At 42.8% G+C, this 220,796-nt stretch overlaps 1 protein-coding gene, 1 long non-coding RNA gene and 1 pseudogene across 6 annotated transcripts; 2 read left to right on the top strand and 1 right to left on the bottom strand.

Moving 5' to 3' along the window:
• Positions 1–6,425: 6,425 nt before the first annotated feature.
• On the bottom strand, positions 6,426–215,302 carry EGFLAM (EGF like, fibronectin type III and laminin G domains). 3 transcript variants are annotated; one of them, XM_003776579.5, is made up of 22 exons: positions 214,847–215,302; positions 135,520–135,629; positions 134,368–134,451; positions 122,510–122,627; positions 120,795–120,930; positions 102,930–103,096; positions 65,895–66,010; positions 64,993–65,311; positions 64,236–64,336; positions 63,035–63,135; positions 59,528–59,672; positions 53,938–54,127; positions 47,139–47,264; positions 44,977–45,220; positions 40,960–41,071; positions 36,983–37,099; positions 33,796–33,976; positions 23,831–23,909; positions 20,744–20,887; positions 13,807–13,890; positions 9,569–9,672; positions 6,426–8,748 (listed from the first exon to the last, which is right to left on the bottom strand). In XM_003776579.5, the coding sequence occupies exons 1-22, from the start codon at positions 214,941–214,943 to the stop codon at positions 8,594–8,596; spliced, it is 3,030 nt and encodes a 1,009-aa protein (XP_003776627.2). In that variant the 5' UTR covers positions 214,944–215,302; the 3' UTR covers positions 6,426–8,593. The 3 variants fall into 3 exon arrangements, with proteins under 3 accessions (XP_003776627.2, XP_009238933.2, XP_054411471.1); XM_009240658.4 differs by lacking the exons at positions 47,139–47,264; positions 53,938–54,127; positions 59,528–59,672; ... (8 more) ...; positions 135,520–135,629; positions 214,847–215,302 and adding an exon at positions 45,315–45,758; XM_054555496.2 differs by lacking the exons at positions 33,796–33,976; positions 36,983–37,099; positions 40,960–41,071; ... (12 more) ...; positions 135,520–135,629; positions 214,847–215,302 and adding an exon at positions 26,527–26,759.
• Positions 42,010–42,353, top strand: LOC112133393 (large ribosomal subunit protein eL27-like; annotated as a pseudogene).
• On the top strand, positions 68,632–71,658 carry LOC103890612 (uncharacterized). 3 transcript variants are annotated; one of them, XR_008525220.1, is made up of 4 exons: positions 68,650–68,704; positions 69,379–69,433; positions 70,032–70,289; positions 70,645–71,658. It is a non-coding gene; the product is annotated as an uncharacterized LOC103890612 (long non-coding RNA). The 3 variants fall into 3 exon arrangements; XR_008525221.1 differs by having other exon boundaries at positions 68,663–68,868; XR_008525219.1 differs by lacking the exon at positions 69,379–69,433 and having other exon boundaries at positions 68,632–68,704.
• Positions 215,303–220,796: the final 5,494 nt, after the last annotated feature.

The raw sequence follows: 220,796 nt of genomic DNA, 5'->3' as shown, positions 1-220,796 counted from the left end.
TAGTGCAGGATCTGCCACATCTCAGGTGCTTGATTAATATTCTTTAAATGTGCCTTGAGAAAAATGTGGTTTAATGTGTTTCCCTGGTTATTAGAAATGTGATTTTACAGAGAGTGATCCCTTGTGGGATAGTCTCAGACTATGCAAGACAAGGGAACCCTGGTTAAGGACAAGGATGGGAGGCTCCCTGTGGTAGCTCAAAGCAGCTCCTTCCCCAGATTTGGGCCATCTTGCCTTGTAGTAGATGCTTAAGATGTGTTGAATGCAATTACCTTGTTCCCCCTAGACAGAAATTTACTCTTCTTACCTCTTTTGACAACAGCAGATGGGAGATAAATGGCCTTTATCCGAAGTGACAACAGGTTAGAGTCCTTCTACACGTTGTCTGTCACCTCCGCCCTCGGCCATCTCCTCCCCAGTTTGAACCTTGTTTTCATTTTCTGTGGGTCAGATTCTCCATATCCTTCCAACTTGTATGGACAACTTGCATGACCAAGTGATCCATTCTGGCCCCTGTCCCTCTTCCTCAAACTGCACATCTGCTTCTCTGGAAGATAGTCTTGGCTCTGATATTTCAGGCATCTACTTTGTGGGCAGGTAAGCCCTGGCATGTTCCTCAGGCCACACCACTGTAGTCTCCTATTCCACCCGGAAATAACACGTATCTCCTTATACACAAAACTTTCTTCCCTCAAGCAAGACCTCCTCAAGCAGCTGGGCCCATGGTCCAGGCTCCTCCAAGCTTATGGCCTTGCCATCAGGGGAGTCCTCACCAGCTCGCCGTGAGGACTCTGGCCTGGCTTGTCATGTGCTCATTCCTGGTTTAGTCCTGTGGCTGGACAGAGGTTCTATTCAAAGGACATTTTCACAAGAGGTGGAGAAAGATGAGTCCCTCCAAAAGAGGTGATATCCTGAGTAGACAGAACAAAAAATACTCACTGAAGAAAAACTAGAAAATCAATGGAAAAGAAAAAGAAATCACACAATCTTTTTTTTTTTTTTCCAAGACGGAGTCTTGCTGTGTCACCCAGGCTGGAGTGCAGTGGTGCGATCTCAGCTCACTGCAAACTCCGCCTCCCAGAGTTCAAGCGATTCTTCTGCCTTGGCCTCCTGAGTAGCTGGGACTACAGGCTCATGCCACCAAACCTGGCTAATTTTTTGTATTTTTAGTAGAGACGGGGTTTCACCATGTTGGCCAGGCTGGTTTCGAACTCCTGACCTCGTGATCGGCCTGCCTCAGCCTCCCAAAGTGCTGGAATTACAGGGGTGAGCCACCATGCTGGGCCCACACAATCTTTTTATGCAGCATTAGGTCTTTTCAACATTTTACTTTTTATCCTTTCAGAAATATTTTCTTATGTGAATATGTGTGTGTATATATGTACATGTCTGTTCATATATATGTATATGTGTGCATATATAAAAAAGAATTGTAGATTCTGTTTTGGAACTTGAATTTTTATTTCACATATTTTGAAAATCTTTTCATATATGGTACTCTTTCATGGATATATGAAATCCCAATGTATGGATGAACTATTCTGTATGCTGGACATTTTTCTATATTCATACTTTTCATTAAATAATGGATAACTTTGAAAGTCGAGCAAAAGTGTTTGGCATTAGTTTGACATCTGAATTTCATACTAAAAGCCATTGGCACCTTACACACAAAAACACCCAAACCAACTTTTCTGTGTCATAAAATGCTGTCTTTTATAAGTAACTGGCTACCGAAGATGCTGACGCAGAGTTCCATGGCTTCCCTGCTATTTCCTCTAAGTTGTGGGCTGCTTGGGGTCATGCTGAGTGGCCACTGGAAAGGGCAGCTGCCTGACAATTTCCTCAATCCCCCTGGGCACCCACACCATCAACTGTACCCCAGCCTAGGTCCTTAGTCATGGCAAAGGATCCCTGGACCCCAGGAACACAGAATTTTCAGGAACTATAAATAGGAATTTTAAAATACGGTTTTGCTCTCTGAGAACAGAACTCCCCTTATCCTATGAGTGTTTGACTCATTGTTTAGGAACACAGCTGACCGTGGCATAGCCTTTAGTTGGGCTAGCACAGGACAGAAGGTGCATTTTAGGAAAACGAACTTGGTATTTGGGGAGGTATCATCTGGAGGTGGGAGAGACTGAAAGTTAGAGTTGAACAGGGCTGTGGTAGGCAAGGCTCTACGAAGGCCTCCAAGATGCTTGCATGGAACTGTGGAAATGATGGGTTGTCGCTCCCACAATTAGGCTACTCATCAGTTGACTTGGAGTTAATAGGCGATGATCCTGGGTGGGCGACCTATTGAGGAGAGCTCTTATGAGAGGGACTGGACCCTGCCTAAAGAAAGTCTCCCATGGCTTTGAAGAAGCAAAGAGCCAGTGAGCCTCAGGTGAGACCACAGCCCAGGCGACACCTTGATAGGGGGAGCTGAGTCCTCTCTATCCTTGATATCCTCACTGGCACTTTGGCCAGGGGCTGGTTTGTGAATAGCTCGTCCTCAGTGAGTGTCAGTGAAATGTGAACCGACCTTGTGTGGGAGAGTGCCTGGAGGGGACAACTACAGCAATCCTTGCTAGGGCCCGCAGGCCATCTGCTCCCTACCCTCCATTCCCCACCCCCAAAGCCTCCCAACCCACTCCCAGGGGCTCCCGGCTTCTAGGCCAGAGGCAGTCACATGGATAAGGCCCCCAGCCCTGGGCACATCCTCTTACCTCTCTAGCCCCGTGTGGAGCTGGAGCAGAGATCGCCCAGGCTTCTTTCATTTCTGAAGTGGTGTGAATGTGACCTGGACAAGCAATTGGCTCGTGTTCCACTTTCCACTGTATTAGACAGGGCCCCCATTTCATTCCGAACCCCCACAGTTGCTCTCTGAACCCCACGTTCAGTGAGAACATGGAATGCTGCTGGCAGGGCCTGAAGTCACCACACAGTGAGCCTTGCGACCCCTGAGGCCCCACACCCCTCTCCTCCCACAGCTCTCTCTGCCTCATAGTCCATTTTCTCTGCCTCCGCTCTCTTTTGGCCAATTTCCTAACAGGGCTTTCCTTAGCTAAGCCCCTGGCCTGGTGCCTCTTACTTTTGTTATTAAGTGAGTATAAACGGCAAATTTCTTGAGCCTCCCTGGCCTTCCTTCGAAGAGACATTCCAACTCAATCCTCTCCTAGCCAAGTCAGAACTGCAGCCCCTTGATAGCAGGCTGTTCGGGGAGGCCATAGCCCCAGGCTGGGCCCTGGCTTGGAGGTGAGCAGCTGGGACATCGAGGGAGGCCGTGCCACATGCTGGGAAATTTCTATGCCTCTGGACACCATTTGCATCTTGAGCAAAGCTGAAAGACAAGATGGATAAATAGAAAAGAGGAGACCTCCTCCCAGGGGCTGAGACATAATGTTCTCTCTCCTGTCTTTCCAGGAAAGGGCAAGTGCTCCTGGGAGCTACGAACTTTCTAGGACAAAGATGCCTCAGCAAGAGCAAGCGGGAAGAAGAGGAGCGGCAGGGGAGGCCTTTCCCAGCTGCCTGCCCTGTTCTTTCAGCTCGTGGCTTGGCTGGGGCGAGGCGGGGGCCCAGGGGAACACGCTGCTGGGCAGAAATAGCTTGCAACCACTCCCCAGGGTTATGGAGGTTATTTGTGGAGATCAAAGCAAAGGAGGGAAGGGAAAAGAATTTAACCCACACCCAGTTGCCCGTAGAGGGGCCTGAATCCCACCCTGCTGGACTAGCTCTTTAGTTTCTGCTTTCAGATTTGCTCAACCCAGAGTCCCTGCAACAGAAGGCCTTTGAAAGAAGGCAGATTCAGGGCTGTGATGAGAAACTGGCATGCGGTGGCAAGCAGACTCCTGGGACCTGGCCGTTGTCCGAATCTCCCTCACTTACACGACTATACTGCAGATGACAGCTAACCCAAGGGAGCCTCAGAATGTCCCTCAACAACGCAGATGTCCCTGGGCAGACTGCACCTGACCAGAGGTCAGGGTGAGGGCAGAAAAGCTCCATGGGACAGCATCGTGGCTGCATCCTCATGGTGGGACCATGGGCAAGTCACCCAGTCTTTCTGGCCAGCGTCTGTCTTCCTAAGTCAAACAGGCCATGCCCATCTGCTCCAGCCATCATAGGAGGAGGACTGTTATGAAGATCAAATATGTGAACATTCTTTGACTGTGAGGTTGCCGTGCGGTTACTCACAGGGCCTAGCCCAGAAGCCAGCTCATGCTGTTGCATTGGATTAGTCATTTTGCTGGCCCGAACATAGCCACCTGTAAGCTGGAACTTCCTTACGGCAGCCTGTCACTTCCATGGGACCCACCAGCTTAAATGCCGGCAGCCCTGGGACTTCTGGCCTCACAATGGTTGAGGCAGGGCTGCTTACATTTCCCTTCTCTGTTTAGCATGTGCCGGATAAGTCCCTAGTTCGGATACCGTCGGACGACCCACATCTCCATGTTGAGAAATAACGTGGGAGTGGGCTAAAGCTGTACGACCCCTGATTTTGGATTCTAATTTTGATTCCATGCTGGCAGCTCTCTCCCCACTGCAGGGAGAAAGTGCTGGAGAACGTCGTTCCCGCCTTTGATAAGCTAATCTTACCCCCTACTCAGCTAAGGGTCTGGGCGGTGGTGGGCACGCCCGGGCTGACCCCCAGCTCCAAGGGCAACTACTAGGCGTTCCTGGACTGGGCAGGAGCTGGAAGAGGCAGGTAGGAGGTGGGAAGTGGCTCATGCCTTGTCCAGGCTCCTCTCCTAAAGTATTGTCTTTCCTCTTGAAGCTGGAATTCTCTGCCTTTATTTTCTTGCAGCTGGGCCTCTGCAGGCTGCCCCTCGGTCATTCCCTCCCAGGAAGAACGGCCTTCTGGGCTGGGGGTTGCTGTCGGGGCTCAGAGAGGCTGGGGGCCCCTCCTACTGCCTATTCTTCCTCCTTTGGGAACTCACAGTGCTAAAAACAAGCTTTCTGAGAACCATATTTTTCTGGGTTAAAGGTGAAAAATGCAGCGTTTCCTCCAAGTGGAAAGCCCTGGGCCTGCCAGCTCCAGCTCTGGGCGCTTTCCCGAGCTCCTTCCTCCCACGCAGGGAGGAGGCAGCAGCTCCTGCAGGGCCAGGGGAGGAGGTGGGCAGAGAGGAAGGAGAGGGGTCAGCAGCAGGAAAGCGCCAGTGCCCGTGCCAGCAGGGCAGTCCGTGTGTGGACACCAGCCGGCCTGTTTGTGTTGGAGGGGCCCGGAGACGGGAGCGGGACTGGGTCAGGAAATGAAAGACAAATACCAGGAGGGAGAGCGGCGCGGCCTTCAGAGCGGCAGGCAGGCCGGGGCAGCCGCCTGGGCAACCGCAGGAGGGGGACACAGAAGACCCCACAGACCTTCCTGAGAGAAATCTTGAGACGGGGCTTCAGGAACATGCAGGGTTATGGAAGGCCATCTTAATAGGAAAAGCAAGGACATCCTCACCCCACACCCGGTCACCCTTGCTTCGAACATGTGGGAGGTTCCAGGGAATTTTCTCAGACCCTGATTGTGGGAGAAAAGCTTTTCAGGATCCCGTGCCCCACTCTATCCTTCCTCCCTAGGACAGGGACTGCTGTTAGCCTCTGAGCTCCCTGGCGACACCCCAAACTTTTCTTTTCAGCCAAGAGCCTGGCCAGCCTTCAACATGCTCTCCCCACAGCGGCTACCCAAAAGCCAGGCACAGATCCCATCTTCCGGCCGGTCCAGTCCCTCCTCCTCAGAACAGCAACAGGGCCAGCTGCCAAGTGTCAGGGAGCAGGTGGAAGGAGGACAAGGGGAAGAGAGGGCACCGCATTGCGATGGGGGAGGGCGGCTGCTGCTCCCATCAGGCCTGGCCTGGCTGGGCACTGAGAACATCATGGACCTTGCCTCCAGCCCCAAGGGTTAGAGAAGGTCGGAGAAGAGCTATGGCCAGGGGGTCACGGCATCCCTACTGCACCCTGCTGTGAATGACATAGGATTTGCTGGGGTGGACCGATTGCATCAGCAGTGACGCTTTTCCACGCTGCTGAGTCCATGCCCTCCGCCAGGCAGCTTAGTAGTTCTCTCATGCTGGAGAAGAGCCCATATGTCACGTGGGGGCCGGCCCGTTTCTTCCTCTCTTGAATCCACAGATGAGTGGGGTGTGGCAGTGCCAAGCCGAGGCTGCGAAAGGCCTTCCACCTTTACTCTCGTGCTCGTGCCCTCCCCCATTGTTAGGAGAAGGGCATGCTCAGGCCAGCCCATTAGCCCAGGAGGAGGACAAGAAACACAAGGAGCAGACACAAGCCACCTCACCAACCCAGCCAAGGCTGTCCTGAATTAGCAACCCTGACACGTGTGAGCAAGTCCAACTGACACCAGAAGATCCACCTAGTCAAGCCCAGCCAAGATTGGCAGAGCTGCCAAGCTGACCACTCAAGGTGCATGAGGAATAAACACTCGTTGCTGTATGCCATTGCAGTTTTGTGATTTTTGTTATGCAGCATTATTGTGGCCATGACAGCAGATACACATAGAGAGACATCTGGACACCCAGGAGCCCACATGGGATACACTGTCTCTTACCCTGTCCTCTGACCCTGAGCCTCCCAGGTCACCAGCTACTCTTGGGTCCCTCCACTCTGCTGCTCTCTCACCTGTCAGATCCCTACTCCCCTGACCCTGTCATCACGTCACTCTTCTCCCGTTAGCCTCATCTGCTTCCCACCCAGAGGCAGGTGGTTCTACTCCCAGGCCTGCATCCCTGGGTCATTGCATTTTTCTCTGGATAACACTTCCATGGAACAACAACTCATCAGCAACAGCAATTCTAGCTTCAGTTCAGCTGAATACTTTGCTAAGATCACAATGATATGTATGGCTGGAGGGAATCCATCAAAATGGGCTGTAAAAGCAACTCCATGACATCTTGGGAAGCACTGGCCCCAACAGTATCAAAGGAAGAGGTGTTGAGGCAAGGGTGTCTGGGAGGTGGAGGACCCACTTTCTACCATACGGCCTTTCTCCGGATTGCACTCATATAAGATTATGTGTCTAGGAGTGGATGATGATGATGATGATGATTACCATGATTCCTCTGGGAGAAAGGATCCTGGCCATCAAAGCTTCCCAAAGACAGGAGATTGGGGCACAAAGTGAACCTCTCTAGTTTATTCATCTTTTAGAATTACATTATGTGCTTAAAACTGTGCCTTGCACAAACCCCAAAAGTATTTGCTGAATGAATGCTGCACAAACAAAAGTAGAGTCAAGACTGGGACTAATTATAGGCTCTTGCATAAGTTAGATCATATTTTCCCCCTCTTTGGGGGCAGTGTTCATCTCACCTTTCCCTTAGTAAGTCCATCATGGGGATCTGCCAGTGAACCAGCTGTCTCTGGGGTCATGTGCATGCATAGCAAAGGGGCACAGCTCATGGTACAGAAGGAAGAAGTCCTGTTTCTCTGGTTCTCACCCAGATGCTCAGACCATCTGACAGCATGTCCCCCCACCCCTGCACAGCCTTAGGAACACTGATTGTATTAGTGTCCACTAGTATGGATCTGACCTCCACAAAATCAGTAACACCTCCATAAGTGAATGAATGAATGAATAAGTTCTAGCTTTGTCCCCTTTATTCAAGTTTACTATAGATATTCCCCCTCTCTTAAAACAAAAATGACAGTGACCTACCTCGGTAACACATGTTCCTTTTAATCTGCTTATCTTGGAAAGCTTCATATTCATCCCCTTGAGCCGTCAACATTTACCAAAAGAGAACGGTCAGCTCCCCAAGTTGCCCACCCGAGTTACCTATCCATTCCACTGACACCACAAACGGCCCAAACAAGTCTCTTTTGGGAGAAATTTTTAGGAAAGGTGTGCAAGAATTCAGGGTCATCCACCCAAACTTCCAAAAGTATACTGTGTGGACAGTCTGCAGCTATAAAAATATACACATACAAAAGTACAGCTATAAAATCATGGGGGCTCAGCTCCTTAACTCTGCATTATAAAAAGTAGGGATTTCACATTCGAGGTAAGCTCTGGGGAAGGGGGCCACATTATGATTATGATTCTGTGTTTGTTCTCCTTCCATCTTTATTTTCATGGACTAGTCAGAACAGTGAACCAGCCAGTAAGGAGTGGAAGGGGTTAATCCAAACAACCCACGGGCCAAGGTGGGAAATGTGAAGTTCAAGGTCGCACAGTCATTCTGCTGTCAGGAAGAGTGCCATGAGTCAGGGAAGGAGAGGAGTATTTTAATACTGCCCTGCGGGTTTCTTTCTCTCTCTCTCTCTTTTTAATGTACTATGAATCACAACACAGTCATTGAGCTATAGCAGACAGGCTCTGGAATTTGCATTGATGTGTGATCTCTGGCAGCCGCTACATATTCAATGGACAAAGTCCGATGCCTCCTACACAGAGAATTCTGCTGGGTCAGCTCGTGGAGTGTCAGCAGGAAAGGCCACCCAGGGATGCCTGTTTTGGTTCTTAGTTTCTCATCAGTGTGTACTTTCTCCTTGGTGAGAAGAAACACACCTGGTCCCTGGGCCTCTGCATATAGCATCAGGCAGGGTCTGAGGGCCCCTGGGATTCTCAGAATAGAAGGCTCTGTCCCTTGGGCAAGGCCAGCTGGTGTTACTTGGCTCCACAAGTGTTGATGTTTTTCCCATCCACGGCATCTTCTACGAGGGAAATGTGGTAATCGGTGGACAGGGTGAAGTGAGAGATACAGCCCACAAGCCCTCTCATATATTGCCTGTTAGTGTGCAGAGCAATTTCCTTCATTCCACCTGCCAGGAAACAAGAGGGAGATGAGGTGAGCCAAAGGGCAGGTGTCAGCAGGGCAAGGTCAGGGTTCCAGTTTGGGGCCCTTGAATGGCTGCTGACCAAGGCATCCCTTGATTCACAGGACACGTTAGGGCTGTGGGCCCCTTGAGCTGCTCGGTACCTCATCTCTCTCTATTTCATAATTATCCTTGAAGGAACAGATTGACTTGGATCAGTTTGTACACAATCAAAAGCTATAAATTCATTCCTCATGTGTGATTTCTGGCCCAACTGAGACCTTGAGACCAAAATAGTGTCTAGTAAATTTTGAACTGTGGTATAATGTCAACAGAATGCAGTGTGTAGTTAGAAGTGATGTCATCTTAAACCAAAACAAATGCACTGATGTCGAATGCTTTCAATAGAAAATATCATATAGATAAAAATAGCTTTTCATTTTTATGTGTCTGCACTAGTGAATTAATTATAATGAGCCATTTACAGAAATACTAGTCATTCTATTCTGCAAGGGGAAAGAAAGACAGGTCCTGTTTTGTCAGAGAGAATTCATGGAGCTATATTTAGCAGGTTCCTGTTCTATAAACAAGAAAAGCCTGGTTTTCCTGATGGATCTGTCCAAAGCATAAAAGCATCGAAGGGAGCCCTTCCTGCCCCCTCAGCCATGAGTCAGCAGTTCAGAAAATGAAAGAATGGAATATCTGGAGGGCTTCCTGATTTACAGGTATTTGATCCAGCAAAGTGCACAGCCTCGGCACAGCAAATGGGAGACTAACAAGAAAATCACTGGCCTAATTTTGCTTTGGTCGAAGGTCGGTCACTTACCCACATACAGAGCTCCATTGATGTTAAGCTGCCGCATCATGCCTGGGGATTTGCCTGTTCTGGCTCCATAGTCATCCACGGTTATCTTTCCTGACTGGCCATCCCTGCAAAACACCAAAACAAAAAAGAACAAAAAGCCCGGCATTTTTGGAGTTCATTCAATCATTCATTCATTTCAATACAAATGTATTAAAGGACCCACTATGTGCCAGGTACTGTGCTACATGATGGGGCTGCAGAAATCAAAGCAAAAAGCAAATGTGTGGCCCTCAGGAGACTGTGGTCTACTGAGGAAGACAAAAAGTCAAACTGTGAATGACAACACAGTGCCAGCACTCCATGGTAAAGACCACAAGGGTGCTGTGGAATTACATCAGAGGAGCAGCGCCTAACTTAGACTAGAGAGAGGACAGTTATTAGAGAGATGGTCAGAAAAAGCTGCTCAGAGGAGATTCTGTCCAAAATGAGTCTTGTAGGCTGGGTAGGTAAGTCAAGTGAAGGAGAAGGTTATGCAAACAGAGAAAGCAACAACAGCAAGGAGAAAGAGCAGGGGTTAGCACAAATGGAACTCACAGAACACTGGAGCTGGGAAAGGTGAAGCCCCAGGCAAACGGTCAACCGCTTGTAAGGAGTTGAGAAGTTATCCTGAAGGTGAGCGGGCCAGGGAAGAAATTTCAGGGGAAGCCCAGGAGAGCTTGTGGCAAGGCATGGGAAGCCATGGGGAGCTGGGATTCTAAGTAGAATGAGAAGCCAATGAAGCAGTTTTTGTAGGTATAAGATTGTTCTATGAGAAGACTGGCTCAGAAGTTTCTAAAGGACCCACAGAGCCCTAAAGTGACTCTGAAGACAGGAAAAGGGAGGTGTTCATTGGTGGCAAGGGCTTTGTAGTTTTCAAAGCTATTTTTCAAACCTATCCAGCCCCATGAGCCTTTTTCAAGCAAATACATTTGCTTCTATAGCACTAGGGTGTGGACTCACTCAGGCTTCACTTCTTGATAGCAACTCTTCTAGAGCTTTAGAGAACTTTCTCTTGTTCTGTCCCCATCTTTGAGACCACAAACTTCCCATTTGGGAAGTGCTTTCTTAGAATCCTGTATCTGAATGCTGTGACAGGCAGAACCCGCAACAGCTTGCCTTGCTTGCCCTGCCTTAAAAAAATTACTCTAAAATATTCCATTTTTTTCTACTTACTGTAGTTCATAAAGTCTAAGACTTTTTCATTTTTTATATCTAAAATGAAGCTATACCTTATAATCGATGGCATCTTAGATTTGAAAAAATGTGGTGTCACCTTCTAACATAATAACATGCTTCTTTATCATGTTTATTACTTATTGTCTGTTGCTTCCCATTAGAATGCAAGACCATCAAGGCAAGGATGTTAATTTTCTTCAATGAGGTATCTCCTGTGTCTGGAATAATATAAGGCTCATCCCAGATGATGAATGAACAAGTGAATCTGTGGAGCTTCAGCGTCCTCACCTAAGATGGGAATAGCTATGCCCATCTCCCAAGATTATTGTGGAGATGAGATGTTATGCGTACAAAGCACAGGGCATGATACCTGATACATATCTTGCTCTATAAAGACTGGTAGAGGAGTGTGTTGTTATTGTTATCAATATCATTATCATTTTTATCCACAAAATGAAGATTATAAAGCCTAAGTTGCTGTGAATATTAACTGAGGCAAAGTATGAAAAGTACCTGGCACCCGGAGATGTTTAATAAACTGGAATTTATTTTCTCTTTTCTGCTGGGATTAATGCCTGCAAGACCAGGATTCCCCAGAGCAAGACACTGTCCAAAGCAAGGCCCCCTGGGCAATCTCCTTTTCATTGACACTCCTATCTCTAACCCTGGAGCCTGCTACAGAGAATTAAGGTATCAGCTCAATCCTTCTTGCCATAATTGATATCCATGGCCTAGACCCAGTTCCCCCTGAGAACTCTTCCCTTCTAGGCCTGTCTGCTCACAACTCACAGTATCTGCTGGAATCCTCCCATTCATCCAGTTCCTGGGCTCAACTCCTTCTGTTCAGACCTCATTGCAACCTAAGACCCACTAGGAGAGGTATCCCATGATGCCAATAGGAAAAGCCAAGTCTGCTGAGCCATCTGCATGGTGCCCAGCTTGACGCTCTGACATGTGAAATTCTTCCTGTAGAATATTCCACTGCCTTATCCCTCCCAAACATCTGAAATCCTAGCTTTGGGTGGGTTTCATCATGGGGTGGGATGGAAAGGGCTTTCAGCTGGGATTGTAATCTTGGCTTTTCCCACAAACAGTTGTATAGTCTAGGGGAAGATCATTTAACATCAGTTTCCTTAGATGTCTAGGAAGCGCCTGGTATCCTCACCAGTGTGTATCTTGATATACATAATCAAACCCCAACAACAACTGGGAAGGTTTAAAAATTATTCCACAATGTGTGAGTATTCTACCAATGATCTCTACCCAAGGAAACTGGGAGAAGGGTGTTGTCCCCTGATGTTCCCAGGGTGGGGATTTGTAGGGATCAAGCGTGGTTAGAGGTAAAGAGCTCAAGCATTTCATATTCCTTTGGATGTCTCTGGCCAAGCCCCTTTAAAGATGGGTAAGAGGGAGAAATGAAGAAGTAAGAAGCCATAGAGTTTGGAGTATTTTGGAGTTAGGCCAGACTCTGAATTTTTGACGTGTAGTCTAGAAACTATCTGAAATCCAAGCATGTGGATATTCATGATGGGAAAACATTTCTTTTTTCAGAAAGTTAGAGTTGGGACTTCATCAAAATCACCCTCTGTCTCAAGGGCTTTCTAGACCATCTGGGAAGCTGAGAGGCACAGATCTGCCTCTGTATCCCCATTTCCTCTAGGGTTTCAAAGGCAGGCCCAGCAGCCAGGGGTTGGGGGCCCAGCAAGGCTCTCTCCATTGCAGCCTATATGGGAGCTGAGTAGGAAAGTAGCCATGGTGGGCGCCATGTTTCCCAGGCCTCACTCATGACTTTACCCACTGGCTTCCCCAGAAAAGGTTATGATAAATTCCCAGGGAACCCCAACCAGACCCTCATTTCAGCTTATCTTCTGGGACCTTCATCTAACTTGCGAGATTAACATTTCTAAGTTTTAGCCTGCTATTTCATTTCCGAAAATATGTTGTTAGAAATACGGACAAAGGTATTAATAGTAAAACTATTATATGAAGAAGAGCAAAGGAATGATTCATCCAAAGTTAATCAGAAGTCAGGATGGTGATTACCTCTGTGATGGGGGAGATATGTAATTGGGGCTGGGTGAAATACAGTCAGCTTCTAAGGTTTAGGTAATGTTAAAAAAAAAAAAAAAAGTAGCCAGGTGCAGTGGCTCATGCCTGTAAATCCCAACACTTTGGGAGGCCAAGGCAGGAGAATTACTTGAGGCCAGGAGGTTGAGACCAGCCCTGGCAACATAGCAAGGCAGATGGTGCACACCTGTGGGCCCAGCTACTCAAGAGGCTGAGGTGGGATGACTGCCTGAGCCTGGGAGGTCAAGCAAGGCTGCACTGAGCCATGATGACACCACTGTACTCCAGCCTAGGTGACAGAGCGAGACCCTGTCTCAAAACAAAACAAACAAAAAAAAAAGCCGGAGGGGTGGGGGAGGATTGCCTGTACAATGAGATTTGAAAGTCTTTTTTTTTTTTTTGAGATGAGGTCTCACTCTGTCACCCAGGCTGGAGTGCAATGGCATGATCCTGCTACCTCCATCTCCCAGGCTTAAGCGGTCCTCCCACCTCAGCCTCCCAAGTAGTTGGGATTATAGGCATGTGCCACCACACCCAGCCAATTTTTGTATTTTTTGTAGAGACGGGGTTTTGCCATGTAACTCAGGCTGGTTTCAAACTCCTGAGCTCAGGCGATCCACCCGCCTTGGCCTCCCCAGGTGCTGGGATTCCAGGTGTGAGCCACCATGCCCGGCCCAAACATTCTTTAAAGTCCGCATACCCTAAACTCTCAAGGCTCTTCCAGTTCAGCCATCAAAAGGTTTCTTCTCCAGAAGGTTACTGCTTAATGAAGGTTTGGGGTTCAGTTTCCCTGGCCTGTTAGTGTCAGTGTAGGGCACAGCGGGAGTTGGTAGAAAATTCCCTGAATGCCCTGGATCAGGGGTAATAGGATGCCAGGCAAAGTTGGGGAACAGGACAGTGGGACTACAAGGGAACTGGACACCACATTCCACCACTGCTCAGCTCTGGCTCTGGCTCGTGCTGCGGGAGGGACTCACCTAACAGCCTTCACTCGGTGCCACCGACCATCGTTGAAGGAGCCATTCACCATGATGGATGCCACACCACTGCCCAGGTTATAGCTAAGGCATTGGAGAAGAAGAAGACAGAGAACAGAATAAAACACTGAGGCATAAGCAGACACGGTTCACAGACGATTCTCAGGGCAAAAGTTCTTTGCAACTCAGACTGCGGTTTCCTTAACAAAAAACAAGAGTGTTATAAAAGTTGTTGGGTTTCCAGGCTGGTTCATGAAATTAAAAATTATCAGACTTTTAAATTATGGTAAAATATACATAATATAACCATGGCCATCGTAACCATTTTTAAGCATACAGTGCTGTAGCATTAAGTACATATTCATATTGTTGGGCTGGCAATCTCCAAAACTCATCTTACAAAGCAAAAGCATTGCATTAAATAATAACCCCTCATTCTTCCCTCCCCGCAGCCCCTGACAACCAGCCTTCTACCTTCTGACTCCATGGATTTGATTCTTCTACATACCTCATATGAGTGGCAGCATAGAGTATTTTTCTTTTTTGTGACTGTGACTGGCTTACTTCACTTAGCATAATGTTATCAAGATTGTTTTTTAATGCCCTCATGTAAGGCAACATCAGTACTAGAGTATCAGGAATACCAAGAAGGGCTTTATCATGTATAATGTTCTATCCTGTGTTGCGATGATGGTCTGCCCCCTCCCTCCACCCGCCAAATTCATGTCTACCCAGAGCCTCAGAATGTGACCTTATTTGAAAATAGGGTCTTTGCAGATTCATTAGTTAAGATGAAGTCATACCGGATTAGGGCAGCCATGGATCCAATATGACTGGTATCTTTATGAGAAGAGATTTGGACGCCAGAGACACACAGAGACAGGGAACGCCATGGGAAGATGGAGGCAGGGACTGGAATGGGGCATCTCCAAGACAAGGAATGCCAAGGGCTGCCAGCCACCACCAAAACCTGGGGGACAGGCATGGAGCCAATTCTCCCTGAGACCCTCCAGAAGAGGCCAACCCTCACACTGCATGGTGGATTTCTAGCCTTCAGAACTGCGAGAGAGCCCATTTCTATTGTTTTAAGCCACCTAATTTGTGGTCATTTATTATCAGAGCCCTAAGAAATGAATACATCTGTTTTCACTTTTTTTTAAACTGAACATTGCAGAGTAGGGTGAGCCCCAGAGAGATTAAGGGAATTTGCCTAAAATCACAAACCTAACGTAGAACTTGAACTTGGTGTATCCTCTGCTCTTATCCCATTTAACTCTGCTATCAGGTTTCTCTAGTGGCTTCCTATTTTCTGTTTCAGTTCCCAAATACCCCGATACCATAAGGGTTTCAGAAAACATGAGCATGTTGTTACCAGAGAGAAATATCCCCCTTAATCCAGTGTTCATTCAATTATTCTAATTAAATTTAATTCGACAAATATTTAGTGGGTGACTACTCTAGCCCGGGCACTGGGCCAACTGCCCAGACTTTCCCTGGATAATACGATAAACCCTAGGCCATCAAGCTTTTGAAGGGAAGTATGTTCCACCTGGGATGACTCCCTCCTCATTTTGTAAGAGGACATATCTCTCCTTCACCTCATTGTCCAAGAGAGAGGGATGTCGAGAGAAAATCTGGATGAGTTAACAAGCACTCGCATGTACTCATTCTGAGAAAACAGCAAGAATAGAAAGTGCTTGGCTTTCTCCAGAGAAAGCACCATAGGTCATTCCTTTAATAATGGAGGCTCAAAGAACTCACACAGCCCATTGACATTTAACCAAGAATAGGACTTGGGGTGACTTGACAAACCCTGGGACACAGCTGCCACTCTGACCCTGAAAAGTCCACTGTTTTCTAATGAATTTTCCCACATCAAGTATCTCCTTGTATAAAGCAGCCTGGCGGCGGAATTTTGAGATTTCATGATTTGGTGGCTAAATACTTCTTGAATGAATAGGAAATAGGGCAAGTTGCTGGTGGGCAGAAACTTAGCTGAATTACTATCTATGGCCATTCTGAGAGGCAGCGTGGGGTGATAGAAAGAGCACGGACACTCAGATTCAGCGGACCTGCCTTGATCCCCAGACTTGCTAGTTAACAGCTCTGTGACCTTGGGCAACTTGCTTCATATTCTCATCTGTCAAACGGGGATAATAATCCCTCCCCTGAAGAATCCTAGGGAATGCTAAGTAATATGACATATGTAGGAAACACTGCACATCATAGGAGCCAAATGAATAATCCCACCACTCCAAACAGAGGCAGCACTTAGTGCAGCTTGGATACGGGGTTGACAATGCACCCCAAGGAGAAAGTTGAAGGAGAAAGTTGCCACCAAGGCTTAAATATGTCACACCTCTCCTGGAAGACTAGCCATGTGTGAAAGTAAGCCAACAAGCTGTCAATATATAACCAAAGCAGTCCGGAACACCCAGATCTCAGAATCAAGGTGACCTGGCTGTGTAAGTGAAGGGAGGCTGGATTGGAACATGATTGTGGTGCAGTGAATGAAAACCTTTTCAGTTGTCTAAGAGCCCATCTAGACAAAGGGTGCCCTTCCTTCTGTTCTCCAGCCCGACAACTCTCCTGTTCAGGCCAAGAGCCAGAATGTGCTCTAGGGAGTCAACCATGAAATTGGCAGACAGGAATCCAGCCATCACTGTGGGAGGGGGCAACTCAGTTGGCTTCTCCATGGCCTGATTCCCCAACCCTTCAATTCCATCTGATTTCAGACCCTCCAAAGAACCTCCCACTTCCCCCCGACATGCTGATACTCACCCTGGAAAAGCTCCCTCATGTATATAATCATAAATGACCAAGAAGAGTGGTTACCTTCACCGGGAGAAGAATGAGGGAGCATTTTTGGGTGGTGGACATGTTCTATATCTTGTTCTGGGTGATAGTGATTCAGTGTTTACATATTCTAAATGTATCAAGGTCTACACTGAACAGGTGTGCATGGCATGGAAAGTATGCCTCGGTATAAAAATGTAGAAACAAACAGATATAAGAATGTATGTCTAACTTCTCTACCCATGTCTTGGGAACCTGGCTGCCATGATGGGTTATTCTGAGCCGCTCAGCTTGGTGTGCACAAGAGGCTGTGAGCCAGAGCACCAAGGTGGGCCCCCCAGAAATACCTTCAGGTGAGGCCTTTTGGAAACCACTCGGCCACCTTCCTGCTTTCCTGTGGTGGCACTTTTAATCATGTCCCCTTTAAATTGTAGCACAAGGCACTTTGCTAATGTCAAGTCTCTTCCCCCTCTTCGTTGCATGAAGATGTGATGAGGTGAAATTAAGCGGGCAATGTTCACTGTGAACGGTCAAGCAATGTTCACAAACCCCGCCGGTGATAGGTTTTATGGCCCACATACAATCACAAAACAAAATGAAACAAAACAAAAACAAAACAGAAAACAGAAAAACACACTCATTTTCGCTGAGCACTTTGATTTCCTTATTTTTTCTGCTAAATCTTGCACCAAAACTATAAATATATATACATATATACATTTTTAGAATCCCCTTGTTTTTCCCTATTCTCTGGCAGAAAGCCTTTGAGCACTAAATTAGCCAAAGAACCAGCTTTTAGGTAAAGAAAGTCATGAAAGTTGAGACTATATTTTATTATCTTAGGATTCCTCTTCCATCTGTTTTGAGCCTGGATCAAACACTGAAACCTCAAGAACGATTTGTCTGCTCTGTAGAACGATTCACTCTCCAGACTGCACAGATCTGTGCTCCCTGGGGGCAGGGCCCGTGACTTATTAAAAATAACAATAACAATAATAAAAATAAGAACTACATTTTAATAATAACTACATGTTCTCTCTCTGAGGTAAAGGCTTCTAAGACTCAGAAAATGCTTGAGCAAGGATCATACTTTTTCTTATCATTATCATTAATTAGCTACACCAGACCCCACACTGAACCCCTTACATGAATTCATTCATTTAATCTTTACAGTGAACCCTGTCGTTTTGCAAGGAGGGGACAGAGGCTGAGATTTAGGTAACTTGCATGAACCCACATGGGGGATCAGGCATGTGTGATTCCAAAGCCACTTCTGACCCTGTTTCTCAGGGCATGGGTCCCGGAAACACCCGGGTGCTTGTTTCTAATCAGACCCCGGTGCCCACCACACCGCTGACGTCTTCAAACCACTGGCCTACACTGGAATTCCTCTCTGTCCCCAGCCCGCCAGTACGCTTCCCTACATCAGCATCGGGGACATTGATGCGGTGGGATAACAGCCCAGATGGAGGAAGAACAGAGCAGCAGCGATGGGGCGGCTCCAGGACCAGAGCAGGCACAGAAGTCGGCCTCAGCCTGGGTTCAGCAGTGTGTCTTACACAGATCACAATCAGAACTCCAGGATTAGAAGAAAAACAGAGGGCCAATTTTCAGAATCCTGAGAAAGAAATGGTAACAAGAAGCATGTTCAGGATAAAGCAGAGCAGTCTGAAGGATCCTAAGCAGGTGGGAGAGGGGAGGGGGCTCTCCAGGGCTGGTCATGGGAGCTGGTGGGAGCTGTTTCCCTACTGGAGTAGAATGGGTGGTGAATAGGTTCAGCTGGCAGTTTAGGGGGAAGTTGGACCATCCCACCCACAGCTGAGCTACTGTTTCGGTTCTCTTTTCTGGGCACAATCAAGTACTTGAGGCCTTGATGAGGTTAACCACAGGAAAACCACAAGAAAATGGCTTCAAGGCAGCCAGTCTGAAATAGGGTGTGAAGAGCTCTGTGTTCAACCTCTGGGCCAGCAATGGGTGGGAGGCTATGGAGGACAGGAAGGCAGAGATGGTGAGAAGCTGCCTCTCACCTGCCAGCATCCAGCCTCAACTACATACGACTCTCCAAAGTCTCCAACAATCATAAGATGGAGTCACTTAGCATGCTCTGCTATCTAGGGAATAGCATGACATTGGACAAGTGATATTTCCTCTCAAAATGCCTTTTATTCAAACAGAAAGATTTCTGTTATCCTACTTGGGCTGTCAGTAATCTTAGCACAGGACCAACAGAAGCCCCAGAATTAAGTCTTCAACTTCTCCATTGTTTAGTGATCCCTCCTTTGTCTATTTCAATTCAATTACTTTCATATCATTTAGCGAACACTTGAGCTAGTCATCAGAGGGTGAATTAAGAAGTAGAAGTCCAAGAAATGAGTTCCCCCATGGAACTCAAGGCTTTGAGGGTTTCAGAATCGTCTGGGGAAACGGTTACCACACAGATTGCTGGACCCCACCCCTAGAGTGTTTCTGCTTCAGTAGATCAGGGTAGGGCCTGGGAATGTGGATTTCTAACAAGCTCCCAGGTGATGTTGAGGCTGCTGGTCTGGGGACCACACTTGGAAAGCCACTGTCTAGATGAGCGATGTCTAACCTCGTGTGAGGATGTGCCATGACAATCTCTAGAGAAGTGGTTTGATATTACAGGAGACAGTCCCTGCCCCTTGGAAGCTCAGCTTTCACCCAATCTGGTAAGAAGAGTGGGGAGAAATCATTCAGGTAATTCTTTAACTACTTCATAGCTACACATTTGACAAATTTGGAAACAGTCTAAATTCACTTAAAAGAGGGAAAAACTTCTGCCTTATCGGTAACATCCGAGAAGTATTTACAAAACTCTCATGTTGGGTGGATCTACTGAGACATGAATCTGTGCTTTGTTCCTCTGGCAGCAGGAGACTTGAAAGCAGGGATTCTCCTTCCCACAGCTACACAGCTAACAGGGAGCAGAGTCAGAATTTAAAGTCAGGGCTCCTGGAGCTTAGGGTTTTAGACCTCCCTGAGCTGCTGAGTCTCAGGCTGAGTACTTGCTTCCATGCTTGGCCTTTGTGCTTGGCAGTATCCAAGTCCTCTTTCTGCCCCTTCCTAATTTATGAGTAGGGAGCATGCAGCAGTAACACACTAGAACAAGGGAACAGAATTGTTCCTCACAGGGCTAGACGGTCAATTCCTAAGGCTCTGCCATGCAGTTCCTATTGAAGCTACTCAAGTGTGCCATTGTAGCATGAACATGGCCATAGACAATATATAAATGAAAGAGTATAAGCCAGGCACAGTGATTCACGCCTGTAATCCCAGCACTTTGGGAGGCCGAGGTGGGTAGATCACCTGGGGTCAGGGTTCGAGACCAGCCTGGCCAACATGGTGAAACCCCGTCTGTACAAAAAATACAAAAATCAGCCAGACATGGTGGCACGTGCTGTAATCCCAGCTACTAGGGAGGCAGAGGTAAGAGAACCACTTGAACCGGGGAGGCAGAGGTTGCAGTGAGCCGAGATTGCGCCACTGCATTCTGGCCTGGGCGACAACAGCAAGACCCCATCTCAAAAAAAAAAAAAAAAAAAAAGTCCTGTTGGAATACTGCTGTACTCTTTTTTTTTTTTTTTTTGAGATGGAGTCTTGCTCTGTCACCCAGGCTGGAGTGCAGTGGCACGATCTCAGCTCACTGCAACATCTGCCTCGTGGGTTCAAGCCATTTTCCTGCCTCAGCCTCCCTAGTAGCTGGGATTACAGGTGCCTGCCACCACACCTGGCTAATTTTTGTATTTTTTAGTAGAGACGGGGTTTCTCCATGTTGCTCAGGCTGATCTCAAACTCCTGATCTTAAATGATCTGCCCGCTTTGGCCTCCCAAAGTGCTAGGATTACAGGCGTGAGCCACTGTGCCCAGCCCCATCAAGACTTTATTTACAAAAAAGAGTGGTGGGTCAGATTTGGCCTGCAGGCCATAGTTTGCTGACTGCTGCTCTATAAGATGAATGTTGGAAAGAAAGACCAGGAGCTTCCAATAAGCCTTGAAGCTTCAGGCTTCAGCCAATTCCAGCAGATTGTGTTCTGGCTCCCTTCTGAATCACTCTGTTTGGCATGATCTGCAATGTCTGAGAAAATCGCAAGGTGCTGCTGAAGGCAGATGGAGAGGGGGTTACCTGAACACGAGGGCTCCATCCCGAAGGCCCAAGGAAATGAAGTCGCTGTTGGGTCTCATGGGGCTGTCTCCCCTCCACAGCAAAAGGCCATCCTTGGCAGTTGTCTTAAACCTCATGAACACATTTGATCTTGATCCTGACACCCTGGAGGAAATACACAAATAAGTCCACCAAATCAACCACCAACATCTGTTTCCGAGTAATTCCAGTTTTGTCTGCCAGCCCTGAGGAACCAGATGTAAGGATAGTCTGGCACTTTCTGACACTTACTTCATCACCACGAGTCGCACCACGGGTCTAAAGGTCTGGACTGCTCACTCAGCAGCAGTCTCCCTCCCCAAACACTGTGAACCCCACCAGAGAGCATTTGATGAGTGACAGATTAGCAAGACTATGGCCAATGTCACAGCTTCGGCTGCACCCCCATACACACCTCATTCTTTTCTCTTTCCTGTTTTACTACTCAGGGGCCCCATTCCCCAACAGAAAGTGTGTTTCCTAATTACCAAGAGGCTCAAATTGGCAGGCACTCTGGGCTAGGATCACGGCTGTGGATGGCCAGCTCTGGCCGGTGACTGTCCTTGGGGACAAGGTCTAGACAGGGAAAATACCCAAGTGATGGCATCTCAGACAAGGAACATGGCCTGATAGTGAATGGTCTGGAGTGGTGTTGAGGCAGAGCCAGGGTGGAAAAGAACAGGAAGCTTCGAGGAAAGGAGGGATGCTCAGGCTAGGCTGGCTCCATGCTCTGCAGCCACGGCTGGGAATAGGTTCACAGGCTGACGTGCTCTTAGCAATGCTTGGGAATAGACTAGTTCAGAAATTCATTCTTATTGGTGTGATCAGTGTTTCATCTTGCACAGGGAAAAGAGGAAGGCTGAGGTCCTTGAATCAAGCGTGAGATAGGAGGAAACATAATTTAATATTGCTACTAGCATAATGTCATTGGAAAAGTTTCTTTGTCCATTCTCTAGTCACTTGAGCCATCCCTCTGTCTGTCCCACACACCTGGGTCTGTGTCTGCAGAGTGTCCTCAATCGTGAACAGTGGAGGGAACTATTGTCTAGGCTTCCCAGAGCCTGAGCTCATCAGGAAGAGACCAAGTTTGCATTTCCCATGCAGGGCCTCAGAGCAGTGAGGGAGGAGCGAGGTCCCCCAGGCCGGGTGCAGCACAATCTAGCACTGACCCGTTCCCTAGAGACCTGCTCTGCCCAGACTTTCGCTCAGGTTCCTTGCCTCTCCCATTTGCCTTGGGTATATTGATTGGTTACAAGCCAATCAAGAGGTTCCCATTTCTCTTGCCAGTGATTGGTTTAGGGGCAGGCATGTGGCAGCACAGAAGAGACACAATCGTATCCCTTTTGTCCAATGAGATACAATTCTGGGAAGAATTCCTTCTCTTTTAAAAAGAGTCATATGAGAAAAAAAGTCTTTTTGACTTCCACTGGATGTAGTCAGAGTCATCTTATGTGCAGCTTATGGGCAGCTGGGGAGTGGCCTCTGGAGAAGACGCTGAGGACAACAAGCAAGAAATAGGGATGAGACTGGAATATTTGAGGGTACAGCTGCTTCTCTTAACTAATCAACCCAAGATCCAGTGTAAGTCTGGACTCCTTGTGATATGAAATAGTAAATATCCCTCACGGGTAAGGCATTTTAAGCTGAGCTTTCTGTTACTTGGCACCAAAGATATCTGACTGAAAGAGACCCTGAACTTGACTTTTACCTGCAGCCTCACATACATGCATTTGTACTTTCATATACTTACATACACACACACACACACGCACACACACACATACACACACACTATGGTACTCGAGGTAGCTGTGGTTTTGGGCCTTATGTCTCCTGCTCTCATCAAGCCCCTCTACTCCCCCAAACCACCTGGTGGTCTCTCACTAACCCCCAGAGACTGAAGGCTTGGGCCCCTTTCACGCTGTCTCTGCTTTCTAGGGACTGAATGGCCTTCCATCTTTGGAGAGAAAGAGCTGAAGAAGGACGGTCTCTCTTGGCTGGGAATCCATTTTACCTAAGTCCCCATGCCAAGACAACATAGATAAATACAACCTGGGATTACAGAAGTGAAGCAGTGTCTGCCTCGTGTGTGTTGGGCGTTACCAGGGACATCCAATGCTCTAGGAGAATTCCTCCCAACCACCTTTTGTTCTCTGAAAAGCCACCAAACTCCACCCTAAGAACTGGATGCCTTTTGCTTAAAGATTTGCCCTTGTGTGTTAAGATGCAGTCAATCTGAAGAGGAAGGAAAATCCCAGAAGGATTGCGTGGGGAGCAGAAAGGGGAATAGCACACTAGAAACCACAAAGAACTGGGGGAAGGGAAAGAAAGAGATAAGGGGCAGACTGAAAGTGCCGAAGACAAGCTTGACCGAGTTGAGGATTTTGCCATGTCAAAGGCTATTCCAAACAAGAGCGAGGACTCCTGTTTGGAGTCCCAGTCCCAGGGCTGGGACTTCTGCCACCAGAGGTGAGATGCCATGGCTGTGACTTGGGCATTTTCCTGTATCCACATGAAGAGAGCTGAGAAGCCTCTCACTGAACTGGCCAGAGCCTGAAGAGGACAAGAGACCTTTGCTGATGAAGATGCAGGGCAGGTATGGACCCAGCAGGGAACGGGCTTGGATCTATCTGTCCTTCCGCTGCTGGCCCAGGTCAGAGCTGCACACTCCGGCCACGGCATAGCACGAAACTGCTCTGCTCACAGAATCATAGTCATCACTCAGGCTTCAGGAACATCACATTCTCACTGCTTCTCAAAGCCTGAATACTGGAAACTCTGGGACCAGTCGTGTCTTTCTCTCCAGGCCCTTTGACCAGAAAGATACTGGATTGTTTGTAACAGGGTTATTTGAAAGGTCAATTTCTCAAGTTTAGTTTGTTTTTCATTTTATTTTGCTCTAGTTTCTATGTTTATTTCATGTTGTGTGTGTTTTTCCCCTGAGGCCATGGCTGAATGGTCTTCTTTGAGAATTATCTTCTGACACGAAATATAAGAAAAAGCCCTGAGAAAGATATAGAGAAATTTACCCCCAGAAAGCTGAGGAAGGTGCCTGTTAAAGCTTATTACCTCTTCAAGATATCTGGGTTGTCATATGTCAGGTAACTTCGGCCGATAAACTGCGGGATCTCAATGGCTTCTATGATCGCTGAGACAGAACAGAAAAAGGAGATTACATAGTATGTGGTTCTCTTGACCCCTGCACTCACACACATGGCAGGAAAACACCCAGCTCCTGGAAATAGGATGTTTAGCAATTCATCAGCCCCTTCCCTTCGGCCGCACGCATATTTGGCCAGGTTCACAGTTGCCCGGCCCCATGGCCTGGGGTTGGCTTCTCCCCCATTTTTCCCTCCTGGGGAAGTCTTGTCCCTGCCACTGGCCTCAGCGCTGCTGAGAAGGCCTCGCAATGTGCTGAAACTTGAACTGTTCCCAATTATTCTTGGAAGCCAAAGAGCAGGTCTTGTGCCATGTGGGGAGCAGATGGGGATAACCCCAGATGTTCTCCTAGGGAGGCAGAGAAAACAAATCCCTAAATAAGGCCCAATAGGATTCTTGAAAGCTAATTTGCTGCAGAACATTTTAAGCTAGGACTTCGAGAGACTCTAAAGCACTATGAATGAGGCTTGGACTCCAGCATTTCTGATCATTTTCCAGTGTATTTCACAATATCTTTTTTTTTTTTTTTTTTTTTGAAACGAAGTTTCGCTCTTGTTGCCCAGGCTGGAGTGCAATGGCGCGATCTTGGCTCACTGCAACTTCCACCTCCTGAGTTCAAGCAATCCTCCTGCATCAGCCTCTCAAGTAGCTGGGATTACAGGCACCCGCCACCAAGCCCAGCTAATTTTTGTATTTTTAGTAGAGACAGGGTTTCACCATGTTGGCCAGGCTGGTCTCGAACTCCTGACCTTAGGCGATCCACCCACTTCGGCCTCCTAAAGTGCTGGGATTACAGGCATGAGCCACTGTGCCTGGTCTATTTCACAAGATCTTCACTATAATCTCATGAAGTAGCAGGTAGTATGGGGGAAGGGAAGGGTTGGTTATTCTCATTTTACGGAAGAAGAAAGTGAGGAGTAGAAAGCATGGAGGATTTGCCTGAGATCACATAGTTAAGAGAGCACTAGGCCTTGAACCTGACCGGCTCTTCTTAATTCTGGCTTCCGGCCCCCTCTCAACTTTCCAATATTTTAGAAATGCATTTTCTTCCTCCCAAACTCTCATCACTTTGTTTTCCTGCGGAATTAACCTTTTACACATAGTTAGCAAAAGAAGAGTTTAAGTAGCTGTGTGTGATGTCATGAACGGGGGATAAGGCTAGGGGATTTCTGCTAGAGAAATAACAGCAATACCTCTTTCCTCTTTGGAAAGATACAGAAGTGGTGGTTCAAAGAAATTAAGGTAGAATAAATCTCAAATTCAAAGAAATGTACAAAATGAGGGAGAATAAGAAGGTTTATAAAACACATTATAATTTCACGAAAATACATGGTTGGTGCAAAGAAGACACTGAACGAAGGACTCTCCACCCGGGAGAGGAAATGTAGAATTATTTGATACTATGAACAATCGTACAGATTAACCTTCAAACTTAAAAAAAGAGCAGAAACAGCAAAGTCGATGACAATGGGCCCCCAAGTACAAGTCCCTATGTTGGCAGCTTCCCAGAGCCTTTCATAAAAACTAAAAAAGAAAGGAAGAGAGGAAAGAAAACAAGAAAAGCAAAGGACGAAACAGAAAATTTAAAAGACAATTTTGGAGGTAACTACCCAAGAAATTGTTCTGTGGTTCTCTGAAGCAGCACAGCCCTGGAAGAGGGCCTGAGGCTGCAAGGACCTAGCAGGGCCGGAGGTGAAGGGCTCTTGTCACTTACAGTTCGGGGCTGCACCCCCAGCCACTCCCTTCTGACTAAGGGAAGTAGGAGGAAGAGGAGACAAGGAAGGGAAACGGAGGAAAAAAGAGCTGGGGGGCAAAATGGCAAGAGGACGGGAAAGGAGCCGAGTAGGAAAACGGGTGGGATGAATGAGAAAGAAGGGACACTGCGGCAAGAAGAGGAGGAAAGAAAGTGCCGAGGAAGACAACCGGGAGAGAAGGCAGCCACCGGGCAAGGAAGGACGGGAAACAGAAAAGGAAAGAAGGCGGCGCCGGAAAAGGAGGGGAGGGAATGGACCCAGAGGAATAGACAGAAATGCCAGGGAGGAGGAGGACACAGCGGCAGGTAACAGTGCAAAAATGGAGGAGGTGGAAGGAAGCTCTCAGCCGGGGCAGCGGGCCCCTCGTTTCAGGACGCCATGGCTGGGAAGGGAGAAGGAGGAGAGAAGATCCAAGCTGAGCGGTGGGGGAGGCCTTCCCGGAGCTAAACGGAACCAAGGACTCCCTGGTGGGTTTGGCTCACCCCCAGGGGGCAGAGGTACAGCCAGGGCCTGTCCCTGCTGTTGTTGGCCGTGGCCGTGAGCCCGTGGCCAACAGCCATCTTTCCCCTGAACTCCTTGCAAGGGTCGGGACGTGCCTGCCACACATCAGCTCTGCACATGAGCTTCCGAGGGGGTCTGTGGGCGCCCCCAGCAGCTGCCGGCTCAGCCCCCAGCTCAGGAGAGAAGTGTCCTCTGGCTGGCCGGCGGGGAGGCTTCCCACCACGCGTAGACATGTCCCAGCTGCCACACCACTCACCCCGGGTCCCCCTGCATGCGGTTGGCCTGCCCTGGCAGGCCCTGGCCCCAGCCCGGAGCGCTCTCGCAGTCTCTCATAGGACTTACTGTACTTACTATTGAGGCAGTAATTCCCACACTCTGCCCGGTGCCAGCATGAAAGAGAACAGGGAGAGTCAGCCTTTCACAGTCCTTGTCAAATCCCAATTACTCTGGTTGCAGATCACTTGAAGCCTGGCTTGTTTCTCTCACAAAGCTCTGCCCGAGGGTCCAGAACGTCCTCTTAGGGAATGTGAATATGAGCCCCGCGGGGAACCACTGGAAATCTCTCCTCAGCATGATTGGCACCCAGCCACCCGCCTCCCCGCCTCATCTCGGCTTAATGAAGGTGGGGGTGGCGGTGGACCAAGAAGATGTTTAGAATCAGCTGTCTGACACTTCTGAGGCTCCCTCACCTTCAACTGACAATCTGCATTTCTTTTAAATCTAGAGAAACAGCTCCTTGCTCAAGAGTTACTTACCTTGTCAATGATTATTACTTTTCTTGGCTCTAGGCTGCATGTGAAAAAGGAATGATAAGCCAGCTAGCTGCCTCTTCTCTCTCCCTAGTGGAAAATATCGCCCTCATTCCCACCCCATCCCCCCTTGCAAGATTCCAGACCCCTGGTTATTTTGTGATTAACAAAGGCAGAGGCACCCTCGAGAAACAACACCACTGAATAAAAAATGGTCAAACTATGCTTCATTTAAGTGAGTATATATAGGGACAAATAATCACATCCAAAATCATCAGAGCTTCAAGTGACCATTGAGCCCTTTCTAGCTCTTTGTAGTTGGTTTAAATGTTGTAAACATTACTATTATTATTATCTTTTGAGAGAGAGTCTTGCTCTGTTGCCCAGGCTGGAGTGCAGTGGCACGATCTCGGCTCACTGCAACCTCTGCCTCCACGGTTCTAGCGATTCTCCTGCCTCAGCCTTCTGAGTAGCTGGGACTATAGGCATGTGCCATCATGCCTGGCTAATTTTTGTATTTTTAGTAGAGTTGGGGTTTCGCCATGTTGGCCAGGCTGGTCTCGACCTCCTGACCTCAGGTGATCCACCCGCCTGGGCTTCCCAAAGTGCCTGGATTACAGGTGTGAGCCACTGTGCCTGGCCAACATGATTATATTTTAACCTAACCCTATACCTAATTTTTTTGCTTTTATTTTACTGAAAAAATTTAATTGACACATAATAATTTTACATATTTATGGGGTACATAGTGATGTTTTGATACATATATAGTGATCAGATCAGGGTAATTAGCATATCCATCCCATCTCAAAATGTATCATTTCTTTGTGCTGGGAACAGTCAATGTCCTCCTGCTAGTTATTTGAAACTATATATTATTGTTAACTATAGTCATCCTATAGTGCTGTGGAACACCAGAACTTATTTCTCCTATCTCCCTATAATTTTGTATCCTTTAACAAATCTCTTCCTATTGCCCACTTCTCTCTACCATTTCCAGTATACCTAATTTTTTCTACATTGCCTTTTTTCTGTGGCAATGGCCTCACTGATTAGTTGAAATGTGTTCTTTTCATTTTCTTACATTTATATCTAGAAGCTTGTGCCATCTGGTGACACACACACACAAACACCCCAGTGGACAGCAGCCTCCAAGCCAGAAGCCCTGCAGTCCAGGCAAAGCAAATTTTCCATTTGAGGAGCTTGGAATTCCCAATAGGCTATAAAGAGTTGGTCAGGTGTGGTGGTTCACACCTGTAATCCCAGCACTTTGGGAGGTCCAGGCGGGTGGATCACTTGAGGTCAGGAGTTCAAGATCAGCCTGACCAACATGGTGAAACCCTGTCTCTACTAAAAATACAAAAATTAGCCAGGCATGGTAGGGCATGCCTGTAATCTCAGCTACTCATGAGGCTGAGGCAGGAGAATCGTTTGAACCTGGGAGGCGGAGGCTGCAGTGAGCCAAGATCACGCCACTGCACCCCAGCCTGGGGTGACAGAGTTAGACTCCATCTCCAAAAAAAAAAAAAAAAAAAAGAGTTGAAGGGACCACTGTTTCTTTCCCACATTCACGGGACCTTAGCAAAGGAAAGGGCCCTGTGGGCGTGGAAGGCTAACTTCCCCAACAACCAGGGCTCCTCTCAGCAGCATCCTTGATGGATGCCTATCCTACCGGAGCAAACACTTCCCACAGTGAGCAGCTCACTCTTCCACAAGGTGGCATGCTCCCGTGCTGGACCATTCTACTAGGTACAGAGATCTTTATTATAGTATGCTGACGGTAGCCACAAAGTAAAAACAAGCAAAACCTTTCCCTAAACGAGCAGCCCTTCAACTATCTGAAGACCAACATCTACACTAAACACCCCCAGATCTCCCATTCTGGGGGTGTTTAATGATATACCATCCACAGAAAAGAAATTCCCTTGAATTTGGCTCTTGTAGTTGGTTTAAATGTTTTCTAAAGGAAGTTATCCTTCGCATTTTAGTGCATTAGTACATCGAAGCATGACTCTAATCATCAAATCATCTTATATTTTTTATTTTTTGAGATAGAGTCTCACTCTGTCACCCAGGCTGGAGTACAGTGGCACGATCTCGGCTCACTGCAAACTTCGCCTCCCGGGTTCAAGCGATTCTCCTGCCTCAGCCTCCCGAGTAGCTGGGATTACAGGCATGCACCACCACACCTGGCTAATTTTCGTATTTTTAGTAGAGATGGGGTTTCACCATGTTGCCCAGGCTGGTCCCAAACTCCTGACTTCAGGTGATTCGCCTGCCTCAGCCTCCCAAAGTGCTGGGATTACAGGCATGAGCCACCGCGCCTGGCCTAACTCTAAACATCTTAAAAGTATATATTGTTATGTGATATCAGGGCATCTGAATGTTTGGTTGTCCTAGGGTTTGTCTTTGCAGACATTACTAAGCTGCTTCCTTAGCCATAGACATCTTATATGACCATGTAACTGACAAGGAATGTATCTTGCTAGTTTTAAGATGGAGTTGATTTTTAAGATGGTGTCACCCTGGCTCTCCTATGCTCCTGGTTCCCTAACAAAGGTGCAGGAATCTTGGGAACCATCTTAGAATTGTGCTATTACAAGTTCCAATTACTAAAGGAGAAAATGACCAGAATGAGGGACTGGGAACAGCCAACATGGTCATTAGCTGAAGGACTGCAGCGAAAAGAGTCTGGGTATTTGTTTAATGTGTATGTTTGCATGTTTCACTCTTTAATTCATCTGTAAGATAAACACAATTGAAATTTTTTTCCTATGTAACAACCAAATACTTCTGTAACAATAATTAAGTAACCTCTCTTTTCCAATTAATTTGAAATGACTTATTTTTAATATATTAAATATACTTTAATATATTAAATTAAATCTATTAAAATAATTAATACATTAAATTTTTATATTTAGTATTAAATATTAACATTATCTTAATATAATTTAATATTTAAAATCAAATATTAATATATTGATATTAAATATAAAAATTGGTATATTAATTTTTAATATAATACATTAAATGATATAACATTTAATATATTAAATTATATTAAAGAGAAATTCCCTTTAGTATGCATAACTTATATGTTTTATTAATTTGTGGTTTTATATACAGAGTTTTCTTATATTTACAGAAGCTTTTTTTACATATATACGCTGGGACCTAAAACAAAAAAAATCACCCAAATCAGACCCTGGAACATGATGTGACTCAAGTAAACACAATATAAATGCCCTAAATGTTGCATGTGTGGTAGGTCAGTATTGATCAGGCAGCATTGGATACTTGAGGACTGTGCGCCCCGATGAGTAAGGCGCTAAGCCTAGCTTTGTCTTAACAGCTATTGACTCTGTCTTATGCGGGGCCACCTGCTGCAGAGAAACACCGCCATCTAGTGGCCTCTGGGATCCTGCACAGTCTGAATTGAAGCTGTTCTAGTAACACAGGGAAGGGAAGCAAGGGCCAAAGCTTAGTTTCCCAGGTGACTTGTCCACTATAGACTGGGAGAACCCAGAGAAAACATCTGTGTCCTGTACTCACCTCTTAGACACTCAGAGCATGGCAAAGGCTCTGAGAGATTCTGCAGAAGAGAGAGAATTGTCTGTTTACTCAGGATTATCCAAATGTATTTCACCAGAGAAGCCTCCTCCCATTTGGTGTATGTGAATGTGTGTGTGTGTGTGTGTGTGTGTGTGTGTGTGTGTGTGTGTGTGTACAAAGCAGCGATTAATATTCCTCAGAACTTAGTTTTTTACATGAGCTTTGTGAAATTCTTCTAGAACATTTTAGTAACTTACTTAGATACACAAGCTCTGAGGAACTGGGACACAAGATGGGTCCACTTGGGTGCAAGTAAAGAAAAAAGGAAAGAAATCTCTAAGTATGGAAGTAATTTTTGATGGGGAAGGCCTTGTTGAGAAAAAAGGGGGCCTAGATATTGGGGTAGTGCATGGGGTGGAGAAGATGCCTGAAATTGAAACCCACCAAATGGAAGGCAAGGGGACTCCCAAGGTCAAACCTTATGTTTTTTCTTAGCACCTGAAGTCATAGCTGGGAGTGAGAAGAACCTCTGGCTTCTCCTGTCCTGGTGGGTCTTGAAGGTGGGACAGACAGGTTTGAGTTTCTGCAGTGGCCACTGCTACAGGAAGCCTGTGGCGTCCCAAGAGCATCTCAGACGCTCAGTGGGAGCTCAGTGCATCCCTTGGTCTGGGTCAGGCTCTCCTGCTCCTGCCCCCAACCCCACAGGAAAAAGCGGGGGCCCTGAAACCACCATGTAGTTTAAGTGCCGGGAACTGCTCCAGGATTTGTCTGAGTTTCTGGCCCCTGCTCTCCTGGGTTACCAAGAGGTGGGAACAAGTGTCAAATTGTCCAACTATGGCCCTTGTGGAACTCACTTGCCACACTCTCTGATGAGGCTGAAAAAGACCCAGACTCACTGACGATCCAGAAAACGAAATTCCTCAGGAAGAAGGCGCCCTTTGGTATGGATTGGATGAGGCCTGGTGCTGGTTATTTCTATACCATTTTGCTCCATGTAAAAGGACAGGTTTAACTTCTGTAGGAATACTGGGAACAGGTTCTTGCTTTTGAAACACGGTTTGATTATGAGGCAGAAAAAAACCCCAACTTTTAAATATATGAGGATAAATATCACCTTGCTGGATGAAACAGGATTCTTTCTGACAACCAAGGATGGCTTCTCACCATTCTTGGTCTTTCAAACCAAGGATTTACGCAAACTTCCTGTGTATTCTCTTGCATATCTATGGAACAACATAATCGCCCATCTCTTTTCCTTTTCTTTCCAATCCTTACAGTGGGACTAAATGCTTTCTCCAATATTATAGCAGTCAGCATGGCAACTGCCCACAATTGGTACCTGCTGGAGCTGGAAAAATTGTTGCAGAGACCCATTAATCCTCTCCAGTCATTATGATGGAGAGGAAATTATGAGATAGGGGCCATACCTCTGATATATGAACCTTCGCAGGATTTGGAAAGGATGCCATCTTCCCAGAAGCAGTATCTTGATTTCAAAACACAATCCGATACTAATTCAACATGGAGGGTGGCTGCTGGCTCATGTGGGTTCCAATCTTGGTTCTAGACTGCTTTGCAGAAAAGTGTCCCCAATGTCCTGCAGTTCCCTCTGCCATCATCCATTCCCACAGATCTTGCCAGATCCAGGTGCTCACTGGGCTCTGCCCCAACATTCTGGTAAGATTTGCTTCTCATTGAACCTGAACCTATAGTTACAAAGCTATAAATGTGAGCACTTTATCCCTGTTATGGCTAATGTTCTGCAGCAGGAAATGAGGGCTAACAAGATCACACATTATCCTTTCTTTCTCCCTTTAATTTCCAGTGCTAAATGTTCATCTAAGTCCGGGATTTATATATTGACCATTAATGTTAGATATAAGGCAAGCACAAATTGGAAGCTCCTGTGGTAAAATTGGAGACTTAGTAAATTCAAACATTGATGTGTGAAATCCAAACCCAATTTTCTGAACGAATGAGCCACTCTCCAGCTAAATCTCTGTAAGTACAACCTATTAGCTAAACAGCAATTTGCTTGTTAGGATTCTAGTCAGGATAATTCACAAATGAATCAATTACTCTTCCTTGTTAAAAATACAAGGAAGATTTGCCATGTAGATTTCAAATTCATTTAAACATAAGAAATACTACTAAGTCTTCCAATTGGCAAATTGGCATCTTTCATATTTTCCAAGACTGCTGCAAAATGACAAAATGACTTCTCCTACCATTCCATATACCAGCATAACTACCTGTAATTTATAGTTTTCCTCTAAGCCCTAATTCTGATAAAAATCAAGAACCTGGAAATAGGAAAGACAGTGCACATTCCTTCAGAGGCTCATTGCTTTATTTCTTCCAGGCTTGTTTTTTTTTTTTTTTTTAAGTTGCTGGGCAGGTAAGGCCACACTGAGACTGAAAAATGAAGGACCAACATGATGGATATATGTGGGAAGCCTATTCTAGATACCAGGGCCATGTCCTCAGCTTCCCATAAGCAGGTATAGAAAGCAAGTCCAGCAGGGTCTCATGGTCTATGACCTGCCCCGGCTTTCAGTCTAGGGCAAGATGGAAACTGAGTAGCCCACAGCACCTGCTAATGGATTTTATTTTTCTCCCCACGAATAATGATGACCAGTATTGGTTGGTTGCTTGAGTACTTACCAGGCCCTCTTCTAAATGTTCTGGATACATTGTCTCATTTAGTCAACACTATAACCCTCTGTGTTAGACACACAATAATACTGCTATTATTATTCCCATTTTACAGTTGAGAAAACTAAGGCACAGCAATTTGATAGCCTAAAAAGTAGCACTATACAGAAGGTTATGCATACTTTAGTTTGGAGCAACTAATATGTAATTTGTGTTTCTGCATATTTGGGCAAGGTTTCTCTTATACAGCACTCACAGACAGGGGTTAAAATATTTATCAGTCTACAAAGCACAGGCATTCATCTATCAGGATAGGCTCTGGGAGTGGCTCAGATGCAAAAGTCCTGGAAACCCCTACTCTGTTATGGGTTAACTCTTGGGTTGCTAGACTATGAGGTGATTCTCAAGAAAGGAGCCAGGGCAGAGGGTGGGGAACCTATTTACTCACTGTTAGCAGAAGTATTTCAGCATTTAACTCTTATTTAAGGAATTATGGTAGTTTATAAATAATCATCTAATAAGTTATTGAAATAATTGATCAAAATAACCAGTATGGTTGTACCACTGTTACAACTCTTCCATTAAGAGTTGTGGTCCCCCAATTGGCTGTCCGTTCCTTCCACTCCCTCCAGGGAGCTGTGCCTCAGACCCCTGAGTGTACCTTTCTGGCAGTGAAGCCCCTCAAAGCCCAAGGGGCAGTCACAGTCATAGCTCTCCTTCCTGGGCCGGCAGCTGCCCCCATGGGCACAAGGGGCTCTCACACAGGGATGGGCCGCATTCTCCACATTCACTCCGGAGGTGAAGTCATGCTTCACATGGATGGTTCGGTCGTTCAGGATGATCTGGGGAGAGAAAAACATAAAGAAATTCAGGAATTGAGAAACATCTTTGTAGTCTTCTAAAGCTTCCCTTGGCACATTAACCTGAGCTACACATAGGGAGATTAAAAATAATTTTTTTAAAGTCCAGTTTCTACTTTTTTTTTTTTGGAGATGGAGTCTTTCTCTGTTGCCCAGGCTGGAGTGCAGTAGCGCAATCTTGGCTCACTGCAACTTCTGCCTGCTGGGTTCAAGCAATTCTCCTGCCTCAGCCTCCCAAGTAGCTGGAATTACAGGCACCCACCACTAACCCCGGCTAATTTTTGTGTTTTTAGTAGAGATGGGGTTTCACCATGTTGGCCAGGCTGGTCTCGAACTCCTGACCTCAGGTGATCCGCCCACTTCAGCCTCCCAAAGTGCTGGGATTACAGGCGTGAGCTACCTCGCCAGGCCCAGTTTCTACTTTTATAGTCTTGTCATCTATGCGGAAGCTGAAGTGATCCCAAGTTGATCCACTTCGGAGAATCTGCGGAGTGAAGCGCTCCTCTGGTTCCGGAAGACTGGCCACTCGGTTAGGTTGTAAAGAACTCCCAAGAACTACAAAGTTCGGATTTCAACTCAGCTGCACATTAGAACCACCTGGGGGGCTCTTAAGAAATACTAATGCCCAGACCCGCCCAGACCCATTGAACCAGAATCTCTGAAGGTGAGACCAAGTCATCAGTAACTTTAAAAAGTTTTTGAGGGTCACCTCAGAAGATGCAGCCCAGGTTGGGAGACACTGGTATATAAAGCAGGGTGGGGAGAGTGCAAAACACAGTGTTACGGAGGGGGAAGTCAAACAAGGCACCCTGGCTCCCAGTGGCTGTGGAATCCAGAGACACTTCCTAGTGTACTCCTTTATGTTTCCAACTAATGTTCTCAAGCAGTCTCCTAAAATTCCATCAGCTGGACCACCCCGATTGTCCCACTCACTCCTGCTATCCTCCTTCCCTGACATTCCTGAATCCCCTCCCTCTGCACATTCCCTTCCCCACTTAAGAAACAAAAGTGAAACACAGGTCGCATTCTTTACCCCACTGTGCATGGATTTACTGGTGCTCAAGAGCTCCCTTGCACCTTCTGCCCTGCAATGTGACTCTAGTGAAACTGACAAATTATGAGGAGGGGCTACTGGGTTCCCTAGCCCCAAATAAATGGATCCAAAGTTACCAGCCCTTGATTCGGAATATGGATTTACTTTGAACTGTTGCTGGCTTTCCAGAACTTCGAGACAGTAAGAACACCTCCCAGGGGAACCCCCACTGTCCAGGGGTTATAAGAGGTTAGCAATGGCACTTCCTGCCACGAATCTAAGCTTCCAAAGGCTTGCCTGGCCCTTGGAGAGCATTGGGAGAGTTGAGAGAAAACTTTTCCCCAGTCCTGAATCTGGGAAGCTGCTAGGAAGTAGCCAGGATCCTTACACAATCTCCCCCTTTCAGGCTGCAAGTGAAGGACCATGAAACTGCGTAATATGTGCTGAGACAAGCCAAGAATGGCACTGTTCACTACAGGACACAGCCCAGCCCGTGAATCAGGCGGGAGAGGGTGGTCTTTCTAGCAGGAGATAGGGAGAGGGTTGTGTGTGCTGCGTGTCGGGGAGGGCACAGCCTGAGAAGAGCAGGCAGAGGATGGGAAACGTCTTAGCATCCCAGCTTGTTTCCTAGGTGAGAATTTGAAACACCTGGTTAAGCATGGCCAATCCCACTCATGGCGGAGAATGGTCTGAACTGAGGTGTCACAGACCTCGAAGTTCAGTAACAAAGGGAAACATGTGACTGTCAGCAAATGTTGACTGGGCCTGACACTGTGATGGGAGATAACATGGTCACAGTACCAGGGGCCCTTTTCAGTGAAAGGAGGGACTTCTTTCATCATTCCTCCTTCACCTTAGCCTCCCTCATGCTCCATCTCAGGTCCAAAAAGGATCCTTTCGCCACCATTGGTCACTAAAGGAAAACAGGATGAAGCTAACACCCAGGAACTAAACATGCTTTTCTTCAGATCCTTGTTCTCCCAGTGTTTGGTGGTTCTGCCCACCTGGGCTGGGGAGTCAAGCTGCAGGTCTGTTGCAGACAGAGCATGTCTTCATAACCACAGAGATCATGGGAAGCCCCAAGAGAAGGAATAAAAGAGAGCAGGCCAGAAGCAGTGGCTCATGCCTGTAATCTCAGCACTTTGGGAGGCCAAGGCGGGCAGATCACGAGGTCAGGAGTTCGAGACCAGCCTGGCCAACATGGTGAAACCCTGTCTCTACTAAAAATACAAAAATTAGCTGGACGTGGTGGCAGGCGCCTGTAATCCCAGCTATTTGGGAGGCTAAGGCAGGAGAATCACTTGAATCCAGGAGGTGGAGGTTGCAGTGAGCCGAGATCACGCCACTGCACTCCAGCCTGGGTGACAGAGCGAGACAGTCTCAAAAAAAAAAAAAAAAAAAAAAGAGAGAGTGAGGAGTCAATATCTTTCACTGAATGTTTTTTTCCTGAACCTTCTAGGGAAGAACTCTTCAATCTATGCTCTTAAGAGCTTGGTTACATGATCAATGAACACCAACTGCTAAAGTGTGGGGGTGGGGATGAGCACTGGCTCTAATGTTGAGCAAACTGCAAAGTACCGCAAAAGAGAAGCGCAGAGCCAATGTTGCTATTCACCTCCATCCACCTCCTTCCCTACTGTGGAAGTATCTGCAGACGCCTGATGCCATTTCACTCCCTCAGCAGTCCTAATATAGTTTGGTAGATTTGCTGTAAAAATTCATCATCACCAAGTAGCATTCATGGAATGTCTGCCGGGCATAGACCCAGGAGCAGATGTTCTAAGAAAGTGAGGTTGGAAAGCCATGCTGTGGGCATTAAAATATAAAATTTTAAAAATGTTAAAACTTTCTCAAAGTGTCTTTCTTGGGTGCAGCAGATGACACTGATCATAATCCTCACTTTCTTTGTCTACAGTCTGGGTGGCCCAGTAAACATGAGGAAGAGATGCCTGTACCTTCTGGATGCTCCCGCTGAAAGGCTTCAGGACACCCGAGTTCTTCTTCACATCATCATAATTGAGGACTCCGCCAATAAAAATGTCTGTGTTGCACTTAATCTGTGTGAAGCCTCCCTGCCAAGCGATTAAAAACAAAGCATGGTATGACTTTAAAACAGATGTTCAAAATGATCAAATGGGTCTTCGGTTCCCTGTTGGGGAACCAAATGGTAGACAGACCCTCGAGACCCATCATGACAATCTGTCTACACACGGGCTTCACTTTCACAGTGCTTCTCATTGCTACTTACCACCTGCCTGAATGTTGGTGAAAGTCTTAATGTCTCTAAGACTTCATTTCATTGTCTGCAAAATGGGAGTCATTGTATCTACCTCATAGCTATGTCATGATGACTGTGGCAGACTGCCACAGTAGTGCCAACGGTAGTTCACAGGTACCCCTTTCCCATAGGAAGATTGCCTCCAACCTGTCGGCTCAGATGAGCTTGTGTGACTTCTTATAGCCAATAAAACATGAGCAGAAGAGAAAAGAATTGCTTCTGGGCAGAAGCTTTCAGAGCCAGAGAGTAGTTCACCATGGCTTTTTCTCCTTCCGTCTGTTCCTTCAGCCCAGATCTCAGATTAGAGCTGCAGCTAACCATTGGTGGATATGTATCATGAGTGAGAAATCCTTACATTTGAGAGCTCTGGGAATGAACACACTTTAAGTAATGTTAAGTTATTATTTTCTTTGATTTACGATAAAATAAATACAAATAGTAGCAGCTTTGATCATTTATTTAACAAATATTATTAGGCACTTACTATAATATGCCCCAGCCACTATGTTAAGTGCTGGACAAACAGCAGAAAATAAGAAAGACCCAGTCCTGCCCTGCAGGGGTTTATGCAAGCAGGGAATACAGACAAGTAAAAGAGCAGGTGAGATCAGCACTGGGAAGAGCTGTACAGGTGGCTATGGGTGCACCTGGGTGCCGGACACGGGAGTCTCATATCCTTCCCTAGACACAGGGAGTAGGGGAGGTGGTCAAGGAAGAGCTAACACTGTAGAAACTGGAAGACGTTGGGGCTTAGAGGGAATGTGAGCATAAGGCACAGGTGAGAGGGGTCCAGAGCACGCAGAGCCTTACACGCCACATTAGGAGCGTGAACTTTCCCCAAAAAGCAATGAGATTTAAGCAGGAGAGAGAGAAGTCTGTGCTTTGGAAGATCATTGGCCAGAGGGAGGAGAAGGAATCCGGGGTCATGTCAAGGGTAGAGAAGACAAGACAGGTGAGACATGGAGGAGGAAGCTCTGTTTACCTTAGGGAGTGCCCCCATGGCTGGGTCCAGCCAGGTGGCCCAGGGAAATTTCAGTTAGATTAATAGACCAAAATGCCTTCTGTCAATAGCCTTCGGGCAGCTTTGAGGGTTCTTACTTAACTAGGAGGTTATCAAAGAAGTATAAAGGTTTTCAGGAATTCTTGTGGCCCAGCAGAATACTGAACCAGTTAGGAACTGTCACCACAAACCCACAGGCATCTTTCTCTTGTCATTGCTCTTACACAAAAGCTAAAATAAGATGGAAAGAGGAAAGGAGGAAGGACGCAGGGTCAAGGAGGTTTCAGAGCAGCTGGCTGCTAGGAAAAAGAATTGCATTATGGCTGTGTCCAGCAGCGGGGCCTTGTGGAGTGAGGAGCAGTTCCTTTTGGCTGCTCATCAAAATCCTCGTGCAGCACCCTCCTGCTGACAAGTGGAAGGGCTGCAGCTGCCATGCCCAAGGGGGACCGCAGGAGAGAAGCAAACATATCCCACCAAAGCCAGGCCTGCTCTGCAGTGAGGGGTTTTGTGTCTGGATCCTATACCTTGGCTTGGCTGGAAACAGTTTGCAAAGCTGAGCAAACTTCCAGGCTGGAGTTTCCTGAAAGCCTCAGAAGCACTGCTCTTCCACGCGTCTTGCATAGTCGGACTCAAGCCCAGGCTTCTGCTGTTTCTCAGAGCTGTCAGCTGAGCAGCCTGGTGGTCAGGTTTAGTCTGCACACAGGCTCTTAGGTGCTTAGGTCCTGGGTTAGCCCCTCAAAGTGTACTCTAACCCCTGCCCTACCTGTCTCTGAGCTCTAAGACCACTGCCCTGTCAGCCACACTTCGAACATGATATGGACAGCAGGGGAGCAGATTCCTTGTGGAAAAGACTTGATGAAGGTTTAGCATATGGAGATCAGACATTGGCCTTCCCACTCCTGGTTCGCAGTGGACTCAGCAGAACGTCCTTCCAATGCACACACCAAAGCCACACCTTCCTGTGGGTTCCTTTTGCTTTAAAACTCCAGTCAGCTCCATTCACCCAAATGCCGCCAGAGGTCAAAAAGCCAAAAAGGAGGATGCAGGTGCCACCATATTGGTTTCATGCTCTTTTGCTGATGTGCAGTGATAGAAACTCTGAGGTGTGGTTTTTACCTATGTGTTGTCTCTTAGATCCTAATAGTAAATACTGTGTCCTGAGGAGTAACTTATTTATAATCATGGACCTTGCCCCTACTGTTTACAAACATTCCCATCCTCAGCTTTTGTTCCTGTTTTACAGATGTTTGCAACTAAGATCTATAGAGATACAATTGGATTTATATCATTAAGCCAACAGACAGCGAGGTGTATTCTCATGAGCTTCTAATTCTGTCTTGGACTAAAGTCGGCTGTTAGAATGTTCTGGATTGCACTAGAAGTGACTCTGGTTCTCCATTTAAAATCAATTTCCATTCATCCCCTCCTTTCTTCCCTCCCCCCCTTCTCTCCCCCCACCCTTCCTCCCTTCCACAGATATATATGGAGCATTTTCTAAGTGTGAAGGGTGCCCACCTCTTGAAACAGAACCCAATTTGGGATTCCCCTCATTCCCAAGGAGGCCCTTGGTTCCAACTGGTCCTCCCACCACTGCAGCCCCTCAGGCTGGCTTCTGGACACATGTGTCCCTCTTTCTTCTCTCTCCAATCAAGTACCTCTTTCCCCAGCAAAAGTCTCTTTTCTTTCCTTTTCTTTTTTCTACTAATTTGCTTATCAGTATACCCAAATTTGTCAATGTCCTTTGCAAATCTTCCTTTGCACAGAATGTAAACTGGTGGGAACTAAGATATTGGCAAATCTAAAGTCCCCTCTATTATTAAGGAACTGTAAATTGTGTGTGTGTTTGCAGAATCCTAGCAGGCTAGAGTTTAAAGCAAATCTCCCTGACTTCCTCTTAAAAATGTTATTTTTCTTTGAACATAACCTTGGAATTAAAATCATGGAGGAAAGTTATAAACTTAAGTAGAAATCCTATCCTCTTGAGTCCATAACCCTACACTATTCACCACGACCACCACCTCCACTACTGCTACTACGTAAAGCTGTTTAGTGCTGACCTGGCATCAGGTACTGTTGTGTTTTACATGTACAATTCTTTTAATTCTCACAACAACTCTGTGAAGTAGGCATTATTATCAACACCATTATCCCCATTGATAAGAGGATAATGCTGAGACAAGAAAAACAACCTTGGTAAGTCAAGTAACCAGTATGAGCTCACACCACTGGTAAGTAATTGAGCCAGATTTTGAGCCCCAGGAGTCTGGACTTACAGCCTGTTCTTGTCAGGCCTCCCCCATGCACCACAGGCCCTACCCCAGAGTCCATGTTCTTACCTACTACTTGCTGTAGCTGATAAGAACAAAGGTGGTGGGAGGTGAAGAGGTGAAAGGCAATTTTGTAAGTGCTAAACCTATTGGGTATCAACTCACTTAATCCTCACAACTCTATGAGGCCCATACTATTATTATCCCCATTTATAGCTAAGCAACAGAAAAGTTAAGTAACTTGCCCAGTGGGGAGCTGGGATTTTCACACAGGCACTGAAGTCCATGTAGTTAACCACAACACTCTGCTGCTTTTCTACCAAGACAGGCAGAAAACAGTAATCTGGCTCACACTAATCATCAAGAGAAAAGGTGTTCTGTTCTTACCTCTGCCATTCCCTCCACTACCTTCTGCTTATCCACCTGTAAGATTCCATTCTTTGCTGTGCGAGATACACGAAGCTCGTGCCAGTTGCCCAGGGTGAGGGGATCTTCACTCCTGTGGAAGGAAGATGTGATGTTATTTTTATGTATCGAGTTGATTAGGATAAGGAATGCCCAGATAGCTGGTAGAACATTATTTCTGGGTGTGTCTGTGAGTGTGTTTTTGGTAGAGATGAGCATCTGCATCAATAAACTTAGTAAAGATCTGCCCTCACCAACCTGGGCAGGCATCATGGAATCTGCGGAGGCTCTGAACTGAACAAACAGGAAGAGGAGGGGGGAAGTGCTCTCTCTTCTTGAGTTGGGACATCCACCTTCTCTAACCTTGAACATCAGTGCTCCTGGTTCTTTGGTCTTCAGACTTGGACCAAGACTTACATCATCAGCTTCCTGGTACTTGGGCCTTTGACTTGGACTGGAACGGACATCATGGGCTCTCTGGTTCTCAGGCCTTCAGGCTTGGACTGGAAATACATTGCTAAATTTCCTGGGCTGCCAGCTTGCAGACGGCAGGCCATGGGACTTCTCAGCCTCCATAACCATGCAAGCCAATGGCTCATGATAAATCTCTCTACATGTCTATTTATAGCCTATTGGCTCTGTTTCCCTGGAGAATCCTGACGAACATAGAAGGAAACCAAGCATGGGTTAGCATGTTATGGATCATTTTTGTCAATCTAGCCATGAGGAAACTAATGCTAACCTTAGGCACCCCAATCCATTCAGTAAAAAGAAAACACTAATTACTGCTTAGTAACAACAGCAGGATTAGCTACTATTTATTGGATGCCTTCATACAGTAGGAGCATTGCATTTATTGTTTTATTTATTCCTTACAATGAGCCTGAAATGGGGTTCAGTGAGTCTGGTGAAATGGGTTTTCTAGATGAGAGGTGGCATGAAGATAAAATATGGTCATAATTGCACACAAGCTTGGAAGAAGAGAAAAATTATAGGAGCTATGATGTAAAAAACAAATTATTTGGCGTACCAATGTCTGTAACATATTTTGAAGTGGATAAAAAATAAGGACCTTTCTGCTATAGGCCTGAGTGGTTGCTGTTGAAAAGGGCAAGTTCATGAAACCTGGGAAACTGGTGGTGGTCCTGGCCAGATGCTACTCCAATGCAAAGCTGTCATCACCAAGAACATTGATGATGGCACCTGAGATCGCCCCTACAGCCACCAGATATCCCCTTGGACAAAACCGTTATCAATAAAGATGTCTTCAGAGACCCTGCTCTTAACCACAAGGCCCAATGGGAGGCCAAGGTCAAGTTTGAAGAGAGGAACAGATGGGCAAGAACAAGTGGTTCTTTGAGAAGCTGCAGTTTTAGATACTTTCGGTCATTAAAATTTTTTCTAAAAAAATAAGAAGGATGGATGGACAGATATAACAATGGCTAGATATGTGATGAGGCAAATATAGCAAAATGTTAATTACAGACTATAGGTGCTCAGTATCAGGATGCTTACTGTACAATTCTTCCAATTTTTCTATATGTTTGAAATTTTTCATAATAAAATATTGGGAGGGAAACAGATTTCATATTTTCTGATATTGTAAAAATGATTAAAATTACATTAAAATTTCAATTATTCATTCAAAGTGGAAGTGCTTAAAGTTTAATGATATTTATGCAAGTTTTACTCATTACGTTTTATAGTGAGGTGTGCAGAAAGAGACTCATTATTGCATTTGTATTTCTAGCAATGTCTAATTCCTGGCCCTCGCTGAACTTCCCAATTATCTTGTGGTCCTGGATCATCTTTAGAAAACCATGAGGAATACCAATGGGCACAATTATTGAAAGGTCACCACCCCCTCACTTAATTTTTGCTTTGGCAAATGCTTTTGTGATTTGTTCTTAGCAATTAGAATTTAATCACCTTGGCTAAATCAATATGCAATAAAGAAATAAGCAGCCCTTTTTAAGTGGTCTATCTCCATAACAGAGCCATTTCATGTTTTTATACTGCAGAGGTCATTTGCTGTCAATACGCCACCTTCCTCAACATCCTTTTATTGATCACAGCCATCAAGAACTCATTCCAATTGTTGTGATTTTTTAATCAAGTTCATAATGAATTTGCCCATCTTATCCTTTTCCTAAAGTTAAAATGATCTGGCCAATTCCACAACTTCCTATAGTTTGGGTTTTCACTGCATTTTTTTAATTAAGCAAGAAGTCTTTGAAATGGTTTTCAAAATAAACAGCTTCCAATGGGGCATCTGAAACACCAAGAGGAATCACTTTTGTTAGGTTACGCTCAGGAGGGGATAGGATAAGGGGGCAGATGGTGGTTTGTCCCTTAGAAACTCTTGCCTCATTTTCATCACCTAATTCTTAAAAATTCTTTTTCCAGTTGCCTTTCCTGACAGACAATGAAACAATAACTTAGTAAATTTACAAAAAAATTTAAAAACACCACGTGGCAAAAATAAGCAGAGTTATGAAAGAGAGAAATGCTGGACTTCTAAGGGTTCCATGTGCTCGTGACCCCGGAGCTGCCACTGCAGAGAGGCAGTGTAAAGAGGGCAGTCTGTCCAGGAGGAGGGCTGATGATCCCCGATCCTCTTCTGGATCTTTCTGGTCATTCCTTATCCAGGAAGAAAACCATTTAAAAGTGCAAGGTGATATTCTAGGTGTCTTCTTTTGTCAACTTGACATACAGTTCTAAGTGAATTGCTTAGGCTATTTTGCATAATCATATGTAAATTGAATCAATTAAATCCCCACCAAAGTTGTCTTGAAATATAGGATGTTTTTGCATAACCAGAGGTACAACAATATTTGTCCGTTCACCTAGAGGGGAAGGTGTCACTGATGTGCAGGAATTCAGCCACAAGGACAAAAACAAACCATCCTTTTTAAGAACTGTTAAAACCTAATGCAGTGAACATTTTCTATCAGCCAGGAAAAATGATCAGTAGTTAAGGGCAATGCATGGTTGTAGCATCTCACCTACATACTCTTTTTAAACATGACAGTCTAGCAATATGGATAGTGATTGAAAACAGTTTGCAATATTCTTTGAAACAACAGACTAACTGATTTCCTGTTACAGGGCACCACGGAGCAAAACACCCTAGTGAGTTTCAAAACAGACGAGTTAGACAAATGTAGGAACAAGCAGTATGTCTGCATTCGATTAGTGGCCCCTCCGGCTTGAAGGTTAAAACTACCAACAACACAATAAAAAGATGGGAGACATAAACAAATAAAAGCATCTGCATCTACCAACTACAGGCTCCAAGGAACAATCGACCTGCTAAGTAATGTAATAGTACAAACTAGATAACAGTAGGAAAGTTTTGACTACTTAGACCAATTCTGCAAATACCAGCAAGTACTGCAGAAGCACCCATTTCCTGCTATGCTAGCGAAACCACTCATCACACATCTTTCTTGAGCATATTGCTTAGGGAACGGGTCTTTGCATTGCTGATGATTCACTGTCAATTTCCATTAAAGAAATAGTTCAAGAGGAAAGTGATTATTTAGAGTGAGGTCATCAAGGACATTTTTGTTCAAAAATATTTGTTAATACTTTTTTACTAGTTGACATGTATTTGCTGAGTGCCCATCATGTGATGCTCTGTATATGATGCTGATTAGTTACAGTTCATCAAGTTTCTGCAGACGACATGGTATAACTTTAGGTGGAAATGGAGGCAGTTTACCTCCACCTGAAGCAAGCCCATTTTTCATAGTTTGAAGCATAGAATTGCTACCTGTTGGGTAGTTATTTGAGAAAAGGAAACCTTGTGGGCAGGAGAGCACTCTCTATAGGAAGCCTGTCATCTGCCTGAAGCAGGACAAGTCAGGACAAGTTTCAGAAGATAAGCATGTAGAGAAGACAGGATGAGTGTGAGCTGTTGAATGGCGATTCGGTTTTTTTCTGAAGCAGTTACTATTTGCCTGTTTAAGGGAAAGAGTCCCAGGTTTCAGCCCTCACCTGAGGACACCGGTCCCAGAGCCACAGTCAAAGCGGAACTCCACGTGGCCACCTGCCAAATTGATGGACAGGAAGTCTTTGCTGCCTGTGTCATAGCTGTACAGGAGGACACCGTCTCCTGAGTCTGGCCGAAATGTGATCTCAAACTCCATGAAGGAAAGGTAATGCTGGGGCTCCAGTGGCCAGGGAGTTGCAGCGTAGGATCTCAGAGACTCTCTGAATTGAGGAATGGTCAAGGTGAAAGCTGAAAAAACAAGCACAGTGTTAGAAATCTCTCTGTGGCAGAAACTGACCAGATGTGCACCCATAGCTGTGTTCTTTCCCTCCTGGGTACAGACCTAAACTACAATTCCCAGCGGCCCTGCAGTTAGGCTGGTGGTGTGACTGAATTCCGGCCAGTAGAACATGGGTGGAAGAATCATGGAGCACCCTAGGTCTGGCCCCTAAAACTTCCCTCCATCCTCCATGCTCTTTCTCTCCTCTCTCGTGCTGGCAGGATGCAGGTATCTGTGGAGGACTGTAAGACCCTAGAAGAGCCATTAGATGGAACGAAACTGTGTCCCTGTATAACTGTGTGGAGCAAAACCCCCTCTCTCACCACCATCTCTGACCTGCAGTGATTTTGTAATATGAGCAAGAACTGGCCTTGATTACGTAAGGCTACTGAAATATGAGCTGGTATGTAACAGCATTGGCTTACCCTGACTCACATGCCCTCTTTTAGGTGACATGAGATTTGAGATTACAAAAGTTTTCCCCAGTATGGTATCTTAGGTCCAAATCTGAATTAGGGAAGAATTTGACTAGTTTTGTGATCTTAGCCTCAGTTTTATTTTCTTTTTATTTTAATTTTGGAATTCTGCAAAAATGATTTTCCAAAATCACTTTTGGAACCCTCCATGATTTTCCAAAATCTTTGAAATTTTCTGTTATTATTTGCCTGTGTGAGTGCACATATGTGTATTTGTATGCATGTGTGTTTCCATGTTTATATACACGTGTGTGCATGTATATATATTTACATACTCTCTGTATATACAGTATTAAAGTGTGGAATAATTTAGTAGAACAGTACAAAAAAAGGTTACTTTTGTCCCATCACATTGTTAATGTTTCTGTGTCTACCTTCCCAATCTTTTTTTTCCCCCCGAGATGGAGTCTCACTCTGTCACCCAGACTGGGAGTACAGTGGTGCTATCTCGGCTCACTGCAACCTCCGTCTCCTGGGTTCAAGCAATTCTCCTGCCTCAGCCTCCCGAGTAGCTGGGATTACAGCTGTGCACCACCACACCCAGCTAATTTTTGTATTTTTAGTACAGACGAAGTTTCACCATGTTGGCCTCGTGATCCGCCCACCTCGGCCTCCCAGACTGCTGGGATTACAGGCGTGAGCCATTGCGCCTGGCCCCATCTTCCCAATCTTTTATCAGAAATTGACAGATATTCTAAAGAGCATGAGCCTGAGCTTTAAATGCTTTGAATTCAGTCTGATACAAACCACACCAATACAGGCTTTTTAAAAGTTATTCAAGGGCCAAGAAGAGCCCACTCATTTTTAGCATCTTGAAATGAACATATGTTTGGCTGAGGGACGGAAGGTGCCCTGCAGTAAGAAGTGCTGACAGGCTCAACATCAGATGAGTGAGTTCTCGTCACCAAACAAATTTTGGCACTCAGAGACACTCCAACCTGGTTAAAAAAGTTTCCCCCATCTCTCCCGACAAAGCACTGTTGATCCCATAGAAATGTACGGGGCTTTGTTAGATTTGTTAAAAGTACATTGATGAGGCCTGGCGTGGTGGCTCATGCCTGTAATCCCAGCACTGTGGGAGGCCGAGGCGGGTGGATCACTCGAGGTCAAGAGTTTGAGAGCAGCCTGGCCAACATGGTGAAATCCCTTCTCTACTAAAAATACAAAAATTAGCTGGGCGCCTGTAGTCCCAGCTACTCGGGAGGCTGAGGCAGAAGAGAATCACTTGAACCCGGGAGGCAGAGGTTGCAGTGAGCCGAGATGTGCCACTGCACTCCGGCCTGGGTAACAGAGGGAGCCTTTGTCTCAAAAACAAACAACCAAATTAACAAAGAAACTATACTGATGATAAAGTACATCTACACAAATTAACATGCAGATAGAAATCGCCTTCAACTTGCTTCTTTCTCACCATCTTCACAGTGTCGACCTTTAAACCCAAGGGGACAGAGGCAAATGTAGGAGTCGGCTTTGATTGCTGTGCAGGTGCCACCATTGATGCACGAGGCCTCATCGCAGATTCCACTGCTGCATTCCCCTAAATACAGAATGGGAATTACAAAGCCAATCCGCCATGTGTGCCAGTCCAACACAGTGGCGCTGACCCCACCAGCAGCTCATGGTTCTGAATAAATACAGTTCAGTTCTTACTCCTGTTGATTTGCAGCTCTGCACAACTGCAAATGGGCTTTCAGGATAAGTGGAACCTACTCTTCATTTTAATTAGATTTTGGTTTGTCCTGTATGAAGAGCCGTAGAGACTTTAAAAAACATGATGGACACAATAAATCAAATAATACATTTCTGGGCAATTTTATGACCACTAACTGGGATGACTAAGCTGTTTCTGCTTTAATTCATCTCTCTCTTGCTCCCAAAAGAGCACATTTCAATCCCTCCAATGTCAACAGGGTGTTTATGTTAAAAGCATTCTAAATTGCATGACCCCAGTTAGCTTAAGTGCTGCTGCCTTGTTGGTTCAAAGTTGAGACAAGCAAGGTAGGCACAGAAGGAGTTACCCAGCCACGTCTAAGCTGATTAACTCACCTGGATTGTCAACTTCTCTGTCCGGGGTAGGGAGCAGGGAGGGAGGGCCCCATAATACCTTGGCACATGGGTTTCAGAATCCCTATTTCTACTTCCAAAGTTACACCCTGATGAGGGACAGAAAGGTGGCCTGCAGTAAGAAGGCTGAAAGGCTCAACATCTGATGAGTGAGTTCTCTTCACCAAACAGATCAGAGAGATCCAGAAAGGGTATCCTTTGTCATTTTCAAGTGCAGGTCTTCAGAGGAAAATAAATGGACTTTTCATGGGCTGTTTTTCTTCTGCTTCTTTGTGTTTTCTCTTTGTGTGTAAGAAATCAGTTAGACAGATGGACAACCATCTGGCCCAGAACCACATGAGGGAGTACAAAACACTTTTTCTGGGGGTGGAGGTAGAAGGGCGTGCCTCTGGAAGTGAAGGGTCCAGCTGTGTTCTCTCCCAGTCTTCAAGGCTGCCCACTGCATGAGCTGGTAGCCCACCCTGTGAAGGCAGGAGCCCTCCTTGGCCTGAGTGTGTCATCTCGGCAAGATGAATCTCTCACCCTTCCCTCCTTGAATTGGTCCAGTCTTTTCATAAAGATTCACTGGGAGGAGGGGTAAAGGCCAGGCACCCAGGGTAGACCCAGGAGATGAGACTGACTTCAGGGACTGCTAACATAATTTAATTAAAGCCCGTGCAGATGACTTGCCACCCCAGCTAGGGGTGGCTAGCCTCTGTGAATTCCAGCTGGTGGCTACTGAATGTTCAGGCAGACATGACCAATGGTCTCCAGCCACAGCCCTAAGAATGTCACCCCCAGCATTCACAGTCTCCACAGAGATGCTGGCTGACTTTGATCTTAAAGAGCCAAACTCTCAAAGGTCCCTGAGCCCCACCAATTTCTGTGGATTGTGATTCCTTCCCAGAGCTTGGCTGGATCCACAGGAAGAAGCGGGGTCCTTGTATGTTATTTTAGATGTACAGAAAAGGATTACATTACAAATCTTATGCATTTTAACCATTTTTTAAGAGGTGGGGGTAGGGGAGGGGAGGTCATGAAAGCCAGATGGAGTTGCTGACTTGGTGAAAGCAGCATTTCAGCAAGATTACTCTGGGAATGGCATGCAAAACAGACTGATGAGTGACAGGAGTGGAGGAGAGGAAAAAACTCCTATAGGGAGTGAACAGGATGGCCACAAAGAAAATGGAGAGACTGTGAAGGATCAGACATCCAAGGAAGGAAGAAATGAGAGATTCATTCTAGAGGCTGAAGGGCAAGAAGACTCCTCCAGCACAATCTCAAGGTTTGTAGCTTGAAAGACTAAAATAATGGTGCAGGAGGGAAGAAATGAGAGTGGCTGTGGATAGGACCTGGCTTCTGCGAAGCAAAGGGAGAGGTTGCTTTGGTTGGATTTAAGTCTAAGGTGACTGTGGAAATACCCAGTGCTGGTATCAGGCCTTGAAAGAAGGGAGAGAGGTTCCCAGAGTTTCCAAACCAGTGTGGGTACAAGGTCACACAAGGCATGACACTTGTGTGAGCTGGAAAGAACCTGAGCATGGGTGAGTAAGCCACAGCAGGGGCTCTGCGAACCGAGAAGGAAAATATATTGCATCTGTATTTTCCCTAGCCTCTGCCTGGAGCTGGGTATGTATTTCCATCAACTTTCAATACAGGCACGATACTTCTAGTATTAGTAGTTCTTATGAGTTGTGACCAGTAGACCTCACAGTTGTTGTCACATTGCATTTATTGCACATATTTCAAAGTATCATTTATACTTGTTGCTACTTTGAAGTCATGGGAGTTATTTCACCCACCATTAAATAATTCTGTTCTTAATATGCTTTATAAAGGAGTACATATATTATTGTAAAAGCAAAACTTAAAAAATATGTGATAGAGCTGGGTTTCAATATAATTGTTTCCCCTTATAATATTACATATATTATTTTTCTCCATTTAAGAACATCATTATGAGAAGAGGTCCATGGGCTTCCCCAGACCACCAAAGGGGGCTGCAGTGCCAAAAAGGTTAAGAATCCCTGGGCTACTGAGAAGAGAGAACAGTGGCGGCAAGGGCCCAGGGCAGCCAGGAAGGGTGAGTGCAGACTCTAGCTGAATAGGTTCATTTTAGGGGGAAAACTCTCAACTCAAGAGTGATAGGGAGGAGAGGTGGGTGCAGCAAGGTCATGTATACACAGACCTCATCATCAATATGTAAAGTCACTTTCACCAGCGCCTACCATAGGCCAGTTGTTGCGTAGGTTTCTGCTAGATAAGAAAGCGAGAGGTAGAAGAGAAATAAGACTGCTAAGGAGGGGAAAGAATGTGGAACATCATGGGGTGGAGTTCCTTAAAGAGACCACGAACAAGGAGAAAATTCCCTGTCCCCAGCCCCCAGTCCATAACTGAGGCCCACCTATTTTTCCCCTAATGATCTGTCAGATCCGTCTCTGTTTCTACCATGATTACCACCTGGATCACACCGTTATTTGTCATGTGACCTACTGCAATAGACCTCAGCTGGTCTACATGTATCCCTGAAAGCCCCTTCTAATGAGCTGTCAGAGGATCTTCTCAAATCACAAACTAGATCATGGCACCCATCTCCCCCTTCCTCTTCCCCTGGAACAAGCCCTTCCCTCTGCCTGGAATGTCCTTCTCTCCCTTCTCCACATTTTCACTCCTACTCTTGCTTCATATTAACTTCCTCTTCTGAGAAACTCTTTCCCTGGCCTCCAGACCCTACAACCTCCCTATTAAACATCACCATTGCAGCATCACTTCTCCTCCATAACACTTACCCCATGTGTAACTTCACCTTCACTGTGTGATTATTATATTAATTTGGTCTCTCCACATGGCAACTATATGAGGACTGAGCTGGATCCTGTCTTGTTCATTACTTGATCTCCAGCACCCAGCACTGTGACAAGCACTAAGCAGGTGCTCAGTGAAGTATTTATTGAGTGAAGTGAGGAAAAGAGCTGGTAAGCCATAGTGAGACTCATGGTCACCGCAGACCCCCTGAATCTCAAATACCCTGGGAAGTGGCTCTGTGACTGCTCCAGCAGAGGGGGGATATCCAAGATGGGATTGGCATAAATGAGCGGTGGAAATATAGGTTTGAAAATCTGAATGGAAATAATCAAGAGCTGGACTGGAGAATGCAAAATTTGCTGAGATTTCTGACTAACTATTCTAGAATGTGACTTGCAGAGAGCACAGGAGCTGGAAACAGTCTAACGAAAGACAGGAGATGAAGCGGAAGGAACTGAGTAATGCAAGCCCCTCTGGGGAATGAAAACGGGTTTAGTGGGAAGGCAGAGAAAAAGTCACAGTTGAAGATGGCAATGCCAAGTTAGAGATATCAGATGGGGAACCAGGACCTCCCTGGTGAGGCCGCATTTGACTTACAAAAACTTGAATTTCAGGAGGACTAACCCAAAGGACAGCAAACATGGAAGCTGAGGAAGGATAACCAGCCCCACTCTTATAACCCCAGGGGAAATGAAATGGGAAGAAATGTAAAACACCAACATGGCTGACACGTGCCGTTAATATTCACAGAGGGAAGTCTATACAGTAATCCAATAGCTGTATCCAGGAAGCTGGAGCCCACAAGAGAGGTCCTTTTGGTGCCACCTGCTGGAAAAGTGGGTATCGCACTGTGTCAGAATTAACAAAGCTGGCAGAAATCAGTTCTTGCCCAACTTTACAACCCCTGAACTACCTGTCAGAGGTTGCCATGCCATTTCAGGACTGCCAGATTTATTCAGGGCTGTTCCCCTGAAGAAACAGATTATAGCTGATTTGATGGGTAGGGTTAGAATATGAATAACAATATTAATAACAGGAAACGTTTATGAAATGTTTGTGATGTGCAAAGCCCTATTCTAAGTGCTTTTTACGCACCACAACTCATTTAAACAAAATAATCTTATGAGGTAGATACTATTTCTAGATGGGGAGACTGAGTTGCAAAAATTTTTCAAATCCAGGCAATCTGCCTTCAGAGTCCAGGCTCATAAACAAGGCATGTGACTCCTGATGGAATGGCTAGTTCATATGTTCTGAATCATCACAGAAAGAAGACAGATTTTGGAGACATTGTCCTACCACAGTGACAGCTTTAATAACTGTTTCAGTCATTGCTGCTTACTGTTTACTTTGACCAAGTAATCAATGGATGGTAAACTTTTTTTGTTAAGTAAACTTCATATTTTATAATTATAACAATGGCATCACCTATAGGAGTGAACAAGGTGGAGGGAAACAATTTGGTAGCCATTGACGTAGTTGACTTTGTTAAGAGGGTAGCCACTGGTGCCAGAATGGCCGAGGTCACATTAGACTCTACCACTTAACTGTTCTGTACCATTGGTTTTTTGTTTTGTTTTGTTTTGTTTTTTGTTTTTTAAGACAGTCTCATTCTGTTGTCCAAGTTGTAGTGCAGTGGCACAATCTCGGCTCACTGCAACCTCTGCCTCCCAGGTTCCAGCAATTCTCCTACCTCAGTCTTCTGGGTAGCTGCAATTACATGGGTGTGCCACTATGCCCGGCTAATTTTTGTATTTTAGTAGAGACGGAGTTTCACCATGTTGGCCAGGCTAGTCTCCAACTCCTGACCTTATGTGATCTGCCTGCCTCAGCCTCCCAAAGTGCTGAGATTACAGGCATGAGCATTGCGCCCAGCCCCATTGGTTCTCATCTGCAAAGTAAGGCTAATGATAGCACCTACTTCACAATAACCTTGGAAAGATCAAAGTAATTTAGAATGGTGCCTACTTAAAGTAGGTGCTCAACTAATAATATTGGCTACAAGAAAAACAAACAAAACAAAAAACTGTTCTAGGAGTCATGAGTATCGAATCCTATCTCTGACTGAGGAATGGAGAGAGGGATGAATTGATATGTGGTCAAGAAAATGCAGCAAAATATTAACGGTAGAATCTAGGCAGTGAGACTATGGTGTTCACTGTGCATTCTTTCAAAATAGCATCTTAGAGATGGAGGGAAAAGAGATTCAAGGAGGAGACTTGCCATTTCTTGCCAAGGACAAAGTCATGAGAATGTGACGCTTAGAGTAGTGAGGGAAAAGGAGAGTATCATAGAGATATCGACCCAGAGTCCTGATATCATAGAGACCCTGTTATGAACTGAACAGCTTTTCCCCCAAAATTCACAGTTGAAGTCCTAATTCCCTGTATTTGGAGATAGTACCTTTAAGGAGGTATTTAAGGTTAATTGAGGTTGTAAGAGTGGGGACCTAAACCAGTCTGATTGGTGTCCTTATAGGACGATATTTGGACATACAGACATACCAGGGGTGTGCACACATGGAGGAAAGATCCCACGAGCACACAGCAAGAAGGTGGCCATCTGCGAGCCAAGGAGAGAGGCCTTCCCAGGAACCAAATTGGCTGGCACCTTGATCTGGGACTTTCAGCTTCCAGAACTGTGAGAAAATTAATTTCTGATGTTTAACTCGCCCAGTCTGCAGTACTTTATTATGGCAGCTCTAGTAGACAGTCCCTGAATTAACCAACCTGGGAATTATCTACCTGCTGCCTTCAGTGATAGAATAAATGTCCTCATTGCTTTAAAAATAAGCCTAGCTCTGCCTGCTACTTTCAATAAGTGATTTAACTTCTGCCAGCCCCAGTTTCCTCATCTATAAAATGGGCATGATAATAACTTCTACCTCTTAGAGTTAGTGTGAAAGTAAATGAGAGAGCATACGAGAAGATGTTTGGCACAGTGATCACAAATTAGAATTTGACCACTTCTTTAAGAAACAGAGAGTATATGAAAGCTCTTCTTACATTACTGTGTTGGCTCTTCCACTGGACTGGGTGAGGTAAGGTGAAAGGGCTGGATCGCTTGTTGCTTTGTCCAATAAGACCATGCCATATTTCATGATGAGGCCCAAATTGCTAGCAGGACACAACCAGGGTTTGGTGCACCATACTGTTACCATATCTTGGTGTTCAGATGCAGGGTCAGCATGTCTGCAGAGCACCAGCCTCACCCCTGGGGCCCACCTCCCTCCTGATGTTCTGCAGCTACCAGCTTCCCAGGGTAGCACCTAATGTTGCTGCTCCCTCAATGGCCCAAGCCAGAAAGGCAGTCCCATAAGACATAAGTCCCATAAGAGTACCCCAACCCACCAGGCAGCCACTTACCCACATCAGCCCCACTGAGTGCTTTTCCCAGGGGCCAGGGCCTCATGTCGATTCTCCTCCCATTCACAGCGAGCGACTGCACACAGCCTTGAAAGCCTCGGTTTGTCCCTGTTGCTCTGACCAACCAGTAAGCGCTGGGAGCGCCACCAAGATAGAGAGGTGTCCGGAAAGTAATTTTACTGTATTGGCCCTTTAAGAAAGATGACCACTCATGAATACTCTCACTAAACAAAATCAAAAGCCAAAACACACCAGATTTTTATGAGGGACACGGTTAAGACGTCAGTGACAGGCCCAGCGTTTTCTTCCATCTGTATTTATCTTTAAGACCTTGCCTTACTGGAAAATTAAACCCACGATTACCGTAGGGAGCTCAGCGAGTTTCTCAGAGGGCTGTGCTTCCAGAAGGGAGGATTTTGGAATGTCTAGAAGGGAAGGGAAGGGAGGTCAGAGCCACGCCTCACCCACCAGGCAGTGAACCATGCTAGGCATCCAACAAAAACATTCTCTTTCCAGTCCTGACACCAGTTGACTGTGTACTTTGGAAGGATCTTAGGGCTATTCTGTGCCTCCAAAGGTGATAATACTAATTTTGTATGCAGTGGCTAACAATTACCTTTTCACTGTCCTAGTCATCTTTATACTATATCCTGAGAGAAACATTGTTGGGGTGGGCGGGGGTGGGGGGGAATTACCAAACAGATTATGATGCAAAGTGTTTTGAAATTTGCTTATGAATATGACTTCTTTTTTTTTACAGTGAGGTAGGGAAATTTCCCATCTTAGACCAAACCACAATCTGGATCGCAGGTTTTAAGTTTACAAAATACAGAGCTGAAGATTAGGTGGGACAAAATTAAGTCACCCTTGGCCCTTTTTTTTTTTGAGACAGAGTCTTGCTCTATCGCCCAGGCTGGAGTGCAGTGGCACCATCTTGGCTTACTGTAACCTCCGCCTCCCAGGTTCAAGCAATTCTCCTGCCTCAGCCTCCTGAGTAGCTGGGATTACAGGCGTGTGCCACCACGCCCAGCTAATTTTGTATTTTTAGAGACGGGATTTCACCACGTTGGTCAGTCTGGTCTCAAACTCCTGACCTCGTGATCCACCTGCTTCAGCCTCCCAAAGTGCTGGGATTACAGGCGTGAGCTACCACGCCCGGCCTGGTCATTCTTTTTTTATGACCAAAATATCTCATTTATCTGCATTACAGGGTAAGGAAAGGTGTCAGGGAAAGGCACACTGCCAGAACTTATAAAATGTTCAGAGTGTAAGACTCTGAAATATAATCTTGATCCTTTAAACTTCTGTTACCAGCAAGTGGAAAATCCAATGATTGTTTTATCTTTTCTGATGAAGAGATAAGAATCATTTGTAAATAGTAGACTCAACACAAGCTAGGAAGTGGGTTTTCAGGGTCAGGTTACGCTGTTTGCCAGCCACTGAGCATGCTGCTTTCATTAGATGAGTTAAATGTCCTCTTGGCTTCTTTCACCAAGATTCTCAGAATTCACTTCTTCTGGATCCCATCCTGGCCCTTCCAGTTTTGTTCCATGATCTGGGACCACAGCAGGAGGCCTGACAGCTCAATCCTTTTCTAGAGCATAAAGTGCCTTATGGGGTGGGTAGCTACTTTGCTGTGCCCTTCGCAAGATCCCGGGCAATAGTCTTCAAACCTGGCTTTTACATTTCAGATGAGGGTTGCCTTCTGATCCCTGGAGCTTGCTTTGCCTGCCTGTACAGAGAAATGGAAGTGTCCTGGAATTCACATTCTCCCAAGACAGCTCTTAACAGTTTGGGATGAGTCTGAGGTATAATTTATACTCCAGAGCTCCTCTATTGGATCAGGCAGAAGCCATACCCTGAAAAACTTGGCCTGAGATCTCACTCTTGCTGATATCCTCTTCTTCCCTGTCTGTCTCCTCTCTCTTAGCAGTTTCTCCTGGGAGCACTTTCTTAATACATCACTTGCACAGGACACCACATCTCAGGTCTGTTGCTGGGGAATCCCACTTAAGATAGAATCACTGTCTCTCAGGAAAGCTTATTAAACAGCCACATCTGTGGTCCTGCTTTACAACTTGCTTAGCAAGTCTCACTAGTATGGAGGCAATCTATAGCCTGAGTATCCATAAAGCTACAGCTTCTTGCAATTAATTATTTTTTTTTTAAAAAAAGATGATGATATGGCTTGGCTGTGTCTCCACCCAAATATCATCTTGAATTGTAGCTCCCATAATCCCCATGTGTCGTGGGAGGGACTCAGTGGGAAGTAATTGAATCATGGGGGTGGTTACCCCCATGCTGTTCTCGTGACAGTGAGTTCTCATGAGATCTGATAGTTTTATAAGGGGCTTTTCCCCATTTGCTCAGCACTTCTCCTTGCTGCTGCCATGTAAAGAAGGATGTGTTTGCTTCCCTTTCCACCATGATTGTAAGTTTCCTGAGGCCTTCCCAGCCATGCAGAACTGTAAGTCAATTAAACCTCTTTTCTTTATAAATTACCCAGTCTCAGGTGTTTCTTCATAGCAGTATGAGAACGGACTAATACAAATGGGGTCTGGCTATGTTACCCAGGCTGAAGTGCAGGGCTATTCATAGGCTCAAACATGGCTCACTGCAGGCTTGACCTCCTGGGCTCAAGTGATCCTCCCTCCTCAGCCTCCCAAGTAACTGCGACTACAGGCATATGCCACCACATCTGGCTAATTTTTCTATTTTTGGTAGAGATGGGGTTTCACCACGTTGCCTAGGCTAGTCTCAAACTCCTGAGCTCAAGTGATCCTCCTGCCTTCGCTTCCCAAAGTGTGGGAATTACAGGTGTGAGCCACTGTGCCTGGCAATCAAATTAATTCTTAATTCTTTTCTTTTTTTTTTTTGAGATGGAGTCTTGCTCTGCAGCCCAGGCTTGAGTGCAGTAGCACAATCTAAGCTCACTGCAACATCTGCCTCCCAGGTTCAGGCAATTCTCCTGCCTCAGCCTCCTGAGTAGCTGGGATTACAGGTGCCCACCACCACGCCCGGCTAATTTTTTAATATTTTTAGTAGAGACAAGGTTTCACATGTTGGCCAGGCTGGTCTCGAACTCCTGACCTCAAGTGATCCACCCACCTCAGCCTCCCAAAGTACTGGTATTGGAGGCATGAGCCACTGTGCCTGGCTCAATTAATTCTTATATTCACTAAAATCATAGAATCTTGAGATTAACAAAAAATATAAAAACTCTTATAATTCAAGCTTTCACTGGCTGTTGGATTCCTGGTACATCCCTAACAAGAAGTTTAGATAAGTTACCCCTTGAACACCTCCCAAGGATACCCCGCTCTCCTGAGATAGTCTGTTGCACTTCTGTCCCTTTGTATGATTAGGTGAAGCTAAAATCGACCTCCTGAGGCTCACTCCATTCAGCTTTGGCCTTGTGGGGGGGGTCCATGGAGTAAATCTTTCTTTCTCAAGACTCTCCCTTTGACTCTATAATGAAAAGCCACCTTGCGTGCCTTCATCTTCTCTTCTCCAAACTAAACATTGCTCCTTCAATCAATCATCGAAGGGATTTCAAGTCATCTTCCAGTTTGGGTGACTACCCCTGGAACTGCTCCAATTTGTCTGTGGCCTTCTTAGAATGTGATCCAGATGTGAATGTAATCCTCTCAGAGGATTAGAGTCACCATCTGAGTCACTAGAAGCTATCACAGAGTCACTAGACTAGAATAAGATCATCGCCTCCCTTTTTTAGATGCTATGACTCTGTTAACACAGCCTATAATTTCTTTAGCTTATTGTTACCACATGACCCTGTTTGTTAACAGCTATGGAACTTCCCCCACTTTAAACGATTAGACATTTTCACAGGCTTCTATTGTAGCTTCCCCATTCTGTCTTCTTGTTAGTATTTTGGACCCAAGCTAGAAGTTTCTTTATTCCTATTAAACTAACTTTTATCATGTTAGGCCTATAGTTCTGGCACTGATGTAGTTCACTGACCCTGTCTTTTTCTTACCTAGCCATCTGAGCATAAACAATCTCCCTGGATGCACATTTACTAAATTTGAATTCTTATTCCTTTGGAACCACTGGGATCCAAATTAATGAGATATTTTCTTCTATATTTTGGAAGGCGGGGTGTCAGCAAGGCCCTTTATATCAGGGGTCCCCAAACCCTGGGCCATGGACCCATACCAGTCTGTGGCCTGTTAGGAACCAGGGTGCACAGCAGAGGGTGAGTGGCGGGGTGAGCGAGCATTTCCTTCTGAGCTCCGCCTCCTGTCAGATCAGCTGTGCCATTAGATTCTTACAGGAGCACGAACCCTATTGTGAACTGCGCATGCGAGGGATCCAGGTTACACGCTCCTTCTGAGACTCTAACCATGCCTGATGGTCTGAGATGGAACAGTTTATCCTGAAACCATCCCCCAACCCTGGTCTGTGGAAAAATTGACTTCCACAAAACTGGTCCCTGGTGCCAAAAAGATTGGGGACCACTGCTTTATATAATGTGTCTTGCTGGCAAAGAGTAGAGAGGAGCCCAGGCAGGGAGGAAGCTCTAGACATATAAACAAAGGCTTTCTTGCTACATTTTTCCCTGGAGAATACAGACACCTGCCTGATTATAATTATAGGCTCAGTTCCTTGGCAGGCTGCTAATCCAAACTGTTTATTCTGAACATAGTCCTAAAATTGCCCAGACCATAACAAATATGTGAATACTAGGTGATTTGCTGAGTAGCCCAACAGTCGAACTTTTTTTTTTTTTTTAACCATTTCCTACAATTATGGCCCCCCTCAAAGGTAAACGAACAGCTTATTCCTGCATTTTGAACCAAGTGAACCTTTCAAGACTATCTTCTAAAGCCACAGGATTGCAACACTCCTGCCCTAAAAGCAAGCTTTGTGTTTGACACTAATAATGGCTTCTAGGCTGGGTGTGGTGGCTCATCCCTGTAACCCCAGCACTTTGGGAGGCCTAGATGGGAGAATCGCTTGCATCCAGGAGTTCATGACCAGCCTGCGCAACACAATGAAACTCTATCTCTACAAAAAAAAAAAAAAAAAGAAATTAGCCAGGCATGGTGGCACATGCCTGTAGTTCCAGCTACTTGGGAGGCTGAGGTGGGATGGTTTGAACCAGGGAGGTAGAGGCTGCAGTGAGCCATGATTATGCCACTGCACTCCAGCCTGGAGGACAGAGTGAGACCCTGCCTCCAAGTAATAATAGTAATAATGGGTTCTATTCTTCCAATATGGGCCTTCTTCTACCGCTGGCTTTGATGTACTTAGGAAAAGAGAACATGTCCTTGGGCACAGTCCTGCAGCATGGACCTATGCACCAACAGCAATGATGCTTGCAAGTTTAGTTCTTCTCTTTGGTAGATGTGTGGTGGATGTGTGCCCTGAAAGCTCACCTGGAGTGCAAGACCACTCAGGAGCACATCAAAGGTCTGTTGCATGGGTTCACCATGAGAAATAGGCCTCACCAAGCCCATCCAGAACTTTAATCCTGCAGACTCTGCCACGGCTCTCTGCAGTAAGCCCTTCTCAGGAGACTTACGGTGGGTGGTATGTGGGGTGGGCAGGGTGTGGGGCTCATACATACCTGAGACTGGCCTGTCACTGGGGTGCCGTTATTCAGCTGCAGCAGCCCGTTCTGCCCATCTCTGTAGAGCATAACCGTGTGCCAACCCCCCAGTTTGATTTTGGTCTCACTTACAATGATGGCAACCCCAGTTCCACAATTAAACCTGTTGGGGAGGAAAAGGAAAAGAAGATTTTTTGACGAACCAGCTCATTATGTTTTCAGATACCATGGACGTCACTTCCAGGTCAACAGCTTCTTTCAGAGTCAGTCTATTCAGAATTATGTTTATGAATATCAAGTGCTGTTGAAATCAATACAGGGAAGAACTAGGCACCTCTTCCTGGGGATGATCTCCATCTAGTTATCTTTCATCTGCCCATAGGACCCTTCAATGTAGGGCCTTTGTTAACCTGATTTTTTCTGCAACTTAGAAAATGATGGGCATTTGGGTACCGTGCTTGCTACCTGCGTGATGGGATCTGTACCCCAAGCCTCAGCATCATGCACTATTCCCATGTAGCAAATCTGCACATGTACCCCCTGTATTTAAAATAAAAGTTGACATTAGGCCAGGCATGGTGATTTACATCTGTAATCCCGCACTTTGGGAGGCCAAGGCGGGCGGATCACCTGAGGTTAGGAGTTGGAGACCAGCCTGACCAACATGGTGAAACCCTGTTTCTACTAAAAATACAAAGATTAGCTGGACATGGGGCGGGTGCCTGTAGTCGCAGTTACTCCAGAGGCTGAGGCAGCAGAATTGTTTGAACCCAGGAAGTGGAGGTTACAGTGAGCCAAGATCACGCCACTGCCTGGGCAACAGAGTGAAACTCTGTCTCAAAAATAAATAAAAATAAAAATAAAAAATAAAAGTTCAAATTTTAAAAAGCTGGGCACAGTGGTTCACATCTATAATCCCAGCACTTTGGGAGGCCGAGGCAGGTGGATCACTTGAGGTCAGGAGTTCGATACCAGCCTGGCCAACATGGTGAAACCCTGTCTCTACTAAAAATACAAATGTTAACTGAGCATGGTGGCAGATGCTTGTAATCCCAGCTACTCGGGAGGATGAAGCAGGAGAATCACTTGAACCCGGGAGGTGGAGGTTGAAGTGAGCCCAGATTGCACCACTGCACTCCAGCCTTGGCAACAGAGACTCCATCTCAAAAAAAAAAAAAAGAAATTAATGAAAGGTAGTAGCTAATCCACATCCCATTTTCTTTTCTTTTCTTTTGAGAAAGAGTCTCGCTCTGTCGCCCGGGCTGGAGTGCAGTGGCGTGATCTCTGCTCACTGCAACCTCCACCTCCCGGGTTCAAGCGATTCTCCCGCCTCAGCCTCCTGAGTAGCTGGGACTACAGGCGCATGCCACCATGCGCGGCTAATTTTTGAATTTTTAGTAGAAACGTGGTTTCACCATGTTGGCCAGGATGGTCTCGATCTCCTGACCTCGTGATCTGCCCACCTCGGCCTCCCAAAGTCCTGGGATTACAGGTGTGAGCCACCGCAACCGGTTCCCATTTTCTTTTGACTGGAAGTAGATGATCACTTCTGCTCGGAAGGAATTTAGCCTTCTCTGTTTTTGAAAAGGACAGGACCCATAAGAAAAGTAAAGGAAAAATCACAAGAAAGAGAAAAAGAAAAGAAAATGATGGGCAACTAAGGACCTCCTTCTCGTTTTCAGCAATTGCCAAATGCTTACAGTGAATTCAAGGTACAGTGAATAGAATGCAAGTCACTTTGTTTCCAGGGATTTCTCTGGGGACTTTCCCAACTGTCAAATAACAAAGCTCAGTGATATTCATAAAATATAAAAATCCAGGTCTTCAGGCTCATTTTGGCAAGCTGGCCAGCCCTGCCATCTGTGCTTAGCTGTACCTCAATGCAGGCGAGGTCCATAGGAGGCTCAGCAGTGAGGTGAGACAGAGGAAGGTTGTCCTCAGATGGCTGCATTATTCTTGTTTTTATCCCAACCTCCCTACGGCCCAGGGGTGCCCACGGTCACTATGCCTAACAGGTGGAATCTTGGACCTTTCTGGTCAACTTCCAAATAGCCACCAGGCCTCTTTCACATGGATCCTGAGACTGCCCGTGGGGAAGGAGTCATGGCCGGCATTTTCCTTACTAGGATTTGCATTAACTGCAGCCACTTCTCAGGCCCTCCCTTTGTCTCGAGATCCTCAGTGAAGTGAGATGCAGTCAAGAGGCATTGCGGGACAGGCTTACCCTGAGGAGGATAGCAGATTCACTCAGCAGGAGTTACATAGTTGGAGAGCTGCTACCAGCTAACAACTGCCAGTGCTACTGAGAGTCTGTCTGATCCTCCAAGTGCTAGAACCCCACAAGGTGAAAACCACCGCCCATCCTGGTGGCTAACACCAAACTTCCGTGAATCAAATCATTTAGCAAAGCATGGGGGCCCATTTTCTAGCCCAAGTGGGATACTCAGAAGCCTTCTTCAACTTAACCAAAAACACTTCAATGCTGAAAGTAATTTAAGAAGACAATAATGGCTGATGCTTATTGAGTACTTGCTCTGGGTCAGACGCTACTCTAAGCGCTTTTATGAATTAACTCATTTAACCCTCACAACAGCCCCATGAGGAAAGGGAGGCTTGGAGAGGTTGGGTCACATGCTGAAGGTCAGGCAGCAGGGGGTTGGTGCCGTTAGGATGTCAGCCAGTGCACCACAGAGAAGGACAAGGCTGGTGCCCATTGGTTGTTCACAAAGAGGTGCAGTGCACACCTCCACAAGACTCACTAAAATCTTCACCCTTCCACAAAACTCTGCCCCCCAGAAGACCACACATAAGCTAAAGGTGGCTTCCAAAGTGTGTTGGGGGAGAAACGATGAGGGCAGCGGAGGCAAGCCAAAGAGTTCCCAGCACAGCCCAGAGGAAGATGAGGATGGGGAGCTCATAGGAGGTTGGAGGCTCCTCTCAGTCCACACCTGTCAGCAACATTTGCCAAAAGGAGATGAGAAGACCCCAGCCTTCTTCCCATCACATCCACTAGAGCTCCAGAGAAAAGAAACTGTATTCCTTTGGCTCACTCTGCATCCTCAGGATCGACAGGAGTGCCAGGTACCCTCCTCAAGAAACATTCAGCAGCACCTACAGCACCAGTTACATCCAACAGTACCTCCAGCACCAGGTACATTCAACAGCACCTCCAGTGCCAGGTACATTCAACACCACCTCCAGAGCCAGGTACATTCAACAGCACCCACAGCGTCAGGTATGTTCAACAGCATCCCCAGGACCAGGTACACTCAACAACATCTCCAGAGCCAGGTACTCTGTAGGTGCTGCTGAATGAATGAATGATTTCCAAAACCCAAGTTTTATAGGTTATCCTGCAATTCCAGTACCCCAGTATTTGGTAAACTGGTTCATACTCATCTTATACAAACCATTCTTTCATCTACTAGAACCTATCCTGTATATATTTTTTCATACTATAAAAATGCAAATATAATGTAGGATAATGTAACAAAAAAAGAGTGTGAGGCTTTTGGCAGGAATTACCTGAACTGCAGGGAGCGTCGGATGATAGCCAGGGACATGAAATCCCCCCTCCCGTGTTCGTTCTCCCCACAGTAGAGCAGTAAGCCATCCTCTGCCTCCGCCTGTGATTATACAAACAAAAGCCACATGAACAGTAAGCACCTCCCCTTCCTTAAAGCGCCATCTGGAAAGACTCACAAATGTGAAACTTGAGCATTTTCTCCTCCACGATCCTATCTGCAAAGGGTCAAACATGTGGGCTCCAATTCACTCCCAGATACCTGGTCCCACTTCATTTTCAATAAACAAATGACAGTGATATAAACTGAGGGGTAGCAGTGAGGCGAGAGCAAGGTGACCCCATCTTTGACCCACTCTTTACTTGTCCTTTGTGGATGCACCTGCAGAGCCTTAGAAAACCAAATGTACAAAGACCACGGTCACAGTGAGGACGTTGCTGGAGTACATCTAATTCCACTTTCACTTTGTTCTTTCTATTTCCCTCCCTCGGGGGAGGCATGCACATTTGCTCCTTTCCTTCTATCAGGAGAAAAGGATGGTAAGAATAGCTCAGCCAAAAGCTGTGCTGGTGGTCTTAGACTAAGACAGGTCATTTCTCGAAGACTCAACACTGTGGCCATGACTTCAAATGAGACTTCTTTCCAGACCTCCAGACCTTTTTGTGTCATTGGCGATACCCAAAAGAATCAGTTTAAGCTGAGGTCACTGACTGAATTCTTATCTGCAGTTGATTCAAATCAGAGAACCTCCACTGGGCCCTCACGAAGCAAGGCTTGCATAAAGAAAAGTTTTCTATTTGTTCAGTGACAGCTAACACAATGAAGACAGAGAATTGGGCTCTCTTTTTAAACAATTTTGGAATGGGGAATGCATTGTTTCTTCTCAATCCTGGCCTGGGAGAAATCACTATTGTGAACAACATTGCTCGGACCCCAACATTCTCACTTGCAACCTTCACGCCAGCCACTCTAGAGTTCAGTGATATACAAACCCACTGTCTCCTCACTGTCACACTTGAATGTTGTGAATGTGCTCTTCATTCCTATTGTCTCATGAGCTGGTTTAGAGACAGGCTCTGTGTCGTATTTACCTTTCATCGCTCTCCCTGCTGCCTCCCTTCCTCTCCCCCAGCCTTTGAATGTAGCACATTGCTGTGTTAAAGTGTCCAAAAAGCACTCATCAAACAACACATCCCTCTTACCCTAAATTCAAGAGTAATTTGGAATGCCTGATAGGAATTCTTCAGAGGTTCAAATGTTACGTAGGAGTGGCCAAAGAACTGAGGATACTGGATAACAATATCTGAAGAAGAAAAAAGACAACACAAAAGAATGCTATTTCCCCACTTCTTCAAAAGCAGAAATCAATATACAACATTGCCTGAATATCAAGTGAGAACCCTCACTAATCTGTTCAACTTCACTATCTTCTTCTATATACTTTTTATACCTACAACTCTCATTCTTGGAGACTTTGAGCTTCTGAAATTCTTAGGAAGAAGCTGCATTTTTGGAGACTGGCACTGGCTTTCCTAAGAAGAAACCAATGGCTTTAGGGCCACTGTCACTTGCCCTCAGCTAAACAGACCTTTATGTAATATAAGTTGGCCCAGTTGTTATCCTTCTTAACCCTCATGCATAAGTTTTAACTGCATATTTTGGTAGAGATGTGATTATAGTAAAACCTACCTCTCTAAGATAGTATCAGGATGATTTATTGATTGCTTTAAAGGGACTACACGTTTGGCATACATAGAAATAGGGTTGCTGTCTACTTAGAAGCAATGAAAGTTGCCTCACAATTTGCCTTGTATAGTTAATTTAATGACCAATATGTGGAAGAAAGTACTTATCTTGGAGAAGGGACTAGAAGGAGCTATGTTTGGACCACAAAACTGCCCTCTGGCTCTCAATGGTGCCAATCCATCACCACATTCTTCCTCTCCCCCAAGGGCCTACCTTCTGAGCAGCTCTCACCACCTTTGCCCAGAGTGCACTGGCATCGTGAGCCCCCCCAGGTGTAGTCATTGACACAGAAGCTGTCAGCAGAGCAGAGAGTTTCATCACAAGGCATGTCAAAGAGCCTTGACATTCTGGCCACACTGTTCTTCCCCTTCCTCTCTACGGGAATGGGCTGGGGAGCCACTGTGGTCACCGGGAGAGATGCTGAGGTAGGGAGGATGAGCCTGGAAATGGTCTTTGGGTTAGATATAGACATCTTCTTGCTTTCCACCAAAAATTTCTTATTCCCTCCTTTGGTAGCAGGAAGTGGTTTAACCTAAAGCCAGAGAAGGAAAGGGGTTCAGGATGAACACAGAGCATGGCAATTGGACTGTTTTATTTATAATTGTTGCCTAGTACTTGAAAACATGGTCACTTCCAAAAACCCTAGGATGGAGATGGGGAAGACAGCACTGACTCTAATTTATGGACAAAGAGCTTGATGCTCAGGGACTTTTAGTGCTTTTCCCTGTATTACTCAGAAACTCAGCAGTAAAACTGATATTACATGATTTATTCTTATTAATATGATGAAGATGCATGACTTTGTCAAGGAATTGTTCATTTCCTTATAATACCTGATTTTCTGAATTTTCCTTGGTGGGAAATAGAAACATGTTGTTGCCAGATTGTGAAGTCCGCAGGCAGGAGCTGCCTACAGAACATAAGCATGGCTAGTACTTCCCTACTACTGATTTATCAGCACCTGGAGACTGATTGTCAGAGGAAACAAATCAGTGTTAAAAGCAAATGGGCCCATTTAAGTTTTAAGTAAAATGTTTATGGTCCATTGGCTAAATTGCCTTGTTCGGCAAGGAAACACAAACACCCTGGGTTTTAAGAGCAGAGATTATTGTTACCTCCTCAAAGGAAATATCCAAATCTAAGTCGTCTTCAAATCCTTCATCATCCTCACTGGCTCCCATGTCGGTGATATAATGGGGTCCATAACGGCCACTTCCCGCCTCCTCAGGGCCTTCACAAAGAAAAGCAGCAAACCCTTCATCAGCACAGGCCTTTGCACTATCGTCTAGCCTAACACAGCCACAGGCAGAGCTGTACCAAATGGAACGCAGTGTATTGGAAACTTAACAACAAATTCAACACAGAAAAGGAAGCGTCAATAATCAAAAGATATAAAAAAAGTTTCCTCTCATAAGTTACTAAGGAATTGCCAGCTGAAACCAGAGAGAGCTTCCATTTTATACTGACAAGACTGGCAAAAATGTCAATCAGGTAATAAAAATATTACTAAGGATGGGATCAATGAGGACTCATAGGGTACTTGTGTAAACTGGTTCAGTCACTTTGTGAAATACTTGGAAATATTTCACAAAGTAGATGTTTGTTCATACCTAGCAATCCCACCCCAACTTACAAAAGCTAGAGAAACTCCTGTACCTGTGTACCAAAAGGCATGTTCAAAACAGGTTCATAGCATCAGAATTTGTAATAGTAAAAAATACTCCAAATATGCTATTTATAAGAACAAACAGCATCCTGAATGTCCATCAACAAAGAATGACTAAATTATTTATAGTATATCTATAGAATGGAGTACCATATAGTAGGGGAAAGGAATGAATTATCATTTAATATATCAACATGGCTTAATCTCACATGATTTCGTACAAAAAAAAACAAGTTGCAAAAGAACGCATCTAGTTTGATGACATTAATATAAAAGACAACAGCAAACAAAACAATATATTACTTAGGGATACATATATATGTAATTTAAACTCTTTAAAAAAGCAGGACAATCACATAAATACCCAAGGGAAGATAGAAAAGGGATGTGAATGAGGTGTGATTCACAGGGGCCTTTGAGAGTATTCCATCATATTCTATTTCTTAAGGTAAGTGCTGGGTACCTGTAAATATTCATATTTTTTATATGTTATATATATACTTTTGATGTACAAAGAATTTCACTAAAAGGTCTTTAAAACAAGAAAGGGAGATTATAGTAAACACTCCCACAGCTAAAAAAAAGGGGGCCGTATAATGCATTTTGGGGGTCAACCATTTCATCCGTCTTAGCAGGACAACGAAATCTTTCAGAACTGAAAGGTGGGTGAGAAAAGCTCTCAGACGTCAATACAGAGCATCGTCTTTTGGGGAATATTCAGTTGGCATTTTTATTCAACTGTCATCCGCAGAATCCATTGATCCACAGTGCTCTGATTTAGGCTGCACACAGGAAACACTCCACCAGGAGGTGGCAGCCTTTTAAAGAGCAGCTCCAGGGCACCTGCATGTCCTCACAGTGGATTTGGGCCAGCACAGGTACTAACTTGCTGCCCTCTCTCAACTGAACAAGCCAGGCACCAGCCTTTAGGGCAGTAACAACTTTGGCAACAGAAAATGACTTTGGTAGGATGCTGATGCTCATTAGTTATTAGACATCCAGTGTTTGGATGCCTAGTGAAAAAGAAAAAGGAAAAATAACATAAAAAGCATAAAAAACATAAACTAAACTTAAAGACATTTTGCTTTCGGAATAAGCTAAGTCACGCACCATTCTCACAAAGACAAACTCACCCTCCTACCTTGTCTGTCCGGGCTGCTATAACAAAAGTACCACAAACTGATGGCTTGTAAACCACAAACACTTATTTTTCACAGTTCTGCAGGCTGTGAAGTCCCAGATCAAAGGGCTGGCAGTATCTGATGAGGGCACAGATGGTGCCTTCTCACTGCATCTTCACATGGTGGAAAGGGCAAACGAGCCCCTTTGGGTCTCTTTAATAAGGGCACTGATCCCATTCACAAGGACTCCACCCTTATGATCTAAGTACCTCCCAAAGGCCCCACCTTGGGGGTTAGGATTTCAACATATGAATTTGAGGGAGATATAAATATTCCGACCATAGCACCCCTCCAAACAGAATAGCAATCAGATTGAAAATGGAGTGGAAGGAAATGGCAGAAAGTCATTTTTGTCAGGGGGCGTGCTGTTGACCAGAAATCAATCTCCTCCCAGACCAGAAGAGAGAAGTGCGGTCAGCAGATGATGCAGATGACCCAGAGACAGGGTGGAGTGAGCTGTTCTCAGGGGTTCTGGCGCATCTTGGTGGAGGTGGGATAACAAAGGGGAGGTGGTGTTCTCACCCCTTCCACACCAATTCCCCAGTTTTATTTAAAGTAGTCAACTTGTCGATGCCAGATTTATACCTGGATGCATGTTCTCTCAAGCCACCTGCATGCAGCGTATCTGTGTGCCAGATGTCTTCACACAAAAAGCCCTTGAGGACAGCTTCCTCCTCTTGTCTCTGTCTTTGTACAGCAAGCAGTCCCCCTTATCTGTATTTTTGCTTTCTGCAATTTCATTTACCCTCAATCAACCACAGTCCAAAAATATTAAATGGGAAATTCCAGAAATAAACAATTCATAAGTTCTGAGTAGCATGATGAAATAGCACGCTGCCCTGCTCCGTCCTGCATGGGATATGAATCATCCCTCTGTCTGGCATATCCGTGCTCCATATGCTCCCTGCCCCATGGTCAGCAGCCGTCTCAGTTGTCAGATTCACTGTCATGGTATCGAAGTGCTTATGTTCCAGTAACCATTATCTGACTTCATAATGGCCCCACAGTGCAAGAGCAGTGATTCTGGGATTTAGATATGCCAAAGAGAAGCCATGAAGTGCATCTTTTAAATTAAAAGGTGAAAATTCTCAACTGAATTAAGGAAAGAAAAAAATCATATGCTGAGGTTGCTAAGATCTATGGCAAGAATGAATCTTCTATCTGTGAAACTGCGAAGAAGGAAAATGAAATTTATGCTAGTTCTGCTGCATATATAGGGTTCAGTATTATCTGCAGTTTCAGGTATCCACTGGGGATCTTGGAACACATCCCCCGCGGAGAGGGAACTACTGTATCTATCTCTCTCGGCCCCTCTCTCTCTTTTTCTTTCTCCCCTCTGTCCTTTCCCTCGCTCTTCATTTCTATCTCTGCCTCTCTCATATATTCAGAATTGTTAGATTCCAGAAGAAGAAATCCATTTGGTAGTAAAAGAATTATAATTCTTTTACAGCACATACATAAAGCAAGCTGGCTTTTGTCTTCAGTAGGTTGGTCTCTCTCCCTCCAGGCTGTTCTTCCTTGCCCTGTCCACCTTATTAACACATTCTCAACAAGGTTAAGATTCTCTTCATCTTTATCCTATGGTTTCCTATCTGAAAAATCACCTTCAGTGACTCTCCACTGCCTACAACATAAATTCTAGGCTTCTTGGTCAAGAATTCAAGGTTCTCAATTAAAACAGCTCCTTTTTTCCTCCTTCTTCCCCCATCACCATGATTTATTGAATTCTACTCCCTCTCCTCTTCTTATCAGGTACCATTGGGTGCTTAACATGATATATTTCCAAACTTTTCAATAATCTTACAAGGTAAGTATCACTAATCCCATTTTGTACATAAGAAAACTGAGTTAAGAGTAGTTAAGTAATTTGCCTAAAATCAAAGACTTTATAACTGGCTGAGCTGAACTCAAATCTAAGGTCTGTCCAGTGACTGCTCTCCTAATTGCTTATTGCAGAAGAAGCCACTGTGCAGGTAGAAAGATCCTAGAATTTGAGAAAATTACCGTATGTTGATCATTCTTAGTGAGCCAGGAGCTTTTCATACATTGCTTAAGTTAATCCTCACAAAATACTATAAAATTGGTGTTATTACTTCCATTTTACCAAGTGGAGATATAGACACAGAGAGATTAAATAACTTGCTCAAGGCAGGAAGATGGGGAATGGCAGGGCTAGATTTTATCCTTGGTCTCTCTTTTGACTACAACATGCTACTTAATCTGAATCCTAATTATGTTTTCAGGTTTTTGTTGTTTTTTAAAAAATACTCTTTAAAAGCTATATAATAGCCAAACTGGCCTGCCAGTTGTCTCCTGAATGCATCTTGTATTTTCTTACCCTAGGATTTTGGTTAATGCTTTTTCCCATTGTCATCTTTTTCCCACTCCTATCTCCTTACACACAGCCTACCTATTCTCCCAGGGGGCATGCATTCTATGGAGACAGAGCTGAATGTGTGCCATCGAAAGACCAAAATCAAGCAACATTTTAAAAAGAAAACAGACTCTTCTGGGAAAAATGGTGACTCCACAAAGTAAGAAGCCACCAAGACTTGTAGGACATTCCTTCATCTTCTCCTGGGTGGGGCAACCCAGCCATAGATATATGCCTCCAATCAGCATAAATGCCCATTGCTTGATAAAGTCAACACATGTGTAAGATGGTATGTACATCTGCTGGGCTCCTGGCCTTAGACTCTTGTCCTTGTGTTTACCAACTCGACTGTAAATCCTTTGAGGGCAGAAACCATATTTTAGATTTCTTGATATCCTTTCCCTTCCTCCATGTCACTAACACTTCATGTACTCAACAAAGGTCAACACCTTTGAGAGGAGTGAGACGAGACACTCCCACAGCGCTGAACTATGTCCTGCCCTTGCTTAACATGGTGGGACTCTGCCTCCCAATCCAAAGACCCCCAAAACTGCCACCAATCCTGTCCTTTTCCCCAAATGAAGCTAGAAGTAAGAATGGAAAGAGATCTAAACACCATCCAGCCCAATCTTCTCATCTCACAGGCATGGAAACCGAGGCCACAGAAGAGAATTGACTTAAAATCAAGATCATGTATCTCATTAGAGGAAGCTCTGACTCTAGAATCAGATAATATGACTCTAGTTCAATGTCCATAAGACTCTATTGCACAATTTTTTTTGGCATCAAGTATCTAAAGATAGTTCAGTCAGAAGAACCCGGAACCTAGAGAAGCCAAGGGTTACAGTGTAGGTGGCTGAGATCTCTTACTGACCCTCCATCTGCTCTAGGAAATTCTGTTTCTTGAAGGGAACTCCTCAGAGAAAAGGACCACAAGCAAATTGCTGCTGCTACGAAATGATACCGTAATGAGAATGGAAATAATCCTGGATTCTCTGCTCATTTCGACAAGTAAAATAAGGCACATATTTTTCAATGGATAATGTTCTTTGGTCTTTGTAAAAATTGTTTCCGTTTTGACACTTTTTGTAACGTATTTCTTTGAAACCTGAGTTCACTCAGTTTGGGGAAACATAGGGTATGGAAGAAGGGGAAAAGGAATATGGAATCACAAGGATTTAGAGTCAAAGTAATTTTAACTTTCGTAGAAAGACCGCAGGGATCAGCTAACACAACAAGCCCATTTTACAGAGGAGTCAACTAAGGCTCAAAGAATCCATGAGACTCGCCCAGAGAAGCAGCTCATTAGTGGCAGAGTTGATCTAGAATTCTGGGCTCCTGCTGCTGCAACCCAGTCCTCTTTGCAGCATCCCAAACTCCCTCTCTCATAATAATCCAGGATAATAGTCATTTCCCATTTTTAATAAGAAGGAAATGAGCACAGAGAGAACCAGGCACAGCATGATGGAAGAAACCTGGAACTAAAGCCTCACTACTTCTGTTTCCTGACTGCCCCGCCACCTCAGATCCCAAATCCACAGCTTACAGGAAGTTTTTACCAATGTTATTTCTAAGTGAGCACAGAATGTACGGTCCAAGCCAGTGATAAGAATTCTCCCTGTAGCCTGGGGTTATTGTAATTAAAGTGCATAACTTATCTCTTTCTACTTGGCACTTTGTTAATTAGGAAAAGAGAACTTTAAAAAGGAGACATTTATTAGAACCAGAATAATCAAACCACTAGTTCAGGGGTTATTCCATTTAAAAAAAAAAAGTTTATAAACAAAACACAAATTTTTGTTAATAGATAGAAGGGTGACTTTTATTTTATTAAAAAACTTGTGCTTTGTTTTAATAAAGGCATCACAGGTTTTCTATAAATAATGAGTTTCTCAGCTATATCAACATGATGTAGTTGGAAATATCGGTAGTCATAGAATCCAAATAACTGGGAGAAGCACATAAATGGCTTGGGTGACCTTGAGCAGGCCACTTCATCTCTCTGGGTCTTGTGTTTTCCAATAAAATAAGGAGTAGGATTAGACTTGATGACCTTGAAATCCTTTCCAGCACTAACATTCTGTGATCCTAAAAGTCACCCTTTTAATTTAGACATATTGCAGGCATCTGTCACATCAAGCAAGGTTTGAAAAAGAAACAACTGGAGAATTTTACTTATGTGGATGAAAAAGCAAACAGAAGTCAGTTCAGCATGAAAGTCACATGCTTTGGGGATTGTAGCATTGTGTTCTCCTGTAGGAGGTGATCCATTGTCATTTATCAGAATCCATCTTCACTCAAAAGGCCCAGGTTGTATTTTGAGTCCCTTCTCTTCATGTTTTTCAGCAACAACAAGGGAGGAACACTTATTCCCTACTCTTGAAGTTCCAATCATGAGAATAGAGTCTCCCTAAGTACTGCTGGATTCTTGTCCAACCGCTTTCCCTCCCAACAGAGATGGGGACAGTGACTTGGCTGCTAAGTGGAAGCAGTAGGTCCACATTTCTGAAGGACGAAAGCTAATCTATCAAAGGACCTTGGGGCCCGGGTGCAGTGGCTCACACCTGTAACTCTAGCACTTTGGGAGGCCAAAGTGGGTGGATCGCTTGAGCTCAGGAGTTTGAGACCAGCCTGCGCAACATGGCGAAAACCCATATCTAACAAAAATACAAAAATTAGCCAGGCATAGTGGCGTGTGTCTGTGATCCCACCTACTCAGGAGGCTGAGATGGGAGGATCGCTTGAGCCTGGGAGGCGGAGGTTGCAGTGAGCTGGGATAGTGCCTCTGCACTCCAGCCTGGGTGACAGAGTGAGACCTCATCTCAAAAAAAAAAAAAAAACTAAAACAAAAATAAAAAAGGACCCTGGGGATGGAGGAGGAATTCGATTTGGAACTAATTAATTCAGTTCTTCCTACCTTCCCTCTCCACCTAGCATAATGGAAAACAGTAGCCTGGGTAGGTGTGACTCCCGTGCAAACCCAAACTTTCCCTCAAGTGGGCTCTCCCATAGTCTGGACTGGACAGAAGGGAGCTTGCAAGCTCACTTTGGCTCTTAGAGTGAGCTATGTCTTCTGACCCAGCCTTTTTAGAAATAAGAATGGCATTTGATTCATCTGCTTCATCTTCATCCTTATCATCTTCCTCTGCTGACTGTGTTGTTTTATTTTTCAATTGATTTCAAAAGTTGGCAAAAAAAAGTGCTACTAATTGCATCTCTTCAAAACTCTAATACCCACCAGAATAAGAATGGTTCTCCATGAGGCTGTAAGCCACAGACAGAAACTGGGTCATCTCTTTCAGTGCAAATGTTCAAGAATTGGTTGGTTAGATGGAATAATGACAGGTCAGACCTGTGACTTGAGTCCCTTCAAAGTCTTCCCAAGACCCTACGTGACTTGGCCCTGCAAGCTTGAGCCTCATCTCTCACCAATGTATTCCTTCTCACCATGCTCCAGCTGCGCTGGCTCTTCTTTCAATGTTTTGGATGAACCATCCTTTCCTCTGACTCAAGGCCTTTGCAGATGCTGTTCTCTATGCTTAGAAATCTTATCCCTCACTGCCCATCCCTTTACCTTTTTAATTCTTTTATATTTCTGTTCAAAATCACTTTCTTAGGGGTGTCTTCCCTGTATCCCAGATAAGGTCAGGTATGTTCTCATAGCTCTCCTCTTTAGTGGCATTATGAGTTTGTAATTTTATGCTTATTTATGTGATGAATTCATAAATGTAATTCTTCCACCAGACTGTAAAATCCTTGAGGAAATCAACACTATCTATTTTGGTTTCTGTTGTACCACTCAAACCTCACTCAGTCCTGACACATTTTAGAAACTTACAGAATGTACAGAAAATAGAAACAGTGAACTTTTGGAGTAGTTTAGGCATAATAAAAATATATGACAGCAGCATTCATCTAGGTTCTTAACAGCAAAAGTTCAGGCCCAAGGGGAGCCACACCTTTCCAGGATCTTAAGGATGTCATTCTGCAGAGTGTTCCTGGAAAACAATCCACACCCAGAGCGCCTCTGGAGTTGATGCTCCCGGTGGCTCTTCTGCATTAAGTCACTTTGGCTTGGGCTATATGCTTTAAGTAAAGTCAGTCCTGCTACCCTGGCCAAAAAAATGACTGAACCAGGATCTATGCCTGATCTTATAATGACCACATTCAGACCAGCCATATCTGAGGGTCCTTGGTGTGACAATCTGTGCTTCACGTTGGAAGGTAAGGTAGATATTCCAACCTCAGCTCCCTCCTCTCTCACCTGCTTCTGCTGTAGATATTACAGAAGCTAAATACTGGATTTTCAAGTCCCCTTTGCTCATGGGGTGGTGGTAAGGAGAGTCATATGACAGTTTGGGTCACTAAGATGCATGTGGACACCTGTTGGAACCTCCCAGCTTTCTACATTTGCTTAGGCAGTGAAGGTGCTTGTGATAGCTGGAGCTACAGCAGCTAATGCATTCCTAATTGAAACATGGTGATCAAACAGCTCAGTTAGACCCTATCTTAGAAAATATTGAATCTGATGCTGGACGTGGTAGCTTACACCTGTGATCCCAGCACTTTGGGAAGTTGAGGTGGGAAGATTGCTTGAGTCCTGGAGTTCAAGACCAGCCTGGACAACATAGCAACACTTCATCTCTATAAAAATAAAGATAAAAATTTTAATTAAAAAAATTGCAACTTAGTACATGCTGTGTGAGTGAGCCACAAGAGCTACTGGGTGACTTATCTAGTAGCTGGGTTCTGCATGAAGAAGGCCTGCTCAACACCAGCCAGCACAGGAACTCAGGGGCTGCAAAGATGTGGATGGCTTCCCTCGCTCCTCCCTTTCCCCCAAATAATCTGCTGGAACCAGTCCCTTCAAATCTGAATGAATCTAATGAATGCAGCGTTTTGTTTTTATGATGGTAGGGTTGGGACGGGTGGGGGAAAGTAGCTCTAAGTACCGGCCATAGGCAGATAGTTTGTTCTTTTATGCTCAGCACGTTTCATGAAACTCTTATTTGACCACAGCCTAAGAATGGCACCTCAGGCACCCAGTAACTTCCAGAGCCCTCACCTCAAAGCTTCTCAGACGCCTTTATCTTTATGCACGTCCACACAGCAGAAGCGCAAATGGTGCATAACCCCTGTGGGGTGTTGCCTTTTGAAGTGCATAAGCCAGTCAATCAAACACATGCCACTGTGTCTTTCTCTCTTGGAGTCTCCCTTTCTAAAGATAATGGGGCCATGGAAAGTTAAGCAGATGGCCAGAGACCAAGGTGTTATGCACCTGCTTCTCTGCCACCTGCTGATGGCGGAGATACATAGGCAAAGCATAATGGGAGAAGCGGCTGTGAACACAGCAGGAAAACCCAAGGCCATCTTTCCATCATGATGTGTGAGAAATTTCAGGCTTGGAGCCTTTGTAAGTTTAGAGAATAATGAATAATAATTTACTGGCAACCTTCTGTGGTAATACTTCAGGACTGGAGGTGGAGTGGACAGTGTAAAATTCAGACAAGTGATTAAAACATTTCTAAACATCTGAAATGCTGGCTGACATTAGGAATTCAGTGCTATGTACACAGCAGGCACTCAATACGTATTTGTTAGATGAGTGAGTGAGTAAATGAGTGAGTGAATGTTTTCTATACGAGCCAAATATTGCAGGGTGCTCTGCACATGGTAAATGCAAAATAAACGTTAATTGAAAGACCCCAGTTACAATCTGATATGATCTATGTATCTAGTCAGTCATTTTCACTGGAAGTTTGGTAGCAATTGTAAACTGACTGTTAATGGGAGAAAACTATTGCTCATAGCATCAGGAGGATATGGCTTTTGAAAGGAAGCTTGCACTTTGGCGGGTTCTCTCTTTCTCTCTCTCCTTCTGTGGGATAATCTGGCAGTACATATCACATTCCTTATCATTTACACTTTTTAAAAAGAAATTTAATGGCATGTGATATGTTTATGGGACAACATTATGTTCAGAAAAAATGTGGATCATTGGTGTTTTCATATGAATAGTTGGGGGTGGGAGCAGGTTGGGATGGGTTGAAGAATGAATAGGAGGCTTTTAAAGAGTGGGTACAGTGAATGTAAACACAATAACTCGAGCTTGAAGGAAAGCAGGGAGATGGAATGGTAGGTGGTGGGTTGTGAGCATAAGGAGAGTCTTTTCTATGAGTAGGGAACACACGTTTGTGTCCTTATGGGGATGATCTGCTAGAAAAGCAAAGATGAAAAGATAAATCATTTGGAGAGACAGGGTAACTAACCGAAAATTGACATATGTAGTATGGTCTCCAATTGGCTCCCTAAAGAAGAGGGCTCAATTCACATCTTGCACTGAGAAATCAGGAGCTAGATCAGGGAGAGTGAGATGGCAAAGAGAGCAGATGTAGCTTGTCGGTGGCTCACAGTCCAGTGGGGAGGGAGACTTACACGCCTACAGCTGCACAGCAAGAAGGCTGAAGCTAAGATGTGAGCACCTGAGTCTGTGGAGCTTCTCTGTTCCTTAAAGTGGCTTCACATTTGAGTACCAACCATGGTTCAGTTCTCCTTTAGGTATTCAGATGGGCAAGTTGTTCAAACCAGAGACTCTTAGACCCTCTCTTCTCACTCTTTAAAGACAAAGTGCTAGGAGAAAATAATCGTCCAGACAAAATCCTATGTCTAGCCTGGGCAAGATGGTAAGACCCTGTCTCTCAGAAAAAAAAAAAATTTTAATTAGGCACCGTAGCTCACACTTGTAGTCCCAGCTACTCAGTGGGGGAGCTGAGGCAGGAGAATCCCATTAGCTCAGGAGTTCCAGGCTGTAGTGATCTATGATTGCACCACTGCCCTCCAGCCTGGGTGACAGACCGAGACCCAGTCTCTAAAAAAAAAAAAAAAAAGGCCAGGCATGGTGGCTCACACCTGTAATCCCAGCACTTTGGGAGGCCAAGGTGGGCAGATCGCCTAAGGTTGGGAGTTCGAGACCAGCCTGACCAACATGGAGAAACCCTGCCTCTACTAAATATACAAAATTAGCTGGGTGTGGTGGCACATGCCTGTAATCCCAGCTACTCAGGAGGCTGAGGCAGGAGAATTGCTTGAATCCGGGAGGCAAAGGTTGTAGTGAGCCGAGATCATGCACTCCCGCCTGGGCAAGAAGAGCGAAACTCCGTCTCAAAAATAAAAATAAAAAAACCCTATATTCAATTAAATGGTTGTTCAACAGTAACAGTGAAACAAAGACATGATCATAAAGCCTGAGACAGTTTATCACTAACAGATCTTTAAACATTTATTCAGAAGTATATTTCAAGAAAAAGAAGGAAAGAGTAAGATGCGAAGAGTTGTGGGCACAGAAAGTGGTAAATCTGTAAATAAATCTAAACAAGCATTAGAGTTAAAAAAAATGTGGTTGCTAAACAAGGTAGAACAAAAATACCAAAAAGTAACTTGTAACACAAGAAGGAATTGATCTGGACTGAAGCTGCTAAGGCCCTATTGATACAGAAGGGCTGGGCTCCCGGCTAAACCCCACCCTTAGGCCTGGAACCACAGCCCTAAGTGAAAACAGCTGACCCCGTTTTTCCAACCAAATGTTGCCTTTTTGGCTTGCCTCTCCCCTGTCCTGTGCCCATAAGACTTCAGCTGGCAGAGCAACAGGAGTGGCTGAGCAGCGAGGATACAAGCAGCTGAACGGTGAGCAGAGAAGCAACTGAGTGCTGGAGACTACAAATAGATGGATAGATGGCTAACTTCAGACGGTGCGGCTTCGGAGATGGGCCTAGCCGGAGATGGCTGGGCTTCAGGGAAAGATCACCTTCCCATCTCCTTTCCAGCCTCCCTTTCCGCCGAGAGCCACCCACCGCTCAATAAAGTCTTCTGTATTCATCACCTTTCAAACAGTTTGTGTGACCTGATTCTTCCTGGACACCGGACAAGAACCCGGGTGCAGAGAGGGCTGGGGCTGCCACCCTGACCCTCTACTAAACTGGTTGGCTATTGGCTGTCCCTGGATGGCAGAGCTGAAAGAGCATTGGTGGTAACATGCTTGGACGCTGCTGCGGGGCCCGCACAGAGCCTGCTCCGCCAGAGAGGAGCGACCAGCCAGTGCCAGCATTCGTTCGCTCGGGTTCCCCCACTCTTCCTCCCGCGAGGACTGGCCAGCGGTGGGCTGAGTGAAACCAGCCACTCCAGTTCCAGCCCACGAAGGGGGTCAAGGGAACGAATCTGTCTCATCATTACTGTTTTATTATTGTTTGAGAGGAGGGTAATAGATTGTGATGAACTTTAGACTGTTTAAGCGTGAGAGTTAACAATGTATGGATGCTAAATAAAATAATGTATATTTCATCCTAATACAGAGGAAGAAAGGACTAAGAAAATACAGTCAATCCTATAGAAAATGGAAAAGGGCTGGGTGTGGTGGTTCATGCCTGTAACCCTAACACTTTGGGAGGCTGAGGCAGAAGGATCACTTGAGACCAGGAGTTCAAGATCAGACTGAACAATATAGTAAGATCCCATCTCTACAAAACAACATTAAAAGAAATTAGCCAGGTATGGTGGCACGTACCTGTAGTCCTAGCTACTTGGGAGGCTGAGGTAAGAGGATCACTTGAGCCTGGGAGGTCAAGGCAGCAGTGAACTATGATTGTGCCACCACATTCCAGCCTAGGTGACAAAACAAGACTCCATCTCAAAAAAAGAAAATAAAAATAAAAAATAAAATAGGAAAACAGCAGAAACAAAAATCCTTCTCCAATAAAAAATGGAAAAAGCAGAGTAAATATAATAGCACAAAATAAGAATGTAGAAATAAATAATACATGTCAGCCATTATAACTATAAATGCAATAAACTTGTCATTTAAAAAACAGTGCTTCGAGACCATCCTGGCTAACATGGTGAAAACCCGACTCTACCAAAAAAAATACAAAAAATTAGCCGGGCTTGGTGGCGGGCGCCTGTAGTTCCGGCTACTCCAGAGGCTGAGGAAGAAGAATGGCGTGAACCTGGGAGGCGGAGCTTGCAGTGCGCCGAGATCGTGCCACTGCACTCCAGCCTGGGCGACAGAGCGAGACTCCGTCTCAAAAAAAAAAAAAAAAAACCAGTGCTTGTCAGATTGGATTTAATACATTTGAGCTACATGCTATTTCCAGAAAGTATCTAAAACACAACATACAGAAACATCAAAAGTAAAAGAATGTAATATATATTCCAGGCAATAGATAAGAGAAAGCTAGTGTACCTATATAATTACTGGACAATGTAAATGTTAAGGGGGAAAAGGATCATTACTGATAAGATGGTTATTAAATAATGATTGAAAGAATCACCAGGAATATAACATGATTCTAAACTCATATGCACCTAATCTCACAGCCTCACATACATATCAAGAAAAAAACTGAGAGAGGTGTAGGGAGATAGAGTGAGAAACTGTAATGTATCCTCTTAGTAACTGATAGATCAAGCTAACAAAAAATGCATAAGGATAGATAAGATTTGAATGATATTAAAAATCTTGATCAAAAAAGCTTAAACAGACTTATGAATATAAGAGACTTGGGAATAAATCTAACAAAAGCTATAAAGAACTTCTGGTTCCTGCACTCTTCCTCCCATGAGGAGTGGCCAGTGATGGGCTGAGTGAAACAAACCACTCCAGTTCCCGACCACGAAGGGGGTCGAGGGAGCTAACCTGTCTCATCATTATTGTGTTATTATTGTTTGAGAGGAGGCTAATAGATTTGATGAATTTTAGACTGTTTAAGTTTCAGAATTTTCTCCATAATGGAGAAAAATTACTAAAGTACACTAAAAGACTCTGAAGAAAATCTAGATGAGATATAATGTGGTGATTAAATCAATGATTCTATATCATAAAGATGTCAGTTCTTCCAAAATTAGTTCATAAATACAATATAATTTTCATTTTTAAAATTCAATATATTTTCATTTTTAAAATCCCAACAGAATTTTTCATGGAATTGAAAAACTGATTCTAAAATTTCTATTGAAAAGCAAAGGCATTGTGGGCCAGGCGCGGTGGCTCACGCTTGTAATCCCAGCACTTTGGGAGGCTGAGGTGGGCAGATCACTTGAGGTCAGGAGTTTGAGACCAGTTTGGCCAACATGGTCTCTACTAAAATACAAAAATTAGCCAGGAATTGAACAATGAGAACACTTGGACACAGGATGGGGAACATCACACACCGGGGCCTGTCGTGGGGTAGGGGGAGCGGGGAGGGATAGCATTAAGAGATATACCTAATGTAAATGACGAGTTAATGGGTGCAGCACACCAACATGGCACATGTATACATATGTAACAAACCTGCACATTGTGCACAAGTACCCTAGAACTTAAAGTATAATTTTTTAAAACATGAACATGATGAACACTAAACCATGATATTAAATCCCAGTGAGAACCCAGGAAAAAAAAAAAAAAAAAGAACAGATGCTGGTGAGGTTGTGGAGAAAAGGGAACACATACACTGTTGGTGGGTGTGTATATTAGTTCAACCACTGTGGAAATCCGTATGGCGATTCCTCAAAGAGCTAAAAGTAGAACTGCCATTCAACCCAGCAATCCCATTAGTGGGTACAGACCCAGAGGAATATACATCATTCTACCATAAAGACACATACATGTGGATGTTCATTACAGCACTGCTCACAATAGCAAAGATATGTAATCAACTCGAATGCCCATCAATGACAGATTGGATAAAGAAAATCTGGTACATATACATCATGGAATACTATGCAGTCCTAAAAAAGAATAAGATCATCTCTTTGGCAGAAATGTGGATAGAGCTGGAGGCCATTATCCCTAGTAAACTAATGTAGAAACAGAAAACCAAATACTTCATGTTCTCACTTATAAGTGGAAGCTAAATGATTAGAACTTATGAACACAAAGAAGAAAAACAATAGACACTGGGGTCTACTTGAGGACGGAGGGTGGGAATAGGGAGAGGAGCAGAAAAGATAACTATTGGGTACTGGACTTCATACCTGGGTGATTGAATAATCTGTACAACAAATTCCCATGACATGGGTTTATCTATGTAACAAACCTTCACATGTACCTCTGAACCTAAAATAAAAGTTAAAAAAGAAAAAAAAAAATTAGCCGAGTGTGGTGGTGGGCGCCTGTAATCCCAGCTACTTGGGAGGCTGAGGGACAAGAATCACTTGAACCTGGGAGGTAGAGGTTGCAGTGAGCCAAGATCACGCCACTGCAGTCCAGCCTGGGTGGCAGAGTAAAACTGTGTCTGCAAAAAAAAAGAAAAGGCATTGTGAAGGACAATGAGGACTGAAATCATCTACCAGATACCATGACTTCATAAAGTGGTAGAAATTAAAACACTGTGTAAGGCTGGGTGCAGTGGCTCATGCCTGTAATCCTAGCACTTTGGGAGGCTGAGGTGGGAGGATCACCTGAAGTCAAGAGTTCCAGACCAGCCTAGCCAACATGGTGAAACCCCATCTCTACTAAAAATATAAAAATCAGCCAGATGTAGTGGTAGGCGCCTGTAATCCCAGCCACTTGGGAGGCTGAGGTAGGAGAATCACTTGAACCCAGGAGGTTTGAGGTTGCAATGAGCCGAGATCAGGCCACTGTACTCCAGCCTGGGTGACAGAGTGAGAGTCCATCTCACACACACACACACACACACACACACACACACACAAAGAGAAGAAAAAAGAAATTAAAACACTGTGGTATTAAAGTAGGGATAAAGAACTGACAGAGTATAGAACTCAGAAACAGATCCAGAAATGTATGAAGACCTGATATACCAGAAAGATGTCATTACGAATTAATAGCGGAAAGGCTGAATGATTTAGTACTTGGTGCTGGGGAAACTGGTTATCTATATGGGGAGAAAAATTATTACAGTAGGTTCTCTGTATAAAAGTGAATTCTAGGTAGATTAACACCCTAAATATGAAAAGCAAAATTTTTAAACTTTTAGAATAAAATATAAGATATTGCCTAATGACCTTGGAAAAAGGAAGTTGTTTTTAGCCAGAAAGCATAAATCAAAAAGAAAAAACTTAAGATGTTTAACTACATTGAATTAAAATACTTCTTCCTAATGGATACCATAACTGAAATGAAAGATAAGTCACAGACTTACAGGAGATACCTGCAACACATGATTGGCTAAGGATTAGTATTTAAATATATATTTAATATTTACTACATATATAAAATTATATGCTAAATATATAATTGATATAGGGTATTTATACCAATAAAATGGACAAAGCATATAAGCAGTCCATTCATAGGATGACTAACAAGATTATAAAGTTATGCTTAACTTCATTAGAAATGGAGAAGTACAATTCAAAATAATAATGATATATCATTTTACATTCATCAGATTGGTATTTAAAAGTCTGATAATACCAAGTGTTGACAAGGATGTGGAGTAAGAACTTCAAATATACTGTCAGCAGGAGTGAAGATAGCAGTGAAACTGAGGAAGAATTTTATAATAGGTAGTAGAGCTGAAGATATGCATGCACTACAATATAGCAGTTGCACTTCAAAGCACATGCTGAAGAAAGCTCTTGTACACATGCACCAGGAAACATACATAAGACTGTTCATTGTAATATTGTTTGTAATGAAAAAAATTTGAAGCAACTTAAATGTCCAACTATGGTATACTCATATAGTAGAATGTTATACAACACTAACACTGAATCCACTAGAATATTGTAATTCAACTTGCATAAAAGTCAAAAACATAAGATTGTAGAGAAAAATTACTTGCAAAAGGATACTTGCCATGTCATAGCATTTATAAAAAATACTAAAACATTCTGAACAGTACCATAAAATTTGCAAATAAATATATGCATGTTGGTACAAGAATTAAAAGTGATAGGGGGGAATCATAAATACCAGATTCAAGCACCTCTCAGGAAGCGGGAAGGGAGTAGTGTTGGGAAGTACTCAGGGGCTGCCCCTGTACCTGTAATGTTTTTTCTCTACCACTGAAAAAAATGTGGCACCTATTAAGATTTTATAAAGCTGGGTCATGAATATACAGTTGTTCCTGATATTTTTCACTACACTTAAAGTAACTCACAATACAAAACAATGTAACAAAGCCTAAATTTTATTAGGAGAATAAAAATCCATACCTACCATAATAAACTAAATCAATACTGTAGAAACTTGAATCAGTGATATAGGGGATGAACTTGAGAAGTTCTCTCAGAATGCTAAGAAAAATGTCAAAGAGATGAAAATAGGAGGGAAAATTATGTGTATGGACGTGGATATAGAAAACAAAATCCAAACTAAGAGATTATGAGTGTTTTTTTTTGATATTTACCAGAATAATGGAAGCAAAAATATGAATGAAAAACATAAAAATAAAACTTATCTGGGCTGGGGAAACAAAAAACAGCCATAACAAAACCTTGAGAATAGTTTGAAAGGACTGTTTCAGCTTAGAGACCTACCGCTACGTATAAACTGACAAAATTTTTATAGTATAAAGAAAAAACTTTAGGACTTAACATGGTGATTTCTACATAGACAAGCAATTAGGCAAATAAATGAATACTTGATATTGAAATACAAAATCCAAGAGGTGATTTATCTAGATTGTATCTGACTTAGTCTAGACAAATTAGAAAGGAAAAGGAAGTTTTACTACCTTCAGAGAGAGTGTCTGAACTAAAAATAATTAAGATGCTTTAGAAAAATCACGTTGAACTGTGGTTTAAAAGAAAAACTCTGGTATTCAACAGAAGAGTGTATATTAGGTGATGGACTCTAAACTATACATGAGAAATTTGCTGAATAATTATAAGGGGCATGTTAATCATCAATGCTTCTAATTTTCTAAGGGTTTTCCTTCTGTCAAGTTCGATCATCCCTGTAGAAATGCCATTCACTCAACTACAATTCAAATTAACACCCTTAATTTTTAATGAGGATCAGTAAAAATCTAGCCATGCAAAAAATATTTTCTCATCTACTATAAAACTGCTTTGAAAGTCACTATTCATCATAACACTCAATATTCTTTATACAATGATTCATTTGGTAATTTCTTCTTATGTATCCAGAAAAAAAATTATTTTCACTGTAAAACTCATTTGCATTTTTTTAGTTTTTTTTTTCTTGAGACAGGGTCTTGCTCTGTCACCCACACTGGAGTCCAGGGGCACAACCAGGGCTCACGGCAGCCTTGACCTCCCAGGCTCAAATGATCCTCCTGAGTAGCTGGGACTATAGGTGTGCACCATTGAGCCCAGCTAACTTTTTTTTTTTTTTGAGATGAAGTCTCGCTGTTGGCCAGGCTGAAGGGTAGCGGCCCAATCTTGGCTCACTGCAACCTCTCCCTCCTGGGTTCAAGCAATTCTCCTCCCTCAGACTCCCAAGTAGCTGGGATTACAGGCATGTGCCACCATGCCCGGCTAATTTAAATATATATATACACATATATATGTGTATATATATATACACGTGTATATATATGTGTATATATATATACACGTGTATATATATGTGTATATATATATACACGTGTATATATATGTGTATATATATATATATATATATTTTTTTTTTTTAGTAGAGACAGGCTTTCACCATGTTGGCCAGGCTGGTCTCAAACCCCTGACCTCCAGTGACCCACCTGCCTTGGCCTTCCAAAGTGTAGGATTATAGGCACCAGCTAACTTTTTGGTTTTTGTAGAGACAGACAGGGTTTCGCCACAATGCCCAGGCTGGTCTTGAATTTCCGGGCTCAAGCAATCCTCTTACCTTGGCCTCCCAGAGTGCTGGGATCGCAGGTGTGAGCCACCGCACCTGACCTGGTTTGCATTTTTTGATCGGAAATTACGAGTTCTGTAAGACCTTGATTTCTAGGAAGCTCAGAGTTGAGTGACTTTGAGGGCTTAAGTTACTATCTCATCTCTAGTCTTGATATAATCATGTCTGCTATCTCTATTTGGTTTCTGATTATATTATCATACTTCTTTCAATTAAAAAGGTGTGTCAGGTGGAACTGTCTCGAATCATGTTTGTACATGAGGGGAAATGAATATCTATGATTTAAAAATATATTCAAATGTCTTGAGTAAACTCACATTCCAAAAGCCTGGCTCTGGTAGACAGGCTTCATTGTGGGCAGAGAAGATCAGTGGTAACTAAGCTGGGGAGGGTCCCATCAGTGTCCCACAGTGAAGAAAACCCCCTTACTTTGTATATAAGGTCAGGCAAAGACAGTCAGTCTTAAATCAGGGAAAGAAGCCTGGCTTGAGTCTTCACTGACCCATAACCATTCACGACATTAGAAGAAAACCTCATAGACAGCCTGTGACAGGAGCAAGACAGCCTCTCTCTAGGTCATAAGATTAATCTGTGTCCAAGAAATGTTTTCGAAATAAATACAAACAAGAGTAACTGGTTCTCATTTTCAAAATGGTATTGGCATATTGACTAAAGCAAGACAAAGAAAGAGGAGGAACCAGGAGCGCAGCTCAGGGCTTCCAAGCATTGAAGCATCGCAAAGTCATTCTCCATCAGAGAGGGAATCATGAAATGCTAAGACTGAGAATTCACTGTCAAAATAACAAACGGAATTGTGTTGTGGGTGAGCTCACCATGGGTTGCTTTCCAATGGAAGAGTTTCTGCAGTGATTTGAAACCTACACCTTGAGAAAACACCAACTACCTGGAACTTACTGATCAGAGAAAAGATGAGGAGATGGAATAGCCAAAAAGGCTCCTGGAGACAGCTGGGATAGCTGGCATACCATCTGCTGGCATGGAGGGCTCATGCTATGAAGCCAGGAGCAATAAATCGAGGGGTTGGCAGGGACTGAATTGTGAAAGATGGGGAATGTCAGGCCATCATACGGCCTTTATCCTGAGCAAGGAGGAGCAGGAGAGCAACAAGCCAGTGGAGGTGGTTTTATATTAGCCCAACAGTGAGCTACAGGATGGGTTTCTACTTTCTGCCTCTATGCCCCTATGCCTTTTGGTGTCTGGACAATATCTGTGGCTATTCTCCAACACCTCCCTCCACACTCAACCCAGAAAACCTTCTGCCCAATTCTCTTGTTTCTCATCGCCTGCCCCTTTGGAGAAATTCCACTTGACTTTTACCAGTCATCCCCAAAGTCACCGTGATATGAAAACTTGGCCATGCTACCTCCCAGTTCCCTGACCCACAAAACCAGCATCACCCCTCCTCCGTGCTGCAGAGCATTTTCTTGATATCTGTGCGTCACTATGTGGGTAGCTGTGTATGTGTGTCTATGCACTGGACTGGATTATGACCCCTGGAGGGCAAAGGCTGTCTCAGCTCTTTTCAAAAAGGGTTTGGCAAAAATAAGTATTTGGGCTGGGCACAGTGGCTCACTCCTGTAATCCCAGACCTTTGGGAGGCCGAGGCGGGCAGATCACAAGGTCAAGAGATCCAGACCATCCTGGCCAACATGGTGAAACCCCGTCTCTACTAAAAATACAAAAATTAGCTGGGCGTGGTGGCACGTGCCTGTAGTCCCAGCTACTTGGCAGGCTGAGGCAGGAGAATCACTTGAGCCCAGGAGGCAGAGGTTGCAGTGAGCCGAGATTGTGCCACTGCACTCCAGCCTGGCAACAGAGCGAGACTCCTTCTTAAAAAATAAAAATAAAAAAAATAAGTATTTGTGGGCGGGGCGCAGTGGCTCACGCCTGTAATCTCAGCACTTTGTGAGGTCAAAGCGGGTGAGTCACATGAGGTCAGGAGTTCAAGACTAGCCTGACCAACATGGTGAAACCCTGTTTCTACTAAAAATACAAAATTAGCCAGGCGTGGTGGCGTGCACCTGTAATCCCAGCTACTTGGGAGAGGCAGGAGACGTTGCTTGAACTCAGGAGGTGGAGGTTGCAGTGAGCCAAGATCGCGCCATTGCACTCCAGCCTGGGCAACAACAACAACAACAACAACAAAGTATTTGTGAAATGAATGGCTGATCCTTTTGGTAACTTGCATACGTAATACACCCTTACTTTATTCAGTTTCCTTACTGTCATGCATCACATAGTGACATTTTGGTCAATGATGGAACCCATGTATAACGGTAGGCCCACAAGATTATAATATCATAGTTTGACTGTACCTTTTCTATGTGTAATTGTACAAACACTTACCACTGCTTACATTTGCTTGTGGTATTCAGTACTATAACATTCTGTTCAGGTTTGTAGCCCAGGAGTAATAAGCTATACCATACAGCCTAGGCATGCTGTAGGCTATACCATCTAGGTTTGTCTAAGTACAACTCTAGGATGTTCGCACAACAATGAAATCACCTAATGGTGCATTTCTCAGAATGTATCCCTGTTGTTAAGCAACACGTGACTGTATTTAGTTCAGTATTACAGATTTTAAACCCATTAGTGAATTATAAAAATAATTCAATGGGACATGACCACACTTTAAAAATTGGAACTGAAGGGTATGAGAAAATACAAAGTCCTGCATTTAGCAGTGGTGAGTATTGTGAGTGTCTGTGACACATTTGCACATATGCACATGTACTTCTATACAGTTGACCCTCCACATCAGGATCAGTGGGTTCTGCAGCTGCAGATTCAACTAACCACACATCCAAAATATTTGGAAAAAAATATGGATGGTTATGTCCATACTAAACATGTACAGACTTTATTTTATTGTCATTATTCCCTAAACAATACAGTATATAAATGATTTATATAGCATTTGCATTGTATTAGGTATTATAAGTAATCTAGAGATAAATATTTAAAGGATACAGAAGAGTGTACACAGGTTATATGAAAATACTACTCTATTTTATATAAGAGACTTGAGCATCTTTGGATGTTGGTGTTTGTTGGGGGGTGGGTGGGAAACAGTCCTTGAATCAATTCTCCATGAATACAGAGAAATGACTGTTTATGTTTGTGTGTACTAGGTTGCAATGTAAATTGCATATACTTATTATAAGTGGTAGTCCAAAAAAGTTTGATAAATAGTTGTTTTTTTAAATGTCAGTTAATTTCCCAGCTGCTTGCCACTTTACTTTGAACACGGGTTAGGTTTTTAAATTTGTTTTTGTTCTATAGCAGGGTTCCTCAACTTCAGTACTATTGACATTTAGAGCTAGATAATTCTCCATTGTAGGGGGCTGTTCTGTGCGTTGCAAGGTATTCATATTTAGCAACATCCTTAGTCTCTACCGACTAAATGCCAGTAGCACTTTCCCCCCAACTGTGACAGCCAAAAATGTCTCCAGGCATTGCCAAATATTCTTTCTGGACCAAAATCACTCCCAGTTGAAATCTACTACTCTATTGTGCCCCCAAATACTTTTGAGAATTTGGGGGCACAATAGAGTAGTAGCAGACATGAAGCAAAGACCCTGTGGGAGTCAACTGCAGTAGAATGAGCCTGAGATACTGATCCCCAAACTTTCTTAACCTCTGTTGGGTTTACAACCAGGTCCCTATGGGCCACTGTGTCACTGCACAGACTGCCTTCAGTCTAACCGCAGGATTTTCACACATGTGGCTGGGACATGCAGCAGGACACAGCAGGTGTTCCCAGTTAGAAAGTGTTCTTGAGACACTAAGAAAGGCAAAGGCATCCCAGTACTTCTGGCTTATATAAGGAAATAGCTCAGGGAACTGATGTAGCAACTCCCCACTTGGGAGCATGGGGGCAACACTCACACTCCTCTCAAGAGGAACCAACAGAAAATGGGTGAGAATGGAGCGGTGTAACCATGCATGTAAGTGGGGTCTCTGCAACAGAGAGGAGGACAGGAAGCACAAGGATCACTGGCTAGAGAGTCCCATAAATCCAACGCTCATGATGACTGTAAGACCTTCAGAGAGTCACATAATCTGGTGGTGTCAGTTCCTTATCTGAAAATTGTGGAAGTCTGGCTAGGTTCTTCAATGACTTGCCAGTTTCAAAATTCCATGATTTCCATTTGGCACTCTACCTTTCTTTCTTTTCATGTCTGTTCTCCTTAAAGCAATATAAAATTGCTTCCTTATTCCTTCTCCTTCCTCTCCACTGAGCTCCATCACTGTAGCAACAGCAATCCTGCTTAAAATATGTCAGGCCATGTCATTTTGCTGCTCAAAATTTCAACATCTTGGCCTTTAACTTTGAATAAGATTCAAAGTCTTCATCAGGACCTATAAGATTTGACATGCTCTGACCCCTGGCAAACTTTCTGACCTCACTTCCTATCATTTTTCTCACTCACCATGTTCCCACCACGTGGGCCTCTTTCTGTGAGCTTCCAGTGTCCTCTGGGCTCTCACCCCAGGACCTCTGCATTTGTCACTCCCTCCATGTGGAGGGATTCTGCTCAAATCTCTCTTTGAGAGAAGCCTTCCCTGATAGCCTATCCCAAGCAGCAGCTCCCACCATCCTCTACACCCTCTTAGTCCTTCACTTTTCCTCTTGACACTTATCATTACCGATGATATTATTTATATAATATAATGTGATACAGACTTATTTCACAGACTCTCCCACAGATATACCTCATGAGGGCGGAGACACTATTGATCTTGTTTACTGCTAAAACCCCAGCACCCAGAAATTACCTGGGCATAAACAGACATCAAATATACATTTTGGAAACTGTGTGAATAAGTGCTTAAACAAGCGAAATAATCAATGTAGAGTCAGAAATTAGGTTCTTTACTTTCTTGAACATCACCCAAACAGTTTTCAGGCGTAATGTTAAAAAAAAAAAAAAAAAAAAAAAAAAAAAGGCCTGACAAATTTGTTTGTAGCCTTTCTCATCACCCACTCCTCTAATTTTCGTTGTTGTAATTCTTTCTGAATTTGCCAGCTCTTTATTTCATTTTATTTTGGAAAGAAATGTATGTACCAGTTATCTGCATCATTTTGACACAGCATTGTAAATAAAATGTTATAAACGCCAAAGATCGCTGAAGAAATATCTGTTTTTGTTTGTGGACGTTTAGTTGCAACAGAAAAAAATCTAAAATTAGTTGCCCTCTCCCATGTTGGTTGGGACTTTGAACCATAGAAGGTGCCCTCTATCTGACGCAATCTAATGGAGCTGCTCTCAAGGTCAACCACTTCAGGTGACTCCAGACTGAGTCGCAAGGGCTCTTCCGGCTCTGTAAGTGTGGGAACTACTGCCATCTGCTGGATGACTGTTGATACTTCCTCCTGAGCAGCCGTGGCTGGCTGGCCCCTGCACTCCCTAAGGAAACTGTGATCAGCATCAGTGATGGGAGATACAGTCCACTGGGCCAAAATGGAGACACAGTCACATTTTAAAATATGGTAGATGCTGGGATTAGAGTTCAAAAGCAGCACTAATTTATGTTCTAAGACAGGCCTCTTGGCTCCTCATACCAGTGGGAATGAGAAGCTGGTACTACCAAGAAATTCCAATTGGGGCTCAGATTTAGAGATAGATCCTTACAGCAGCTGACTTATTTCTCCTTTTGAAAAAATTTTTATCTCAAAAGGTATATATGAATATTATGTGTTAATAAGAGATTAGTGCAACATAGGCTATTGGTTAAATTTGTGAAATAGCAGATAAGAGACTTGGGTTCAGAATACCATCCACTTGCTGATCAGCTGTGCATGTCAGTCTATCCAACTAGAAACTAACAGAGAAATAATGGTGCTGGCCCACTCTGCTTCAAAAAGATACCAGAAGGGAAGATGAACTTGGACAACCAAAAGACAAGTAAGGTTACCATCAAGAGGCCCAGCTTTGTTTACACCAGTGAGGCAATCCAAATGTCCATCAATGAGGAATTAGTTCAATAAATATAATGGAATACATTGTTATTAAATTTTATGATGTATACCTACATTCATTTGTATTTATATATGTACACAGTATTTTGTTGTACAGAAAAAGTTTATGTACTATGATTTCATCATTGGATTAAAAGAAATTCTGGAGGATATTATCTGCCAAAATATTAATAGTGGCTATATCTAGATGCTGAGGTTAGAGATAATTTTCATTTTGACCTTTTAATATTTTTTATGTTGCCTGAATTTTTTCACTAACAATAAGCATTATAGAGCACAATATTCTTTTGTATCTGGCGATAACACAAATACTATTTCTGTTTTGCAATTACTGCAATGGTTTCCTTAGTTTCCCTATTTTTGCCCTTACCCCTCTATATTCTGCTAAGAGTAGTTTTGTTAAAACCTAAGTAAGGTCTTTTCATTCCCCTGATTAAGTGCCCCCAACCCTCCCAGTCTTATCCCTCTCTGAGAAAAAGCCAAGTCTGATATGTTCCAATGGGCTCCACGTCCCTAACCAGCATCCACCAACTGTGCCCTCCCTCTCTAACGTCATCTCCTTCAACTTTTCTCCCCCACAACTCCCTTCTCCCGCTACACTGACCTTGTTCTTCTCTGAATACGCTTGAGGAATCGAATCTTTAGACAAAAGGAACCTCACTAATTTTAGAAATCAAGTGGCAGATCCTGGACCAGAACCCAGTTTGGTGATTACCTTTTCATACTTGATTCCTAAAATTCCTCTGTCCTTCTCCACCGTGCCCTGTGCCCTGGGAAGCTGACCTGCCTGGCTTCCACTTGTGTCCTGCCCATTAGGAAGCACCAGCAAGAAAGAAGAGAGAGGAAAAAGAGTCAGAGTGTTCCCCTAACTTTTACTCTACGAGGTTGTCATGGGACACGTCTGAAGGTCATAGCTCTTGCTGGATGGCCCTCCCTTTCCATCTGGATACTGGTCCCAATTAGCACATGACCAAGCTTTTGCAAACAGTCCCCTCATTAAACTTGCTTCAAATCATCCAAGTACTTATGCCTCTATTTCGTGCCAGGAGCCTGATGACAACTGAGATCCCTAGAAAAGTCATCTTTTCTCCCGCAGTTGCTTCTCATTTATATTTGTACATAAGTGTTTCATATTTGGTTGCATTATCAGATGAGACCCATCAAACTCAGCCAGCATGCACTGCATCCCTCCTATGTGTCTGTCGCTGTGTTAAGCTGATTTCATAGACCTCCTCTTTTTGTGCTGAACAACAACTGTGGCCCTACTCTTATCAAAGAACTGAAACGATTCAAGAATTTAGAGGCTAAGAAATGATCCCAATGAAGAACTATATAAAAGCAAGAAATGCTCCAAAGGAAAGAACAGAAAAGATTAGCCATGACACGATGAGCATGAAGGAAAGAGAACAAAATGGATAATTAAGTAAATAAAAGGAAACAAAGTGAAAATAGGTAAGATATTTGTGCATGGTATGTGTGTGGATATCACCTCAATATATTAATGTTTAAAAATCCATTGAGTGGAATAAACAGTACATAGTTGCATATTCTGTGGCCATGAAATATCAGCTGACTGACTGAGCAGATGCTCCAGTTGAAATCAGAGCACCGTGAGTTCCTTTCCTTTGAAAATTTATATTTCCTTATCATTTGCTTTAGTCTCTCTTCTCTACCTAGCCAGAGGGGGTAAAATATCGGTGTCCTGATTATAAGTAAATGTATGATAATGTAAGATGCACAAAGGCCTCAGAAGAGCAATTAATAGGTATTTAAACAGCAAAGTGAATCATTCCCTGTAGAGCCAATAAAGTTGTGCAAATGAACGTTGCTCAGATTTACATGCATGGAGGCATCAGCAAATCAATAGAGCGATTGCCATGGAGGACACCCTGAATGTAAAATCACATCTGAAGTTATGTTCATGCTCAAATGCAAACTGAAAATGCAGGTTTGTCTAGGCTATGAGTGAAACAAATTATTTATCGCTCCTCCTGTTCCCTCTTTCATCTCACGTTCTAAAGATTTACAAATCCATGAAGCTCTCCGATGTATTGGCCTATCCCATGCTCCTGGAATAATGCTTAGCAAAGGAACCTCTTCCTCAGTTTGCTTTTTGTCTTTCTCCAATGTCACCAGCACAAACTTGTTCCAAAGCAGCTGGATTGCAGGCTCTCCAGGTCTCTTCTTTAAGAGCATTTATGTGAAAATTAAATCACAGAGAGCTCTATGAAGGGAACAAGTTCATTAGTATGTGCTAATTGATTCCTTAAAAGCTTGACAAATTGCTATCTAAAAGGGGATTTACCAAATTTTCTGAAAAATTTCTTGAAAATTTAGGGAAAAATGCCCAAACAGTATAGTACAGAGGTCAGCAAACTATGGCCCATGGGCCAAATCCAGCCTGCTGTAACAATGGTTTTTACATTTTTAGAGGTTGGGGAAAAAGTTTAAGCATAATAATTTCCTGTGACACATAAAATTTAAATTCAAATCTCAGTGTGCATAAATAGTTTTATTGGAATACAGCCATGTATAATTATTTATTGTATGACTGCTTTCCTGCTATGACAGCAAAGTTGGCCTAAAAATCTTAAAATATTTACTATCTTGCCCTTTATAGAAAAAATTTGCTGACTGTTGTCTAAGTAAATGGTTATTTTTGGGAAGACTAAAAGCAAACAAATCTAGCAGCACGATACTGTAACTCTAGAGTTTTTTTTTTTTTTTTTCCTTTTGCCTGAGTCTAGAATGTGCTTAAGTGGTAAGAGACATGAAATTTTATTGTTATCAGAGCTTGTGACTTGCAGTTTTAATTCTCTGACATCTGATCACTGCAGTCTTTTAAAACTAAGCAGCCAACTGAAGGAGTTCAGGAAATGTCCCCCCAACACAAGCCACTTTGCTGTGCTGATTGCTTTACACCGAGGGCACCCGGGGAGCAGCACATTCAGGGAGGGGCTTTCTCTGAACTTCTCTTATCTGCCTGAAGACTGATCCTCCAAAAGGAATGCAACTGCCAACGGATCCCCTCCCCGGAATCTCATTACCAGGGAAGATTCACTCCTATCTCAGGAGGGGAGACTGGGGGTTAACACCACACCCAGACAGACTGTCGTGGGCTATCTGTCACCTATTCTTTGGAGGCTCCATTCATCATTTGCTCTCCCCTGTGTTCTCTACGTCCTTCCTCCCCTGTCTATAAGCTTCTAGATCCCACTGGGTTTGGAGGTATTCACTTTTTTTCCTTGGATGCCCCTGTGCATATAAAAAAATGTGTGTACCTTTTCTCCTCTTAATCTGCCTGCTGTCCACTTATTTCATACACTTAGTTATTAAACCCTCTGTGGATAAAGGGAAAGTCTTCCCTCCTCGACACAACCAAGCCCCATCCTAATGATTCTGTTGGAGCTAACTCAGAGGGCTTCCTCCATTCTTCCACTTCCCAGTGAGGAAATTTTTGCTCTTGTACTTCTGTTTCTGAATTCTGGCATTCTGATGTCTTCCCATTCCAAGAACAGAGCTTAGGGCCTGGAGTCTAAAGAAAAAGCTACAGAACCCCCAGCGGCTGCCCCTGTCAGCTACACCATCCTTTAGTAACTATGCATGGAGGGAACATCTATTAACATCTCCTTCATCTTGAAGAGTGGTCAGATAACTTAACCTCTGTTCCACTTGTGTTTTCTTAAAATAACCCTGAGAAGTAGAAAATATCACCTGTCTCAGGCATTACTGTACCCATTTTAGAGATGAGGAAGCTGAGGCCCTTGCTGTGGGACCTGAGGAGGTCCCACAGCAAGGTAGTAAGAGGACAGTTTTCCTGGACCTCAGACCCAGACTTGCCGGCCAGATTCCGCTCTGTTCAAAGGTACAGATGCTTGGGGGCAGTGAAGAGTGTAAAGGTTGGCAAGAGCTTTCATAGGCATGGATTGAAAGAGGCTGCAGCTGTAAGGAAGCTGCTAGAGAGTGCTAATAAGTCATGGGGACTTTGGAGCACTTCCTGATTGCTTCGTAGCCATCCCCAGAACATGCCACTACCTTCTGTCTCCACTTGCTTCCCCTCTGCTCACTGCTGCAGCCTATTCAGGGGCATTGCCGCCAAAGAGGAGTCCTCACTTGCGAACAGGGATAAGGGAAATCTATTCTGTGGCTCTACGACAACATGTACCCCAGGATCCTCGCATGCTGTAACTGGTCTCCAGGCAGGTGGGCAATGAAAAACACAGGGGCCCAAATCTCAGAGCAAAACTGGGCAAAAGCCAGACTCACACACAGACACTTAAGGGACAACGGGTTTACGCAGCCAATGACAGCTGTACTAAGCAAGCAGGAAGGTATAGAGAAGAAAAGAGGGGTGAGATGGGAGGGTGCTGGGGAACAGCATGGAATCAGATTTATTGTAGAAATCTGATTTGAGCCAGAGGGAGTTTGTCTCAGCTCAGTGGAAGAGTATGTTTCTGAAACTGTAGAAGGAAACAGATTATGGGGAGAACAGTATGGCAAAAACCAAACCAAAACAAAACATCTCTCATACTTCTCTATGTAATCCCTGAGGATCTGAGACCATAATTAGCCTTATTAGGAAAAGGAGGAAAAGGTAGTCTAGAAATGTTAATGCTTATTATAATGATCAAGTAAGAACACAGGGGTAAAACGAGGGCTTGGTTTGAAAGAGAGTTAGAAAATGTCTCTCCCTTCATCAACTCCCTATCAGCAAACTGTACTCTTTTTAGCATTAGAATCTCATCCTTACAGCCTTGAATTTAAATTCACTGGGTTTGCTCTCTTCCTTCCTTCTTTCCTTCCTCCCTCTTTTACTCTATTTGTTTACCTTTTCCTTATTTATACCACATTGCAATTCTGGGAGTTCACTTTTGCCTACGAACCTTGCCAATGGGAAATTCACTTTTGGCCTATGTGGGTTTCTAGAACAACTGTTTCCTTTCATCTTGTCTTTGAATTTCCCATACAGTAGCAGTAGGGAGTTATCCAATCACCAAAGTAGTCACAGACTCTTAGCTTGTTAAGTCACATTCACTCATTTACATACTCAATAAATACTTATTGAGTGCAGACCTTGCATAGGGTGTTGAGAACACAACGTTTGATGGCTGGGAGTGGTGGCTCACACCTGTAATCCCAGCACTTTGGGAGGCGGAGGCAGGAGGATCACCTGAGGTCAGGAGCTCCAGACCACCCTGGCCAACATGGTGAAACCTCATCTCTACTAAAAATCAAAATAAAAAAATTAGCAGGGCATGGTGGCAGGCGCTTGTAATCCCAGCTACTCGGGAGGCTGAGGCAGGAGAAGCACTTGAACCTGGGGGGTGGAGGTTGCAGTGAACTGAGGTTGCAGTGAACTGAGATTGCACCACTGCATTCCAGCCTGGGTGACAGAGCGAGACTGTCTCAAAAAAAAAAAAGAGAGAACACAACGTTGAACAAGTTATTCCAGCTCCAATATGGACCTTATCCTAGAGAGGAGATACAGACAGACAATACGATGCATAATATAGATTCAGGCAGTGAAAGTGCTATGGAGAAAATAAAGCAGGGCATTAGGCTGAGACCACAGAAACCTGGGGTCGAGCACAGTGGCCCAGGACTGTAATCCCAGCACTTTGGGAGCCAAGGCAGGCAGATCGCTTGAGCCCAGGAGTTTGAGACCAGCCTGGGCAACATGGTGAAACCTTGTCTCTACAAAAAATACAAAAATTAGCCAGGCGTGATGGTATGTGCGCATAGTCCCAGCTACTCAGGAGGCTGAGGTGGGAGGATCACTTGAGCCAGGGAGGTGGAGGTTGCAGTGAACTGAGATCACGGCACTGCACTCCAAGACCCTGTCTCAAGAAAACCAGAAGCCTACCTGAGAAAGTGACATTTGAGCTAGGATCTGAAAGGAGAAAGGGAGGAGGCTGGTGGCATGATCATAGAAAGATCTGAGGGAAGAGAGTTCAAAGCCCAGGAAACAGCAGGTGCCAAAGTCCTGAAGCAGAAAAGAGCAAAATGGCTTTTGCTAGGAACAGAAACAGTATCATCTACTAGGAACTGATCTAAGGACACCAATTCACTTCAGTGAAGAACGTATTTGTTCTTTCTCTGCTTATATCATGAGGATAGTATCCTAGAAATTAAGTGGTTTTGGTGGTTAAGACCAAGTTCTATTCCTAGGGGAAGTTATATAATCCTAGAGTTGATTACACATGTAACTTATTTTTAATTAAATTCCCGTTTTTGGAAAAAAGAAGAAACGCAAGTGACTTTTTTACTTCTGCCATTTCTATTATTTACCATTCATGTCCTTTTAACTGGCTTTCATTCTACTTGATGAAAGAATGTACTCAGTAAGCTTCAAGCTCAGTAGTTGGTGGCCAGTGGATGCAGTGAATACATTTTTTACAAAGCCCCCAGTTCTGCACAACAACTGCCTAATTTACCAGATCAAAAGGAAACTATAATGCTGCTGGTGTTTTTTTCTTGCAGGGAAAAAAAAATACAGCAGGATGGGGATAAGGAATGAGAGATCATGATTTGGGTCTTCTTTGTATTTCCTCTTGGAAACAAAACAGGTGCTGATTTGTGTGGAACGCCTCCCAAGAGAAGACAGAAGTACATGTAGATGCATCATTATTATTCAAGGTCACCAAAATGATCCTAGCTCTCGTTAGAGGACCTAGACACTAAAGTCTTTTTTTTTTTTTACTTCCTGTTCTACTTATAATGTCGTGGAGCTGGAATTAGATGTGGACACTGCACAAACTTCTCAACATTGCAGTGGAACCACCAACACCATCCTCCTTTCTCACTTCAGCTAAGTGCCAGTTAATGATAACACTGGGCCCTGGCTTTCATTAACTACCAGCACAAGAGCAACTAAGATCTTCCAATTGCCCCATTAAGCAATTAAGTTGCTAATAGTGTCTGGCATTAATAGGCCCAGTGGGAAGTGAAAGCTTCCCCAGTTAGTAGGGCTGAAGTGTTATCTTTTCTTACAAAAGAGTTTAGCCCTAAGATAAACAGGCCACAGAAGACCTCAGGGAGTGGCCTGTGTCCTGGGTGGGATCTCAAGGTTCCCACTAGGCACTTAGCCTCAAGGATCTCCTTGAACATTGTGTTGTGAAGGTGGCTGTTCAAGGAGCAAAGCGGGCATTAAATCAAGCCAATATTCATGGAGACAGAGAGGAGTGAGAGGGACGAGAAGGGAGTAAGCCCAACATGTGGAAATTCTGACCTCACAAATGGAGAGTAGTGTTCAAAACATTTATGTGTCTTGGTTTGGGTCTAACTAATCTAAGGGGCTGACAGCTGTAAAATACTAGGGCTATACCGATACATACGGGTTGACTTTCAGTGCACATATATGTTTTACCCATATTTCTGTATGTGCAATATACCTTATGAGTTTTAAAACCAAAAGCAAACGCAACAAGAACAAAAATAGACAAATGGGACTTAAACTAAAAAGTTTCTGCACAGCCAAAAAAAAAAAAAAATCAACAGAGTAAACAGACAATCTACCAAACGGGATAAATATTTTCAAATCACACCTCTGAAAAATAACTAATATCCAGAATCTACAAGGAAGTCAACTCAAGCAAGAAATAACCCCATTAAAAAGTGGGCGAAGGACACTGAAACCACCTTTGCAAAAATTATAACAGAGGAAATTATGACAGTGAAAAAGATCAGATTTAACTGACTCCATCTTGCTTTTAACCTTTAAGCTGTCTTTATTCATTCCTGGGCGTAGGCAGAAATAACCTTGGGAAGGAATTCAGTTTATGGTTTGACTCTGAAACAAAACTGGTAACAGCCCTTTCCCAAAAAGATCCCCTTCTTGACTGGGGACCAGTCAGCCTTTGTAGGACTAACAAACTAGCTACAGGATTAGAAATTAAAATTTAGGAATCATGGAGCCTCTGGTTCCAAGAGTCTGAGCCTCCCCAAATTGCTCCTGGGGATAACATCACTATTGTAAAACCTAAAATCAGTGCTTGAGACATTTTGCAGACCTTGTACTGGATGGATCGGCTGACACCACCCAGACCGGTAATCTGGCCCAACCAGTTCTGTGATCCCACCCAGGAACAGAAGACAGCAAGAAAACCTCACTTCGACCCCCTAGGAGTCCATCTCCAACCTGACCAATCAGCACTCCACATTTCCCAAGCCCCTACCCAACAAATTATCTTTAAAAATTCTGATCCCCGAATGCTCAGGGAGACTGATTGAGCAGTAATAAAACTCTGGTCTCCTGCACAGCTGGCTTTGTGTGAATGATTCTTTCTCCATTGCAATTCCCCTGTCTTGATAAATAGGCTCTGTCTAGGCAGCGGGTAAGGTGAACCATTGGGTGGTTACAGCATGAACAGACATTTCTCAAAAAATGATATACAAGTGGCCAAAAACTCATGAAAAAATGGTCAGTATCACTAATCATCAGAGAAATGCAAATTAAAACCACAATGAGATATCTTACACCAATCAGAATGACTAGTCAAAAAAACCCTACTCTGAATAAATTTGTGAGGCCAGTATGGTATTTCTACACGCTGGGCTTATCCCATCCTCACTCCTCCCACTCCCCACCATCTACATGAATGTTTATTTGATTTGATGCCAACTTTGCTACCAGATGTTGGCATGAATGTGGAGAAAAGGGTAGGCTTATACGCTGTTCATGGGAATGCAAATTAGTACAACCTCTATGGAAAACAGTATGGAGACTTCTCAAAGAACTAAAAATATAACTACCATTGAGCCAGCAATCCCACTACTGGGCATCTATCCAAAAGAAAAGAAATCATTATATGAAAAAGACTCCTGCACTCGCATGTTTATGAAGCACTATTCACAATAGCAAAGTCACGGAATCAACCTAAGTATCTATCAAAAGTTGATTGAATAAAGAAAATGTGGTATATATACACCATGGAATATTATGCAGCCATAACAAAGAACAAACTCACGTCTTTTAAGCAACATGAATGAAGCTGGAGGTCATTATCCTAAGTGAAATAACTCACAAATGGAAAATCAAATACTGCATGCTCTCACTTACAAGTGGGAACTAAACAATTGGTACATGGGGACATAAAGATGGAAATGACAGACACTGGGGACTCCAAAAGGCAATGGGGAGGTTGGGAGGGAGGTGGGGGTTGAAAAATTACTTCTTAGGTACAATGGTCACTATTTGGGTGATGGATACACTGGAAGCCACACACATCTCACTCAGGGAAGCAGCTTCACAGTCAGCCAAACCCAAGTTCAAGTCCTGCCTTTACAATGATCAATCTTGCCAAAATACATTACCTTTCAAAAACTCATTTTTTTTAATCTGTAAAAAGGGGACACTATTCCTCCAGCACAGTGTTTCTGTGAGGAGTAAATGGGTTTTGTAGGTAAAGTGCCCAGCACATTGCCTGGCTCATAGTACACATTCCCAATGGTAGCTCTGATACTTCAAATGTATTAATTTGAAGTATTTTGTATTATTTGAAATTTATTAATTTGAAGTAATTTGTTAATTCGTTAAATTGTTATTAATTTGTTAAATTAAAATTTAACAATTTTAATTTAATTCAGATAGTGCTATTTGATAATTAGGTAATTTTATGTACGGGAAAAGCATGTTTTGGAAGCAAAATAATAGTCTAAACCAATACCAAAATAAAAAATATAAATGTATCCCAGAATAAAGGGTTTTCCAAAATGTCAGAAGTGATCAGGGAGAAAAACCACGATTGAAATACTAATTATAGCACATGTTTCTGTATTCATGAAACAGGTCATCTAATAAATTTTGTTATTTCGATCTGAGTAACTGTGTATATTAGAAGCATAAAATTATGTCTATTTAAGAATGTTTCATAACTGAGAATTTTCACTGACTTAGTTAGCATGGTTTTGTCCACCTTCCCTACCCACAATTACTTTGAAATTTTAAAATTTTACTTCACATAACAGGCCAACTATAATAAAATCTTACAGATCTGTAAAACACTTTCACATAACTTATCCACTCAATCCAGAAAAGCAGGATCCAGCAATGGGGAAATTATAATCAGAAACTCTAAGACCAGATCAGTGTTTCCATTAAAAAAGAAGCAGTATGAGGCCAGGCGCCGTGGCTCACGCCTGTAATCCCAGCACTTTGGGAGGCCAAGGAGGGTGGATCACAAGGTCAGGAGTTCGAGACCATCCTGGCCAAAGAGACCAGGCTGGCCAACATGGTGAAACCCCATCTCTACTAAAAATACAAAAATTAGCCAGGCATGGTAGTGGGCACCTGTAATACCAGCTACTCGGAAGGCCGAGGCAGGAGAATTGCTTGAACCCGGGAGGCGGAGGTTGCAGTGAGCAGAGATCATGCCATTGCACTCCAGCCTGGGTGATAGAGCGAGTCTCCGACTCAAGAAAAAAAAAAAAAAAAAAGCAGGAACAGTATGAGAGGTGCCCCAACCCACCCATCCTTCCCTGACTCCAGTCTCTACGCGCACATCTAAATCAGCATGTGCTTGTTGTATCTCATCTTTATTCTACATTCTTGACTCTATGGAGAAGGGAAAGCTAAGGGACAGACTGAAAGAGGTGAGCCTGGAGCAGCTCACGAAATGGGAGCAGGAGTTCCATGGGGAGAGTGGATGGGGACATGGCACCAAGTGGCTGCTCACTTTGTAGTGCAAAAAGACGAACTCAGTGTTTCAAAGTACTGTCGGCCCCTAGCTCCTGCTAGTCCACAAAGTTCAGCCAAAGAGTAATCAAACAAGGCCTTCCTTTAAATTGAATCATTAACATTTCTTCTAGAAAGAATGCCATCAGCCTTTGGAATGTGCCTGGGAAGTTTACGCTTCTAAATTCTAAAGAAGAGTGAAAACATTTTTTTTTTCTGGGTGATCAATAGTACTTTTAGGGTGCATGAGCTTGTGCATATGTGTGTGCATGTGTGTGTGTGTGTATGTACGTGTGTGCGTGTGTGTGTTTTGGAGTATAGCCTCCCTATATAACCCAACAATTTAATTTGACAAAAGGCGACCCGACATTCAAGGTTAGGGTAGGGGTTGTTTTCAAAGAAGCCAAAATTCCTCAGATTTGGGGAACCTCCTGAATCTCTACCCCTGAACACAGCAATGGCCTTGGAAGTCAGCTGTGTGGGTGCTTTGTGAGGAGAGGAGATTATTCAGCTCTGCTAACCAGTAAAAACAGGGCTTCACGTTGGCCGGTTAAGCCAGCTACCAGTGCTGGCTCCTTACTGACAGCACCTTTTCTGGGTAAAGAGGACCCAAAGGAGCAGCCGGGCTCTATCGGAGGAATGTATTGGCAACACTGAGAAGATCAGAGTCTTCAAACAAAAAAGTGCCAATATTTTCATTCTCAGCTCTCCCTGCTACACAGGGTTCTGGGTTTACGGAAATATACCCTCCACTCTCCAAATACAAAAAACGTCTAAAATGGGCTGGGCTTGACAAAGTGGTCTAAGCTCTTGCCAATCCAAGAATGGTTCTTGGCATCGTGTGGGAGTTTGTTAAAACCCGGACCAAAATCAGAATCTGACTTTAACAAAACCCCCAGGTGATTTGATGAACACTGGCCCAAGTGTTTCCTAGGCACTATGAGAACATACACCATTGGCTACAGCCCCAGCTCCATGTCAGCACTCAACTTCTTTGATACTCCTCGACCATCATTCAGAGGAGTTGATGTTGCTTGAATATCCTTTATTTTCAGGCAAACATGAACCCTGAAGCCTCCAGGGGCCTTAGTTTTTTCTCCTATGGTTCTAAGATTAACTCATTTTCTCAAAATATGGAAAGGAGGGGGAAGGCTGCACATCATTTTGCTATGTGGTCTGTTGTGTGACTGTGAAAGAAAACTGACCTCAAACTTCCCAAGGATGATGTAAAAATAAATCCTCTGCTGACCTCCAGGACATAGAAACAGCCCGTGTCCCTGTTGACAGCCTCTAACTTCCAAATGGCTGGGAAAACCACAGGAGGAAAGCCTGGGGTGAGCCCTTTTCCAGGCTGTCCTTCTGCACGGCATCCAGGTCAAGCGAGTCTTCATGAGGCAAGCCCAGATATGCAGCTCCCTCGGTCCCTCAGAAGGGCCCTGGTACTCACAGAGGGTCCGGATGATGTCGCTGGGCCAGCTGCGGGGGCTGGGGCCATGGGAATTCATTGCCCTCACGGCAAACTGGTAGTTGGTATCTGGATCGAGGCCCTTGATAACCATGGAGTCCATCTGGATCCGCTCATGGATTAAGGTCCACCTCTTGTCGAAATCTGGCCTTTATTGATTAGAAAAAAAGAAGCAGCAGTAGTTCAGAAATACCAGAGGGAAGGGAAGCTAGCTGACTATGTAAACTAACAGCATTTGAACTCTGGAAGCAATACTTGTAAAAGTAAGTTAACATTTCTTATCTGAAAGTAATCCTGATTTGAAATCACAAGTCATCATTTGCAAGTCCCTGCCGATAAAAACAAGTAGATTATTTTTAGGGTCAGTTGTAAACACTACTTAAAGACCATCCGTTTTTCCTTGCAAGGCCTTCGCTATGATGAAAAGATCTTCACATAGGAATTCACTTTCAAGGACTCTGCCTTCCAGATGTTCACAAACAATCCTCCCTTTGGCAGTCCCCATCCCCTGAGGTCAGAAGAACACAGATTCCATCTATTCACAATCTGTTCACAAAATAAATATAAGTTTTATAGGGTGACTAATTGCATGAATTGTCATGGGAAAACCCAAGAAGAATCTGTTCATGGACATTCTTAGTCTTAACGAATTATACAGCTACACCAACGTGCTGAATTTTTACATGTCCTTTGGAGGGCCCTTCAGAGAAGGCAGACCTTTGCTTAGAGCTCCCATCTGGGAGGTAACATACAGAAGGCGGGAGGATGAGCTCTGGAGTTCAAATCCTGACTCTCCTACTTACTAGCTGCTACTTAATTCCTTTAAGACTCAGTTTTCCCATCTGTAAAATGAGAATAATAAAAGGATCTACCTAAGAGGACTGCCATAAAGATTAAATAAGATATATATCTCCAGCCTAGTACCTGGCATCAAATTGTAAACACTCAGCAGGTACCAGACATTATTCAAGGGACTTATTTACAGAACTAGTAACTTATAGCTGCCTACTTACTCTATACCTGCATGATCCAATATGGTACCACTACCCTATGTGTAGTCAGCACTTCAAATGTGTCTGAATTGAGATGTGCTGTAGTGTAAAATGTACACTGGATTTTAAAGAAAAATAAAAAAGAATGTGAAATATCTCAATAGTTTTTATATGGGTTATATGTCCAAATGAGTATATTTTGGATACAGTGGGTTAAAATATATTACTGAAATTAATTTCATTTCTTTCTTCTTGCCCTTTAAATGCCACTCTTACAAAACATAAACTTTCAAATAGGCTTGCATTGTATTTCTACTGGATAGCACTGCTCTATGTGGACATCCTAGCTGGAGGGGAGAAAAAAAGAACATTCCAGGTAATAAGAACTACAAGATAAAAGTTGGAAATAATTGTGCATGGCCTGCGGACACTGTGAATGGCCTAAGGGGAGTAGAGGCTTTGTGTTAATGGCTAATAACATCAAGGGCTTTCCATCTACCAAGCACCATTCTAATACCTTAACTCGTTTACTTCTCACAAATGCCCTATGCAGTAGGTACTAATATTAAACACTCCACCTTTTTTTTTTCTTTGACAGAGAAGGGAACTAAGGCACTGAACGGGTAAGTAACTTGCCCAAGGTCACATAGCTGATAAATGGTGAGGCCCACTTGGATTTGTAAGATGAGGTTAGATTTAGAAGACCCTTAATACTGGATGAAAAACTGGAGTGACAGTGGGCGGCAGGCGATTCCCCATCCCTTTGCTTGCTCCCTGGCCACCTCTCAGGTGTTCTGTTGTTAAACACCTCTGCTCGCAGATATTTAGAGGAAGGCAGGAAACAAAAAAGTTCTGTTTGTCTTTGATGAGCAACTTACCAGGCAAGGAAATAGAGACTCATTTTGCTAAAAGAAGATGCCAGGGTGAACAGCGGATTTCCTTAACGTGAGCTCGCCCAGGTTTTCATGAGCAGGAATGATTGAAAGCCAGATGGAGTCCTTATGCCCAGTAAATGATGCTTCCTCAAGCTCACCAAGCTGGGGGTAGTGTGTTAACGTGTTTGGAAAAGCAGAGTTCACAGGGTATGCCCATGGAGGAAGCAGGGCTGGTTTCTCTTTCCTGATATTCTTTCCCCAAAGATGGAATTCTCATGTAAACTAACTTTATCATCAAAGAGAAAACCTCGGTGAGTGGAAGGAAACACATTTACAAACTCAAATTAGAACAAAATCACTTCACAGAGGAAAACCACAGGGGATACCTAAAAGTAAAGTCAGAAAAGATGTGATCTTTAGATAAAACTCTCTGCTATCCTTTGCTAAGCTTCCCTTGTGATATTTATAGAGGAAATAACCCATATCTATTCTCACAGTCTGCTGTTATTTACCAAGGACTACCTGCGAATACCGGCAACAATCTTTATGTAAAAACTACAGCAAAACAAAAAGATGATTTTGTACATGTTGTCCATTTAATGCAGAAAAGAAAAACTCTTATTTCCAGCAAATAAGAGATTGAAATCATTAGCATTTATTTTTATTCTATAGAGTGAGAGAGACAAGCTCATGCAGATTGAATGCCAATTCAAAACCTTTAACATTTTGCCTCTGATTTTGTCATGAGTTTTTTATTTGAGTGTTTTTAGAGTCTCTTCAGGTACAAAAGTACAAAGGTGAGGCTGAGAAAGAGACGACCAGGCAAAAGTATTGTCTTAAATAATCCTCCAAAACACGTTTATCTTTTTTTCGACTGAAGAAAATCACTTTATCCTAACTACAAAGTTGTTGGTCAGATCACCATAGCAACACTATCTTGGCAATGTATTCAACAATGAAAAGGCCAGAGGGTGAGAAGTTGACTGAGAATGGGCTGCCACCCCACAGGAACAGAAGAACATCTGGCCATCTGGTGGGGTGGCTCAAGCCTGTAATCCCAGCACTTTGAAAGGCCGAGGTGGGAGGACAGCTTGAGCCCAGGGGTTCAAGACCAGCCTGGGCAACATAGTGAGACCTCGTCTCACTATGTTTAATAAAAAAAAAATTAGCCAGCATGGTGGTGCATGCCTATAATCTCAGCTACTAAGGAGGCTGAGGTGGGTAGATTGCTTGAGCCCAGTAGTTCAAGACCAGCCTGGGCAACATAGTAAGACCTTGTCTCTGCAAAAAACTTAAAAAAAAAAAAAAAAAGTCTGGGGTGGGAGGATTGCTTGAGCTTGGGAGGTTGAGGCTGCAGCGAGCTGTGATTGCACCAATGTACTCAAGCCTAGTGACAAAATGAGACCCTGTCTCAAAAACAACAACAACAACAACAACAACAAAAACATCGGCAGCCACCAGCAGGGCATACACTGCAAGCATTTTGCCAAGTAGTGAGATAGGGTTGGGCCAGGCACCCTATACCTCAGGAGATCAGTGGCTCACCTTTGGAAGGTTGCTGGGCAGGTGAATTCAGGTGGGGAATAGGGAATGTGGCCAGCAGTGGGTACTCAAAATCCAATTCATCAATTCACTTAATCAGGGCTCACTAACTGGTTCATTTTGCCACTTACCATTGGCATTGTTAGAATCCAGCCTGGCTATCAGGGCTGGGTGAAATCTTAGAGATCATTTGGTCCAAGTGTCTGAGGACTCTCAGAAATTTTATGCAGGATTTTATACATGAACACATTTCATTTTTCTAAGTAAAGGGTCCTTCACTTTTATCAGATTCTCAAAGATAAAATCATGATCCCAAAAGCTTTGAGAGTCACTGATCTGATCCAGTCTCTCATTCTACCTACGTGGTCACTGAAGGAAAATAATTTACCCAAAGTCCCAGAACCACTGGGTGGTATATCTTTCTGTTTTAATTCTTTCTTGTGGTGTTTTGACTACCTTGCCCATTGCCAATCTCAATCTTAGTGAACAATCACTTTTCTTGATACTGTCAAACCCCATAGGTGGCTGCCATGGGCTAGTCCATTGGCAAATGATGAATGATTATCAACCAGGCACCCATCACGAAAGTTACATTCCAGGAGGCTCCACGGAAATATAAGCACAGTTCCATTTTCAGGGAGTTTATAACCTAATAAGCTGGGGATATAATACATCTGAGCATCAGTGCAGAAACAGTACCTCTAAGGACCAGTAGGAAGCCAGCGCAAAATAGCACATTTCAAGAACTGTATTTGAATAGGTCACTGTGAACTAGAATCCTGAGGGAATTCTAAGTCCCAGAATCCATATCCTAGGGAGACATGGTTCTCTACGTTGATCAGTGGGCAGAAGTTGCTCTAGACCCATCTCCACTTGATGCAGGATCCAAAGAGTGGGTACTGCTGGCTTAGGTGGAGGAAACTTAGTGAGGATAGGGTGGTGTCTTTACATAAGAGACAGACAAATAAAGATGGTGTGGAAAGCTTCTGTGTTTTCCATGTTGGACTAAGAGGCCCAGTGGTTTCTTACAGAGAAGCCAATGGCAGGAAAACCTTTTGATGTCAATTAGGAATGACTGACAGTGAAGCTGACTGTCTTGGAAGGGATGAGCTAGGCCTCGTTGACTATATTAAAGCAAAACTGGGTGGTCCTCAATCAGGGATGATAATGTAACAAGTGACTTCCTGATCAGGGTGGGAGCCACTTAATTCAGTATCTCTGACCTTGAGTCACAGTAAGTAAACATTTTTCCATAATAAATATACCTGTGCACAGAAATATGTATATTACATATGAGTACAAAGCTGAAAAAAGTTTCAAGAAAAAATACTTAGCTTTACTACCTTATGTTTCTCCTTTCTTTCTCTCCTTTTCCTTTCTTTTCTACTTCTCCTTTTAAAAAACAAAATGCTGGTAAAAGACCATTAAATTGATCTTGCCACTCATTGAAGTGCTGTGGCCCATAATTTGAAACACACTGCAATGAACTTTTCCCCCTAGAATACCTTAGATGGCATTTCCAATTCTACAACTCCAAAAATAAAGAAAGCCCGTGTCATTAGCCCCTGAGAGGAATCTGTTCCTTGAACTTGAATTCAACACCAACACGTGGCAAATGAAGCCTGTTCAACCTCAAACATGCTCTGGATTCATCACATATCAGAGTTGTGTTTTTGAATGATCCACGGTAAGATATACACTGGACATTGTGACCCAGTAAACACCACACACACACACATTTACCTGAAACAATTTTCACAAAACTATTCTCCTTTTTACTGTGCATGAGATCCTGTGGTAGTCTCTTTTCTATTCTACTTCACCTCTCGGTTTGAGAACTCCTGTTCCAGAAAGATGGAGCTGAGATGAAGAGTGAAGCTCAAGCATGTCATGGACGTTAACTAGGAAATGGCTAAAACTGGTTAAATCCTGCTGGGAAAATACTTTTGAGAGTGGAATTTGTTGGAGCAGCAAACTGTCCTCTAGGGGATACAACAGAACATCCAGAATAGCCTTGACCGTAGAGGCCACTCTACTGGCCTTAGAGGGAGGGGACCAGAAGCCTAATTACAGCACAGACAGACACCTGTGGCCTCCTTCTTTCCACATCGAACCTACCAACCCACAATGGGATGCCTTCTGGAGGATGCTGGGTTACTTGATGGCTCCCTCCCTAAGTATTTTCTCTCACATTATTCCTTCTAAACATCATCTCAGAAACAGAACTAAAAAGACTTTCCTCCAGACAATCCCATGCCTTGAATCTGATTCTCCTATCACACTGATTAGATCACCTTCCAGTACAATTTTAGACTTCTGTCTTTCCTCCTGGGCTGGGAGCTCATTAAGCATGGTGACTTTGTCTTCTTCATCTACGTGTTCCTTGAGATGTCTGCATGATCTTTCAAAGATGGGAACGCTACCAGTCTCTTTCCTGCTTACAACTTTCCATAGCTCCCTATTCCCTTCAGGATACATATGGGCTCCTTCATAAGGCCTTTTTTTGGTGTGACCCTCGCCTATCCATCTCTCACCCCACAGAGCTCCAGGCTTTCTAAGCAATTCCAGGAACATTTTCTTCTTGCCTCCAAGCCATTGCTTAAGTGGCTTCCTCAGTCTAAGCCTTTCATGTTGCTTCCTCCCTCCCCTTTTGCCTGGTAATCTCTGATGTGTCCTTCTTTGCTCCCATAAGAAGCCTTCCTTCCTTCAAAACTAGGTCAGATCAAGCTTATGTTTCTCTAGGTTCCTGATCACCATGCCTGCCTACAACACTCACTACTCCTCTGAACTCTGTCCATCTGCATTCCCCAGTAGACTGTCCAAGGGTGGAGTCTACAGCTTATTTATTCATCCCTAAATCTCTTACATGTTTTTCACATGAGATACTCAATACATACATGTTTGTATGAACATATGCTCATAGGAGGTATCCAATAAAGGGTGATTGAGCTGAATTAAAATATCTTCAGAATTCAACTTAGAAATAGCATGATGCCCTAAATCAGGGTTGGCAAATTTCAGCCAGCTGCCAGTCTTAGTAAATAAAGTTTTACTGGAACACAATGACACCCATTTAGGTACTGTTTAACCTCACCCATTTAGGTACTGTTTAACCACACCCATTTAGGTACTGTTTATGGCTGCTTTCCTACTACAGTGGCAGAGTTGAGCAGTTGAGACAGAGTTCATACAGCTGGCAAAGCACAGAATATTTACTATCTGATCCTGTGAGAAAAAGTTTAGCAACCCCTGATCTAAGACAACAGCATGCTTTAACCTGGCTTGTGCCACTTTGACAGTCCAATGAAGCCTATGAACCCCTTCTCGGAATGATGTTTTTAAATGCATCAAATATATAGGTTCACAAAGGAAACTAATTATATTGAAAAGAATGATCAAAATAATAAAAATTATGAAATAATATACTTCTTTATTAATATATTAAATAAAAAACCTAGCAATGGATTTAATAACTATGCTAATTTCAAAGTAGTGATAAATATAACTGGTATTTTGGGATATGTGCAACCATTGTAACCAGATAAGAAAATACCTGTGATTCTAATGTTGACAGGGTCACAAGAATTGTTAATACCATTGTGATTTGTTGTCTACATTCATTTTTGAAGAAAATGCTAAATTTCCATTGGTAAAACTAGGGATATAATTTTTTTTCCAATCCAACTCCAGGGACACCTTGAATTATATTTCCTGAATTCTATCCAGGAAACCCTCGGGGATCTATGGACTGCCAGTTAAACACCTTGCTCTAAGAGAAGAGATGTGATCCAGTACATTACCCAGGGCAAACACAACACGGGTGAGAGAAAACCTCACGCTCACAAGAGCCTCCGACTCAGTCAATTTTACAGACTGGTTTTATGCAGGATTTGCTCTACACTAAATGAATTGCAGAGAAAAGTCCAAAACCACTCAGTAGTCAAAGATGGAAAAAAAAAAAGATGTATTATTTGACCTTCAGCTTTCAGCCTTCTTTCTCTATTTACAAATTGGTTTAACCTAACCAAATGACAAACAGATGGCTACAACGGGGTTATGATAAACTCACCTGGCAATTTGTCCCAGGTGGGGCAATAGAAGAGCACAGTTCATTTACAGTTTACAAATGGCTCCCAAAGCTGTTTCATTATTCAATTTATGTCAATTGCCATCAGTCTAAGCAGGAATTATATAAGGAATGTTTAGGGTAGGAGGAATTGAAGCTTTACGGGATCAATTTGCTGAACTACAGGCCGGACTTCCTTAAATCCTTTAGAGTAGCCCTTCCATTAGGGCCTGAGCAAAGGGAGTTGACAGCTTCTGGAACCAGGCGCCAGTCTAGAAGGTGGTTCTGAGATTTTCAGTTTCAAAACTAAAGGTAAGGAAAAGAATTCTTTGTGAAGCAGCACTTGTTGCCTGTCATATGAAATCCCAGCTGACATCCAAGCAAGCTCATTCTTGCTTATATCTAATTCTATTGCTGATGGTAATGAAAGCTCATACTTAAATAGCAAAACTTTTAACACATTTTTTTTAAAAGAAAGGGAGATTAGGGAGGGTTGTTTTTTCCCATTTCCTCCCAAAATTAACTGCATAAGAATAATTCTTTAAATATTTTCAATTCTAACTTTTGGGGGCTAGCAAGCCAACATCAGACTACATCACTCTTAAATATTGCAGTCATATGCCCAAGTTTTGCTATATATTCCAGTAAAATGCTATGAAGAACGGTGGCAGTTCACTTAGTTACTATGACGAGCTCTAAGACATGAATTTGCATTCCACATGAAATAAAATCACAGTAGGAACTTTCAAGTTAGTCATATACATTTAGGTATTATTTGAAGCTTTACCACATCTTGAGATTACTTTTATGATGAGAAAATGATAGCAATAAATAAACTTTCAGTTGGGATAGAAGTGGGGAATTGGGAGGGGGGGGGTCGGGGATGTATATGTGCAGATCCTTGTTGGCTTTTGTATGGTTTTTATTTCTGTAGTGGGTGAGGTCAGATGTTGGTTACTGTTGTGGCCTCTGATATTGGTGGTAAAGGATTCATTGAATTACTTGTGGGTAATGCTTTTTACATTATTTACTCAAAAATAAGTAACTGCTAGTGTGCAAATATATTTGAATGTGGCTCAAGTTAAAAAAAAAAAACATCAAAAATCCTCCATGAGCCATTCTTCTAAGTGCTGTACAGACTTTTTCATCTCTGCAACCCTTCTGAGGTAGCCACTATTACCATCCATATTTTACAGCAGAGGAAAGTAAGGCTTAGCAGGACTAAGCGGCTTGCTCAGGGATCCAGCTAGTTGCTGGCATCCTCTAGATCAAGCTTGTCCAACTCACTGTTTGAGGGCCACATGTGGCCTAGGACAGCTTTGAATGTGGCCCGAAATAAATCTGTAAACTTTCTTCACACACTATCAGATTTTTTTTTTTTTTTTAGTTCATCAGCTATCGTTAAGTGTGTTTTACATGTGGCCCAAGACAATTCTTCCTCTTCCAATGTGGCCCAGGGAAGCCAAAAAATTGGACACCCCTGCTCTAGATCAATCCCATGACTGCCTGTGTCCAAACGCTTACCAGCACCTATTTGACATGTGGTGTGTTCACAGTGCTATGTGCTATATTCCACACAAAGGAGCAAGGTAGACATTGCCTTCATGTTCCAAGAGGAAGACAGATCTTGAAGAAGTAATTAACTACAAGTGTGCTGAGTATTGCAAGTAAATGTTGGAGGTATAGCTAACCTAATCTGGGAGTAGAGGAACGTAGTCAGGCAGGGCTTCCTGGAGGAAGTGACACTTAAAGAGGAGTCCTGAAGGATGAACAAGAGTTAGCTAAGTAAGGAGGGAGAACAGCTATCCTGACAGGATAGCAAGCATAAAGACTTGTAGCCAGGGAGGGAGCAGTGGCTCATGCCTACAATCCCAGCACTTTGGGAGGCCGAGGTGGGTGAGGTCAGGAGTTCGAGACCAGCCTGGCTAACATGGTGAAACCCCGCGTCTACTAAAAATACAAAAAAAAAAAAAATTAGCTGGGCGTGGTGGCACATGCCTGTAATCCTAGCTACTCAGGAGGCTGAGGTAGGAGGATTGCTTGAACCTGGGAAGTGGAGGTTGCAGTGAGCCGAGATCACACCGTTGCACTCCAGCCTAAGTGACAGAGCGAGACTAGATTCTATCTCAAAAATAAATAAATAAATAAATAATTTAAAAACACACTTGTAGCCAGGAAGAAGCAGGCTATATAGGAAAGCAGAAAAGACCCATTGAGAAAGCCATATAGGAATAGTTTGCACTGATTGAGCACTTACTAAGGGCTAGGTGCTGTTCTAGGCATTTCATTTGTGTCAACTCATGTAATTTCATAATAACCCCATGAGGCAAGTAAATTATTATCCCCATTCTGTTGTCTGAGGCCCAGAGAAGTTAAATAACCCACCAAAGATCACACAGCTTAGAAGTGGTAGAGACAAGGTTTGCACTAGGGAGTCCAGCCCAGAGCCTGTGTGCTACACAATCCATTCATACTGCCTCCCCTACGTCTTGATACTAGACGAGCAGAGTCACAGGATTTTAGATGTCATGTATCCAGCATGCCTTAATTTGCAGAGAAAGAAACTGAGGACTGGAATCAAGCAACTTCGCCAGGCTTAGAGGCTGGTTCACAACTGTCTCTTCTGATTCCACATTTGGACACACTTAAACCTCAAGAGATGATACCATGAATCAGGGTATAAGCCTCAATTCTGAATGAGAAACGCCTTTAACCTTCACAGTTTTTGACCTTGACCATGAGTCAAATCACATCATCCCTTAGAACTGTTCAAAGAAAATCCATCCTCTGTTCAGCTTCCATTCTGAATCCCAGACTTGATCTTCATTTCAGTAACAGCCTTTGCAGGGTCACTTCCTGTGAGGAAACTAATTAAGTTCCTTTGTTACTTACAGAATATGGAAGTCTATGATGAGATGGAAAGAGAGATGACTTTTGACAAAAATATCAATTTGCAAGTAATACTTTCAAAAACCCACCCAGGTTGCGTGACCTTGAGATTCTCAAATGAAACCAATATGTAGGTACTGCAGTCCACCTAGAAGCGCCCTGTGTGAAGATGAATTCTTCAAGTCTTATTATGGAAGGCATCTGCCAGGGACCAGAGAAATATTTAGGCAGAAAAGTCAGAAAGGAAGAAGAGGGGAAGCATTGCTCCTTCTCACTTATTAATATAAATATCTTACGTTGGGATTTAGAGATCAATCTTTCTTGACCCGAGTCCCTAAAACATACACAGACATATTCTGAACTTTCACATGTACCCAAAATAAGCCAATAGTAGACTTTGTGTGTGTGTGTGTGTGTGTGTGTGTGTGTGTGTGTGTGTGTGTGTTTGAAAGAGTCTCACTCTGTCTCCCAGACTGGAGCGCAGTGGCATGATCTAGGTTCACTGCAACCTCCGCCTCCTGGGTTTAAGCAATTCTTGTGCCTCAGCCTCCCAAGTAGCTGGGATTACAGGCATGTGCCACCACACCCGGCTAATTTTTGTATTTTTAGTAGAGATGGGGTTTCACCATGTTGGCAAGGCTGGTCTCAAACTCCTGGCCTCAAGTTATCTGCCTCTTTGGGACTGGGATTACTAGGATTACAGGCGTGAGCCACTGCGCCTGGCCAATGGTAGACTTTTAACTAAAAACAGCCATTGCTGAGCTTTAGCCTGCCCTTTCCAGAAGGTGACAATGCAAAGCTCTGAAGCAGTTTTAGCCAATAAGGTGACACCTTTAGAAAAACTGTAGGTAAGTTAAATGAAAACTATTTTTCACATTTATCCAACTCGATAGACAGCATACAACAAGCATGGCACCCTGATTGGAACTTCAATGATGAGGAACGTTTTTCCAGGCCTTTGGTTTTCATTGCCACCATACTATATATTATTTGCTTATGAGAAAGGCACTTACCCTGGGGAAATTCTTAGGCAGAAGGAGGAAGGTTTCTCAGATATTTATAGCCAAGATATTTCAAAACATAGGTAGCTATATTTATGCTTGGTTCTTATTTTAATAAACACTAAGAATTGCTGCCCCCAAAGAAATTTTTAGTGTCACTTTAGAAAAGAAATATTCTCCTTCACCTCAAACACATGGCTTTTATGTTTTAAAAAAGCAAGTAAAAGTGTTTAAAACACTGCAAAATATGTTACAGCCCTGAAGGCTTACTCAGAATTTGCCTCTTCAGATCTTTTCTACACTGCTTAAAAAATAAAAATCTGTGGCTACAAAGAAAGCTAACAAATAGCCTCCAGACCAACTTTGGGGGAGATCATGAAGATTCCTGCCATCTAAAAGCTTTTATTCTGCCTGGGCCTGAGACCAAGCTCTTCTCTGATGCAGTTACTGAGAGCGCCTTCAGGGTGCTCACACTAGAGGTGTCCTCTATTTTGGGGGTAGTAGAAGCTGGATGAAGAACAAAAATTTGCTTGGTCCTAAGCCCGTGACTCAAGACATCATCATATTATGCATAAGGTCTACTTGAAATATCATCAAAACTAGCAAATAAGTAGTCAGCACTCCCATACCCTGGTCTCATAATTTTTCAGGTTAATCTTTTTTAACCAGAGGTCTCACTCTGTTGCCTGAGCTGGAATACAGTGGCACAATTATAGCTCACTGTAGCCTAGAACTCTTGGGCTCAAGTGGTCTTCCTGCCTCAGCCTCCTGAGTAGCTGGGATTTCAAATGTGAGCTACCGTTCCTGGCTTAGCTGAATATTAAAAAAAAAAAAAAAATTCACTTAACCCGTGAGGCAGAGGTTGCAGTGAGCCAAGATCGTGCCATTACACTCCAGCCTGGGTGACAGAGCAAGACTCCATCTCAAAAAAAAAAAGAAAGAAAATTTGTTAGACTATCTCCTAACAATACCTTTGAAATCTTTATCTCCATTGAATAGCAAATAAGAAGAGTAACTGATGTAGAAGTGCCCATGAAGACAGAGAGAGGACTGGAACCTTACCTTCCAGTGACAGAATTTAGACAAGAACTTCACATTAAGATATCTGAATCTGAGGATAACTTCTGGGGATAAACCAATTTCTACAATTTCCTAGCCTTGGCCTGCCAGAGTCCTGCCCCTTAGATGTATAATAATAAGGACCTTTTGGCTCACACAGAAACCTGTCATGTGTGCTTCTGTACACAGGAAGTAGAAAAAGAATTCACTATTAAACATTAAATGGACCTCTCTGGGGAAAATAAAATAACTGAAGACAACCCCCGCCCCCCCCCCCAAAGCCTTTCATCCTTTCTTACTGTCTTAGTCTCTTTGGGCTGTTATAATGAATACCATAAATTAGGTAACTTACAAACAACAAAAATTGATTGCTCATAGTTCTGGAGGCCAGGAAGTCCAAGATCAAAGTGCCAGCAGATTCAGTGTCTGGTGAGGGTCCATTGCCTGGTGAGGGTCTGGCTTCTTTTCTTTATGAGACAGGGTCTCACTGTGATGCCCAGGCTAGAGTGTAGTGACATGATCACGGCTCACTGCAGTCTTGATTTCCCAAGCTCAAGTGATCCTCCTGCCTCAGCCTCCTGAGCAGCTGGAACTACAGTGTGCAATACCACACCTGGCTAATTTTTTTATGTTGCCCAGGCTGAGGGTCTCCTTTCTGGTTCATAGATGGCATCTTATCACTGTGTTCTTACATGGTAAAAGGGGTGAGAGACCTCCCGGGCTTTTTTTATAATGGCACTAATCTTATTCCTGAGGGCTCTGCCCTCATGACCTAACCACGTTTCAAAGACCTCATCCTAATACCATCACCTTGGGTGTTCGAATTTAACGTATGAATTTTGTGGAGGACATAAACATTGAGACCATATGTAGCACACACGAACTGCAGTTTCAGCATTAGAGCCCAGGAAAGCTCTCTCTGAACATACATTCACTCACCTATAATGGGATAGGCTCCAAGATGTTTACAAATGGATTTATTTTGCAGCCAAACATTAAATGCTGCAACAAGCTGTGGAGGCTTTCTTTCAGGAATACATCAAACAGCAGCCTAAGATGAGGTTTCTCATTTCCTCAGCCAGCAGGGTTCTGGGCAGGCTGGGTCTAAGCTTCCATCTCTGAAGATGGGTCACAAACATGAAAGGACATGGGGATTCATAAAAAGAGCACCGGGCCGGAAGTCCGGAGAATTCGGTTCTAATTTTATTCTGTCCCTAACCAGTCATTTTATCTTGGCAAAGTAACTTATGCAATGGAGTCTCAATTTCTACTTTTGGGAAAGGGAAATAGTGGTACTGTAGGATGGAAACAGATACACACTGAATGTCTACATGTATAGCTACGTTATGAGGAGTATGATGAGCAAGAGCTCTGCAATGAGGGTTGCATTTGCTCGATATTACAGAGGAGGAAATAGGGGTTCTGAGAAAGGATAACTTGACTGAAGTTACGTACTCTGGAAGAGATAGAGGCAGAATTCCTAGCACAGGGGATATAACAAGTGACTGGGCCTTCCCATATTCCCATGTTCCATTTGGAATTCAACGACGTATAAGAATTCTAAATTTGAAGCTAAACTTCCAGACACTGTGAAGGTATTTTGTCAAGGTAAAGAGATAAATATATATTAGCAGTTGGTTGGAATGGCACATAATTTTAAAATATACATAGGAAGCCAGGCGCAGTGGCTCATGCCTATAATCCCAGCACTTTGGGAGGCTGAGGTGGGTGGATCACTTGAGGTCAGGAGTTTGAGACCAGCCTGACCAACATGGTGAAACTCCATCTTTACTAAAAATACAAAAATTAGCCAGGCATGGTGGTGGGTGCCTGTAATCCCAGCTACTTGGGAGGCTGAGACAGGAGAATCACTTGAATTTGGGAGGCAGAGGTTGCAGTGAGCCGAGATCATGCTGTTGCACTCCAGCCTGGGCAACAAGAGTGAAACTCTGCCTCAAAATATATACATATGAATTTGAGACCTTGAGCCCCTTAGATATTAGAGAGCTCTAAATGTTAAAATGCATTTTAATTGGAATTATACTTGTACATAACACCCACATATACCTTATACTTTTGTAGGTTTTTAACATCAACACAGCTTTTTCTCACACAAAGCTCTTCTCTTTCCCATATTTTCAAGAATATCACTTGATCCTCCTAACCATACACTATAAGGCTGGAAGAAGTCATCGCCCACGTTTTACAGATAAGGAGATTGTAGCCGATGCCTCTGGGGCCATGTCACTTCCTCTTGTCCCACTTCTGATTTCAGCAGCAGCTGTGGCATGGACAGTTCTTGGAGGGCTCAGACTCACCTCCTGCAACCAGCATGTGACCTCAGACACATGCTGTGCTCCTGTCACTCCTCACCTCTCCGGACTCCCCCTTCATCATAAAATGTGGAGGAGTCATACCCTCAGGAGCAATGCTGAAAGGACAGAGGAGGAAGAAGCCAGTGGATCCATGTCTCCTGTCTTTTTCATGGGCAATGTGAGAAGAATTCTGCGGGTTTCAGAGAGATCTCAGTGGAATCAAGACCCCAGTGAAGACCCTGTTGCCTACAGCAGTGACTTAACTAACACACCCTTATATATATATCTTCCTTTCCTGTCTCATTCTCCCCACTCTGTCATTCCCACTTCCAAATAAACTATTTGGACCCAAGTCCTTATCTCCGACTCTCTTTTGAGGGGACCCCACACTATGAGAGGCATCAAGGCTCAGTAGGCGAAGTAACCTGTACTGGACCACACGGCTGCCAATAGAGAAGGCAGCACTCTCTCCCAGTTCTTCTGTCTGAATCCAGTGACTCTTTGATCTTCTACTTTCAGGAGTGCACACAAGGTTAAGAAACTGCCATTTCCACCTTATATAGATATAGAGAAAATTTTAAAATATGTGTTTGAACAAAAAATTAATAGTAAATAATGCTTACCTTTGCTCAGGGTTACACAGATTATCTGCCAGGCTACCATAAAAACAAAAAACTGGGCTTTTTTTTGGAGACAGAATCTCGCTCTGTCCCCCAGGCTGGAGTGCAGTGGTGTAATCGCAGCTCACTGCAACCTCGGCCTCCCGGGTTCAAGCAATTCTCACGCCTCAGCCTCCTGAGTAGGTGGGATTACAGGCAACTGCCACCGTGCCCAGCTAATTTTTTATACTTTTAGTAGAGATGGGGTTTCACCATGTTGGTCGGGCTATTCTTGAACTCCTGACCTCAGGTGACCTGCCTGCCTTGACCTCCCAAAGTGCTGAGATTACAGGCGTGAGCCACCGCGCCTGGCCAGAAGTGTGCGTTTTTCAAAATTTTAAAGTATTACATCTTGCTTTGCTGGTGTTGTCTAATGTATCTGTGGAAGTAAATTATAAATATTAAGTTTTGCCCCAAGTTTTACAGATGAGAAAGCTGAAGTTTTAGGATTTTCAGTGTAGCACATTTAACCAGTATTGGAACCAGGATTAGAATCGTTTTTTGTTGGGGGGGGGATATTCCAGGTTTTGCCTACAAAATCTGTTCAATGGCAGGAGTGTAGATTATCTTCGATGCAAAGCATTGTTCTGGGGCTTTGCAGTGGGCATTATAAAAAAAAGTTCTTAGACTCTGTTCCCCTCTTTTCCAGTAATTGTACCACAATTTTCCTTTGAGGATCCAATCCTCTTGAATACTCAGTCTACACACACCAGGTTTGAGCGAACAACCAGTTGTTAATTCCAGTGCTTGGAATATGACCAGTGCCTGACCAATCAATGAATTCTCCCCACTCAGGTCACAGTGACTTGTGCAAAGGATGGAAAGGGACCTCAGCTTGGCCAATGAGAATAAATATTGAGATTTTGCTCGGTCCGTGGAGAAAGCCACTCTCCTTCCTAGGGAGCTAGGCTGGTCACAGTAGGTCTTGACTGCCCGTTGGCCATTTTGCCACCATATGGGAAAAGCCCATCTAAAATGAAGCCACTAAAACAGAGAGGCGCATGGAGTCAGACTGCTGAATTAACATGGATCTAGCCTCCCCTGAATTTAGATTTGCTGCTGGACTTTACAGTTACAGGAGCTGATGCATTACTGCCTCATCTTCTCCTTTCACACTTCTGACACTTGCAATTTACCAAGTCCTGTGTGAAACACTCTGTACTCAAGCATTGAAGAGATTCAGTGCAGTACCTCACCTCTGAAGAAACAAATATCTGCTTTCCATTACCAAGGAATAGACTAGGAAGTCAAGACACAGAAGCAGAGCTAATCAAATCTTGGGAGAATCCTTTGTCCCAGCTTCAGAGAGCCTTAGGAATGAAGTCCCGAACCAGTCTCATTATAAATGCAGAAATAGCAGGCCTCAGACAAGCCCCATCACCTTTAACGTAGAGAATCCCAACTCCACAAACTGTTTTCAGACTCACTCACCAGCCACCGCATCCATTCAAAATCAAACAGCAACTAGAGTCCAGAGGAAATACCTTAGATTGGGAATTCTTTTTGTTGACCTTTGTTTTCCTTTCTCTCTTTCTTTAAAATTACATAACAGCACTGAATTGAGAATCAATGCTTTAATATCTGTAAAAAATTTCCAATCACTTTCTCCCCTCTGCTAAGCTGAATAATAAGAAATGGAGAGGTAGATGAAAGAAAAACATTGAGGCCAAACCAAGACACTTGTCCCGAGGCAATACAGATGTGAAAGAAACAATGGGTTGTCCTTGTTTTTAAAAGATTTTTCCCCTGCTCCTAAGAAACAGCATCATCAAATATTTATTTTCATATATAATATTTCAAAGCCAGGAGGGCAAGGCTCATGCTTGAAATGTAGGCAGGCTTATCAGAAATGGTACCTCAGGAGTTTTCAGAGCCTAGAACAGTCTCTGATTGTGCCAGGGAAATGAGGAAGAGGTATGTGATACAGACAGGTTTACCGGATGACCCACCAACAAAGAGATGTGGGGATCATTACTGGCCCAAGTATATACATGGGCTTCCAAGCCTCTGTTCGCTCTTAAATATACATGTGGTAGAGACCTGGAGGTGACTCTCCTCATTGTCTTACATCAGGCTTGGAATTCTGACATCTACACATTTGGCTTTTTTTTTTTTTTGAGATGGAGTCTTGCTCTGTCACCCAGGCTGGAGTGCAATGGCATGATCTCGGCTCACTGCAACCTCCTCCTCAGTTGAACCTCCGCCTCCTGGGTTCAAGCGTTTCTCCTGCCTCAGCCTCCTGAGTAGCTGAGATTACAGGCACGTGTCACCATGCCCAGCTAATTTTTGTATTTTTAGTAGAGACGGGGTTTCACCATGTTGGTCAGGCTGGTCTCGAACTCCTGACCTTGTGATCTGCCCACCTCAGCCTCCCAAAGTGCTGGGATTACAAGTGTGAGCCACCGCGCCCAGCACACATTTGGCTTTTGAATGTGACATACAGACTTACCTGATGAATTCCACAGAATAGTACTGAATAGGGGCGCTTCCTTCACTTGCTCCAGGTTTCCAAGACAGGGCCACCTCAGAATCCGAAACCACAATGACATGTGGCTGCTGGGGAGCTGCAGGAGGCAGGCAGGAATCTAGGTGGGACGACAAACACAACTAGACTAGGCTGGTGGTCTCAGCCGTTGGAGAGGTTTAATAGGCTAGGCTGGTGGTCTCAGCCGTTGGAGACGTTTAATATAATACATAAATAGTTCGAGTGCTTCCTATACCCAAAATATCTCTGTTCAGAACAGCCTCAAAACCCAAACCAAACAAATATGAAAACATAATCACAACTTGATCACCATGTGAGGTTCGAGTCAATGAGAGCTGGTCTTTCCTTCTCCCCGCTGCACCCCTGACTGCAAATCCAATTAATTATGTCCCAGCCACTGATCCTGGGACACACAGTGTTCCCTGGAAAACCTTCTAACACATTCTCAACTCCTAACAGCCTTACATCTCTGTTTGCATTGTCAGAACTGATATTTACCTTCAAGGAAAATTAAATGCTTAGAATCACTGCCAATCATTCTTTTCTCTGTGTGTTTTGCCCCTGACAATCAGAATGCATAGTAATGGTAGGTCATTTGGGAAATGCCCTTCTATGTAAAGATGTAGGAGTCACCCATGATCCCATCACTTCAAGTGACTGCTGTTTCTGATCACATCCAGACACACACATCTCCCAGCCTTTGTTCACACTACTCCATCTGTCTGGGTGACCTTTCCTGTCTTTTCTTCCTAGGAAAATCCTATGCATTTTTTGTAACTCAGGCCAAAGGTAGGACTCTTTCTGAAAGCCTCCGAGGCTGGGGCAGAGGAAGTGCACCCTCCTGTGTGCTCTACAGCCTCCAGTGCAGTCCTTAGAAGTGCTGCTCTCACCAGGCGCTGTGGCTCACGCCTGTAATCTCAGTACTTTGGGAGGCCGAGGCGGGTAGATCACGAGGTCAGGAGTTCGGGACAAGCCTGGCCAATATGGTGAAACCCCGTCTCTACTAAAAATGCAAAAATTAGCTGGGTGTGGTGGCATGTGCCTGTAGTCCCAGCCACTTGGGAGGCTGAGGCAGAAGAATCGCTTGAACCCAGGAGGTTGGAGTGAGCCAAGATTGCACCACTACACTCCAGCCTGGGTGACAGAGTGAGACTCTGTCTCAAAAAAAAAAAAAAAAAAAAAAAAAAGAGGCGCTGCTGTCACTCATTTGTCATTGGCTTCTCCTTCCACAAAAAGCTCCTTGCCAGCAGTGACCACCATCAACCCAACTTTGTACCCTACTGTCCAGCTTGGTGCCACCTCAATAAAAATTAATTGCATTCCCTTTGCCTATAAATCTCTTCTCCCACTCCCCTTCCTCGCCTTCTTAATTCCTACTTACCTGTCAGATCTCCACTAGTTGTCATCTCTTCAGGGAATTCTTCCCTTATCCCTGTGTTGTACATTCCTACAGTGCTGAAGCATCTATCACACTCTGTGACTACACACTAATGAGGGAATGTCTTGACTCACCCCACTAAGTTCTGAGAGGGCAGGGGCTGTGCTTGCTTTTGTTCTCTACTGAATTCCCAGAGCCTAGCACAGCACTTGGCACATAGCAAGTCCCTATTGATATTTGCTGAATGAAGGATGCATGGATAGCAGCCTGCCACCTATTAATGAATTTGAACCTACTTTACCTTGGAACAAAGTGGTGACATGCCGAGGAGAGCTCAGCCGCCCTTTGCCAGCCTGGCTGTAAGCTGCTATGCTCACGCGATATTCAGTGCCTGGTTTCAAATCTCCAATCACTTCCTCCTGTCAATGACCAAATAAGAAAGATGCTAACAATCAGTAGATCTGTTTGGGCAAGTTGTACGATTTCCATGAGGTTTATATCTCAAGGCCCCTGTGAAACTGCTTGGCACAGAGAATGTTTTGCTTTGTCTAGGACTGGCCCAGTTTTAAACTTTGCCAAGAAAAAAATGGCCATGACATGTTTTCCAAGACTGGAGGACGGCCCTTTATTGAAATCTATCCATGGTCCTAGAACTGGATACATTCACACTAGCAAATGTTACTGTGAACATCAGAATTCTTTGATCAAAGTACTATGTTGCTGGAAGGCAGGTAATGATTCTTTCCAAGGCTGGAATTCCCCAGTTCCTTCTTTCCATTTGCAGATTTCAGATGCTCAGGGAATAGCTGCAGCTGCACACTGAGGTCTTGATTTGTACCTAGAAAGAAGGGACTGGCATTTTAGTTCTCAAATTTTAAACAGCATTAGAACTACCAGGAAGGCTTTCTTAAAAGTATGTCTCTGTGTGTGTGTGTGTACTTTCCCTGCACAAAGAGCCCGCTCTGAGCAGGAAGCCCCAGCCGAAGAAACTGAGGTCTTGATCTGTACCTATAAAGTGAGGACTGAAATTTTAGTTCTCTAATTTTAAACACTATCAGACCAGGAAGACTTTCTTAAAAGTGTGTGTGTGTGTGTGTGTACTTCCCCTGCACAAAGGGCCCGGAGCAGGAAGCCCCAGCGGAAGAGGACTTTCTCCACCTTGAGCTTTGGCAAAAGTGGTGTGTCCCCAAAGCTACAGCGCTAAATAGTAATTGGGAGCCTGGGTCTGATCGGTGGGAAGCAGCCGCCCATTGTAGTGGAAAGGGCACTGGCATTGTCGTCAACCAGCCCTGGGCTTGAATCCTGATTCTGCCACTTATTGTTAGCTGTGTCCTTGATATTAAATTCATTAAGCCTCAGTTTCTTCCTCTGTAAAATAGGCATGACATTTAACCGTCTTGCATGATTGTAATATTGGAGATACTGTGTGTAAAGCAGCCGGTATGGAAGATGTGCTCAGGAAATGAGTGGTCATGATTATTGTCTTGGGCATGCGGGAACCTTCCTCTTCTCTGCTTACCTAGGCTCCCCTACTACTCCAAAGGCCAAGCCCTCCCTTTGACACCTTCCCTGACCATGCAGGTCTGGTGATCTTACCCTAATGAAAATTGTGCCACTACTTTAACATATTTACATTGTATTTATTAAAAACTGTTACTATTTCTCTTACGGGATTACAAGCAACTTGAGAGCAGGGACCATGTCTTATAATTTCTTCACAACCTCTTTTGCAGATGTTTGAACATTTATTGTTGCTAAGAAGAATTAAGGGCATACCTACAATTTTTTAAAGCATTCGATAAATAATTAATGAATACTTAATACAGTAGTTCTCAAACCCTGATTACACATTAGAATCACTTGGTGATCTAAACGACTGAGGCCTGAACTCCACTCCAGACCACTTAAATCAGAATCTACAGGGGACAGAAGCAGGCGTCTATTTGTTTAAAGCCCTCCAGGTGATTCTAATGTGCAGCCAGGTTTGTGAACTGCTGTTCCAGGGCTTGGCTCATCTCTCAGGCCCTGAAATGCCCCATCTGCTCCCCCTCCTCTCATTGTCCTGATCCCCCTAGATCCAGTATCTACCAGATCCTTCTGTATTTACTATGCTCAAGACTCACACACCTTAAAAACAGTAATTCCCTACCATACCTGCACCCCTAGCTCCTCTCCTTAGAGGCAACCTCCTTGAAGTTCTCTTTGCTGCCTCACCTCCTATTTAGTCCTGAACTTACGCCCACCTGGCCACTCTCACTACAAACCTATTGAGATGTTCTTACCAAGACACCATAACAACTTGGTAGTGAATCCAGTGGGTGCATCTCAGTCTTTAATGACTTGTTGCAGCTTTCAATACCATTGCCCACCCTTGCTTCTTCAATTTCTTGGCTCCTTTGGAAATCACGACTCTGCTCCTCCGTGGCCACCTTCTACTTCTTGTGTTGCTCCTTTCCAATACCCTCCATCCACCCCCCTTTCTCTGCTACCTCTAAGGATTGGTCTTTCCCAGGAGTTCACCCTGTCACCATCTTCTCTTCTCCCTCGTAGTCTTGCTTGGGTAAACTCATCTCACATTCCCTTAGCTTCTGGCACCACCTTCAGGGTGACACCTCGTGACTCTGCACCTCTGGCTCTGGCCTGCCTCCTGGTCTTCAGGCATGGATTTGTGAGTGCCTCTTGAACATCTACCCAGTGACTACCAAGCAACCCAAGTGTAACATAACCAAAGCTCAACTAATCATTCCTCCTCCTACTGCCAAAACCAAACCAAAACATAGCTTCACTGCTTGCCTTCTCTCTCTCTCTCTCTCTCATTACCCAAGGCCAGAATTCTTGATGCTTTCCTCTATGAGTTCACCCTACACCCCTCACCACCATCTAATCAGTTACCCATGCAGCAGATTCCACCTCTTTCATATCACTTGAATGTGTTTCTGTCATTTCATCCTTACAGCCCTTGAAGACCAAGTCCTCATAAATATGACAATGGGCTCTGATTCCCCTGCCACCAATGCTGCCCTGCCTGTACCTCCAGTCTGGACTCCACAGTTCTATGCTAGTTATCTTTCTAAATCTGCAATCTGATCACGTACTTCACACTTTAAAACCCCTTAGAAGAGCATGTTTCTGTCCCCCTGTTTATCCTTCCAGCATCATCCCATACCATGTGCCCTCCTTACATTCTACATTCCAGTCATACTTAAGAACTTGGCAGGGCTCACATTTATGCCATTCAATACCTCTGGGCCTTTGAACCTGCTGCTCCCTCTACATGAAATGTCCTTCTCCCTACCCCTGCCTGGCTCACCCCTACTCATTCTTCATGACTCAGATCAGCTGAGACACTACCTCATTTCTCTGGCCCCGCCCCAGTCTGGTTAGGTGCCCCTCCCTCTAGGCTGCCCTGGTGTCCTTGGTGCACCTCAATCTGAGCACCGCACACCTTGTATTTTAATTATCAGTTGGTTTGTCACCTTGTCCCCACCCACTTGAAGCCAGTAAGCAAGTTCTTATTCCTCTGGCATCCCAAAGCTTAGCATAGTATTACCAGACATCTAGCAAATGCTCAAGCAATGCTTCTTGATGAATGAATAGATGAACTAATGAATGATGAAAGAAAGAAATCAAGCCAAGATGTCTCATACAAACAGATGAGCTCATCAAGAAGCCAGCTGATACTACTGAGCCCTGCATCTTGACTCACAGCATCAGTACTCCTGCCCCAGGCCCTGGATTAGCACCTCCAGGGCAGGACTGACTCTCCTGCTCACCTCCCTCACGCCACCCCACCCCGCCTTTCAGACTTGCTCCCTTGTCCCATTTCCACCTTGTTGCCCGAGTTCCAGCCCCTTTGACTCCTTGCCTGGGTCTTAAGTCTGCCCCTCCCTCCCACCCTCCCACCTCCCACCTCCCACCTCCCACCTCCACTCCGTCCTATATGTGGCTTCACAAGGGGCCTTTGCTGCACATGTGGACCTGCCTTCAGATCCCCTCTATGGCTCTACTTCCTCACATCTGTGCTCCTGAGCTTCACCTTCTGTCTCTAGGTTTCACGTCAAGTTTGGTGGTTAAGAGACTGGAGGCAGCAGGTAGATCAAACCCTCTGTTCTCACTCCTCTCCCGACTAACACTCCAGGCTTTCCTCAAGGAAGCAGAAACACTTTCAAACCAACACAGCACTCTCCCAGGCTTTTGCTTTAGGATCCTTTACTCCTGAGAAGTCATGATGCTGGATGAAGTATGGGTGGTGACGTGGATTCAGAGAGTATTGTAGATATCGCTTAATACCAAACACAGCTACCATTAATTACCAGTGATGGGTGTTTCCTCTGTTTCAGGGACAAAGGGAAAGAAGCCTATGTGTAACTTTATTTAATTCTTCCTTCAGTTCCGTGAGGTAGGTATCACGCTTATTTTCATTTACAGAGGAGAAAACCTAAGCCCTGAAAAGTTCACAATTTGCTCAAGATTTAGTCAGTGGCAAAATAGGGATTTGAGCCCTCCTCCATTTGACACCAATGCCCAAGTTCTAATTGGCCAGTACATGTACAAAAAATATTAAATAATGTTTAAATCAACAACAAACAATATTTACCATAATCACTGAAAACTAGATTATTACTACTTTATGACCATGGAAGATAATGTATCAGAAATTTAAATGTTACCACTGAAAACCAAGCAAAATCATATTTGTAGTTCCATATATAGATTAAAAAATTCTGGAACTCTTTATTGGATAGGGAAGATTAGTGCCACCTTCAGCTTGGGTGCATTCTGAGGGGTAGAGGGTGACCTTCCCAGAAGCCGGCTGTTTCCTGTCTGTCTCTTTTCCCGCACTGACACTCCGGAAAGTGGCATAATGGTAAAAATCAAGGGGACTGAGTGCTCAGAGCCACAGAAACGTGTTGAATTCAGCGATTTCACTGTCACTTCCTCCCCTGACATCTCTCCTCTCAAATGGAGTCCTCAATGTATTGTAACTTGTGATAACCCTTGCAATTTGTAGTAAAATACCACACACCATAAATCTTTGTATTTCTGTCCTTAAAGGTCTTACCATCACCACTTCAGCCTTGCATCAAACTAGGGCAGATGCTGAACATGCTCTTTTCAGAGTAGAGAAAGAGTCTTTTGCTTTGTTTTGTTGCCTTGTGGAAGTCTGAAGACAAGTCAAGATGTTTATCTCTCCTGCACTTCATTTCTACACAAGTTAGTGAGAAACAGAGTGGGGGGAATTGCTTTCTTGGAGTAGAGGCCAGAGTGACCTCAACAGTCTCCCCTAGGCCCTTCCTCCACCATTTTTTGGGTGAAGCTGAGTGCTTTGCTGCAAAATACCCCCTACTTGGTGTTTGCCTGGATCTTTCTGGAATGCAAAACCCCTTTGTCTGCTCAACACTGCTGGTGGCTTTATGCGAGCAGTGAATTCACATCTATAGAAGAGAAAATCAAGGCTGGTTTATAGAAGAGAATATATGCGAGCAGTGAATTCACATCTATAGAAGAGAAAATCACTGAGCCCAATGAGAAAGCTCAGGCGACTTTCAGGACTCTTGCCTTCTTCACAGATTGCCAGAACAACAAACTTTCATCTTACAATTGGTATCATCATTATAGTTTTCATTTATATAGCATTTTGGAATTTATAAAATCTCTGTATGCCATCATTTCTTTTAATCTTCACAACAACTCTAAGAGGTCAGTCCTATTATCTCCATTTTACAGACAATGAGACTGGATTCAGAGAGTTTCTATAACTGCCCTTGTGGGCAACAGTTGGTCTGATTTCCCTCATGAAACGCACCATGACTTTATATGGTTCTAATCACCTGACTCGTAGACACAGCACCACTAACTAGTTCTGAAATGAGCACCTGGTTTTTCAGATGTTCAACTGCCTTTTCCATTCCCTCCATTCATAGTCTGTCACCTGGATGACTCGTCCCTCAGTATCCATTCTCTCCTTTCTCATAATAGAATCCCCATATTTCAGTTGAGCCACTCAAAGACTACGTTCTCAGCCTCCTTTCCAGGTGTGGCCCTATGGCTAGATTCCGTCCAATAGGTTGTGAGTGAGAATGCTGAGGCCAACTTTTGAGATATCCCTTAAAATGAAGGAGTGTGTTTCCTTTCCTCTTTTCCTCATCTATTGGCTAGAGTGTGGATGTGGCAATGTAAGCCATTCTGGACCATGGGCAGGAGGGCACAAGGGGTTGGCAGAACAATAGGTTGGAAGGAGCCTGGCTCTCTGATCAAGTGAAGCCACCAGAAGGTGACATCCAGACAGTTCCATGGGGGGAATGTAAATGCACATCTCATTAGAAACACTGTTAATTTGAGTTTCTGGCCTGTTAGCCTTATATCTATCTAATACATGACCAATATATAAAACCAACCTGGGTTACCATGTAAGAGCCCAAGAAAAGATGAGACTCTGTTTTTTTTTTTTTTTGAGACAGAGTTTCACTCTTGTTGCCCAGGCTAGAGTGCAATGATGCTATCCCAGCTCACTGCAACTGCGTCCCAGGTTCAAGTGATTTTCTTGCCTCAGCCTCCTGAGTAGCTGGGATTACAAGCGTGCACCACCATGCCCAGCTAATTTTTGTATTTTTAGTAGAGATGGGGTTTCACCATGTTGGCCAGGCTGGTCTCAAACTCCTGACCTCAGGTGATCTGCCCACCTCAGCCTCCCAAAGTGCTGGGATTACAAGCGTGGGCCACCACACCCAGCAAGACTATTCTTTACTACGTACTTTTCACTTTGCATTGACGAAATCATGTTGAATGGTTCTGAACTGAAGTCTCAGACTCTGATTTCAGACCTCGCCTTTACCTCCTTACATGATGCTCTTCTTTCTCCTCCTACTGCTAGAAATACAGATCATTTGCCTTCAGAAATAAGGCTAGAGGCTGTCCTATTCACTAGTTCAGATGAGCACAGCTGAGAGGAGGCATGAATTGAGTAGAGCACTGGACTGGTAGCCAGGAGACCCAGGTTCTGCTGCTAACCTAGCTGTGTGGTCTTGGAGATGCCACTTAGCTTCTCTGGGCCAAAGATTCAACACTGAAAGTCTATGATTCTTCTAAAACAACCTTCATTAATAGCTAGTAAACTTGGATTCAACCTCACAGTTGACCCCACAAGTCAAGGCTGGGCCTCAGTTGCCTTAGTGGCAGTTGGGACCACCTAGCATCATCCCGTCGAAGGCACTAGAGAAACAGAAAAGTGCTAACTTCCAAGCATCCTTCCTCCAATGCGCTGAGGATGGCTGTGCAGAGCAGGGCGGAGGTAGGAGTTGTAGGGATTTCTACTCCCTGGTCACAGGAAGTTATTTTCCAGAGTTTTGCTACAGGGGCAGCATTGGCTTTGGAGGCTGAACAAATCTTCCTTATGTGGATCTGTCCTGTGTACTGCAGGAAAGTTAGCATCCCTGATGCTTGTCCACCAAAATGCCCAGGAGGGGACAAAGGTACTCCCAGTTGAGAACCATTGCTAGTCCATCCCTTCATTTTTTTTTTTTTTTTTTTTTTTTTTTTTTTGAGACGGAGTTTCACTCTTGTTGCCCAGGCTAGAGTGCAATGGCGTGATCTCGGCTCACTGTAACCTCTGCCTCCAGGGTTCAAGCAATTCTCCTGCCTCAGACTTTCAAGTAGCTGGGATTACAGGCACCTACCACCACACCTGGCTAATTTTTTTGTAGTTTTAGTAGAGATGGAGTTTCACTATGTTGGCCAGGCTGGTCTCGAACTCCTGACCTCAGCTGATCCACCCGCCTCAGCCTCCCAAAGTGCTGGGATTACAGGCATAAGCCACTGTGCCTGGCCCCATCCCTTCATTTTATAGTTGAAGAGAAATTCAGAAAAGATCAGTAACTTCGCCCCTGGTCACCCTTGCTCTGATGAGAGAGCAGGAATAAGTCTTCTGATTCCTGTAAGTTTTCTCTCTCTAAGTTCTGGGTCAACCAGTGGACTCTAAAGCAGGGTGGTGGTGCATCACCGGGGACAGCAAGACAATCCACTGAGATGCCAGAAGAAAACACATGAACTCTATTTCTGTTTTATCTCCTCCTTTAAAATTCTGTGAGATTTTATAATGTACATAATATATTAGTACAGTAGCATATGTATAATTTATAAATACATAAATATACATATATTGGTGCATGTTCAAATATTTTTTAACTGATGGTATGTATGATCAAAAAGTGTAAAGACCACCACCCTAAACATCCTTTTCTATTTCTAACTCTAAAAAATTTACCAAATTGCCCTGATTTGTTTTACTATTTTGTTTTCCAGGAGGAAACCTGGAGAGTATTACTTTAAGAAAAAGATAAGATGGGCTTGAAATGCTGCCAAATTGAAAGCTACTATAAGGCAGATTATCAAACAATGCAGCCCAACTCCACATTATCAACCAGGGTATTTTGGTCATTTTATCAGTTAAATCAGATTAACCATTTGTCAACCCACTCCCCGGTTTAGCATTCAATCCAGAAAACCAAATCTACCTTTTAAGGTAATCGGTCCTATCTTACTGAAAACGCAATCTGGAATTGTTAGAGGAAATAAGGGAGTGAGAAAAGAGGAGGTAAAAAGAGAGGGAGCTACCTCCACAGAGGTGGTCACTTGTTAAATATTTTCTCTCCTTTTCAATCTGTTTTACCTACTCTTGAACCAGAGCTTAAATTACTTCAACCTTCAGAGAGATTCCCCTTAACCCTACTCTGCCATGTGAGATGAAGGAGTACACGCAAGGATAAAAGTGGCTTCCTCTAAACGATTAAAAACTCACCTTGTAGATTCAGCTGTCTGTGCTTACACTAGAACTAGGCACTCTCCACTGAGCCTTAATCAGCAAGAGGGAGATGCAGGAAAATCAACATTTTGATGAAAAGAGATCCCCTGAATCCTGGATTGGGACAGGGGTTTAGCTTTTCTAAAACATGCTTACAAAAACTGCCTGATGATCAGGTGGTCCCGGAGAGAGGAAAAAACAGAGGCAACATGAAGAGTAAAAAAAAAAAACTTGCATGAGTAAAACAAATCTGCACAGCACCTGCCCCTTTTGTCATGCACAGCCAAGGGCAGCAAACACACATCTTTGCAATATGAATCATACTAACCACTTACTAAGCTCTCATTCTGTACCAGGTATCGTGCTGAAGGTTCTACAATCATTACCTTATAACTCACATCTTCATCTATAGAATGATATGATATAATAACTCCCATCTTTATCTATAGAATGATATAATATAGTACAGAGTTCCTAAAACGTTCTCTGTTCTTTCCACCCTTAGTGTGTCAGTAATATTTATAGCATCTCTATGCCAAAAGAAATGTCTAACTGTTCCATTTATTAAGTAGTTATATCCAAACAACTTGGTAATAACAGTTGATATGGTTTGGCTCTATGTCTCCACCCAAATCTCACCTTGAATTGTAATAATCCCCATGTGTCAAGGGTGGGACCAGCTGGAGGTAATTGAATCATGGAAGTGGTTTATCCCATGCTGTTCTTGTGATAGTGAGTGAGCTCTCACAAGAGCTAATGATTTTATAAGGGGCTTCCCCCTTCGCTCAGCACTCATTCCCTCTCCTGCTGCCCTGTGAAGAGGTGCCTTCCACCACGGTTGTATGTCTCCTGAGGCCTCCCCAGCCATGCGGAACTGTGAGTCATTTAAACCTCTTTTCTTTATAAATTACCCAGTGCCAAGTATGCCTTTATTAGCAGCGTGAGAACGGACTAATACAGTAGTTCACACAGATGTTGCTGTTTTCCTAAAAAATGTTAACTATTCTACTGTGCCCGTGTGAGCCTGCTGCAGAACCCTGGAGCACCCTGGCACACAGTTTGGGAACCACAGACACACTATGATATATGTCAGTGAGGAAACTGAGACCTAGTAAGGTTAAGCAGCTGTTTTGTTGAGATGCAGAAATCTGAACACAAGTCATCAGAATCCAGGACCCATTCTGCTATATCAGGCTCCTCCCATTCCCTTGCTGAATCACTGCCTTTATGTCTAGTCTTGATTTCCTCTTTTCATTCTCTTTATTCTGCAACTCTCCCCACCCCCCACCCCCACCCCCCCAAACACACACAAACACACACACACACACACACACACACAGATTGAGAGAGAGAGAGAGAGAGAGGCATGTGTGGACACATTCATTCTCATTCATTCCCTGGGCTCAAACCATTCCAACTGGGATGTCCCTCCCCTGAGTCTGCCTTTCCAGAAAGTTCCTGCTTCGGTCCTCAGTCCCAACTTTCACCTCTTGACCACTTGTTCTCACACTCACCTCTCCCCCTTCAAACCTGTCTACTAAGCAGCATGTTAATAACGACATCTGATCTTACGTTGCTCCCTAATTGTTTTATCTGTGTGGATATGGTTTTCAGAAGACTGAAAGCTGCCTCCAAACAGGGACTGTGTGTTGTCTTGTGTTGGGCATAGAGTAGCCCCTATGCAAGTTTGTCAAAATTGGCAAGATGATCAAATGCAGAATTTGATAGCATACTCTAATGCCTAGATGTTGATAATGGAGAGAATATATTTAACAGGTAAATATCACCATCCACATGGCTTTTATTTGATCCTCACAAGAGAATAATTATTACACCCTTTCATGGAAAAAAAGTTGAGGTTTAGACAGGTTAAGTGACTCTGACCAACATCACCCAACCTGTAAACGGAAGAAACAGGCCTAAAAGTCCAGCGTGCTGGTCTCCCTCCCAGCCTTGTTTTAGATTTATATAGCAGTGACCTTCAGAGAGATGCCAACATTCAGCCCAGGTTCTGTGATGGGCAGGATATCAATTTCAGAGGCACCGTCTAGACTCAAAGGCATGTATCACTCCTGATACCTGGACTGGGTTCCAGGCCAAGCAGTGAGCCCGGCAGGACACCAGGCTGGGGTGGCTGGGGACACTACTAGGGACAATCAGACTTCTTGGTGAGGTCAATGAGCTTATTGAAAGTTCCAACCCAACCCATCACCCTTTCTTGAGAGAGTAAACTGCAGAGGCTGGGGTTGACAGCTTCTGTGGCCAATGCTGGGTGCTTAAGCAAAAGTCTATTTTGAGCTGAAAAGCATGTCATACAAAATAAAAGCAAGCTGGAAATGTGCATCTATTCCTTCTGAGTCATGAGAGCTTTGGTAGAACCAGCAAGGGCAGGGGCTCAGAGGTCAGTCAGCTCTGAGTTTACAGTTGATGCTGTTACTCACTAATGTATGATTTGAGGAAAGTTACTTCACCTCTCCGAGTCTCAGCATCCTTGTCAGTAAAATGAGGTCATAGGATAGTTGTGAAAATTAGGTGGCAAAGCAAATGTAAAGCAAAGGGTGGTGGCTGCCAGGTAACAGATGCTCAGTAAGTGATAGTTCCTTATCATGGATGACAAACAGGTTTCTCTCAGGTGCTGCCGCCAGAAGGCACGGATCAAATAGGAGTTAGCACCACCACCACCATTATAACAGTGTTATGAGCACTGGTGCTAACTCCTTGTAGAGCAATTCAAAAGGCTCTAGCCTAGAGTAGTGGCAGAATTAGGAAGGAGGAGGGGAGTGAAAGAAAAGAAAACACAAGATGCCTAAGGCCAGAAATTCACTCAAGAGACTTTGATGAGAAACAGAAAAGAAAATAGATGAGGACCCAACAATTGGTTAGTGGAAGGATGGGGCACTGGGCTTGAAAAAAAAAATAAACAATTTGGACCGTTTAAATATACATTTCAAATTACATCCTCTTCTGCACTGTGTTTTCAGGCAGCTGGGAAGATACAAATGCATCGTATTTATGTATAAAGCTTTTATTGGGATTCAAAAAAAACAGAAATGAACTTTATGAAGAAAAGAAGGGGAAAAACCAGCTGTAAGGTGGCAGTTTTCTTGCATGATAAAATGGGGTTGAGTCCAGGATGGAAGCATTTGCACCAGGACTCTTTCGTCAGATGCCTATTTTCCAGAGATGTAGATGGCATGGTTCAGAGGAAATGTACATGAATGACATTTGGAAATCCTAGAGGACTATTACAAGCGTTAGTTATTATTCTTACATGTACAGTAGCACACACACCAAATCAGCAATCCGCCCGAATAGTGCCCACCTGCTTTTGAGGGGGCTGCCAGGATGGAAAGACTCACCGTGGTCGGGATGTCCCGGCTGAGAGGCACGCTGTGCAACTGCTCCTGCAGGGATTTATCTGCGCCAACCTCAGAGTAAAAGACCTTGAAAAGATGCAGACACCCTGGTGAGAGCAGAGCCCGTGCTTGTGTAAGATCAAAGGTTGTAATTGCACTCACAGTGGCAGCAGGCTCTGAGGTGCGTCGCCTAACGTCACGTGCACTAGTTCTGCGGGAACACACATCAGACCTACTTGGGTTGGGTGGGGGGTGTTGCAAACTCAGAAGCCTGCGGAGTCCAGGAGGAAGACACATATCAATGAAGTGAGATGCAGAGGTCTGGACGTGGCTCATGTTATTTTTCCCAAAATGCATGAGCCTCCCGGGTAATCTTTCATTTTCTCTCTTTTGATAAGACATGAGCCCAGAGATACATTCCTCTACTTTTAGAAAACAATAGGACGAGGGCCATGATCAATGGATACTGTCCCTCGGTGAAATGGAGACAGTAGCAGGTGGTGGGATTGGGGTGGTACCGGGGTCTTACATCTCATCTAAAATGAGCAGCTCAGTTCCAGCAGGTGGATAGGAGTGTGGACCCAGTGTGGCCAGCTCTCCCCATATCCCAGACAGTGCACAACTCCAAACATTTATGTGAAATGTCTTGACTTCTCAAAGTTGACTCATTTCTAAAAACACTATTCAAAGAAAACATTTTGGTGAAATAATATCAGCCCAATTTGCAGCCTCTGACAGATAAGAATGCATTCTCTGCTGCTTCCTCCATTTTGTCTCCCCACCTTCTTACTTTACATTATTTTGTACTTGTTGACAACATTCCACAGTGATTTCCTGTTTCCCGTGTTCATACTTTATTTTCCAGATTTGACTATAGGCAATTGAATAGCAAAAACCATGTCCTTTTAGTTTATATTTTCCCACAGCTGAACAGAGAAAGAACTGGATAGATCCTAAGTGAGTAATGCAGATGTGATGTGACATTCAGGGCATTTACAAATACCCTTCAAAGTGGGACATTTCTTCTAGCTTTACAGAGGGAGAATGGGGAAGTTATTGATATGGAAAGATAGACATCTAGAAAAAGCAAGGATGAGAAAGATATACAGTCACACGACACACCCACCGAGGAAACTCCCATGCCCGTGTACTCACAGTGTATCCAAGGATGGGACTCCCAGGATGCCTTGGCATTTTCCACTGGATGCTGAAAGCCGTACAGTTCAATGCGCCCAGCTTGATGTCAAGAGGAGGCCCTACCTTGCCTGCCCCCAAACAAAAGAGATTGTGTTAGAGGCTCCACACATCCCACCTTGAGTATACTCAAACATGATTTTAGAGTGCATTATCTGACAGATGAAAAGCATACTTAAAGATAATTCCAGAAATGCAGTCAATTTCTGATACACCACACCTATCTCAGCTGACCTCACTCACTTTGCTATCCCTTCCCAACCTGGCATCAGTAGATAAATCAGTCCAACTATTGCCCTCATTCTCTCAGGTATCTTCTAATAGGTCAGGGACCAGCAAAGGGAGATTCAGGGTACCATAGACCACAAACACTTCTTTTTTTTTTTTTGAGACGGAGTCTCGCTCTGTCGCCCAGGCTGGAGTGCAGTGGCACGATCTCGGCTCACTGCAAGCTCCACCTCCCGGGTTCATGCCAATCTCCTGCCTCAGCCTCCCAAGTAGCTGGGACTACAGGCTCCCGCCACCACACCCGGCTAATTTTTTTATATTTTTAGTAGAGACAGGGTTTCACCATGTTAGCCAGGATGGTCTCGATCTCCTGACCTCGTGATCCACCCGCCTCAGCCTCCCAAAGTGCTGGGATTACAGGCATGAGCCACCGCGCCCGGCTACCACAAACACTTCTGACTTGACTCTAAAAGTATAAAATGTATTAAAGTAAGATGACAGGCACATTTGTGTTTACTCAATAGCATATATGTTTTATGTATACATTACACAGATGCGTTTGCTTATATAGCTAGGATATTCCTATTGTGGGACATTTAAAAAATATAGTTATGTATAAAATGAAGTTTAAAAATTTCAAATGCTTTACTATTTATCTTAAGTAACTTCATAGTTATAGATGATAAGATTTATAATTATCAAATAATATATACAGGTTGCCACAATTTAGAAAACATAAAAAATTATCTCTAATTCTAATATTCAGAAATGAGTCCTGTTAGCATTGTGGTATATCTCTTGTTGGTCACGTGCAATTTTAAAAAAGTGTTTGTGTGTGTGTGTATGTGTGTGTGTTTCTATACAGTTGACATCCCTTATCTGAAATTTCAGATTTTTTTGGATTTTGGAATATTTGCAATATACTTAGCTGTTGAGCATCTCAAATCCAAAATGCTTCAATGGGCAGTTCCCTTGAGCATCACATTGGTGCTCAAAAAGTTGGATTCTGGAGCATTTAGGGTTTCAGATTTTTGGATTTGGGAAGCTCAGCTTTGTGTGTGTGTGTGTGTGTGTGTGTGTATGGAGTCTCGCTCTGCCGCCCAGGCTGGAGTACAGCGGCGCCATCTCTGCTCACTGCAAGCCCCATCTCCCGGGTTCATGCCATACTCCTGCCTCAGCCTCCCGAGTAGCTGGGACTACAGGCGCTCACCACCATGCCTGGCTAATTTTTTGTATTTTCTAGTAGAGACGGGGTTTCACTGTGTTAGCCAAGATGGTCTGGATCTCCTGACCTTGTGACCTGCCCGCCTTGGCCTCCCAAAGTGCTGGGATTACAGGCATGAGCCGCTGTGCCCGGCCATGTGTATGTAATTTTTAAATTGTTTTATTATATATAGTGATTGTGTATATATATATACATGTTAATAATTTTAAGTCTTATTTCACTTAGTATATATATAGTACAAATAGCATATTTACAATCATTAAAATCATTATTTTTAACGGCTGTAAATTTTTCCATATAACACATGTGCCATAATAAATAGCATTTGTCATCTCATTATTGCTAGGCAATTTATTCCCAATATTTTGCTATCTTAAGTAATGCTCCATGAGGGCAGGGACCAGGTCTATCTTGTTCAGAGTACAGAAACTAGTAATGGTAAAAGCATAATAAACACTCCTTAAGTAAATGAACATTCTGCAACTTGATTTTCCACTTAGTAATATGTCCTGGTGAGATTTCTTTTTAACTATTGCACGTAATTCTCCAGCATATCAGTTAGAATACTTTGCAACTCACAGAGATCTAATGTATCTATTTAATGGACTGCTGCTAGGGCTTGTCATCAACGTTTTTAATAACAGAACCCAAAGTTTTTCTAGTGGATCAAGTAATAGAAGCCCAGTGCTGTCAGCAGGAAACATGAGGCCAAAAGTCAGCTCCCCTCTGCCCCATATACACCTACGATTGTCACCACTCAGAGATTTAATTCTTAATGATCTCTCTGACTCTCCCATTAAATCTGTTCCAGATTTAATGTCTCATCTGATTGGCTAGACTTAGGCCATGTGGCTTCCTCTTGGCTCAACCAAGGGGCAGGAAAGGAAGGATCAGTCCTTTCTGGTTTCTAAACTGGGAAATCACAGGATGAGATGAGTTCTGGGAATTGTTCTTCCACCAAGCCCATCTACAGTAAAGAAGGAACCCCGCAGGAGGATAGGATCATAGAAAACAGTAGTGGGAAGTTGGATGGCCAAAACTCTGCTTTTCAGAGCAAGCGTGTACATTAACTATTACTCCATTGATTGACATTGCAGTTATTATCAAAATATCACTGGTAAAAATAATGCTGAAAAGAACATCTATATATATGCCTTTTTGCACACATGTGCCAGTGTTTCTAGGATGGATACCTATAAAATTTATCCAGTATATACATTTTCATTTTTACTACTAATGACTTATTGCTCTCCCCAAAAGAGTAAATGAATACATCTTTAGGTGCATTCAATTATTTATTTGGGTAAATTCTTAAAACAGAGCTCTTGTGTCTAAAATGGTATCTCGACCTTGACACTATTGATATTTGGGGCTGCCTAGTTTTTGTGGGGGCTGCCCTTTTGCATTATAGGATGTTGAGCAGCATCCCTGGTCTCTACCCACCAAATGACAGTAGTACTCCCCAACCCATCGTGAAAACTAATAACATGTCCACACATTACCAAATGCTCCCCAAGGGGCAAAACTGCTCCCCGTTGAGAATTGTTGATTTAAGGGAATGAATATTTTAAAGATTTCTAATAAATATCATCAAACTTACATTTAGAAAATTAACCAATTTAGAAGTTTATAATGGTGTACATGAGATGTATAAGTAACAGTATAAAGTAACACAGCCCCACCAGGTCTTACTACTACCACTTTTTAAAGAATTTTTGCTCAGAGAATAAAAAAATTTTTTTAAAAAGCCACAGACTAGGAGAAAATATTTGCAAAAGAAATATCTGATAAAGGTCTGTTATCCAAAATATGCAAATGCTATAGAGAAAATATTTGTGTCCTTCCAAAATTCATATGTTAAACTCTAATTCCCAATGTAATCATATTTGTAGATGTGGCCTTTGGGAGGTGATTAAGTCATGAGGGTAGAGCCCTCATGAACAGGATTAGTTCCCCAAAAGATACCCTAGAGAGCTCCCCCTCCCCTTCTGCTATGTGAAGACACAGCAAGAAGACAGCTGTCTATGAGCCAGGAAGTGAGCCTTCACCAGACACCAAATCTGTTGGTGCCTTGGTCTTAGACTTGTCTGCCTCCAGAACTGTGAAAAATAGATTACTCTTGTTTATAAGCCACCCAATCTATAGTATTTTGATATAGCAGCCGAACAAACTAAGATAACAAAGAACTCTTAAAACTCAACATGCTGGGCATGGTGGCTCACACCTGTAATCCCAGCACTTTGGGAGGTCAAGGCAGGTGGATCACCTGAGGTCAGGAGTTCGAGACTAGCCTGGCCAACATGGCAAAACCCCACCTCTACTAAAGATACAAAAATTAGCTGGGCATGGTGACAGGAGCCTGTAATCCCAGCGACTTGGGAGGCTGAGGCAGGAGAATCACTTGAACCCAGGAAGCGGAGGTTGCAATGAGACGAGATCGCACCACTGCATTCCAGCCTAGGTGTCAAGAGCAAAACTCCATCTCAAAAAAAAAAAAAAAAAACCCTCAACAATAAAAATAAACAAACAATGAGTGAGAAATGGACCAAAAGATTTCATGACAAAGACACCAAAAGCAATCACAACAAAAGCAAAAATTGACAAATGGAATCTCATTAAACTTAAGAGTTTCTGCACAGCAAAAGAAACTATCAACAGAGTAAACAGACAACCTACAGAGTGGGAGAAAATATTTGCAATCTATGCATCTGACAAAGGTCTAATATCCAGCATTTATAGGGAACTTAGACAAATTTACAAGAGAAAAATAAACAACCCTATTAAAAAGTGGGCAAAGGACATGAACACACACCTCAAAAGAAAACATACATGCGACCAACAAGCATAACAAAAAAAGCTCAACATTACTGATCATTACAAAAATGCAAATCAAAACCATAATGAGATACCATCTCACACCAGCCAGAATGGCTATTATTAAAAAGTCAAAAAATAACAGATGCTTTGAAGATTGTGGAGAAAAGGGAACTCTTATACGCTGTTGGTGGGAGTATAAATTAGCTTAATCATTGTGAAAAGCAGTATGGGAATTCGTCAAAGAGCTAAAAGCAGAACTACCATTCGACCTAGCAATCCCACTACTGGATATACACCCAGAGGAATATAAAGCATTCTACCATAAAGACACATGCATGTGAATGTTCATTGCAGCACTGTTTGCAATAGCAAAGACATGGAATCAACCTAAATGCCCATCAATGACAGACTGGATACAGAAAATGTGGTACCTATACACCATAGAATATTATGCAGCCATAGAAAGAAAGAGATCATGTCTTTTGTGGGAACATGAATGGAGCTGGAGGATATCATCCTGAGCAAACTAAAGTGGGAACAGAAAACCAACTACCCTATGTTCTCACTTATAAGTGGGAGCTGAATAATAAGAACTTATGAACACAAAGAAGGAAACAACAGACACTGGGGTGTTGGGAACAGGCCCCCAAATCTGGCCATAAACTGGCCCCAAAACCGGCCATAAACAAAATCTCTGTAGCACTGTGACATGTTCGTGATGGCCATGACGCGCACGCTGAAGGTTGTGGGTTTACTGGAATTAGGGCAAGGAACACCTGGCCCACCCAGGGTGGAAAACCACTTAAAGACGTTCCTAAACCATAAACAATGGCATGAGCGATCTGTGCCTTAAGGACATGCTCCTGCTGCAGATAACTAGCCCAACCCATCCCTTTATTTTGGCCCATCCCTTTGTTTCCCATAAGGAATACTTTTAGTTAATCTATAATCTATAGAAATAATGCTTATCACTGGCTTGCTGTCAGTAAATATGTGGGTAAATCTCTGTTTGGGGCTGTCAGCTCTGAAGGCTGTGAGTCCCCTGATTTCCCACTCCACACGCTATACTTCTGTGTGCGTGTATTTAATTCCTCTAGCACCACTGGGTTAGGGTCTCCCTGATCAAGCTGGTGTCGGCACTGGGGTCTACTTGATGGGGGAGAATGGGTGGAGGGAGATGAGTAGAAAATATAACTTTTCTGGGTACTGGGCTTAATACCTGGGTAAGGTAATAATATGTACAACAAACCCCCATGGCATGTATTTACCTATGTAACAAACCTTCACATGTACCCCCAAACCTAAAATAAAAATAAAAAAAGAAAACAAACCAAAAAAGAAAAATGGACCAAGACCTTAACAGACATCTCACCAAAAAAGATACCATGATGGCAAGTAAGCATATGAAAACATGCTCCACATCAGATGTCATCAGGGAAATGCAAATTATAACACCAATGAGATACCATCCCTGTATGCCTATTAGAATGGCCAAAATCCAGAACACTGACGACACAAAATTTTGGCAAGGATGTGGAGCAACAGGACTCTCATTCATCACTGGTGGGAATGCAAAATGGTACAGCCCCTTTGAAAGGCAGTTTGGCAGTTTCTTACAAAATCAAACATACTCATCATACCACTGGCATGTGTACTCATTGGTATTTACCCAAAGGAGTCAAAAACTTACGTGCACACAAAAAACTGCACACGGATATATACAGCAGCTTTATTCATAATTGCCAAAACTTGGAAGTAAACAAAAAGTTCTTTAGTAGGTGAATGGATAAATAAATTGTGGTACTTCCAGACAACAGAGTATTATTCAGTGCTAAAAAGAAATGAGCTATCAAGCCACGAAAAGGAAGCTTTTCCTTTTTCCTTCACTTAGCCTTAGAATAGGCTAAGTGAAAAGGCCTATTCCAACATAGTCTTAAAGGTGGCTGAAAAGTGGAAATAAAGATAATGGAAAAGATTTATCAGTCCCTTGTAGAACCATAAAATAACCAGTAAGCACAGCCTCATCCATAGTTTCAATCCTCAAAGTTTCCACGTCGAGGAAACTTCAGTGGGTATTCCTAAGTGAAAGAAGCCAATCTGAAGAGGCTACATACTGTATGATTCTAAGTCTATGACATTCTGAAAAAGGCAACAGTAAAAAAGACCAGTGGTTGCCAGGTATTAGGAGAGAGCAAGGGATGAATAGGCAGAGTTCAGAGGGTTCTTAGGGCAGTGAAACTATTCTATACGATACCATAATGGTAGATACATGTCATACATTTGTTTAAACCCGTAGAATGTACAACAGAAAAAATGAACCCTAATGTAAACTATGGCCTTTGGGTGAGAATGATGTGTCAATGTAGGTTCACTAACAAATGTACCACTCTGGTAGGGGATGCTGATAAGGGGGGAGGTTATGCATGCATGAGGACAGGGAGTATATGGGAAATCTCTCTACCTTCCTCTCAATTTTACTATGAATTTGAAACTCTAAATAGTCTTTTAAAACCTTGGCAAATTTGATCCAAAAAAAGGTTAAATATTTTAGCATCTTTTTTGGCTATTTTTCTTCCTATTTTCAAGTATTTTGCACATATTTAATTGGGTTTTAGTTTTTTTCTCACTGATTTGTAAGTACCCTTAGTTTGTGAAAGATCTGAATTATTCACCTATATTTTCTCAGGTAGTTTTATGTTTGCTTCCCCCTGTGTAATTATCAAGTACTGGCCATATTTATTGCTAAGTGAAGAGGCCTATTCTAACATAGTCTTAAAGATGGCTGAAAAGTGGGGGAGAAAGATAACGGAAATGATTTATGAGTCCCTTGTAGAACCATAAAATAACCAGTAAGCACAGCCTCACCCATAGTCTTAGGAGTATTTCTTGCTTCCTTTGCTCTGGGAAAAATTGCAATTGATCAAGGCAGGCTCCTTGGGTCACTAAGAGGGTAACCAGTTCTTGTATCCCTTGTGTATCTGCAATGGTTCAGTACAGAAAATAGAAACGCTCTAGGTAAACAGGAAGATGGGGTTATGGAAATTGGTAGAAAGACCAGAGAAATTAATTCAGGAGTCTCCAATGGCTCTATTAGAGAGAGACAGGGAGAGAGGGAATGAATGAGAGAATGCTATAGTGGTGATTCAGAACCAGGAAGCCTCTGCCTTCACCCTCACTACTGGCATTACTGCTGCCCCAACTGCTTCCAGACACCCACAAGACTGGCGATGGGTCCTGGAATGATGAGTTCTCATGTTTTGATGGCCTTGCTTGGCTGGAGAAATAGCAGCAAGAAAACGGCCTCCACCCCACTCCAGCCTTCCCTGTCTCTCAAGAGTGTATCCAATTGGTGGGACCTAATTGACATCCAGAATATTGGCTACAAGACAGTCTGGAAAATGTAGTTTTTATTTTCCAGCCTTTGAATTATAGTAATGGCATCTAGAAGGAGGGTAAAACAGTCACCCAGAAGGTGAACAAGCCAATTTAAGGTATCCATGACCTCTTGGCATCCATAAAAAGCATGAATTGTAATGTGCTACCCCCTTTACCTTCATATTCTGTAGGAAAGTATTTAAATCGGACCCTGCTGGGACCTGGTTAGGTATGACTCCTATTTTATTGGCATTTTCACTCATTTATTTGCTCTTTCACACACCTAACAAACATATTGAGCACCCTATACATACCAGGCACTGTCAGTCTCTACATTAATGATGAAGAGAGACACAGGGACACAAATTAGCAGGATATTACGATTGGGTGTGAGAATTAGGGTTGGGAAGTTGGAGTACTTTAGTGGCCCAGAGCAATGACATACCAGGCTCTGTGCAATAGACCCATAGGAACGAGGCAGACAGAGTGGGGATGGGAAAAGGGTCCCAGGCAGAGAAAGCAGCATATACTCTTCCCCAAAGAACTGGGGGATGAACCACGAATATACAACTACTGGGACTCCATGGCTGGCTGGATGTGGGTAATGAAAGACAGAAAAAAAGTAGAAATTAGGTGACTCCAAGGATTCTAGCTTGGGCAACACAGAGAAGGAGGATGCCAGTCACTCAGCTGGAAGTGACTCAGCTTGACCACCCACGAAGTTAGAGGTGTGGTCGCCGGCAGCTGGTGAGTGAGAGGTGGCTCAGTCAGACACTTGGACCAAATACCAAAAATATTCCAGATGCATCAGTTAAATATGGGATCTCAAATTATAGAAAATAATTGAATTTTAAAAATCAGACTTTTAAAATGTATTTACTTATTTATTTATTTAGTTTTGAGACAGGGTCTCCCTCTGTCACCCAGGCTGGAGTGCAGTGGTGTGATCTCAGCTCACTGCAGCTTCCATCTCCCAGGCTCAGTTGATCCTCTCACCTCAGCCGACTGAGTAGCTGGGACTGCAGTCACGTGCCACCACATCTAGCTAACTACTTCTTCTTCTTATTGTAGAAACAGGGTCTCACTATGTTACCCAGGCTGGTCTTAAACTCCTGGGCTCAACCAATCCTCCCGCCTTGACCCTAAAAGTGTGGGATTACGGCATGAGCCACTGTGCCCGATCTTAAAACCAGAGTTAGAGGAAGAACCTTTCTAAGCTTAAAAGAGACTAAAAATATATAAATTTTTAAGAAATAATGGAATCTACATCATAAAACTTTCATTATGCTCTTCGAAAATTACAAAAGAAAAAATTCAAACAATAGATGGAGGGGTAAATAATTGCAGCAAAATGAGAGGCCAAGGGATATCTTTATTATAAAACTCATGCATATTAATAAGAAAATTCAGACCCCAATAAATAAAATATGAAGAGACAATTTGCAAAAAAAAAAAAAAAAAAAAAGAAGTATAGCTAGTAAACACACATGGGCAAATATTCAAATTTGCTAGTTACCAAAGAAATACACATTTCAAAAATTGAGATGTTTTCATCTATTAAATTAGCCAAAATATTAAAATGAGAGTAACACTGACAAGGGTACATCAGTGCACTACTCTCAAAAAATTGCTCATGACAGTATAAATGAGTATTCAGACATTGTGGAAGACACTTTGGCGGCAATATGCAATGATATCCAGGGCCATAAATCCATTCTTATCCTTGGGCCTCCAGAAATCTGATTATAGACAGCCATAAGGAAGGAATCTTAAAAGAAGAGAAGGCTACTAATATGGTTTGGATCTGTGTCCCCACATGTCGAATTATAATCCCCAGTGTTGGAGGGAGAGCCTGGCGGAAGGTGACTGGATCATGGGGAAGGATTTCTCCCTTGTTGTTCTCATGACAGTGAGTGAGTTCTCGTAAGATCTGGTTCTTTAATAAAAGTGTAAGGCACTTCCCCCTTTGTTCCTCCTACTCTGGCCACGTAAGACATTGCCTGCTTTCCCCTTTGCCTTTTGCCATGATTGAAATTCCCGAGCTTCCCCAGCCATGCTTCTTGCACAGCCTGCAGAACCATGAGCCAATTAAACCTCTCTTATTTCTACAGCAGTGTGAGAATGGACTAATACAACTACCCACATGCAGATGTTCTTCATAGTACTACGTGTGATACGGAAAAACTATAAGCAATCTAAATATTTAGAAAGAGGGAAATAGTTAGGCCAAGTATGGTGTATCACCTGAATCTACTGGTATACACACAATAAACACAAGGTGTGCTTGTGGTATCTTGAATTGGACCCTGGAGCAGAAAAAGAACAGCAGTGGGAAAACCAGTACAATTAAATAAAGTCTGTGGTTCAGTTGATAGCACTGTACTATCACTAGTTAGTACTATCACTAATTCATTGTTTAGATTTGACAAATGTGCCACGGTTATGTAAGATGTTAACATGAGGAGAAATTGGTAAAAGGTGGATAAGCATTCTCTCTAGTGACTAGCCAACTCTTCTATAAATCTAAATGTATTTCAAAATAAAAAGTCTATTAAAAAAAGAGGCTTGTATGACACTGCGGCAAATTATGATGTAGTATTAAATAGAAAAGCATACTCAATTGCCACCAATACTATTATTACAGTTATTTAATATGTTCATTTGAAAAATAACTTGAAGGCAAGAGAAGAAAGCTAATTGATACATTAGGGTGGCTGAGATGAAGGACAATTTTTCTCCCATAATCTTCTATTTGGCAAGCTTTCCAGAATGTTATATTGTTTTCCCAATTTTAAAAGTTCACTTTCAAAAATATTTTTACATCCAAAGATCAAAAGACATGTGGGTGCGGGTAAAACCACACTCCTTGGTTACTAAAGGAAATCTGCAAAATAACACTGCTTCGTGAAGTTTGCACCAGTTGGGTTGGAGCAAATGGTGCTGTCTCATGTTTGCAGTCTGTTTCTCTGCATTTCAGGGTAAGGCTAAAAATAGTTTGTCATGAATGATACAGATCTTTTAGCTCTCAATAACAAAAGGTAATGTACCCACGTAAAATACCCTTATGAGCCAGGCGCGGTGGCTCACACCTGTAATCCCAGCACTTTGTGGGGCTGAGGTGGGTGGGTCACTTGAGGTCAGAGGTTTGAAACCAGCCTTGCCAACATGGCAAAACCCCATCTCTACTAAAAATACAAAATTAGCCGGGCGTGGTGTCACATGCCTGTAATCCCAGCTACTTGGGAGGCTGAGGCAGGAGGATAGCTTGAACCTTGGAGGCAGAGGTTGCTGTGAGCCAAGATTGCGCCATTGAACGCCAGCCTGGGTGACACAGCAAAACTGTCTGTCTCAAAAGAAAAAAAAAATACCCTTATCGGTCAGGCGCAGTGGCCACGCCTGTAATCCCAGGACTTTGGGAGGCCGAGGCAGGAAGATCACGAGGTCAGGAAATCGAGACCATCCTGGCTAACATGGTGAAACCCCATCTCTACTAAAAAATACAAAAAAAAGTTAGCCAGGCATGGTGGCGGGCGTCTGTAGTCCCAGATACTCGGGAGGCTGAGGCAGAGAATGGTGTGAACCCAGGAGGCAGAGCTTGCAGTGAGCTGAGATTGTGCCACTGCACTCCAGCCTGAGTGACAGAGCGAGACTCCATCTTAAAAACAAACAAACAAACAAACAAAAAACCCTTATCAACAGACACAGAAAAACGAAGGTGCCCAGGAAGGAGGTTGTTAGTGCTGTGAACAAGGCCACAAGGAATTGTCAGTGGACAATGACCAAAGCGCCATCAGGGAGGACCTGATTATAAAGAGCACAGAACAGGCGGCCATTCGCTCCTCTCTACTTCGGTGGCTGCTCATCAGCTAGAACAGGATTTTTCAAAATGTTTTGCTCTCTACGTCCTGGATTCTCGAGGACAGTTCTGATTCTGAATGATGGCTCACCATCATGTCCCTTTGGGCCCCCATCATAGCAGTGGAAGCCAGAGGGGGACTACCACTGGCCCTCACAGGAAGGTGGGCCAGGTCTCACAGTGCCTGGGAGAGGGGAGATAGGCCCAAGACCAGGGCTCTAGCACCATGCCCTCATGAAGGTTCTGAGCAGAGCTGTGGGAAGCCCAGTGCTCCCAGCAGGCTGTCTTCACACACACTCACTTGTCACCACATACTGAGTGGAAGAGTTTTTCTCTTTCTCAAATTAGTATTTGTAATATTTATATAAATAAACATATTAATATATACATAAACATAACATTTATATAGTTCTATAATTATTATAATCTTAATTTTCAGGTATTTTTTAAAAAGAAAATAAAGGTAAATAAAATACAGCTAAAATTTCATACTGCATCTCTTTCCTCTTCCTTCCTGTCTTCCAGAGATAACAACCATTCTGATGTTATTGGATTTTATCCTCATGAAGTATGTACTTTTATCTGCATGTTTATTTTTCCTGGTATACCCTAACTGCTCATCAGTAAAGAGATGGATAAATTATGGTTTACCCATACAGAGCGCCAGTATCTTTACCACTTGAATTTATTTAAAAAGAGTATTTTGTATTTCTTTAAAAAGAGAAAGATCTATTTGAAAGGACAGAGAGAGGGAGGTGCCTTTGCAAATCTTAAAGCAATGCTCAAACCTTAGCCCACTTTTGATCTTTGTCTCACTCCTGGCCTAGAAATCATCTTTCTTTGGTTTCTAAATCTATCGCCACTTGTCCATGCACATTTTGGTTTCTCAAATGTTATTGCTGCCATCTTTGTCTGTTTCCTTTGTCCTGCTGGTTACTACTCTTCTCCCCAATTTACAAGCATTTTAGTGGGGACTGAAGGGACCAGTAGTAAGTATGTGTCTTCAACTTATCATGTTTGCCAGAGGTAGTGGAGGAAGATATTATTCCCACTTTACAGATGAAGAAACTGAGGTCTAGAGTCTGTTGAATGAGGATCTTGTCAATGGGACAGTGAGGAGCCAGGTAGAGAATTTCTTCCTCTCCCCTCCCCATCACGTTGATGTTCCTGGTGACTCTGCCTGGCCTCCCTGTTCTCAGCTCCCACTATACCCTCTTCCCTGCCAGTCATTGCCACATATATGCTGTGGCTCCCACACCCATTTCTCCAGCCCAGCCCTTCCCTTCAGAGGAGCAGGCCTATGTACCCAACTGCCAGGTAGACCCAGGTGACACTGGGCCTTTCAAATTTCACATAACAGAACTGAATTCGTCATCTTTCTTTTTGACCCGAGCCCCTCCTGTAACCCTGGTAGATGGCATCACCATCCACCATGACTTCCAGAAACCTGCAAGTCACCCTCAGCGTCAAATTGGTCACACTGTCTCCATCCTCTCCTCTTCAGGGAAGCCTCAGAATCCTGCTCAACCCTGGGCCTGGAGCAGCACTATTAATTGTTCAGAGCTGTGCATGCAGTGGAACCCACTGCCTTCCCCTGAGCCTAAGAGATACAGTTTCCCTTTCCACAGCTTCTGCAGCCTCTTTTGGAGAATGTGTGTTTGTAAATGAAACTTTTTTTTTTTTCTGTAAAGCAGTTGAGTGCAGCACAAAGGTTGGGGCCATTGGATTGGAACCCCTAAAACTTGTGTGGAGAAGGGCCTATAAATGGCAGATAGAAGGAAGTAACAGAGGCTTTCTCAAGCGACATTTGTATTTTGAGGACAACATTTTTCTATTTGTGTATTTGTTTGAAGTGTCCTTGAGGGCAGGGCAGGACCCAGTCCAGGCCCATCTGAAGCTGTATTTGCAGAGGAAGCATATTGATTATATAGAAATTGTGTTATTGGGGTATGTGTGGAGGGGGGCGGGATAAAGGGAGGAGTAAACCACCAGTGGGACTGGCTAGAGATAATTTCTAGGTACAGAAAGGTGGTGAACCCAGAAAGGCCAGAGAAACCATCAGGCAAAGTCACAGCACGTGGTCTGGTATCACCATAAGAGATGCGGAGACATTAGGATATAGTTGCAACTGCGATGAGCAGATCAAAGTAATTCTCTAAATCTCTTCCAGACACCGGAGAGAAACATAAGAGGGAAACCACCCAAGGCTTTCCTCACATCTCTGCAATGTCTGAATCATCAGGAAAACCTTTGGCTAGGGCAAGTAAAGCTTTTTTTTTTTTTTTTTTTTTTTTTTGAGATGGAGTTTCATTCTGTCATGCACGCTAGAGTAGTGGCACGATCTCAGTTCACTGCAACCTGCGCCTCCTAGGTTCAAGTGATTCTCCTGCCTCAGGCTCCAGAATAGCTGGGATTACAGGCATGCACCACCATGCCAGCTTAACTTTTATGTATTTTTACTAGAGATGACGTTTCACCATATTGGCCAGGCTGGTCTCAAACTCCTGACCTCAAGTGATCCGCCCACCTTGGCCTCCCAAAGTGCTAGGATTACAGGCATGAGCCACTGTGCCTGGCCGAAAAAAACTCTTAATGAAACAAAATTTTTTTTTACAATGGTTATAACTCTGAAGTCTTCTGGGATCTTATCTATTACATAGAAACATGCTAGTGCTTCCTCAATATTAAAAAAAATCTAAGTAGTAGGCCACTTACGTGTGAGACAAGTAATATTAAGCAGTTAAATATAAAAATAACACTTGTTTCACGAATAACAGTTACAAATGATGGAAAAATATGGTACATAATAGAAAACTAGTTTTGAAGAAACATAGCATTTGAAACTAAAATAATGCATCTATACAATATGCCCTGAAGCTGTGTTCCTGTAAACTAGAAGCTATACTGCTTAAGAGATAAGTAAATAAAAAGGGTGTTTCTTTGCTATGAGGGAGAGTATGCTTGAGCTTTTTTCTCTGGAGGACTTTCAAAACTGTATTAGGCTGTTGCATTAGAAACTTCTGAATAATTAGGTCAATTTCTTATGGAAATTTTATTTCATAAAATACTTCAAATTCTGAGCGAAATTCATCTCTGATTCAATTAGTTTTATAATCCAATTCATAAAAACACTTGAAAATGCAAACAAAAATATCATCTGTGACAGAAATACATTGCTAGCTTTTTAGTTATTTGATTTTCACAGAAAGAACCAAGTTACATTCACTGATGCAATAGAGAATGCCCAGACTAACTAAAAATAGTCAGAAAATTACGAATAGGAAAACAAAAACCATATTTCCATCTGTTTGAAACTTGTTCCAACTATTATTATTAAAGCAGCACTATGAATGTGTAACCCAAAAAAAAGTGGCCACTGGAGGTACTTTCAAGGTGATGCCCTCAAGGCAGCAGTGAAAACGTGGGTTTAAGACACAGAACAGTGTTTGTTCTAGTTACCTGTGGATTAAAGAAGTTGCCAGTCACTAAGGAGCAGCTGGAAGAGTTTTCCAGATCCCTGCTGGCTTTTCTCTGTGGAGCAGTTACCCTACACATCACAATCATGTTTCCCTTTGAAATTCATCATGCCAGAGTGCAATTCCAAAGAATAGTTTGCCACTCCAGAGAGTAATCCATCATGCCCGAGTGTAATTCCAGGAAGTAATCCATCATTCCCAAGTGTAATTCCAGGGAGTAACCTACCTTTGTGGAGTGCTTTGGTTTCCTCATGTCCTAGTCAATGCACTGGATTAGATGATCATAAATTAGAGTTCCTCCCTAAATTCTTCATGGGGAAGTATCTGCAGAGTATTAGCAGTGAGCAGGAAAGAGAGCCACTCAGAACAGCTCCTCAGGGCAGTGCTCCCTCAGACCCAGGCAAACGTGGGCCCTATTTTAGAAGGACCAGTTTGGATCCTCCTCTAGCCACACCACTCCCCATGAGTGGAGTGTGGACTCCCAAGCCAAGAGGACATTCCTATGGAAAGCCTGTGCTCCATCCACTCCTTGGGTACTCATGACCCTGGAATTCCCTGCCCAGAGAGTCCCGAGCCCTTTTCCTGGTCCTCAGTGGCCTTGTCCCTGGGCGTGTCCTTCTGAGGGTGAACTGTGCTGCTAGCCATGTGGGCCCTCAGGCAAGAGGGTGGCCAATGGGTTGCTGTGCTCCAGGATGGGCAGTGGACAGCACTAGCTAGGGTTGTGGGCAGAGATGTCCACGCGTGTGCATATGAACGCCCTTCAGGGAGGGACAGGGTGAGGCCTGGGGCAGACCAGGGCTCAGCAGGGCAGTTCTCTCCAAGTAGAAATACAAGTTGCCTCCTCTCAAAGTAGATATTCAAGGAGTCTGAGAAATTGGAATTTGAACCTGCTCTTTCTGGTCATTATGAAAGTGTACTATATATTTGTCAGGTTAGAAGGAGAGAAAATATTGTGTCTAATAATTTGTTAGTCTATTTGATGACTTGTATGTTTTAAGACAAATGTACGTGGGCTTCTATGGGAACTCTTGTGCTCCATGCACTAGTGTCAAGGGTAGGTCTGCACCTCTGAGTGTCACGCTGCTACACAAACTGGGCTCAGCTGGGTTGTAAAGGGATCTCACAAAGGATTCTTCTGGCCCAAGTGTTGACTTCCGGCAGAGAGCAATCCATGCTGAAAGCCTCTAGCAGTGGTTCCTGTTTAGACTCAGTTGGAAATCCCAGGGGAGCACAGATGCCACAGATCAAGAGCTGCTGGAGACAGTGGCAGCACCAAAGAGTTGACAACCTACTATAGTCAGTCAACTCAGTTATATTAGAGAAGGTAAAGGCACAAAACCACTTCCAAGTACCTACTCTGTGTGGGAGCCTGCACAGTGTGACCTGTTTCTGTCATCGACTCAAGCTCACTTCTTACATCACGGGGCCCCAATTCCCGGGGCCATGGACCAGTACTGTTCTGTGGCCTTTTAGGAACCGGGCAACACACAGCAGGAGTTGAGTGGCGGGTGAGTGAGCCAAGCTTCATCTGTATTTACAGTCACTCCCCATCACTAGCATTACTGCCTGAGTTCCGCCTGCTGTCAGATCAGCAGCATTAGATTCTCATAGGAGCACGAACCCTATTGTGAACTGTGCATGTGAGGAATCTAGGTTGTGCACTCCTTATGAGAATCTAATGCCTGGTGATCTGTCACTGTCTCCCATCACCCCCAGATGGGACTGTCTAGTTGTAGGAAAACAAACTCAGGGCTCCCACTGATTCTACATTATGGTAAGTTGTATAAGAAATAATTATTTCATTATATAATACAATGTAATAATAATAGAAATAAATAAAGTACACAGTAATTGCAATGTGCTTGAATCATGCCACCTCCCACCCTCATCCATGGAAAAAACGGTCTTCCAGGAAACCAGCCCCTGGTGTCAAAAAGGTTGGGGAACTTTCTAGAAGGCTTGTTGCAGATGTTATAGTCCACAGTCCTTACTAGGAGTTCCTATGTGGTCATGCTCCAGGCCCATGAGATGATAAGAATTCATATTAGGGGTAAATATCACCTTGACCTTTCCGCAGTGGTTCCTCCACACCTTCTTTGGAAAGGTGACCTTGTTCCAGAGCCTTGTCTCCTTTAGCAGACCCCAAACTCCCAGGGGGGTCCCAGGTTAGGGACCGCTGTGTTACATCATCTAAGAAGGCAAGCAGAAAAGCTGTGCATCTCCACCCACCAACCTCCTATCACCACACATATACACACACACACACGTAAGCATATGCACACATGCAGACACACATATACACAGGCATACACACAACACCCACATCCTCCCACCTCAAGGAGAAACCGACTTACAATCATTTAACAATTGGAGGAGGACAAAGAAGCACAGATTATGAAACCTGACAAAAGCATCTGAACAAGAACATGGTGTAGAAGCTTTAATGCTAGCAGGGAGTTTCAAATTCATCTAAGCCAGTGGTTCTCAAACTTCTTTTGGAAGCATCAGAATCACCTGAAAGACTTGTGCTAACTGCCTGCTGGACCCCAGCCTGTTTCTAATTCCACTAAGTCAGGAAGGGGTCCCAAGAATTTGCATTTCTAAAAAGTTCTGAGGAGGTGCTGATACTGCTGCCTCTTGAACCACTGGTGTAGTCTAATCTCAGATTTTAATGATGGGAAAATTAAAACTCAGAGAAGCTAGTGTCTTGTGTGAGGCAACAGTAGTTAGGGAGAAACTGGAATGAAGACCTTGCTTTATTGATCCCTAGCCAGGAGCTTTCTACCACCTAGCATGTTCTTCTAAATTTTACACTGCGTGATGGCTTCCAATTTTACCTGGGCCCTGTTCTCCATCCATACAGTGACCCCCAAGTCTTATTGCTTCAACATAGACAGCCTCTTAGGAGACACCTCAATGGCAGTAATTCCTAATTGGAGAGGATGGCCCTAGGCAGTGTTTCAAATCTCTAAATGTCTGAGTCAAGAGCACTGTTTCATGGAGTTTAAAGAAGCTCCTGAGGTGGCCCTGACATGCCCCTGCTCCTGCCTGAGCCCCACTGTGAGTCCCATTCTGCCAGGTGATCTCACCCATTTGTATAGTGTTCCCAGGCACCTGCTAAATGTGTCTTTTCAAGTATGCTCTGCATATCTAACTGGACACTTCAGCCTTGATGGCCAACAAACAGCCCAAATGCCAAGCGTTCCAGACAGAACCTATCATCTTCCCCATTCAGATCTCTATCTCCTCCCAAATTCCCCATACTCCTGAAATCCGGGAGTGTTGTTCACACCTCCTCTCTCTGTGTTCCAGATATGACTTTCCATGTTGCCCCCAATAGCCCGTAGAATGTCAACTCCACCAGGGCAGAGACTTTTGTGTTCGCTCTTTATTCCTGGCACCTACAACAGTTTCCGACCCTGAATAGGCATTCCATAAGTATTTGCTGCTGATTGACTAAATGGCTGACTGAATAAATCCCTACCGCTGTGACTCTATCCAGCCTCCCGTCAACCTGTGCTGACATCCCTCAACCTGAATTTTCTCTTCTAGGTACAAAGCCCACTAGGGAAAAGAAATCAGGGGGTCAAGCATGGGGTCATCTCTCCACATCAGACCCCTGTCTTGGTTGGGACCAGGCTCAGGTTCCAGTCATCCCCAGTCTGAAGGTCTAAAGAGAATGTTTCACTCCAGAGAACCCTGGGAGTTGGGGGTCTGCTAAAGGAGACAGGGCACTTCTTTCCAAAGAAGGTGTGCAGGAACAACTGGGGAAAAGCCAAGGTGATATTTATCTCTAATATGAATTCTCACCATCTCATGAGCCTGGAGCATGACCACATAGAAAGGCCTAGTGAGGACTATGGACTATAACATCTGCAACTAGCCTTCTAGAAAGTTCTCTCAGATAACCTCAGGAACCATGGTTTATTCTCTCAGAAAGCAGCCCTCTCTAGAATTCCTCTGGCTCACTGCAAGATGAGTGGCTTTTTTGAGTTATTGTGACCACGCTGAGGGTCTTTCTTGAGGAAAGAGAGAATCACATTAGAACACCAGAGGGCAGGCACGGTGGCTCATGCCTGTAATCCTGACACTTTGGGAGGCCGAGGCGGGTAGATCACCTGAGGTCAGGAGTTTGAGCCAGCCTGGCCAATATGGTGAAACGCTGTCTCTACCAAAAACACAAAAATTAGCCAGGCATGGTGGGTGCCTGTAATCCCAGCTACTCGGGAGGCTGAGGCAGATGAATCACTTGAATCCGGGAGGTGGAGGGGATTACAGGCATGAGCCACTGTACCCAGCCTCTGGTGTTTGAATAATTTTAGACTTATAGGAGAGTTAATATAGTACAATATACTAGATAGTATAGTTAGTATAGTATACTATCTAGCTAGCTAGTTAGATACTATACTAGTATAGTATAGTATATATAGCATATACTATACTCTCTAGCTATCTAGTTATATATATAGTATATAACTACACTATATAGTTAGTATAGTATACTATCTACAGTTAGTATACTATAGTTAGATAGTATAGTATACTATACTATCTATAGTTAGTATAGTATACTATAGTTAGATAGTATACTATAGTATACTATACTATCACCATAACTCTCCTATAAGTCTAAAATTAATAAGTCTAAAATTAATCCAAAATAAAACAACTGAAAAAAATGAGGGTCCTTTCTTTCATCACTGCAATCCCAGCAGGAGACTCTCTTCCATGAGGCAGGGCCCATTTACCCAGGCAAGGGGAGCAGAACTGTCCCAAGTCCTGAAAATCAATAACAGAAACCTGGTATCTTCCCTGAGTGCCCGCTCACAGCCACTGAACAACTGCATTAACGCATGGGTGAGAACAACTTTCCTTCTTTCTCTCATTCTCAGGATCAGGTTTCTCTCCGGTTTCCTCCTGCCAACACTGGCCTCCAGCACATAAGGCAGCACATCTGGTGAGGAGCTGTCTAGTCTACACCTGCCTTAGGAAGCAACTTCCCCCTTACCCTCATACTGGGTCAGAATCTGGCCTCTGCAATTCTCCTGATTGAAGCTTGAAACATTTTGCCAAGTCTTCACCTGTGGCTCCTACCTGTAAAGCCACTGGGTTAGAAGAACATGGGGTTTAATAATTTAATGAGCCACACAACCTTGTATGTAGTATAAAAGGTTTGACATTTCCTGTCTTTCAAAGAATAGAGATTAATAATCATTTTTAAATGGAAAACAAACCAACCACATCCCTTTTCCCAAAAAGCTGGAAACTTAGACTCATGGTTCTGGGATATGAACTTGATAGGGATGATAACAGCTATAATTTATTGGCCACCATCTCTAAGCTTGGCATTCTTTGGCATTTTACAAAGACAGTCAGCTGCCCCCAAGCCTACAGGGCACAATTTGGAAAACAGAAAAAAAGATTCCCCTTCCTGGCAGACATAGACTCCAAGGCCAGGCACAAAGCATGGTGAGAGGATGTAATCCACTTCTAACCCTCCATCCCATCTTCACCCTTTCCCTGCCCTACTCCCTCCTGGGCAGTTTCGGTCTCAACATCTCATGGCTTAACAAGATGATACCCAGCTGAATTGCAGATCTCTGCCTTCTCAGCTGCATACATTATATAAGTTATTCTCTTTAATTCTTTCAACAGCTCTGCAAGGTAGGTATCAGTAAATTCATTTTTCAAATGAGGAAACAGAAAACAGATTTTTTTTTGACATGTTCAAGATCATAGAAAGTCATCTTGCTGCATCCATGTGCAAGAAGTCAGGATTTAACCGTGGGTCTCTCTGACTTCACAACAGGTGTTTCCAATTACTTCCAGGATCACGTGATAGAATGGACACTGGAACATTCCAGGAAGCAAGCAGACTACCACATGGGGCAGTAATTGCTGGCAGAAGTCACATCAACCACTCATCCTGCTCATTCTGTGCTTGGCCCAAAGCAGCAAGTCTTCTCTTGCTATCATTTTTTCTTGGTAAGAACTTAAAAAAGTGACATAGGAAAACTCAGAAATTTTATTTCCTCAGATTTGAGGTTGAGGAGCAGACTGGCCTGGCAAGGTTATTCTCCAGAAGAGAAGCAGTGGGAGCAGCTGAGCTGGAACTCATGTCCCAGGGGTGTTCAGGGTGCAGTGAGGGGCATGCTGTGAGCACATGGGCTTTGGAAGGCAGTGGAATGTCATGGAATTGAGCCCACAGTATGGAAGAGATGCAGAATCTTTTTTTTTTTTTTTTTAGATGGAGTCTTGCTCTGTCGCCCAGACTGGAGTGCAGTGGCGCGATCTTGGCTCACTGCAAGCTCTGCCTCCAGGGTTCATGCCATTCTCCTGCCTCAGCCTCCTGAGTAGCTGGGACCACAGGCGCCCACCACCACGCCCGGCTAATTTTTTGTATTTTTAGTAGAGACGGAGTTTCACCATGTTAGCCAGGATGGTCTCGATCTCCTGACCTCGTGATCCGCCCGCCTCGGCCTCCCCAAGTGCTGGCATTACAGGCGTGAGCCACCGCGCCCAGCCGAGATGCAGAATCTTTAACAAAAATTGCCAAAATCACAAAAATGAGGGAATGAAGAATCATCATAGCTAAAATGTATTCACTAATGTCCGCAGCAGTTCTTGGAGCTTTGGATATGTTAACTCATCAATCCTCACAACAACTCTACAAGGCAGGCACTATTATTGTCCTATTTTAGGAGCCAGGAATCTAAGAAACAGAGAAGTTAAGTAGCTATTCCAAGGTAATCCAGACAGACCACGAACCAGGACCACTCCTGAGCCCGGGGCCCTTGGGGAGTAACACATAGAGCTTCACGTTTGCATCTGGTGAGGATGGAAATGGCACAGTCATGGGGACTGGAGCTGGCGACAGAATCACACTCCAAAGAGGTAAAAGGTTCGATCAGAATCCTAGAGAGAGCCTGGGGTTGCTCTGAGCCCTGAAATAGGGGTCCAAGCAAACCAAGCAACCAACCAACCAAAAAACAGGAGGCACCCCACGGGCTATACTAGTAATAAAATTAAATAAAAATATCAATAACTGCTTTAAGGACCAGATTCTGTGCTTAGGCTTTTTTTTTTTTTTTTTTTTTTTTTTTTGAGACAGAGTCTTGCTCTGTTGCCCAGGCTGGAGTGCAGTGGCGCGATCTGAGCTCACTGCAACCTCCGCATGCCGGGTTCAAGCAATTATCCTGCCTCAACTTCCTGAGTAGCTGGGATTGCCAGCGCCTGCCACCACACCCAGCTATTTTTTTGTATTTTTAGTAGAGACAGAGTTTCACCATGTTGGACAGGCTGGTCTTGAACTCCTGACCTCAGGCGGTCCACCTGCCTCGGCTTCCCAAAGTGCTGAAATTACAGACGTGAGCCACCATGCCCAGCCTGTGCTTAGGCATTTTAAACATATGTTCTCATTTAAACTTCACAAGAAGCCCATTGTACAGATGGGGAAACTGGAGCTGAGAGAGAGATTAAATAACTTCCCCCAGTCACGCACCTCATAGGTGACAGCTAGGAATCCAGGTCAGAAACCAGCCTCTCACTCACTGGCTCTTTAGTGCTCTCTCTTGTTGGGGGGGACACCAATTTCCTCTCAAGCTTCTAATTTCAGAACATCTACATAAGGTTTGTTCAGTTGGGAGCAATAAGATCTTATGATGAATTGAGAAAGTATAAGAGCAGCATGTCACACATAAACTTTTTAAACACAAAATGCACTTATATATTGTGCAATGAACAGTGGTATAGCTTGTGAAGGGACAGAAGTTTCATAACATGGATGGTGCCTATCAGGACTTACGATATCCATAAGGAGAAAAGATATGCATGACTGACACAATAAAGCGTGATGAATTGTCTATTTTCTGGCACGAGCAAATCACGTCACAGGGAGTAGGGAAGAGGGGAACCATAGAGGCTAGAATCACTAGGGACTATAAAATCTAAGTTAGAAAATCAATACCTAGTAAATTAGATTTGAGATATGCAAAGTCACCTTAAAGAGATGGGATAATAAGACTTGAAAAAAGTGCAAGGCTAAATCATCCTGGATGCACCTTCTTGGTGTCCTAGCTGGTATCTATGTTGATTTTGGTCAATGCTCATGTAATACCAATTGTTAAGTATTTTGACTAGCCTCCTGCTATTAGTCAGGATAGCCTAGGTTGGCTATTATAGCAAATGACCCCCAAATATTGTGGCTTATGACAAGGATTTTTTTGTCATGCATTCTAGAAAGTCATCAAAGGTCAGCTGCAGCTCTGCTCCACACTGTCCCCACTGTGGGGCCCATGCTAATGGAATAGCCTGTATCTGGAGCATGGTGAAGCATGTGCTTACTGTTCAAGCTCCTTCCCAGTAGTGACACAAGCGACTACCACTCACCTTTCATTGACCAGAGACAGTCATATGGTCCCACCTGAGTTCAACAAGTCACCATTATGGATTAACAATAGCATTCTGCCAAGGTGTGAAGAAACACCATGTCTTTTGGGTGGGCGGTAAGGCTTCATATGGAATACAGAAAAATCTAAGTCAGAGAGGAAAAATATAGCAGTGCTCACCTAGGCCCTGTCCAGGGGACCCAATGCCTGGGAGCCCTTCTAGGGTCACATGTACATCCCTGAGGATCTCTTTTCAACATAGCAATCACTCTGTGATCTGTTCAGGGTCCAAAGACAGGCAAGGAGAACAAAACTATCAGGCATTTGCATACGTCTACTGCCCACATCCTCACATTCACATAATGGTTCTGGCTCTGCCGGACTCTCTCTTGAAATAGTGGACTGAAATACCCTTTAACTGTAATTAAAACACCATGGTATTGGCATAGGAATGGACAGGGAGATCAATAGAACAGAACAGATAGCCTTGGAATGTATAAAAACTTAATTTATGATAGAAAAGACATCTTGGATCAATGGGGAATGGAAGAATTATTCAACAGATGACATTAGGACAGTTGGTTAGCAAATTAGAAGAGAAAATCACTTTCTAGCTTAATTCATACTACACACCAACGTAACTTTAACTCTAAATGGATTAAAGAATTAGAAAAGTATCTATTGGTAAAGCCATAAAACAAGAAGATTCTCCTCATTCACACCCATTCACCCCAGCATAATTACTTTTAAGTTTTTGTTAATAGAATAAAGCATACACAAAACAGATTATACAACAAATTTTTTTAAAACATTTCTTTCTGTCAAAACAACAACCAAAGTTAAAATGCAGCCTGGGGACAAATATCTACAGACAGACAAATATTAATATAGTTTAACATATAAAGAACGAATACAAAATACGACAAAAACATTTTATGGTGCATAGAGAAAAATGGACAAAAGGCTTACATAGACAAGTTATTAGAAAAGGTAAAATTTAAAAACACAGAAAAACATTCAAATATTTTACATGAGTAATTCAAATATTACATGAGTAATTAAAGAAGTACAACTTATTGCAACCCTGAGGGCCATTGCTAACAAATCGAGACAACTTTTTTTAAATGATAGAATCCAGTTCTATAAAGGGAGTGTTTTCATATGTTTTGATTAGTTATTTTACTCGGTAAAACTCTTTTAGAAAGTAGGCGATGTATGATGACTCTTTAAAATATACTAATATGCCCTAGTATTAATACTTCTCACAATGTATCCTAATGAGATAATCTCAGATATGGAAAAAATATTTTATGCATGAGCATGTTCATCTCAATATATTTGTAATACTTAAAATTTAAAACAGCATGAATTCAGGTAAGATGTTAAAGCAAATTATGGTAACATATTTGTATTTGATGGCCTATTACTGAAATGATGCTTGCCAAGAATTTAAGATAACACGTGGAAATGTTTCTGTTATGATGCATGTAAACAAGGCAGTCTATGAAATGAATGCATGTACAATATAAAATTATGTAGAGCCTCCCTTTGTATCTGTCTGAGCTAAAAAAGATTATGCAGAGCAAAATCATGAGATAAAAAATCAGAAAAGATTAATTGTGTTTGGCTCAAAATGATTAATTTTTCTGTCTACTTTTCTGTATATTTTATTTACTTTTATTTTATTTTATTTTATTTTATTTTGAGACAGAGTCTTGCTTCATCCATCACCCAGGCTGGCATACAGTGGTGCCACCTCAGTTCACTGCAACCTCCACCTCCTGGGTTCAAGCGATTCCCCTGCCTCAGCCTCCCGAGTAGCTGGGAATACAGGTGCACACCACCATGCCTGGCTAATTTTTGTATTTTTACTACAGAGGAGTTTTTACCATGTTGGGCAGGAACTCCTGACCTCAGGTGATCCACCCACCTCCACCTCCCAAAGTGCTGAGATTACAGGTGGTAAGCCACTGCACCCAGCCCACATACTTTAACTTTTCTCTAAAGAGTGTGCATTACTTTTATGACAGAAAAATAAGCATCTTCATAATTGATAATAATAACTGAGTTTTGACTGTGTCAGGTGCCAAGCTTTGGGCACTTTACAAAATCAGGGCAAGTACCTACAACCAAAGGCAGAAGAATAACATCTAACACGTTTTAGATGCCAGAATATTCTAACTGATCCCATATGTTTATCCTATAGGTGTTATTATCGTCCCTGTTTTACATATAAGAATGTGAGGTGGCCGGGCGCGGTGGCTCACGCCTGTAATCCCAGTACTTTGGGAGGCTGAGGCGGGCGGATCACGAGGTCAGGAGATCAAGATCATCCTGGCTAACATGGTGAAACCCCGTCTCTACTAAAAATACAAAAAATTAGCCAGGTGTGGTGGCAGGCGCCTGTAGACCCAGCTACTCGGGAGGCTGAGGCAGGAGAATGGCATGAACCTAGGAGGTGGAGCTTGCAGTGAGCCGAGATTGTGCCACTGCACTCCAGCCTGGGCGACAGAGCGAGACTCTGTCTCAAAAAAAAAAAAAATCTGAGATACAGAGAGCTAGAGTAACTTTTGCAAAACCACACTGCTGGTGAGCATGTGATGGAACCACAATTTGAACCAAGACAGATTGGCTCCAAAGCCAGCACTTGTAACCACACTATACAGAGATTATTGCATTTAATCATCACAACACCCCTGGGAATAAAGTAACTATTATTATACCGCATTATAAATGACAAAACAGGCTTTGAGAATTAAATGACGATGGTTACAGGGCTAGCAAGAATGGACTCAGGCACTCATACCCCAGAATCCCCTCCCCTTCCAAAGCACTGGATTAAATTGCCGTGTGAAATAAACAATATATATATGTCCCATACTTCTCTTTTTTTTCCTCTGCTGCTCCCTTTTTCTTGGTTAAGGGCATAGAGCCTCATTGCTCAGTTTGTCGTTTGTCCAAGGACCTCTTGTACCCATTCCTTCCTTCTGTTTCTTTGCCTTTTTTGCATCCCCTTCTCATTGTCAGCAACTCTAGGATTGCCAGCTTCACCTCAAGTTTGTGATTTGTTAAATATCTTGGTAGGGAGGGAAGTGTAAGGGCTTTTCAATGTTTTATAGATGTCTTTATTTCCATTCTTGCTGTCATTATTGCCAAAAACAGAAGAAACGAAAAAAATGCAAAAAACAGGCAGGTTTGTCCATCAGTGGACAAACAAAGAAAATGTATACACACAATGGGATACTATTTAGCCTTTTAAAAAAGAAGGAAACCTTGTCATTTGCAACAGCATGGATGAACCTGAAGAACACTACACTAAGTGAAATAAGCCAGGCACAGAAAGACAAAGATCGCGTGATCTCACTTACACATAGGATATTAAAAAGTCGAACTCACAGAAACAGTGGAATGGCGGTTACCAGGCAGGGGCTGGGGGACTGGGGAGATGCTGGTCAAAGGATACAAAATTGCAGTTAGACAAGAGGAGTAAGTTCAAGAGGTCTATTGTACAACATGATGACTACAGTTAATAATAATGTATACTTGAATACTACTAAGAGAATAGATTTGAAATGTTCTCACCACAAATAAATGATAAGTATGTGTGTTGATAGACTTCCATTAGCCATTCCACAATGGCTGCATATTTCATAACACCATGTTGTACACCATAAACAAATATAATCTTTGTCAATTTGTAAACATTTGAAAAATAGACAGGTGGCTGCTGTATAGGAAATGCGACCAACACATGGTTCCAAGTGGGAGAAGGAATGGCAAGGATCCAAGCAGAGGAAGGGTCGCAGGGCAGTGGGAGATTAAGGACGGGGTAGGTGCTGACCCCTGCATCTCTCCAGGGCTGTCCCCATCACAAGGCTCTGTGGCATAGCCAAAGTGCCACCCTCAGATGATCATTTTTCAGTAGTTCTCACACGTGAACAACTCTTTGTGAGAAGGAAAGAGTTTATTGGCCAAACTGGCTTAAATAGTGGTGTGTCAGGTCAAGTGCCTGCGAAACAGGAATCTTAAGAAAGATCTATATCACTACATCTGCAACCTTGTGTTATGTTCAAAAATCGCCTGCAAATTCAAGCCACAAGGGTACATATGGATAATGGCCTTAATATTTATGTTAAGGCATTGGGAAAAAAATTGATACTTTTTTTTCTTTTTGGGAGTTAAATTATAACACTCAATCAGAGAGATTCCTAGAAAAGGAGGTAAAAGAATGAAGAAGGTAGGAGGGAAGAAAGGAAATTGTACAGGACGCATGGGTAGAATAGCTTCATATGAAAATAGCTAAAGTATAATCTTAACAGTTTTTGAGCCCTCTCTGTGTCACACAGGGTCTGACAAGCGCATACGTAGAACTCATTTAATCTTCACAGTCACCTCATGTAGTAGGTTGTTATATTATTCCCAGTACACAGATGAGGAAACTCTGGTACAAAGTGTACAGCTAGTAAGTGAGAGAGCATGGATTTGGACTCTGACTCTCTCACCCTGGAGCCCACAGCTCCCAACCACTTTCCTAATCTGAAGAAAGCAACCTCAGAGCAAAACAGTGGCTTACAATAAATAAATGAAGAGGAGAAGAGATTATACTGTTTGGGGCTTTGGAGGATTACCAGCTAGAAAAACATATGTGAAAGGCCATCCCAATCTGTTTAGCCGCTTTAAAAGATAAGACTTGACTCCTGCTCTAGGGATGAAATAGCATCTACTGTCAATGCTTCTCCACGTGTTCCTCAAACACTCGGCAATCCTTGAGGTCCTGAATGGTGCTAGCAACTTGGAATTCCCCATTATGGCCTACTTGAGCCATCGCTGTCATGGCTGATGCCATCGTCTGGCATTACGCCAGTGGTGGCATTTGGTGTTACTGAGTAATATTGGGTCACTGTCATTTATTAAGGTGTAGGCAAGTTGGATTTTGCCTGTCCCCTAAAGAGCTAAATTTACTGTCCTGAAGTGGACTGGCTGTGCCCTTCGGATGTTGTACCAGAGTGAGAGGGATAATTAAACAAAAGAAGCAAGTGCTAGGCTGAAATATAAGCATTCTCAGACCATCAGCCACATGGGGAGCTGCAACCTTCATGTATGCTTTACGGTACAAACACAGTGTTCTTGACTCAAGGGTTTAGGTCACATTGTCCAAGTGTTCCTTTGCTTACAATGAGTACACAGAGCTGATGGTTGTGGGCTTCTCAGTATGGGGTACATTGGGCTCAAAAAATAGAAAAGGAGAGAGAGGGCAGAGCAATCCACACCACAGGCTAATGGGGTGGGGCAAAATCTCACTGCCTTTCACTCCCTCAGTTTCTTTTCCCTACTAGTGCTAGTGATGGGCTTAAATATAATCAACATGTAGTGGGCAAGAGAAGAGTGAAATGTTTTCATTACTGTTTGCATGTCTCAACCTTGCCTATACTCAGTGGTGTGCTGGCAAAAGTTTTTCTGAAAGACCCAATTTGCAGTGCATACCAATTTCTGAAGTGTAAATACTCACACCATGGCCAATTTTAAGTTACCATTGTAATATTAATGAACCCGACTTTGGGAAGAGATGTGCAGTAGCACATTATTATGTAGTATGTACTTCCATGGTACAAATAGTAGATGTAAATAACTTCAAGAATACAGACAACACAAAAATGTAGTAAAATAATTAGTAAGTGATGAGTTTTGAGCATTTGATGATAAATTCATATAACATAATTTAATTTTTAATAATGGCTATGTTGGCAGCTGGCTTGCAAAATCCCTGAAAATTTAACAATTGGCTCTTGTGAGCCTGTAGGAGCTGTCTCTAGTACACCACTGTTCCTAATCCTATACAGCTACCAACACAACATGTCAGATTCCTAGGCAGTCAGAGCCCACATATTGCTGTACAGTTGGGCAATGCAGTGCACAACCTGTTCAAATCAACACAGCAACTTTGTCGGTAATATGCAAACCAGGGCATATCTTGGTTCTTCATTCCAGATTCTTTCTTCTTCCACAGTGCTCTTCTGTCCGACTACCTTGGTGAGATGGGCCTGATAGAAAGAAGCATTTAAGAACTCTCTAACCTCTATCTCTTTCCTTAGAGTCAATCATCATCCTCATCTTCCTTATTGCTACCTTTTTTTTGAGTATCCATTCTAGTTCTGAGTTCTTAACATAATTTACTTTTAAACCTTGGAGTTAAATATCCTAGTTTTTGGATGAGGAAACCTCAAGAGAGTTTAAGTAACTTGCTTAAGGTCATGCAGCTAGAAAAAAAAAAAGCCAAGGCCAGGCTTCTGATCCAGATCTGTCTGGTTCCAAAACTGGTGTTCTTCCAATGACACCAAGTTGCCAAGCTTCTTTCCCTTGGTACATCCCAGCCTTCAGCATGCGGAGAGTCTCATAAGCAGAAGTCACCCAGTCAGAGCTTCACCAAGGGAAAAGAGAAAGAGCAATAAGGACATTGACAAGTGGCCCCATTGGCAGGCAGGGCCCCACAGCCCTGTGAAGGAGGTAATAAAAGGGACAAGAGTAGGCCTGGCTGATTTTAAAATGTTAACAAGAACTCTGTGGCTGTGCCACTTTGGTGTAGTAAAGGCTACCCTTTTGTGTTTTATTTAGCAATTGTGAGAGGGGAGAGGTTTTGAAAGGGACTATTTAAAAAGCACATAGAGGAAGAAGTCTGTTTATTCCTAAGGGGACATCTTTCCAACAACATATTTTTCTGGGAAACTATTCTTTCCCACACAACACTATGGTGATGGAATAACCAGGCCTTCCCCAGAAGCTGAAAAGGAAACAAACTGAAACAAACTGAGACCCAAGAGTCAGAGCATACCAGAGAAACATCAAGACGGCAGTCAAAGCCAAGAAAGCCATGCCCACCCCTCAGGCTGGACTGGGCAGCAAGGCCACAGGTCAGTGTAACTCTGGGGTCAAAAACGTTGGAAAATCCTACCCAGTGAATTTGTAGATCCTTAGGCATATGGTCCCCTGCATATCTAAGCAGTTTCAAATATTTCTTTAATTGGACTGACATGCAAAGAGAAAGATCACTGCCAAGAGAATAATATGCAAAGAGTAATAGGAAAAACAGCAGCAATTTTTTCAGAGCTGTGTGACAAAGTGGAGCTCAGCAGAGATTTAGGGCTATACCAGGTATGGATTAGTCCATTCTGATGCTTCTATAGAGAACTGCCTGAGACTGGGCAATTTCTAAAGGAAAGAGGTTTAATTGACTCACAGTTCCACAGGCCCGAGAGGCCTCAGGAAACTTACAATCATGGCAGAAGGGGAAGGAAACATGTCCTTCTTCACATGGTGGCAGGAAGAAAAAGGGCTGAGTGAAGGGGAGCCCCTCATAAAACCATCAGATCTTGTGCGAATTCACTCATTATCATGAGAACAGGATGAGGGATACCATCCCCATGATTCAATTCCTTCCCACTGGGTCCCTCCCATAACATATGGGGATTATGGGAACTACAATTCAAGATGAGATTTGAGTAGGGACACAGAACCAAACCATATCAAGGTACCAGGTACAACAGATAGACAAATAAAAATAGGAATATATTATCTGTTACTGAAAAACAACCCCAAAACTTAATGGCTTAAAATAATGATATTATTTATTTATTCACAATTCTTCTATTTGGGCTGAGCTTGGTGAAAAAAATTTGTCTCTGCTCCACACAGCATCAGCGGGTTGGCCTGACTATGGCTGGAGGATCCACTTCCAAGATGACTCACCCACACTGGGGACTAGGCACTACTGCAGTTGGCTAGAAGCTCAGCTGGGGCTAGCGACCCAGGGCCTTGGTTCTTGGTTCTTGCTTCCAGCCGGGCTTATTGATTCTCCTATGTGAGGCCTCTTCATGTAGTAGTTACACTGAGCTTCCCCACAGTATAACTCTCTTAGGGTATTTAGATTTCCTACGTGCAGAAACTGTCAGGACTTTGTAAGGCTGAGGCCTGAAATTGACTAAATATCACATCTTCTGCATCCTATTGATTAAAGCAAATCACAGGGCTAGCCCCTGTCCAAGGAGAGGGTACTACAGAAGTGTGTGAATACCCACAGGAGGCATCATACATTGGGGAATCACTAATGTAATAGACAAAGAGTGATCTTTCTCACTAGTCTGAGGAAAATTGTATATTCCGCAGTGTAACTACAATGTATATATAAATAAAATAAATTAGAGTTACATGAAAGCAAAAAGAACATAAATCATAGAATAGCACCAATAGCTGCAACTGCAATTTGGTAAAATGGCCCTGAACATGAGATATCGAACTATAACAGCCATCATGGGGAAGGAACGGTAGCTTTCCTGTGAGCCCAGAGGCCAGGCCAGGCCAGGCCACCAGCAACCAGGACTTCAGCCTAGACAAGCAGCCATCTGGTGGAAAACACATGCTTTTTCTGGGGTCCATTGTCTTAGAACAGATATTACCAAGTGAGCAAATGTTGAACTTTGATATGTGAGTTGGCTAACAATTTGGTGCCCCTTCAAAGTGATGCTGTCTCTTTTTTAAAAAATCCCAGTAATTCAGGTAAGATTTCTATTCATTAGGCCTAGAACTTTTTCACTTTTACAATCAAGGAATCATTTATTTACCTTAAGTACACCATGATGAACTAGCCAACACCAAAGAGCTCTGTAGGTCAGGCCATTCTGATTACTGCTTGGCTCTACTGCCAATTATCATAACCATGGTCACCCACTCAGTCTCTGGTGATTAAGTGCTACCTCTTGGCTCACATAACCCAGTCGCCCATCATCCCCACTGAATTTAGGGAGCCCACTTTGATGCAGCCATTTACACTCTCAATTCTGGCTTACACAGAAGAAGCCACTAACAAGTTCTTTAAAGATGCCAGGACACACCTAATGAATGTTTGTCCTACTGCCTTGGTGAAGGACAAGTCCTCTGAACATTTCTGGGGTCACAATGAGAGGGTGACACGCAGAACTTACATAATAAATTCACTCCAGTGTTCTAATCTTCCTAGTCTGGATTCCCTGGAATAATACAAAATTTGTACTTTTGCCAGTCTTTTAAATCTCTTCTCAAGACATTCAGACATGTCAGATGTTTTATCAACGTTACTTTGGGGAGTAAGTTTCATCCAGAGCCTACTGACCTGTTCCAGTTGGACTGGTTGCCTTTTCTATCTAGTAAATATTTGTCATTCTAGCATTTCCTTCCCACTATTATTCTGGGGACTTCTTATATCCCTCTCCTGGGTTGGATCTCCTGTTTCCTGCATCTTTGGTCCTGCATCGTGGTTCTTTCCAAGTTTTGGTAAAGGTCATCCTCCAACACCTTCCTGAGAAAAGATGCAAAGGAGGTAAATGTATTAAGAGTCTTCTATCATCTTTCATTGATAGTTTGGCTGGGTATGGAATTCTAGGTTAGAAATAATTTTCCTTCAGAATTTTGAAGTAATTGCCCTACAGTCTTCTTACTGCCAGTATTGATGCTAAGTCCAAAGCCATTTTGATTCTTGACTTTTCCTGTTTTTGTTTTTACTTTCTGGAATTTTGTAGCATTTTCTTTTCATTTCCTGGCTTGGGTCTATTTTCATCTTTTTGTATCTCTAAACTATTTTATTGGTAATATCTCCTTGGTTTTTTTCTCTTTTCTTCCTTTGTAGAATGCCTGTTATTTGTACAGTTTATGTCCTGAATTGAGGCACTAATTTTCTTTTCTCTCCTTTTTGCCATCTCTTTATTTTTTTGTTCTACTTTCCAAAAGATTTCTCCAAATTTCTTTTTAATCCTTAAAGTGAGTTTTCCATTTCTGATATCATATTATTAAAATCTCAAGGCTCTTTTTGACCTTTTGTCATTATTTATTTACTTTTATATACTATCCTGCTCACGTTTATGGTTGCAGTATTTTATCTGTCTAGGGATCTAAGTGAATACTGTTTTTTTTTTTTGGTGTGTTTCTGTTACATTTTCTTCATTTCTCAAGGTCTCTATTTCCTCCAAGATATTTCTATTTTATGGTGTTGGCTTTTATCTTTCATGTTAGAGGCACTGTTTAGATGCTTGGGAATCCTTGATTACCTGCTCATGTTTAAGTGTTCATGAATAAAAAGCTCATTGTAAACTTTGTGTGTGTGAGTGGGGATTCTTAACTGTGAATTTTACTGTAGCTGTTTTGAGAGTTTTCAATATCAATATCATTATGTTTTTCCTCTTAGCCTGGTCAAATCCCAGGGAAGATCTTTCAATATCCTACCTAAAGGAACAAGTCTGACCTAAATGTGGGAACTGAGCAGAGAAGAAGACTGAGGTCTCCGCATTCCACGTACATATACTTTTCAGTATGGTGCCCATATCCCCAGTTGTGATGGATGCCCCCTCTTCACAGACCTTTTGCTTTTAACTAGTCTTTTGGGAAGAGGGAGGGGATTGCCTGGCTATGCAGATACTGGAAAGAGATATGGAATTCTGACTACTTCTCAATTATACTTTCAATCAGTCTTCTTTATCTTCTCTTTTACCTTCTACTTCCAGAAGTACTTGGTACAAAACTCTGAGAATTTAGGGGATTCCAAAGTGTAAATCTGAAGGCTCTCAGTGTTCCTTAATGCTAGCTTTAGATTCTGTTTTGTTTCTTTTTTTTTTTTTTAAATGGAGTTTTGTTCTTGCTCCTCAGGGTGGAGTACAATGGCGCGATCTTGGCTCACTACAACCTTCGCCTCCCAGGTTCAAGCGATTCTCCTGCCTCAGCCTCCTGAATAGCTGGGATTACAGGCCACATCTGGCTAATTGTTTGTACTTTTTAGTAGAGACAAGGTTTCACCATGTTGGCCAGGCTGGTCTCGAACTCCTGACCTTAGGTGATCCACCTGCCTCGGCCTCCCAAAGTGCTGAGGTTACAGGTGTGAGCCACCATGCCAAGCCTATATTCTGTTTTCTTATGTCTATTAAGTCATTTATCACTTTTCCGTCTACCTTCCATTTTGAAATTTTGTGACTGTTACCATTTCTTTGGAAAAAAAACATTTATAGGAATTTTAGTGGAGATTTGAGTAGGGGCAACAGTAGCTGTGTGTTTAACCTACACTCATTGCCTTCAACATTTGAGCAGAAATCCAAATAAATATTTTTGACATATATAAGCAATATTTATTTAGAAAGCTAGGCTGCTCAGTACTTTAGGGAAGACAAAGAAGGGTGAGTGATCCACAGCTTCAGTTTTATTGCCTAGCAATTCAGCTCTGGCCCCAGACTTGCCTAGCTCTCTCAGCAAAACTTAGAAGCCCTATAGATAACTGGACTCATCTCCCCTACACAGCATTTTACAGACTCTTTGTTAACAAGAATTCCCCTTGAAGGTTTCACCCCATTCACTCCATCCCAAAGCATCTTTATCAATATTTATCTTCCAGTCATAAATTACTGTCTGTAAGAGGTGTTCATGTAATTACCATTGTCTTCATCTTATATTTCCAGTGAAATTTTTACTTCCTTGTGATGTTTTAGCATTCTTCAGGCAACTGCTCAGCTGCCTCTCCCCTAAATTTTTCACTGATTGAAGAGTGATGAGAATACTATAGTAGACTTGGGGAGAGAATTCAGATTTGGGGAATGTTTTTCTCTTTAATGAAGTCCTTTAAAGAGTGTGCTGGGTAAATCCCAAGGACAATGGGTGTATTTCTGCTCTTCCACAACTACTACATGCTTTTCTTCTCTATGAAATGGGAATGGCAACCCTTCCCTATCTTTCCTCACAAGCAGCTGCACAAACTGAGTTAAATGACACCTGCTAATCCCGGGTATTCTAAGAATCCAGAATGAGCTTATTATTGAATCTGGGCTGTTAAGGCATGAGGACAGCCAGGAGTAGTGAGGATGGAGGTTTCTCATGAAATCCTCACTCAGACTCTTATGGCCTGTTCGGAAAAAATACTCAGAAGCCGAGATAACTAAGGTTTGTCTCTTACCAGATATCAGGGAAGCTTTAGAAAAATCTATGTGGTCTAATTTACAGCTATTTAAACATGGGAGAGAAGACTTGTTTTCCATGTGCTTTTTTTTTTTTTTTTTTTTTTTTTTTGATTCTCAGACACCTTATAAATACATCCCTTAAAGAAACAGAGTCTGAAATGTCAAGAGTCTGTGTGCAGAAGTGCTTCTGAACTGTTGGGGGCAAAATGAACCCAAGAAATGGAGATAAAGTTCATTTGTATTTTAGAAAGGAAACCTTTCTCCTCTTGCTAATTTACTGACCATTTGTTTCATGTCAAAATTGATATTTACATTTATTCTGTCTTTGAATTCTTATAATGATCTTATGAGGTAGTCATTATTATTGACCCCATAATGCAGCTAAGAAAATGGAGGCTCAGAGACTTGCCCAAGGTCATGGAGCAAGAGGATGGCCCAGCTGAAATGTGAATGCAAGCTTGTCTGATTCCCACGTCTACACCATGTTTGTCATTATTATCCTCAAGGAACTCTGACTTTAAATAACCAGTCTACGTTACAAAATCTATACATGTGGTTGAGACTGATTTTTTTTTTTTTTTTTTTTTTTGAGATAGACTTTCACTCTGTAGCCCAGGCTGGAGTGCAATGGCACTATCTCGGCTCACTGCAATCTCCACCTCCTGAGTTCAAATGAATCTCCTGCCTCAGCCTCCTGAGTAGCTGAGATTAGAGGTGCCCATCACCATGCCCGGCTAATTTTGTATTTAGTAGAGATGGGGTTTCGCTATATTGGCCAGGCTGGTCTCAAACTCCTGACCTCAAGTGATCCACCCACCTTGGCCTCCCAAAGTGCTGGGATTAAAGGTGTGAGCCACCGTGCCTGGCCTAATCTCTTCCTGTCACAAGATTAAGCAGGACCTTTGAGGCTGTCAGGGGAGGGAGATACTGGAGATTGATGCCAACTGCATACCAGGCACTGGACAACAAACTTGCCTGGTAATAAGACGCTTGGGTTGATTTAGACATGACTGGTAACCAGCTCTTCCCAAACTCTCAGAATGTAACAGGTTTCAACCTTAACATAGCTCTTTTTCTTCCCATTATTATTTTTATCCCATTCCCACCCTACCCCCTTTCAAGCTCCATGACCCAAGCATAATTCTTCGGTTTTGTATGTTAACCCTAGCACAGAAAGATGTCATAATGCTATCTAAAGAACCTGAACTATACATCATTTAAACCTACTATTGTTTTTCCCATCTTAAAAAAATTCTCCTGACCCTGTTTCTCCAGGCAACTACCACCCATTTCTTTTATCCTCTTTCCAGCAACCAAGAGTCATCTATACTCACTGTATATTCCTCCCCTCCCATTTTCCTTTAAACTCCCCTCAGTCAGTTTTCACCCTCACTATGCTGCTAAAATACCTTTCTTCAAAGGCACCAGTGTCCTCAGCCTTTGCTTAAACCCCACGGCCAGTTTTCTGTTCTCACCCTACCTGACCGCTCAACAGCATTTGCAAGGCGACCACTTGCTCCTCCTGACGCTCTTCACTTGGTTTCCAGGATTCCTCCTGGTTTTACTTCATTCCCCCTGAGAATCTCTTGTGGGTTCTTCCTTATCTCTCTGGCTTCTTAAAGTTTTAGCACCTGGTGACCTCAACACACTTGGCTTTCAGTACCATTGTTCTGAAGACAGTTTCTCCTCTGAACTCCAGACTTGTATATTCAACAGCCGTCCTGACACATGGATGTCTAACAAGCATCTCCCATGTAACAACACCTCCAAGACAGAACTCCTGATCTCCCAACCACCATCAAATCTGCTTCACTCGGTCTCTCTCATCTGACTTGACATAAAGTCCTTCCTTCTAGTTGCTCAGGCTAAAAATCTCAGCATTATTCTCTGCTCCTTCCTCTTTTACTCATAAATCATCCACAGGGTCAGGAAATTCTGCTAGTTTTATCTTCAAAGTATTGCCCCAATTTAATCACTTCTCACCACCTCTGCTGCTACAACCCTGAACTGAGCCACCATCTTCTTTCTCCTGGATTACTGCAATTACCTCCTAACAGATTTCTCTGTTTCTATTTTTATTCTCAACACAACAGCCAGAGCTTTACTTCAAAAAGAAAAATATGGCCGGGCGCGATGGCTCACGCCTGTAATCCCAGCATTTTGGGAAGCCAAGGTGGGTGATCACTTTAGATCAGTAGTTCGAGACCAGCCTGGCCAACATGGCGAAAGCTTGTCTCTACTAAAAGTACAAAAATTAGCTGGGCATGGTGGCATGTGCCTGTAGTCCCAGATACTCAGGAGGCTGAGGCAGGAGAAGCACTTGAACCCAGAAGGCGAAGGTTGCAGTTAGCCAAGATCGCGTCACTGCACTCTAGCCTGGGCTGAACAGAGTGAGACTCCAACTCAAAAAAAAAAAAAAAAAAAAGAGAGAGAAGAAGAGAAGAGAAGGGAAGAATACAACAGGGTTATTCCTCTGCTCAAAACCAGCAGTGGCTCCTCATTTGACTCAGTGTAAATGTGCCCCTTGGGACTGTGCATGATTTGACCCAGTGGTGCAGCCACCCAGGCCTTTATGTTCCTGGAACAGGCCAGCCACACCCCCACCTCGGGACTTTTCACTGACTGTTCATATTGCTGACTCCCTCACTTCCTTTAACTGTTTAACCTTCTCAGTGAGACCAATTTGACCACTCCATTTAAAACTGCAACCCCTCTCTCTCTTTGCCTAACATTCCTTATCCTCCTTACTTGGCAACACTTCTTACTTTTCTATAGCACTACCCATATACATTCATGTATTTATTTTCAGATTGTTTATTTTTTCCGCTTGAGTATAAGTTCTATGGCAGCAGAAAACAGTGTCTGTTTTTGTTCATTAAGGCATCCCAAACACCTAAAAACACTGCCCAGCACATAATAGATGCTCAATAAATACATGTCAAGTGAATCTTAACACTTTTCTGGGAGGCTGGCTATCAGAATTTGCAGCTTTCCATGGCAGAAGGCAAATGAAGAACCAGCGTATTATCCAGTGAGGGCAGGAGCAAGAGAGAGTGGGGGAGACGTCATGCTCTTTTTAGCAATCAGATCTCGCATGAACTCAGAGTGAGATGACCTCTGGTAAATAATAGAGTATTTAATACCATCTCAAAACCCCAACACAGGAGTTTCTACAAATGATTTAAAGGCCCAGAGATGATCCAACGATCTCAGAGCGAGAACTCACTCATCACCAAGGCAATGGTGCTAAGCCATTCAAGAGGGATCCGCCCCCGTGACCCAAACACCTCCCGCCAGGGCCCACCTCCGACATTGGGGATTACATTTCAACATGAGATTTGCAGGGAACAAACATCCAGACAATGACACATGCCATAGCCAAGCGTCCGCTTGGCTCACTGTCTTGCCACAGTGTCCTGAATTCTAAATCCTCACTGGGCTGTGGCTTCTATATGTAAGCCACATAGTACATGGATACTTTTAGGTAAATGAGAACCAGTAGGCAAAAAAAGTTGTATTTTTCCACAGTAATGAGCACCTGAGTAGGCACAGTCTTGTCTGTCCTCATTCTTCCTTGTGTGTTACACAATGAAAGCCATAGCCGAGGGGCAGCACATTGCAGTGACCAAGAGCAAAGTCTCTGGACCACAGAACCTGGGTTCACAACCTGCCTCTACCACTCACTAGTTATAATTCCCAGGGGTCATTTCCTTAACTTTCTGTGCCCCAGCTTTCTCAACTGTTACATAGGAAGAAATCGTTGTGCTCATATCCAATATTGTTTTAAAGATGTGCAGTTTAGGATTAAGTTAGCTAATACAAGGTAAGAAATGTGACACTTTGGGAGGCTGAGGCAGGTGGAGTTCGAGACCAGCCTGGGCAACATGGTAAAACCCTGTCTCTACAAAGAATACAAAAATTAGCTGGGCATGGTGGTGTGCGCCTGTGGTCCCAGCAACCCAGGAGGTGGAGGTGGGAGGATCACCTGAGCCCAGGAGGTTGACACTACAGTGAGCCGTGATTACACCACTGTGCTCCAGCCTGGGTGACAGAGTGAGACCCTGTCTCATGAAAAAAAATAAAAAAGATAAGAAACTTAAAACAATGCTTAATATATAATAAACATTCAACATCTTAGCTAATGTTTGTCAAAATATTTACTTATTGTATTGATATTTATTTTGGTGATTTAGTGGGAGGTTTAGCTTTATTGTTCACAGGCATTCAGATAGGGCTGTATAATAGAGTATTTAATACCATCTCAAAACCCCAACACAGGAGTTTCTACAAATGATTTAAAGGCCCAGAGATGATCCAACGAATTGGGGCTTGTGGAAGTGTGAGCTTGATAGGACTGAGTGAGGGAGCTATTTGTACAGCACCATGCTCCTAGGGAGAGGCAGAGAAGGTACACGGAGCTGAGATGTTTTACATCTTTCCTAATCAGAGAGCCCTGGAAGACAGTACCTAAAAAATTATCTCTAATGATGACTCTGACATTGCTCAAATTCAGCTGGAATTATAGTCTATTAAAGCCAAAGCCTTAACAATGCCAATTGCTGTACAGGCGGGAAAGAAGAAAACGTCAAAGAAAGACTCACTGCTAGTAGATGTTCCCAGCCTTAGCATGTCAGAAAACCATTTCCCCCCTTCTCTGAGCAGACAACAGATTCCCTCTTATCTACGTTGTCAGGCTTGGAGATGTTTTCCGAGTCTTCACAAGCCCTTGAAGTCTTCAGTTTTCTTCAAGCCGCTCTTCCCAGGGATGTTCTCTAAGTGCTGTGTGAATTTTGGCTCAAGGACACTGGATCCTGACTGAAATGCCCTGGAGCAACATTGTCCTTACGACAGTAATGGGGAGTGGATCCCAGCTGCAAGCCATCTCCTCTCTGGCCACTTCTCTTTACAAAATGATTTAGGACCTGGGGGTGCCCGGAAATAGCTCTGAATCTTTGGTGAGAGGTTTTCAGAGCCGAGAAATTACTGGTACAGCTCCTACTGCTGTAATTTGGATAGTGAGCCCAGGGACAATAAGCATGATCCTTTGGCGCTAATCACACTTACTAATGAATGACTCTTGCTAGCTTTTTGCCTGAGAAGTGTGACTTTAAAGACCAGGTAATTGCTGCCCAGGACAGGCTCAGGGTCAAGCAAGTTTAGCGTTCTTAAAAGCTTCTTTCCATTTCAGATGTGATTTAGTCTTCATATAACCTAGGCTTTAGAAAAATTCCAAAATCCACAGTGCAGAATCCAAAGGAATAAAATATCCAACTGACAGTTTAATGCTAAACCAAAATTGTGTGATTTGAAATTCATTGCCAAGAGATTAGATATTTTTAAAATTCTAGGAATATCTATGTTTCTGGATAAGTAAATAATGGAAAATAATGGCCTTTATTTGGTACAAAGATGACTCTCTAAGGATACAATAAGATCCCTGACCTCTCTTAATTTAACTACATCATTATCTTTAATTTTTTAAACTTTTTATTTTGAAATAAGTTTACACTTACAGAAAAGTTGCAAAAATAGTATAGAGTTCCTCTATATCCTTCACCCAGCTGCCTCTAATGTTAAATCTTACATAACCATAATACAATGGTAAAAATCCAAAAAAATTAACCTTCATACAAATTTTGCCAGTTTTCCACTAATGTCCTTTTTCTGTTTCAGGATCCAATCAGGATCTCATATTACATTTAGCTGTTATGATTTTTAATCTCCCCCGATCTGTAACAATTCCTAAATTTTTCCTTGTCTTTCATGACTTTCACACTTTTTTTTTTTTGAAGAGTACTGGTCGGTTGTTTTGTAAAATATCCCTCAATTTGGGTTTGCAATTTTTTTTCACAATTAGATTGCGGTTATAAATTTTGCGCAGGAATACCACAGAAGTGCCGTGCCCTTCTCAGTAAATTATATCAAGGGGTACACAGTGTCAATATGTCTTATTACTGGTGATGTTAACCCTAGTCACTGGAATAAAGTGATGTCTGCCCACTCCACTGGCAAGTGGAAAATTATATTTACATATATAATTACAAAAATACATACATATGTATGTAAAAATACATATATTACAAATATAATTATAAAAATTATATTTTATAATTAATAAATATATTTGGGCGCAGACTACTTTGGTATTATGAATTATCCTATTTCTCTCAAACTTTTGCCCACTAATGTTGGCATCCATTGGTAGATCTTGCCTGCCTCAGTTATTATTGCAGTGTTTGCCTAATGGTGATTTTCTATTTCCCTTATTCCTTTGATGTTTATTAGTTGGAATTCTGCTGTAAAGAAAATGCCATTCTCTTTAAGTGAGAGGCAGCTGAGTATACTGTGAAGCAGTGAATTTAGATGAAACAGCATGGACTTCAGAGTCAAACTGGCTTCTGTGAGAATCCAGACTATTCAACTTATGGGCCTGCATATTCAGTAAGTTGATTCTATCATCATCACCATCATCATCATCAGATTAATGCTTACCTGCTATAAAACAACCCTTTAGCTTGGTTTAGAATAGTTAACAGCAATAAAAGTCAGAAGACTTTCTTTCCGCCTTGGCTCCTCCCACAAAGAGACTGGATGGAGACCACTCTTCTTCCTAACCTGAACCCATCAATACCCTATGGACCCTATTTTCCTTTTCTTTTTCTTCTTCCTGTACATCATTTCTTACCCCCACCCCAAATCCCCATGTTGAACATCCACAACATTTCTAAAACATTTCCTAGCCAGCAGAGTTGGGTGTAACCAGGAATCAACAGACATGGCAACCCGTCCCCCACCCAACCACCAAAGTGCTTCACAATTATTTTGAGGCTTGTCTCTGATTGTGTTTTGCAATTTAAATAGCACTAATCCTAACTATATAACAAGTACTCCCCCACATTTCAGGATTGCAAATTGTACTACTTACACTGTGATATTTGCCTTCGCAATATAGAGTTAAGGTCTTTTAACCCACTATCAATTGAAAAAGGAGGTTTGCTTAAACATGAAATACATTCTGCTTTACACAAGCATGTTTTCCTACCACAAGTGTGGAAGGAAGACAGGTTTTACTAGTTGCCTAATAACCATAATCTGACTTTATTGTTTGGTACATTTTGAGGATAGGGGAAGTTAAAAGGGGTAAATTTCACATCAAGATCTATCTATCCATTCTAGTTTAAAGTTTTAAAAGTAAGTCAGATTTCTATTTTCAATCAATTATATTCTAGACTTTCCCATGTAGTAAAATAATGAAATAATGAGACTCTTCTAACCTACATCTGGAGCAAGGAAAAGGGGTGTTCTGTTTGGTCATTCCCTATTCAGCAGTATTTCAATCTAAACTTTATTCACAAGCCATATTTTTAAAAACCTTTTCAAATATATTATGTAAAAACATCCATTTATTCAAACGACCTCTCTCTGTCTTGACTACTACTGCAAATATGCTTTCCTTTCCAAGTCAAACTGATAAAAAGTGAATTAAAAAGCCCTGGTCACTGCAATATTCAATAAACTTTGTATTATAGTCAGTTGTTCAGATACAGTGGTTAGCAGGATCTAGCTGTGCTTCTTAGCCATGATGTGTTGCCATCAGCATGAGCTTCATTACAAGCACGTTGTTACTAATTGTACCAGAAGTACCAAAGTTTAAGAATGAGTTGCGTCCAGGCGCAGTGACTCACGCCTGTAATCCCAGCACTTTGGGAGGCCGAGGTGGGTAGATCATCGGAGGTCAGGAGTTCGAGACCAGCCTGACCAACATGGAGAAACCCCGTCTCTACTAAAAATACAAAATTAGCTGGGCCTCGTGGCATGTATGCCTGTAATCCCAGCTACTCGGGAGGCTGAGGCAGGAGAATCCCTTGAACCCAGGAGGCAGAGGTTGTGGTGAGCCGAGATTGCACCATTGCACTCCAGCCTGGGCAACAAGAGCAAAACATTGTCCCCCCCGCCAAAAAAAAGAATGAGTTGCTTTTTAAAATAAATCAAGGTAGATTTTAAGTTAAACCTTAATTAATATCATTTGGATTCAAATTATTATATACTTTCTGGAAAGGGAGATGAATGGTAAATTTATAGCTATAACCAAGGTAAACCTGTAAAACCTATAGCCTTTCTGATTTTTTTTTTAACAATGAAAATGATGCTGAATGGGAGCATCACCCTGCGACCATCATCTTCAATGTCATTTCAGCATTGGAGAGGGGTATTGGACCTTCTATGCTTATACTATAAAATTATACAACACCTGTTTATTTACTTATAGAAACTCAACTATATGCACTTGGCTATAGGGGTAGGTTAGATTACTGATAAAAAGTATTTAATCTCCTGCCCCAACATGGAAGGAGCATACTTCTCAGCCCCTTTCACACTGGGGATGGCCATATTATTTGCTTTGGCTTCATAGTAAGCAAGGTATATATATGTCCCCACTCCTTATGTTTAAATTTAAAGATATTACTTGCTTGACCAATGAGATGTTAGCAGGTTTGATGCTTGAAGTGTTCTTGCACACTTGGGCTTCCCTCTTGTGCCTCTGTCATTGCCATGAGAAACTGCTGCTCCCTTGGCCTGGGTCCCAGAATAGACATATGTGGAATAGACTCGAGTTTAACCTATAACAAGGAGTCCAAGCCCATGAGAACCTGCAGCTTGAAACACCACTGCCTAGCTGAGTCCAGCCTAGATCAGCCTGACCCCCACCAATCTGCAGAGACATGAGTGAGAATAGATGATAGCTCTTACAAATCATTGAGTTTTGGTGTGGTTTTCCATAAAGCAATAGCTGGTTAATAGAGTAATTTTAAAAAGAAAGAAACAGTAATATAAAGAGTGCTTAATGAGTGAGCACCTGGAGTGAGTATGAGCCAGGAGTCCTGAATTTACTGTTCCTTAATAGGTCTTAATTCCTATGTGCATCTCCCAGTGTGACATTCAAACCCTGAGTGAGATTTTGGTGTTTAAAGAGACATATTTTTCCTACAAATGGCTCCAAGGCTCCCAACATGAAAGTCATATGTGTAGACACCAAATCACATACGCTATATGAATAATCATAATAAAGATTTTCAAGAGTAATGTTGATTTATTGCATAAAATTTATATAATGCAATATATAACCCTATATATAACCCTATAAAACCTGCAACTCCACCATTTGTATCTTGAAGAACCATATACTTTGGGGAACTAGTAAAGGAAAACAGCTAAGGAAAAAATATGTTTTTACTTTTTGTGTGTGTGGATAACTGTTTATGATTAAAGTATTTCAGGAATGGAAGAAGGCCTTAAAGGAGGAATTCTTGTCAGCCAAGTCTCCATACTGTGCCAGTACAATAATAGCGTTGATCATTGTTTTAAAGCCACTTAAAATTTATACACAGCACACAACTACATTTAATCTTCACTGTAATTCTGTGGGCAATAAGTATTGTTATCCTTATTTAATTTATTTTACAAACAAGAAAACCAAAGTTCAGAAAGGTTGAAGATTCCATCTTGATGACACAGCTGAGACTAGCATAGGAACTGGAACTCAAACCCATGTTTTCTGATTCAAATCCTATGTTCTTTCATACAAAAACAACTGCTGTACAGCCCAGATTAGAAAGTCAAGGGTCTTCATAGTTTGAAGCACCAGATGAATTAAAAGGTTAAAAGTAAAAAGCCTTATTAGACTAGAAATTCTCAGGCAGTAGCATTTCAAACTCCTCCAAGTGGAAATGAAAAACATATGGAGTCAGAGTCTCAGTGGCAGAAATAAAAGCTGCAACCTAAAAACAAACAGAAAACAGGAAAAGACATTTCCAGTGAAGTTGCTTTTCACCAGGATAACTCTGTTTTATGTTCCATGGGGAAGAAAATAGACAGAGCAGGAAAATTTTTGTGATGATTAATGGTTCCCCATAGAAACTCTGACTTACCTCATCTAGTGTAATAATTATAGTTGTTCACATGACTCTTCATGCTGTCTTTTCCTTCCAACATTGGCACAGAATTTAACTTCTCCAGAAAGTTCTCCTTGATTAATCACACATGCCACCCAACCCCCAGCCCTGACCAATCTTCTTACACCTATTTATACACAATTTTCATGATAGGAACACATACTTTTGCATAGTATACTTAAATTGCCTATATGTGTATAGGTGGGTACTATCCCTTTAGTATACCTGGAATAGTTGTGCAATTTTGATACAGGAATAATATCAACTCAAGACCTGGGTGTTCAGTTAGCATTCAGCAACGAACTGGGGAACACATGTGATCAATAAATGGGATGATTTCAAAACCTGGAGATGAAAGCAAACTTTTAGGTTACCTGTACTTGTAAGAGACCGCCACTGGGCAGCCAACTTTTTCAATGTTTTCCTTTTAAACTTTTCATTTAAGCAGCGGTGACAAACACATGAAACACGACAAAGCCATTCCTCAAACAAACTCTTAGCCGTGTAAGAACAAAGAGGTGGACAATGAAATCAGAAGGCAACTCGTTTAACACAGATAAAAGAAAATGCTTTTTTTTTTGTCTACTGCATAATTAACTTATAGATGTCCTGTGCAGGAAATTGTTGAAGCAAGTAATGTGATAAGATATTGTTAATGAGTTGATTAGGAATATTCTGTTTCTGCACATCTCGGGGGAAAATGAGAAAGGCCACTTATCTTTGGTTAGAGTGAATCACCATCTGTGGCCAGAAGTTCCTGTCTTGGGCTCAGCATTTCAAACTGAAGGTCAATATTAACAAGCAGAGGTTGGGGTTACCATGTTAGAAAACTTCACAGGTTGCAAAACCCGGAAAGTGACTCCATGGACGAGACTGGGGCCATTGATTGTGCTGTTACTTCTTGATGTAGAGCTCTGCAGTGCAATAGAAATCTAAAAGCCATTCTTCAGAAACATGTAAGCAAGGAAGAGCCAGGTGGGATTTCCCTCTTCGGTCCATGCCATTTTTCTTAGACTATGAAAAGTGCAACTTAATACCAGGTGACAGCCCTGAAGAGTCGCTTCCTTTTTCTAGCCCTGAACCAAACAAAGCCAAAGGTTTTTGTCGCCTCCTAATCATTAGCAATCCTTGGCATATGGCTGAGAATGTCAGGTTTCTGGGCAATTTTCCTTAAGGTTAATTGCATTCTCTTTGTCATGTCATCAGAATTGAGCAAACTATTTTCATTCCACTTCTATTTCTAATGGGAATAATGACAGGTACACATTTCCAGATACGACATGTGGAGACACGTGGAGAGGAACCTGCTGCAAATTGCTGGAAACCACCCTGCCCTCATTAGTCAGCTCCCTCTTCTGTTCCTACTCAGGAGTGGAAACTGCAAGTGGCCACACAGGTGCCAGAGGTTGGGTGAGTAGAGAAGCTGGTAGTGGTGCAGGAAGCAGAGAAACAGAAAACCTTCTCCTCCCCAAATCCAGACTTCAGTGTGACCTTTGGGAAGGTCAGCCAACATGGGCCAAAAATGAAATGAATATGCATATGGATATTGTGTGCACATTTACAGTCATATTTACCTGCCTTATTCCACCAAATATTTGAAGCAACTTAATAAAATACAGTCCATGCCCCCAAAGAGTCCACAGTCTAATCCAGAAAAAGATCTCTAAGTGTATCCCTGCTATGTGAGACACCACAGAGTGAGTGTGGCAGGAGCATAACTGACCCCTGTAGGGTTTTGTTTTTTTTTTTTTTTTTGTAGACGGAGTCTCGCTCTGTCAGGCTGAAGTGCAGTGGCGCTATCTCGGCTCACTGCAAGCTCCGCCTCCCGGGTTCACACCATTCTCTGCCTCAGCCTCCCCGAGTAGCTGGGATTACAGGCGACTGCCGCCACCACGCCCGGCTAATTTTTTAAGTATTTTTAGTAGAGACGGGGTTTCACCACGTTAGCCAGCATGGTCTTGATCTCCTGACCTCGTGATCCGCCCGCCTCGGCCTCCCAAAGTGCTGGGATTACAGGCGTGAGCCACCGCGCCCGGCCGACCCCTGTAGGGTTTTAAAGGAGAGAGGCGGCATCCCAGAGGGCAAAAAGGGCTTCATTCACGGAGAAAGCAACTGAGCTGGGCAGAGCACAGACGGAATTTGAATTGGAGGCCAGAGGCAAAGGGAACTCCAAGTGGAAGAAGAAGAAATGGCATGAACAAAGGGATTGAGAAGGAAAAGGACAATATGGTTTGGAGAGAGGTCAGTAATCCTTTTTTTTTTTTTTTTTTTTTTTTTTGGTTAGAGCACAGAGCTATCTCCAGTAGTAGCAAGTAGTAAGAGGTCAGGGTGAACAGATAGTGGGTTTTGGAACAAGACTGGGTTTAAATCTTGCCTACTGCACTGTTCTGTAACAGATGCTGTCAATGCTCATATCCCCTCGGGGTTATTGGCACAGTTCCAGAAACCTGACAGCTTCCTCGCCTCTGCCTATGGGGTATATCCTGGCTGACAGCTTGTGCTTGGCTTGTGGCAGGGCAGGTGGACTTGCTGGGGAGTTAACATCTCAAGAACAAGTCTCAACCAAGGAGGGATAGGAATCGGTGGAAAACTAGTCCAGCTCCTTAGCTCACAGTGCAGAGCTCTGTTCTACAGGCTCTCAGGGGGTCTGCAGCTGTGCTGAGCCCCAGCTGCTCACAGTGCTGACTCACTCATCACATTACTGACCCTCTACCCTGACCCTTCCTTGGGCTTCCTGGAACCCAAGTCTTCATCTTTGTGGTCTGATTTTGGAAAAACTCAAACTAAGACACTCTTTAATGCTCAATTTGCTCATCTGTCAAATGTGGATAATAATGTCCACCTGAATAACTGTTGTGAGATAAGATAATGGATATAAAGAACCTAGCAAAGTGCCTGACATAGTAAGCGCTTCACAAATATTGGCTATTCAATAAATGTTAGAGATCCTTACATTCTGGGCTGTTTGATAGTGGGAACTGCCAAAAGACTTTAAGTAATGGAGTGCTTTGAGGAGACTACCATGGCCTTCCTTAGAGGACCCTGGCCTTCTTTGGAGAAACTTAGTCTTGAATGTAGGACCCTGGCCTTCCTTATATATCCCTAGTCTTCATTATTGAATTCTTGCCTTCATTGTAGGATATCCGATATCCATTTCTCCACGTGTTCCAAGCGCATGAGAGGTTTACATGTTTCTGCCATGTGACTCGTTCTGGCCAATGGTTGTGAGTGGAAGTTAGTGTCATTTCTTGGACAGAACATTTGTCAGTGTGAGATCCTTCTGTCCACTTTCCTCCTCTATCAGAAACTGACAAAATTCTAAGTAGTGGAGCTTGGGTCACTCAGTAAAGATGCTTCAGAGATCAGTCTCTTATAATCTACCATGGCAGTGTAGCATGAACCACAAGTAACATTTGTTTCAAGCCATTGAGGTTTGTGGCTGCTTGTCGCTGCAGCATAATCTAGCTTACCCCGACTAATACAGACGGGTATGAATCAGAAAGACTGAAAGTAAGTTAGTTAGGAGTCTATTACAGGTTTCAAGTAAAAAGAATCTGAAATAAGACCTGGAAACTGAAATGTGCGGGGGAAAAAGAAAGAGTAATTGCCAAGGAAGAAGAATTAGCAGGTAGAGAAGGAGAGGAAAGGAATTAAAGATGATTCCAGGATACAAGCTTAGCAAACTGAAAGGAAGATGGTATCAAAAAAGAAAGAGACAAGAGGGGTGTCAGGGAGGCTGATTTGCTATGAGACCTGAGTTTAAAGAGGTTCTGCTTCGTACCACCAAAGGAAGCCTTCCTATTCTCACTCCCCCATAAGGGCAGGAATTGGGGGATTAATAAGGAGCTGAACCACCAAGCATTTCTCTAAGGTTACGCTCATAAAAGCATGTGGTGATCACAGACCCAGTTATAGGACATAAAGGTGGGGTAGCTTCTACTTGGGGCTTCTACCTTATAACACAGTGCTTTCCCTACCACTCAAAACCACCCCAATATTGAGGAAACAACACACGTCTGGTCTACAGAGCCAGAGGAGCAGTTGCTCAACAATTTGGTTAATTTAATATTGTCTAGACAACTGAAATATGTAACTTGTTAAAGAAAAAACAAATATTTGTAATCTTCTCTTTTCTTATAGTCTGAGAGTCTTTTACCACAAGAAAATTAGCATTTAGGCTGTCCTAAGCTTCATTATGTAACTGAACAATACCACTTCTCTCCAATAATTGGTAAGAGCCCTATATTTTCTCAGCTTGTGAACCAAAGCATTAGGAACTCAAAATTCCACTCTCAAATCTTAAATGTGAACTATTCAGTCAAACTCTTGGCTATTATAAAGTTGTATGAAATCATTTAGTTTTTCTAGTTAAAGTACAATTGTGAAAGGAGGGCCTTCTATTTGATCAGATGGCTAGAATAATAATATGCATAATAAATTATATCACAGTGGAGACCCTATCTTTCCTGGCAATATGTTTTTTCCATTTTCCAGTTTTGAAACTGACCATCTTTCTTTCATAACCCCAAAAGTTACAGCTATTTTACTAATTATATTGAAAGTGCTAGAAGATGTCATGAAAATTGGATAATACAATAAAACAGCCTTACCACATATTTAAACCCTTTTATCTTTAACAGTTTTTTTAAATCTGCAGACCGTCTAACCTGTGCAGTGAATTTTCATTTATATAAAACTACATTAATAAAAATCTATATTAAGAAATTAATTACACTGAAAAAGCAGTTCATAATGTACCTTTCAGCTTTATAATTAGTTCTGTAATCTGTAATCAGATGATTTAAATCTAATATAGTTAAATTACAAACTAAGTAATTTCTATTTCCAACAGGAATCATTATATCTTTGGAATTTTCCAAAGCGTTAATGAGTTTTAGAGAAATTATTATATTTCTCACTCACTATGTTCCCAGAAGTTAGCACAATACCTGGCATATGGTACTTAAATAAACAATTGCTAAATGAATACACGGATATGTATACATTAATGACTGATTAGCAAAATCACATCAATTTGTCATTGCCCCCACTTAGGGCATGGAAGATACTCATTTCCACATCTCAGCTTAGAACATGCATCAATTTCCTTCTGACTGGTTGGGAGTTCATTGCAACTAGATGATGCCTCTGCCTTACCAGTCATTAAATAGAAACATGCTTGTCTTGGCCGGGTGCAGTGGCTCACACCTGTAATCCCAGCACTTTGGGAGGCCAAGGTGGGCAGATCACTTGAGGCCAGGAGTTTGAGACCAGCCTGAGCAACATGGCGAAGCCCAATCTGTACAAAAAGTACAAAAATTAGCTAGGCATGGTGGTGCACACCTGTAGTCCCAGCTGCTCAGGAGGCTGAGGCAGAAGGACTGCTTGAGTCCAGGAGGCAGAGGTTGCAGTGAGCCAAGATTGTGCCACTGCCCTCCAAGTTGGGCAAGAGAGCGAGACCTCATCTCAAAAACAAACGAAAAAAAAGGAGGTCTGCATTGAACCTACTGCCAACTAGGCTCTGTGCTAGGCACATATATGCCTTAACTCATAGTAGCATTATATGCCATAAACCATAAAACCCCAAAAGGTAAATGATTTATCCCCATTTTACGCATGAAAGAAAAAAACTGAAGCTCAGAAAGATTATGGAAACTGACCAAGGTCACAAATCTAGGAGGTAGAATTGTGAAGTACATCTACCTGACTTCAAGATCTATTACCTAGGACTAATCACATTGTTAGCAATAGTGATCCTGGGAGACAAGAATTTTGTAAACCAAAGTGCCATACAAATACAAAGCTATTGTTATCATAATCTGTCAATTTCCTGTGTTTCTATCATTGCCCTCATAGACTCTCTTGTCTGAAGTTGATGAATACCATTTAATATATCAGTCAAGTACTTTATTTTGTCAGGGCCCTGTGGCAGGCTCTGGCCAGGCCTGCTGTGTTCAATCCCCTCTCAGTCTGTTTAGATTGGACATGACTGCCTGCGTATATTCACACATTGGTCACCATCTCATAGGCGCAAAGTCGCTATTCAGGAGTGATGTCTACTCACTATTTTATAATCTGTGTAAACTGTAACAAGATGGTGCTGATGGCAAAGTATCCCAAAATCAGATATTCAATCCAGAGATATAGCTTCCTAGTGGCAATATATCTGCAAAAAGTAAATTTACTGGGGTTTCAAGGTGACATGGCTAAGGATGATATAGGCTTGGTAAACTCCTACCTAGGGCTTTCCATGCCCTGACAAAACCTCATTCCTGGTGGGAAGTCCACCATGGCCACTAAGTCAAGCATTTTTTTTCCTTGAGGAGCTGGATAACTTGGGAAGGTGTGCTCACCTCTTACTTCCCTTAGGCTGATACCTCCTGATACATTTTGCTGAGAACCTATTATGTGTGCTCATTGGAATCGACTATAAGAGGTAAAAGATTTATGTGTCAGAGTAATGTCTCCAACCATCCTTCTGTAGAGCAACTTCAGCCTGGAAAAGCAGAAATGAGATGCGGCCAAGAAAAAGACTCCAGCCCAGCCTGCCTTGGTTCTAACCCTGACTGTTACTTAACCTCTTTCTGGCTCAGTCAAGAAACTTGAGCACTGCAAGATGATCATGCGGAATACCTACTTCAAAAGGATGTTAAGAGGAATAAAAATGTTCTTGTTTCTAAGTGCTTGAAATGTAGCTGGCATATAATTAAGCTATACAAATGTTTACTTTTTTTTTGAAATGCTGAGTTTACTGATCACTCTAATTTTTATGTATGTGTGTCATTACAGAAGATTCAGGCTTTAGCGATGACTGGAGGGTCATTCGCTGGAAAGAATTTCATCATTTGGAACTAAATCATGGTGAGCAAAAGAAAGTCTTCCTAAGTGATATGGTTTGACTCTGTGTCCCCATCCAAATCTCATCCGAATTCTAATTCCCAAAAGTTGTGGGAGGGAGGTGATTGGATCATGGAGGCAGGTCCCTCCATGCTGTTCTGGTGATAATGAGTGAGTCCCCAAGAGATCTGATGATTTTATAAGGGGCTCTTTCCCCTTCACTTTCTCTTCTCTCTCCTGCTGCCTTGTGAAGCAGGTGCCTGCTTCGCCTTCTGCCATGATTGTGTTTCCTGAGGCTTCCCCAGCCATGCAGAACTGTGAGTCAATTAAACCTCTTTTCTTTATAAATTACTTAGTCTGTGGCAGTTCTTTATAGCACTGTGAGAATGGACTAATACACTAAGTTACTTCCTGAATAGACCAATGGCCTCCATTCCCTCTGTCAAACATACAACACTGACCCTGAAGGTAGCTTGGGCTGGCTGGGGATGAACTCTCTGTATGGCCCTGGTGCATCACCTCCCCCACCCACTTCCACCCTCCCTGCTAATGTGGAGTGTGTGTAGAGTGCAGAGTTACCATGAGGCCATTGTGATAGTCCTGGTCACTGTTTTGATCACATGATTTTTTATTTTGTAAATGAATGAAATACAAGTACAACAAGAAAAAGTTTCTGTAAAAACTAAGGTGATTCCTTTAGAATAACTCCATAAAGGTCATTCTGAAAAACAATTGCTGCAACTCTAAAAGATGGAGAAATCTAGAAGCATTCTGCACTTTGATCATGCACTGGGGCTGCAGTTTGTGCTTGAAGGATTACCAAGAGCTCCAATTGGTGGGCTCTCATTTGTTTAAAAAAGTTCCCATTGCTATTTTGAAGTGAAAAAATATATAATAAAATCTACGTGAAAATCATCCCCTTAACTTCTACAATCAACTAACAAATCCAAATTGGACTGGACAAGAGAGTTTCTACTGTAATTATATGAAAATAGTTGCTCTTGATAACAATTGAGTCTTGTTTTTTCTTTATAACAGAGCTATTGTCACTACTTTAAATATGAGCAGAATGGGGTATGGATCAGGTCTATAAAGCTTTCTATGTTTATGTATTTTGAATATACATAGTTATTATTGCCTATTATCTACATCAAAATGGAGAGTTTATTTGGTGATGTCTTTATCTTCTCAAGATTATTTACAATTAGAGTGACTCCAGCAACCACTGAAGCTAACTCCACTGCACTTCCTCTAGTGGCAGCGTACATTTCAACCATTACAACAACCCAGTCTTTGCTGGTGCTTGAGAATTGACTCAAGCTATTTGCCAGGAAACAAGAGAATTTCAGCAGGAGAAGAGAGTGTTCACAATGTCAGTGATGAATGAGAAGACCATAGTGCAGGCAAACAAAAGAAAGCAGCAGGCCTGCTGGAGCTCCCTATCTGAAGGCTTGGGGTTCCAGCACTCTAAAGCAGGGTTCAGCAAACCACAGCCCATGGACCACATTTGGCCCTCACCTTGTATCCATAAATAAAGTTTTATTGAAAAGCAATCATGCACATTTATTTACATATAGCCTGTGGCTGCTTTTGCTCTACAATGGTGGAGCTGAGTAGTTGCAAGAAAGACCCTATAAATAGAAATAAAAGTGAATAAAATATGTATTGTCTGACCTGTTACAAAAAAAAGTTTGTTAACCCTGGCTCTAAAGGATCCATTCTACACAAGGCAGAGCTCTATTATGAGGTATGACTGTAACTGTGTTTTAAAAAAGTGTTCTGGAACCTTGCCACAGTAGATTAATTCCTCAAGGTTATCCCCAACAATGAGAGGCAAGCCAAGTGATTAACTAAGCCACTGACACTGTCCTATGACACAAATTTCTCCTCTGTCTCCCCTTCAGTAGTGCCTCACTTTGGAGTCGGCTGAGAAGATCATTCCAGACGGGAGTTTTGACACTGTACCAATGCACTGTCTTCACATCTACACTGACACCGCTGCCTTTCTACCTGCACGTGTCTGTGGCTTACAAGCTGGTGCCTCCCACAGACCCTGTAGTTTGGAGCTAATGAAGAGCTGAGAAGGTAGGTTTGGCTGTGACTAGAGAGCAGGGACAACCTCTCCACAGGTCATTCGTTTCTCCAGGCACGGAACCGTATTACAAACCTGGGCTGAGGGTTCATTGCCTCTAAATGTAGAAGCAAAGACTAAATTCAAAGGCAAGAACTACTTAATGAAAACAGAAGCTCCACTACATATGTGTTTCTTCTACCTACCCCATGGAGTCAGAGAGGTGGTGGATCTAACAGAGACAGCTGTAGACCAGGGGTCAGAAGACTTGGGTCCTTGTCCTGATTCTACCACTAACTAGCTGCATGACCTCAGACAAGTGACCTGTCTGCCCTAGACCAGGCAGGGTTGAACAGTTACCCCCAAAGTCCCTTCTAGTGCTAAAATTCTAAGATTGTACCACGCCAGCCTTAGGAGGCTATGCTGTTACTACCAGTGCCTGGCACATAGCAGGCACTATATAAATGTTAATTATCATTATTGTTATGTAAAGGCACAATGCATGCCTTTATATGTAAACGTGGATTCTTCCCCATTATAACAATGAATGATCTAGAAGCAAATTATAACAACCGGGTATAACCATAAGCAATGAGGACTGTAATTCCTACCAGTCTTCTTCTCAGCACAAATGAATAAAGCTTTTCCCCCCTCCCTCTCCAGTAATTGTTGGAGGTAGTTCTTGGATCCAAATCCCAAGCCCTTCCAGAATATCTGCAATTGGAGAACTGGTCATTCAATCAAAAGACTGTAGACTGTACTGTGATGTAAATTTTTTTCTTCCCCACTGAAAATCCCAGGCCAGGCATGGTGGCTAACACCTATAATCTCAGCACTTTGGGAGGCCTAGGTGGGCAGATCACTTGAGCTCTGGGCAATATAATGAGACCTCGTCTCTACTAAAAATTCAAAAACGATTAGCCTGGTGTGGTGGCACATGCCTGTAGTCCCAGCTATTCAGGGGGCTGGGGCTGAGGTGGGAGGATCACTTGAGTCTGAGAGGCTGAGGCTGCAGTGAGCCCTGATTGCACCACTACCAGCCTGGGTGACAGAAGAAGACCTTGTCTCAAAAAAAAAAAAAAAAAAAAAAAACAGTGCAGGTTGGGAATGAGAACTGGGATTCAGGATTTGGAGTTTCCTAATATATTTTGCCTTCTTCCCATGATATATACAGTGTATAAACCTGGTAGGGGGAAGGAACAGTTGTCAATCAAAATGGTAAATGGCATTCAGTCTTAAGTTTCTAAATAAAGTTAGCAATTATGGGTATAGCCAAAATGTGAGTGCTTGCCTTAACCTCTGGGGCCTCACCATTTCCAGCTACCAGGATCTGCAACTTTTTGCCTGAGGGTCTTCTCAGAAGACACAGAAACTGCTCTGCCTATAAGCCTTGAAGTGCCAGGGAATTAACACCTACCTTCCCACAACCCTCTCCCCAATGACTGATAGCATTGATAACAATACCCCAGCTTCACCCCTCAGGTGGGATAACTGAGCTGCTTGTTCTATACCATGTTATAGAGTTTCTCCCATGAGTTTAGGTTCTAATCATCCACATGCAAATTGCTTGATAAGAAACCTTCATTGACTCCTTGTCTCACTTCCCCTTCCCTTATTTGTTTCATTTGCACCTTTCAAATAAACTATTTTCATTCAAATCTTTGTCTTAAGTTCTGTTTCTGGGAAATCCAAACTAAGACAATGGAGGTGACCTAATTAATTCTAAATTTTTAGTTTGACTAATAATCATTTTCAACTCTACTAATCAGTAAAATAGGAAGTATGAGATACAGCCAAGAAATCAGAAGAGTCTAAAACATATTGAGACCATAAAAATCAGCAAAAACCTAAACCTAAACAGAAGTGGGAAAGAATCCAAGCTTACAGTGATCTTTCCCTTTAGGTAAAACTCACTAAAGTATGAGGTTAGTTTGGGTTCATGATGACTCTCAAAAGATGAAGAATTATCTTCCCTTTATTTCATTTGTGTCCAGAAACCTTTAGATTCTTAGAATTATTTTTCCAGTTAAATTATTTTTATTAGAATAAGTAGAACAATAAAATAAATTTATCTTCTTTAGCAGCTACAGTGTATCAAGCACAGTCAATTTATTGTGGGCCAATCTTACAGAATCTGCAAGTCTTGTGTAGTAAACCCATTTTATTGGGGGAAGGTGGTAAATCATGTGGAAGGTTAATTTTCTGGCCCCATTTCACCTAGCTAGTAAAGACAGAGTCCAGATTCAAATACCTATCAGTCTTCTTCCAAATGTCATGCTCAATTTCCCCCTGTGCCACTTCCACAAAAGACATATGGCTATTACCATCAGGCACAAGAGGCATTGAGACTGAGAAAATATAATATGACACATTACTATAATTATTATATGATTAGAGTTCCCAGATTTAGCAAACAGAAACACAGAATGTCCAGTTAAATTTGAACTTCAGATAAACAATGATTTCTTTTTTCGTATAAATATGTCCCATGCAATATTTTGGATAGCTCTACATTAAAAATTATTTGTTTGATCCAATTTTTTTTTATAAAATTATTTGTTGTGTATCTGAAATTCAAATTCAGCTGGGCTTCCTGTATTTTATCTGGCAACACTAGATATGATGCTTAGCTTATCTCTTTATTTAGTTCATACTTTAATCAAAACTTAGCATAATATGTGTAACAGGACTAAGTTTTTAAAAATATTTGTGGTAAAAGTACCTAAGAAGATCTACCCTCTTAATAGATTAAGTGTAAAATACAATGTTGTTGACTCTAGGCACAAGGATGTATAAGGGATCTCTAGAACTTATTCATAAAATTTCTATTGAGTCCTGGATACCACTGCAATCATTTCTCAACACCACACAGCTATCCGTATGTCAGTCTTAACATCTTCTCATCCAAGTGGTCAGATTTGGGCCCAGGGGTAGCTCATCCTCAAAGATCATGGTTTCTCTTACACTATAGTTACTGCATGAATTTACAGCAGATGTCCTTCAGCTAGATCAGACCTAATTCTCAGAGAGTTCTGAATGCAAACTAAACACAAAAACCTTATGGTTATGCCTAAGGAGGAAAATATAAATAGGCATATATTACAAAGCTGTAGTACCAAAGGCATCAATTAGGATCCCAGCAGGAAGAGGAATTTACCTAATCAAAGAAAGATTTCAATTAGGAAACTACTTACAGAGGTGTGAGCAGCTTTAAGGAATAACTAGGGACACTGATGCACCCAGAGACCAGCACCAATAAGACATTGTTACTACCCAGGGCCAAGAGTGCAACTGGAGAGTAGTGTCATGGAGCCAGCCAGAGTTGGAAGCCATGGAGGGCCAGGGGCCGTATGTAGTTGTGGAGAGACACAGCTGTGGCCAGTGAAGCTGTACTAAGGAGAGAGGAATCAGGGGGAAGTGGGGAAAAGAAATTCTCTCCCCTGCTCTCCTTTGATCTCCTTTAGGTGCCTCCCATTGGCTGAACCCAAAGAAGCCAGGGGGCAAAGGAGTAGGTGACACAGCTGGTGAGGTCAGGCCCCATAGAACACTGAGCAGGGCAGAGAAGAGCTGACAGTAACTGTGGAGTGAAGAGCAGGATAATCGTAGCAAACTCACCAGTACGTGGGTGCACAGCAGAACATGCCGGAAACTCACTACGGGTAAAGATTTGTAGTCATTTATGTCTTCAAACTGGTAGTTTCTTTTGTTGGTAGTTCATATTTTTCCATCATCACTTTATTATAAAAATATTCAAGCATACAGAAAAGTAAAAGAATTTTCGAGTGAATATGTGTATATGCACCACCTGGCAGAATCTATACTGGCTTTATCATATATCTATCCAACAATCTGTCCCTCTCTTCATCATCAGTGTATCTTGTTTTTTTAGCTTCTTTAAAATTTTTGTTAGTTGAAAGATCAAATTGTGTATATTTATTGTGTACAACATGATGTTTTAAAGTATATATACATTGTGGAATGGTTAAATCTAGCTAATTAACAAATGCATTACCTCACATAGTTATCACTATGTTAGGCCCACTTAACATCTACTCTTAGCATTTTTCAATAATACAATATATCATCATTAACTATACTCAGCATGCTGTACAATAGATCTCTTGAACTTATTCCTAGCTAATTGTAGTTATGTATCCTTTAGCCAACATTACCCTAACTCCCTTCGCCACTAACCAACCAGCCTCTGGTTACCACCATTCTAATCTCTAGTGCTATGAGATCAACTTTTTTAGACTCCACATATGAGTGAGACCACATGGTATTTGTCTTTCTATGCCAGGCTTATTTCACTTAACATAATGCCTTCCAGGTTCATCCATGTTGTTGCAAATGACATGATTTCCTTCTTTTTATTATGGCTGAATAATATATCATTGTAGATATGTACCACATTTTCTTTATCTGTTCATCTGTTGATGAACTCTTAGGTTGATGCCATATCTTGGCTAGTGAGACTAGTGCTGTAATAAACATGGGAGTGCAGATATCTCTTCGAGGTACTGATTTCATTTCCTTTTGATATATGCCCACTAGTGGGATTGCTGGATCATATGGTAGTTCTATTAATTTTTAGATAAAGCTCCATACTGCTTTCCATAATGGCTATACTAATTTACGTTCCCACCAATAGTAAATAAAAATTCCCTTTTCTCCACATCCTCACAAACATTTGTTATCTTTTCCCTTTTTGATAACAGCCATTCTAACTGGGGTGAGATGATATCTCATTGTAATTTTGATTTGCATTTCTCTAATGATTAGTGATATTATTGAGCATTTTTTCATATTCCTATTGGCCATTTGTATGTCTTCTTTTGAGAAATGTCTATTCAGATCTTTTGCCTACTTTTTAATTGTGTTATTTGTTTTCTCATTATTGAATTGTTTTAGTTCCTTGTATATTTTGGATATTAGCCCCTTATCAGATATATAGTTTGCAAATATTTTCTCCCATTCTGTAGTTTCTCTCTTCACTCTGTTGAATGTTTGTTCCCTTTGATGTGCAGAAACTTTTAGTTTGATGGATCCCATTTGTCTTTTTCCTTTTGTTGCCTGTGCTTTATCCCAAAAATTATATCCAAAAAAAAATCATTGACCAGAGGTTGGGCACGGTGGCTCATGCCTGTAATCCTAGCACTTTGGGAGGCCAAGCCAGGTGGATCATTTTAGGTCAGGAGTTCGAGACCAGCCTGGCCAACACGGTGAAACCCCATCTCTACTAAAAATACAAAAATGAACTGGGTGTGGTGGTACACACCTGTAATCCCAACTACTCGGGAGGCTGAGGCAGGAGAATTGTTTGAACCCACGAGGTGGAGGTTGCAGCGAGCTGAGTTTGTGCCACTGCACTCCAGCCTGGGTGACAGAGCAAGACTTGTCTCAGCAAAAAAAAAAAAAAATCATTGACCAGATCAGAGTTATAGAGCTCTTTGCCTATGTTTTCTTCTGGTAATTTAATAGTTTTGGGTCTTAGATTTAAGTCTTTAATCCAGTTTGGGTTGATTTTTGTATATCATAAGAGATAAGGGTTTAATTTCATTCTTCTGCATGTGGATGTCCAGTTTTTTTTCCTAGCATATTTATTGAATACACTATCCTTTCCCTAATGAGTGTTCTTACCACTTGTGTCAAAAATCAGCTGTCTATAGGATGTGTGGATTTACTTTTGGACTCTCTATTCTGTTCCACTGGTCTATGTGTCTGTTTTTATGCCACTACCATGCTGTTTTCATTACTATAGCTTTCTAGTGTATTTTGAAGTCAGGTAGCGTGATGCCTCCAGCTTTGTTCTTTTTGTCCAAGGTTGCTTTGGTTATTTGGGTTCTATACAAATTTTAGGATTTTTTTTCTATTTCTGTGAAGAATGTCATTGGTATATTGATAGAGATTGCAGTGAATTTGTAGATTGCTTTGGGTATTATGGACATTTTAACAATATTCTTTCTTCTAATCTGTGCATATTGGATAGCTTTCCATTTATTTGTGTCTTCTTCAATTTCTTTCATAAATATTTCATAGTTTTTCAGTGTAGAGATCTGTCACCTCTTTGCCAAAATGTATTCCTCAGTATTTCAATTTTTGTATCTATTATACGCAAGATTGTTTTCTTGACTTTTTTCAGACCGTTTGCTAGAAATGCTACTGATTTTGCATGTTAATTTTGTATCCTGCAACTTTACTGATTTTTTTTTATCAGTTCTAACAGTTTTTTAGTGGCATCTATGGTCTTCTCTATACATAAGATCATGTCATGTGCAAAGAGGGACAGTTTCACTTCTTCTTTCCAATTTAGAGCTTTTTATTTCTTTATCTTGCCTAATTTCTCTGGCTAGAACTTCTAGTACGATGTTTAATAAGTGTAGGGAAAATGGACATCCTTATCTCATTCCAGATCTTAGAAGAAAAGCTTTCAACTTTTCCTTGTTCAGTATATTGGCTGTGGGTTTGTCATATACAGCCTTTATTATGTTGAGGTACATTCCATCTATGCCTAATTTGTTGAGACCTTTTATGGTGAAGGAATGTTGAATTTCATCAAATGCCTTTTCTGCATTTGTTGAGATGATCATACAGTATTTGTCCTTCATTCTGTTAATGTGAGGTATCACATTTATTGATTTGTATATATGGAACCATCCTTGCATCCCAGGGATGAATCCTACTTGATCATGGTGAATGATTTTTTAATACACTGTTGAATTTGGTTTGTTAATTTTTTGTTGAATATTTCTGTATTCAAGTTTGCTGGGGATATTGGCCTGTAGTTTTCTTTCTTGTTATATCCTTATCTGATTTTTGGTATCAGGGTACTGCTAGGCTTGTAGAATGAGTTTGGAAGTATTCCCTCCTCTTAAATTCTTTTAGAGGAGTTTGAGAAAAATAGGTATTAGTTGTTCTTTAAATGTATGGGTAGAATTCACTAGTGACACCATCAGGTTCTGTGCTTTTCTTTGATGGGAGACTTTTGATTACTGATTCAATCTCCTTACTCATTGTTGGTATGTTCAGATTTTCTATTTCTTCATAATTTAATCTTGATAGGTTGTATGTGGGCAAACATTTATCCATTTTTTCTAGATTATCCAATTTGTTGGTGTATAATTATTTATAGGAGTCTCTTGTGATCTTTGTGTTTCTGTTGTATCACAGTAATACATCCTTTTTCATCCTGATTTTTATTTATTTACTCTTCTCTTTTTTTTTCTAGTCTAGCTAAAAGTTTGTCAACTCTATTTATCGTTTTAAAAAAACCAGCTCTTTGTTTTGTTGATCTTTTTATTGTTTTCCTGGTTTATATTTCATTTATTTCTGATCTAGTCTTTATTACTCTCTTCTATTAATTTTGAGTTTAGTTTATTTTCTTGTTCTTCTAGTTTCTTGAGGTACAATGTTAGGTTATTTAATTGATATCTTTCTTCCTTTTTCATTAGGCATTTATTGCTAAAATATTCCCTCTTATTCATATAAAGCATATATTGCTTTATCATATAGGCTTTGATATGTTGTAATTCTATTTTCATTTTTCTCAAGAAATAGTTCAATTTATCTGATTGGTTTGGCCCTACATCCCTATCCAAATCTCATCTTGTTGCTCCCATAATTCCAATGTGTTGTGGGGGCCCAGTGGGAGATAATTGAATCATGGGGACAGGTCTTTCCCATGTTGTTCTTGTGGTAGTGAGTAAGTCTCGTAAGATCTGATGGTTTTAAAAAGGGGAGTTTCTCTGCACAAGCTCTTTTTGCCTGCTGCCATCCATGTAATACATGACTTGCTCCTCCTTGCCTTCCCCCACAATTGTGAGGCTTCCCCAGCCATGTGGAACTGAAAGTCCATTAAATCTTTTTCTTCCCAGTCTCGGGTATGTCTTTATCAGCAGCTAGAAAATGGACTAATAAATTATCTTTTAATTTTTTCATTGACCCATTGGTGGTTCAGGAGCAAGTTGTTTAATTTCCATGTGTTTGCGATTTTCCCAATGTTCCTCCTGTTCTTTATGTCTAGTTTTATACCATTGTGGTCTGAAAAGATACTTAATATAATTTCAGTCTTCTTAAATTTGTTAAGACTTGTTTTGTGGCCTACTATATAATGTATTCTGAAGAATGTTCCATGTGCAGTTAAGAAAATTGTGTATTCTGCAACTGTTAGATAGAATGTTCTATATGTGTTTGTTAGGTTCAGTTGGTCTGGAATGCAGTTTAAATCCAGTGTTTCTTTGCTGATTTTCTGTCTGCCCATTGATGAAAGTGGGATTTTGAAGTCCCTTACTATTCATATTGCTGTATTGCAATCTATCTCTTCCTTCAGTTCTATTAATATTTGCTTTATATATTTATGTACTCTGATGTTGAGTATACATATATTTACAACTGTTATATCCTCTTGCTGAACTGACTCCTTTATCATTATATACTGACCTTTTTTGTCTCTTTTTATAGTTTTTGACTTAAAGTCTATCTTATCTGATATAAGCATAGTTACTACTGTTCTCTTTTGGTTTCCATTTGCACAGAATATCTTTCTGCATCCATTCACTTTCAGCCTATATGTGTCTTTACAGGTGAAGTGAGCCTCTTATAGGCAGTGTATAGATGGGTCTTGTTTTTCAAGCCACTTTATGTCTTTTAATTGGAGAATTTGATCAATTCATATTCAAAGTAATTAATGATAGGTACACACTTATTACCACCATTTTAAAATTGTTTTCTAGTAGATCTTTTCACCTTTTCTTACCATATTTCTTTCTGGCTAAGTAGTTTTCTCTGGTAGTATTTTTGATTCCTTGCCTTTTGTTTTTAGTGTGTATATTATAGGTTTTGCTCTGTGGTTATCACGAGTCTTACAGAAAACATCTTATAGTTATAACAGGTTATTTTAAGCTAATAACAACTTAACTTTGGAAAAAAAAATCTCTACACTTTAACTTCACTACCCCTCCACATTTTGAATGTTTGATGTCACAATTTACATTTTTATATTTCATATCCCTTAACAAATGATTGTAGTTATTATTAAACAGTTTGCCTTTTAACCTTAATACTAAGGATGTAAGTGATTTATACACCACCATTACAGTATTAGAGTATTCTGAATTTGACTGTGTACTTACTTTTACCATTCAGTTTTATACTTTCAGATGTTTTTTTATTACTCATTGGCACCCTTTTCTTTCAGCCTGAGGAACTCCCTTTAGCATTTCTTGTAAGACAGGTCTGGTGGTGATAAATTTCCTCAGCTTTTGTTTGTCTGGGAAAGTCTTTATCCTTCATTTCTGAAGGACAGCTTTGCTGGGTACAGTATTCTCAGTTGGCCGTTTTTGTCCTTCAAAACTGAGTATATCATCCCACCCTCTCTTGGCCTGTAAGTTTTTTCCTGAGAAGTCTGCTGCTAGGCATATTGGAAATCCCTTATATGTTATTTGCTTCTTTTCTCTTGCTGCTTTCAGGATCCTCTCTTTGTCTTTGATCTTTGACAGTTCGATTATAATATGTCCTGAGACAGCCTTATTTGGATTTAATCTGATTAGAGACCTTTGGCATTCCTGTAATTTGATATTTATATCTTTCTCCCGGTTTGAAAAGTTTTCTGTTATTATTTCTTTAAATAAGCTTTCTACCCCTTTGTCTTTCTTCTACTCCCTCTTGAATGCCAATGACTCAAACATTTGCTTTTTTGATGCTATCCCATAAATACTGTAAGCTTTCTTCATTCTTTTTTTCATTTTTTCTTTTTAATCCTCACTGTATATTTTCAAATATCTTCAAGTTCACAGATTGTTTCTTCTGTTTAATCAACTTTGCTGTCGATATATTTTTCATTTTGTTCATTGTATTTTTCAGTTACAATATTTGATTTTTTAATATTTCTCTATTAAATTTATCATTCTGGTCACTTAATCTTTTCTTCATTTCATTTAACTGTTTCTATGCATTTTATTGAAGTTCATTGAACTTCCTTAAAACAGCTACTTTGAATTTTTTGTCAGGAAGTTCATAGCGCTCCATCTCTTCAGGGTTAGTCACTGGCACCTTATTTTGTTCATCTGATGATGTCATGTTTCCCTAATTGTTCTTGATCATTTTGGTCATGTGTCAATGTCTGCACATTGATGAAGCAGATACTTATTCCAGTGTTCACAGTCTAGCTTTGTCTAGGAATGTCCTTCAATAGTAAGCCTATCTAGAGATTTTGGGCAGGTTGTCAGGGTGTGGTCCCCAAGACTGCAACTACTGCACACATTGCAGTGCATGGGGGCCCTCTAAGCCCAGGTCTGTCACAGCCAGCACAGTGCCAAGCTGAAGTCCCATGGCTGCTAAAGCTGTCACAGCACTGGGCTAGAATCTCATGGCTGCTGAGGCTGCTGCAGTGCTGACGTGTAACCAAAGCCCATGGCCACTGAAGCTAGTACAGCACTGGGGCATGCCCAAAAGTCACACCTTCTGAGGCCTTCCTGTCACTAGGGATTATCTGGAATCCAAAGCCTCTGTAGTTGGCCAGCAGTGATGCAGGCCAGAACTTGAGTCCATCTTGCAGGGGCTGTGTTCCCATCTGGTGTTGGGATAGGTCTAGGGGCTATGTCTGTGGGTATCAGCCTGTCATCGGGCTGTGTAGGACTTCCCAGTGCTGGATTTTACTGTGGTGACCCCAGTATTAGAGTGCAAAGCAAAGTCCTATGCTTATTTCTCTTTCTTTCCCTCAAGTGTATGGTATGTCTCTCCATGATGTGCTGCCTATTGCTGGGGAAGGGGTGACATGGGTAATATATAACTGTCCTTCCTACCTTCTTCAATTTGTCTTTTCTTATTGTTGTGCTATAACTAGGTACAGTGATCTCTAACCTGGTTTCTCTAGCTCTTGTGAAGTATTTTCATGCATGGATAGTTATTCAAATAGATGTTTATGCAGGGGAATGATTGCTGGAGAGTCCTATTCCACCATCTTATACCATCCTCCTCTTCTAAATCTTATTTTTTTAAATGTATTTCAAAGTAAATTTCAGACATTGGTACATGTATCGCTAATACTTCACCACTTCAAAACAATTTAGTTTATTTTTAACTGCTGTTATAATGCAGGTTACTTTTAGGTTATACACAGACACACACAGACACACACACACACACACACATACACACACCTCTCAAAAAGTCAACTGATTAATGTTTCAGTCAATTGGTTGCTTTCAATAGGACTTACCAGGAGTATTCATTTTTATCAGGCATGTTGGTTCTTAAAAAACAAAGAATGAAAAATCCTTTGCAAACACTCTAGCTTTTGGCTGCTTTGCTTTCAAGGGAATACAGAATTGATCTTCATAAGGAAGCCAGGGCCAGTACAATAAAATTGAAGAAGAACGTTGAAGAACTGGAGTACTGTTTTACTTATGACCTCACAGTTAGATATCATTATGGCAGACTGGACTAGCTTTATCCGTTTTCCTGCAACTTGACCTTTTCAATCATACCGCCAATGCCGTTCCCACACAAGCCTCTCTTTCCTTTGGTTTTAAAGACAAATGGGGGAAGGAGGATTGTTGAACACTGGATTATTTTAACCCCTCCCCACCTACTACTTTTCAGTGTATGAGTAAACGGTATTGCCTTTGCTTCTTAGCCTCCAAAGACATTATAAAGCAAGTCTGAGGCAGCCCCATGCATTACTTCAAGCTCTACCTGTTCTCTAGGTATTGAACATGACATATTTCACAGCACAGACTCAATCAGAGTCTCCTTAAAACCCCACTATTCCAATAGCCTTTGGCAGCATGTAGGTGGGATTTAAATTATATATTGCTTCAAAGTGACTCCCTGGGGCATTCACTTCTCTGAATCATACTGAAATGTGGATTTTCAAATGTCTGCATGTGTTGTGCAAAAATGTTGGCACATGGCAGTGACACTTTTTCTGTATGAAATGAATTCAGAAGCTGGGAGTAGGATCAAATTAATCACACAATGTGAAAATGTATTTGCCCCAAATGAAGCCATTGTTTTCCCTTCCATAACTGTCTGTGAAGGGCCAACCATGTGTAAGATAATCCATTAGGCAATGCAGGGGATACAAAAGTAGAGAAATCATGGTGCTTTTCTTGACCAAGTTACAAATCTAACAGAAGACATGAGTCAGGTAGACAGATAATATAATATAAAGTAGAAAGGGAGAAGAGAGGAATGGCTTCTGGCTGGAAGAGTACACGAAGACTTCATAGAACTGGAGGTAACTGGGACATGCTTTGAAGCTTGTGTTTCCTTGGGTAGAGATAAGGGAAGGATATTCCAAGGGGTCAGATCAACATGTGGACAACATTCAGCATTGGGAAAGTGAAGAGGAGGTCTATGGAATAGCAAATAATCTATCCTGGCTGGAATACAGGCATGTATTCAGTGAAAAGACAGGAAAGTGAGTTGGGGCTATATTGTGACAGATTTTAGAGGCCCAGCTTTAGAGTTTGGAAAGCAGTAGTGAGCCAGAAAAGAATATTAAATGCAACAGTGATAGGATTAGAACTTCATTTTGGGAAGATTATTCTGGTAGCGAGTATGGTTGAAGCAAAATGAAGATGGAGAACACATCATAGAAATAGCATCTTTTACATTTATTCTCTTAATATCACAGTAAAAAAGTAGCTAAATAAGTTTTGATATTCTAACTGCAAATAATGTCTTTCAAGGTAGGGAGCCATGCAGCTGATGCCTGAAAAATCTATTACTACTATAGTGGCTTGATCCTTTCTTCCTGATTTTGTACAAAGTCCAAAACAAAGGTTGGGTGTTTTTATTAAACTCAAAGCTGACGCCAACTCTTTCATCAATATCAATAACTTTATGACTAATATAAACACCAAAAGTCTTCATTTGAGGAAATAAACTAATAATTCATAATATGAAATTAAGGAAATGAAATTATTTTCATTTCCACTTTCATGGATGCCTAAGCTCAATTATACATTTATGTCAATGTTGTCAATATTTGGGGTTACAATAAATATAGAAAAGTTAACATCTCTACCACTCTATAAACTCTATAGACCACAATGAATCTAATTAATATGCACTAACATTGGAGTGCCCATTATGTACCAAATGTTTAGGTACTTTTGTAGGTATATCTTCCGTCATCATAGTTTCTCATTTATTTATCACACAAAACCTTTGTAGTAGGTATTATGAACCTTAAATTTCAGATGAAATATGTCAGGCATAAAGAAACGATTCTATCTGGAATCAGAGAGCAATAAATTTTAAAGCTAGAATTCAAACCCAGGTCTGTCTGACTGGAGTCTTACTACAATTCCTTCAAGCTGAAGGGATGTGTATTATGGGTGTAGGTTGTGGCTAAGCTTGTCAATTACTTAAAAACAACTATCAAATGAATGCTTGTTTTTTTTTTCAAACTAATGGTTTATTTAAATACACCAATTGGGAATTCCCAGAACATCAAAGAGATGTTTGAGAAACTAACAGAAATCTTGAGACTGGAATGATAAACCTTGAAATATGCCACATTGAAGGTCTAACAAATATCATTTGCCACTAAAGACGATGGCTAAATTCTGGAGGGATGGAAAGCTTCAGAGCCAGGCTGTGTCATCTGGGTGGTCCTTGAGATCCCAAAAGGGTTTTCCATAGAAGACATCTGAAAAGATTTTGGGGATATCCTCCAGCTGCTACAGCTGCTTCTCCGTTGCAAACAGACCTGTAGTCATCCAGCATTTTGTAAAATAAGCCACTTTCCCCACATACCAACCAGTGAGGAGCATGACTGAAAGCTGTCCCAGGTCACTCTACAGAGTGTCCCATGACACGCGTGGAGTCTTTCTAAGTGAAGCCTGGATGAAGAGCGTGTCTTCTTGATGAGATCCCTCCTGGCTGCAGAGCTAGACTCAAGTACATAGCAATAATCATGCTCTTATCCATTAGCTGCAGAAACACTACTGGGTTGATGGGAAGCAAAAAGGGCTAGAGGCTGGATGACCTAGGTTCATGCCCTGGCTATTTCCTTTTTGCTAAGTCATCTGCCCTGACTTCCTAGTAGGGCAAGGATTGCAAAGATCAAATGAGATCATTTTTAGAAGAGCTTTGAAAAGTGCAGTGGTTCAGGCCGGGCGCAGTGGCTCAGGCCTGTAATCCCAGCACTTTGGGAGGCTGAGGCGGGCGGATCACGAGGTCAGGAGATCGAGACAATCCTGGCTAACACGGTGAAACCCCGTCCCTACTAAAAATATAAAAAATTAGCCGGGCATGGTGGCGCTTGCCTGTAGTCCCAGCTACTCGGGAGGCTGAGGCAGGAGAATGGTGTTAACCTGCGAGGCAGAGCCTGCAGTGAGCCGAGATCGCACCACTGCACTCCAGCCTGGGCGACAGAGCAAGACTCCGTCTCAAAAAAAAAAAAAGAAAAATGCAGTGGTTCAACCAACTGTATCAATTTGTTTTTGTTGAGATCAGCCCACACCATCTTCATCTTCATCAAAGAAGGCTGTGGTGTCTAAAAAAAAGATTTTTTTATAATTTAAGAAGCAATTCTTACTGAATATTCTACCATGACTAGTCAGTCCTTTTTGTTATGGGACACAAACAGAAGGAGTTTCTAGTAAACTAGGGGCGGGAGGGACTAGAGTTCTAGTTGATATGCCTTAGAAACTCACTCTATTTAATCCACTGGGTAGTGAATTTTTGGTTGTTTTTGTTGTTGTTGTTGCTGTTGAGACAGGGTCTCACTCCCATCGCCCAGGCTGGAGTGCAGTGGCAGGATCGTGTTGCACTGCAGCCTCAACTTCCTGAGCTCAGGTGATCCTCTCACCTCAGCCTCCTGAGTAGCTGGGACTGTAAGTGTGCACATCACCACAACTGGCTAATTTTTTGTATTTTAGTAGAGATGTGGTTTCGCCATGTTGCCCAGGCTGGTCTCAAACTCCTGGGCTCAAGCGATCCACCCACCACCTCAGCCTCCCAATTACAGGTGTGAGACACTGAGCCTGGCCAAATTTTTCTAAAGGGATTAATTTTACCTTTTGTAAAATGTAGGAAATATATAGTAACATATAGCACATATGCACTTACCCATATACATATTTTTGAACCTTACTGCAAACTGGCCTAAATCAATTTGACTGTTTAGTTTTTAGATTCCTTTTTAAAATTGTGGTGGCCTCCAGCTAGTAAAAGTAGATGGTAACTATTTGCTTTTCAACCAGGTTGTACACTACAACAAAAGCAAATTCCAAGTCAAATTCTGCCACGTATAAAATATCCATGGGCAAGAAGCGACAAAAATTATCATACAACCTGCTGCTGTAAATTTGATGATGTTTCCTCTTGTCATTTCAGGAACTCCAAAGCACTGCATCAGAGACAATCTACCACATCTGGCTATTTTTCTTCCTGTGCACACTACTGAACCACATTTCCCAGAAACCTTACAGTTGAGTTGGGGCAACATGACCACATTCTGATTTGGCACAGAAAATCCCTCACAAGACTTCTTTTCCTTTACCTCCCACCCTGGAGGTCCATTTTAAAGATGGTGGTATTATAAGATGGTGGTATTATAAGATAGTGGTATTATAAGATGGTGGTATTTATTATAAGATGGTGGTATTGTAAGATGGTGGTATTAAAGACAGAATGACTTGAGTCTTCAAGTCACCCTTTGGAGGAAGACAGCTGGTGGGCTGCCTAGAAAGGAACATCTACTTTGGACTTAGACTAGGTCCAAAAAATAAATTTCGTGTCAAGCCACCAAGATTTGGATTTGTTACAATAGGTAATGCTAATTACCCTAATTAATACAAGCAACTGCTTGTATCTGCTAAGAGAGATACATCAATATTCTAATAGCAAAATCAGCAAACCGTCTTGCCGGGTGGGGCCAGGCAAATGAGTCTACTGTTGTGTGAGGGAAACACAGAAATGAATGGAGCTCTAGCTGTATTCAGCCACTCCAAAGTAGCTTGATTTCTGGAGTTGCTGGATTCTTACTCTTTGTCCACGTAGAAATAGAGGGACATGAATAATCTTTCTAGTTAATCACATATTTCACCAATAAAAACATTGCATCTAACATCATTTATGCTAATTAATGAACCCTCTAGCGTGAATATCTGATAACATCATTCTAAGTATTTTTGCTGCCACTTGGAATGTCATAGTAAAGTTCTTCAAATAATCACTAACCAGTCTGGATTCCTGCCTAAGACAGAGGTGAAGTTCCAAATATTTAACCACTGGTATGGCACTATCACCAAGAGATGAAAATAGCTGTAAATTCTTATGCCAGAGCGGTGCCTTCTAGCCTGGATTACTTCAAGTGTTAACTAAGCTCCCCTAGGGTAGAGATTAAAGTAATTCATACAGTCACTGTTTGAAGTATTTTAAAAATAAATTACAGACAATATAACGGGTGCCTAATTCACAGCCATCACCCATTTTATTTATTTCTCTGCTCACTCAAGAATTACAAGCAAAGGATGATGGGATCTATTCCTAACTGAAAGATTAGATCAATAAAATTAGCCATCTGTCTGTGGAAGGCTTTAAACTCAGGTTGTATTTAAGTATTATGTTTCCAAGTGCCCAGATGTTACAGAAAAGTGCCTGCTGATACAACTCATTTTGCACAATGTAAGCCACTAAATGGCTAATATAAACTTATTGCAGCAAGAAAAATAAATAGCATTAACATTGCATTAAATCTGATTTGGGATTTTGGGTGCCCTGTCAGCAAACACAAGTGTTAAAATTTAAATTGCTCAGGACTTGCAGAGTCAGACAAGAAAGAATTGTCAAGTGTCTTTAGAGAAGGGGGATACTGGAAATGAGATCAAAGCACTGGGATATATATCCTTGCTCGGTCTGGTTGGTGAAAGTAATAATAATTACTATGACTATTGTTAGATCGTATCCTGTCCTTAGGTAGCACTTCAGCTCTTTCAAAGCACTAGTCTGCTTTGGATAAGTGGGGGCTTTTTCCAGCTGAGGAAACATCAATAGGAAATGGACTGAGTGATCCCGGTCTATTTTTCCATGTCCCTAGCAGTGATTCCTGATTTACTCCAATCAACTTATCAGTGAGCAAAACCTGGACCATTTCTTAGCTCTCTGGCTTTACAGAGACTTTCACTGACTCCCAGTAACATATCAGTTTGGATAATTCTGTTTTAGGAACAGCTGCTGCCCTACTACATCCTGCAAAACTTCCCCCAAGACAATTACCAGGCAAAAATCATCCTCATTTTCCAAACCAAAAATCAAGGCATGTGGTTGACCAGGGAGTCTTTCTAATTTGTTAATTCATTTGTCTGAAAAATGTTACAATTCAATACAAATTACATCACATGTAACCATACCTTAATACCTATAGAAAAGAATAAAAGTACATAAAATCATGTCTATGTGTATTACTTTTGATGCCTGGAAATATAGAAATTCTTTCAGGTTTTTCTTCCTTATCCAGATTAAACAATCCCAATTTCTTAAATATTGCCTTCACATGTCAGCCTTCTAATCCTTTTTAATGCCCTGCTACATGCATTAATGTATTGGATCTTCCCTGGAACATTTTATGGTAGGGTCTTTCTTTATCCTATTTTTACAGATCAGTAAACTGAGGATTACGGAGCATATATAACTGACCCACTGTCACCATGTAGCTGTAAAGTGTCAGAACTTGAACCCAAATGTGTGGAATATCAAAATATGTGCTCTCACCCAAGCCTTCCTGCTCCACCAGGAGAAACCAGCCTTGAAGGCTGAAAGAACAAGCTTGGGATTGGGGGTGAGGGAGGTAAGGGGGGAAAATGTTGGTTATCTAGAGAACAGCGTGGCTTTTTGTTAACGCCATTGCAAGGTTTCCTTCTTTGACCGGTCAACTTAGAGTCTAAGGACAGGGTTGTTCTGGTTAAATACAGATGCCCAGAGCAACATGTCGTCAGCAGTCACAGCTGGGCGTGGAGGTGCGAAGCAGAGAAGATCAGCATAACACAGAGTACCTGGGTCGAGGTACCAGGGAGAGGGAGGCAGTGGGAGAGTCCAAACTCTCTTTTGGCATGTCTCAAAGTGTGCATCAAGTCATCTGAGGTTCTTGTTTAAAAAGGCAGGTGCCTGGATTGCACTCTAAAAATTCGGATCCACTTAGCGCAGGAATTACTGCGGAGGGCGGAGACCTGCACAGAGCCAGCTCTGGAACTTGCGCCCTCTGCTGGCAGAAATTTTATTTGACTCACCTAAGCCACTCTACATGAGAACCCATGAGGGGTTCTGCAAGGAAGCAAAAGTACCCCCTCTCATTTCAGGAGGCTGAAGCTACATCCTGGGGTCCTTCCTCGAAGACGAGGCCCACAATCAGTGAAATCAAAGATAAGTTTGGGGGATTTCCTGTAAAAGCTGCCACATCTTCTCACCTTTTCCCTTTTTCGATAACTGAAATAGCAGGTGCATCTCTAAGATGTGCAGCTTGACATGCAAAAATAAAGGCAAGGCACACGGGCCTTGAGCAACTCAAAAAATGTTCTGCTGCAATCAAGACATCACGTCATTCAGTCAGCTGGGAAACACTACAGTCTGGCCTGCCAGGGTGTGAGGCAGGAGAACACGAGGTAGCCACAGGATAGCCCTGGGCAAGCTGGAGTCCCACCTCATCCTCGGATGCTGAGTCTCAGTCTTCCAGAAATCTAGCCAAAATTACTAGACCACTTTTGGGCTGTAGTAAGCCATAAACAGATGGACAACTATTCCCCAGAGAATGCTAAGGTTATTAAAGCCCTCGGCTCTGGGTAAGAAGAACAAAAAGCACCACTCAGCTCCTTTCTGGCCATGCCACTCTTCCCTGAGAAAGAATTCAGAAAAACAAGTCTTGCCTCACATTAAACTACACTTACTCCTGACCTTGACTCCTTTACCTCACAGAGAATTAATGGAAAGAAAGAGTGAGACTAACAAAGAGAGATGGAGTCAGAGAGAGAAGTGCTTCCTTATGAGGATTAGATACGATGTTGAAACCAATAGAAGGGGAAGCAGGCTGATGGAGTGAAGAATCAGAGGAAAACATTTCTGTCTGCCTGAATTGCATGGGGCGCTAGGAGTTGGGTGCTGGGGATGCGTGTGCTAGGTCCCTAGCACCTAGCTTCTAGTGCCCCACGGCTTTTGTGAGCTAAAGATTTCCCTGAGAAATGAGACAGCCGGAATCAGCACTGGGATATGTAGTACAGTGGACTGGAAAGGGGACAGGAAGGAACATACAGATGAGAGATCTTCCCCAATTGCCATGCCTTGGGAAGAGGGCTTGGATGAGAGCTGTAAGCGAGGAAGTAACCAGTCTCTTGTGAATTCCAGGTAGATCAAGATGGCATTGGGGAAGTAGATCAGGATGACCCCTGATCCCTGGCCACTGCCCCTTAGCCATTCAGCCTCACACTAGCAGCAGCAGAATGCCTCTAGAGGTGCATGTATCTCTACCAGCAACCAACAAGATGTATTGCCCACAAGCTAACACTTCTCTTCCAGCCTTTTGCTTTTGCTTCCTGACTTTCCTTATGTCTTTATTTTAGTTTGATTATACCACTAGAGAAATACTGACAAAGTGGAAAGAAAAAGATGAGAGAGCTGCATCGTGCTAAGGATGATTGTGGACGCCCAGATCCTCCAGGGAAAACCTTGAACTCTGAACGCTGACTTGACCTTCTTCCACTGACCCTGGGACCTCAGGCAAACTGGACAGGCAGGAGGAAAGGCAGGACCCATGTGCAATTCTCCAGCCCCTCTAGTGCCAGAGAGTTAATAAATGTCAGGAGACTTGTCTAAATAAACAAAGAACAACCCCAGGCTCTAGGCCTGGGAGCACCGGTCTTTAACCCCAGGAACCCTTCCCAGACGTGCCACGGCAGTCAGCCCTAAGTCTGACTTCACTGACAGAACCTTGTAGAGAGACAAAAGATCTATACCCTATCTACTGCATAGAAATGAGGAGGTCTTAATGGCACAGCCACTGTAGCTTGAGAGCTACAGCAAGTCTTCCAAGCTGGAGATCCCTTTGCCTCTGACGTACCACCTCCCACCACCAAGCATAAGAGTGCTTAGAAAATAAAGCCAAGATATCCATATAAAAGCAAATAAACCTTGACTTCTATCTCACACCTCATACAAAATTAACTCAAAATGAATTATAGACCTAAATGTAAAACCTAAAAAACTTCTGCAATAAAACATAGGGAAACATCTTTGCAGCCACGGGTTAAGCTTTCAAAAAAACAGTATGAGCCATTTAAAAAAATGATAAATTAGACCTTATCAAAATGTAAATCTTCTACATTTTGAAAGACACCATTAAGAAAATAAAAAGACAAGCCACATACTAGAAGCTGAGATTTACAAAACACAGATCTCATAAAGGACTTGCATCCAGAACATACAAAAAACACTCAAAACTCAATCATAAGAAAATAAACATCCCAATTTTTTTTCTTTCTTTTTTTTTGAGACAGAGTCTTCCTCTGTCACCCAGGGTGGAGTGCAGTGGTGCGATCCTGGCTCACAGTAACCTCCCTCTCTGAGGGTAAAGTGATTCTCGTGCCTCAGCCTCCCAAGTAGCTGAGAGTACAGGCACGCGCCACCAAGCCCGGCTAATTTTTGTATTTTTTGTAGAGCTGGGGTTTCGCCATGTTGGCCAGGCTGGTCTCAAACTCCTGGCTTCAAGTGATCTGCCCACCTTGGCCTTCCAAAGTGCTGGGATTACAGGCATGGGCCACCATGCCCGGCAAACATCCCAAGTTTTAAAACTCAGCCAAAGATTTAAACAAAGATTTCACCAAAGAAAAGATGGCAAATAAATAAATTTTTTAAATGTTCAATATAATTAGTCATTAGAGAAATGCAAACTAAAACTGTGATGACATACTATTACATGCTTATTATAATAGAATCGCTAAAACAAAACCAAAAAAAAAACCTCTACCAAGTGTTGTAGAGGATTAGGAGCAGCTAGAACATTCACACATTGTATGAATGTAAGATGGTACGGCCACTTTGGAAAAACAGTTTGGTGATTTCTTATCCAGCTCAACATACACCTGCCATGTGATGCAGTGATCCCACTCCTTCTGTTTACCAAGAGAAATGGAAACATATATCTTCCAAAGACTTCTATGTGCACGTGTCTAGGAACTTTATTCATAATAGCCTAAAACTGAAAACAACTTAAAAGTCCACTAACTAGCAAATGGTTAAACAAACTGGAATTCCATGGTCCATCCAACGCACAACTACTCAACAATAAGAAAGGAACAAACTTCCAATATATGCAAAAACATGGATGGATCTTAAAAGCATTATGCTAAGTGACAGAAGGTGGACACAAAATATGACATTCTGGAAGAGGCAAAACTACAGGGATAGAAGTTAGATCAGTGGTTACCAGGGGCTGGGAGGGAGTCATTTTTCTACAAAGGGACACAAGGGAATATTTAAGGATGATGGAAATGTTCTATATATTTCCATTCCAGTGGTGATTACATTACTGTGTACGTTTGTTAGGGCTCATCAAACTTGATGAAATTTATTGTATATAAATTATACCTCAATAAATCTGACTTCAAAATGATAATAAGGACAAGAGTTAGCAATATGCCTGCGGGAATGAAGTGACTTGTTGCATGCTGGTTCCCGCAGTTGTCTGGATTTTCCCCTCCCTTCCTCCTGCCCCAGCACAGAAGCACGGCAGTCCTCCTGCACTTTCTGGTGAGGGTCAGGTAATGGGACAAGCACTAGGCTAGAGAACACTCAGGAGGGTGGGAGGTCCAGGTGCTAGTTCCAGTTCAGCTTCTGATGTTAACTGGTGGGGCAAGTCACTGAGTCACCCTCAACCTCATTGCAAAAGGAGGACTTTTCACTTCCTTCCAGGCCTATGATTCTAATTTGTAGTCTGAAAAGGAACGAAGGCTATCCAATACGTTGTGCTTCCACACAGTGAAGGTCTGGGGAAAGGACAGGGCCCTAAACCCTCCCATTCTTCAGAGGCCCCTTTTTCTACCCTCAGGTACTCTAGTGGGCCCTCTGACCCTCACCAGCCTTAATCCCCAGGAGTTCAACAAGAGAAGCAAGTGGTTCATCATCACCCCATAAGGCCACACCCTGTGATTCTTATAAATGAGGCCAGTAGACAGTAGCTTCCAAAATTCTTTAGGTATCATACGCGCTCTGTTGTCTTAGGAGGCATGGGCAGATCCCATCTACAAATATTTAAGAGCAACGCAGGATCCCCACACAAAACAGCAGCCTCCACCTAGCCTCCAGTATCTGACCCATGGGAGCTCCACTCTTCAGCCTCCAGGAAGACACCCTAAAAGACATGCTACACACCTCTGCAAACACGGTGTTCTGAACTTAGTTTCTGGTCCTGAATATCAGAGCTTAAATTTCCATTCCACTGCTTACTAGTTGTGTGACCTTGGGTGAGATATTTAACCTCTCTAAGCCACAATTTCTCCTTCAGTAAAACAGGGATAATAATAGTCCCCATCTCCCAGGGCTATTGGGTTGATTAAATAAATCACTGTGCATCCAGTTCTTAGAACAGTGTAGCAAGCACTTAGTGTTAGTTATTATGATTTAATTTATCTTAATTTGAAAACTGTCATTTCTTGTAAGTCTTGGCAAATGCAGAGGTTTCTTTATTAATGTTCAATGTCAAAAGATGAGCTATCTTGGGGTGAAGAGAAAGGTTGCTTGTGTTGAACCCAAACTAGATTCAGACCTGAAGCTGCTACTCAGTTTTTTCTCACCAGAGGTAGGTGGGGATGGGGAATTTCCAGGTTGATTTTGAATCCAAGACTTCTCCAACAATGCTATACTCATCAAAAGTAGATTTAGGAGTATGAGGAGACAGGGAGGGTCATCCAAATAAAGCAGAACCACTCCAGTATGCCTGCACAGTGACCACTATACCTTCAAAGTACTGTATATTAACCAATTTCTGTTGAGGAAACAAGGTACAAAGAAACTCCCATATGGATACTAGCAGGATTTGCTAGTGTCGGGGAAGATTATAAATTAGCTGGTTGCTGCTCACATCAGAGCCAAGCAGGGCACATTCAGTTTTTTAATCTGGACAATTTTCCGGATCAAAAACTAGTCTTTCCAAGGGATGTAAATGAGCCCAGGAGAGAAATTTCCCCTGAAGTTTATGAAGTAGCTGTCATTTTAATCTGAGAAGCTTTCCAACCTGAAAGCCAGTGTCTGGATAAAATTATAAAGTAATAAAAATAAAACTCTTCTAGGTTGAACCTAGTCTAAACACTTCTATATCAAATTTGATGTAATTAATATGCCAAGGTATTTAAGAGGTGGTGTTTCCACTATCAAAACCCTAACTATGCTTCAAATAAAACCAAAGAGGCCAGCATGGCATATTCCTGGCATGAATATCAGAATAAGACCCTGAATGAACCAGGTAGAAAATCTTTTTAGGAGAAGAGCTCCAAAAAATAAGAAAGAAAATATGATGACCCACATGAGCAGTTTTATACAACAGGTTTTTATAAAATACTTTTTAAAAATTCCCCTTAAATGGATTAAAATATATCCTTAAAAAAGCATTGCATACACTGTTCATGCTTTAAAACTATAGATATAACTATGCTTTGTTTAAAAATTGTGACAATTAATAGATGATTTCATGTGAATAAATCTGCAAAATGCAATTGATCATGATGTGGTTATCTTAAGGAGGAAAGTTAGAAAGAAGCCCTTCACTGAAATCCTTGAAGGTGTGTGTATGTGTGCATGCAGGAAGAGAAACAATTTAATGTGATATTACCTTGGACTGAAGCTATTATCTCCAAAATGAATTGAAGAGCTCATAAATGGAATGGCTCATAATTTAAATATGGTGTAGATTATGATAACGACCTTAGATTTCAAGGCAGGTAACAAGTGCTGGTAATAAGAGATACAGTGCAAAGACTGAGGACGCTTCCAGAGCCGAAATGCAACAAGTCATATTTCCAGATAGAGAGTTCCAATGCGAAAATATTTAAGCATTCACATGGGATCGGCTAAGACGATTTTCTTTGCCCTCTGATAAATTTTCCTAGCTTTGCCTCTTTCTTACAGAAACGTTAGTGAAGACAAACTGCATTTTCTCTGAGGTTTTGCAGACTGCATTCAAATAAAAGTAATATTGTTTTCCATTGTTCATAAGATATAATTAATCCCATAAGACAACCTCCCTTACAAAGTAAGCTAAGAAAAAACAGATTTTTCAGAATTCTAAATATGGTCCCAGCAAAAAATAATAAAAATCGTTGTTTGGGAAACAGTGTTTAGAACTTCATTGTTCAGAATGTTCTACTTTGAATAATCTCACAACATAGGCCAAATCAAAGTAGACCAAAATAAACGAAGACTTTTTACCTATATGCAGCTAGAGGAAACACACGTTATTATGGTTTCAAGTTCTCCCCCAATTCCCAATCCCTTATAACAGGCTACAACGCACACACCTTTGTTTAAATGGCAGAGCAAAGACAGGAGTTCAAAACACGGTAAAATTAAGCCACTGGGTGCTTCCTTCTGAGCAAATGGCCCCAGAGTGGAAGAGGATGCTAAGAGCAGAGTCCACATCCCTGCACAGTGCGTGGGCAGGACCGGAGATGGGCAGAGGGGGCTCCAGGCAACCCTTCAGACACTTAACAGGAAATGGCTGGGCTCTGGACAATATGAATTGAGTAAGATGTTTGGAGACGCAGGAGGGGCTGGTTTGACTCCTCTGCATGGTTGCCATCCACTGTAATTGAGACAGCTCGATCGCTGTCCCAACTCTCAGCTCTCTGCGGTCAAACACGGGGACCACCACCTCTACTGTGTCTGGAAAATTGATCATTCTTTTAATAAATAAATATCCCTAGCGCCGCCCGGGCTCGGGAGAGGGCGAGGTTCGCGTCTTTTCTCAGCTCCTGGCAGAGCTGAAGCGAGTTAAGCCGACGTTGGTCGGGGAGAGGGAGGCGGTGCGCTGCCCGCTCTGTGTCCTCGCCCCGGAGCCCAGCAGGGGAGCTCGGGGCGTGGTGGCTCCGGGCGGAGGAGCGCATTACCTGGTTTTCGGATGGACGCTCGGAGCGACACCGCGCCGGGTCCGAAGCTGGAAGCCAGGAGCAGGAGCCGGAGCAAGACGCCTCGGATTAAATCCATTTCGCCGCCGGCGCCTGCAAAGTTTCACCAAGTCCCGGGCGCACACCGAAAGGGCGTCTCCGGGGGTGCGTGGGGGACGCGGCCCCCGCGGATCCCCGGGCCGGGGCGAGGAGGTGGGAGGCTGCGAGGGCTGGGCCCGGAACCACGGGCAGTTCCAAGAGGTAGGACTGCAGCCGGGAGGTCGGCGTGCGGGAGTGAAGCCGGCTGCAAGCTGCAGGGCTTTTCGCGGGGGCGGGGGCGACGAAGGAGGCCGACTGGGAGGGAAGGGCTGGCCGCGGGAGGGAGGGAGGCTCGACCGGCCCGGGGATGAAATTACAATCGAGTGGAAGTGAGAGGGGCAGGCCCTGAAACCTTCACTCCTCGCCCACCTCGGAAGCAGACAGCCCGCCCCTCACCCTCTCTAGCGACCCCCAGCGCAGCCCTTCCCCGCTGGTGACCTAGATTGGGCGCCTGGGAGGGACCGACTTCAAGCACTGGAGACGCAGGGCAGGAGTTAGGCGACTGCGGGTCCAGTACCCTCCGCGGTCCTCACCCTGAAATCTTGGGGCGCCCTCCACCCCACCTGGCCCCTCCTCCTGCCGCGCCCCTCTAGGGTCGCTCCACCCTGTCTGGCGACCTTTTCTAACACCTCAAAGGTTGCTGTAGTTGGTCCAGCGCACTTGGGGGATGCGAGGGGTAGACGGGGGTCTGTGATTTGCAAGTGGGGTGGGGGTGAGAGGAAGAGGGGCGGGACCGTCCGGGTCTGAGGCGCTAAGAAGATAAATGGGATTTAAGGCTCGCAGATGGAGAGCTGAGGCCGGGCCACTCAGACTGGGACGCCGGGTGGAGATTATGGCCTGGAGCAGGGGAGTGGGGGCCCTTCCCGGCAGAGGAAGGCAACTTGAGACCCTCCTGGGGAGGAGATGAAACTCCAAGTTAAGCCTGGCGTCTTAGGGAGGGACGCGAGCTCCAGCCCCCAGGCGGACCGAGAAAAGCCTCTGGGCGGCGCCCGGCTGGGACTGGGGCAGGGGACCGGGGCGGGGTCCTGGCCTCTGATCCCGGGATCGGGCTTCCTGGGTTGTCTCCCTGAATGGAGAAAGACGCTTTCTCCTCCGCTGAATTTGCTGCCCCAGGACTCAGTAAAATGTACCTTTTGCCAGATTTCGCGGCAGTGCCTGGAGAGGCGAGACCCTGCCTGGGACACACGTCCCGTTGCATACTGGCGTTCTGACCTCCAAACCAGCGAGAAGAGAAAGCAGTTACAATAAATAAACCAAGAGGGAACAAACTTAGAGGCAAACGCGGCCCTCGCCAGTTCCTGGGGAAAGATCAAAGGCCCTAGGAAGTGCCCCGCAGAGGAAATCTGCAGTCACCAGCGAGAGGACCGCGCCTGTCCCCGCCCCCGCCCCCACCCCACCTTGCAGCTCTGCCAGGACCCGGTGGGCGTCCTGGCTCTTCACAGTTAGCCTATGTTTGGGAGCGCGGGAGGAAACAATGTTGACTGATATATTCTTCTCCCCTCCCCAGACCCCCAAACACACACACGCAGGATTTCTACTCCTCTTTTAAGAATGAAACATCCCCTGGCTGGAGAGTTTGTAATGAGCTCAATCTTGTTACTTAGCAAAGCTGAGTGTGTTCCCTTATGTGTTGGCATTTTCAAGTGTGCAACTGTCTGTTCACAAATAAATTCAAAGTCCCCTCCAACTTGAGTATTTGGAAGTTTTAGCTGTGACACCAGAGCTTGTCCTCTTACACAGAACTGGAACAAAGTTCAGACAGAACTATGCTCTTCACGTCCAAGGTGACCATAAAGCCGGCCACTAAGCTAAGCAAAGTGACTGCCCCCAGGGCTGCTAGTCTCAAAGTTCCCAAAATCATAGACTTTTTAGCATTACCAGGAGCCCTAAAGGCCATCTAGGGCATGCCTCCACTCCACACAGGAGTCTGCTTTCAGTGTTGGTGGCGGGTCGTGCCACCTCCCTTTGAACTCCACCTGTGTGAGAGAGCTCCTCCAGCGCCGGCTGGGAAGTTGTTGGAGGCCTTTCTTTATGCGAAAGTGATTTCCTTTCTCAGACTTAATGTGGCACCCAGAACCAAGCAAGTGTTGCAATGCAGATGCCTCCCATGCAGGCTTTCCTACTTAAAAATGATTCTCTGTGATGCAGAAACTGGAAGTAATAATAATCGTTGATATTATGGCTACCATTTATTTAACTTCTTCTATGTACCAGACCCTCTTTGAAGTGCATTTTAATCCCAATAACAACCATACCAGGAAGATACTGTTATTACTAGTCTTGCCTTTTACAGATGAGGAACCTGAAGCATGGAAAGGTTAAGAAACTTGCCCAAGGTCATGCAACTCCCATGCAGCACTTGAATCCCAGCGTCTGATTCCAGCCTTCAGGCTTTTAAGGGGACAATGTGGAAAGTAAACACAGCAGTGGACCGAGAGGATCAGGAGATGTGGGTGTTTAATCCTAGGCTCTGCGTATAGTGTGCCTTGGTAAAAATGAATGGGCTGGATGAAACAATCAGTAAATTCCAGGTTTTGCTTTCTCTTTAATAGCTGATAAAACAGCATAATCTAATCTAAGCTACCTTTACTCTGAATGTGCCTTTTAAAAAGACCTGTGCAAATTGTCCATTGCAAATTTCGCAAGCCTGGGCTTCGGCCTTCTTGCCGATGTCCTCCACATGTGCCCACACCACCTCGGCATCCCTGGCCCTGGGCCTCCCTTCCATTTTTTGCAAATGACCGTAGGTGATTTGGGAAATAGGCTTGGTTTCTTCAGAGGCCCCCTTTGTTTTTTCCTTGGAGAAAAACAACATTAGATTATACTGTTGTATTTTTACCTCCGAGGGCCTGCAAACACTCTGGATCATCAGGCCATTGAGATAAGACCTTATTTCACAAAATCTGCTTCAAATCTAGAGCACATGTTACATCAAACTTATTCCCTTCCTTTGCAGTTCAAATCGCATCCTCCAAGGGAACTGGAAGGTTCCCTCTCCTTCCAGTTTGACAACCAACTATGGCAAATCTGACTAAAGACAAATAGAACACTTGCCTTTCACTCTCTTCCTGCTTTCTGAGAGGAGGGGAACTAAAGAGGGGCCAAGAGGCTTTGAATGCTTCATTAAAAAAAAAAAAAATCTGTTCAAATTCACTGGAGGTCTAAACTCAATTAATAAGGTCGCCAGCAGAAGAGTGACCTGCCAACTTTGCTCATTATCGTGGAAGAGGAATCTGACCTTTGTTGCATGGAATAGATTTGGAGGCTGGTAGAAGAAAGTAAAGGCAAATTTATCAATTATAGAATGTTTATTAAGACTCTAAATGACAGTGACAAAGAGGCAGCAGCCAAGAATCATCTTTTGATTTATTTTTCTAAATTGGTTATATCTACATGTAAAATTTGAAATGTGGATCAGGCAGAGTATATAGTGAAAAATAAGTTTCCTTTTCTTCCTTCTACCATCACCAGTTTCTTGGATATCCTTCTAGAGATGCTCTATGAATGGACAAGCTAATTATATACACATATATTTAACACAACCAAGAGCATCTTCTACGTACTTCTTAAACTGATGATCCTTCCAAATCAGCAGATACAGATCTGCCTCCTTCTTACTAACTGCTGAATAGTATTCTACGTGTGATGTGTAATTTATTTGTTCTTTCTTCTGTTGTTTCCAATTATTATAAACAGCAGGCATGAATGACACTGAATATGTAATAGGTTGCACATGTTATGGTAGACTGTAGGGTTCATTTCTAGACTAACCATGCTCGGTCAAACAGTAAATGCCTTTTCAATTTTGATAATTTGGCTAAATTTCCTCCCAAGGAGGTTGTACTATTTTACTCCCCAATAAGCAGTATATGTGCCTAACTAATTCCATGAACTCTCATCAACATGGTGTCTTATCAAACTAGAAATATAAATATACATATATTTATATGTTACATTTTAATCAAGATGAAACATAAAAAGTATCAAATAGTAAGTGTATCACTTCATGAATTACAGCAAAGTGAGCACACTTGTATAACTTTTATTAACTACTGCCCAGATCAAGGAATAGGATACGACCAGCACCCCCACAAAGCCCTCTTCATGCTTCCTCTCTAGAAGTGTATATTTTTGAAGAAGGATGAGGGATGAGAATTCTAACCTCCCATTTACCTTTAATTAAAACACAGAAATAAAAGTAGATCAGTAAAAATAAGTAAACACTCTCCCTACTCCAATGTAAAACAAACATTGAGACTGAATCCCATTATGTGTAAGTCTCTGTGCTAAGAACAGAAATAATATATTAGAGAAAATGCAACAACATTTTTTGCACTCAAGAAGACTACAAATTTGTTGAGAGACGAAGACAGTTGCACTGCCAATTGTTCTATAAAGCAGAACAAAGGAAGCCCTAAATAAGAGTGCAAATAATGTGCTATTGGGTTGAGTGACAAAGACCCTGTATTATAAATGGTAACATATATAATAAGATACTGTATAATGCATAGCCATCTGCTATGCATTATGTCCTCCTTGCTTATACCTGATTATAATTAAGTATGTAATCAATGGACTGACAAAGCAAACATGTGTAATAAGCCCCCAGATCAAGAAATAAAACAATACCAGCACCCCAAAAGCCTTTCATTCTTCCTACTAACAGTAACCTATCCCACAACCAAATAGGTAACCATTTTCCTGATTTCTAGCACCTAGATTATTTTGGCCTGGTTTTGAACTTTATATAGATGGAATCATGCAGTAATGTAATCATTTATTCCTCTTTTACTCAACATTATGTTTGAAAAAATTCATCCAATTTGTGTGGCTATTCATGTTCATTGTTGTGTAGTATTCCATTATATAAATATATCACAATTTGTTTATCCATTTTACTCCTGATAGACATTTGGGTTGTTTCTAGTTTGGAACTACAACCAAAGATGTTGCTGTGATCATTCTTGTATGTGTCTTCGGCAGACATATGTATGTGTATCTGCTGTGTATACCTGTGAGCAGAATTATTAGGTTATATGATAGGCATATGTTTAGGTTTGGAAGGTATTGTCAAACAGTTTTCCAAAGTGGCTATATTCATTTACACTCCCATCAAAGTATATGAGAGTTCTAGTCATTCAAAAATCATACCGACACTTGATGTTTTTTGTTCTTTTCATTTTAGCCATTTTGTTTCATGTTAATAATACCACATTGTGGTTTTAACTTGTGTTTCCTTGAAATCAAGTCAAGCACCTTTTCACTTCTTTATTGGTTATTGTATATCCTATTTTGTGAAGTGCCTATTCATGTCTTTTGCCCATTTTTCTATTGAGTTGTCTACTTATTTCTCATTGATTTGTGGAAGTTCTTCATATATTCTGGATACAATTTAGAGGAGTTTTTCTGTTGTAGTTGAAAATATTGGTAATATTTTCTTCACTCTGTCTTGTCTTTTAACTCTCCTGATGACTTTTAATGAACAGAAACCCTAGTTTTAATGTAGTATGATTGATCAATTTTTTTCATTTATGGCTAGCAACTTGCCCCAGGTCACAAAGACATTATTCCATTTTTTCTTTGAAAAGCTTTATTGCCTACCTTCTACATTTAGATCTGCAAGAGATTTTTATATGTGATGTGAGGTAGTGCTCACAGCCTTTTTAACTGGATTGCTCCCTCCTGATTTTGATATGGGCAGCTGCATCTCCACAGGGAGGAGATGTGGTTTGCAGGATGTGGCTTCTGTGCTGTATCTTCTCTGCCAGCGTCAGCCAAGCTGACTGCACATCTGACTGCTAAAGCTAGGACTGCACATCTCACCTGGGATAAGCCCTCTAGATTGCCACCCTGC

Source organism: Pongo abelii, chromosome 4, assembly GCF_028885655.2.
Source record: "Pongo abelii isolate AG06213 chromosome 4, NHGRI_mPonAbe1-v2.0_pri, whole genome shotgun sequence".
Taxonomy (NCBI): domain Eukaryota; kingdom Metazoa; phylum Chordata; class Mammalia; order Primates; family Hominidae; genus Pongo; species Pongo abelii.
The sequence above is the reverse complement of the archived record's forward strand: the minus strand, read 5'-3'. Positions and strand labels throughout refer to the sequence as shown.

Coding starts and splice junctions, on each gene's coding strand:
- EGFLAM (XM_003776579.5), bottom strand. CDS start 214,943: ATGGATTTAATCCGAGGCGTCTTGCTCCGGCTCCTGCTCCTGGCTTCC. Junction 65,312..65,894: donor TGGATATTTCCTTTGAGGAG/GTAACAATAATC, acceptor CTCTGGCTTTAG/GTTAAACCACTTCCTGCTAC. Junction 9,673..13,806: donor CACCGAGTGAAGGCTGTTAG/GTGAGTCCCTCC, acceptor GGTGTTTTGCAG/GGATGGCCAGTCAGGAAAGA.